The 288,358-nt window shown below is 46.7% G+C and overlaps 1 protein-coding gene across 1 annotated transcript; it reads right to left on the bottom strand.

Moving 5' to 3' along the window:
• Positions 1-50,320: 50,320 nt before the first annotated feature.
• Positions 50,321-253,691, bottom strand: SCRN2 (secernin 2). Its single transcript, XM_086924298.1, has 8 exons — positions 253,670-253,691; positions 164,572-164,794; positions 155,107-155,288; positions 110,691-110,890; positions 97,705-97,920; positions 97,088-97,253; positions 95,959-96,139; positions 50,321-52,173 (listed from the first exon to the last, which is right to left on the bottom strand). The coding sequence occupies exons 2-8, from the start codon at positions 164,791-164,793 to the stop codon at positions 51,979-51,981; spliced, it is 1,362 nt and encodes a 453-aa protein (XP_086780424.1). The 5' UTR covers position 164,794; positions 253,670-253,691; the 3' UTR covers positions 50,321-51,978.
• Between the last annotated feature and the right edge of the window lie 34,667 nt (positions 253,692-288,358).

The following is a 288,358-nucleotide window of genomic DNA, read 5'->3' as shown; positions in this document are numbered from 1 at the left end:
TGAGTGCAAACAGCAAGGGCGAGAGGGGACATCCCTGCCTAGTGCCCCGCGAGTGTTGGAAGAAGGCCGACAAGTGGCCGTTCACCGCCACCCGGGAACGCGGGCTGCAGAAGTTAGCTCTCACCATCGGGATGAAGCGATCGGAAAAGCCAAATGCCCGTAACGTGTGGAATAGGAAGCCCCAGTCCACTCGGTCGAAAGCCTTCTCCGCATCCAGCCCCACCAAGACCGCCGGGATGCGGAACCTGTCCGCCTTCTCTATAAGGTGGATGACCCTCCGGGTGTTATCATGCGTCTGGCGGCCTTTGATGAAGCCCGATTGGTCCGCATGGATAATCGATGGCAGCAGGTCTTGCAGGCGGCTCGCTAAAATAGCCGAGTAGAGCTTGGCGTCGATGTTGAGTAAGGCTATGGGGCGGTATGAGGCACACTGCTCTGGGTCCTTCCCCGGCTTCGGCAGGACCGTGATCACTGCTTCCGCCAGGGTCCCAGAATTCACCCCAGGTCCAGCCATGTCGTTAAAGAGGGCGACCAGGAAGTCACACACCTCAGTCGCATAGGTCTGGTAAAAGACGGCGGTGAACCCGTCGGGGCCGGGGGCTTTGTGTAGTTTCAGGTTTTTAATAGCCGCGAGGACCTCCTCCCTTGTGATCGGAGCCTCAAGTAAATCGTTCCAGGCCCCTGACACCTGCGGAAGCGATAAGCGCTGTAGGAATGCACGTTGATCAGCCGCGTCCAACTCTTCCCCCGCGTACAACGCGGCGTAGAAGCGGCCAAAGACATCAGCCTTCGCCCCGTCATTGTGCTGGAGCACTCCTGCCAAGTCTCTAATCCCACCTACGTATTCACGCTCCCTCTTATCCTTCAATTGCCGGGCAAGGTGTCTGCCAATCTTGTTACCCCCAGAGTAGGAGAGCCGGCCCAGCCGCAATAGGGTGAGTTCAGCCCTATTCGTGTAGTGAGCCTTCAACTTGCCCCGCACTGCCGTCAGGGGACGTAGGGTCACCCTCGAGGGATTAGCTTTGTGTTCCCTCTCAAGCGCGAGCACCTCTGCCTCCAGCGCTTCCCTCTCCTTCCTACGTAAGGCGTTCAATTGCGAGTTGAGGCCCAGGCACGTCCCCCTGATCGTCGCCTTAAAGGCGTCCCAGGTGGTCATTAGGGACGTGTCCGAGGGAGGGTTGCTATCAAAAAAGTCCCGGATGGCCTGACGCAAGGCCTGATGGGATACATCGTCTCGGACCACCGAGGCTGGGAAGTACCACTTCCGGTTCGCGGTGTCCGGAGGCGACCACCGAAGCGTGAGCACTAGGAGACTGTGATCCGAGACAGAAATCGGGAGAATGGCGGCATCTAAGATGTTCCCTCTAAGGGACTGGCTGAGGAAGACGTAGTCCAGACGGGAGTAGGAGTGGTGTACATGGGAAAAGAACGTATAGTCCTTCACAGCAGGGTGAAAAAACCTCCAACCATCCACCAGCCCCATCTCTTCCACCCCCCTCTGCGTACTCCCCGAGAAGACCCCCGTGTCCGCCCTTCGTCCCCCCGAGCTGTCCATCTCCCCATCCCAAACCAAGTTATAATCACCCATCATGAATACAAGCCCTTCCGCAAAGTCCCCCACCTTCTCCAGCAGCTCCTGCAAGTACTTATTTTGGCCCGAATTAGGCAAGTAGAGCACCACAAATGTACACAACCTGCCCTGGACGAGCCCCTTGACCATCAACCACCGCCCTTCTCTATCGTTGCGGACTCCCACAGGCTGAAAATCCAACGCCGCCTTAAACATTAACGCCACCCCCCGATGCTTCGTGACAGCTGAGGACCTGTACACAATGGGGTACGCCCTGTGGCGGAGCCGCATTTCATCCTTTCGAGCTAAATGGGTTTCCTGCAGCCCCACAACATCAAGGTGATGGTCTACAAGATATTTCAGGACCTTCTGTCTCTTCTGAGGGGAATTCAAGCCCTTGACATTCCAAGTGCCTACACTAATCGGCATAATAGACACCACCCAAAGAACTTGCTATCAGAAATACAAATGGCTCCCAACCCTCATTCCACCCCTCCCCCCAACCACGTGCTCCCAAACATTTCCAGAACAGTCGTAGGATCAGCCCCTCTACAGCATGGCGCGCATTCCACCACTCATTCTCTGCATTCATCCCCAAAGGCCTGCCGTCACGGCCCCCCCTCCCCCACCCCAACAGTCCCCCAACCAAAACCCCCCCGAACCAACACAGAACATTGTACAAAAATGGAAAAAAAAGTGCAAAAACCATACTCAACAAGATCAGCAGGCCGAAGTCCGTAGGAAGCCCCCAATCGAGTGACAGGCCAGAGGAATGAAACCACTATTCCCCCTGGCCGTAATCAAGGTCGTCTCCACCAGAGTACTTGCACACCCTCGATCAGAAGGCCCGAGCCTTCCCGGCGCCAATCCGCCATTTTGGGGATTACGCCGCCCCAGAGCTGAGCTGTGAAGCAGCCAACGTGGCCGAGGCCACCGAAGCGACAGCAGCCCCTCGTTCCTGCAGGCTGGTAGAAAGGTCCGGACGTTGTCTTGCAGGGGATCCGGCGGGGGAGCGCCCTACCCTGTGCCATGAGTTCGAACGGCGGCGCCGCTGAGATGGGGAGGCCGCCGTGGCCTGCGATGATGGAACATCTGCCAATCCCAAGAGCTCTTTTGCCGCCTGAAGTGTGCGTACTTGGGCCAGGCGGTTCTGCCATCTGAAAATTATTCTGAAAGGGTGCCCCCAGGAGTAGGCAATCCCCCTCTCTTTCAGGAACGCTGTGATAGGTCGGAAGTCCCTTCGTTTTTGTAAGGTAGAGGCAGCCAAGTCCTGGAACAGCTGGGGCCTATGGCCTCGAAATTGCAATGAGTCGATGGTCCTGGCCTTCCGTAGTATCCTCTCCTTGAGTTGAAAATCGTGGACGCACACCAATATGTCGGGGGGAGGCCCCCCCCTCGCCGCGGCAAGCCCACCCGGTGCACTCTGTCCATCCGTATCTCCGTCGTGTCCGCCTCATCTAGGACCTGGAGAAACAGCTCCTGTACGTATCCCCGGAGGTCTCCCGCCTCACCGTCCCAGGGCACCGCCCGTATACGGATGTTGTTCCTACGGGAGCGGTTTTCAAGGTCTTCCGTATGCAGTTGGAGGTCCAAGTTCTGCTCGGTGAGGCGGATAATATCTTGCTGGAGCATATGAACGTCTGTGGCCACGCTCAGGTCCCTGTCCTCCAGGGTCGCCACCCTCTCACCTATGCCGTCCACGTCCCTCCGTACTTCCCGTAGGTCGGAGGCGAGCTGCGACCTAAGTTCCGATATGTCCTCCTTGATGGAGGCAAACAGCTCCGACATGAAGGCCTTCGTCACTGGGGCGTCTTCATCAGATTGCCTTGATGACCCACTCGCTCCAGGGGAGGCCGGTTGTTGGGAGGCCTTGTCCTTCCCCTGATTTCGTTTGCGCTGCACTGTAGACATGGCGGTACACCTCGCCCTGTGTCGGCTCCACGTGGCCAAGGAAAGTAGCGGGGCCTGCCGGCGGGCCAAGCACTCGGTCCCTTCCTCCGCCTCCAGGCGTTTCCAGGCTCCCCGCCGTCAGGCACTCGACCCGTGAGCGTCTCCTGTATCCCAGACGGGAGTTCCAGGGGGCCGGCGATCTGCCGCCTCGGTCCTCCGAGCCTCCGCCACCAATGAGCGATAGAGTCACTCCCGTGCCCCGTCGCCGTCCGGCTCCGTGCAGCGACCCGGCCCTAGGCCCGGAAAGTTCAAGCAGGCCGCTGGTGCCACCCACGAGGGGAGGCCAGTCGATGGCGGTAGCAAGGGGCCACCGGTTGTTCAAGTGTCACTACTTGGCCAGGGGTCAGTGCCCCACCTCTCCCAGGCGTGGCGGGGTATGAGCCGGGTCTCGTCGATAGAACCTCCCTCGTCCAAGCTCCGGTCCGATCAGCCGTCCGTCTGCTCCAGTGCCTGCAGGCGGATCTAAGGCCCCGCCCCTCGACCACGCCGGGCCGCGATGGTTGGAAAGCCCGGGGTCTCACAGGCCGCAGGTTGCGAACGCTCTCGCAGGTGCTCCGGGGGTCACACCGCTCCTGGGACCCCGCCAACGTCCGCCGCTCTGCTAGGCGAACGTCTCTGCCACCGTAGGGGCTCGTGGGCGCCCCCAAAATCGTGCTATTAGTTGCTATGTTGGATCAGCGCCGGAGCGGCACGAAAAGGCGTCCTACTCCGCCGCCATCTTGGCCACGCCCCCCCTTGCCACTATTCTTAACTTAGGGTTTGTTAGGGTTAGCAGTATTTCTATTGCATGTGTTTGGGTGGGGGGGTTTTTGAGTCTTGGAGCGATGCTGGCTATGGATACTTTTGCTTGGTTGCTTGCAAGTGGTTTGAATGCAATCCACGGTGGGTAAGGGGGTATTTGGGCCTACTTTTACTTTCAAAGTACGTTTTGTCACCAGTTTTCTGCTAGGCCTCGTTTTTTCCGATTTGATTGGGGGTCTTCTACATTTTTGCGACTGGCTTTAGTAAGGGTCTGGGTGGGAGCACTGCTGGGAACATCTAATTTTGTTCTAAAACACAGTTTACAGTACACCTAGCTTGAGGGGAAAGATCCGCTACATTAATTTGCCCATACTTATTTATCCTTCAAAAGGTGACTCAGACAGAGTACGCACTGTCAAAAATATTGTACTGTCTACTAGGAAAATCAAAGTGTGAGTTTTTGCACTCCACAGCCTACATACCTTATATTTATTTATCAGTGGTGTTGTAATATTATATCACTTCCTGTTTTTCGTTGAATAATTACAGGCCAGGTTTCAGTCTGTGCAATGGGGAAAAAAAGGATGGAGTTAGGCTTCACATTAGCGAGCCGCAATTCAGCATCCGCCAGGCAGGCAGTGGACAGGGTGTCTTCTGGTCACCAACATTGATGGACGAAGCGTCAGCTGCAATGGAGGAGTGCCGCTAATAAGAGTATTTTTTTTCTGCATGCAACTTACTTACCAAATTCAACAGGACAACTACAACAACATACAGATACAGTATCCATTGTGTTTTTCTAGGACTGTGACTGCATTTCTTGGATCTCTCTCTGCTTCTAAATTGATCCTTTAACACATCACTTAGTCCACTCCACTATCACATCTGCACCACACATAGTCATTTGTAAGTGCTCCTACGTAATTCGCAAGTGGTAGCACGCCCCAGCCCGTAGAGGACTGGGATGGCCCCAATGATGAAGCATGTCACCAAGGGGCAACCCTGGTGAGTGAGGGGACACCTAGAAAAAGAGCAATTTCTCCTTTTCTATCTACTACACCTTCCAGACCAACCCCATTGAGTGTTGTTAATGGATTTATAGTGACCAGCAAGGCTCTCAGGTATCTGGCAACAGAGACCTTATCTTGAATATAGTTATCAATATTTCCACACACGCCCTGTACTGTCGCATTCTTTCTTCCACAGTTGTCGAAAGTACTACTGACTTTTCACTGACATGCATGCAGTAGTGCATGCACTTTCAAAGATTGATGGATAGGTTTGTACCCAAAGATTTGTTTATAAAACCTTTCCCAAAAACCCCCGTACCCATCCATTTTTCAAACCCTAACCCTCTTCCCCCGGGCTGTGTGGTTTTGATTGATGTGTGACTAAATTACAGCAATAAATCCACTCACTTGCTGGGGAGGATAAGGTGATACCAACAGGCTGGTGAAGAAATCCGAGGATATATTCTTACTATCTTACTACAAAGACCCATGGCTAATGTCAAAGAACTTCAACCGAATTAGTAGTTATACTTTACCATTTGTTAGGCTACAATGTGGCACTGTTCTAGTGTACTGTCACCTGCTATATTCTCTATTGTACCGTTGTATTGCTCAGGAGGACAAACCAGATTTCATTTTCTTTTTTTTCATAGGCATGCAACTGCCACTGTGTCACACCACTAGTACCACCGCTATGAGGAAATTTTATCCGCCCAGGATTGCCAACCTTATTCGCTGTTTCCTGTGGAGCCAGCCCTGGGCCTAGCCCTACTTGCAAACAGAAATTACAGGTAAGATAGGCGTTTGGTTGGAGGTAGTATAATGGAGTATTAGGAGAGACGAGAGATTGACAGACTAATAAGAATAATCTGGTAATACTACACGGAGTCATAGTCGAGGCAGGATAAGAATTTAGATCCTGTCTACAAGAAGATCAAAGACGATTTAGAAAAAATCGAATGAGGAACGCTAGGAAAAAATAAGTACTCTATATTAAAATTAAAACTTACTGGGGCCAGCAAAGGAGCCCTCGCCTGCCCGGTCCTGGCCTGCATCGTCAACAGCACCCTCCTCCTCCTCCTGTGTCCTCCTCTTGCCCCTGGGGGAAGCTGATGTACAACATGAAAGAAAGAAAAACAGAAAACATGGATGATATTTGTCAACCAAATCAAACATTTCAAAAGAACTAACAAAATATTTTTGTGAAATAGCAAACAGACAACTACTCCACGGGATATATTAATGACCAATCGCATGTGGTCGACTACGTTATTACTTTAGTATTGCTTGATTTGCGGACCGTCGAATTGGAAATTACCTTATGTAACTCACTAAACAAAGTACTAAAAAGGTTTGCCTAGGATTGGCAGGCAGCAGTCCGCAGCACGCGAAGTGACAGCCAAAGTCCATCGTGATTGAAGATCAGCGACAACACTAAAGTTTCCTACTACATTAACCAGTCATTAAAATACTCAAACTATCAATCCACCACCACTATTTCTTCTTATCGCCATGTGTACAAAGGAAGGACTGGACTTGAGTCTGTAGGGGCTGATTTAGAAGCCCCTTGCGGCTCTTTTGCTCCATTGTTGCGTGACTTTTGTGACGCAGCGACAGCACAAAAGAGGCGCAATGGTGCGGCGTATATTAACAACGTGACGCATATGGGAGATGCATCACGTTGTAAAGCCCTGCGCCAATAAGGGGGCGTTCCGGCGCAAGGGAGGGCGTTCCTGCGAGAACGCATCCTAAAAGTGGCTGAGGGAAATCTACAAGATTTCAATCAGTCACTTTGAGGACAATGATGCGTGACTCAAACCCTGCGCCTGCTTGAAGCAGACGTACGGCTTGACGCAGCATTTGGGAGATAGGGCACCCCAGAGCATTGATGGAGCTGCACCATCGTTGCGACGCAACTCCAGCAATGCGCCGCCTTTACGGCACAGATGCGTAACGCTTTGGTGACGTTTTGGGCCCATGGTGCGCCGCATTGTAAATACGGCGCACCATGGGTGATGGTGGCGTGACGCACAATTACTGGCGCATCCCTGCTACTTTGCAGGGATGCGCCGGTAATTAAAAATCTGAACCTTAGTGTGTAGCATTACGCAGTTCTTTAAACTACACTCATACATAATTTCACAGGCCAATGAAATGAACACAAAATCTAAAACAAATAAGCATAGTAGCAATACTACTGAGACGAAGGAGAGCAGTGTACCTGAAATGCACAGAAGATTTTGAAATATAATTTACCTACAATGTAATGAGCAGCATTATTGCTCTTGGTAAAAAACAAAAATTTGCAATATAATAACACAGCAGGAGAAAACATAGTAGTAAAGAAATAGCTACTACTACTCACCAAGGCCGGGGATCTCAGGGCCAAGGAGGTCGAGCAGATCTCACTCATGGGTCAGGACATCCGTCCAGCGGTGGGTGGCCTGGTTGTAGGTGCGCCAGATCCGAGAGTGGTGGTAAATGGCCTGGCACACCTTCTCCCACCGCTTCCGGCGCTCCCGGACCCCCTACCCGGCACTGATCTTGCCGCCTCCCATGATGGTCCTGGGGAGGCGGCGCTGAACATAAAAAATGAGTTGGCCCACCTCCTCCGGGGTAAATATCTCCCTGGGTACGACCTCCTCCCCCCTCAAACGCCCGCACGGGAGCCGGACTCGGGGTGCGGGACCCTTCCCCTTCTCGGGATGCTTCCCGGCTCCCTTCACCATGGTCTGGGCGGAAAGGAATAAAGAAAATAAAATAGGGAAGAGAAGAAAAGAAAAGAGTTTAAAAAAGTAGTTTAAAATTAACCGAAAGAAGCAGTAAACACAAAAATATAGGGCTAGAAAAATAGAGGGATAGATAATAAGTAAAATAGATTAAAAAAAACTACAAACAAGCAAAGGATGGCAGAGATTTAGAGAGGATACAAAGACCATGCCCAGAACCATAGCAATTAATGAGAAACAAGATGGCCGCGCCCGTTCAAGACCGCGCGGGTAAGTTCGTGCAATATTTTCCTTGCAAACACACGCGAAACTGTACTGGCAAGCCGCAGACTTTGCGAGATTACACTTCGCGCCCGGAAACGGAAATATGTCAGGCAAACAAGATGGCCGCGCCCTTGAACGACCGCGAGGGTAACTTCGCGCCTTGCGCTACGAGCGGCTCGCAAAAACGCACAAAACCTTGCCAACTAACACGCCGCAAAAAAACAAATTGCATATTCGCACGAATTTGCGGCTTCCGAATCCGATCTCGCGAGTGTTCGCTCCCCGCAAATCCCGCGAAATTGCAGTAAAACGTGTTTTGCAAAACTGAAAGCACTCGGCAGGTGCAAGAGTTCAAACTCATCATTAGTAACAATTCCCTGTAGTGCTTCCTGACTGGGGCCCCTCCAGAATTCAGTTGCTAGTTGCAACAATTGTATGACCCTGCTCTGACCCTCACAGCAGGCTCATAGAATAGCTACAAGTAGGCCACAAAGGTCCTGGGAAAAAAAAATGCACTGCAACAGAAAGCAAATTACAGATAAGGAAGCAGGTGCCAGACTGGAATTTTAAAACAGTGACACATTAATAAACTAACCCCAAATTAATTCATGTCAGTTGAAGCAGGGCTGGTGTGCTTGCTTCCCCCCCCCCCATAATCTACAGTGATGATGAACCAGAGGGTGGCATTGATGTAACAGAGGGTTGCAGTGGTGAAACAGAGGGTGCTGGGAACCTGTGATGAGGAACCAGACGTAGAAACAACATAATCGCGACCGTTGCGTGCCGAAATGTAAGTTCGCAATTGCGAACTGGTACGAAACCCTCGCGAACTGGCAGAAATCCTTGCGAACACAAAAAAAAATTCGCTAGAATTCGCGGATTTTGCGGATTGCGATTTCGCAAATTTGCAAAATTCGCGAACGCGAGATTCGCAAAATTCGCCCATGCTTAGTCAGGGAGACAGACGATGCAGACGTTGTGTGGATCACTCTTGGCCTTCTTCCTTCCACATGCTGGGCATTTGTCGAAGAGACCAGGCATTTTAGAGCCCTAAAAAGCCTGAACAAACACACAGGAGAGAAGAGAAGCACCAAGAAATATATACTCAAACACTTTTATCCAAAAAATTGACAAAAATCCAATAAACCCTTGAAAAAAGGGAGAGCTCAATGCCAGGGTCCTGTTAGCAGGAGCCGGAAAAAAGAACTGAAAGTAAGAGGGACCTGCTATGCACTCTGGGATACTGGGAGAAAGTTCTGGAAAGTTCTCTTAAAGGCACAGTATCCTATTTAAGCCACATAATGGCAGCCTATGGGGCTTGTCTGTCCATGCCTTCCTCTCTATCATTCCAGAGTCTTTTACTGGTGGAGGCAAGTTTCTCTATGGTAGAAACTAGGCAGGTGTGTTGTATGTGGTGTTGTTAGGTGGAATTCCTAGTTGAAGTACTGGACAGTGTGGCCTGTGGATATAGGCTGCATTATTTGTCTTTAAATTCTCTATTAAGTATCTTTACAGTTTCTGCATGATTTGACAACTTAAGAGATTATTTTTGATTGCCGGGGTCCACGCACATGGGAGGGACTATTCACTAGAATATGACTATACACAGAGATCCCCTACTACAGAAGCGAACATCCCTGTCCATCGGAGATGAAGAGCATTCCCTCTCTAACCCTTCTGAGGGAACCTGCTGGCATAATGCTTGCATTTTTTTGTTGTTCCGAGTTGCAAACAAGTCCAAACCTGGCTTGCCCCACAATTGGAAGATCTAATTCAGTTGGTCTTGATTTAACTCCCATTCGTGGCAAATGTCGGAAGACCTGCTTAAAAGATTCGCTCTTGTATTGTCTATGCCCGGAACATGCTCCAGTTGCAGAGCTATGTTGTGGTGAAGAAGCCAATTCCACATTTTTTGAGCCTGTGCCGATAGGGGCTTTGATCTTGTGCCACCCTGGTAGAACACTGTAGTAGTGCTGTCTGTCCTTACTAAGACCGATGATCCTTGAATTCTAGGAAGAAAAGCCTGAAGGCCCAGGTAAACTTCTTTCAATTCCAAGAGGTTGATGTGAAGTTTTGCCTCTTGAGGAGACCAAAGGCCTTGAATCTATAGGTCTTGCAGGTGTGCTCGTCAACCTCGCAATGAAGCGCCTGATGTCATGACGTAACTTGGAGACTGAGGTTCGAATAACACGCCCTTTGTCAGGTTGCTCCAGATACCCCACCATGACAATGCTTGTTTGATTTGACAGGTTATGACCAGCTGGTCGTTAAAGGAACCTAGAGCTTCAACCCATTGTTTGTCTAGGGCCTCTTGCAGTGGTCTCATATGTAAACGGCAGTTGGGAATCAATGGGATACAAGAGGACATCATCCCCAGTAATGATTGGAAGATCCTGATGGAAGTGGACTTTTTTGATGCCAGAGATGCTCTCAGATGTAGGATTTTCGTTATGAGTTCCTCTGATGGAAACGCTTTTACTTTCTGAGTTTTTAATATTGGTCCGAGAAATTGCAGTGAACGTGTTGGGAGAAGAAATGCTTTTTCTTTGTTTATCCGAAGGCCTAATCTTTGAAAGAGGTCCATACAAATCTGTAAAGACTCTTGCGTTGCTTGGTACGATGGTCCTTTTATTAACCAGTCGTCCAAATAGGGAAAGATTTGGAGACCTTGCTGCCTTAGACGTGCTGCTATCGGAGCCATGCATTTTGTAAAAACTCTTGGGGCAGACTTCAGGCTGAAAGGCAACACTTTGAATTGGTAATGACGCCCCGCCACCATGAATCGAAAATACTTTTTGTGCTTTTTGTGGATCGGAATATGGAAGTATGCATCCAACAGGTCTAGAGAGACCATGTAGTCTCCTTTGCGAAGCAAGAGAAGAATTTCCTGTAGGGACAGCATGCGGAATGAGATTTTCTTTATGTATTTGCTCAGATCTCTGAGGTCCAGTACCTGCCTCCATTTGGAAGATTGTCTCTTCTTTATTAGGAAGAAGTGCGAATAGAAGCCTGTGCCCTGCTGGCCTGATGGGACTTCTTCTATCGCTCCTTTCAATATGAGAGATAAAACCTCTGCTTTGAGTGCTGCAAGATGTTGTTGAGCTCTGCAGAGAGGTGGGCGATTTGGAGGTTTTTGTGAGAACTCCAGGGTGTGACCCTGTGTAATGATGTCCGATGTTATGGACAGCCAATGTGGTAGAAATTGAAAAAGGTAATGGAACTGATCGATCTGAAACGGTGTCGGAGGCGCCTGAAGAATATCACTGTCTACGACCAGAGTCTTGCTTTCCTCTGGCAGCAGGTTTTCTCCTTCCTTGTTGTTGAAAAGAAGTATTCGAAGATCGATACTGCTGGTTGGAGGAGTACTGACGGTACCCCTGCTGATTGTAAGGTTGGTACCTATTAGACTGATAAGAGGAGCGTTGCTGAAAATGTCCTCTGGATCCTCTGCCGCGAAATGACTGGTAACGGCCTTGCTGCAACGATCCCAAAGATCTAGCAGTATCGGTATCTGTTTTTATTCCTTGGAGTACCTCATCAATATGTTTACCAAAGAGGCTTTCGCCATCAAATGGCATGTCCAAGATTTTAGACTGGACTTCGGGTCTAAAGGAGGTTGACTTGAGCCACCCCTGTCTCCGTAGAGCTACCGCTCCAGCCATCTGACGGAAAGCTATAGACGCTATGTCCATTGCCACGTCTATGGACTCCAACGCTGCCCTGGCTCCATCCTGCAAGATCGTATTTGCTTCCTCTTTCTTATCCTCCGGCAGATGCGATAGAATTGGCGCGATGTCAGATCACATCTGTCTATTAAATCACCTCAGAAGTGCCATTGAGTTGGCCGCTTTGATTGATCCTGCTACCATGACTGCAAAGCGTTTGCCTATACCGTCCATTCTCTTGCCCTCCTCATCAGGAGGTGCCATGCATGTTTGCATCGGATTTTTGTAGCACTTTTGCGCTGCTTGGGTCACAACCGACTCCGGACGAGGATGACAGATAAGACATGCCGGAGCTGTTTCTGGAGCGCGGTATTTCTTATCTAGCTTAGGTATTGAAGCTAGAACTGAAGCCAAATTTTTCATCAGCTTGATTCCTTCATCCCAGATATGCTGAATAATTGGGATAGCTCTTACTGACTTCCTAGTTGACTCTTTGAAGTCATAAAGAAAGCAGTCACTTTCCTTAACCGGCACAGTAAGTTGAAATCTCTTAGCAGCCTTTTCAATCAGATCATGAAAGCTGGCTATATCCTCTGGCGGAGAACTTGCTTGCGGTAATGGTGACACCGAGGAAGTTGGAACAATATATTGGTCCTATTCGTCCCCAACCACATCATCTTGAGGAATTTCCCCTTCCTCAGCTTGATCGTCATGATCTGAATCAGTTAAATCATCTCGAATTGTAATAACTTTCGGAACGTCCGTACGTTGACCTGGAGGAGGTGACTGAACTAGAGGTGTTTCTCTCTCAGGCTGAGAAACATTTGCAGAGGCAGTAGTAGAGGCTGGAGCATTATCTTCCGGAAAGCGACGGTAATAACTGTCAATCATGTGCCTCAAGTCTGATATCAAAGAGACGGGCACTGACAGAGCCTCTTCCTGAACAGGTGGATTCACTTCCTCTTCATCCTCGTAGTGATAAGCATGATGGAAGGACTCATATCGCTTCGGGCCACTTACAGGGCGATCTCTAAAAGAGAAATGCTCTTGAACCTCTTGGAAGTCTTCCTCTTCCGAGTCCTGACTCTTAATATGAAGTTGCGAGGGACTATAGGCAACTCCATAGGGACCTTCCTCCTCGGATTCCTGGCAATCCAGTATGGTAGATGGAAGAAGAGGGGACATCTTTGGAGTGGAAATCTCTCCTTTTTTGCTCGCCGGGGAGCCCGTCAACGGAGCAATCCTTTTAATGGAAATGTAGGTTGATGTCATCATCATTGGAGATCCAACTGCTGGCACCGTCGACGATTTTCTCGTCGTCGTCGACGTCGTCATCGTCGACGAGATCGTCCCCGGGGTCGTTGATGGCTTCCTCGACGATCTGACTGGAATTTCAGCAGATTTTGTAGACGGAGCCTTCTTTTCTGAAGTAGGCTTGAGAGGAGTTGGAGGAAGAGAAGAAGGTTCACCCTCCTTGATATTTCCAGCTGTTTGTCTTTTCAAATCTCCTTTTTCCTCATAAGGCTCTCTCTTATGTTTTTTAGAGGTGTGTCCTTTGGCTTCCCCCCCCCCCCCCCCCCCCCCTCTGTTGATTTCTTCTTTTGAAGCCATAACAAGAGACGAGCTTCTCTATCCTTAAGGGTTTTGACAGAGAAGGTCCGGCAATATTTGCAGTCCTTAGGAACATGCTTGGGGTACAAGCATTCCTTATGTGGGTCCTCAGAAAATAATCTGGCCTTGGCACAGGATTTGCAAGCTCTGAAAAGTCTCGTCTTGGAGCCTTCAGACATTTTTAATGAAATAATCTTGACAAAATCAGTACCTTACTTCCAACTGTAGATGGTCAAAAGTTCAGTAGAGAGAGAAAAACTGAGCTGAGCTCAGGGAGACTCCTCACACGAAGGCGGTTGGAAATCTGAGGTATGGTGGCTCTGCTGGGAATGGTGTAGGCTGGTGCTGGCAGCTGATTGGCTGTAGTTTGGGCCACATAATGAGGAGGAGAGGTTACCTATTGTTTCACTACTCTATGGTTTCCAGGCAGTTTTTTCTTCTACTGCTATGGTTATTCTTTTACCGGGAGACTCCCACCATGAAGACAGGGAAGATACAAGCATGTGAATGAATAAACCAACCATCATATCAACGGTTGTGGACCATAGACGGACATCGAGCAAAATGTAGTCAATTCGGGATGTGGCGCCTGTTCTATTAAATGTGTGAGCCCCTATAAAATCAGATCAGACTCTACCATTTAAGGCCCTCAGCCCAAACTCAAGGCAGATCGCATTGATCTGTATCGCCACCTGTGTCCATTTCTTGATGGGTGTTAAGCCAAGGGATGGGATTCCCCAGTTTGAATCCTCGTCTGATGTCCCCAATAGATCATCCGAGCCCCATGGCTCGAATGTACAGTTGAAATCTCCTGCCACCACTATTTTAGAGTGTGCATGGCAGGTACTTAGGTATTCCTCATGAAGTAAAAGGACTGGGAGGTCTTACCCCCAGCTGTGCCTTTTATGTAGACATTAAACTGTTCAATAGTGCTACCTCTTTGTGGCCCCTTTATAGTGAGCCACATATTATCTTGCGATATGACTGGTTTCTGCTTGACTGACCACCCTAGATTAATATTGACCCACACAATTAGGCACCCAGATGGTCGCCCTTTTCCTGAGTGGACAGCTGGGATAAAGAAGGTAGTGTAACCAGATTTATAAACGGGAGATACACTCCAAGTTTCCTGGAGAAACATACTTTGTGATCTTCGATTGTTTTATTCAACGAGGGAAGGACCATTTTATTTTTTAGCCCTGCAACGTTCCACGAAATGATCCTTAAGGGTGTAAGGTCGGGTGTATACTGTGAGGCTTTCTTAACATTATTTGTACTAGTCATATTGGTCAAGGGAGCACTGGGCAGGTATGGGAGAATCAAGCCTTCACATCCATCCTGCCCTACATTAGTTATTAAAGCCATATTTGGGCTACATACCAGCCCCTCTTGATGTATATATTCTGTTAGTGCATTCTGCGGTGCATGTAGACAATTAGAAACAGGCCGAGCACATCTGCCCAAGGTTACATTGGCAGAAGTTGCCTTACTTTGTCTTAAAGTAATAATATGATGATGCAATGTGTCGTACTGTGCGGTTGGGGGACTAACAGCATACATGCTATTTGGAAATGGAGTATAATGGCGGCTTGACCTTAGCTTCTGGGAAGACACATCCATGAGTCAATCAATCTGATCTAATGTTGGCACAAGAACACCATCTTTGGACTTTTGTAATGATTTTGAGTTCTGATCTAATGTGGGTGGGTGACGCCTGATCTGAATTGTTGATGAGTCAGGGGAAGATGTACGGAACTCTAATGCAACCAGATTTTCAGCTAAGTCTGCATTAGATAAAGTCAGTTCGACATTATCGAAGGCTCTAGACACAGATGGACACCTTCTAGCTCGGATTATATCTTCCCTTATTATAGAGCGACAGCCTCTCACATACCAAAGCCAGTGTATTGATTTGTTGACTGTGGATTCATTGTTCTCATAATGCCCTACATTAAGCTTTGGGACATTTACCATGAATACGGTGTAAGGTGGTACAGTAGGTAAAACCGGAGTAATCGGTGAGGATGAAATGTTTACAGCAGAGCGAACCAGGGATCAGGTGTCATATACTTGATCTGTTTTTTTAGGTTTAGCAGAATCAACTTTGTCAGATCGCTGGTTCAAAGAGCAGACTGCATAACAAGTATTGTGAGCTGTACTGTTGTGAGCATGCTTATGAAATCTTTTTATAATGGGGACGCCTGCTGCACCTGTCGGTGGCCCCTTTTTTATAGTTAGAGACACACTCGGAGGTGATTAGAGGGGGATTAGGAGAGGGCGTCTTAATGATGGTAGTAAGCTCTAGGATTATACTCCTCAGGGATTCCACCTCAGCTTTTAGTGCCACTACCGTTTCAAGCATAATGTTTTCGTGGAGGTTGCATGAGCATGGCCTGGATGGCAGGGTGGGAGTGGCTGCGGCAGTTTCCATTTCTGAGGTAATCGGACGATCTGCTAATATCTCAAATCTATTTGAACAAGTGATAGGGGATGCTAATTTATTCGTGAGTAGGTCGTGAGGGCGATACCAAGACTCAGCGGGGGGAAAGGGAAATAGTTGGTTGGTTATGGACCTGAACCTCAAGTAGTTCCCCACTCACCTTCTGAGCTGATTTCTGAAACAGTGAAGGTACAGTGGATTTAGAAGAGACGGTAGCTGGGGTGACTGAGATAAAAGGGGGAACTACAGGATCCTCACCCACAATATCCTTACATTCCCTAACAATATTGTCTATCCGATCCATTACACAATTGTTTACCACTCTTTTGGAGGCTTTCCTAGCCTTCTTAACTTTTCCCACGCCGACACTGGGGCCTCCCCTTTTCCTCTTCCCCGTTCAAATAAGCAATTAAACAGTTGGAACTAAACAAAAAAGGAAAATAAAGAAAAAATAAGTAGAATATTACAATAACATATACGCTACTAGGACAGTCAATGTTGCCCGCTAGGTTTATAATTCCATCAATTGGGTGTTGGTGGAGAGTGCTTAAACTGCTACAGGGAGGGGAAAGTCTTTATCGCCAAAAGTCAAAAAGTACCTTGGTGTAGTTTTGTAAATGAAATGGGGTGGGCCCAGCCCAGCTTCCTCCGGGCGATGACGGGTAAGGACGGGCCCGCCCTTGGCCCGTGCCCGTCCCACGTTGCTGGGGGCGGGCACGCTTATATGTGCTCAGACAGGCGCTGTTGTGGTGTCACCGGCCTGGTGAGGTAACAAGGACCCCCTGAAAGGGATACATTTCCTGGGTCGGGGTTAAGCAAACATATGCAAGGGTAAAAGCCCAGGCCAAAAACACAAAGTCTGACCAAAACACGAAAAAAGACACAACATAAGGAGAAAGGGACTCAAAAGAAAATATTATATGATAAAGTAGAAAGTTTAATTATATTAATAAAAATTGATATGAACATATTCTTATATACACATGATTAAAACAGAAAGGATAAAAAATTGATTTTTATAAAATAAGCTATTGCTACCAAGAAATATACATAGATCACAAAATTATTGTCAACATAATGATAATGCCCAGAATTTGTTGAGGATGCGGATTTCTGTCGACGCGTTTCGACACACCCTTTTGTGTCTTCCTCAGGACAATATCAGCAAAAATCTATGATTTAAGCAAACAGAGAGTCACAACATCTCCTTATGTCAGTTACAATTAATGTGGTACTACTAACAGTATGTGAGTGTACTTACATCTATGTGTTTGTAAGATTAGGTAGGCACCTTGTGAGCCTTAACAGGGTACCCATCAGTCACCACTCGGAACCGCCCTTCATCATTTGGGATTTCTGTATAGCCATTTGTTAGGAACAGCACAGTGGAGGAGATGTTAAACCTCTGATGTTACTAATGCCGTCCTGTATGGTCTGAGTCTCACAGGCTATTTTGAAGCTGGAAACAAGAGTGAGAGTGACTGAATGTGCAGTGCATGTGGTGAGAGTGAAAAGTGAAACTAAAATTGGGTGAGAGGGCAAAAAAATTCCTTTATTCCGTGTATTGCTCGCTCCTCCAATATTAAAAAGCAGTGGGGTAAATTAAACAAATATTCACCCAGATGTATTGGTCAACATGTTTCTGCAATTAGTGGACCACAGAGTCCGTTGCATTCATCAGGACCTATCTTAAACTGAAGCTACTGCAATAGTGTGAAGTAATAAAAAGTGACTACAAATATTAATCTGCGACCTTAGTGGAGATCACCTGGATCCTTTAGGTGTCATCTGATTCCGCAGTTGTTTTATGTCACTGGTGAGAAAAACAAACATAACAGAAAGTAGTAACCACATTGATTTGCGTGCAGTTAGAATGTGATGAGTACATTTATAACTATATATCCAATGCCTTTTTCAAAGAAGTCTTTTTTAAGTTCTAAAAAGGGGAAAGGAAGCAAAGAACAGGGGATGTCACTGCTCCCTTTTCTCAAAGTATTTGAGAAATGAAAGACAGCTGACTGCTGCGTCCGTCTGCCCCGTGCAGACGGACGCAGCAGTCAGCTGTCTTTCATTTCCCAAATACTTTGATAAAGCCTTGGTTCTGCCTTTTGCCCCATTATCGGACAAAAAAAGGGAGCAGTGACATCCCCTGTTCTTTGCTTCCTTTCCCCTTTTTAGAGCGGAGCTTCCCTCGAATCCTGAGCCGTTGCCAGGCGAGGCGCAGCCTTCTACTTTGTCTACAATGGTAAGATAAAGTAACCTGCCATAAAAGATCATTAGATGTCTTTATGTGATAGATAAACTGATAAACTTAAAAAAGACTTCTTTGAAAAAGGCATTGGATATATAGTTATAAATGTACTCATCACATTCTAACTGCACGCAAATCAATGTGGTTACTACTTTCTGTTATGTTTGTTTTTCTCACCAGTGACATACAACAACTGCGGAATCAGATGACACCTAAAGGATCCAGGTGATCTCCACTAAGGTCGCAGATTAATATTTGTAGTCACTTTTTATTACTTCACACTATTGCAGTAGCTTCAGTTTAAGATAGGTCCTGATGAATGCAATGGACTCTGTGGTCCACTAATTGCAGAAACATGTTGACCAATACATCTGGGTGAATATTTGTTTAATTTACCCCACTGCTTTTTAATATTGGAGGAGTGAGCAATACACGGAATAAAGGAATTTTTTTGCCCTCTCACCCAATTTTAGTTTCACTTTTCACTCTCACCACATGCACTGCACATTCAGTCACTCTCACTCTTGTTTCCAGCTTCAAAATAGCCTGTGAGACTCAGACCATACAGGACGGCATTAGTAACATCAGAGGTTTAACATCTCCTCCACTGTGCTGTTCCTAACAAATGGCTATACAGGAATCCCAAATGATGAAGGGCGGTTCCGAGTGGTGACTGATGGGTACCCTGTTAAGGCTCACAAGGTGCCTACCTAATCTTACAAACACATAGATGTAAGTACACTCACATACTGTTAGTAGTACCACATTTTTGTTTAGACCCGGTGACATAATTTGTACTTTTAGTCTGTAAGGGAACATGTCACTGCTAGGTCTTTAAACTCCCTGTAGGCCCCCCCCCACCCTATTTTGTTTAGTTACAATTAATGCCTTATTGATATATACAGTGGTATTACCATCTGTCGTCAGACATAAAAAGAAAATATACACACATATATATAAAACATGATACATCGCTGTAAAGACCGTTTAGACAAATATTTTCCTATATTCATAAATTTCTATATACATATATTTACTTAAAAAATGGCTTAAAACATTTGTGTAAACAAATCGATAACTTATTTCCACTATGTTTTTGGGCTAGAAAGAGGAAAAAAGGGGGGGAAGGAGAGATAAAGAAAAACAGCAAAGAAGGAAAGGAAAGTGGGTGGGAGAGAGGGGGTGGGGGGGGAGAGGCGGGCAAAAAGAAAGAGGAGAAAGAAGAGGGAGGGGAGAAGAGGAAAACAGAGGGGGGGTTTGGGGGGTAGGGGGGGAGAAAAAGGAGGGGTGGGGGGGTTGGGGGGAATTAGGGAAAGGAGGGTGGGGGGGAAGGGCGGGCAAAAGGAAAAAGACAAAGGGAAGGTGGTTACAATCTATGCCATGCTTTTGTGCCTGTCTATTTTATTAGTGAGAAAGGGGTATCCTTCGATCCATCTCTCATAGTATGACCTTTCCAAAGAGCCTAGAAATTTTTTTACAAGGAAGGGAGGAAATTCTATGATATACAAGGATATCAAAGAAAGGCCTATTTATCCAGAATATTTAGATAGAGTTATTTTTTGATTCCTAAATGTTCACTCAATCTATTTCCTAATTATAGAGAAACTACTCTCTTACTTATTTAACCTACATTTCTTACCTTGAGTGGAGCTGGGTAAGTCTTAAAAACAGGAAGCCAAGCGGCTGTAGGATTCATTTTAAGCACTAAGAGAAAAGCAACATGAAAGGAAATACACTAACATTAGATACGTTTCAGGAATGGGATATTTCCTAGATTATCATATTTGTTCACAAAATTGAGGGAATATTAAATGTTTAGTAATGTACCTATCAAATGCAGAAATTGAAAAGACCCAAGGTTTCTGATTAGCGTGAGTTCTGCGTATTACTTAAGTATTTTAAAAACAAATTTCATTCAGTCGATGCTGGAAAAAATAATAATAATGCACCTTATTAAGCGTGCTTTTTCAGAGGCATGATCTCATTAAAGCACAATACATGACGGATGCATTGTTTCAGGATTTAACAAATCATTACCTGCACTCGTGTGCACACCCGTTTGATTTATAACGATCAATAAAAAACTGGCTACAGGCCCCGAAACATGCAGGTGGAAACAGACACAGTCATTTTCTTTTTCCCTATTTAAAGAGATGGAAGCACATAAGGCTATTGTTAGCTCAAGTCCTGACTTATATCGATAAACCGAAACATCAACAACAGGCACAGCACGAGGATACCTGTTCAATGACACCAGAACGGCGATAGAGACAAACTTTCCTTTTCAGCCGTCAGGTTCCGATAGAATTTTTAAGTACTGGTGTTGTCCAGAAAGCCGTTCTGTGTAGCCTAACAGAAAAAATTAATAATATAAGGCAGCACAGATGAAACTCAAACGGCTTCTGCGAGTTTAAAATTTAGCACCTAAGAGGAGTCATTACGCGTCTGAACCATACCTTTTTGTGACTTGTGCCGCGACGTAACGGGAGCCTGATTATAACCCGAAGGATTCAGGCGTTAGGAGCACGGGCGCTTATGTGTGTGCCGCTCCGAGTGTTCACAGGTGTGTGACCTCTCTTTCTTAAAGGGCTCAGTACATTTTTCCCTTTGTGACGATGTATAGGAGAAAAGGTAAGAAATACTTATTGTTTCACGGGAAACCCAGCGCTACCCTCTCTTCTCTCCTTTCAAAGGCAGCAACACGCAAGAGTCATACATTACAGAGGCGCTGGAGTGGTTTTGTATATATAAAAAAGCCCTCCATTGTACATGATAATAAAGAAAGGATTTATTGCTTCCTGGCACAGTCAGAGTAAAAGTTTGTTAAGGAGCGAAAAAATAACTAGCATGTTTAGCTATTTTAGCTATTAAGACTATCTATTCACTAATCTATTCATTATTTCCAACATCAACACAGGAAGTGGCTAATTTCTAATTTATGCAGATCATTGAAACTAAATTACATTATTGCATTTTCCCTCGGTAGCTCATTATTCAAACCTCGTGTAAAAGTGTTAAGAGAGAAAATCCAAAACACTTCTTTCTTTTTCCTGATTTTTTCTCCTCCCTTATCATTTGAGATATGGATTTTTTCTAAAATTCTCCATTTCGCATCTGATGGGGAGTGTTTATGTTCTGTGAAATGTTTTACAAGCGGGCTGTATATTTCAGAGTTTTGATATCTGACCTGTGTTCAGTCAATCTTGTTTTAATAGCACATGAGGTTTCCCCTAAGTAGCCCAAGTGACAAGGGCATACAATAATGTACACTACATTACGTGTATTACAGGTCGAAAGAACTGTGACTGAACACAGATCAGCAATCAAAACTCTGAAATATACAGCCGCGCTTGTAAAACAGTTCACAGGTTTGAAAAATGAGCTACCGTGGGAAAACGCAATAATTTAGTTTCAATGATCTGCATAAATTAGAAATTAGCCACTTCCTGTGTTGATGTTGGAAATAATGAATAGATTAGTGAATAGATAGTCTTAATAGCTAAAATAGCTAAACATGCTAGGTATTTTTTCGCTCCTTAACAAACTTTTACTCTGACTGTGCCAGGAAGCAATAAATCCTTTCTTTATTATCATGTACAATGGAGCGCTTTTTTATATATACAAAACCACTGCAGCGCCTCTGTAATGTATGACTCTTGCGTGTTGCTGCCTTTGAAAGGAGAGAAGAGAGGGTAGTGGTGGGTTACCCGTGAAACAATAAGTATTTCTTCCCTTTTCTCTTCTGCTCTATACATCGTCACAAAGGGAAAAATTTACTGAGCCCTTTAAGAAAGAGAGGTTGGGGAGGAGCTATGACACCAACCAAGATGGCCACATAGTCTCCCGGCTCCGCTGACCTCCGTCCTACGCTCTACTATCCTGCCACCTATCCTGATTTCCTGCCCCGGATCCGTGTGTGTGACCCGATTTGCACTCTGATGATGTCATCCCGGAGTTTCTCCGACATCGTGGAGCGGAGTAACGTCGAGGACCAATTTGAGGCCTAACCCAGCCGAGAAGCCGGGGTCTCGAGTGCTGGCCTAGCCGGGTCCGAGTTGAACAACAACGGACTGTTGAATGCGGTTGGGTCCGGTCTCTGGAACATCCGGAATTTTGGGATTGCTCTGCTACCATCTGCTGCCTGGTGCTCTATAGGAGGTGAGGTGACGAGTGACACACGGTGCTGTGTTGCGGGGGTCCCGGACCGGGGAGTCCGGCATCCATATCGCCGGTGCCCCTTGGGTTGGAATCTCACTGAGTGCTACTGCACGCTAACAGTCTGTCCCTCATGGCTCATTCCTGCTCCGCCTAATCTTCCCCCGGAGAAGGCGCCTCTCCGTGGGGACCACCATGCCTGAGGAAAAATGGAGGCTGACGGAGCAGGCTCAAAGTGGCCCGGCATTGCGGACGGTGCTGGAGGCCCTTGTGGCACTTCAGGAGACTGTTAAAGCTCAGACCTGCAGCCTGTTATTGGCGGCGGATGGAATCAAAGGTTTGAGACCAGATCCTGACTTGACGCCCGAGACCCGGCGGCCAGCTCGCCTTTCGATTGACGCCTCGGTGGCGTACTTAGACCCGGCGCTGGAAGGTGTATTTGCCCCTATCGCAGTGGAGCTACCCGAAAGTACTGTGCTTGGTGACTCAATTAATCCGTTGGAATCCCCGGTTTTGCAACTGTCGGAACATTTACATGCTGTCCCCACTTCGGTTCCTTTTAATTGGTACTGTGAACTGTATTGGACTGTGTCGACCCCCCTCCCCAGTCGGTCTATCAAGATGGCTGATGGGATAAAGCCTGGCTTCGGAGACGGGGAGGGGCATCTTTGGTACCAGCCGACTACATTGGGACCTGCCGTTCTTTTTTCATCTGTGGACCCCTGTTCTGCCAACTTCTGTGTACCATTCGACATTTTGAGGACAGGGCTTTCTTCCACTTACGGACTCAGCGAATTTCATTGACGGGGCCAAGGCTGAGATTGTTGTCTGGGTTGTTCATTGTGGTATTATGGTTAACGGGATTGTTTTATTGAATTAACGGAGTCCGGGGTGGGGTTGGTTAGGACGGGGGCCAGAGACCGGGAGTGCGTTGAATAAAGCCCTCCTCCATTTCCCCTCTTCGGGTGGGGTTTAATTTCTTTCCCTTTTTTCCCTGTTTCTTCTATATTTCGGGTTTCGGTTCTTGGGCGACAGGCACGCTGCTAGGGGGGTAGGCTGTAGTCATCTGCAGGGGTGCAGGGTGGGGGGCTGGGGGATGGGAGTTTTGTTTTTTCTTTGTTTCTATGGCCTTTTTTCTCTTCTTATCTTTCTTTGGCCTTTTCTTTTCTCTTTTTCCGGGTCAGTGTAGTGGGCTCATTGTTTGGTCCATCTCTGCTTTCACATCTGTGCCTCAACTCTCGCGATGTTTCGGGGACACGGGGCGGGCGTAGATGTTGGCGCGAACCGTAATGGTGTGCTTGTTTATCCGGGTGTCGTCTGCTTAAATGCCACTGACCTACATGAAAACGAATTAACTGTGGACACACTGCTATTTCGCTCGCCCCCACTTCATAGCTTGAGATATTGTATGGCACCTGATCCTTCTATCTTATATTATAAAATGAAACCTTTTGTATCCTGTTTCCAATTTGATATGTCTTCCAACCAGTACGCATTGTGGATGTAGCGACTATGCTCCCCGGGAGGCTGGGTCTGAAGTTTTGATCGTAGTATTGTGTTGCAATTGCTTAGCGGCCAGCCCTGGGGGCTGTAGGCCCGTGTTTGTATCTGGTTGAAAATGTCAAATAAAGGTTTTTAAAAAAAACAAAAAAAAGGAGAGGTCACACACCTGTGAACACTCGGAGCGGCACACACATATAAGCGTCCGTGCTCCTAACGCCCGAATCCTTCGGGTTTGAATCAGGCTCCCGTTACGCCGTGGCACAAGTCACAAAAAGGTATGGTTCGGACACGTAATGACTCCTCTTAGGTGCTACATTTTAAACTCGCAGAAGCCTATTGAGTTTAATCTGTGCCGCCTTATATTATTAATTTTTTCTGTTAGGCTGCACAGAACGGCTTTCCGGACAACACCCGTACTTTAAAATTCTATCGGAACCTGACGGCTGAAAAGGAAAGTTTGTCTCTATCGCCGTTCTGGTGTCATTGAACAGGTATTCCTCGCGCTGTAGAAGATAAATGTAGGGAGGGTCAACAGGGCATATTTAACGACCAAGACCACTTGTGCCCTTATTATAAATGTCAACACACAAGGAAGTGGTCTGGTCCAAAAACTGTAAGTGTGCCGTTACTGAACTAGAAACCCCTAAACCATTAGTAACACTAGAAGTGATAACCCTGGGCTGGTAAAGAAAATCCCATCAGCCCACCCATTTGGTGGAGTGTCGTCATGTGGGAGATGTCATCAATCCAAATCTCAGACAATGCACCTAGTGATGGTGCGGAGATGGATTATCATGATGTAAATCCAGACCACTGGGCTTCACTGGTGATGCTAATGGGGTGCAGTGCAAGTGAAAAAAATTAAAGTGAAAAAGGGAGAATAAAATTGACTCAGAGGACCAAAATTAAGTTTAATCAGTATGGTACTAAGGTCAATGTTAAAAATGCCCAGATAGTTTGAGATAATAACTATATATAGGCAAAGTGAGTGGAGGTCGACATGTTTCAGCAAAACTGACTATTGGTCTAAGCTTTCTTCAGGACCATTGGGAAACTGTGACTGCAAATTTAAACAACAAAACTGTGTGACTGTTCACGCTATATACGCTGGATAAATCCTACCAGTTCCTCTGAGCCCAGATGTATACTGGAGGGAATCCAGATCTTTCAGTATCTCCTATAAAAAGAGGAGGATAAGCGTGCATCAGAAAATATAGTGTGTAACGGAATTGAGGAAACAAGAACAAGTAACTAAGCACAAAAACACTACGGTGAGAGAGTCACTCACCGCTGACAGAACAGACAATCTAATCCTGTCTATATTAACACGTGTATACAATCACGTATATGAGTAAAAAGCGTAATGACTTACCCAGCATTGTGTGGGAGTACGCCTCACCTCACCCGGCACCCACTCGGGAAGAAGGAGGCCCCGCTCTAGTTAGGATGGAAATGTAAAAAGAACCTCAGAAAAATAGCAGAGGGACTTATGCTCAAATTGTTTGCATTCCCAGTAATCTCCTAACAAAACCTAGTTGTAAAGAAAAAAGACTCAACCTCATTTACAGCTCATGGCCAAAACTATGCAGGAGGAAAGTTAACAAGAGTCTCTAATTAAAGTCACAACTCAAAGAGCTCTTAATGGCGTTCAGATGGCTAAAAAATGGTTCCCAATAAAGTAAGGGGCATCAAGATGTATTGCCCTACCTTTCCGTCGGTACCTCTACACCAGCGTCCGAGAGGGAGTGGAGGTAACTAAGTCTTGGGCGCGCATGTCTATTTAGATCCGTGTTAATGAAATAATTCGCCCCAGCTGTGTAGAGGATTGTAGAATCGCAGCGCTAATGAGGCATACGGTTGATCTGCGCGTGCGCTATGCATATTAGATAGACTACGCATGCGTCGAAAATAGTTGGTGTCGAGTCGCGCATGCGCTGTATAATATAATCAGAAAGAATACGCTTGCGCTGATGCGCTAATTAGTTACAGCTGTGTGAGCGGCGTAGATGAAGCACTGCGGCAGATCTGAGCATGCGCCAGGTATCTCGAATAGATTGCGCATGCGTCGTCTTGAGGTTGGTTATTGTCAGGACGCGCATGTGCTATGTAAATCGATCAACTCGACTGCGCCTGCGCCGATGCTCAGTCGCTAATGGTAGTGCAGTTCCTGCGAGCATATGTTTGTAAACCACTGTACATTGCTGGACCAAAATCAGAACCGCTGTTACTACAGCATGTATGCTCCTGGTAACCAATTAAATTGCCTGTACTAAGCATCCAAGAATTAAACTCAATGTACGACGCAAAGCATGTATCTGTACAACGCCATAGCGAGGACCAAAGCATATATTCATATAGCGCCATCCGGAGGGCTGCGATATGGAACAATATATCAGGTTTAATGAAGAAAAGCCAAGATGTGATCAACTGGAAATATGTCCAATTAAACAAGCGCTGTGAGATCTAATTAAATAGGCAGCGCATGTGTTGATGTCGGGTTACTGACAGTGATGCAGACCCTAGCACACTTATGTACTATAATGCATGAACCAAAATTACATTCCATGTACATATATATTAATTCAATATTAATACAATGCAACACCGAGGGCTGAAATGCGGAACATAGTACCAGGTTCAAAAAGATGCACCAAAATACGGTATGGGATTTACAAAATTCAGGATCCCAATCAAATTGAATTCATGTGATGAAGTGGTCACGAGATTTACGGACTAGTAGGTTATAGCAATGTCCATGGTATATCATCGTTTAAGCCTTGAATGTGACTCTTCAGAAGGAAGACCCACTTCTGTTCCTTCTTGAACAGGAATTTAGACACGTCACTAATATGTGCTGGAATGAATGGCTGTTCGAGTATGACCCATTTCATCTCATCGGCAGTATGTCTGTGGTCTAAAAAATGATTTGTTAATTTGGTGGCCTGTTTACGACATCTAATAGTGCTTTTATGTTCCCCTATTCTTATTTTGATCTTACGGGTGGTGTAGCCGACATATCGTAAGGAGCAAGGACAGGTTATCATGTAAATGACGTTGTCAGTATTACAATTTGTGTGTTTCTTGAGTAACCATGTCTTGCCTGTCCCTATATTGACTGTAGTCGTTTTCTCAGTCTGGGGGCAAACACTACATGACCCACAGGGGTGATGGCCAGAAACCGGAGGAAGGTTCCATAAGGTTGTTGAGCTGTCAGTCCTGGTTGTCCTTGGTCTTGTGTGGACAAGGGTATTACGCAGACTAGGTGCCCTTTTGAATGCGAACAATGGTAACGGAAGATTCGCATCAGTGGATAAATTCTCTCCATGAAACGTCTAGACGAAACAAATAAGACAAATAAGGACTATAAGGATAATATCCTGATGAGTAAAATGGACAAATTCAAAAAAGATTTAGATCGATTTTCCATGGAGAGAATGTATCCATATACTAGTGATAACTATGTAGCCCCCAGCTTTAATAGCAGAGGGAGAAATTATGGATCTAATTATTCATCCTCTGGTTCTGACACTAACTCTAGCGACTCGGAGACACCTAACACGTCTAGGGCCCCTCAAAGAGGGGGTGGGTCACAACACCGACCGTTTAAGCGAGGTGGTCGACAGAGAGGTGCCATGTACAATCCACATCCAGGTGATTACCAACATCCTGGACCCTGGTGGCCACCTGGTCCATGGGGCTTTCAACCACAACCGCCATTCACACAACAAATGAATCCATACACTCCTTTTCCCCAGTTTTTCCCTAACCAGCCTTTTTTAGGGCGTGGCCGGGGCCAGAACAGGGGAAGAAGAAAAGGACCAGAAACTGTCCATTGGGAAGCCGACCAGACGTTCCCCAACACCCGGAGCAGGAAAGCAGCTCAAGAGAGCAACAATACAGAGGCGACAGGAGTTTAATTGTCAATCTTAGCTCCCGCATCCTCACTTCAGTTGAACAGTCAGTCCTGGAGAGAGGTCTGGGCTTTGTGGCAACAAATGAAGGGGATCCGTTCCTTTTGAGAACGGAACTTGAAAAGTTTTTCTGTAAAGTGTGTCTTCATTTTTTCTTTAAAGACAAAATTGAAGACTCTCAATTAGGAGATGGTATAGGCAATAACATAGGACTATGTCCTCCTTCCACCTTCACTCCTCTGAGCCACCAAGTTCCTTCCCTTGTCACCACTTTCGAACAGGCAGTTAGACATGATATTTCACAGCTGCAAAACACTGAACGGAGAACGTTCCACAATTTTTCCAAACTACAACAACAGGCGGTTAAAAATCTCTCGCAAGACCCGTCCATCATCATAAAACCTGCGGACAAAGGGGGAGCCACTGTCATCATGGACTTGGAACAGTACCGTCAGGAATGTCTCAGACAGCTGGGCAATGACAAATTTTACCGACGTCTAACTACAGATCCCACCCAGAGCTTACTTATTGAAATCAAAACCTTGGTGGACGAAGGTAACACCGAAGGGTGGATTACACCCCAGGAAGCAAGATTTCTTGTTACAGCGAAACCTATCATTCCAGGCTTTTACTGTCTTCCCAAGATCCACAAAGCCACTAGACCACCACCAGGCCGTCCCATCATTTCAGGGATTGGTTCTCTTTTGGAACCACTTTCCACTTTTGTGGATCATTTTCTCAGACCTCTAGTTAAGAAAATGCCTACGTACCTAGAGGATACAGCTGATGTCCTCAGACTATTACCAACTATACAATACAACGTGGATACTGACCTCATGGTCAGTTTTGATGTAGAATCACTCTACACCTGCATTCTGCAACAGGATACGCTAGATGTAATTAGAGGTCTGTTATCAATGGAAGATCTTGACAGTATAACCCCAGTCAACTTTATTCTATCTCTTGCAGAACTGGCAATGAAGAAAAACTACTTTAAATTTGAAGAACAACTATTTCTACAGATCTCCGGGACCTCCATGGGGAGTGTCTTTGCCCCGAGCCTGGCCAACCTTTATGTACACCAACTGGAACAGAATCATATCCTCAACCATAGCAACCCATTCTTTGACCATCTGGTGCTATGGAAGAGGTATATAGATGATGTTCTGGTAGTGTGGCGAGGCTCTATTCTTGAAGTACAGGCTTTTCACATATGGCTCAATGGATGCAATCCTTACCTCAAATTTACACTTGAGTATAGCCATGTAAAACTTCCCTTCCTAGATTTATCTATCTTTCCCGAAGATGGGAGTCTTCAGAGTGAGTTGTTCACAAAACCTATGGCGAGAAACTCACTCTTGTCATTCAACAGTCACCACCCACGTTCCCTGAGGGAGAACCTCCCTGTGGGCCAGTTCCTCCGAGTCAAGAGGAACTGTTCATCTAAAGAATTATTCAAAAAGCATGCAACTGTACTAGCCACCCACCTAGAGGAACGCCACTACCCCAAGCACCTTGTGAACAAAGCATGGAAGAGTGCCTCGAATAATAATCGCGAGGCACTAATTGAAAGACGTCCACCTAAACCACCAACTGAACGTCTGACATTTGTCAGTACATTCAACACAACGTCCAACTCTGTACAAAAACTGGTCCGCAAACACTGGGCGATTTTGAACAGCACTGATGCGAATCTTCCGTTACCATTGTTCGCATTCAAAAGGGCACCTAGTCTGCGTGATACCCTTGTCCACACAAGACCAAGGACAACCAGGACTGACAGCTCAACAACCTTATGGAACCTTCCTCCGGTTTCTGGCCATCACCCCTGTGGGTCATGTAGTGTTTGCCCCCAGACTGAGAAAACGACTACAGTCAATATAGGGACAGGCAAGACATGGTAACTCAAGAAACACACAAATTGTAATACTGACAACGTCATTTACATGATAACCTGTCCTTGCTCCTTACGATATGTCGGCTACACCACCCGTAAGATCAAAATAAGAATAGGGGAACATAAAAGCACTATTAGATGTCGTAAACAGGCCACCAAATTAACAAATCATTTTTTCGACCACAGACATACTGCCGATGAGATGAAATGGGTCATACTCGAACAGCCATTCATTCCAGCACATATTAGTGACGTGTCTAAATTCCTGTTCAAGAAGGAACAGAAGTGGGTCTTCCTTCTGAAGAGTCACATTCAAGGCTTAAACGATGATATACCATGGACATTGCTATAACCTACTAGTCCGGATATCTTGTGACCATTTCATCACATGAATTCAATTTGATTGGGATCCTGAATTTTGTAAATCCCATACCGTATTTTGGTGCATCTTTTTGAACCTGGTACTATGTTCCGCATTTCAGCCCTCGGTGTTGCATTGTATTAATATTGAATTAATATATATGTACATGGAATGTAATTTTGGTTCATGCATTATAGTACATAAGTGTGCTAGGGTCTGCATCACTGTCAGTAACCCGACATCAACACATGCGCTGCCTATTTAATTAGATCTCACAGCGCTTGTTTAATTGGACATATTTCCAGTTGATCACATCTTGGCTTTTCTTCATTAAACCTGATATATTGTTCCATATCGCAGCCCTCCGGATGGCGCTATATGAATATATGCTTTGGTCCTCACTGTGGCGTTGTACAGATACATGCTTTGCCTCGTACATTGAGTTTAATTCTTGGATGCTTAGTACAGGCAATTTAATTGGTTACCAGGAGCATACATGCTGTAGTAACAGCGGTTCTAATTTTGGTCCAGCAATGTACAGTGGTTTACAAACATATGCTCGCAGGGACTGCACTACCATTAGCGACTGAGCATCGGCGCAGGCGCAGTCGAGTTGATCGGTTTACATAGCACATGCGCGTCCCGACAATAACCAACCTCAAGACGACGCATGCGCAATCTATTCGAGATACCTGGCGCATGCTCAGATCTGCCGCAGTGCTTCATCTACGCGGCGATCCAAGAACCGCTCACACATCTGTAACTAATTAGCGCATCAGCGCAAGCGCATTCTTTCTGATTATATTATACAGCGCATGCGCGACTCGACACCAACTATTTTCGACGCATGCGTAGTCTATCTAATATGCATAGCGCACGCGCAGATCAACCGTAGTGCCTCATTAGCGCGGCGATTCTACAATCCTCTACACAGCTGGGGCGAATTATTTCATTAACACGGATATAAATAGACATGCGCGCCCAAGACTTAGTTACCTCCACTCCCTCTCGGACGCTGGTGTAGAGGTACCGACGGAAAGGTAGGGCAATACATCTTGATGCCCCTTACTTTATTGGGAACCATTTTTTAGCCATCTTAACGCCATTAAGAGCTCTTTGAGTTGTGACTTTAATTAGAGACTCTTGTTAACTTTCATCCTGCATAGTTTTGGCCATGAGCTGTAAATGAGGTGGAGTCTTTTTTCTTTACAACTAGGTTTTGTTAGGAGATTACTGGGAATGCAAACAATTTGAGCATAAGTCCCTCTGCTATTTTTCTGAGGTTCTTTTTACATTTCCATCCTAACTAGAGCGGGGCCTCCTTCTTCCCGAGTGGGTGCCGGGTGAGGTGAGGCGTACTCCCACACAATGCTGGGTAAGTCATTACGCTTTTTACTCATATACGTGATTGTATACACGTGTTAATATAGACAGGATTAGATTGTCTGTTCTGTCAGGGGTGAGTGACTCTCTCACCGTAGTGTTTGTGTGCTTAGTTACTTGTTCTTGTTTCCTCAATTGCGTTACACACTATATTTTCTGATGCACGCTTATCCTCCTCTTTTTATAGGAGATACTGAAAGATCTGGATTCCCTCCAGTATACATCTGGGCTCAGAGGAACTGGTAGGATTTATCCAGCGTATATAGCGTGAACAGTCACACAGTTTTGTTGTTTAAATTTGCAGTCGCAGTTTCCCAATGGTCCTGAAGAAAGCTTAGACCAATAGTCAGTTTAGCTGAAACATGTCGACCTCCACTCACTTTGCCTATATATAGTTATTATCTCAAACTATCTGGGCATTTTTAACATTGACCTTAGTACCATACTGATTAAACTTAATTTTGGTCCTCTGAGTCAATTTTATTCTCACTTTTTCACTTTAATTTTTTTCACTTGCACTGCACCCCATTAGCATCACCAGTGAAGCCCAGTGGTCTGGATTTACATCATGATAATCCATCTCCGCACCATCACTAGGTGCATTGTCTGAGATTTGGATTGATGACATCTCCCACATGACGACACTCCACCAAATGGGTGGGCTGATGGGATTTTCTTTACCAGCCCAGGGTTATCACTTCTAGTGTTACTAATGGTTTAGGGGTTCTAGTTCAGTAACGGCACACTTACAGTTTTTGGACCAGACCACTTCCTTGTGTGTTGACATTCCTCGCGCTGTGCCTGTTGTTGATGTTTCGGTTTATCGATATACGTCAGGACTTGAGCTAACAATAGCCATATGCACTTACATCTCTTTAAACAGGGAAAAAGAAAATGACTGTGTCTGTTTCTACCTGCATGTTTCGGGGCCTGTTGCCGGTTTTTTATCGATCGTTATAAATCAAACGGGTGTGCACACAAGTGCAGGTAATGATTTGTTAAATCCTGAAACAATGCATACGTCTTATGTATTGTGCTTTAATGAGATCATGCCTCTGAAAAAGCATGCTTAATAAGGTGCATTATTATTATTTTTTCCAGCATCGACTGAATGAAATTTGTTTTTAAAATACTTAAGGAATACGCAGAACTCGCGCTATTCAGAAACCTTGGGTCTTTTCAATTTCTGCATTTGATAGGTACATTACTAAACATTTAATATTCCCCCAATTTTGTGAACAAATATGATAATCTAGGAAATATCCCATTCCTGAAACGTATCTAATGTTAGTGTATTTCCTTTCATGTTGCTTTTCACTTAGTGCTTAAAACGAAGCCCACAGCCTCTTGGCTTCCTGTTTTTAAGACTTTCCCAGCTCCACACAAGGTAAGAAATGTAGGTTAAATAAGTAAGAGAGTAGTCTCTCTATAATTAGGAAATAGATCGAGTGAACATTTAGGAATCAAAAAATAACTATCTAAATATTCTGGATAAATAGGCCTTTCTTTGATATCCTTGTATATCATATAATTTCCTCCCTTCCTTGTAAAAAAATTCTAGGCTCTTTGGAAAGGTCATACTATGAGAGATGGATGAAAGGATACCCCTTTCTCACTAATAAAATAGACAGGCACAAAAGCATGGCGTAGATTGTAACCACCTTCCCTTTGTCTTTTTCTTTTTGCCCGCCCTTCCCCCCTTTCCCTAATTCCCCTCCCAACCCCCCCCCACCCCTCCTTTTTCTTCCCACTACCCCCCAAACCCCCCTCCCCCCTGTTTTCCTCTTCTCCCCTCCCTCTTCATTCTCCTCTTTCTTTTTGCCTGCAACTTCCCCCCCGACCCCCCCTCCCCCCTCTCTCCCACCCACTTTCGTTTCCTTCTTTGCTGTTTTTCTTTATCTCTCCTTCCCCCGCTTTTTTCCTCTTTCTAGCCCAAAAACATATTGGAAATAAGTTATCGATTTGTTTACACGAATGTTTTTAGCCATTTTTTAAGTAAATATATGTATATAGAAATTCATGAATATAGGAAAATATTTGTCTAAACGGTCTTTACAGCGATGTATCATGTTTTATATATATGTGTGTATATTTTCTTTTTATGTCTGACGACAGATGGTAATACCACTGTATATATCAATAAGGCATTAATTGTGACTGACATTAAGGAGATGTTGTGACTCTCTGTTTGCTTAAACCATAGATTTTTGCTGATTTTGTCCTGAGGAAGACACAAAAGGGTGTGTCGAAACGCGTCGACAGAAATCAGCATCCTCAACAAATTCTGTGCATTATCATTATGTTGACAATAATTTCGTGATCTATGTATATTTCTTGGTAGCAATAGCTTATTTTATCAAAATCAATTTTTTATCCTTTCTGTTTTAATCATGTGTATCAAAGAATATGTTCATATCAATTTTTATTAATATAATGAAACGTTCTACTTTATCATATAATATTTGCTTTTGAGTCCCTTTCTCTTTATGTTGTGTCTTTTTTCGTGTTTTGGTCAGACTTTGTGTTTTTGGCCTGGGCTTTTACCCTTGCATGTGGTGTCACCGGCCGTCAGAGCCCCAAGGGATGCTGGGGGCTGTAGTCCTCAGGGCAAAGCTCCTTGCGCTATCAGCCGTTCCCCTCATGGCGTGGGAACAGGCAGCTAGAAGCCGTTCACCTCACGGCACAAAGCGGAATGTGGCACCTGGTTCAATAAGCATGTCCCGCGTTGCGTGGGGGCGGGCGCGCTTATATGTGCTCAGACAGGCGCTGTTGTGGTGTCACCGGCCGTCCGAGCCCCCGGTGATGCTGGGGGCTGTAGTCCTCATGGCGCGGAAACAGGCAGCTGGAAGCCCTTCACCTCACGGCACAAAGCGAAGTGTGGCCCCTGGTTCAAAAAGCGCGTCCAGAGAGTTTAGACAAGATTTCAAGTGGCAATGACTTATTGCTCTTTCAAAAACATTTTGGCTAGCGATATGAGTGACCCTGCCTTGATGGATACAATTGCTCTTGTCTGAAAGTGTAATTGAAGTTTCCAAATTTGATATGAGTTCAGCATGAGGGACCATGGCCTCGAATGCCTATTTCTTGAGTAGAAGACTTAATGAAAGCTGCTGATTGGTCTGGAGTTCACATTCAGAATGTTGTATTCCAAGCCTATTCTGGATTTTAGTATTTTTGTCATGAGAAAGCCTTAAACGAGCATATTTTATTTTATTTATTTAGAAAGTTGTATAACGCGTGAATATGACCCTTGTGGGTATCAGAGAGCTGTTCACATGGTGAAAGCATGAATAGACTCTGTACAATAGAGGTCAGCACTGTGACACCACAAGGAGTACACAATCAAGATAAGGGACCTGTTAGTGGGCCCCACTAGATCCATTTCTCCTAGGGTGTAACATATTTTCTGTAACATTCAGCAAAACAAGCAAAAGTGAACTCGACACAACATCATAAAATAATTGAAAACCTGTAGGGTTAGGGCCCTCGGGTAAAATAGCAATTAACAATCAAACATAAGATAAATGGAGAACGCTATGTTGGGATAACTGCCAGGTCTGTCAGCAAGGGGATATGTAAAAGAGTTAATGATCATTCAGGAACATCAATTTGGCCGATTTCTTGAAATAGGCAGAGGAAGGATAGACTCTAAACTCAGTAGAGAGAGCATGCCAAATTCTGGGTGCAAGGCCTGAGAAAGCACGTTTGTACGTAATTTTCTTCTTGAATTTGGGATACTTATAATCTGAGCCACCTGTCCTGCCATAGAATAGAGACACTTTCCAGCTATCGCATCAAGAATTTTCAACACTATTAAGGAGTCGGAGAGGACTATTTCTTTCATTGACCACACGATGTGCATATTATGCTCCGATAAGATATTTTTAGTTAAAAGTGTTTGTTCACCCTCCCTTATTAACTGCCTTAATTTGGTGGAGACAGCAATTATGGTTATGTTTTGATTTCAGGAAACACATGAATTGAGGAAGAACTATGGATGGAGAATTACGAGTACCGACAAAGGGATGCAGTTACCATGACTCACATAGGTACCTGTGGATCAGTGTCTCCATCAACAGTAAAGTGTTTCTAATGAGGAACGAACAGGATGTCGAGAAGAGATCGACACCAAATTGAGTACTAGAGCTATATTTTTCTATTGACATTGAGACTTTACGTTTATCCAGAATGAAAGTGAGGATTTCACAAAGAAAGAGGCAGCAATATGGTATCTGTGGTATTTGGAGGGTTAGATCCATGGTGATCGGTGGATTACACTATGACAAGTAGGTGTTATAATAGGAAATGGGTTTGTATTTTGAAATGTTTTGGTTGCCTTCTTTGTGCTTACAGAAAAGGAAAGAGTAGCACAATCCTAACCTCTGTATCCTTAAGAGAAGTGAAAATTCTTAATAGGATATCTAGAACTATTCCCTTATTGTCTTGTCTGCAATCTTTTGGCAGCGCTTTCAAGAAGATCTCTATGCCATCCCAAACTAGATGATCCTAACCACCTGGTTGGTGTTGGCCCTGGAGTGGCATTGGTGATTCCAAGGCCTAAGCAGATCTCCAGACCCCTGGGACAATAGGAGAATCTGGCATTGGGTTTGGCTTCAGAACATCAGGGTTTTGTGGTCTTGTGGTGAAGCAACTTTTACCATGGCAGGAATTCCTTTTTTTCCATGAAAACTTAATTAATCCTGGTATTAATAATAGGATTTGGTGAGGCCTTATGTTACATAATCGCCATTATCATTTTCACCGATTCTTGAGTAGTTTACATTTGAATGCTGAGCTTCAAAGCACCTTCTGCCGAAAGATTGTCAAGAGCGGTGATGTTACCTAGCTGGGAAAACCCTGAAAGAGAACCTGTCAAAGAAGTTAGTGTGTAGGAAGTCAAACAGTTTCCATCAGTCATAAAAGAAGTTGGCACATGAGAGGGATATCTGAAACAAATATGCTTTTGTGGAGTATGTGGTGGATCCAAAACTTCAGTTGAGTAGAAGATTTCCTAGGCATTAAAACCTCTTTCTTAAAGATGATAGGGATGCGTGCCTAGATACCATCTTAGGAGCTGTTAGCAGATTCAGAGAATGCAGTGTTATTTCTACAATATCTTCTTGTGGGATGATATTCTTGAGAGACTGAAAGCCTCAATAAGCAAGGAGCTCACTTTAGGTTAAGAACCTTGACACCAATTTGTAGATATTGAGTGCAATCCCAAAGGCAATAACGCCAACATCGAACAATAAAGTGACGTCAAATGGATCAACAGTGTAGTTGAAGGAGACATCAGACAAGAGTGTTTCGTAGTTGATGACTTGCCTGACTGGTGCTGACACATGTTTCAATGCCAACATATTATAAATGATAAAGCACGAGTGGGGTGATGTGCTGAACTATTCTAGCATCAGACCACACCCCCCATCTTAGGCCAAGAAAGGGCACATTAGCGGGTTTAGCAGCAATCTATGTTCAGGGGAAGAAAGCCCACGGGGTGTTGGGGCGACTCGTCCTTGCATCTTTTATTTTATTTATTTTTGGTTTTTATTTAAAGATTTTTATATAGCGCTGGCTAGAACCGAAGGTATAAGAGTGATTACATGAGAAACAACAATGCAACAGAACAAATTCGACAAATTACACAGTACATCAAAAGAAATAAGCAATACAATTAGTAGGGGAGAGAAAGGACAGAGAGAAGTAGTGGAGGGGCAGGGGAGGTGAGGAAGGGAGGATAAAGGAAGAGACAATAAGGAGAGACGCAAAGAAGTCTGTCTAAAGACCGACTGGGTAGGTGACGACCATGGAGGGAATCCCAGGCCCATCTCCTCTATAGCTAAACCAGGTAGCTCCATCGGGCGTCAGACAAAATAGTTCAGTCTCAATACATTGAGAGGGGAGAGAAGGAGAGACATAAAATAGAGGGAGGATAAGGGAGGAAAGGACAGGAGAGATGAAAGGAAGTGGAACAATGTGGTTCAACAATATATCAACAATTACACATTACATCAAACAATCAGCAATAAATTGGGAGAGGAGAGAAAGGAGAGAGAAAAGTAGTGGGGGGTAGAGGAGGTGTGAGAGTGAAGATAAGGGAAGAGACAATAAGGAGAGACGAAAAGAGGTCTGTCTAAAGACAGACTGGGTAGGTGACGTCCAAGGAGGGAATCCACAGCCCATCTTCCCTACAGCTAAACTAGGTCGCTCCATCGGGGATCAGACAAAATAGTTCAGTCTCAAAACATTGGGAGAGGAGAGAAGGAGAGACATAAAATAGAGGAAGGATGAGGGAGGCGAGGACAGGAGAGACAAGAGGAAGTGGAACAATGTGGTTCAGCAATATAATAGAAAAAGAACAATTAAACATTACATAAAGCAATCAACAATACATTAGGAGAGGAGAGAAAGGAGAGAGAAAAGTAGTGGGGGGTAAGGGAGAGTGATAAAGTGAGGATAAAGGAAGAGACAATAGGGAGAGACGAAAAGAAGTCTGTCTAAAGACCGACTGGGTAGGTGACGACCAAGGAGAGAATCCACGACCCATCTCCCCTATAGCTAAACAAGGTAGCTCCATTGGGCATTAGACAAAATAGTTCAGTCTCAATACATTGCGAGAGGAGAGAAGGAGAGTTATAAAATAGAGGGAGGATGTGGGAGGAGAGGACAGGAGAGACGAAAGGAAGTGGAACAATGAGGTTCAACAAGATAACAGAAAAAAATCGACAGTTAAACATTACATCAGAAGAGGAGAGAAAGGAGAGAGAGTAGTGGGGGGTAGGGGAGGTGAGAAAGTGAGAATAAGGGAAGAGACAGCCGTAGAGACGAAAGGAAGTCTGTCTAAAGACCGACTGGGTAGGTGACGACCAAGGAGGGAATCCACCCCCAGCTCCCTTATAGCTAAACCAGGTAGCTCTATCGGGCATCAGACAAAATAGTTCAGTCTCAAGTGTCGAGGGAAGAGGTTCACTAAGAAACAGTTTGGGGAAAAAGGGGCAGGACCAGGTAGTGGCAGAGGAAAGAAGCAGGAAAGAGTATGGGCAGAGAGGGTAGGGGGAAGAGAGAGGGGGAAGATAAGGTCAGGAGAGACACAGGAGCGTTGGCCCGAAGTCCAGCTAGGTAGGTCGGGTAGCCTTTCAATTCCCTGGGCCCTATAGAGTCCTTCTGTCATCTAGGAGTGGGGGAGGCAGACACCTTGTCGCCCACTAGGCAGGGTGCTTGGTGTTAAAAAGCACGGCATGTAGAAAATTAATGTTTACATTTCCTTACAGTGAGTAACATCCAAAATCTTGTTTTCACTGTGGCAGGCCTAGCTGTCTAATGTAGAGACCCAGAGTGCAGATTACAATAATAATAATATATCTTGTGTATGGGTCCAGCTAGAATAATAATTGTACAAATACTTTATTAGTAATAAAAAACTCAATTCAATGGTGAATTTTGATTTCTAATAAATATTAAGGGATAGTACTTTTAGAAAGTTATCTTTCCTGTGCCTGAAGTTCCTGTAGGGTAAATTTGTATTTGCTCTTCTGCTCCTACCAGCTACTAGTAAGCATTTGACTCGGAATAAAAAAGGTACGAATATGCAAGGTAGCCAGGGAGCATCTTTTATGACATTACAGTGGCAAAATCCTGTTTGAGTGTCAATCCTGCTTGACAAGTCTGATGGGTTTGCATGCAACACTAGGGTAGCACTTTAAAAAGATGGGATGCCATATCAATTCTTGTGTATCCATTGTCTGGTTAATGAAAAATCATGCCTTGTTCTACTAGACTTCTGTCTGAGTTCATTTTCATCAACTTTTATTCGATTATAAAATTGTATAATCATAAAAAGTACAGTTTTATAAAGATCATGAATTAATACAATAAGAAAAAAGATCGTTTGCGTAGGACATTTATAATGTTAAAAAAACGATTTTACGACGAGTTGTTGTTACTGATTTTAAAAAGGTCGCTATCAATATTGCTTCGTGTGGGTTTTTCGGTGTCTGAAGATAAGCAAGTGCTGGATATGTATGCCTGAGTCCGCTTAAACGGAGGAGGGGCAGAATCCATTTTTTTCTTGCTGGTCTATAGTATTTACAAAACAAGATGACGTGGACCGTTGATTGTTTAGAAACCCCGTCACAGGGGCAGCATGTCAAGTTTCGAGACCAGTTATTCAGTTCAGGAAATGAGACTGTGCGGAAGAAAAGGTCGAACCGTAGTCTTGTCAATAGGAATTTTTCATAGTTCGAAAGAAAAAACGTCAAGTAGGGCTGTATCAGTTTCTCTGGCTGCAATATGCGGATTTTTTCATTTTGTGTTTTAACAATCTCGGCTTGATTGCGAAGCTCTCTTAAGTGGCCCATGCAAAGTTCTTTCAGCTGTTTCTTTGAAATGTCTTCTGTTGAAGGTGGTTCGAGGAAGTATTGCTCACGATCTAGGTCTTGAAGGAATTTATGGATGTAGTTAAGCCACGGTATTTTTCTCCAGTGTGCTAGGCCAAGGCATTCAGTAATAAGGGAACGTGTTATGTGGCTTTCAGGGTTACACCATATGGGGTGCCAGAGTATGAGGGGCTGGCATCGTATGGTGTCTGTTACATATTCCATGCCCAGCTCCCGATGTGTTGATAAAATCGGGGAGCTTTGAGGGAGAGCTAGGATATATTTGATAAAGGCGTTCTCCGTTACCTGGAGTTGATCAATGCGTCCGTGGCCCCAAATGCCTGCTCCATACGTGGCCACACTATGGCATTTTGCATAATAAATCGTTAGCAATTCCGCTGGAGCTGGTTTACCGAGTTTCCTGGAGAAAGCACTTAGTGCTGATACTGCTCGGCGAAAGTTGAGGTTCCTGGCTTCAATTGCCTTGTGCCAGGTCATTGTATCTTCCACAAGTATACCCAGGTAGGGGTATACCGATGTTTTTTCCAGCCTGTTATTATTAATGAATATGGGTTTTGAGGCTCCCCGCTTTGGTCCGATGGTCATTGTGAAATTTTTTTTGATGTTTACTTTTAGACCCAGAGAGTCCATGAATGCCACGTATTTATTCAGCTGTCGTTGGAGTTGGTTAGGTGTCCGAGCCAGGATGACCGAGTCATCGGCATACAGAAGGATGGGTATCGGGCGGCGTGCTATCTGTGGAAGGTCCTGGCTCCCTTCCAGCATGGCCTGTTCAATCCCGTTGGTATATAGATTGAACAGGAAGGGAGCCAGTACACACCCTTGCCTTACTCCTCGTGATATTTTGAAGGGGCGTGATAGTTCGCCGCCGGTGCCATAGCGAACTCGGCCTTCCGCGTTGGTGTATAATTCCCTAAGGAAGGCTAGTAACGATGGATCCACTCCAAGGCTAGTCATGGTCTGCCACAGCTTTGCATGCTGAACGCAGTCGAAAGCCGCGCTCAGGTCTACGTAGACCAAATAGATGTTACCTCCTTTCGCGCGTGTGTATTTTCCGGCCAGGAGGATCAGGTTTAGGGCCTGTTCCACCGTCCCGAGCCCCTTCTGGAAACCATATTGCAGGTCTGTGATGGTGTTGTTTTCCTGGGCCCAGGATTGTAATCGGTCCAGGAGTAGTCGACCTGCAATCTTGCCCGTGGAGTCCAGAAGGGAGATTGGTCGGTAGCACGCGGGGTCATTACGGTCCCCTTTCTTAAATATTGGCAGAAGGGTAGATGTTGACCATGATGGAAGAAGTCCGATTTCGGTGACTGCAGACATTACCCGGGTGATTATTAGTGACCAGTAATCGCTATTGTGTAAAAACAAATCCATAGGTACCCCGTCTGGGCCGGGAGCCTTGCCGGTTTTTGAGGCTTTAATGGCCTTTCTAACCTCAGTAACTGTAAAACGTAGGTTAATGGGGTGGAAGTTATTCTTTACTTGTTCCTGGACTTCTGATTGGGGAGGGTCCGTTGTTGAGCCAAAGATTTTTGTAAAATGATGGACCCAGTCATTCTCAGTTATTGCCACGTCTAAGTGACGGGGGTCAGTGATGTTGTCCAGAAAAGGTGATCTTATTGTCTGCCAGAATGTGATACTGTCTTTTTTTAGTGCACTCATGTAGTTGGCGCCATAGGTCTTGCTTTATCTGTCGCCTACGGTTTTTCCGGGCGTTATTGTACTTTTTCCGCCGGTATGAAATGAGTTGGGCATCTCTGGGTTTTTGTCGAAGAGCTTCTTTAAGAGACGTAAGGGCCTTTCAGCAGTCAGAGTCAAACCATCTCGTCGTGGGGGGGTTTGATTTATTTGCTGTGTTTTTGAATAGCTCTTCCCTTATTGCTCCTTGGATGTTGTTAAAGGAGGTGATAATTAATTCGGGGGATGCCTCTGCGGACAGACAGTCCGTTAACCATGGCTGCGTTTTTGCCAGTATCTTTTGCGTTGTCTCTTCTGGATCGATCTTTGACCATTTGATGGTGTAGCCGTTCTTCTTCTTTATGGCCAGTGATTGTTGGTCAAGAGAGCTGGCTTTTGTTGAAGATGAACCCACTTTTCCCGTAAGGAGTTCCACACTCAGGGGGTAGTGGTCGCTAATTGGACTGGATCCTACTTTGTAGTTTTTTAGTAAGCCTTTACAGGTGTTTGAGGCTAGGATAAAGTCAATGGTTGTCATGCAGCCTCGCCCGTGGAAGGTGGGTAAAAATTCCTGCACCGGGTTAACTAGTTCGTTGGCAAAGTCTAGGTCCAAAGTGAAGAGGATTTCGTTAAGCTTATTTCCGCCCGGGGTATGTACAAAATGAGGGATGGGATTTCCAGATTCGTTCTGTAGTCCACAAATCCCATTTTTATGGTTTGGACATAATGTTTGATTAAAATCGCCTCCCCATATATAGTTGAGTGTTATATTGAGATTTGCACTTTGTAGTGAAGATATAAATGCCACCATTTCGTCTAGATGGGAACAGCATTCTAGGGTGCCTGCGTTGTTGTAGTAGTTTATAAGTATGAATACATTTTTCGTTGCTGCCGTCTGATGAGTAATTTGAATGATTTGAAAAATAGATGTTTCCTTTAATAATTTCACTGTGAGTGGGACGGTGTTAGAGAAGTAGATCGTGAGTCCACCTTTTGGCCTTCCCATAGCGCTAGGCGTTGCTTTGGTAAAGAAGGTCTTATAGCCCACTAGATGGAGAGGGGTTGTACGCCAGGTCTCTTGTAGGCACAGGATTTGGTGGCTCCTTGCAGTATTCAGCCATAAAGGGCATGTTATTTTTGAGGTTAGGCCTGCGATGTTCCAATAGGCTATACCTACACTCGTGGCCTCTTTGTCTTTCGCGTTAGTGGATATTGTCAAGTTGTTGGTATTGACTTCACTAGCTGTGTCTAGCTCGATGTTTAATCTTTGGCTGGTATCTGCTTCTGCTGAGGGAGTACTAATCCGGAGGTTGTTTAGGTGGGACGATGGTATCTCAGGTGTAAGGGGCAATTCTGGTCGTGCTGTATGTTGTTTATCAGACACAGAGTGTTGTGTGGTGTCAGCTTTGTGGTGGCTAGGTTTATCCAGAAATGGTCAGTCGACCATTTCGAGGCAATCGAAACGATTTTGGGTTGGGAAGCCCTGCCATCCTTCGTATGCTTGATAGGGTCTATCCTGCCAGTAAGGGATTTGGCGTTCTATGTACCTTTCTCTTGGTCCACCCCTAGCTATATAATCATGCGGGTATTCCGTCTGGTTCCATGGTACTTGGTGCCATGGGTCCTGATTTCGTGGATCTTTGGGATGATGGTGCCATACCCAGGGTGGAGGGTTGCGATGTTGTTTCGCTGGGGGGTAGAAGAAGGAAAGGTGACGGGCATCTATTCCCCCTTTCTTATCGAGTTGAGGCCAAGCGCAGATGTGGTCTACAGTTGCGGGGTCTCTACAGGTTACGATGATACAGTCACCGCGTATTGTTTTTTTCGTTTTGCCTATCCAGGCTACCCTTCGGGCTGCGGTGATCCCTCCCGAGAGATGGGATTCGAGGGGTCTGTTGATACTAAGCCACTGCATGGCCTTATTTTTAAGTGACCATGCAGTTTCTGGTGTATCATCTGTTAACTCGGGTACTCCTGTTAGAACTATTGTATAGGGAGTAGCTTCCGGGGGCATATGGGCAGGGCGTCTAACTGTAGAAGGTTTTTTTGGTGTGTTTTTGGGTGTATTTGAGTGTTTTTTGAGGTGGCAGGGGCTTCGATGTGTGGAGTTCGGACTTTTCTGGACAGATTCTGCTGGAATCTATATTTGCTGCTGGGCATGGAGTGCCTACCGTAGTTATATCTGTAGGTACTGTTTGCTGTGCTATTTTAGGAGGGGGTTTCTCCTTCTGGGGATGAGGAGTGTTCACATTAGGTTTGGGTATTGTGGTGGTTTGTTTTGGATTCTTCTGCGCTATTGATGTTGGGTTTGAGTGATTGGCTGTTTTCTGCGTGTGTGGTTGGTTTTGCTTTTTAGGTGGGTGCGAGGTGTTACGCTGCCCCTTTATGTCTATCCGGGTATTTGAATCCAGGAGGGTGGCCGAGATTATCGTTAGTTGGGCTTCGAGGTTTCTGATACTTAGCTGAATTGGCTTTAAGTATTGATATAGTAGGTCTTTGGTTGTAGTAAGGACTTGCGAAGTGATTCTGCAGGTCTTACATTGGTTAGAGGTGTTATCATTTGAGATTGCCTTGTGTGGGAGGGTTGTTTCGGAGATATGTAGTATGCTATTAGACGTTGAGGAGTTTGAATGAGTCGTTGTATGTTCCTGACACACTGGACTGTGTGTTTCTCCACTGTTTGTTAGTCGAGTTTTCGGTATTGCTCCTTCTCTCTCACCTTGCTGGGGCAGATTGTCGGTGGGTTGGATATCTCCCTGAGTTTGGCAGCCAGCTAGGTCGGGAGTTGCTTCCAGGTCGTCCGATGTTATGGAGAGATCCGACTCAGAATGCGTGACCGACAGGTCAACTACCGATGGTACAGTGTTTAGGTCTGGAGCTGTTAGAGTCACAGGAAGGGAGCTATTTTGGGTGTTGAGGTTGATTGGAGAGGCGGCGTTTGCTATAGCGCCTAATGAAGATCGCTTTGCGTTTGCGCTCATGAGATCTAATGATACTCTCTTCTCCATTAGAGCTATGCTTTGATTTATAGTCTCGTTGACCCGTGATATAAATAGGTCAATGGGGCCTGTTACTTGTGCTACCTCCTGCGCGTGTTTGGATTTGGGTTTGGAAGCACTTCTTGTTTTGGGCGGCATGTTTATTTATTGCTGGGTCGTTGTTGAAAGAGGGATGGCCCGGTCCGGTCTCTATCGGGCACTAACGGGCAACAACGGGCCCGCCCTTGGCCCGGGCTTCGCCCCGGGCTGCGTCCCGCGCAGCGGGTGCCGCGAGAAGTTGTAGCGCTTCGCTGGGGGCGGGGCACTGGAAGGGGTCGAGGCTCTCACAGGAAGAGGACCAGCTGGAGATGGTGAATGCTGGTCCTCGCAGTCCTGGGGCCGGCACCTCGTCCTCCTCTGCGGCCTCACGCTCCCGGTCGCTCAGCGGGGCTTTAGCTGGAAGGCTGTGCTACTCCTGCAGCAGGGATCAGCGGCAGGAACAGAAAGAGAGTCTTTAGGCGGTGAGTCTTTCTCCACGAGTGGCACCCGCGCAGCGGGTGCCGCGAGAAGTTGTAGCGCTTCGCTGGGGGCGGGGCACTGGAAGGGGTCGCGGCTCTCACAGGAAGAGGACCAGCTGGAGATGGTGAATGCTGGTCCTCGCAGTCCTGGGGCCGGCACCTCGTCCTCCTCTGCGGCCTCACGCTCCCGGTCGCTCAGCGGGGCTTTAGCTGGAAGGCTGTGCTACTCCTGTAGCAGGGATCAGCGGCAGGAACAGAAAGAGAGTCTTTAGGCGGTGAGTCTTTCTCCACGAGTGGCCTGTCTGAGTTTAATATGCATACTTTTAATATGCATACTGTGACTGCCCTAAACTGGATGTTAGTGTTAGATGTCGACGGGAACTAGGATTGCCATAGTGCATTTCACACACACACAGCCACAGCTTTCAGAACCTAGGTTTATTGCAGCTGAGAACTTTCACCATCTTGAAAACTGATTTGCTCAAATAATTTTCCCCCCATTGTTTAGGGCATGCCCAAGAATCATTCAGCTTGTGCCTGCCATAAATGCGGCATCTTGAGGCACCCACTTCAGAACACTACTGGAAGAAAGCTCAGGCAGAGGACAGCAGATTAAGGATGTGATATGCTGTCTGCAGTCTGAGAAGAGCCCCGAAGGGCTGGACCTGCTCTCTCTTGTACCCTTGGAAAAGATGTGGACTCCAAGGGTCATAGGCTGATCTCCTGTTACAATGACACAAGCACAAACTACAAGAGGTATTTTCCTGCAACTGTCCAGCTGATCCTTGGTCCTGGACTGGACACTGCTGCTTGGCCTCTGCTCAACACTTTATGAGCCTCTAAGTACTTTCCCAGAGTACCTGGAGGGTTTCGGAAATGTACTCCTGAAGGTGATTGGGATTTAAAGGACTAAAGTCACAATATAAAAATCTTTGCCCAGTACAAACATGGTTGGAGTATCCGACCACACTCCACTGTGGTGAGTGTCAAATTGTGCTTAGGTCCTGGTCTACCGCAACCCTTGACTATCATTGACACTTTGTGCTACATGGTGCTATATATATACTAATCAGTTTTCCAGTTCCCCTTATGAGATTTTTGTCATTTGAGTGGCATTTTATTTATTAATTTGGGCTTTTTATTTCTGTTTCAGTTTGGGATTGTTATTATTTTGCATTTTGACAACTACTGTTTTGATACTGGATATATACTTTATATATTGCCCTAAGTTAAGCCTGTCTGCTATGTGCCAAAGCTATATGGGGATTCCGCTCAGGTTAATTTAGTGACTTTAAAGCTTCACCCTGACAAGGGTTGTGAATTTTTCCTTGAGGTGTGTAGACACCCTTTCCCCTTGATAATCCAATGTCTTACATTACTCAATCCTCAAAAGCCACACACCCTCGGATTTCCCTGGGTCTCTAGTTTAAAGAAATGTCTAGGGCTAAAGTTTTTTCTCTTGGTGCCGGCTGACTGAGCCCAAATACCACAGCTATGCTCATCCCAAGCATTCATGCTAAATTCAAGTAAAATTTTTAATGTTTCCACCTGATGTTTTTTGGGCCTTTTCTGTCTCGTGCAATAGGGCCACCCATACATGTGATACTGTTTTTATAGGAAAAATGTATGGGAATGTAAAATAGTACATTTGTTATCATATACAGAATTTCTCTAAAATTTTGGGTTCCGATTACAAATCAGAGGCAGGCAAACATTTAAAGAAATGGAAAAACAGCAGGTCTGGGAGCACACCGCTCACCTATCAAGCAAGGCTCGCCCCTGGCATTCTGGGTAATGCAGTCTCTGGTAGTTTGCCTCATAGAAGTGTAGTCGAGTGTTTCGCCAAAGTTGGCGCAGATGGTGCTGATCTCTAGACACCTGTGTTTCAGGTTAATTAACCTTCGTCAGTAGAGATTACAGACTAGTTTCAGCAAACCCCTAAAACTAGTCTGTAATCTCTACTGACGAAGGTTAATGAACCTGAAACACCAGTGTCTAGAGATCAGCACCATCTGCGCCAACTTTGGCAAAACACTCGACTACACTTCTACGAGGCAAACTACCAGAGACTGCATTACCCTGAATGCCAGGGGCGAACCTTGCTTGATAGGTGAGCGGTGTGCTCCTAGACCTGCTGTTTCTTCAAATGGACTCCCGTGAGTCATGGAGCTGACGAGCTTGTGGTTGAAGCCCTGCGCGCCAGTGAGTGGTACCTGACCTGATACGATTTTGGCAACCTATTCAGCAAACCCCTAAAACTAGTCTGTAATCTCTACTGACGAAGGTTAATGAACCTGAAACACCGGTGTCTAGAGATCAGCACCATCTGCGCCAACTTTGGCGAAACACTCGACTACACTTCTACAAGGCAAACTACCAGAGACTGCATTACCCAGAATGCTAGGGGCGAACCTTGCTTGATAGGTGAGCGGTGTGCTCCCAGACCTGCTGTTTCTTCAAATGGACTCCTGTGAGTCATGGAGCTGATGAGCTCGTGGTTGAAGCCCTGCGCGCCAGTGAGCGGTACCTGACCTGATACGATTTTGGCAACCTTTTCAGCAAACCCCTAAAACTAGTCTGTAATCTCTACTGACGAAGGTTAATGAACCTGAAACACCGGTGTCTAGAGATCAGCACCATCTGCGCCAACTTTGGCGAAACACTCGACTACACTTCTACGAGGCAAACTACCAGAGACTGCATTACCCAGAATGCCAGGGGCGAACCTTGCTTGATAGGTGAGCGGTGTGCTCCCAGACCTGCTGTTTTATTACATTTAAAGAAATGCTTTTACAATTAGCTGGAAAACTTAGAAGTAGTAAAGGTGACCCTGATCCCTAAACTCAGATTCTTTTTTTTTTTTTTTTAATTTTTGAAAACCTTTATTGTGCTTCAAAGCAAAACAAATACGGGCCTACAACCTATCGGCCGGCCACGAACACAGTTAAGCACCAATGCAGCGTTACGGCGACATAGCATTAATCACTTTCAGGCGAGCATTCAATTACACTGTATACTTCGTAACACCATGTCTCAGAATCAATGTAGGTTAATTTTAAAAGGTTTTTTAAGCAAGCATTGTAACATGTCGTACTGCACCAAGACTTTTGAAAATAAAGAAAGAAGGATCCATGCGGGAGGAGCAAAACCATAGTTTCAAACATACGTGCAGGATAGGACCGCCAACCAGTGAGTTCCCCCCGGGCAGGAAGGCAACCATCCACAGAGTCAGATAAAAGACCCCTCACGTGCGCCACCCGAACCCTGCCACCCCCTAACCCCTAGTAAAACTAGACATGGACCCAGACCAAAAGTAAAACCAAAAAATAGGAATAAAAGAAGGCACCATAGAAATAATGACTAAATTCTAACTACTAACCCCCCCACCCTACACACATGCAGAGGCTACGGCCTGCCCCCCCCCCCCCCCCCCCCAGCAGTGTGTCTGTCGCCCAATAAACCCGAAATATAGCGAGAAGAAGGAAGAGAAAGAAAAGAAGAGAGGAAAAGAACAAAGGAGACAAAACATACCATATGGTATAGAGAGGGAGAGAAGGACACCCTAATCTTCAACTCTCAAAGGCAAGAAGGAAGGGAGGGAGGAGGTTCAATTCCAGGCAACCCGGTCCCCGCCAGTTGTAGTACATCCGCCCCCCAAAAGTCAGGATAAACGGCAAGCATTAAAGCAACGTAGGAGCGAAGCATAAATCAACAGCGAACTCGTAAACTGGACACAAAATACAGTCCCAAATCCCGACCCACCAGCCCAGCAGCCAACATCAGAAAAAGCAACCTAGCCCTGACCTGAACGCGGATAGTCCCACAGTCGCGCTGCCCAAGAGAGGCCCGCCCACCACAATACAAAGGAGCAAAATGGCGAGAGGACAGAGGACAACAAAGCGGAGGCACAAAATGGCCACGATGAGTCAGCAGGAAGTCCGTCGAGTGCAGCAGAATGTTCCATAAGCACACCAGGCGTACATGATGTTTTAATCAGGATAGGCAAAAAGCGCAGCGCAGGAGGAAAAGGCAGCCAAGACGATGCAAACAGGTCTCGAGGCATCCACAGTAGAGAGTCTGGCCACAATCTTGCACACCTCTCCTGGAGGAGAAACAAAGTGTTCCGAGGGTAGTCATCAGGCTGGTAATCCTGGGCGTCCGCAAGATAGTCAGGGAACTCAGACGTGCAGCTTACCGGAGAGATCATCGGCGCCCCACTCGTTGCAGGCAATGGCAGGTGGTTGCTGCGCAGTTCCGAGGCATCGGTGCCCCAGCCCAACGTTGATGTCATACGGTCCAGCTTGTCGCCCAGTTCTCGGTTGCAGTGTCGCACTTCTGAGCGGAGGTCACGCAGGGCCGACAGAACAGCGCCGAGAGAAATCACAGGCTGTAGTCCTCTGGTTTTGTGCCCCCGGGGAATCTCCAGAGTCACGGGTTCTCCTATAGCCAGGGCGGCACTGGTCACTGGTGTGGAAGGGCTTAGGTCCCCACAAGACATGGCGGCGCTCCTAGCCATCTCGACCAGGGTCCACGCCGGGCACCGGTTTCAGGATAGCGCCAGCGCACCCCCTCGTTTCACTGACCGAGTAGGACGCTCCGTGCCCCAAAGCAATGCGGGTCAGTTACACTCCATTTGGCAGTCTCGGGTAGCGAGGCATGGGGGCCACAAACGAAGTGCAATACAAAATGTCCGTCCCTTCCTCGTACCAGGCGCCTCAAACAAAGGCTCCGCTATAGTGGAGGTCCGCAGCTCCGTAAACACTGTCCTCTCTCCGCCCGCGTCGCACCATCCCAGGTGACTAGGCTCTAGCAGCGCCTCGCAGGGCCAGCGCCGGTCACACTATCGTATGCGCCGGCGGAGCACTCCGGCCGGCATCAGGGTCAGGAGGCACGGAAGGAGGAGCCCACTGAAGCGGGGTCCAGGGCCGGGAGTCAGGAGGCAGATTTCTCCGGCTGCCGGACAGGTCCAGGGTCCGGGAGAGCACCGTCGTGATCAGCGCCGACTCGCACACACGCTGCCGTCGAGTGTGTCAGGATTATGTTCAGGATGTCGGCACGGCAGAAACGGACTGGCGGAGCCGGGAGCCTACAGGTCCGCTCCGATCGCCATCTTGGCTCCTCCCCCTAAACTCAGATTCTTAGGTACAGCTCAAAAAGCCATAGTGTTTCTTTTTTATTAGATTTTTCTGTATAAAGTGATGCATGGCCAGTACACAATAAAAAAAACGACTGTGAGGAGCTCTGAGTATTGAGAGCTTTTTTACAACTGACAAAAACGATACATTGGCTGCTCAAAAAGTCAGAAAGGTGTAATGATATGTTAATTTTATTGATAGGCCTTCAGTTTAAAAATTGCAAATGAAAATCTGATTACATTATTTCTTGTTTCCTACATACCTTCATCACTTTTTTAATTCAAAGATTACTATTTGATTACTATTACTATTATAAATGACCCAATGCAAAATTCAATACTTTTCAGCAAGTACAGGTTTCCCACCTCTTTTGCCCCACTTAGGTAGGTATGACTGCACAAGCTAGAGATACGGACTACCACTGTTGACACCATTTTTTCAAAAAGAAATTCCTTTCTTGCACAAAATTTTCCCCACATTTTTTTGTAAAGAAAGAAATTTAAAAAAAGAAGTACAACATTTTGGCACAGTAAATCACAAACCATGAATATCTTTAAAATCCCCAAATAGGACACATACTTGACTTAGCTTTCTTTTGTAGAAAACGACTATGAAGGCTGAACCACCAACTGATATTGTCAAAAAAGGTCTCTGGGGACTAGTCAGCAGTAAAGGGGTTAAACAGATGAGAAGGGATGTAACGGCACAGGCAAAATAAGAACACAGTTTTAATATCAGATTTCCCACTTAACAAAAACAGTTTGATCCTGGGCAAATCACGTATCACTCTGTGCTAAGTATTTTTCTCTGAGAAAATTGCGAGTAGTAAAGACACTGGCTGAGCACCTGTTTTGAGTGGTGGGCAAAAGAACTAATCTTTCTTGTTCAGTCTGGAAGCGTAAGCACCTTTAGATCTGGTTACAGACAGATTTAGCTATATACCTAGTTGTATCGACAACACTTAAATCAAGTGCTGTCAAAGTCAGTGAGTCTGGCTTACTGCTGAAAGTACCTCTTTGAGCCATTTCTTATGGAAATGTTTTGCTCCATGTATTCGACATGTCTAATCCACTAAATTAATCACCTTTTTTTGTTGGCAGAGTAGGTGAATAAATGAACTCTCTGGTGATACTGTAAGTAGCCCATGGAAAGACTAGATGGCCCTGGTTTGTTCCTTCACCTTTACTGGCCCTGATTTTACCAGAAGAAAATGGAGAGCAGGTAAATTATCATCGAATTACTAAATTCATGGCATGTGAAAACAAGATCCCATGCTAGCTAGATTTCAACACATATTAGAGAGTATAATTGATGTCTTTTGTTAAGGTTTCTTTTGACCATTCATCCTATAGCTAAGGTGTTCATAGTGCCGTTTGACTTTTCACCTTGGGGAAGGTTAAACAATGAAAAATCTGTATTTCTTTTTTTGTAGAGTTTTATATAGCGCAACTACCCTAAGATATCGGGCATCAAAGTGCTTTACATGAGCACCAGGTTTGTTTCACAAAGACACATTCATTTCTGTTAGGCACGGGGAGATTAAGTGATTTACCAAGAATCACAGGATGTTGTGTGTAGTTGCTGAGACTTGAACCTGGTTCCCCCTCCCTAGTTTACAGGTCATCCTCTCCCCAAAAAATTATATTTTTGTTTAACCATGGTTACCCCTTTAGCTTGTATCATTTTGTTACCCTCATAGTTTCATATCAACCAGGTGTCTCAATGCAGAAGTTAACTTCTTGGATGCGACTGGTGCCTTCTTCATCAGTCGCAGTGTGCACATGATTTCTATCACAGCAGTATGATCAAACAAGAGTGCCAGTACACTTCTGCTCACACATCTATACATACTCCACAATATTCCTGTACTTTTCGGTAAAATTTGATTTCAGTGTCCACACAATCGAAGAAGAGTTCGCCAAGGTCATCTGCAAAGAGCGCCATCTTTCCCTTCATCACATTGTTTATGGCTTCCAGGCTCTGCTGCTCCAGCTCCCTCATCTGACAATGGAGTGCCTCACTCTGCTCCTGTGTGCATAGGACAAATGTATCAAAACTTATAGAGTAACATCTACTAAGTCTAGACTTTTGTAATGGAGTTCAGATTCTTCTTCCACTTTCTCAAGACTCATACAACGTTCCAAATCCCAAACTACTGTCCGAGGCACCAGAAAATAGCTTGCACAATAAGAATTAAGGAGAAGCATGTGCATGGCAGATATGGCCGGGATGCCTGTCACCCACTCCCAACACAATCCCCAAGGATGGGAAGACGGACGCAGTATTTGAACTTTTGGAAGGCGGGAGGGAGTTACCCTCCCGGCCGTATTTATTAAAATATGAAACAAAATTAAAACATTAAATAAAAGTTTCATATCATGTACAATTTTCATTTATTACATTGCGATGAAGACATGTCACATTGGCTAACCTTAACAAATCTCTAATACAAAGGTTTTCCTAGCCGAGTCTAACATCCTGCAAATGCATACTTTCTAAATTAAAATTGTACATCCTAGCATTACGGGCCAACGGCAAGGTCGCAACCGGTGTCAGATCCCTACTACCAAAACTCTCGCCCTCACGGTGTGAGTGGCGGCCGCGCAGAGGACTGTACCCTCTGTGCCAACTCCAATTTCCCTTGTCTTGTTGGGGGCCCCCCATTTAAACTCGACGCCATCTTAAAGGTCGTCCGAGGACCCGTGTGAGGTGTCTGTAAGAAGGCAGCGTGGACTCCCCCCCACCCCACACTGTCTATCACATCCGCCGTCGCGGATATCCGGGCCCCGGGAAATTCGTAGGAGGGGCATATAGCCGCCTTCCCTCCCTGGAAGGGGCCTATGGCCGTCTTCCCCTAGGCGATCCATACTTAGTGGGTGCCGCCTCCCCGTGGGAGGGGCCAATGGCCGCCTCCCCCCGGGTGCTCCCATCCATAGTGGGTGGCGCCCCCCTCTAGGGACCTTGAAATTACTGCTCACCGATCATGACCTTACCGCCCGACCAAAAATAAATACGACATTTTGATTACCTACTAAGGGAAAAAACATCACCCTGTCTACTTGCCATATTTACCTCTACTACAAGAGAAAAGAGTACCTTCAGACAGACAACATCTCATTAAAGTTTACCTTCATATACCGCAATACGGAGGGAAGAAGATGTTAATCAGAGAAAAAGACTTTATTGCAGAACAAACATTGCCATAAGGGGCTGGTGGGTGGGTCAAAATTGCTCCTTGTTCCGTCGAGGGCTCACGTGCATCGAGTGGGTGCAGCTTCCAAGCACAGGAACAAGAGGATGCTTCTTCGGATTCCCGCTCCTTTTATTCCTCTTCGGGAGGGCGTGAACCCTCCGCCGGTACGCCTACTGGGCGTGGCCATCGGTGTAGGTGTCTAGGGCAACCCCTCTTGGGCGGGAAAAGGCGCGCCCCGGCTACGCCGCTTCGGGCATACCAGCCGAGACAGGCCCCCCGCCCAAAATGGTTTCCCGGGAGGATCCGGGCCACCAACCATACGTTCGGGGGGACCTAGTGGTCGCCCCTTTCCATATGGCCGGGATGCCTGTCACCCCCTCCCAACACAATCCCCAAGGATGGGAAGACGGACGCAGTATTTGAACTTTTGGAAGGCGGGAGGGAGTTACCCTCCCGGCCGTATTTATTAAAATATGAAACAAAATTAAAACATTAAATAAAAGTTTCATATCATGTACAATTTTCATTTATTACATTGCGATGAAGACATGTCACATTGGCTAACCTTAACAAATCTCTAATACAAAGGTTTTCCTAGCCAAGTCTAACATCCTGCAAATGCATACTTTCTAAATTAAAATTGTACATCCTAGCATTACGGGCCAACGGCAAGGTCGCAACCGGTGTCAGATCCCTACTACCAAAACTCTCGCCCTCACGGTGTGAGTGGCGGCCGCGCAGAGGACTGTACCCTCTGTGCCAACTCCAATTTCCCTTGTCTTGTTGGGGGCCCCCCATTTAAACTCGACGCCATCTTAAAGGTCGTCCGAGGACCCGTGTGAGGTGTCTGTAAGAAGGCAGCGTGGACCCCCCCCCCTCTCTTCCCCCCCCCCCCACTGTCTATCACATCCGCCGTCGCGGATATCCGGGCCCCGGGAAATTCGTAGGAGGGGCATATAGCCGCCTCCCCCCCCCTGGAAGGGGCCTATGGCCGTCTTCCCCTAGGCGATCCATACTTAGTGGGTGCCGCCTCCCCGTGGGAGGGGCCAATGGCCGCCTCCCCCCGGGCGCTCCCATCCATAGTGGGTGGCGCCCCCCCTCTAGGGACCTTGAAATTACTGCTCACCGATCATGACCTTACCGCCACAGGCCGGATAGTTGACCGGCTATCCGGCCCCCCCCAAAACTCCTCCTAAAGGTCATGCGTCCTCAAACCCTTTAGCCAAGCTATGAAGTCTCCTACGAGTAAGACATTCCCCTCCCGGGACAAGTGAACCCCATCATCTAGATACATATGATCACCCCGAATACACCCATGCGGAATACTGTGCAATTGCGGCGAGCGAAACAACCTACCAATTATATTATTGACCTTCTTTACTGAATGGTTCAGTGCCGATACCGAAAGGCCCCCCCGCCATACCTTCCTAGGAATCATGTGGGACCATGCGATCGTGCACCCCGGGATTCTTTTTGCCAGCCAGCTGACGGTAGACAAAACTCGCTCGAGTAATACTCGCCTGCCGAGCGTCACCATGTCATTGCCCCCCAGGTGTACTATGATTACAGATGGCGGTGACCTCCGCCGCCCTAAGAGTCCCTCGACAAAAGATTCAAACTGGTCAATACAGAGCCCGCCCCTTCCGTGGAAGGTCACTCTGTACCCGTATTCCCCAGCTGCGTGAGTCGCGTCACCTGCTTTGAATACGTCCCCGGCCCGCCTCACGTATGAGTGGCCCACGACCCACACCTCTCTCTCCTCAGCCGGTGATCTCTGACCGCTGGTCCCCTGGTGCCGGGTCGACTGGAAATTCCGCCCCGCATAATGTGCTCGCGAAACTGTAAATCAAACAGAAGACAAGAAGCGTGAATGCATGTAACTTGACTTCACAACATGTGCAATCGCACATACCTTTTAAAACAGTTCGAGGACCATCGTCCTAACAGTTTTACCTCTTCATTACTCTGACCCCTGGCTGTAGCCTCAGTAGCAGCCCCTATCCTAAAGGAGTGGGTCCCAAAATCGCTCGGGTCCAAGCCCGCCGCTGCGATTGCCATTGTTAGCACCCTCTGAAACTGAAACCTCGTCAGTGGGGTGGCATCGATGTGTCTCAGCAAACTCCCACCCCATGTATCCGCCCTCAGCGCCAAATATTCCTCAATGCACATTATCGGGCACATGGGGGACCCTCGCAAGCGCTGGACAACAACACTGTCTCCCATAGCTCTCTGATCAGTCTTGGATTTAGCTATTGTGATTACCATGGAATCACCCCTGATCAGGATGTGATCCCAACATAGACCCCCCTCCACATCTTTCTTATTTTTTGCAACCAGTTCGCTCATCCGCATAGCCCCATGGACCGCTAATGCGAAAGCGGCCCGGAACAGAATTGCTTCGAAATGGGAGGAACATGTCGTGGGTAGTATCGACATAAGCAGGGACAACCTTTCTAAGCCAATCGGGCGCCTCTCGTCTACTCTACGACCTTCAAGGCGTTGCCAGCCGCGAAGGGCTTTCTTTACCAAAAAGGAAGATGTCGGGTCTTTGATGCCCTGCACCTGTGCCATGAATGAAATGGCCGCTCGGTGCCTATTGGCCGTTGCGACCGATCGGCCTTCCCTGTGCAATGCTACCATAAACTTTAGGAAGCAATCCTCCTGCCCCCATTTCTGATCCCCAGTCGGACCCAAAAATGCACAATAGGAACAAAAAGCTTCTTTGTATGCCTTCCTCGTCCTGGGGGCTAAGCTTGCTGCCACGAGGTCTTGTAATCCGGGGCACCGAGTAGCCAGAGTGCTTCGGGGAACGGTGCCGCCGCTAGGTCCGCAGTCGGTAGATAACCCCTGAACGCCTGCATATGTGAACGAGAGAGGGCATCAGCCGCATGATTCAGTACACCCGGCACATGTTTAGCCCTGAACTGTACATTCAGTCTCATGCAAAGTAGTACAATTTCCTTCAACAATCTCAAGATCCACTTGCAGCGTGCTGCCTGATTGTTAATACATTCAACAACAGTCATATTGTCGGACCAAAATACCACAGAGCGATCTTTGAACCCGTCCGGCCATGCCATCAGAGCCACAAAAATTGGGAATAGCTCGAGGAACCCAATGTTACCTGTGAGACCGCTGGTGTGCCACCATGTCGGCCACGTCTGCGCCGACCATCGGTTACCAAAAATGGCGCCAAATCCCACGCTCCCCGCCGAGTCAGTCCACAAACCCAGCTCGTCCGAAGACGCTGGCGGCTTGTTCCATACCACTCGACCGTTGAAGTCCGCCAGAAATGCCAACCAGATGCGCATGTCCTGGCGAACCTCAGCAGACAGTCTCGTGCGGTGATGTCCTTCCTTGAGACCGACCATAGCTTGTGCGATAGAGCGGGAAAAGGGGCGGGCCATTGGTATCACTCTCAGGGCAAAGTTAAGCTGACCCACTGCTTGTTGTAACTGATGCAGAGTCACTTTCTCCTTACCAAGGCACAGTTCCAGGGAAGCCCTGAATTTCGCTACTTTCCCTACTGGCAAGTGGAAACAACCCTCCACAGAATCGAGTTCAATTCCCAGAAACTCCAGTGAAGTAGCTGGTCCCACCGTCTTATCTGGTGCCAATGGCACTCCGAATTCCTCCATGAGGATACAAAATTCCTGTAACGCCTGCGCACACTCTGTGTCGCCGGCTGCCCCCAAGAACAGAAAATCATCTAAGTAATGCATAACATGACTATGCCCAGTGGCTTCGGTGAATGCCCATTCCAAAAAACTGCTGAATTTCTCAAAATAAGCACAAGAGATGGAGCAACCCATTGGCATACATCTATCCATGTAGTAACGCCCTTGGAAAACAAACCTAAGAGACGCTGATCCCGTGGGTGTACCGGGAGCAACCGGAACGCCGACTCGATATCTGACTTCGCCATCAGCGCTCCGGGCCCCAGGCGATTCAACATGGTGACGGCATCATCGAAGGATGCGTACCGCACCGAACAAACTTCTGGGTCAATCGCATTGTTCACCGAGAGACCCTTCGGAGCCGACAAGTTATGGATCAGCCTAAATTCCCCTGGGTCTTTCTTGGGGACCACTCCTAACGGGGAACAAATAAAGTTTTTACTGGCGGGTGCCCATATGGGCCCGCAACCCGGCCCAGGGTAACCTCTTTTGCAATCTTCCTCTCCACCACCGCTGGGTTATGCTGAGCCGATAGTTGGTTTCTACACAGTGATTCCCCCCGAAAATCCCCCGCCGGGATGTGGAAACCATATAAGAATCCATTCCTCAACACCCCAGCGGAGACATGACCAGGGTATTTGTTTAGCCAGGGGATCATTGCCATGATATCAACGGGGGTCGGTAACGGTACACAGTGGTCCCACTCAATCTTGTTTGGACCCTCCCCTACCTCCCGACCCGCCATTCTTGGATCTGCACGAACTCTCGGGGTGCGAGGAATTCCCGCAACCCGCACACGCATGTCTGAACTTGCATGTCCCCTGTGGTCTGGTGCAGTTGCCCCTGTTAAAGCTCCAACAGACCCCTCTCTTTCCCCCATTCCCACCAGTCTTTGCTTGGTGGTCGCCACCGGGGCCCGCTCGAAAGGGCACTGCGGGCTGTTGGCGGGAAAACCCCGACCCATTCCCGCCTGGCGAGGACGTCTTCGTCGCGCCCGGCAGGAGCTGCTTCTGCCAAGAAATCGAGTCGAGACAATCCCACGCCAGAGATGAATCGTACTCTTTGGCCTTGCGGAATTTCATATCGTAACCCATCCACTCATTGCCCTCATATGTTTCATAAAAATCCATTATTCGTGCCTGATAGCAAGACAATTCAGGCAAAACCTCAGGCTTACGCTCCCCAATAATTGCAGTAAACATCGCAAAGGCCTTGGCCCAATTTGTGATTGTCTCATCAACCCTGAATCCCGCCATCTTGGCTCGCCATACACTCGGGTGCCACAAATCTTTCTGCGTCTTAGCATACTCCATCTCGCGATGGTCAGTCAGCAGGGAAAACATATGTACATACTTGTCAGCCCATATCAATTCTTTTGTGGCCAACAGGATATGTTGAACCACTCGCTCCCGTCTTGAGGGCAAAGAGCCCTCCCCCGCCATTGGCAATGCCTGCTTACCCGGCTCCGTTGTCGTTCCCGCTGTTTTTTCGACGCCAGCTGCCGGTCCTTCCGGGGTCACCTGTGGGGGGACAAGAGGGAGATTCACCTTCGCGGCATCTCGCGACTACCGCAACTGCTGTATTAGCAACCTGGCCTCTTCGGCCGTGTCTCCAGGTGCCGTAGCACCCCCTGCTTTTCTGCTGAGCCATGCGGCCAACTGGGCGGCTAATTCAGGAGGCATGTCCTCCTCGTTAGCGGGCGTAACCACAACCGGAATCGGCTGACCCGCGTCTGGGATTGGTAATGGGGTCTCGACTGGAGTGGCAGGGATCGAAGGGGGTACTTCGGGGACCGGAACCTCCCCTCCTGCCGCCCTATTCCTGACCCGTATACCCCTACCCTCGGGGACAACTCCCGGCAATGCCGGGCCTATCACCCGGATTGTTCATCGCAGCCATCTGCTTCTTCATGTTTGCCATATCTCGGCCAAGCGCCGGGACCATAACGACGTTTCGTTCGATCTTCGGCATTCTGCTTACCAGCATGCGAAGCACCTGGTCAGTCTCGAGCTTCTTTCCTTCCTTCTTGCCAGACATTGTTTTCGATCCAAGTTGACCAACGCAGTCCTGGATCCGTAGCCTCGAAGTCGCTGAAAGAGAAACACAAGAATTACAAGTTCTCAAAATTGCTCCTTGTTCCGTCGAGGGCTCACGTGCATCGAGTGGGTGCAGCTTCCAAGCACAGGAACAAGAGGATGCTTCTTCGGATTCCCGCTCCTTTTATTCCTCTTCGGGAGGGCGTGAACCCTCCGCCGGTACGCCTACTGGGCGTGGCCATCGGTGTAGGTGTCTAGGACAACCCCTCTTGGGCGGGAAAAGGCGTGCCCCGGCTACGCCGTTTCGGGCATACCAGCCGAGACACGCCCCCCGCCCAAAATGGTTTCCCGGGAGGATCCGGGCCCCCAACCATACGTTCGGGGGGACCTAGTGGTCGCCCCTTTCCATTCCAGCTGTATCTAACGGCACGGAGAGGGATGAGGAGTAGGTGGGGCAAATTAAAGAAAGGGTCTGGAGTCTATTAACTACCAGCACTGGAGATGTTAAAGTGCATAACTTTTCCTAAAATACTAATCAAGCAAGTCAGTTAACAAAGCTTTACCGATCGTAGTCTCAGTCTGAGGGAACAACCATGCAGTAGTGAATAGAGCACATCTGACAAAGCCCATGTGGCTGTCTTGCAAATAAACATAAGCAAGAAAAAGCCCCTAGAAGGGAACAGATACTATATCAGCACTCATTGCTTGCACATTGAGCTCCTTGCTGTAAAGTCAAGCAATGTGACAGAAACCAGATCTGTAGAAGAGGGACTGAAATAGCACAACGACCTGCTTTTCCTAAGAAGGTGTCATGGCCGGGTTTTCTGATTAGATGGGATCAGCCCCTAGGGGCCCCTCCAACCCAGCCAGAACGTAACCACATCCCTCCTCAGGACCATCTATCCAGGCACCTGGGTACCTACCTGAGGATGGGGAACTCGCAATATACAAGCTCATATTATTAGAAACACCACTAAATCTATAGGGATACTAAGAATACTCACTGATTACTAAGGATATCCATGCCCTACACTACACTTATACCTTATAGTCTCGCGGCCACTCAGACCCAGACTAATCTACCCTGGGGCAGATATGACACACAATCTGGCGTGTCTACACACGTGGGTCTGCAGCCCCAGTGCTCTCCCTTATTTCCAAACGGTTCGCAATCCGGCAAACCTCCACGCTGGTAATCCTCCCCAGCGCTCTCACTTACACAAGCCACAATCCTGTGGGTATACACACAATCAGTGCTCTCATTAACGCCGTATATCAACGACGACCACATTCCTATGAACACCTTCAGTTATATGTCTCTTCACTGAGGGTCTGCTACTACAATAATATTATGGGATAGCCGAATTACTTAGTGTCAACAATTCCCTAGCTCAAGGGCTCCCTGTTCTCCCTATTCATTCAGACTTACCGGATCAGGGGCAGCATCTGTTCTGGCTGTAACATCTGACTAGGAGAAAAAGGTTACCTATGCTTTGGAACAGAAGACGCTGTTTACAGGATTATGGGAGGGTGTACTAACTTGGTCCCTTAGTTGCAGGTCTCCTCTCTCCCTCACTATTACTTACCTGATCAGGGGTAGCATCTGTTCAAACAGTAATACCTACTAGGAAAGGGGATTACCCTCACTGTATGGGGACAAAGATATACACACTATGTGATTGAGTTATTCCTTGATTTAAGCGCTCCTACTCCCTTCTGATCCATCAGTGGCTCAACGGCAACTGGCTAGAAGCCAGGCTAGCTTTATCATAAAAAAACTCATGCACACTAATTCACTAATTAATGGGGATGTTTATTGTAACAATAATAAAGTACACATATACAAAACTATGGGGTCTCTATAACTAGCAGTAACTTTAACACACCGCTGAAAGAAAAGGATTAGACATACAATTTATCTGCGGGGCAACAGGATCTTTTAACACACCGCTGAAAGGGAAAAGATTAGACATACGATAGCCTAGGGAATAAGAACAAGATTAAAGTGTACTAGTTCAGACTACCTCACCTATTAGAAGGAAGATTTCTCTCTGCCTCTGGTGGGATTAGGGCTCGCTCTGTCTCTCCCTCCTTCACCACATCACCGCGCCTCTGGTTCAGTTGCTCCAGCTGACAGCCTTCTTTGATGCTCTCTGCACTGCTCTCTCTCTCTCCTCATCTTCAGCAATCGTCTGCCTTCTTTCTCCATTCAAGAACTGCACTCTATTCTGCAGCTCCAGCAGACATCCTGTTCTCTCTCCAAGCTGAATTGAGCTCCAAGCTGAACTGAGCTCCAAGCTGAACTGAGCTCCAAGCTGTTCTGAGCTCCAAGCTGTTCTGCACACAAGCTGGAATGAACACTCCTCCTTTCCTGCAGCTCGCTAATATGGATTCCTCTCCCCTCATGGAAATTTCCACCAGAGGGCTGCCTCCTACCGAATTCCTGTGCCAGCTCCCAGGCTTCCACGCAACCGCAGTGCCCATCTGCTTGTTACGTCTGGGCCCAAGAGAAAAACACATTTCTCGGATAAGAAGCAGTCCTAACCGGTCTTCCTCTAGCACACAAACAGCCTTACTGTAAACTTTACCTTTACTCTAAAAAGCCTCTCAGCTCCATCAAGATGGAGTCCCTCTAGTTCTAGGCCTGTAGGCCTGAAAGGGATGAAATACCCCTTAGCTCTGTCAGAATACCTACATAAACCATACCAATGTGTCTAATATAAGCAAGTATGTCAAAGCCAATAGGCAATAGACAGGTTAGAGTCAAGAATAAGGCATATTAAGCAGCTATCCTCTTCTAGGTCTGGAAGAAAGGGCTTAAAAGGGCCAACACAAGCTAAGAATACCTATCCTAGATGTGAGCAAGATTAAAGTCTATATCACTGCTAAATAGAGCCAAAAACCCTGCCATAACAGAAGGGCAACTGTAGGTGACAGTCTACCAGAGGATCTAACACCCAAGTAAAATTTTTCGCAATGTCTTCCACGTGGAAGAACCCAACTCAGCATCTGACATGTGATTTGTTAAAAAGGAGCAAAGCCCAACCACCTGCTGGCATGAAAATTTGACAGCGTCTTAGGAAGGAATGACAGATGATCATGAAGAGAATGTGGCCCAAAGCTGAAAAGGGCATTGGAGAGAATCTTTGCTCCACACAGGGAGAGCACCTTCAAATAATTGAGTTCATGTGACCTGCTACTATCTCCACCCTGTCTATGCCTACATCACATTGTTTCCACAAAGGAAAACACTCACACAGGTGCAACACAATTATCCAACTTTATGTACGTTAACTCCCATGAGATGAACAAGAAACTGATTATATTCTTCCATAATTATCTATGCACACACACTAACAAGATCTCGCTTAAGTCTACTTACAACTCCATCGATGAGTTAATCCTAGATGACAACAATAGCATCCTCTAACCTAATGCACACAAAAGGTATGGTAAATGTAAATGTGTTTGTATTTATATAGCGCACTTCTACCCTGAGTTCTCGTACCGCTGTATTCATACCGCTGTGGAACCCTTCCTGGCTTTCCTGTGATATGTACAAAAACAACAGTTAAAAAGAGGGTCCAAGGGCAGAATTAACGACCAACATCTAGACACATGCCCCAAACAATAATACTAACAACAAACAATGTCTAGGGGTCAAAAAGAAAAGGAAGTCAACTATAAAACCCATCCGAGGCACAACTAGTTATTACCAAAAGTTGAACAAACCCAATAAGTGTGTGTATATGTAACAAATCATAAGACAAATCTCAAGGGTATGGGAAAAATATTCCCATCAGTTGCCACTCTGTACCGCCCTTTTACACCATATGGGTTCTCCTTACCCAGGACAAAATGTCCACAGCCTATAAATGTTGTCGTGGCTGGAACTTAACCATTAGAAAGTATGTGTACAAATGGGTGGTACAGAAAGATATATTGTAAGTGGGTAACTGAATAGCAGTACAAAGTGAACGTGAAAAAATATTAAAATTGGATAGGACTGAGTAGAAGATGAATTTTATTAATTTCTCTCAGTTCGTCCAAATATTTAAAAATGTGTGACATACCAACAGATTTAACAAAATATCCGTATGCAATAGGAGTCGACATGTTTCAGCACACGTGACAATGATGCCACTGCTTTCATCAGGACCAAATTGTTTGCTACTGCACAAACAGTGAGAATAAAAAAATATTTATATCACCTGTTGATTCTAGGTTGTTCTAATTTAATTAATCCACCACATCACTGTTGGAACGTTGTATCAAGGACAGGAAACAAGGAGTAACTGAAGAAGAAAATTAACAAAAATAAAGACAAAAGCAATACAATAATGTCAAAGCATATAGTACATCATGTATATTTTGTCACAGGGGAGTATGTGTGGTTTTCATTACTCCATAACAGTTGGCCACTTACCAAATATGTATGGGGATAACGCGTCACCCCACCTGGCTGCAGCTCAGGTAATAGGAGCACCGCTCTAATTAAAAACAATAAAAGACATTCTATCAGTCGCTAGTCCAAAAATTGGCAGGTAAAGATATAATACTCAGCTCATCCGCTGTGCAAAGCTGAAAGTGTTAATGCCCATTGTGCTTTATCAGATAGCCTCCACATCAACAAAGCACTATTAAGAACCAGATCACATATTGCTTGCAAAATGCAGTTATGATGCTGGCACCGTGGTAGTCCGTGCGCGCCATGATCTTATAAGTACTATTGCCCGCAAAATGCAGTTATGGCAGGTAAAGATATAATACTCAGCTCATCAGCTGTGCAAAGCTGAAAAAGTGTTAATGCCCATTGTGCTGTATCAGATAGCCTTCACATCTACAAAGCACTATTAAGAGCCAGATCGCATATTGCTCGCAAAATGCAGTTATGTTGCTGGTACCGTGGTAGTCGGTGCGCGCCATGATCTTATAAGTACGCGTGCAAAAGGAAGCAAACAGCTGTACATAGCTGAAAGTGTTAGTACCCATTGTCATATTTCGAATTGCCTCCATATCAACACCGCATTATTGAGAGCCTAATATCGTGGCCCGGAATATGCAGTTAGGATAGTGGCACCGTAGTTGTCCGTGCGCACCACAATCTTATTGGTGCGCATGCACAGGGCAACGATAAACAGCAAGCCCTGGATCTTCGCCTCTGAAAAGACCAATTGCCTGTGCTCAATAGTATGTCCCATTGTCGCTTCGCATGCCCCAATAGAGATGCAGACAACAAGCAGTATAAGCCCCATGTGAGCCAAGTTCAGATGGTACACGGTCTCCAAAAACTGGAGAACCGAAGCGTAGTGCCATATTCCACTACTAACCTGTCCGTCAGTGTCTCCCAGCGTCCCTCTGCGCTGTCTGGGGAGGCACTGTTGCGGAAGTCAGTGCCATATTTGTTTGTCCCTTTGCTGTACAACGGTCACGTGACCAGCCGATCAGGTGACAAAGAGGATCATAGGAAATGTAGTTTGAATATCTCCGTATGGCCGATCACACTGACACATTAGTTCTACGGCACGTTTTGCATCAATCTATGCCAGTTGTTTGTCATCACAAAAAAAGGGAGTAACAAAAAAATCGAGTTAGCCATAAATAGATATTGTATTTTCAAAGGAGAAATAACACAGGGAGGGTAACAGTAAAACCTTTCTCTGCCATATTAATGTATTTTGTTGGTAAGCGGTCACGTGACCAGTCGATTGTGTGACCCAATGATTTATGGATGGTGTAGTTTAAAACTTCATTCAGCTAGCCAATCATACGACCATACCAATTGTAAAGAAGACTAAAAAGGCTAAAAGGTAAGCCTCAATATAGACTAAAAAAGCTGAAAGGCAAGCCGTGACGGTACTTTAGCCTTTTTTTAGTCTATATTGAGGTTGAATACAAAAGTTGGCATTTACTTACCTTTTTTGCCATAACCACAGTAGAAGGAGTTATCTGACAAGTACCGTCATGGCTTGCCTTTCAGCCTTTTTAGTCTATATTGAGGCTTGCTTTTTAGCCTTATTAGTCTATATTGAGGCTCAATACAACCATTGGCATTTACTTAATATTTTTTGTTATAACCACGGTAGAAGGAGCTATCTGACAAGTACAGTCACAGCTTGCCTTTTAGCCTTTTTAGTCTGTATTGAGGCTAAATACAACTATTGGCATTTACTTAATATATTTTTTGTCATAACCAGGGGAGAAGGAGCTATCTGACAAGTACCATCACGGCTCGTTTTCAGTTCCATTTTTTGTTTCTTCTTTGAGACGTGGATAACATTGATCCGACGTCAACTTGATTGGCAATAATATGCATATCGTAATGGCTCGATGTATATATGCTGGCACACTACTTTAGAAGTGGTATGGTTGTATGATTGGCTAGCTGAATGAAGTTTTAAACTACACGATCCATAAATCATTGGGTCACGCAATCGATTGATCACGTGACCGCTTACCAACAAAATTCATTAATATGGCAGAGAACGGTTTTACTGTTACCCTCCCTTTGTTATTTCTCCTTTGAAAATACAATATCTATTTATGGATAACTCGATTTTTTTGTTACTCCCTTTTTTGTGTGATGACCAACAACTGGCATAGATGAATGCGAAACATGCCGTAGAACCAATGTGGTCGTGTGATCGGCCATATGGAGGTATTCAAACTACATTTCCCATGATCCTCTTTGTCACGTGATCGGCTGGTCACGTGACCATTGTACAGCAAAGGGACAAACAAATATGGCACTGACTTCCACGACGGTGCTTCCCCAGACAGCGCAGAGGGACGCTGGGAGACACCGACGGACAGGTTAGAAGTGGAATATGGCACTACACTTCGGTTCTCCAGTTTTTGGAGACCGTGTACCATCTGAACTCGGCTCACATGGGGCTTATACTGCTTGTTGTCTGCATCTCTATTGGGGCATGCTAAGCGACAATGGGAGATACTATTGAGCACAGGCAATTGGTCTTTTCAGAGGTGAAGAGCCAGGGCTTGGTGTTTATCGTTGCCCTGTGCATGCGCACCAATACGATTGTGGTGGGCACAGACAACTACGGTGCCACTATCCTAACTGCATATTCCGGGACCACGCAATTAGGCTCTCAATAATGAGTGGTTGATATGGAGGCTATTCGAAATATGACAGTGGGTACTAACACTTTCAGCTATGTACAGCTTTTTGCTTCCTTTGGTGCGCGTACTTATAAGATCATGGCGCGCACGGACTACCACGGTGCCAGCATCATAACTGCATTTTGCGAGCAATATGCGATCTGGCTCTTAATAGAGCTTTGTTGATCTGGAGGCTATCTGGTACAGCACAATGGGCATTAACACTTTTAGCTTTGTGTTACAATCTTATGTTATTATATTTACACCTATTTACAACGTGATGTCATTATTATATACACCTATTTACAACGTGTCCACCTTGGTATGTTCCAGCCACCCCCATGTGATAGCGCACTTGGTAGCTTCCTGTGAAGCTGTTCTTAGAATGTTCATCCGAGGTGATTGTCATTGCTGGAGAGCGGAGCAGTGAATAAAGGAAGTTTCTTATCTGACGCCTGGGCATTCATCTTTTTAACAGTGGCGACGATCTGTGGAAGGGGACAGATGTCTCCGCTCCTCCCCTTTTGATTGAACTCCATCATTTTAACCCTTTGCACAGCTGATGAGATGAGTATTATATCTTTACCTGCCAAACTTTTGACTAGCGACTGATAGAATGTCTTTTATTATTTTTAATTAGAGTGGTGCTCCTCTTACCTGAGCTGCAGCCAGGTGGGGTGATGCGTTATCCCCATACCTATTTGGTAAGTGGCCAACTGTTATGGAGTAATGAAAAGCACACTTACTCCCCCGTGACAAAATATACATGATGTACTATATGCTTTACAGAAAAGGGGGTGGACTATATGCTTTGACATTATTGTATTGCTTTTGTCTTTATTTTTGTTAATTCTCTTCTTCTGTTACTCCTTGTTTCCTGTCCTTGACACAACGTTCCAACAGTGATGTGGTCGATTAATTAAATTAGAACAACCTGGAATCAACAGGTGATATAAATAATTTTTTATTCTCACTATTTGTGCAGTAGCAAACATTCTGGTCCTGATGAAAGCAGTGGCATCATTGTCACGTATGCTGAAACATGTCGACCCCTATTGCAAACGGATATTTTGTTAAATCTGTTGGTATGTTACACATTTTTTAAGATTTGGACGAACTGAGAGAAATTGTTAAAATTCATCTTCTACTCAGTCCTATCCAATTTTAATATTTTTCACGTTCACTTTGCATTGCTATTCAGTTACCCACTTACAATATATCTTTCAGTACCACCCATTTGTACACATACTTTCTAATCGTTAAGTTCCAGTCACAACAACATCTATAGGCTGTGGACATTTTCTCCTGTGTAAGGAGAACCCATATGATGTAAAAGGGCGGTACAGAGTGGCAACTAATGGGAATATTGTTCCCATACCCTTGAGATTTGTCTTTTGATTTGTCACATATACACACACTTATTGGGTTTGTTCAACTTTTGTTAATAACTAGTTGTGTCTCGGATGGGTTTTATAGTTGAGTTCCTTTTCTTTTTGACCCCTAGACATTGTTTGTTGTTAGTTTCCTGTGGGATGTCCACTCCTGGGCACCCCCAAGGTGAAGCCAGGCATTCAAGAGCTGCTGGGGCCGTTGTGGAGATTAAGCAAGCTATTGCCCAGAGTCACAGAGTGGGACCCATGATTAGACTAGGCACAGAGGCGAGAATTATCAGGTCCGGGGAGATTGAGTCCAAGAGCCGGCGAGGCGGGAATTGAACCCTGTTCCCGGGCCAGACCTCTGCATCAGGGTCTGCCGCTCTAACTATTGAGCCACACTTCTCCACGGACTTATCATTATTCAGAAACCCTGTTACCACTCTCCCCTACATTTGAATACCTCTCGGCAGCCTCGGTTTCTCCACCTCCCACTACCATATATACTGTCCCTATTCATGATAAAGACTTACTAGAGCACTACTCTAATCTCATCTCTCCTATCTGCAACACTAACATCACTTGAGTTTGTGGGTTCATCACACCTGGCTCCCAGAACACAAAAGCCAAGCAAGTCTCTCTTCTGAAAATCGCTTTTTTAGTATTTAATCCTCCTCAAGCACCAATGATATCAGAAATAACCTGTGCCTCCAGACCTCGAAAAATCATAAACCTCTTACCAGACCTGCAGGTCTAGTGGCTTCAATAACCTACTTGACTTAACTGTAATGCGCTTCACCTATATAATGGTCTCAAATTGCATGATCCTAGGTAAATGTTATATTTTACGGAGTCACATTTTTCTTATCACATATGAGAACACCTTCACATAATTGAGTTCAGTATGTCTGCTTTATAAACAAGCACTGGCGTTGCCAATAGGTCTCGCAGTAGGAAAGTTTGAGCTATTGGTTTTCTAAATGTCATTTTTTTTTTTTGTGGTTTACAATGCCCATACTTTTAACTTTTCGCATTAGAAACGTTTGAGCAATTGGTAATATAAATGACAGTTTTTTAATTTATGTGTTGGTTTTGAAAATAGCAAAATTAATAGCTTTGTCAGTTACAATGTCAATAGTTTTAACTTTCGCAAATGTGACACCTATAGCATTTGTAATGCAATGTGTGTTGTATTTACGTGACTTAGATGTATTGATATTACAAATAACAATGGCTTTTAATTTTGTAAATAATTAATACTTAAATAAAAGTTATTGTAATTTATAATGGCAATAGCTTAAACGTTTGTAAATAAATTTTGTGAAGATTATGTTCAGTGTATTTTATTGTGATGAAAATCCAAGCACATTGCATTTGCACCTACACACACACATATGTGTTGTAGCGCTGAGTGGTGTGAGGGTGTGAGGGTGAGGGAGGGTGAGTGGGTGTGTGAGTGTGAGTAAGGGGGTGTGAGGGTGAGGGTGTGAGGCTGAGTGAGGTGAGAGGGTTGTGAGGGGGGGTGAGTGAGGGTGTGAGGGTGAGGGTGAGTGAGGGTGTGACGGTTAAAAACAATCATTAGCCATCCCTAAAAAGGAAACTTTGGAAGTGGTCACCACTCTGCCATTCTTATCCATTCCCACAACAGCGCAGCCTATGTACTGTGTGAGCAGAAGGGAACCGGTGGAGGGGTGGAGTGTGCAGGTGGAGGTTAAGAGGGGCTTCAGACGGAGCAGGGTTACAGGTGGAGTAGAGGGGATTCACTTGTTGGGAGGCAGAAGGAAGCATGTGGAGAGATGGAGGGGTGCAGTGTGCAGGTGGAGGGGTGGAGGGATGGAAGGGTGGAGTGTGCAAGTGGAGGGATAGAGAGGTAGAGTGTGCAGGAGTAGGGGAGAGTGCCGGTGCGCGGGAACAGGTCAATTAGGGGGAGAGGCAGAGTAGAGGCTAGGGCAGACGCTGATAAGCAGGAAGGTACGGGTGGAAGGGGTTGTGTGAGTGGAGCAGGAATATGGGTGTAGTAGACAAATGTGCTGGTGAGGGGACTCAAGTGGAGTGGGGGTGCGCATGGAGTAGAGAGGGTACAGGGTGAGGAACGTAGGCACATAGGTGGAGGGCGGATATGGAGCAGACACAGGTGGAGGAGTGACCAGATCAAGCTAAAGTAAAGGTAGTGGTAAAGTGAAGGAAGCGGTGCAGGAGAAGAGTGAGGGTGGCAGCGGCAGACTAACCCCTCCGCGCCGGGGTGGTGTGGCGAGGTGTCCCAGGTGCCTTGTTCTGCGCCCTGCCTTACTGCTAAGCTCTCCGCAGGAGCTCCACTCAGCTCTGATCTTATCAGCTGGAGCTGCAGGGAGCTGGCACCGCCTCCTTGAAGCAACTAAATTCTATAGTGAGTGTACACAAAATAGACAAAAGTCAACATTATCAGGAGTCCTCCAATTCAAACAAGACAGGACTACAACTTCAAGGGTGCATCATTTCTTAAAAGGAACGACAGAACCAAACATATAGGAAAGCTGTCACGTGGCAACAGACACCGTATCACAAGAGTTACCATCATTCAGTCGTAGTAGTTTACCCACCAACACATTGGATGGTGGTGGGACTTGTAATTCTCCTTTCATCGTTCTACTAATGGACGTAAAAATCCCAAAAAGATAAATGCTGGGTGCTGTAATTCCGGAAATGGGTGAAGGCGACCACTGTGACGGATGGCAGTTTGCAGTCGGGCATATCGCCCTGGAGATCATATAGTTAATGAAAAATGTTATATTCAAATGCAAATACACACACCAAAAGATGCGGGATGCTGGAAAACCAAGCAAGAGATTAATCGGAATGCATTAGGGCATTAGAGTGCCTGATTGCATCTATTGCGTTATGCTGTTCATCATTAAAGTGCTTCTCTTTTTAGTCACTTGGTTTTGGAGTGGGTGCAGTAGCTCCTCTGTTAAAAATGTTTTCAAACACTTGCAATTTTAACTTCTATTGAAATCGTAAGTAGAGTGCGGTTATTTATCTGGAAAACAATGCGATAGGGTCAATGTTTATGTGAAATTATAAATTTGCTGTATTATGTCGACTTACATTAGATAAAATAACAAGAGCGGCAGGGAAACTGAAAGTACGGCCGGCCACCGGCCAGCCATGAATAATTAGGGGAGGAGAAGCCACAGAGTGCACGCTGGGCGAAGCCCTTTGATGTGGTGGCGGCCGTTAAAAAAAATGCAATTAGAAGGGAGGGAGGGAGGCTGATGCGCGTGCTTGTTTGGTCACGTGATTCACGTGAACTCAAAGAAAACCGCACCAAGAAGCCCTTGGTTTGACGAGGATTTTGAGCACTTGAATTCTCGCTCCGCTCAATGCGCATGCGCATTGATAGGTCGCAAGACCTAAAAACTGTGTGATTTAATAGAGTAAATGTTTGTTCCATATATAATAAGTATCAGGCCTACATATAGGATACACATGAACTCTGACTTACCTCTTCACTAATCGCATTGTCATCAGGATGTGATCAGGAATGTTTCTTAGTTCATGTTTGCATACTCTCACTTTTAATAAATAGAATAATAAAGCACAATGTGGTAGAATACTGTCATTTACTGACAGCATATTTTCCATTGAAATGGCCACAACCTTTTCCACTGACATTCAGTTTTATAGATAAAACTATATAGGATACAAACAATGTGGCGAAATTGGGTTTGGCACATCACCAAGTAAAATGTTCCGATTTGTATTGATCCTTATAACATTTTTGTTTCCATCACACATCAACTTCCCTAATTTGGAAATACTTGTACTGTTCATTTACAAGTTATTTAAATGTTGTGTGTTGGAAAATCCCAGACACCGTACTGTCTTTTTTCCATACTCACTTTACCATTCCCAGACAATTCTCCAACTTTGCACTCAGAGAAAGAAAGGTAAAAAGGTAAACACAAATCTCAAGGATTACAAGAATCAGCCATTTGTAAGAATACCTAAGCTGACTTTTGACGTATATCTTTGAATGGAACAAGACAAAAAGATTTAATGTCATCTTTATTATTCATTCACTTTCTAAATTAACAGAACCCCTGTTCTTTGCTAGCTCGAGCGTTTTTCAGAACTTGCAAGTTGATTTTTCGAGGTGTGGTCACATTCCTTAGCTACCCAATTTACTACCTTCAATATCTTTCACATGACTGATGGACCACTAGGCAGCACTACAAAAGCCCCAAACAAAGACAGCACAAGCTTTCCACTATCTACTCCACATCCTTCAAAAATTGTTCCACAGAATCCTGAAAGTAGGCTCTTAATGTCCATCATCTCTGTCCAACTAAATATGCTGACACTCCTTCATTCTCAGAACGATTGCTGAGGCGGAGGCTTCCCTTCACATAAGGACAAACCAAAGCCCACCATACACCAGTAACTGTACTGTCCGGGAGGATATATGGTGTAGTGGCCGTCAACTTTGAAAGCCAGGATCTGGCATTCGACTGAAAATTGTATGTTTGTGGGTGACCCACTTAATCATTCTTTCGTCTAGAACTGTAAATATGTTTGAAATGTAATAGACATGTTACATTTCAAGTCACTATGCAATTCAAAGGTGTAAATCCCTAACTGTATTTAACTGCTGTCCTAATCCCCAATCTTATTATTAAAAGTCACAGAGGTATTATGAGGTCAGAAACCTTAAACAAATATGTTTTTAGATATTTATAACTACATTTTTATTAACATACCATGGTTTAGTCGCGTTAAACGTAAACCATGGGAAAATGAGGAGAAAGGTTCAAATCGGTACATAAAGAACACAGGAAATAATACAAATGAATGTTTTTGACTATTTCAATGCACCCAAAATCCGTTCTTTGGAAGGATCCACTCAACTAGGAGTTTAGAATGAGGAGGGAGAGGTGACCTAGAGGATTCAAATAGGAACAGTGCTATTATCACCCAGCCGGGGGTTGTAAACTCCCTGACACACTTGCTTTTTGCGAGTTTTCCATGGTGAGGATGCCATTTCCTTGGCCATCTCTGCCACTAACCTACATATCGTATTTAATTTATTTGATCCACCTTTCTCTAGAACCTTTTCACTTATTCTGGGAAGGGTGGTATTTCTCCTTACATTTGCATTGACCAGCCATGATCTAGTACAGGTTCCTTGCCTGCCTCTTTTTTATCTTTTATTTTGCTTGCAGTGGCTTTTCGTGTTCCTTTGTTTTTTTCCGGTTTGTTTCCTTCTGGGGGGGAGGGGGGGGGGAGGGGGGGGGGGAGAAGGGGGCCTTCCACTCTAAACTGCTCCCACCCCTTTTTTCCCTTTAATTCCCCACCCACTTCAAAAGCACTCTTTCATCCAGCGTTGAAGTGCAGGAGGGGAATTATCTGGCAACACACAGGACCCAAACCAAAGCTGCATATGCCTGGAATTCCATGAGGGACCAGATTTCTAAAAGGAATGAAAAACAATGGCCTGTGGAAAAGTCAAGCTAAGCTGGGTAGGGAAAAGAGCACAGAATGTAATCAATCTTAGGGGCAGGGAGAATGAAAGAGGGAGGCCAAAGTATCCCAAGGTAAATGTCTATAGTAGGTGCAGCCATCACGAAAGGTAGATTGAGAAAGGACGTGGTTGCTATTTGTTCTCCATATTTGTAGATCCTACTTACCTGGATATGACCCCATCAATGTGAATTTTCAAAAGGTAAGAAACAGAGATACCCTTGGTAGTGGACATAAATGTACCCTTGTGCCTTCTAGAAGAGTCAAAATAGGTTGATCCTCCACAGCACTCAACATCTACACAGACCTTAAGTAGTACCTACAGCAACACTACAAGTTAAAAAAAAAACTACTTGTGGTTATGGCTCAGCAGTCCTTAATTCTCATCACCCGGGCGGTTGAGGTGCTCCACAAACCATAATTGGGAAAACGTCAGAACACTGTCCTCTAGGACCACTCTACAACCAGCTGGAGTCCACAACCATGGGTTTCAATTCTTCTTTCCTCAGTTACTTCATTTCCTGATGCCTGGTGATGGTTATCAATCTAGGGAAAGCAAAATGTCGTTCTCATGCGTCATCTCCGCCTTCCAATTCATGCAGTGTGTCCCTAGCTGTATTTATTCAGTGGGCATCTGTTTGACCCAATGTTATGTTATGTTATCACAATTTCTATAGCGCACTACTACACATAGGTGTCAAGGCGCTTGTGGACCGCATGCTGCACAAAAAAAAGCTTAGTTCTTAAATAGCCATGTTTTAAGGTTTTTCCTAAACTCCAACAAAGACGAAATCTTTCTAAGAGTAAGCGAAAGAGAATTCCAGAGATTAATGGTACTATGACTAAAACTCCTGCCACCCCATTTGGTTGTTCTGATTCTATAAGTAGGCATTAAGAAGGCAGTAGCCGAACGAAGTTGTCTAGAAGGGGAATACCAGTTAAAAATCTGCCAAAGAAATCGAGGGCCCACTTTATGTAAAGCCTGATGTGCTAGACACAAGGCTTTACATTTTACACGATGAGCAACTGGCAGCCAGTGCAGGTTATGTATTCCAGCCCTAATGGACTGGTATTTAGGGACATTAGGTACCATTCTGGCAGCAGCATTCTGCACTGACTGCAGTCTTGTAAGCTGACTAGACTGTAAATTAATATATAAAGCATTACAGTAATCGAGTTTAGTTAACACAAGGGAGGTTAAAACAATTTTTCTTGCACTCTCCGGGACAAAAGGAAGGATTTTGCGCACTGTTCTGATGGTGAGAAATGCAGAGGACACCACCTTGGAGACTTTGGCTTTAAAATTCAACTTTATTTTCATATTCTTTGCTTTTGTGTAATTGTACATCGCTAAATGTATCAGTCATCTCTGTAACGGAAGAATTATTGTACTGTGTTTCTTTTGCTTTCTTCTACTTCAATAAAAATGATTTGAAATAAAAAAAAAAAAAAAAATTCAACTTCTCATCAATTATAACCCCCAAGTTTTTAACTTTCACTACCGGCGCATGAGGGGGGCCCAGGATGCTTGGCCACCATATTGGGGACCAAAGTGGGGCAAGTTTACCAAAAAGCACAACCTCGATTTTGCTCGAATTGACAGTGTTTGCTCATCCAGGAACTCAGAGCTATCATACATTCGTGCAGATTGTTAGCATGATTGACCTCATTGTCAATGGTTGAAATAACCAATTGAGTATCATCTGCGTGCGAGGTCGGAATCATGTTAAAACTTCTAATCTAAGGTGCAAGTTCCGACACATAAATATTAAAAAGTGTGGGGCTCAGAGAGTAGCACCGAGTCACCCCACACGGCAATGTAAAAGGTGAGGATTTAAAATCGCCTAATTGCACTATCTGAGACCTGTCTGATAAAAAAGATGTTAAAATCGACAAAGCCTTAAAGCCAATAGCTTTCAGCCAATCTATCAGTAGGGTATGGTCCACGGTATCAAATGCGGCGGACAAATCAAGGAGGATCAGAACTGCTGATCCCCCGCCATCTAAAGCAGCACAAATCTCCTCAGTAGTCTTAATTAAGGCAGTTTCAGTGCTATGGCAAGGACGGAAGCCAAATTGGCTATGATCTAGAACATCATTATTCAAAATGAGAGGAAAGTTCCGTATTAAGGATTTTCTCTATTATTTTAGCCGGCAGCGGAAGTCTTGCAATAGGTCTATAGTTGGCTGGATCCGTTACATCAAGATTATTATTTTTTTAATAATGGGAGTATGCAGGCCTGTTTCCACAAGGTAGGAAAAATGCCTTGTAACAGCATTTGATTATAAATACCAGATAGCTGAGGGCTGATGATGTGGCTGATGTTATGAAGTAGTCTAGGAGGACAGGGGTCATCTGGAGAACCGGATTTAGTTTTCAGAAGGAGGGTAGTAACCTTCTCAGAAGAGATAGCAGGGAAATGTGTTAATGATGGTATAGCTATGATTCCCTGATCTGGGTCAACATTATAAGAAATGTGTCCATCAAATTGATTGAAATTCAACCTTATTTTTTAAAAGTCTAAGCCAGAAGATTGCAAAAATCTTGCATACCGATCTGATTACTATACTTTTTCTAGGAAGTCAGATCGGATATGACTGAGAAAAGTTCCTTGCTGGAATTCTCCGCCATTTCTATTTTCCGAGTAGAAAAATCACTCTTTTCTGTAATAATTTTATTTTTATATTTTGCTAACATTAGCTTGTATTGTTCATTTTCAGTTATATCGTAATTTTTCCGCCATAATCTTTCTTGTCTCCAACATGCCTGTTTATCAAGTCTTAAAGCTTCAGTGAACCATAAGGCCGACAGATTTTTCCTGTTTCTATTGATCTTAGACATGGGGGCTGCTTTGGTAAAGTTAAAGTCAAGCCAGGAGGTATAACCTCTCGTTGACCCATCTGCCTCCAATTCAAGGTCTGGTATGCTTTGGATTAGCTGAGTTTCCAAAGCCCCTGTATCAATCTTATTCCAAGCTCTCCTCATCAAATTGTTTTTAGCTGTATTAGTGGTCATAGAACCAGGAGACGCCCACTGCGCAATTACAGCATAATGATTGGACCATGTAAGGGGGAGTATAAAGGTAATAGATAAGGCAGGATCTTTTCCAACCTACCTCCTCTCACAGTCAACACACCCCTCTCTATGAGTTGGTCTGACCACTACCTGATCACCATGGCATTACAGGGAGTAGGACCTCCCTAGGACATCACTGGCAAATCTACCTTAAAGCACCCTTGGCATAAATTGGATACTGAGCAGTTCTGTGCCCTTCTGCTGAGTCAAACCCCTAGCATCCCGGACAATCCTAACAGGGCTGATGGTATTTTATCTGATTGGCTCACAAACTCTCTTGCCACCTTTATTCCCGTAGGATGGTCCCAGAGCCGCAGAACCTAGTCAAGTCCGTGGTAAAACAATAATCTGGCCGCAGGCCGGACGTGTAGAATTCTGGAACAGGCGTGGAGATGGGACTACGATTTAGCCCTGAAAACGCAATACCGAGCAGCTAACAAGAGCTACCATAAGGCCATCTAGAAGGAAATAGCTGCATATTTTGCAGATAAAATCAGAAACAGCAGCAACCTTGCAAAATGTATCTTTGCCTTGATTAAAGATTTAAAATCCTCAGGGCAACCTACAGAATCTTCCCCTTCTTCTAATCAGCTATGTGAGGCCTTCGCCGCATTCTTTATTAAGAAGGTTGACAACATCTATAAGACTTTCCACCAAACCCTGTTTAGTACAGGTGCTCTCCCTCGGTCCAGTGGTGCCCCTATACTTTCTGTCTTCTCGGCGCTCTCTCAAGGAGCGATGTGCACCATCTGCAATAAACAAATTAGGATCCCCAGTGGACCCTCTTAAACCTGAGCTTTTTCAGAAACGTTTCCCCCTGTTTCTCTCTCCTTTCTGCAATCTCATTAATCTATCCATGTCCTCTGTGGTAGTCCCACTGGCCTGGAAACATGCCACGGTGGTTCCTTTACTAAAAAACCCTATGTTGGATGCCTCTAAACTGGAGAATTTTCAAACCATCTCTCTCCTCCCGTTGGTATCTAAAATCACTGAAGTCTACATTAATTCCCTCTTCACTGTATATATCGAAGATAACAATCTGTTGGACCCATCTCAAAACGGCTTCCGTCTGCGCCATAGCACTGAAACTGCCCTCCAGGCTGTAACAGAACACCTGAGGTGCTCTTTATATGATGGACGGACCTCAGCTCAGATCCTATTGGACCTCAGCTCAGATCCTATTGGACCTCAGCGCTGATCCTATTGGACCTCAGCGCTGCATTCAATACAGTATTCCATCAGATCTGCGCCTGGAGAATATTGTCATCGGTGTTCCTGCCCTGGGCTGACTCACCTCCTTTTTATCTGAGAGGTCCTTCCAAGTACCTGTCCCCCTTCTGTTCTCAGGTGCATGCTGTACGCCAGGGGGTTCCAAAGGGCTCTACCCTGAGCCCTACTTTATTTAACACTAGCAGCCCGTCCTGACGTTGTCCGGGTATGAAATAGAATGTGTGCAATGTGTGTAATAGGCAAGGAAAATTTATTTTAAAATCTTGCGGTAGACCACATTTTTAGCATGAAGTGTCACAATAGTTAGGCATGTGTGTGCAGACACTGTGCGTACCTCGGAGTAAGAAGTATCAGCAGATGTCTCTAGTGTGTATGTACTCCACTTCCGTAGGTAAGCGTGTGTGAAAGTGCATTCAGTTGTAAATTTCGTGTCCCCGCAGGCACGCTGAATCGCATCATCCCCCGCTTGAGGCCCGGCTCCAGTTTTGTTTGATGTTGTGCTTGTGGTGTAAAGTCGTTGATGCGGAGTTGAGTGGGTGACAGCGTGCGCTGGAGACGCTGCGCGTGTGGGAAAGTGCAGTCAGTTCAAAGGTTAGTGTCCCAGCAGGCGCGCTTAGTCACGTCACCCGCCGCCTGAGCCCGGCTCCAGCCGTGGTTGATGTTGTGCACCTGGTGTCAATTCCTTTATGCAGAGAGTTCAGTGTGTGACAGCGCGCAGGAGACGCTGCAGTTATTGTTCCCGCAGGCACGATCAGTCTTGTCTGCGCCCGCCTAAGCCCTGGCAATTGCTGCACCCATTGGCCACGCCCCTTTCTCCTGCGCAATTGCTGCACCCATTGGCCTTAGCCACGCCCCTGGCCCAATGCCGACGTTTGTTTTCCACACGCCCTCAAGGCACGGTTTTTCTGGGGGGATGTGCCGCGCGATTGTTGCCGTTTGTCGCACCCATTGGCCACACCCCTTGCTGCCGCGCAATTGCAATTGCCGTGCCCATTGGCCTTGTTTACACACCCAGCACACGCCCCCAGCACAACGCACACGTTTAAGGAACGCTTTTTTTTTTGTCATGCCGCGCCGCGGCAACACACACGACCAAAAGGGACCACTTTGCCGGTAAGGTTCTTTTACGTTTCTAATGTATATGGTGGGCAGCTGTATAGCCTATGTCCATCTACTGCAACTGTCCTTTCCAATGCTGAATTGGGTGTTGTGATTAGTGCTGTAGTTCCTGAGATTACCCGCCTCAAAGGTTTGGGCTCTCTCTTTATTATATTAGTCTAGATCTACATCCAACCCCTGGCAGCAGTAGCCAGGAACAGAGGGTTAACTGTGGTATCCTATGCAGATGATAAACAGTTGGTGGTCGCACTATGACGACTCGGGGTAGGACTGTCTCCAACTTAACGCCAATAAATCTGAGATCTTGCTGGTGGGTGAAGATCTGTGGAGTGAGCTTTGGTGGCCTTCCATTCTGGGCCTTCGCCTGTCCCAAAGCAGACAGTTAAAAATCTTGCTGTATGGGTAGACACCTACTTAACCTTTCAGGCTCAAATGAAAGTGGTTGCTGGGGTCTGTTTTGGGCTCCAACGTGGTCTTAAACCCTTGCTGGGCTTCTTTGATCCTAATATCCGACAGGTGATCATCAAGGCCACTATTCTATCCAGGTTGGATTATGCAAGCTCTCTTTATCTTGGGGAAAACGGAATAGAGGTACTCCGCCTTCAAAGGGCACAAAATACAGCAGTTGGGATGCTCTTGGGTTTGCCAAGAACATGCTTTACCTCAGATTCCATCCGCAGATTACATTAGCTCCCAGTGTAGAGACACATCCAGTTAAAACCTATCTGCATCTCGGACAGAATTATGAACTATCAATCTCCTGATATCTAAGCTAATCTCCTCTTACCTTATATAAACACCCGCCACTTACGATCTATCGGTCAGCACCTGGCGGTAGTTCCGCGAGTCCAAAGAGCACGGGCAGGAGGGTGTTCCTTTAATGCTCTCGCCCCTAAACTGTGAAACTCGCTCCCTGTGAGCATCAGAAGTATTCAAAGCCACGCATCTTTCCGCAACGCCATAAAAACCTACCTCTTCTCCATATAATTTTCTGTTAATGTGTTCACCTGGTCTTCCTTTGACAGTTGTGTCTAGCGCTGGGACGCCCCTTTGCTGGGGCAGCTGCGCGTTTTATTAAATTTACAACATAAAATAACATCTCTTTTCAGGGTGAAAAGTACCATGGCTCTGGATTGACCACTTTTTCTCAATGGCTTCATTATCCTAAGAGGAAGGTCTCCAATGGGAATAAGGCCCTGGAGAAGGTACACCTCAAGGAGTTGTAACTATCATCAAATGGAAACAACCCCGTGACCATCACAATGATAGATTAGCAGAGATTATCCAAGTGCTGCACATGTTCCTCTAGGTTAGCGCTGGAAAGTAAGATATGTGACTGTAGGGAAAACCTCTTCTTTTGTTGGAATCTCCATTGCATCCCTCCCCTGCAAAGGGAGATGTGTTGTAATCTCCTTTCTCCTTCCATTGGTACAATCCCCCTCCTCCCTCCTTCCCCTTTGGAATGTTCCTTGAGAGTTCACTTTAAAATGATGGGGAGCATGTCAGTTACGGAGAGTGAATAACAGAATAAAGACGTTAAACTTACCGTGCCTCAAACTTCTTTCTTCATTACAACAGTTTTGTTGTAGTTATCCCATCCTTCTGTTTATGACTCTAGCAAACCTTCATCTATCGCTGCTCTGGCAGAAGGACACTTGTCCAGTGAAGGACTCTGACACCACTTCTCCCCTAGGGCCTTGCACTCTTAACCTAATCTTGCTCCCACTGGAAGCACCAGAGTGCACAAGGATCAATGGTGGGCAGTGGGACCCTCAACTACCTTCCCAGGCTGGTCAGCTTGGTCGATCACTCAAAGAGAGCACCAGCATGCTATCTTTTCATTTTAATCAATTCTGAAATTTATAAACCCTTAACTTTGAGAATGGCAGGAGAGGGAATTCCAAACCAACAGGGCTGTCCACTTTATAACAAGAAATCGCGCCTTTTTAATGAAATTGCCTTTTCTTTAAAAAACAGAATTTAAATAGCAATATTTTCTTTTATTTATCTTGACGTACATTGACATTAAGAGAGATAAAACAATCTATCACAGTGCCCCATCACCCATCCTAGAACACTGTGGGGAGACCCATAGGGGAGCTAACTAAAATCACCCAATTGCAAGTTGGAAATGAGGAAAAAAAATACAGTCCCTATCCAGTGTTCCCTAATTATTTTTGTCTCGGTGCGGCAGTGACCTGTTTGTGTTCACACATTTCTTGTTTGTGTGCGCAACTGAGTGATATCAAAAATGATACTACTTTCTAGTGAGATTAGAAAGGACATCTCCTCAAACATTTAAAAGTTAAAGAGTTCCTTGAAAGCACATTTTCCTGCTAAATTGTCTAACAAGGATTGGCAATGTGTACACCCTGCAGTTACACAAGTAAACCCCTCATCCTGCACTCACAATACTGCAAAAAACATGCACTTAGGCACATACTCACCCTGCACTCACACAGCACACTTCTCATCCTAGACTTATAAAGACTCACAGCTTACCCTGAACTCACACAGACACATTGCACACCCAACATTCAGGCACTTTGCTTACCCCGTATTCAGGTGCACTCATAAACACATGGAAATTCTGCATTCAAGCACATTAATCACTGTTCACACACTCTGACATACTGCTTATACCACACTACCCCAGACTCGAGTCACAATACATTCACACAGACACACCACTCAGTCTAAACTCTGCAAGCAATGCTTTCACCTTGATCTATGCACATCTCTCACTCTGGCCTCACATTACTCTCACTGCACTCATTCAGGCAATCAACACTGATGTTCCTTGTCTTTTAAAAATGTATGTTTTTCTACATTGCACTGTAAAACAATAGGTGCTTTGAATTACTAATGTGGCTTCTCGGAGTAGTACTGCACACATGGCTATCATTTGTTTTGGTATAAAGCAATTTAGGACTCCCTCTAGGACCTCCTTCCCTGCAACATTCTGAATTTGCTAAGCTGAATCTAGCCTATCCTCTTCTCATTTTTTGACTTCTGATATAATTGGAATTATGCCCCCCCTTGCATTATGACTTGTGAGAGTGGACCCACCACTCCGTCAGCATCGTCACTTTAGTCCAGTGCAGAATCCCATTCCTAGACCAACGTCACTCTGTAACCCAGGCGCCCTAAAATAACGCAGTGTGGTCTGTATCAAGCATGGTATCCTCCATGAAGCGGGAGAAACAAAGAAAATCGTGAGAAAAAGGAATGGAGAGAATGCAAGTTCAAAGCACATCAGACTGTATGCCAATGTTTGGGAGAAAATGTGTACCAGATAGGGTAATATTACATGTATTTGCGAAATACACGTGTATCCAATGTTTTGTTGGTGCTATATTACAAATGCTTTTTACCCAACTCAATGATACACATAATCTGGTCACTTAATTTTCCTTAGGAGGTCTTTTTTTAACTACAGCTTAGATTTCTGCTCCTGTTCAGCAATCATGGTATTGCTGACTTTTGAGTATTTGTTTTATGTGATTCGTTTTCCCCAACTGCTTGTAGTAACCTCCGCGGTACGCCTGCCAGTCCCAGACAGGAACTGTATAATTAAGAGCAATTTGGAGCAATCACATGTGTATAAAAGATCAGGAAAGCAGCTTTAAAATGTGTACACTGGGCATAACGTAATATGGAAACCTTTTCAACAGACTTGGTTTATTATTATTTAATTTACTGAAAAATGTAAGTAGTGACATGTCCTTCCTAGAGGTGGAGAAAAGCATGTCTGGGATGCAGATTATTTTATGCCAGTAATTTTCAACTGGTCTAATTATTTCCAGCTCGGCATTTCTCTACCTCCCTAACTAAAGGTTGAACATGGCACTATTTTCTAGGAACAGCTGAGGCTGTTGCAGTATCAACATCTTTTAAATACAAGCATGCAAATAAAAGTTTATGCTTTTATTATAAAAAGTGTAGTACCCACACAAACATGCTTGCAAAGGGTGTAAATCTCGTCTGCTATTGCCGTTTCAAAAACAGTTTGTTACTTGGTTTTCTTCTGAGAATGGCGATAGTGGGGCGGGGGAGTCGCACCTTCAGTGTGAGAAATATCACACTTACTAGTCTAGACTCATTAGCAAACAATCGAGAGCGCTTCTCGGTGAAAATGACTGTGTGCGGCCCCCTATGTGTGCAGCTTGGAAGGACCATAGCCCCTATCCTTTTGCAAAGCAGGGAAAATAAATATCTCCCCCACTCTTCAGCAAGGAGGGGCAAACAACCTCTCTAAGCTCTAGGTTATGGTCGTGACCACATAAATACCCCTGTGACTTATGCCTAGGTGTGGTGGTAAAGACAGATGCTAACAGATAGGGAATGACACTAAGGGCCGGATAACGACTTTGGCGGTGCGTTGTCAGGTCCGCTCGGCCGCCAAAGCTGTGGTCAGACCACCCGCCAGATTTGAAGTTTGCTCCTGTCTGGCCGGCTTTGTTTTAGACGTTCCCACAACGTTGCCCTGAAAATGGGATTCACAATAGGAATGCCACAGAGTGTGAGGCAACTGGGGGCCCTTTAGGCCCTCCTTTGTTTTGTCACCGCCATGGAAACCATGGCAGAGAGGAAACTTGTAATATGCTTGCCGGGACCGCGACGGTCCAGCCAAGCATATTACTGCAGCAACACCGCCAGGGAACTGCAGTACCCTGGCCGCTGCTGCAGGGCTGTGCTGGTCCACATTCTGTGGACAAGCAGATTTGTAGTCCCAGTTTGGCCTCAGTATTTTGCAGCACAATAAGGTCCTGGTCAGGTAACCCCTACCCTAATCACATGTCCAGAAGATACAAACGGAACAGGCCAGCTGTAATTCTGTTTTCGTCCGCTTTCACCCAAGAGTGTAATTAGGGTAAAGGAGGCCCGGGACAGGAAAGTCAACATCATATTCGCTTCACCATTACAAGAGCCTGGAATGTTAAAAAAAAATACATAGTAAAAAAAACTATTCTCTTAAAAAATTCAAGTTAAAGGGAGGTTATAGTTGGCAGCGTGAAATAGTTACAATCCCAACCTAAAGAGAAGTGAAATTCACAAGTTATGGCATGGCCTTAACCAGAGCTCCTATCCTAACCATCTAGGCGTGTTCCCTCAACCTCGAACCACCCTCAATACAGCGTTTTCAACATGAAACGTTTCCACACATACAGTAAAACATCACATAATGTACAATATCACAAATTACATCTATAATCATCAAACATGCATCCATATACATATTCAGTCTCTCATTTACTTCTCATTTACACGTGCCGCAAGTGACAGCAGGGGTTTAACTTATGATAGGACCTTACCTACCGTAGTTGCTCATTAAACCAATAATACAGTTCCACAGAGTTAGATTGTACGCCCCCGGTCACAACGATATCAACAATATGTACAATCATGAAACAAGAACTTTTTTAACAGCACCAGGGGCTAGAGCCACAAGGAAAACCCCAATGTCAGATGTATTGTGCTTTTGGCACAAAATCAGCGTATAAAGCTGCACCGCTGGCCAGCGTCGTGAATCACAGGATGTCCACACACTATCCCTCTCACTCACACTGGTCTGCTCTATGGTGAGATAGAAAACCAGCAAACTCCTTATGGAACGCTCTTCTATACATATGCACTTGGCACCCTAATGCGGTGCCACTGGTACCCAGCAGATCAATGGATAACGCACTCTGCAGACTCCGTGGCCCCAGCCTCCCCAACCCACTAGTTCACCCCAATTGTCCTGTACCCCAGGATGGTAAATAACCAACCCAACCTCCCAGACACAAGGCTGCACACGGCCTAAGTCACTTTATCCAGGTCCTCGGGAAGCAAGTGGGAATATGTAGCAAGTTTAATTAAGAGGTAGACGTTAACAATGGGAGTTTAGCAGCCACTTGAGAAGTTCACCCACAGGACTTAAAACACAAAGGATTTGCGCAGTCTGTTGACCCGCTTCCAAACTGTCTTGTAAGCGTTCTTGAAACCCAGTCAACCTCTCGCTACTACCTGGCGCCAAGATGTATTCAGGTGGGGCCAGGTGAGGAGACGGCTGTTGGCCCACCTCGATGAGGGGCTAAAAGGGAACAACCGATGAATGGAGAGTAACGCAGGGGTGTCTATCGATAGCATTAGGCACCCCAAAAGGTACACGATGATAAGGAGAGTGCCCAGGCAATCCGGGCACCGCGGCGGGTGCGTGTTGGTATGAGTCGCGCCAGACACTTCAGATCTCAAACAGGATGAGTTTCAAATTCCGTACCTCCTTGGAAATGAGGCACTATGACTGGTGCACGTTGATACAGGTTTCACCAGGCAATTCCGGTCACACACAAAGAAGAGTTGCAAATTCTGTACCTCCCTGGACAGGAGGCAGCCATCTGAAGCACAATGAGAAGTTTGCACAAGACCTGTCCGATCACACGCACAGGTTCAGCAGATCCACATAAGGTAGAATGCAGCAATACTATGGCTACGGCCCCATCTTTCAGGGTCACACCCTGTGAATCGGACATTGCACGCAAATAGCATGCAGCCGGTGTGTCACACAAGAGTGATGCGACACGATCGACAAAGCAGGCCACCTTGGATCCCGCAACCGCTGAATCTGCTCACCACCAAGACACTCATGAGTGTTCGGGTTCCTGCGTTTCAGGAATCCCACGCATTAGCTGTGGGCAAGATTTCAGAGTCCCGCACCAGGCAATCTGGTCTCCAGGCACAAATCTTTTCCATGCTCACACCACGTTACCCGTTGGGATTTAGTAGCTGATGTGGGCACATGAGAGGGCAATGCTCTCAACATGTAAGGTAGATAGTATAGCTCCACATGTAAGGTAGATAGTATAGGTCCCCCGTAGGAGATCTTTGGTGTCCCTGAGATCCGACAGAGAACAAGACGCCCCCCAACGGGCCCTTGGAGAACACACTTTAGGGCACTGCACTTCAGTAGGTCTCAGCTATTCAGAAAGGGCACACTGTCACCTTCAATGGCAGTAATTGTACATGTGCACAACAGAGTCCTCTAGCAATGTGAACCCACACAGTCCGGTCCTCCAGTCCAGCGTCCCCAAAAGCGTATCTTCCCCTTTGCTGAACGATGGCACCCACAGTTATACTATTGTGTGCCTTTGACGTTAGGGGGTGGTGTAGGGTTTTCCCTTTGAACACAGATGTCTACCCTAAATTGTAGGTCTGTCTGCCATGGGGCCGTGGAATGTATGTCTTAATCTATAGCGGGGTCATGATCCGGGCCAGGAGGCCAAGTGTCCAATACCTCACTCTCCTATCTATTTCATACGACCCTCTGTTGTTCACAGTTGTTCCTATTGAATGCCCATGGTTTATAGCTTTTGCTGTGAAATGCACAGATGTGCTCCCACAACCCTTGGTGTCCACTGGAGCCAGGCACAACGGAACACGAGAATCAGAGCACAGAAATGTCCATATTCCATGAGTAGAAAAGAGTTGGCATGCACTCCGGTTCAGCTCAAGGCACTCAATGTAGAAGAAAAATTCAAGATCCATGTTTGTGTGCAGACCAGAAGAGTATTAAGTCCCATTAGCCTGTGTATATGACAGAATTGTCTGGTGCGTGTGTGTCGTCACGCACCAGCTTCAAGATGCAGTGCCATTCGACTTCCATTTAAAAAAGTAAAAAAACAAGAAACCACTATTTGTTAAAGTAATCCACATTTATTCAATCTTTTCCATTCAATTTTAAAGCAGTGTTAATTTTGATTATATTTACAGTCCACTCGTTAGCATCAATTAATTTTTCTTCATTTGTAGGAATGTGCAGTTATTGTATGTGTATACGTTTTATGTATTTTCTTTATGTTTACTTCTTTGGTTTACTATTGAGGGAGGGTTTTAACTTGATTGGTTGCACCTGCAGTACTCACGATGGGTTTAAAACGAGCATTTTTTCTCTCTCACTCTCATCCTTGTTGGTTTCACAAACTACAACACGGCTGATTATATCGTTTTAATACCGTGATTAGAGATTGCATATCGGTGACCATGTGAGTTGATCATTAAGTTTGTGGGCATAGTTTGGTTTGCCATGGGTTTTAGAAATACCTTATGTTTCTTTCTTTCACATTTAGGACATTATTTATTTTCGTAAGCATGGATTCTTTTATACTAAGCATGTAGCACGCTGGTGGTGTTAGGCTCAGTGCACAAGGGTTATTGTGAGTTCAAGTTGTAGCATATGTTTCAGTTTAATACACAACAGAGATCTGTTTAATTTAGCTCGTTTTTCACATGTAGCGCACAATCGTTTTTGTAAGCATGGATTTTCACACACTGAGCATTCAACACGTTTGATCAATGGGGTTGTGATGGTTTTTGTAGGCATTCTTGAAGCACAGGATTCTTTACGATTCTCATGGGTTTTCTTTCACGTTACAGCTACCCCTGAGGAAGGGTCCCTAGCCCAAAACGCATTGGGTTTTATAACAGCATGGTCCCAGGATGTAAAGCGAATTCAGTTGTGTTTTTGGATAAAGGCCTGGATGGGCATTTTTCAGGCATTTGATGATCAGAATTACGCCGCCTCTGTTTTGAAATTGAATGGAAAAGATTGAATAAATGTGAATTACTTGGACAAATAGTGGCTTCTTGTTTTTTGACTTTTTTTAAATGGAAGTCGAATGGCAGTGCAGCTTGAAGCTGGTGCGTGACGACGCACCAGACAATTCTGTCATATTCCATAAGTGGCATTTCTAAGTGATGCAAACATCACCTTTACCATTGGAAAGGATTTGGCTCAGCAAATCAATCGATAGGAAACATCATGCTGCTGCTCCACTGCAATCCACTATTGCAGCCTGAAGTAGTGTCAATCACTTCCCCATGTTAACCTTATAGGAAGAACAGGCCTCATAGGTGTTGAAAACACATTCAGGTATTCCTCATTACCTGGGCGCATGTGCGCTATTGCGCACACTGACCTACAATGGTAAGTCAGACACATCATCCCCAGCACCAAATGTTCAAGTGCGCCCACATTAGTCAACAACTGCAGGCTGGACACGGGTTTAACTAATATAGGGGTCGGTGCGCGCGCACTCTGCGAAGGCAGGCTGCACACACCGTCACGAGCACCACAGGCACAGGTGCGCACCCACAGCGGCCTGCGCTGGCAGGCCACTCATTGCCAGTGGGCACACGCTGGTCTGCGATGGCAGACCGGCCCATATTAAAGAACATCGAGTCTGTGCCACTTCCCAACACGGGTAGGAAGGGCGCGTATTTTGGTGCTGCATTTATAGTGGGAATGTGCCCAGAGCCCGGAGGCCAAACAAAAGAATTAACAAAACCCATGTGGAAAAATCTAAACATTTAGAAAAACGCTACCTGAAGAGTATCAGGTCCAATAACCAGCTCCTGCTGCGCAAGGTAATCTCTGGTGCCCTACCCAGCTGCTTGTGACAGTACATATATCAGAGAGAAGCAAAACCCAAGATAAGTTTATCTGCAAGTTGAAATGGAAAGCATTCTTCCTAGGAAAACCTCACAATAAATACCAAGAATTAATTAAGTACACACTTAAATCCACACGAAAAGCTCCAGTTACAACAAAATAATTAGGATCTGTGAAAAAGCTACATTGAAAAACATTCAGAACATCAGTTTTCCAACAGCAAACAAACAGAATTTAAAGTTTTTTGCCAACTAACAAAAAATCACGGTATTGTGGAGAACAGTTGTCCTGCTGGACAAAGAATGGTACATGGAAAACATGTCATTGCTGATACACGAACAATAATATCTAATGTTGCTGGAAAATCCTGCTCCCGAAATCAAGAAACAGAGCGAGCACTTAATTGAAAGACCTCATCAGAGTACATGGTTTGATGAATATGAAGGAGGATATTTCTGAGACAACTAAAGGACTAATCCCAGGACTGTATGGAGTACTGAAAATTCGACTTTACCAGTGGTTCAGAACCTTCTGACTTGTGAGGACCCCCCACCTAATCATTACTGTAACCCGGGGACCTCAACTGAATCACTATTGGAATCCGGGGACCCTGGCTTAAACATATTCGATGATTTGAGTAACAAAACAATACTCAAAAATAAATAACAAAAAAAGCATTAGTCATAAAAATACACAAATGATAAAATATTTGATTTAATTCACATATATAAAAAAAACACTATTTTAATAGAAAGGTTTCTAAATTCAATTGAGGCCACTCATCGTCCATAAGAAATTCTGTTTGATGCACCAATCTGAGGATACTATATTAATTTTTAGCCTCCAATTCAAATTTGTTCCCATTTACAGACCGTGTTAAAATTTCGATTTGTACAGTTTGCTTCTGTTTTATGAACACTATAAATCTGTTAATATTATTTAATTTTCTAAGCATTAGCGGCTCCAGAGAAGGCATTACAGACCCTCAGAGGTCCATGGACCACAGGTTAAGAACCACTGCTTTATACTACTAGCCTAATATTTGGATGATCATTTGAAATGGGGGATGAAACGGATGCCCTAAGTAATCAAAGATACAACCGATATCCTTTTGAATATGGATGACTGACTAGTCACTTATGGTTGTACACAATTCACATATGATGTTGTCAACCTATATGGCCACATACCACATGAGGGAGGAAAGGGGGCAGTGGAAACAATGATTATAGAAAATCCTGAATTTTAAGAGAAAGGAATGTTTCTGATACGGTTACTTCATAATATTATATACCATTCCAAGTTCAAGTGTGCAGGTAAGTTCTATTAACAGACAGTCGAAGTTGAGATGGGCAGCGACATGGCCCCAAGGAATGCAAATGTCTTCATGAATGAATGAATCAGCATTTCTAGAGCGCGTTGTTTCCTGGAGGCATCCCAACGCTGGAAACAGTCCAATCATGAACTCCGCGTAGTGTTTATCGGAACAAAAAGGTTGTTATGAGTTTTCGAAAGGTCAGATAGTTGGTCTCAAGACGAATATGGAGGGGGAGGCGGTTACACAACCTGACGACATTATAGGAAAAGAGACGCCCTCCACTTCGGGATCTTTTGATTTTAGGGACTATCGCCAGATGTTTACTATCAGACCGCAAAGCCCTATTAGGACGGTAGGGTGAGATGATGGAACAATGTACCATATCAAACAAAAACTGATATTATCCAATCAGCAAATGAAAGATCACTCAGCAAAATGGTGGCATAATGATGATTCCTTAGGGTTACGGAGTGGCACAGAAGGGGAACTAAGAGTTTGATAATTACTGAATTCAAACCATAGCACAATCAAAATTATGTTAAACTCTGGCCAATCGGAGGTGACCTAGAGAATAAGTATTAGCCAGAAGAAATTCATCACATAACTATATGTGTAGTCAACAGATAAAAACAGTATACTAAATGCTGGATACTTTCATCCAAAATCATTAGCTGCAAATTTACCTTACAGACAACTTACTTGTGCTCAAATGAATTATTACCACAGTGAACAATATCAGTTAAGAGAACCAGAAATATGCAATAAGTTCTACAAAAGACAATATCCTCAAGCTACTGTTTTAGAGTCAGAACAACAAATAAGGATAACTGAAAGAACAAGAACACTACCGAAACAACCACAAAAAGTGCACTAAATGGAGAGAAAATGATTTTACCATACCCCAGACAAATACAATAACCTGCATAATGAAGAGAAAATTGAATATTCGAGAAAATGACAAGTTTAAATGACTTAGACCATTCAAAAACATTTAACAGTCGATTTTGAAAGGAAATGCAACTATAAATGTAACTAAAACAACATCAAATTCGAAAGACACTTCCATGTTTACAATGAGCACAACGCAATGTTATCAAATGAGGAGAAATACAACATACCATCACTACCAAACAAAATCAAAGTAAACCACTATGAAACAACGCAACAAGCAATATAATCTTTCTGTTGAACGTGCCTGGGTGTTAAACAGCCAGTTTAAAACAAATCTCACCTGAGACGCCAGACACTGCCGGGACCAGCCCTCACCACTGTTGTGGGCGGAGGAGTCGGACCTGTCGCTGCTGCGGCCTACCTGCCGCCATCTTCTCTCCCCCGCACAGTGCTCTGGCGGAGGCAGTTTGGGAGTAAACTACGGTGGCCCTGTCGGCGGCGGAAGAGCCCGGGCAGTTATTGTTCAGCATCGCTTGACTGAGGGTTCTCGTCGGTATCAGATGCGGCCTTCCCACATTCCCTGCCGGCACGGAGGCCCACATTCACACCCGGGCCATCGCCCTGTCCCCAGAGGCGCTGCTCCACCGGGGACAACTAAAGCACATGCTGTGAAGGCAGAATAGGTGAGAGATCACCTTGGGCACTATTGTTTCACGGCCAGTTTGTGAAGTGGGTTGGTGGAAGGAAGACACAACATAGACTTATGCCTCTCAGCCGACTGGGGTCTCGTAAGTGAGGCCCCCCCCCCCCCCCATCTCTCCTGTATCTACTTCGCAGCTCACATTAACGACCCCCTTTCTTAAATCGGGGAGACCTCTGGATATATGGGCCCGGGCCGCGTCGTATCGTGGGGGGCACTGTTGGTGGGCGGTCCGGCGAGTCTGGTCCTCTTATAAGGCCTCCTTGCAGGCAATCGTGGGTTGCGGAAGCGGCTGAGCAAGGCTCGGTGCGCCTTGCAGCCCAGGACACACCTGGATCCGTGAGGACCCGCTGACAGTGTCCCCGTAGTGGAGCTGGGTGCGGTCCCCACCATTGCCTCTAGTTGGGGTCGTGCCTCCCCCTGTGCCAGTGCAGTCCCGGAATCAGCCCCTCTTCTCTCATAAGCTTCCGCCACCTATCTGACATTAACCGCAATGGGCAGAGACAAACCTAGCGGGGTTGGATCCAAACAGGGCACCTTGGATCACTTTACTGCGCCTGCTGGTAGTTCCGCTGGGAGCGAGGGGGCAAGCTCGACGCCCGATAATGCGGCCCTTCTAGCAGCAATAAACAATGCCAGAGACAAGCTAGAGACCAAGATCAGCGCTGTGGGATGGTAGGTCTCATTTCTGCGCCAGGATCTTAGGAAGGCAGTGGACCGCATCACAGAGGCAGAGGTGCGGGTCTTGGGGGTGGAGGTCTGTGACTACTCTTCAGAAAAAGGTCAACAAACTCACCGCAGTGTCGCAGGAACTTGCCTCTAGAGTGGAAGATGCAGAAGGTCGGCCAAGGCGCAATAACTTGCGCTACGTGGACCTTCCACAGGGATGTGAAGGATCCTCAATGACCCGATTCATTGCCCAGTGGCTCACGGATCTCATGCCACAGGAACTACTCTCCACATGCTTTGTCATGAAGCGCGCTCACCGGGCATTGACAAAGATGCCACCCCAGGCGAAAATCCCAGACCAGTAATTGGAAAGTTATTGAACTACGCCAACCAGGATACAATTTAGCAGTTTGTTAGGACACAAAGAACGCTTTCAGCATGATTCAAGGCCCATAATGGTGTTCCATGATTATACACGCCAGGTCCAGCAGCAACGCCAGCCGGTCACAACGGCGAAGCGCAGGCTACGAGACCTACATTTGCAGTATATGCTGTTATATCCAGCCAGGATGCGGGTGATATTCAATTCAAAATCTTTCTTCTTTGATACCCTGGAAGCCGTCTTCGCATGGACAGACAAACATTCACACCTTAAGCCGCACTCACCACCGCGGCTGGATTCGGACTCCTCCCATGGATCACAACTAAATAGACCTTGCAGAACCAAATCTAAGCGAAGTCATAGTTCCGGCTCAGACAGACAATCCACCAGTCCAGAACGCGCCTTCTGAGCTATCCAGTCACAGCGCTAGCAGCCAGCTATATGTCGCAGCGGACTGTTATTCACTAAGGCTCTCCTAATACTTGCTTCCTCTGAATGGGCGTGGACGTCCAGCCATGGGGCTGCCAGGCCCGAGACACTTCGATCCCCCCCTTGTTAAGTGTTTTGTGGGTGGGCTGGGCTCAGTTGGCGTGTGGGCCCGGGTCTCCCCTTTTGGAGGCCTAGTGCGCCCTGCGCCGCTCCTAGTTTATGGCGGTGTCAGGTGGGGGAATACGTGGGGAATTAAGTTTTGTTGTTATTGTTTTAAATGCAGACTTGTCATCTAGAGTCCAATTTTACCACTATAGTGCTTTTAGAGATACAGGATGATAGTGGAGGTTGATGCAGCCCCCCTCGGGGACCATTCTGCTGTTTCATGGAATGCCCAGGGTCTTCTTAATAAAGTCAAAAGCAGCGCTATCCTACATCAGGCCAAACGGTATGGGCCCGCCATTTTACTCCTCCAAGAAACTCACCTACTAGGTACTAAAGCCCCTTGTTTGGCTCAATTTGGTTACCGTTATATTTACCACCTGGATTCACCAGGGGATCCCAGGGAGTAGCCATACTTATACATCGTAGAGTCCCGTTCCCCGGTGGCAGATTTGTATTTGTCACTGGCACACTGTAAGGTGAGCATGTTACGATAGGTAGTATATATGTTCCCCCTCCGCTAGGAGAGACCTTTGTCGACAAGATCTCTAGAGTTTGGGGAGAGGGGACTGCCGGAGGATCTGACCCTTTTGGGGGGTGATTGGGACGACACTATGGGGGCAACAGACAAAGTAGTGCTTACCGCCCACCACTGCCTATGTTCGCTTGCTCTACAATAACTAGACTGCGTCGGTCCTAATAGCCAGCTATCGCTAAGACCCCTTCCCCATTTGCAGGGGCACCAGACAGAGTTGACCCATGTCCCCACTGTTATTTGCCTTAGCGGTGGAGTCCTTGGCAGCATGGGTTAGGAGTGACCCGATGCTCCGTGGATTCGACTGGTCCCAGTCGAGATCGGCCCGCATCACGCTATACGCGGTTGACATCCTGTTCTTTATGATGGACTTGTGGTTCTCGGGGCCTCGCATATTGCAAATCCTTAGAGTGTTTGGGGAAACTACTGGCCTGCACACCAACCATACAAAATACATCTACTTTCCAGTTTGCGGTCACCAGGGACGGGGTACCTGGGCGTCACAGCTATCACACGTGACAGATGGCTTTAAGTATCTGGGCATCTCCGTTTCGCCATGCCCCAAGGTCTCATGGGCACATAATATCAATCCATTGCTCATGAGTCTGAATGGTGAAACTACTATCTGGTCCTTCCTTCCACTATCACTCTATGGACGATCGGCCATCTTTAAGATGGTGTCTCTGCCTCAAATTTTATACAGACTACAACATTTCCCCTATAATATCCCACAATCCTGGTTCGGGCAAGTAAATGCTATACAAAATAAATTTCTCTGGAATAGAGGGGCAATTAGGGTCGGATTCTGCACCTGCGTGCAGTCTACATATTGTGGGGGTATTACAACAGCGGACATATATTCCTATTATGAGGCTTCTCACATATCAATAATAAACTAATGGTGGTATAAATCTCCAACCGACCCAGCCTTTGCAACCGAGCATGCAGCAATGGAAGGGAACCCTCTCTTCCAGCTCCTTTATAGCGCCACACGACTAGATTTTTCTGGCCCGGCGAGTAGAGTAGTGACACAGTTATGGCGAAACTCGGTCCGACAGATGGGGTGGTGCGGGACACTAACCCAAACAACTCCATTATGGCACATACCTCCACCCGGTAGCGGCCCTGGCGGGTTTCCGCGGGTGCGACCTGGTGGGAATATCTACGATGGGGGTTTTGTGATGCGGTATCCTACACTGAATTACTTTCAGCAAATACAGGTAGAATACCAACTACACAAGACACAATTTTATAAATACCTCCGACTCTGCCATGCTTTGACCCCCCTGAATCATGCTCTTGAGACCCTTCTGGAGTTTTACCCTCTGGAGGGCCGACTGCTGATGGGAGATCAGGGCCTGTACAAAATTAGGCAAATATACCAGACACGGATGACCCACACACGGACAATGCTAGATGCGAGGCTGCGAGCACGGCAAGCCGACATTCCTGACTTGACGGACGACGACTGGCCCGAAGCCATTGCCAGCCCTCGAGGCGCTACAGTGTCCACGTGATACCACCTTATTCAGTTCAAGTATCTACACCACGCTTACTACACACGGGTCTGACTCAGTAAGATGGGTGTCATCCAATCCCCTATATGTTTAAGATGTGGGAGGGAGAATGGGACATTTTTACATACAGTTTGGAGCTGCACTGTGTTGCAGCCCTTTTGGCTCAGAGTATCGTCATGCTTAAGCGAGGTACTATTATGGGAACTCCACTTGACCCACGACTTTTCCACTTACACAGCACGGAAGATATAGGCGGAAACAAAGTCAAACAACATCTATTGTTTTTGGCCCTTACTATAGCCAAGCGTGATATCGCCCAGATGTGGAAAGGGACTTCTCCCAGACTATGCACCCGGCAAATGGAAAACCGAACTTGACAGATGTATGGAGGCGGACACTGCTGTGTTTCTAGCTCGTTGCTGCCCCAAAAAACACAGAAAAATATGGACTTGATGGGCGACGTATCGTGGGATCGATCTTCCTCCTCTTCCATCCATGGACACCTGATAGGAGACATCACCTATCCATATATTTATCGATCTGACCGTTCCATATTGTATGATAACCGACCACTCTACTAACGAATCATATGCACAAATACCGAGGTCTAGTAGACGGCATTTCGTTAAAGTTATGTAACCTGCTTGTTTCGCAGGTCTTGCAATTGTTTAAAAATGTCGGTACTCGTGCTGTGTCTTATTTCAGGCTTTTATAGGGCTGCTGCCCACAATTCAATGGAATAACCAAATAAAATCTCTTTTTAAAAAAAAACAACAACAAGAATCTCAGAGTGTAATTTAGATAAACGAAACAAAAATGAAAAGTTGTCAGGAGCAAGAATGTCTGCAATAATGAGAGATGAAATCATACAATTGAAATAACAAGTCTGTGAAATTCTGGTCCAATCTAAAAGCGGAGTTAACACCAGAAAGAAATATTAAACATTTTGAGGCACTTCACCAAAAGGTTTGAAAGATAAACTGTGGAAATGTGCTTGTCAAATACATAGGTCTAGATGGAAGATTGCTACTTATTGAGGCATTTTCCCGAGGCAGAATTTATTAGGATTTGGTAAACAATTGTACATATTTTGTAGAACAGTTTATAACTGGATTATAATTTAAAGAGCCCTTCAAACATGAAAACTAATAGAGAAAAACGACCCGTTCACTCTACACTATGCACGTTGTAAACCAGAGGTTTTGATTTTCATTTCGAACGCACATTTATAATTATTACATTTAGATTTCTGTACTCCCCTTAATCAGGAGGTCAAGTGCTAGAGACATAATCCAGGCAAAGTACAAACAATGGACGACACCTGACATGGTAGAAAACAAGAGGTAGGCTTTAAAGCAGTCAATGAGTAGACTGGGGGCACTAGACATAGAGGGTGAGGACGGGTTGGTAGAGACATACATAAGATAGACCGTTTTGTAAGTGAGCACTAGTATATATTACCTGACTCCCTTTTACAGCCTCGTAAGCTCTTTGATGTTCTCTGTACAGCTCATGTCGGCGATCGACTGCTGTCTGAAAACGAGGCAGCTTTCTGGCAGGGTCGTCTGCCCCAAAGTTAGGAGATACTACCTGGAGGGCACAGGTGACATTGTCAACAAAGACAAAGGGTTTGAACACAGATCTGTGGATGAAACACAAGTACAACATTGAGGTTCTCAAATAGCTGACAGGACAGAAAGACAGGCACAGACTGTGTGGTCAAGCAGTCTTCTTATATCTACAGGGTGGACTGATAGTGGCCAAACCCACAGAACCTCTATCTCCCAGCAACTGGTAGAACTCAAATCTCCACACATTTACAGGCATAGGAGGCTCCAGCAGCTTGCGAAAGATGTCACGCTCATTTATCTTCACTACTTTCTTTAAGTAAACAAGGCGTTTTTACAGAAACAGTGGTCTTTGGTCAATACAAATCACTGACGGAAGACTGGGCTTGTTTAAACAATAGCAGCTTAATTTCAGTGGGGAATAGCTGGTTTAGAGTAGGGTCTGTGCCCTCACTCATTCGCTGCTCCTATTGGGTGCAGTTACAGAGCAAGTTAATGGACTTTAGCTTTGAAAGCATAGGTACTCATAATTCTGGACACCACCAGCAAGCCTAATGCCTGCTTACCTAGCCTGACCTCATTACTCAATAGCCTGATGCTCCTAAAGATCATAACCAGAAGAACATTCTATGTCATAATTTTCTTCATGTAGCCAGGTCTCTCTGTAAACAGTTCTTCATGCAAATACAATCACACAAGCACCTGTAACAGGGAGATGAATCGCACAGGCATGCAAGTTGACACACTAGCTGATCAGGATATTTAAAAACAGCAACATAGAGAGAAAGATGCAGATTTAAGCGGCAAGACATATTGTGAGCTGCAACATAATGGACCCAGAAAAGCTGACCTGCTCAGACCATTGCACTTTTATCCATACAAATGAAAAGGCTCGCTTTTATGGATAAGAATATTTTACAGGCAGAAATATGGAACACAAATATTTATGCACAAGAACTTTCACTGAATAGGCTTAGCATCACGTACAACGTCTCATTAAATGGGAAGAGCTTGGTTCACACCTTGAGGGGTCTGGTGTGGCAGTAAAGAAGTGTACGCATGGCAGTGCGGGGTCCGGGGGGAGCAAGGACACCATGCTGCCCGTGGTCTGAAACCCTCCAGAATCCATGCAAATTCCACTGGCCTTGTGTCGTAGGATATCCATGATCGTCTGCACAGTGATGTGACCTGAGGGGGCGAAGCAAGAGATCAGCAAGGAATTCACAGATCAGCAACCTCTGAGAAAGCCCAACTCCCATGTACGTGCAACAGAAAGAATCTCAGTAACAGAGGGAACTAAACTTTACCTCAGTAAGGGATTCAGAAATAGCAAGGGAAGGGGCATTGTTCCTATGCTGAGAGTTTCAGCAGACTGTCCAGGATACCCTTGGCTGGTGCATGTTATAGAGCAGGGCTAATCCCCAAAAGGAGGAGTACAAAGTCCTCAAGTGTAAGCATTTACTGGGCTTATCCATGTCACACTGAAGAGAAGACTTCCATCAGATCACAAGAATGCAAGAAAAAAGTTTTTACCCTAATATGGCAGAGAAGAAATACTCCGCTTTCCCCATGACCTATGCTGCGATGCGGGAGCATGAAAGCAGGTGTCCTAGGATGGAAGTGAAGACCACAGGCTCACCTTCGTGCTCCTTGAGTAGTTCCTTGCCAGCACTGTATCTCTTCTTGGCTGCCTCCATACGGACTGGCTGATGAACCAGGGAATACACTGCTGAGAAGTCAAAGACCCCTTGTCCATCCCACCAGCCCTGCTGCTGGGCATGGGACTTTAGCTCGTCATGCGCTGCAGTGATCTCTGTGTGGATTGTTAGCTGGTTGGAAATGTTTGTGGTTCCTCCTGAAAATTGATAACCAAACAAGTAGAAAAGAAACTGAACATTATCAATCTATCTGGCCAATCCCACCACACACTTTACATCTAGACCTGTGCAGATACAGGCAAAAGCACGGAAGCAAACAAGATGGATAGAAGTCCTAACTCCCTTCTCCCACCCCCTCTCAGGGCCGGCTCTAGGCTCATGGTGGCCCTGTGCAGGGAGCGTAGGTGGGGGCCCCGGAAGAGGGGGTCCGGATGGGGCGGAGCTCAGGAAGGTGTTTTAATAATACGTCCAAAAAAGTTGTAGATATGAAGTTTGTGTGCTGCCAACATAGTCAGATCCAAGAACGAAGACCAAGCTGCTTCTGTGCCATGGGCAGAAATAAAAATGTCAATCCTTTGCTTGAAGTGTTGTCTGGTGTATTTATACTTGGTGTGTAACTTGTCACTCGCTGTGAGACACTAGAGATATTTATGCCAGGACATCAAGGCAGGCTCTGGTGATGCTCCTGCCACTACAACTCTGAATGCGTCATGTGCACCCAGCAATACCCCTTCTACATTAATGGGGTTCAGTAAAGATCTGTATTCTCTACTAAACTGTTGTCTTGTATTGTCAGTGGCTCTTATTGCACAGCTTCGCTCCTGCGGTTCTCCAGCCTAAGCGCAGGTCCTTGCTCTTTTTGGCGTTAATTCTTAGCGGAGCCATGTGACCTGCTTACTATAGGTCCATAGCTGTCATTTTAATTATAGTCAGCTGCAGCAGGCGTTTACAGCAGTTTTAGATCTTCTAAGAGTTTTTCGGTGCTCAAATGGGTCTAATTTCTGATATTTATGTTTCCTCATCTTCATTGCTTGAATTTTGCTCGCAAGAAAGTGTCAAATGTCACTCATAACGATACTGAAATTATGAACATGTCACACATAGTAATCTGAAACCTTGGCAGCTATGGATGGCACATGTCATGATGTCATTTGCTGACTGCCTAACTTGGTTAGTCCCCCCCACTTCTTTTTATAGGACTTGTGCCCACTGCCCTGCCACTCACCAAAGATCCTTTCCTCCCCGCGTGACAACTGTTTAGCTCTTACCTTCCTCAGGCTACAGTATGCCACAGTGTTGGCAGGGTCTCTACCAAAGGGGTTGGTTCTGCTGCAGTCTGCAGCAAATCGCTCAGGCACTGCCACGGCCCCAGACTCGACTGCATAACTGCCAAGATTTCAGAATGGTATGTGTGACATTTTCATAATTTTAGTGTAATTATGAGTGACATTTCAATGACTATGAATGACAGTTTCCCCCGAGCAAAATCAAGCAATGAAGGCGAGGGAAACATATAAATATCAGAAATTACTGACATTTGAGCAAAGAGAAACTCTGACAGCTGCAAAACACCAGAAAGGAAGGGAACTTAGATGTGCCAGCAGCGGTGGAGAGAAGCAGCGCCATATCTTATGAACATGGTACTAAGGGGCAAATTCACATGCCAAAATGTAGCATTAAACAAACATTGCTAATGCCTCGCTCCGCCATTCTGAAAATGTAGGGATACACCGTATTCACAAGAATGCGGTGCACCCCTGTGTTTCCCCTGGCGCTGGTGCTAAATCTAGCTGCCTAGCGTCAACGCAGGCAAACTTGAGCCATTGTGCAAGGGTGTCTACATTGGTGGGATTCAATGTCTGTTTATGTGCAGGAAGGTGTCCCTTCCTACACATAAACAAATCGTGATTTGTAACTTCATTATGCAGCATACATAGAAGTTGCAAATTGTCATTTTCTTTAAATGATTCATGGTGTTTTGCTGTTTCTATACGTGTTGCACAATGCAGTGTGAAATGGGGTCTAATTTACTAGATGGCTTTAAGCCAAGTTCAGTGGTTTAATGCCACCTCAACTAAGGGTTTATCGTAACAGGAATGTTGGAAAAAGTGACATTCCTGGGGCAATAAGGGCTTGTAAATATGCCCCTATGTTCCTCTCTCCCTTTGATTCAGCGTTTGTTACGTCAAAAATGTGTCATTTTACCCCTTTGTACATGTTTCTGTCGCGGAAAACATTCATTCTTGCAAATGTGTACTTGCCCAGATACCTCCCTGCTGCCAAAGCCATGACTGCTTTATTGCTATGTCATTCTCAGTGCTACATCCACTCACAGGCGTGTTCTGCACCCCCACCACCTACCACGGTTCCCTCCCGTCCCCTCAGCTTGCCTTCCCATATCTCTCCACCAGTCGTTATTTCTCGTAGTGCTCTCGGAGCGCCAGGCGCTAATATTGTTCAATGTAATCGACAATGCTAATTTAACATTCACAGCCCGAAAGTACAGCAAGCTTGCCCCTCGGGAGTCCCCTTTTAAACCAAGGTGCAGGTTGAAATTCGCCTCAAATTTATTTTTCTCTAACACGGTATATCAAGGCAGCTCTGCAGTGTTGCACTGGGAGAAAAATAGACCCAGGCCTGAAAATAAAAAGTTGCCCGTATAGTAAATCAGAAAGCAAAAAAATTCTCAAAAGGTATGCTAATTGGGACACTTTTAAAGTTGGTAAACACGCTGTGTGTTCTGCAAGATATGGAAGACTCCAACTATTTGTGCTTTCTGAAGACCATGTTTATCAGGGAAATCAACAGTAAAAACCAGCCCACAAGACAATAAAACAGGACACAAACATAAAAAGACAGCCCACACACGGACCAATCAGACCAGACCATTGGGCACTGCCAGATTGCCCTATTAGCAGGGCCACTGAAATTGTGCTATTGTGCGGCCGCAGCAACTTTTCCATAATTTTAGATTTGCCATGTTTGCCACACAGTCCATCATCTTCCGCATAATCTGCAGATTTTAACAACAAAAAAATTCTTGCTTAAATGATTCAAAATCTACTAAAATGTTGCAGCGTAGTGAAAGGCCCTTTACAAAGCAGGACTGGCCACCTTCCTCTTGCTTATTGCTATATCTGGGTACTAAACTGGTACTAATAAGGTGCAACCAATGGCTAGACAGTGTTACCAATTTTAAAAACTAAAGAAGTAATGAATTAATACTATTACAAAATGTGCCGCATAAAGCTTTATAATTTGCCTTGCCGCAGAAGAAATGCGTTACTTACCTGTAACAGCAGTTATCCAGTATTGGTGTCTTTCATAGATTCACATGCCTGAATCATTCCCCGTCGTCGAGACGGGAGCCTCCGGTAAATAAAAAAGTAATGTCCATAGACATACATAGAGAGAAAAGGGTCCAAGGGTCTCGCCTTAGTAGCCTTTCCTTGTCCTTATGTAAAAAGGACCAAACTGACATAGTCAGCCAATCAGCTCCGACCTCCCTCTAGAACCTTCCTGGGAGGAGCCTCAGTCCCTCAGATTTTCGTACGCACCCAGCTAGGTTTGGCGTAGTATAGTTCCGAGAGGGAAGTGAGTCCTTCCAGGGGAGGCGGGAGGGTTGCATGTGAATCTATGAAAGACACCAATACTGGATAACTGCTGTTACAGGTAAGTAACGCATTTCTTATCCAGTATTAGGGGTGTCTTTCATAGATTCACATGCCTGAATCAGAGTAGCTAGCAATCACAGTAGCACATTTGTAAAACAGAGTTGCTCTGCCGTCATAGTAGATAATGCATATAATATCATACAATAAAAAGACAGCTTAGATATAATATCATCAGAGCAATAATGTGCATACCTGGAAGGCGGGATGTAGGAAGGCTCACCTTACTGAAAGAGATGGCGAAGCACCGCCTGGCCCACTGCCGCATCCTTCTGGAGTTCGATATCCAGGCAGTAGTGTCTGGAGAAAGTATGCGGTGACTTCCAGGTCGCCGCCCTGCAGATGTCCAGGATTGGCACTCCTGCAAACAGCGCCGCTGACGTGGACATCGCCCTGGTGGAATGAGCGGTAACATGATCATTCAGAGGCCGGCCGGCCTGTTCGTGGCAGAAGGAAATCGCCGAGGAGATCCATCTGGATATGCTTTGCTTCGTGAGTGGTAGGCCCATTCTTGGCCTGCTGTATGCCACGAACAGCTGTGAGGATTTCCTTAGCTCCTTAGTCTTCTCCAGGTAGAACTTCAGGCACCTCATAAGGTCCAAAGAATGCAGTGACCTTTCCGCTGCTGTGGAAGGGTTGGCGAAGAAAGACCTAAGGACCAAAGGTTCGTTGAGATGGAAGTCCGACGGTACCTTTGGAATGAACTTAGGGTTTGGTCGCAGTATCACCCTATCATGTCTGAATTGTAGATAAGGTTCTTGAATGGACAAGGCCTGCAGCTCGCTGACCCTTCTGGCCGAAGTTAGAGCGAGCAAGAGTGCAGTTTTCCATGAAAGGTGTTGAAGCGATGCCCTGTGAATGGGTTCAAACGGGTGTCGCATGAGCTGGTTGAGTACCAGGTTAAGCTGCCAGGTGGGGGGTACCTTCCGAGGCCTCGGGAAGGATCTGTACAGTCCTTTGAGGAATTGTTTAACTAGCCGACTAGACCACAGGGATGGTCCTGTGATCGTTCTGGTGAACCTCGAGATTGCTGCCAGGTGGACTTTGATGGACTGGGCCAAATGCAGGAGGTATGGTAGTATTTGTTCTGGTGTGATGGTGAGTGGCTGTAATCCCTGTTCCGAGCACCATATGCAGAACCTCTTCCATTTGAGACAGTAGGTCTTGTTCGTACTGTCCGCTCTTGCTTTGGCTAGCACATCCCTGCAGTCTTGTGGGATATTCAGGCCCCCGAATTCTCTGTGCTCAGGAGCCAGGCTGATAATTTGAGCGATTGGAGGTTCGGGTGTTGCACTTGTCCGTTGGACATCGTCAGTAGGGCTGGGTGTTGGTGCAGTCGGATCGGTGATTTGATGGATAGTCGAAGCAGATCCGAGAACCAGTGTTGCCTCGGCCAGGACGGGGCGATCAAGATCAGGGTGCATGGTTCCGCTTTCATTTTCCTCAGGAGCCGTGGAATCATCGGGCATGGAGGAAAGGCGTATGCAAAGACGCTGTACCATCCGATGGAGAACGCATTTCCTAGTGATCCTGGTTGGGGATGCCAACTTGCGTAGCACGGGCATTTTGCGTTCCTCCTGGTGGCAAAGAGGTCGATGTTTGGGACTCCCCAAAGAGAGAAGATGTGAGTGAGGGCGCTGTCCGATAGTTCCCACTCGTGGGAGAGGGATTTTTGCCTGCTCAGGGCGTCCGCGATGGTATTGTCCCTTCCCGGCACGTATTCCGCTTTGAGTTGGATGTCGTGTAGTACCAGCCAGTTCCAGATCGTCTGTGATTTGCGTGAGAGCGAGAGTGAACGCGTTCCCCCTTGTTTGTTCAAATAGTGCATCGTCGTGGTGTTATCCGTCCTGACGAGCACTGGGGATTTCTGGATGCGGGGTAGGAAGGCTTGTAGAGCCAGAAACACTGCTCTCAGCTCCAAGAGGTTGATATGGAGCAATTGCTCTTGAGAGTCCCATTTGCCGCTGATCTGTAGGTCCTGGAGCACCGCGCCCCAACCCTCTAGGGAGGCGTCTGTTGTTATCACCAGCGGTGATGCTGGGAGGAGAAACGGCAAGCCCACCATCAGGTTGTGACGACTTGTCCACCATTGTAGAGCTTTTGAAATCTTCGGTGTGATCCGAAGGATGTCTTCGAATGAGCCAGTGCTTTGTGTCCATTGGCTCGCGAGTGCCTCCTGTAAGGGCCGCATTCTGAGCCTGCAGTGTGGTATGAGGAGTATGCAGGAAGACATCATCCCGAGGAGGGAGGAGTAAGTCCGAACTTTCAGGTGCTTTCTCTTTGCCACAGCCGTGGCCAGAGATAAGATCCTGTCTGCTCTTTCTTTTGAGGGGAAGGCCTTCGTGCAGCTTGTGTCTAGCATTGCCCCTAGGAAGGTAATTTTTGTTGCGGGCACCATGCATGATTTCTTGATATTGAGCGTCAATCCCAGATTTTGAAAGAGATTGGTGCAGGCGTTGGAGGACGTGACCGCGTCCCCAGGTGAGGGTGCTTTCACCAGCCAGTCGTCTAGGTAGGGGAAGACTTGGTGGCCCAGTTGGCGCAGGAATGCCGCCACAGGCGCAAGGCATTTCGTGAATATGCGCGGCGCGGACTTGAGGCCGAACGGCAGTACTTTGAACTGATAGTGACGGCCCGCCACCTCGAATCTTAGGAACTTTCGGTGAGTTTTGAGGATAGGGATGTGGTAGTATGCATCCTGGAGATCCAGTGACACCATAAAATCTCCTTTCTCTAGAATGCCCAGGATTTCCTGAATTGTCACCATCCTGAATGATTGGCTTCGTAGGAAGGTGTTGAGCCCCCGGAGATCCAGGATGGGTCTCCACTTGTTTTCTTTTTGTTAAACAAGAAAGAAGTGGGAGTAAAATCCTTTCCCCTTCGAGGATGCCGGAACCCTTTCGATTGCTCCTTTTTGTAGCATTGTCGAAAGTTCCTTTAGAAGCAGGCGTGGATGTTTGTGTGTCCGTCTGCGTGGAGGGGTATTGGGAGGGATGGAGGTGAACTCGAGGGAGTGGCCAAATCGAATAATTTGAAGAACCCACCGGTCCGTGGTGATGTTCTGCCAATTGTGAAGGAAATGGGTCAGCTTTCCTCCAATCTGAAAGGACGGAGATGGTGTTCGGACTGGCTGGAGGAGGTGGTCACTGGCGGCCGCCAGCGCCCCTCTTGGTGTTTTTACCTCTGTAGGACGACCTTCCGAATGAAGACTGTCTGCCCTGTTGTTGCTTGTGTTGGTACTGGCCTTTTTGATTGTACGAGAATGAGGACGAGGACCTGTTTTGATATGAGCCTCTATAGGAGGATTGACCCCTGGGCTTGTTGCCACGAAAGGACTGGTTTCTGAACTGTAGAGATCCCAGGGCCCTTGCCGTGTCTGTGTCCTTTTTAATGGCCTGTAGGGCCTCGTCGACCTGTACTCCAAACAGGTGCTGGCCGTCGAAGGGCATGTCTAGAACCTTTGCCTGAACTTCTTGGCGGAATGAAGTGGCTTTGAGCCATCCCTGTCGTCTCAGCACAGCCGCTCCCGCAAGTTGACGGAAGCCTGTCATGGCTGCGTCGATAGCACAGTCTATGAGCTCCGCTGCAGAAGATTGACCCTCCACGAGGAGCGCTTTCACCTCACCCTGGACGTCATCAGGTAGTTCCTTTAGGTAAGGGGCAATGTCCTCCCATAATTGTCGATTGTAGCGTCCTAGCAAGGCAATGGAGTTGGCCACCTTGATGGACATGGCCGATGTGGAAGTGAAGCGCTTGCCTATTGTGTCTAGTTTCCTGCCCTCTTTATCCGGGGGAGCTGACAGTGGTGATGAAGGGTTGCGGGAGTTTTTCTGGGCCGCCTGCGTCACTACCGAGTCCGGTTTGGGGTGACCATTTAGGCAAGCCGCTGCAGTGAGTGGCGCCCTGTATTTTTTATCAAGGCGTGGGACCACCGCTGGCACAGAAGCAGGAGTGAGCATTAGCTTCTTTCCCTGTTCCCACAAAAAGTCTATGATTGGAACAGCTTTTGCAGATTTTTTAGGCTGTTCCTTGAAGTCATGGAGGAAACAGTCCGTTTCCGTGGATTCCACCACCATGTGGAATCTCTTCGCCGCTCTCTCCACCAGCTTGTGGAAACCCGCAATGTCCACCGGTGGGGAGTCCGCTTGGCGTGGTTGTGGTGAAGCTGGGGATGATGTAATATATTCGTCCTCATCAGCCTGGTCCGAGTGGTCTGAGTGAACCTCCTGGACCTCTCCTTCCTCCAGTTCTTCCTCTTCCTCTTCTTCGTCCGAAGAGACCACCACTTGAGGATGAACTTCCTGGTGGGGTTGATGGCGAGGATGAGGGCGTTCCGGTGCGGACACCTGAACATGCACTGGAGGTGTCTGATCTTCCTTGTCCTCTGGTGCGGGACTTTCAGGTGCTTGACCTCCTTTGCTAGGTTCCGGAAAGCGCCGCTTGTAGTCTTGCACAAGAAGTTTCAAGTCATCCACCAGTGTCGCCGGCAGGCATATCATGGGGGTGACTTCGGTGTGGACAGTGGCTTGGACCGAGTGCTCCTGATACGTGAATTCGTCCTGTTCCTCATCAGTGCTTTGGCATTTTATGTGGAGGTCTGTGAGAGAAGTAGCGGGATTCAGATGGTCATCCTCCTCTGATTCCTCGCTTTGGAAAATTTCTTGAGGTGGTTGTTTTTCCACCTTGCTAGGAGACGTCGTTTCCGGGGTAATTATTGACTTTTCCTGTTTGGTATACTGAATGGTAGAGCTCGTAGTCGTCGAGGGGTCCGTCGACGGTGGTAGCATCATGTACGGCGTCTCCACCAGCTTTGATTTCTTCCATGTTTCGTTCGTCGTCGAATCGCTCGTCGACGGTGTCGTCGTCGAGCCCGTCGTCGACGGTGTCTTCGTCGACGGTGTCTTCGTCGACGGTGTCTTCGTCGACGGTGTCTTCGTCGACGGTGTCTTCGTCGACGGGCTCGTCGCCGACGAGCCGGGCGTCGACGAGGTCTTCGTCGACGGAGGGGTTGACGAAGGGATCTTGGTCGTCGACGACTGCGCAGCCGTCGTCGTCATCGACGGTGCCTTCGTAGACGATTGTCTCGTCGACGAGTCTCTCGTCGACACTCTCGTCAACGACGGTTTGGACGACGATGTGCTCGTCGCTGTTGATGGCGTCGTCGACGGTGTAGTCTTCGTCGACATTGTCAGGGGAATAATTGAAGAAACAGGCCTACCTGTAGATGAAGAGGAAGTAGTCATCGTCGTTGAAGCTGAGGGCGACGATGCCGATGTGGTAGACACCGTGGTTTTTACTGAGGTAGTCCTCTGGCTTTGTCTGGAGGACGGAGCAGGCATTTTGAAGGTTTTATCTTCCTTCGCCGACACTGAGGATGACGCCGATCTCGCCTCAGAAGACTTTTTGTGAGTCTTCGCAGGAGGAGTGTCTGAGTGGCCCGGGGAAGCGTCCCTTGGCCTCTTGCTCGAGACAGCAGAAGTTCTGGAAGCGCTGCTCACAGAGGACTCTGGATTGTCCCTGTTCTTAAGCCTGTCCAGCCAGATCAGAAGGCGACCCTCTCTGTCTCTCACGGTCTTTTTGGGAAAAGACCGACAGATTGCGCATTTTTCCGAATTGTGATCCGGGTAAAGGCAATACAGGCACAGGTCGTGTTTGTCATCCACATGAATCCTTTTCTTACTGCAGGAAGAGCAGGCCCTGAACAGGGCTTTCTTCCCCAAGTCAGACATGAAAAAGGCAGTATAAGCACACACTTACTTCAGGGGTAGTGTGTTGAGGAAGTCCTTGAAGAGTTTTTTGTTTCAGAGAAACTTCCAAGAGAGTTTGATGATTTTTAGTAATAATCCTGAGGAGAGCTCAGGCTGGAGACTCCCTAGCACAACGTGCGGTAGAAAATCTGAGGGACTGAGGCTCCTCCCAGGAAGGTTCTAGAGGGAGGTCGGAGCTGATTGGCTGACTATGTCAGTTTGGTCCTTTTTACATAAGGACAAGGAAAGGCTACTAAGGCGAGACCCTTGGACCCTTTTCTCTCTATGTATGTCTATGGACATTACTTTTTTATTTACCGGAGGCTCCCGTCTCGACGACGGGGAATGATTCAGGCATGTGAATCTATGAAAGACACCCCTAATACTGGATAATTTACTCAACCTTGCCGCATAATTTGGCCCTCTCCTGCCACCCACACAATTTAAGTGGCCCTGCCTATAGGCCAGTCCGATCTTGCAGCTATGAAATATTGACTCAAGTTCTGTCTCGGGTAAAATTGTGAGATCCCCCCAGCGTACCCTTAATCAATATGCTGGTGGTAAATTACAAAATTGGCACTGTAGCCAACTGTGCACATTATACGCGATTGAGTACACTAAAATAAAAACCCGTTGAACAGCACTTGGCCTAATGCTTGAAACTAGAATACAGAAGAATAGGCCCTCGAGGACTCACAGTAGCTGCATGGTACTGACTACAGAGAAGTGTCGGTACTCTAATTACTACTGCACCTCTGCCGAGAAGTGCAGGTACTCTCACTTGCAGAGGGCACTCTGTACCTGCTCATTTAAAGCACTGCTTGTGCAGGTATCCCGAGGTGTCTGCCTTGTTGACTGCCCCTCCTGTAGGCGTCTGCCCGCACCCACGACCGAACCTTCCCAGCTCCCTTCACACACCCCTGCCGCCCTCTGCGCAAGTTCCGCTCTTGAGGAGGCAGGGTACTTTTCCTCCACCTTCCCAGAGCACTAGTCCAGATTTTTTACCCCACTATCAATAGGCTGGTGGCACTTACTTGTGCAGAGTCCGGAGGATTGTGGCGGTGGCACCATAGCTGCCAAGGGTTCAGAATGCTATGAGTGACGTTTTCGTAATTTCAGTGTAATTATGAGTGACATTCAACAACTATGGGTGACACTTTTTTTCGCGGGCAAAATCAAGCAAAGGAGGCAAGGAAACCATATATCAGAAATTACACTCATGAGCCCTCTAAAAGTAAATTAAATGAGTGACACAACTTTGCAGACAGACTAGTGACTGCTGAGTTTAGTGTGCCCTCGATCTCTGCCTGACTCGGAGCACTGCACGCATCAGATCTCGGCCCGTGTGCAGAAGGCCTCAAATTGTCCAGCAGTTAGTGCGCTTCCTTTTGCCTGCAGGCCTTTACTGTCTGTGTAGGTTAGTTCTGTGTGTAGCAGAGTCAGCAGCTGGGTGATGCTGTATGCATGCAGGAGACTTGCATTGTATAGCTGTGTGCAGCAGGCCTTAGTAGATAGCATGCCTCTGACCTTATCTGTCAGACTCGGCCTACATGCAGCTGGATGTCTGCAGCCTACATACAGTGCGCCCCGGCCTCAAACTGTCTGTGTGTAGCACGCCTCAGATTTGGCATCAAAGCCTATGGCTCAGACTCTGCATGCACAGATCCCTGTCTGATTGTTGGCTCCAGTTTTAGGATTTCATTGCTCAGCAGGCCTCCTAGTGCAGCAGGCCTCATAGTGTTTAAAGTTTAGCATTCTGAGTTTTTCTCCAAGTTACACGTTAATTTATCTTTGCCGTTTTCTATAGTGCACACAGTCACAAGACCATATGGGTATCAAAGCGCTTTATATAACTCTAGGCACTCATTTCAAATGGATATGCAGCTGTATTCCATACACGCAACGCCGGCAGCCTCAATACTTTTTAAATTGTGCAAAGACCACCTCGCTGACAATAAATACATGTAATTCTATCCAGCTATTCAGTATTTCCTGAATTAAAATGTCTTTACATGACCACGGATCACATTTCATTCAGAGAAGCACGCCTCTTAAGATAATACATTCAGCAGTTTGGAGAACAAACCTGGGGCCTGCACTGGACTGCTGATCATGGTTTTGTGTGTCTGTACTAATAACTTTCAATGGATGCAGCTCAGCAAGGACATTGCAGCTGCTCTTGTTTGCGATGCTAGCACTTTTCAGGTGAGCAGGAGCGTAAAATGACATTCCATGTTTTTTTTTCACATTGAAATAATTTGACACACCATACCTCATTGTTGTGAAGCTAACATCATTTCTCACGGCACAAATCATTTCTCGGCACTGGCACTGGGTCAGACATAGCATTAATCCGGAGCACGTGTCCGTGTGCAACCAGACACTCCAAGCATTGCTTTACACACCGTCTCTCAAGGCAGTGGCTGCAGGCTCAATTGGGCAGCTACTGCGCGCTGTGACAATTCGGGATTGCCGGCCGCCTCATAACATTTACCCTCCAGGCTGCAAGGGTGCAAGTTTCTGTTTACCGCTCGCCTCCAGTGATAGTCGTGCTGAGGGCTGCGCAGCCGCGCTCACGAGAGGCGAGGCGTGATGATGCATCATTGCTGCAGTCAGTGCTACATTTCAGCGCGAGGGCTGGCCAAGTATGCCCAGGGCCGTCATTAGTAGCGCTTTGGCGCGCAACGAATAGATGGCCCTGGGACGATCCTTGTTGTGGCGGCCCCTGGGGTTTGGCGGCCCTGTGCAGGTGCACACTTTGCACATGCCTAGGGCCGGCCCTGCCCCTCCAAACTACACGTTGAGAGATCACCAAATAATCCCAACGAAAGAGCGGTCTTCATTACAAAAGACATCAACTATACCACAATATAAGAAATGATTACTACTGGAAACATAAGAACCATGCTAGCATGGGAGGAGCGTAGCTATAGAAGAGAGCACAATAATTATATCACAGAAAGATCCTTATGTCACAACACCACAACTCTAAGGAGAACACTTCTATCTATGGCAACCTCGATACCCAAGCCTGGACACACCACAACACTTCCACCATTAAAGAACAGTTATAACAGGAGTGTCACAACAGTTGCACTATGGGGGGCAGCCCAATTACAGAAGAGACCACAACTGTGCTGCCAATGAGGGAAGCCTTACTACAGAGAAGCCATCAGAGAAATATTATCACAGGCGAGATCACAACAGTGACACCATGGATGGAATCTTTACTGCAGAAAACAATGCTCTCTCAGGCAAACCTTATTACAAAAAGCCACAACAGTGATACAGGGAAGGAAACCTCTTTAAAAGAGATTCCACCACAGCTCTATTGTGGGAGGAGCCTTAGTACAGGAAACACGGTAGTAATACTACAATGTGAGGAGCCTTACTACAGGAAACGTTGCACCTGTCCTATGGTGGTAGGAACCTTATTACAGTAGACACACCAAGTTGGAAGCCTTATTCCAGGAGAGGCTACAACAGCATGACCATTAAAGTGTACATACTTGTGACTCACAGACCACTCTTCTAGTGGGTGGTGCTTACCTGGGATCCTCTTTGCTGCCCAGTACTTCCCCATCGTCTCCAGCACCCAGGCTTCCCTTCGGTCAGTCAAGAGGAAGGTGTTGTGGTAAATGAAGGGGGTGGGCTCCTCACGACAACTTCCCCCTTGTCCATACTTCTGCAGGAGGGTGGTGATCACATCGAGTGCCTCACTTGCTGAAGCTCCTCTTTCCAATCCCAATCTAGAACAGAAAAAAGCAGCTCAGGACACTTCAAAGCCCTTCTCCAGCACAATCCACTCCAGACACTAGGTGAAGCGATCACCACTGCGGATGATACAGGCCCTTCATCCCAGTGTTACAGGCAGAGCATTTACCATATGAATACAGGGATAGCCTAGAACCCATAGATAACTGCAAATCCTTAATACATGAATGATGCACACGTTCAATTTCATCTAAATTCCATGGATGAGAAAGAAGAACAATTGTTACTTACCTGTAAACAGGTGGTTCTCAAGTATTGGTGTCTTTCATAGATTCACATGCTTAAATATTCCCCGTCGGAGTGGGAGTCCCACGGTAAATAAAATAGCAATAAATATTAAATATAATATATATATAAAACATATATATATATATATATATATATATATATATAATCAGGAGAAAAAACATGAAATACATATTAGAGAAGGCATACACTGCCTAACCAAAATTCTACATAGGAATGCATGGGAAAGGCAAAAACCACATGCAGCCTATCCTTGTCATTATGTTGGTCCAAACTGCAGCCAATCAGGCGACAGCAGCCCTCTAGAACCTTCGCCTCAGAGCTCAGCACCTAAGATTTTCGTAGCACAAGAGCGACCAAAAGAGTCTATGAGGAGAAGAGAGCCACTGAGGGGAGGAGGGAGGGTCGCATGTGAATCTATGAAAGACACCAATACTGGAGAACCACCTGTTTACAGGTAAGTAACAATTGTTCTTCTCCAGTATTGGGGTGTCTTTCATAGATTCACATGCTTGAATATAGAATAGATAGCAGTCAGTACTAAGGAAAAAAGTTTCCATAAACACAATGCATAATAAAGACTGAAATTGTATGTGTATGATGCACATAAATATATACGTATATATATATATATGGATCGAATTTTGTTCCCAGGTTGAACCTACAGAAAATACGGACCACCACACGGTTTGCAGAGTGTCACAGCAGGCGTTTATTAACCATTTTGCAGTTCAGGTTTTGGCATGACGCGTTTCGGGCAGGGACTGCCCTTGATCACATGACGGACATGCAGTATTCTTCGTTTTAAATAGAGCACACACTCATTTTTTTCTTTCACAATGACACCACGTGATCTAGTGATAGACATAAAAAGTAGACTTCCAATGTGAGGTGTTTTACATGTGCACACAATTGGTCGCTATGTATGGGCAGCTTTTAACTTTTTAGCAGCATAATTATACAAGGCACGTAAAAAGAGATTTATAATTGCAATCAGGTAACAATGAACATTTATAACCGCCTAAATGCGTATTTGAATTGTGCAAAAGTGAGCTAGCAGCATATTATTATGTAAACAGTACAACTTGAAAAGTATTATTGCACACGTCTATACAGCGATGCAATTCCTAACGCCAATGCATCAAATAAATAACATATAAATATGTTAAAATTCTATAAAAGACAATATAAAAAAGTCAATATTAATATTTTATACTGCATAAATAAATAAATATTATGCTAAAAAATGATTGTGCAAAATGGCAATGTGTTTAACTTTCGCTGAAATAGCTTTAGTGTGTCTAGTTATTAATTTAAGTTTAAGCTGGCTCACTGAAATATTACAATCTGATGTCATGTTACAGTGTATAGAAACCTACTTATGTTAAAGTGCCTGTGCTGAACCACATAAGAATGGATAGAAACCTATCCATTGCCCCTATTGCAACCCAGGAGCATTACATGACCTGGTGTTGCAAAAACAGCAATCCCAAATATAAAGTGCTAAGTGTTATAAGTGCAACCAACAAAATTGTGGGAGGTTTAAAATAATGATTCAAGAGAGAGATAAAATAACAGGATAGAAAAATGATAAGCTCATGGCAAACCATACATATGTCACTAGGGCACCTATTATGATGGTTTGTAACAGAAGGCCCGGAATGGATACAGCTACCGTGATTATATGAATGCGGAGATGGAATATTGGACAAGACTGCTGTAACTCGGATTAAAGGAAGGTATGCATGTCTTCCCTATCGTTGAGGCCGTTAGGATGCTTACTGTTAAGATTCAAAATGTATCTTGTCTCTAACTGCCTCAAAGTCTTGTCCCTATCTCCACCTCGCTTTAGTACCGGTGCCTGATCAATTACAAAATAAGTCAAACAGTTCACATTCTTGTTGTGACTCACTTTAAAATGTCTGGCTACCGGGTAAGCCGGATCACTGTTGATGATAGCACGAATGTGCTGTAGGATACGCATATAAACAGGATTCTTTGTGCTGCCTACATAGCGCAAGCCGCATGTACAAGTGAGGACGTATATAGCGTACTCAGTGCGGCAATCATATTTACCCCTGATGGACAATTCTTTTGTTTTAAATGGGGTTTTGTATGTGGCAGTATTGGCCCCAAAGTTACATGCCCTGCAAGTGGCGCACTTGCGAAAGCCATTACTTGTGGGCATTCAAGTTTGAATACTGGTAGACCCAGTAGGAATCTCCTTAGATAAGAGATTGGCCATGTTTTTAGATTTTCTGAACGTCACGCTGGGATGTTCTGGCAACGTGTTTTTCAGAATGGGGTCTGTTAGAACTATGGGCCAATTTTTATTCATGATGTTACGTATTTTGCGTTCCTGTCTACAATAAGTGGTGATAAGCCTAGGTGAACTATTCTCATCTGCTGTACTCATGTCAATTACATTGGTGCTAGGTAATAGGGCAGTTCTGGGTCTTTCGTTCGTTTTAACCATGGCTTTATTGAGAATTTCCTCACTGTATCCTCTCTGGCGCATACGCTCTAAGCATGATTGACTGCAGATCTCGAATTGCTCAGATGTACTGCAGATACGTTTAAGCCGTAACAATTCCCCGTAGGGTATGCTAGCTATTAAATGACGTGGATGCGCACTAGATGCATGTAATATTGCATTGCCAGCAGATGGTTTTCTGTATGCTGAGGTAATCAGTGTCTCATCAGTTATTTGTACCTGGACATCCAAAAATTCTAGCATATATATATATATATATATATATATATATATATATATATATATATATATATATCGACAGTCAATAGGCATATGGAAACTAAGAGGATGAGAGTAGAACAGAGGCTCACCTTACTGAAAAAGATTACGAAGCACAGCTTGTCCTACTGCGGTATCCCCTTCCTTCATGGCAACCAGGTAGTAATGTTTCGTGAACGTGTGCCTGCTGGACCACGTGGCTGCTCTGCAAATTTGATGCAGCGGGACACCGGCAAAAAGTGCAGTAGAGGACACCATGGATATGATGGAATGGGCCCTTACTACAGACTGCAATGGTTTGCCTGCTTTTTGATGGCAGAAGGCAATAGCCGAAGAAACCCAGCGGGCTATTGTAGGTTTGGTGACTGGTCGTTCCTTGTGAAAACGTCCATAGGCGACGAAGAGTTCGTCAGATTTTCGGAACTGGGCCGTTCTGCTGATGTAGAATTTCAAGCACCGCTTAATGTCTAAGGAATGCAAGCGTTGTTCCGCGGGAGACTGTGGATTAGCAAAGAAACACTTCAGAATAACGGGCTCATTGATGTGGAAATCTGAAGGTTCTTTAGGAAGAAAGGTTGGGTTTGTGCGTAGCAGTACACAATCCGGTTGAAACTGAAGAAATGGTGGTTTGATCGTGAATGCATGAATGTCACTCACTCAACGCGAAGACGTCAATGCAAGAAGAAGTGCAACCTTCCAGGTGATGTACTTGAGGTCAGCTCTATGTATTGGCTCAAATGGAGCATTCATTAACTGTGATAAAACAATGTTGAGGCGCCACCCAGGAGGAGGGCGCCGAACTGGTGGAAATTTACGAAAGAGTCCCTTGAAAAATTGGCGTATAATCCTAGAGGACATAGGGAGGTGGGGCCATCCTGGCAGAAGCGTGAAATTGCCGCCAGAAAAACTCTTAAAGTAGCATGTGACAATCCTGACTGAGCTAAATGCAAGAAGAATGGGAGGAGCTGAGCGGGCGTTGCACGCAACCGATGCACACCGGCAGCCGCACACCAATGGCAGAAACGTTTCCATTTCAACTTGTAAGTCTTTATAGTTGAAGGAGCCCTGGCTTGAGCCAGGATCTCTCGACGTTCTTGTGGAATGGTTAGATGTGCAAATTCACAGTGTTCAGGTTCCAGGCTGATAAGCTCAGAGAAGAGGGGTCCGGATGGTAGATGAGACCCCTGTCCATGGAAAGAAGATTCATCCGAGGATGAAGAAGGATGGGCTTGCATTGGGACAGAAGGAGTAACTCCGAGAACCAACCCTGCCGTGGCCATCTGGGAGCAATGAGAAGGGTGTGGCAGGGTTCTCTCCGTATCTTCCAAAGCACTTGCGGGACTAGAGGGATTGGAGGAAAGGCGTACGCAAACAGATTCGACCAGTTCATCAAAAGGGCATTGCCCTGAGACCCTTTGTGGGGATGCCAACTTGCGTAAGCTGGGCATTTGCTGTTCTCTGGCGTTGCAAATAGATCCAGCGCCGGGCGACCCCATCAGCGAAAGATCATGTCGAGTGTCGGTTGATGTAATTCCCACTCGTGGGTTGATGATCGGGATCTGCTTAGGGAATCCGCCAGGATGTTGAACAACCCCGGGAGATGAACTGCAGTGATCGTGATTTGGTGATTGAGTGACCAGTCCCAAATCGCCTGTGCCAGGCGAGAGAGCACCGGAGATTTCGTTCCACCCTGCTTGTTTATGTAGTGCATGCAGGTTGTGTTGTCTGTTTGTATGAGAACAGACTCTCCTTGCAGCACGGGTTGAAACGACTTCAGCGCTAGGAAAATAGCCATGAGCTCCAATTTGTTGATGTGCCAGGCTTTCTGATGTAGAGTCCATTTTCCTTTTATAGACAGGTCCTGGAGGTGCGCCCCCATCCCTCCAGAGACGCCTCCGTGGTTAGTGTAAGATCTGGGGTGTTTGATAGGAACAACATCCCCGCTGCCAGATGCGATGGCTGTGTCCACCATTTGAGCGCTGCTCTCACGCGAGTCGTGACACAAATTAGTTCGTTGAAGGATCCGATGACCTGACGCCACTGTCCGTCTAATTCTTCCTGAATAGGCCGTGTCCGTAGTCTGCAATGTGGGATGAGAGCGATGCACGACAAAGCCATCCCCAGAAAGGACTTCAACAGTCGAACTGAAATGCACTGTTTTGACAGTAGAAGAAACACTAGACGAAGAATCTTCTGTTGACGTTCCAGGGAGACAAACGCCTTTGCCACCATGGTGTCTAGTGTGGCCCCTAGGAAATCCTTGCAAGTTGCAGGGTGCAATTGGGACTTTTCCAGGTTGATGGACAACCCTAAGGAACGAAACACCCTCTGACAAATAGAGGTATGGTGCAACAGTTGTGAGCGGGACTGCAACTTTAGGAGGCAATCGTCGAGATATGGGAATATCTGGACACCTTGGCAGCAAATAGAAGCCATGACCGGAGCCAATATCTTGGTAAAAACTCGAGGAGCAGAACGGAGGCCAAATGGCAGGACCTTGAACTGGAAATGCTGTTGCCCCACTTTGAATCGTAGAAACTTCCGATGACCTGGGAGTATTGGGACATGGAAGTAGGCATCTCGGAGGTCGATAGTCGCCATGAAATCTCCGACTGAGAGCAAAAGCAAGATTTCTGTAAGCGTCAACATGCGGAAAGATTGAGTCTTGAGATATTGATTGAGCGCTCTCAAGTCCAAAATGGGCCCCATTCTCCGTTCTTCTTGACAATCAGGAAAAAATGGGAATAGAACCCCTTCCCTCTCTGAGACCTTGGTACCACTTCTACCGCACCCTTCTGAATCAGAAGGCGAACCTGATGAAAGAGTTCTTTGAGGTGCAGGGGTGGAGGCCCGGAAGGTGGCGACAGAGGAGGTATCTCATGAATTCCAATGCATGGCCTTTGTTTACAATGTCGAGCACCCAAAGGTCCGTGGTGATGGAGGACCATTGAGAACCAAACAGAGAGATTCGACCTCCAATTTGCATAGTTAAAGGCAAGTCATTGTCGTTTGTAGGAAGTTCCTCTGTAAGTGGACTTTCCTCTATAGATCTTGGCTGGCTGTTGACGAAAAGATTGTTGACGGTTTCCGGGGAAACGCTGATTGGTTTGGTTGTAGGAGCAATATTGATTGCTTCCTCCTCGAAAATTGGAATTAGTGCCTTGTCCTCGAGCACCCCGAAAGGGCTGTTTCTTAAATTGAATCGTACCTAAGGCACGTGCAGTGTCCGTGTCCTTCTTTATAGATGTCAATGCCTCGTCAATGTGCGCTCCGAAGTGATTCGCCATCATAAGGCATATCAAGAATTCTTGCTTGAACCTCCTGACGGAAAGAGGTTGAGCGCAACAAACCTTGCCGATGTAAGACGGCCACTCCAGCGAGTTGTCGAATTCCAGTGCAGGCCACATCCACTGCACAATCAATCAATTCCTCGGATGTACGTTCACCTTCCTGAAGAAGCTGTTGCGCTTCTGCCTTAGAAGCATCCGGAAGAAACGCCACATAGGCGGACATATCTGCCCAAACTTGACGGTCATATCGACCCAAAATGGCCATAGCGTTAGCCACTCGCACAGTAGTGGAAGACATTGATGAAAATTTACGACCTATATCATCAAGGCGTCGGCCCTCATGGTCTGGGGGAGCCGTGATAGTAGATGCAGGATTCCGCGATCCTCTCTGAGCTGCCTGCGTAACGACAGAATCAGGCTTCGGCTGGCCCGTAAGGCATGCCGGAGATCCCACTGGCGCCTTATACTGCTTCTCTAACCTCGGCAATTGCGCCGGTAAAGAGTTAGGGGTTTTCATGAGTGTCACCCCTTCAGCCCAGATGAAATCTATTATTGGAACAGTATGAATCTGTTTAAATGGTTGGTTCTTAAAATCATATAAGAAAGAATCCTCCACTCTTTGGACTCGTGGCAACTTGAATCGTTGAGCTGCTCTGTCCATCAATTGATGGAAGCCTGCAATATCCACCAGAGGAGAATCCCCTGGCGTCACCTGAGATTGGGATGGTGTCTGTGCCCGATAGTCATCCCACTCCGCCATCTGATCATCACCATCCACATCTGTAACTTCACTATCCTCTCGCTCAGGAGGGTTCTCGTCATCATCATCAGGTTACAAAGTTGTGTGAACCTGAATTGAAGTCTGCCTCTGACTGGTAGCAGGCAGTGAAGGTTCTGGCAGAGCGTTAGACGGCTCCATAATCGGGGTCAAAACAGATGGAACAGTAGCCACTTGAGGAGATGGAGGGAAACGGCGATTATAGTCATCCAACATATTTTGGAGGCTTGAAATCATTGAGAATGGCAACTTCGCAGCCGGCATTTGAGTCTGAACCTCATCATGATGGCCGTACTGTTCCTCCTCATCATTACTGAAGTCCTGACACTTTATTATTAACTCTGATGGACTTTGAGCCTCTTGAAAAGCTTCATGTTCCTGCCCTTCAGACTCCTGATCTGAGTCCGTAGCGAACAAAGGAGAGGGTGGAAGAGCCATTTCCATTTTGCTGGAAGACAGCGGCAACAAGGGCAATGAGGCAAATGAAGACTGTGTCACTGTGACTATATCTTGAGATTTTGACGTCGACAACAATCCTTCCGTCGACGGAGCCTTCGTAGGCATAGATGGTGCAATGGTCTTTGCGGTCTTCTTACTTGAAATCGCCAACGAAACCGTCGTCGATGAAGACATCGTAGACAGCAGTGGAGCCGTCGACGGTACCTTCATTGACGTCGATGACGACGAAGTCTTCTGTTTTATCTTCTTCGTTGACAGAAAAACCGTTGAGGGGGCAGTTGTCGACGGAGCAGTCGCCGACGTAACACCCGTCGACGGAACACTAGTCGTCGAAGGCGTCGACGAAATCAACATCTTCAAACCTTTCGTCGACGACGATCGGACTGTCGACGACGGAGGTTTCTTCATAGACGACGAAATTGGGATGATTGATGAAACAGTCTTAGAGGTGAGAATTACTCTCATCGATGACGAAGACGTCGACGAAGGGGCTGTCGACGATCGGGATGCAAGAGTCGACGTTACCGTCGTCATCGACTTGGAACCAGATACAGTAAATCTCGTCAACGGAACTGTAGACGACACCGTCGTCGACGGAAAATCAGTTTTCTTCACAGAAAAACTGGAAGTAGATGCAGAAGGAGCCTGAGAGCCAGGTCTTGTGGGCCCAGAAGTGGTAGGAAGTGGTGAAGACTCCGCAGGGGTCAAGGAGAGAGACATCCTCTTCTTTTTCAAAAATGGAGAAGGCACCTCCTGCACACTACCACACTTTGAACCTGCTTTAGAATGGCCGGAAATTAGACTTTCAGCATCAGAAAGTACATATAAGAATATACTTTAGCCTCTGAAGCCAGAGGAGTAAACAGCCTTCTCTGTCTTTTAAAGTCTTTGTAGAGAATGTTCTACAGAACGTACAACTCCCCACCTCATGGTCAGGGTAAAGACAGTAAATACACTCACTGTGTGGGTCCTCAGAAAAAAGTCTTAGTTTTCCACAGGATGAACAAGCTCTGAAAAGAGAATTCTTACTTGTAGACATGTTGAGAAACAGGAAAAAACTTGAAGAGATGAGAAAAACTGAGCAGAGCTCAGGGAGACTCCCTTACACACGACGTGCGGTAGAAAATCTGAGGTGCTGAGCTCTGAGGAGAAGGTTCTAGCGGGCTGCTGTCGCCTGATTGGCTGCAGTTTGGACCAACATAATGACAAGGATAGGCTGCATGTGGTTTTTGCCTTTCCCATGCATTCCTATGTAGAATTTTGGTTAGGAATTTTATGCCTTCTCTAATATGTATTTCAGTTTTTTTCTCCTGATATATATATATATATATGTATGTTTTATATATATATATTATATTTAGTTTTTATTGCTATTTTATTTACCGTGGGACTCTCACTCCGACGACGGGGAATATTCAAGCATGTGAATCTATGAAAGACACCCCAATACTGGAAAAAAGGTTTTAATGGGGCACAAGTTTCCGTTTATAGCTAATTTTTACACTGAATTATCTTGTCTTTAGATACAATGAGAAAATGTGCGCCCTGAAATTAGAAAAGTATCTGTGCTTCTTAGGGATCAGATAAGGAATCTAAGAGGGCACTCTAGTTAAACTCTAGAAAGGGTGATGACCTACTGTCTGGAAGCCCTTCGTGGACTATCTGTTTAGAACAGAAGGGCCATTTAATTATGTTTAGACGGGGGGGCGTGGCTTGGACAACAATGTGGGGGGGGCGTGGCTTGGACGGCAACGTGGACGGTCGTCTGAGTCAGTCAGCTTTGCAGCCCTGAGGCCAACTACGGCGAATTCATACCAGCCAAACCTGACCGATCTAGCATCGGAAGCAAGAATCCGGCGTCGGAACATTCAGGCAACGGGAAGAGCTGAGAGGAACACGAGGCAAAGCAATTTCCAGAGTTACAGACCTTTTTTGCCCTTCGACCACGAAAGGAGAAACGAGAGGCAAGATGGCGCCCCACTGCCTGTAGCGGGGAGACTCAGCCCAAAGCCACAAGCGACAGAAAAAGGAAGGAGGTGAGCTGACTCCAAACCCCCACGCTACGATCCCCAAAAGACTCCCCCTGCTAGCCCACTACATGCTCGCTTGCACCGCAACAGCGGAACAACGCCCCGAGTAGTAAGAAGGCAAACGATACCGAAACTGAGCAGGGGAGGGCTACGCTCGGTACGGCACAAGACGAGGGGAGATAAAAAGGAGCAGAAGCGCGCAAGCGACATCAAGGGGAACCCCAGCAAATTACCAAGGCGCCTCCACCAAGAGGGCACAAAAGCAGCAAAAAGCAGCACAAAGCGATCCCTCTTGCGGCAGCAAGGAAAGCGAAACCATTTCGTACGCAAGGGCGCCGCCATAACCGGAAAGAGCCATCGGGGGAAAACAAAGAAGCAGGAAACGGAAACAAAGGGCAAGTCCGAAGAGCTGGTGCAGGGAGGAGAGAGCTGCGCAAAGCCCACTAGGGTCTCAGCAATCACACAGGAGCGAGGGAAAGGCGCGTGAGAAACAAGGCGCCCATAGCGGAGAACAGCAGGAGGCATCTCCCCTCACACACATTGCCATACCGGGTACGAAAGAGGAGCAAAACTGAAGTAGCGACGAGCAGCGGGAACGACCGGAGAAAATCAGACGAGCGCTCCAGACTAAGCGCTACCACACACGGGAGAGCGCACGAGAGAGCGCACAGACGAGAGCCAAATACTGGGTATTACAGCCCAGCACAGCGCAAAATACGGTGACCGCAACGAATAAGCTGCATGGGCACAGCGCCACAGTCAAAACACAGGGGGCTGGTCCCACTCCAGAAAAGGCCCAAACGGAAAGAAGGCAAACAGGGGCGTTAGGGAGCGCGGGCGAAACAGAGCACCGCCACAACATCCCAGGCGGGCGCCAAGGCCCAGACACCTATCCCAGGCACAAATAAGCAAGCGCTGTAACACAGATAAGCAGCACAACGCAGACACCGGCGAGGCAGCAGAAAAGGAGATCCTGCAAGAACAGAGCACAAAAGGTGCAAAAAGCTCCAGAACACGGCAGTGAACGAGACAAAGCATGCGCTGGCAGGGGCAAAATCAAAAAACAGAAGCATTAGAGAACCCAGCAGGTACGGAACGCACAACGCAAACCCGGCACCAAGGATAGACCCAGCCAAGGCCCTAACATCAACACAGAAAGAAGGGAGATTGGGCAGCTTCCAGACAAGGAGGGGCATCGACACGATGGCAGGACAAGAGGGGAAAACTGCCAATGACCAGAAAAAGCCCAGAAAAGACAACGCTGAGTCGCCAATGAAGCTGAAAAACGAGACGATCATCCCAGAGACAATCCTTAAAAGGGTCACCGAAGGCAACGCAGTGGCAAAAGAAACAAAGATCACAATAGATAATATGCAGCTGGAACTAGCAGCGATAAGAGCAGACCTGCACAGTACCAACACAAGAATAGAAGCCGCAGAAGGGCGCATAAGCGACATTGAGGATGTAACCATTACAAACACCAAGGCCCTAGCGGAATGTTAAAAAACTACAAAGGCCATACAAAGGCAAATAGCTGAACAAGACGATAGAGCAAGAAAGGGCAACATACGAATTCCAGGCATCCCAGAAGGTACAGAGGACCCAGCAGGCACCTGTGCGGCCATGCTAGAAGATATGCTACCCAAGCTGACCGGCCTGAAATTTGATAGGCAATTTGAAGTGGATAGAGCATATCGAGTACCAGCAGGGAAGCCAGCCCATGGGAAAGGCCCTAGACCAATAATCTGCTGCCCACTAAGATCAAACCACACTGACGCCATTTTCGCCTTTGCCCGGAAAAACCAAAACCTTACATGGGCGAGCAGCAAAATAGTGCTAACACAGGACTACTCTAAACCAACAGTGGAAACCAGGAAAGGGTTTCTGGCACTAAGAGACGCCCTACGCAGAAGGAAGCTCAACTTCAGCTTCGCAGGCCCTGCACGTTTCAAGGTCACAGACAACTGGAGGACCATGATATTCGACGACCCAGAGGATCTACGAAGATACATACAAGGGCCACCAGCAGAAGACATGGAGACCAAAAGCCCCGGTGCGGCAAAAAGGAGTGCATTCCCGGACGATGCAGAAAAATCGGAATAAAAGCCAAGCACGAACATATGCAACGCAACTACCTCACTACTATCTCCTCAACCGATGATCAATGCAAGTAGGAGACTCGGATGCTCCACGACAATCTACCTCAGAGACAGCAACTACGTCTCAACAAGAGACTAAGCTGGAAGGCGAGAGGATGCCAATTCTTGAACAATAAGCTATGCAAGACAGAGTCCCTCAAGACTTCCGAAACAGAGGAAGCTGGATGAACATTGAATGACTGAGCACACAGCCTCAGGGACAAATGCGGAGCAAGGGAACTTTGTCGTCGCACACCCACTCAGCAAGTAAGGGGGAGGAGGGCGGGATGGGAGGGGGGCAGGGAAGGGGGGTGTGGGGTGCACATACATGGGTTGTTCTTGTTTCTCTTTCTCTCTTTCTATCCTCTACCTCTCCACTGGAGCTCTAGGCACAGGAGGGTGAACACGCAGTCACCAGCAGGCAGGCTACACAGCTGCAGAAAACGCACTACACAAGACAATGACACATACGGGACGAAACCAGATGAACCGCCAGATACACACCACATAGGATGACACACAACCAACACAACTACCCCACCGCTGATATTAAGATGGTGTCCCTAAACGTGAAGGGTCTCAATCATCCAGTGAAGAGAAGGAAAGTCCTCAAATATCTGGCAAAACTCAAAAGCGATATATATGTCCTACAGGAAACGAAATTAGAAGCGGAAGATATAGGCCGACTCAAGGCGGGCTGGATAAGCGAGGTCATAGGATCACCCGCACAAAACAAAAAGAACGGGGTTGTCACAATAGTCAGCAAGAAATCAAAACTAGTATTGGGGAACTTACAGGCGGACGAGGAGGGCAGAACGCTAGTGACTAGTCTGTCAAGGGGGAAAGAAAGGATACACGTAGCCAATATCTACGGCCCCAACACGGAAGACAGACCCTTTTGGGATAGGGTTGGAGAACAACTAGACACCCTCCCACTAGAGGAACTTCTAATAGTGGCAGGCGACATGAACCAAGTCCTAGACCCAGCTATCGACAGACACCCCCATAGACTGAGCCAAGCATCACAAAGAGGGAACATTCTAAAGAATCTATGCACGAAACTCAGACTCAAAGATCCATGGCGACTTCAGAACCCAGATGGCAGGGAATACACGTTCTACTCAAACCCACACAACTCCTACAGCAGAATAGACTATATTCTAATATCAGATACACACACTCACCTCATAGACCAAACAGAGATGGGCCCACGAACCATCTCCGATCATTCACACATCAGCCTGACGATGACAGGCAAACACAACGATAAGCCAACACGGAGGTGGAGGTTTGACGATGACCTACTCAAGAACACAACAGCCAAGGCAGAAATAGAGATGGCAATAAAGGAATACCTTGAGATCAATGACACCCCCGACATGGACAGGAACATCCTATGCGTCAGAGGGAAAATTCTCAGCATTAAAGGCAGACGAAACAGAGATAGGAATAAAAAGATCAGGGATCTGGAACAGGAGATCAAAAACCTGGAAACAGCGCACATAGCCAACCTAAAAGATAGGAACACCCTCACACAATTAACGAAAAGGAAGTACGAGCTAAACAGAATCCTTAGTGAGAGGGCGGGAACATGGATAAAAAGGTACAAAGCCATAAATCTATGTACCGCCAACAGAGCAGGGAAGGCATTAGCATCCTACCTCAAGGGCAAGCAGAAACAGCACTCAATAGCAGCAGTCAGAGACAGCAAAAACAAATCCCAGACAGCAAACAAGGAAATACTCAATGCATTCAGAGACTTCTACGAGCAACTCTACACAAAAGACACCACCCTAGGCTATGATGGAGGCAAAGCACTACTAGAACGAATCACAACGCCAGTACTCACCGACACCCAGCGGGACACACTGGAATCAGACATCACAAGAGATGAGATAGAAAGGGCAGTAGCTAGTTTCAAAGACAAAGCCCGAGGCCCAGATGGTAGGAATTGTTTGTAGAATCTAGCTGTGAATCCAATACTCAAACCCACGCTGACAGAAGTGTTCACACACTGCGTCCACAGCGGCCGCATGACACCAACAATGGCAGAAGCCAACATTATAGTGATACCCAAAGAAGGCAAGGACACCCAACACCCCAAGAACTATAGACCGATCTCACTCATAAATGTAGACTGCAAGATATATGCGAAAATCTTAGCGACCAGACTCAATGCACACCTGCCCAAACTCATACACTGCTCGCAGGTAGGCTACCTCAAAAACACTAGATTGCTCTGCCACATAATCAACCACGCCTCTAAAAGCAACAACGCCGCAGTCATGATAGCCCTAGACGCAGAGAAGGCTTTTGACAGAGTGTCCTGGCCATTCCTAGACCAGTGTATGCAGAAATTTGGACTGGGTCCTAACTACAGGAGGATGGTCCTGGCACTATACAATGAACCTAAGGCACGCGTTGTAGTTAACGGCGGAACATCAGAACTACTCTGCCTAGAACGGGGTACAAGACAGGGATGCCCGCTGTCTCCAGCCCTCTTCCTCCTAGCGATAGAGCCACTGCTCAATATGATCAGAACAAACAAAGACATAAAGGGAATACCAAATGGAGGGGAAACTTTCAAGCTAGCAGCCTATGCTGATGACGTCCTTATCATAACCGAGAACCCAGAGAAGTCAATAAAAGGCATCATGGACACCATAGAACAGGATGCACACGTATCAGGATACAAACTAAATAGAGAAAAATCTGAATGCAAGCCCCTGAATGTACACACCGCGAAGACTGTACTAGGCGAATCAGGACTAACATGGCAAAAAAAATCCATAAAATACCTGGGCCTCCTCTTTGAGAGAGATCTCAGATCCACGCTAGACCAGAACGAACAAGCTACGCTACGCAAAATCAAGGAAAGAGTAGAAGGATGGTCGCCCAAATTCACCACATGGTGGAGGAGGGTGGAGACGGTTAAGATGATGCTTACACCAATAGTGAACTATATGCTCAACATGCTCCCGCTGATTAATACAGTGGACTTCCACAAAAAATTGGATAAACTGATCAATACCTTCCTGTAGAAAGGAAAAAAAAAACCAGACTCAGCCTACAAAAACTAAGATTAGCCAAGGGCCTGGGTGGCCTTAACATAACAAATTTTAAAATGTTCCAAACTGCATGCATAGCGAAACAAGGGCTCTACTGGCTCACCCCCAAGGAAGACTACACCCCGGCATGGCTCTCGCTAGAGAGAAGTCTACTAGAGGGCATGGAGCCCATTGCCCTCCTCACTGCATCCAAACACCCCGCAATTAAACACAACCCCATACTGAGGAACACAAGAACAGCACTCCTCAAGATAGATAGACTATTGGGCACAAGCGTGAGGAACACTCAGTGGGAGTCCATATGGCACAACCCCAGGATCAAGTACAGAGACAGAACACTAGACATGCACTCCTGGTACAAGCACGGCATTTCTACAGTAATCCAACTACAACCCCAAAGCACATACACCACTTTTGACTCACTCAAGGGCGAACACAAACAAGATAGCATCGAACTATACAACTTTCTGAAAATCAAGGTTGCTATTAGCAAAGCAGGCCTGAACAAACAAACACCCTCAATCGTGCAATACGCAACCAACCTAAACAGAACGGGGCACCAGGTAGCACACCTCTACAGAGCCCTACGTCCCAAGTCCACCAAACTCAATAACAAAGTCACAGCCTACTGGGAATCTTTAATAGGCAGGGAGCTCAGGGAGGAAGAAAAGTCCGACCTCTGGACATCCACGTCAAGGAAGAAAGTGACAACTACCCTAGACCAAACAAAATTCTGGCGGAAACACAAAACATATTGGACCCCAGCCCGCCTAGCATTCATAGGAATCCGCGAAAATGACACTTGCTGGAACTGCAACAAACAGAGAGGTGATCTAGCACACCTGATCTTCCACTGCCCCAAGGTTAAGAATTTCTTGCACAAGATAGGCGCACTGATAAATGACATAACAGGCATCGCACACCAGTTCGAATTCCACAGCCTTGCCACAGGGTTCATGGACCCCACAATCAAATCCAGAGAAGACAGAGACCTGTTTGACCTTTTACTATCAGCAGCGGTCAAGACAGTGTTAAACAACTGGAAGGATACAGGGAAGGCCTCTTTTCAAACATGGTTCAACTGGGTAACCTTCCTAAGGGGAGCAGACACCATCACGGCCAAACACACACCGAAGTCACACAAACAGTGCGAAATGTGGCTCTCCCTGGACAACTATTTGTCCTCGCACAAGCCGCCGTAGCCACCGCAGCAAGCAACGCCGCTGCGGAAAACCCCGACTAGATCACCCGCCAACACCACAACCAAACTGCGTTCTGCCCACACTTCCTATACTGAGCTTCTTCTTCCTCTTTCTCTTTCTCCTTTCCAGCCACGGAGGGGGAGAATAACAAAGGCCGAGTGAAGGACAATCGCACAGGCCAAAGGACAAAACATAAGAAAGAGGATAAGCCCGACCGCAACCGCATGGAAGGTGGGGGGGACAGAGGGGCAACCAACCAATAAGCAACCCACAAGAGTATACGAATCACAGGACTCAACGCCAAGTCTGAAAATATTAAGTGCCCCCCCTCCCGGGGCATTTTTCTTCTTCCTCTATGTCTTTTACCTTACTGTTTCCCATGTATATGTTCCATGTAAATATAATTTTTTCAATACAAATTTTACAGAAATAATTATGTTTAGACTGGCAAGCATAATTCTATTACTGCAGGTTAAGGTAAGGAAAGACAGTTACATTGCTTGTGTTGTCAAAAATACCCAGTAAATGTACATAAAAAAGCACACAGAAACAGCTATATATTTTTCGAATTGTGTTTGAATGTTTTATTAAAATATGCAAACATATTAGTAATGAGCTGCAGAGACGTCAAGAAAATGCTGCAATATGGAAGGAGAATATGTGGTAGTAAAGATAGGTGGACAGATGTTTAAAAACCAATGATGATGGTGTGAAATTTACAGTTCACACAGTTTTGTTCTAATGTTCTACACATTCAACCTTATGATGGTAGGATGTCTACATGGTCCAGCTGTGGGAGAGACCTCAAAACAAGGCCCTTTTCAGGACAACATTACAAGCTCTTTACATTGTATAATAATATACAAAAAGTTACTGCATGCTTCCATGCATAGTTCTATGAACGCTAGTTTCGGTGTCTGGCTTCCAACAGAGGACCACAAGGAACATTAGTTGGGAAAATAAGACACACTGGGTGTAATACATATTAACCTTAGAAGCTATTAACAGCTATTTTAAGTAAATGTTCTATGAGGTCTAGCTTATGGTAGAAAAAATATTAGTGTGTTAACTTTTTTATGTGGCTCTTTGAAAAAGAAACGTAACTAGAACATTCTGGAGCACACCTAATATTATTCCACCTCTGTCATAGGGTAAAGGGGTATGTAGTACAGCACTGGTATTCTGGCAAGGAAATAGTACAGCTTAGCACAGCTCCTATAAACTCAGTAATGTTCCCTTTTACCCAAGGTAACAGTAAAAGATTGCATGCAAAATTACATTAAGCGTTCTCGTCTTTTCCAAATAAGTTACTCAAGGGGGTATACCATCATTGTGTGTGGCACAAGTAGAGCTGTTGGATTTTGCTTTTAGCAGATTATGTACTGTTATATCTGCAACTAAAACTAAATAAATCATCTTTAATTACAATTCGGCTACTGGTGTATCTATTGCAGATAGCTAAAGGAAACTGAAGATTGAACTACTGATGAACCTAACAGTGCTAAGAAATATGATTTCAGACAGTAACAGAATGACCTTCTGCCCCACCAGTGTCCTCTACATCAAATGGCCCCATCCAGGGCGTGCTTCTGTTATTTACATGGTTTTGTTTTCATGTAATGGAGATAACCTGCAGTGCACTGAGCATGACCATCTATGTTGTGTTTTGAAGGATCGGTCAGTGCTTGGATGAAGGAACCGGCAGCGTTTTATTAACAGAACCTGGCGAGGCTGACAAGAAAAAGTATCTTCACAGTGCTGGCGAGTTATGTCAGCACATCACCAGTGTCCTGTCTCATCAAACAGCCTACAGGCAGAGCGTTGTTAACTGTCAGCTACATGTGGAAAATATACCTGGATTTAATTGGTAACCTGATGTTTGACCTGCAAGGTTGTAAAGGTGGCACGCACCAACAGTATCTGTGTTAGGTGGCCTGAAGTGAAATCTGGTTATCTTTCACTGTAGTTTAACCAGATTCTAGGATGTTGGACGTGTTTGGGAAATGGAATTTTGACTGACGCATTGTTTAACCCCCACACAGGGCCCACACTTGAAAATAGACATGTTACCCAAATCACAGCCAACACGAGTTGTAGTTTGTTGTGGTCGTTGTTGGCCGCAGTTTATTACCATTATATACCAACTCATTTTGTCCCCTGGGCATCACTTTTTGGCCTGGGTCATAAAGCATTTTTATGGCATATCATAAATTACGCATCATACATCATCCGCATGTCATAAATCAATTGGTGTCATGATAAATTGGACATCATACATGATTAACGTCGCCTGTCATAAATCATTGGTCATAAATCATTCTGTTGGTCATAAATCATTCTGTTGGTCATAAATCATTTACTGGGGAGGAGCCCCCCGTCGGCTGCCCCGCAGAGTGGATACCCCACATGCCGATTGCAAATATCCTGAATGAGAGGAGAAAACCCGACACCGGCCGGCTGTGTCCCAACTTTTGCGGGATTATTCACTGGCTGGCCGATAGCAGCTACGGGGCGTTTTTCCAATACGAGCGGTAATGCATGCGATGGCGTTTGAAGGGGGCCCGGCTACGTACGATCATGACTCGATCCGCCGAAGACAACACCATGGTCCGATTTGATGCTCCGGACAGATCTGTCTCTTATGATGGAGCTCCGACGGACGCGAAGGGGGCCACTAATGGGGGAGAGAAAACGGAAATAAAGTTGGGCGATATCATGGTGGCTATTGTGGAACTACACTCCTTCTTGTGCCGGAAGATAAAAGCCCTGGAGTGCGGCTTTGATGTGGTTGTGTCGGGGATAGGTTTATGCAAGGCAGACCTCACTACTGTAGATGGGTCTTCGGCGGCTGTGGGACATGATGCGGACTGGCAGATGGCTTCCGAATATCCCCTGGAGTTCACGGTGCGGGAGTATGTAAGAAGCGGCTTGTTTGCCCAAGATAGCCAGGCACACAACAATAACGAGCGGCGCCCGGTGTCCATGGCAGAACCAGAGGGTCGGATGGAGGCATTGTTTTCAGGAATATTAATCAGTGTTGTCCCCCCTCCGACCTCTGACGAGGAGCTGCGGTGGCGCCAGGACACGTCTCTCTTATTTCTCCCGGACCCTGTGCTATCGACCGTGCGACAACAACTGGGTTTCCTGATGGCTCTTGGATATGTGGGTGGTGATGGGCTTCACAGTGCTTTGTTGTATGCTGCCGGACTCCAGAATGACTTCCTCGACCCAGTTCGGTACTTTGACTTGCTTACAGCTGCAGGAAATGAAACAGGTTGCATTCATACATTAGATCGGGCGGGTCTGGGTTGAGAATTGCATGATTGTTCCGTCTGGTGCCTGTGCGGGATTTTCACTTATGTTACTGGGGTACGGAAGGCAAGTTGGCGAATAATGATTCCACTAATCGGACGATTTTCATATTAAAACTCGGTAATTTGTGTGGACACAAGGAACTTATGTGGCGGGGGTGGGACGGGCCGGGGGCCTGACCTGGTGTCCTCCTCCATTTTCTTTCTTTGGGGGGGGGGTTTTCTTAGATTAGTTAGGGCGACAGGCACACTGCAGTTTGGGGGTAGCGTAGGTTACAGGCAGAGGTGCAGGGTGGGGGGATGGGTGTTTTTGTTCATATATGTTGTTTGTTCTTTTATTTTGTTTTATTTAGGACATTATCACTTCTCCTGACTATGTCTGGGTCTACGGGTGGCAATGCTTTTATTATCCTGTCGAGTAAAGTTGTTATCTGGGAGCATTTGTGCATTGGGACTGAAGTATCATCAATTGTCCAACGAGGTTTGAGTATTCTGTGTGATGCATTTTCTTATCCGGACTTATTATAGGGTGAGATTTGATTTCTTTAGAGCGCTGCGCAGGCTGTAGGAATTCGGGACTCAGTGCTCCCTGGTATCGTCTGGCGTAATTCCTGACTATCCTAACGTAAGCCTCTTAGATTGGTTATAGGTGCTGCAATTGAAATGTAATCGATTTTTGTGCTGTCACTGAGGGATATATGCAGAAATAACGGAGGCGAACCTATTGTCACGGTGCCATCCAATGTGAACATTTTCTAGCTGGAATCTAGAATGCACGCTAGTTAAAAATTAAAATCCTAGACCTGACTTATTCTTAGGTAGCATTGATTACTACTGTGTATGCTGGATAATACCTCGCCGCCGGACCTCTGGTTGTCGGCTAGGAGGCTGTGTACTAAACTGTAGGTAGTAAGGAATGATTACGAATGTCGCGGCCAGCCCCTGAGGTTGTAGGCCATATGCTGTGTTTGTCTGTGAAAACATAATAAAGGTCTGGGGAATAAAAAATATAAATAAATAAATCATTTACTGTCGGTCATAAATCATTCCTCTATCATCACTTATTTGCATAACAGGGGTCATACATCATGTGTCATAAATCATTTGTGTCCCATAAATCATTTGTGTCCTGGACCGCCATAGCTTGGACGCTTTTGTGGTCCATCTGGTTCTGTTGGTTTCAACGCCCCTTTGCGTGTGGGGGGCGGGGGGTAGCCTCTCCCCAGAGTTAGGCCCCAACTCGCTACCTTGCTAGTCTCTTTTTGTGCCCTGCCGTCCGGCTGGGTCTGGTCTGCGAGCGCTGTCTCTGTCTGCTACCCCCTTTTGTCAGGCCTACTCACCCTGCCGTTTGGCATCCCAGTGGGAGTGGCCCTCCTTCTACACACCGCCCTGCCGGTGTGCCTCCATAACCATCTGCTGTACCTCTCTTATCCGCCAGCACTGCGACACTGCTGGTACCTAGGTGTGGGTGGGTGGGACTCGAAAATTCTTCTGCGCCGCTCCCCAGCTCCACGATGTAGTGATGGGCTGCAGTATGAAGAGCGGCGTCTTATACTCCGCCACCATTTTCCCGCCAAGACCGGGTGATTCTACCCTTTGGGGGAAGGTCAACATCCTTTGGCCCCCCTTATTGGTCAGTTGCACAGGCGCCATCCTGGCGCAAGTTGTTGCCGCGCTGAAGTGCCCCTCTCTGGTTCAGGGCCCTTCCTGGCGGCTGGAACTGGATCCTTCCCAGGCTCTGGCGTCCATTATGGCGCCGGCCCTCGAGCCCCCTTCGGGGGCGGCCTCTGCAATAGCCCCCGCACAGGGCCCACTCCGGAAACAGACATGTTACCCAAATCACAGCCAACACGAGTTGTAGTTTGTTGTGGTCGTTGTTGGCTGCAGTTTATTACCATTATATACCAACTCATTTTGTCCCCTGGGCATCACTTTTTGGCCAAGGTCATAAAGCATTATTATGGCATATCATAAATTACGCATCATCCATCATCCGCATGTCATAAATCAATTGGTGTCATGATAAATTGGACTTCATACATGATTAACGTCGCCTGTCATAAATCATTGGTCATAAATCATTCTGTCGGTCATAAATCATTCGTCTATCATCACTTATTTGCATATCAGGGGTCATACATCATGTGTCATAAATCATTTGTGTCCCATAAATCATTTGTGTCCTGGACCGCCATTGCTTGGACGCTTTTGTAACCAGATTCTAGGATGTTGGACGTGTTTGGGAAATAGAATTTTGACTGACGCATTGTTTAGCAGCTGTTATTGATGCCAAACTGGGTCTTGCTTATACTTTTATGCACAAGCCTGCAGTTTTCTATCTAGTGAGTTTGCCTAGAGAGTGCAGGCATCCCCTTAACGTTGTCATGAGATTGTGTCAAAGTGATGTGGGAACTGGCAGTTGCACCTCTCCTTTGCCGTCCAGAACTAATGCTGTGCAACGACATTTAGTGCACGCAAGCGCCTGGAGCCAACCAGCACTGATCTTCCCTACGTGCCGCCATCTTTCTTTCCTGGCATTTCTCAACCTCGCCCGGCACTGCGCAGTGGAAAAATATTTTACGATGCTGCCACGTCTCACCGAGATTTCGTTGTCGTAACTTAGGGGCACACATTATGCAGATGGTGCGACAGATGAGCCCTAAAATAGGCTCTCAGTGTTATGTGGCTCGGGCTTGTCTATATTAGGCAAGTGACAATATTTTATGAGCCTCAAGGTCTAGGGTGTAGTAGCCACTTCTCACTGTTTTCTACCCGACAGGAACATTATGTGGATGATGCTACATGAGAGCCCTAGAATAGGCTCTTAGTGTTATGTGTTTGGAACTTTTCCTTATTCGGTAAAGGGTCAGGTTCTGCAGCTTTTTCAATGTGTGATGTTGCATGCAGTTTTAGAACAGGTTGCTGTATTCCATGTATGCTATTTTACTTTTTATTTGTATGTTGCTGTTCTAAAGTCCATATTGCTTCCCAACAGTATGCTCACTTTGTGCCATGATGTCCAGGATGTCACATCCTGTTCATATTTGCTGCCATATTCTCATATTATTGTTTTCCTTAATAGTATGCTTATTGTGCCATGTTTACTTAAGTGCAGAATTCTTATGTGTGTGTGATTTCTTTCTGGTGCGTTGTTTGAAAGCGTGAAAGGAATATGGCTTGAAAGTTATCTTTTATACACTTTTCTAACATGCAACCATCACTCTACTTGTTTTGATGCATCACATAGCTGTGCATGTTATGATCTGTGTTCTTATTCCATTCTGGAACTCAGGGGTTGGGTCAGCTTGGGGGTCAGTTGCACTGGAACTTCCTGCTGACCAGTCTGGCATATGTTGCTGTGCTGCTGAATAAATTATTAAAATCTTCCACTGGATTTTTCACTTGCAATAATTGGTGAGGAGTGTGGGATACGCCTGTCAACACCCGTGTGCAGCACAGGAGCGGTGTTCCTGAACCCACAAGATGGATACGTGAGGGGTGCAGTGCTTTTTGACGCAAGGAACTGTGTTGGGAGCTGCATCCACTTTGTTGCGGTCGAGGCCTGGACTTGCGGTGAGCATCGGGCCGAAACTGGACAATTTATACGTTTTGACCACTGCGGGGAATCGGCGCATAAAATAACGATAAGCGCGGAGCGAGTGCATATTTCTTTTTAAAGCAAATACTCAAATTTCATGGGCACAAGCATGCAGGGAACTTGGAACACGCAGCGCTGACGGAGGATTCCAGTGCTGCCTCTGTTCAAAGAGCATCAATGCGATGTGACACACACACCATGGTGATGTCATACGCAACGCGGCGGCCATTTTGGTTGCATTTTTGTGTATTTGGAGCTCCATAGCAAACCTAATTGCGCACCCTCGGAAACAACACAGAGTTTCCTTTTTGGTTAAAACTGAAGGAGTATTTCACGGCTACGACTGGTATTTGGTATAGGAGTGTAAATTCTGTGGGAAATGGTCATCGTGGTGCAAAGTTGAGAGATCTGTCCCTTGCTGGCTCACATAATTTCATTTGTAATACCACATATTTAAGATGGTGTGATACTGTTTAAGATGCAGTTTGATCCACCTGCAAAATGTTTACAAAGTAAAGGTGAACCTCCAGTTCCTTGGACAAGGTGGAAGGAAGAGTTTCTCAATTATATGAGAGCTACTGATAGAGAACGCATGGGTGCAGAGAGGAAAAAAAGTATTTTTTAATATTGCTTGGGATCTGAAGGACAAGTTATTTTTAGAGATTTACCTCAAGTTACAGCCGCTGTAGAGGGTGATGTTGATGCCAATGTTTATAAAGAAGCTTTGCTAAGAATGGAACAGAGATTCAAGCCTACCACAAACAACGCACTCAATAGGTTCAAATTGTATACCAGGAAACAAAATGAAAATGAATCTTTTGATGACTTTTTAACTGCGCTAAGATCTCTTAGCATGCAGTGCAATTTTGGAAATATGTGTGATGAGATGATCAGATTATTGTTCATGGTCAAAGCAAAAAAGAATAAACAGGAATAATCATGGGTAATGGGGGATCCAAAACCTTTGGAAGCTATTTCTACAGCCAAGGCTTTGGAACAGTCTGAAAAGTGGATGCACACCATAAGGAATGTGAACAATAAAACAGAGAAAAGCGAAGAAGTATGTGCAGTCAAACCTTTAAAGGATCAGCGCAACAAAGCTTCCAATTCAGGATAGAATACATCTCGGATGAGTAACGAGCTGGAGCTTGTTATAGGTGTGGTACTAGAACACATATTGCGTATTATGGGGGATGTCCAGCATTAAATAATGAGTGTCGAAAATGCGGGAGAATGGGACACTTTGCTAGTGTGTGCAAGGATCAAAGGAGAGGTGCACCACAAACATGTGGCAAAGTATTGTGCACTTCAGAAAGATGTGACAGTGCGTATAAGTGTGAATGTTGTCCTGGTGCAGAGAATAACAAAGGTTTTGTGGTAACCATTGCAGAGGAAGTTTCTAACTTAAATGACACAGAGGAAAAGTCTATCAAGAAAGCGCCCTTGTGTACAGTGGAAGTCGCAGGGGTAGAGTTAGAGCTCATGGTAGATTCAGGATTGCCATGGACCATTATTTCAAAACTATATTATAAGGAAAAACTTAGTAAAGCATATCATTTTAAGGACATTTTACGGCCTGACATTGTAGCAGAGATTTTTGATGGCCTTAAGATCGATATGGAGGGGTATTTCAAGATTTCCCTATGTTTTAAAAGCAGGGTTGCACTAGTTAAATTGTATATTGCTGTTAAGGGCGTGAATGTCTTTGGTTGGAAAGACCAATGGAAATTGGGTATCATTCTCAACCCCGTTCAAAAGATCCTGTTTTGTTAGATGAAGGTGTTTATCTAAAAAATGTAGCAGTCACAGGGTGTGAAGACAAAGAAGTTTTCATCAAGGATACGTTTAAAGGGGGGCGTGGTTTGGCGCCGATGGAGGAGGTCGCCTGAGCGCTGGGCTCCGTGTTCGAACTCCTATTAATCCTGTCATACTATCACTGAAGACCCACATTTCCCCTTGAAAGCCGGGGGACGGGCTCCCCTACATCAGAACCACGGAGCGCCGCTCAATTGACCCTGGGGACCCGGCGAGGTTCGCTGGTGCGCTGACCGGGGTGCCTCCGGGGAGCAGACAAAATGGCGGCCACGGGGAAGTGTTGAATCCCCGAGCAACCGCGGTCGCGGGAAAGCCTGTGGGAACTTGGGCTTCCTGCCTCCGGCGCCGGAGCTGAAGGACATCATATGCGAGGCCGCTGATGCTCGGAGGAGCCACGTATGAGATCCGGAAGGTGGAATTAATTGGCCCGTTTCTGAGAGGGCCACGCCGCTACCTCACCGACTGTTGCTGTGGGGGTTGGGCGGTCAGACCCTTCCCCCCAGGATTCATCTGAGGCGCCGGTGGTGCTCCCGCGGATAATTGGAACATGCTACGCTGACGGCGGGGTCTCCCAAATCGGGTCTTGAAGACGCTGGGCCCTGCTGTGTGCATCAGCGGTGAGGGCTGCGGACCCCCCCCCTAGATTGCCGGCCGACCCTAGGAGCGAGAAGAACCTCGGGATTCCCCCGCGGAAAGTCTGAGACTGCTCTCCGGTGCGGCCGCAACTGGGGCGCACTGTTCCCGGTGGGGACACTGTGGGGCGCCGTGCGGGGCCTCCCTGGACCCCCCCAGACCCCTACTAAACATTATTGACCTGCTGAGGGGGCGGACCCGGTGGAGCTCCGTTGCGCCAAAGGGGCCCGGGGCTGGAAGACCCAGGATACCGTGTTGTAGACGTGTGCTGGCAGTGACCGCGACGGAGCCTAGAACGCTGAGGACCGGGCGTTAGGCGGCGACTTCGCTGGATCCCCCTGGAGCTGCGTCAGTGGGGACGGGGAGGCACTGTTCGGAAGGAGCAGATTGTAGCCAGAAGAGCGGAATCGGGGACAGTGGAAGGAACACTGGGGAGCAGAAGCATACCAGAGCGGCGCCACTCCGCAACGAGGATATCCGGGGGGGGTCTGTGAGGACCCATGAAGGTGCTCCTGAGGTGGGCCGGCCCCTAAAAGAAGGTGGGTGAGAACTGCCTCGGAGGGCCCTGGTGGCAAGGAATAATACGCTGGGGTGAAGGCTGGCGAGTGCACTAAAGAGATCACTCCTGCATAAGAGAGCGGAGAGGGACTAGACAGTGGATGCAACAAAAGGAGAGAGGAGACAAGAGGAGACTACCAGCATTGTTGATGCTCCTGAACACACACGAGCGCTCCCTTCCTCCTCCCCTCCTGAGCCCCTGAATGGTCCCTGTGTCCGATATGATTGAATTGCACCTTGGATAACCAATAAGGTGAAGACTTGAGGACGCTAGATTGTGCGGAGTTCCTCAGTCCTGAGTTATATCGTCCTTTCCACTAACGGTGAGACAATCAGCAAACCCCCACTATGGGGAAGCCCAAGGGGAACAAGGGTGGCGCCCAGCCCACGTCGGGCACTGAAGCACCTGATAAGGGGGAGCAATCTGACCCCGGACAATTGCGAGACCCCCAATTGCAGCTTCAATTGGACAAAATCCGACCACAATAACAGACTCCCGCATGGTGCTGCAGCAAGTTATCGCACAAGTGGACCCAGGACTGGGTCTGCTGAGGGCCGATCATGGCAAAGTGGCCGATAAGGTTAAAAGAATAGAGGACAAGATCCATACCCTTGAACCGGCACACAAAGATCTCAAAGCCTCTATGACCAATGTATCAGACCGCATGGACGCGCTGGAGAAAAGAGCGGAGGATGCTGAAGGACGCAATCGCCAGAACAACATCCGGATAGTGGGACTTTCGGAGAAAGTGGAAGGGCAGGACATGGTACGTTATCTCGAAGACTGGCTCCAGACGGTGGTAGCGCCGGAGGGCCTATCCACTTACTACACACTGAAGCGGGCACATAGAGTTCCAGCCAAGCCGCCACAACTGGGTCGTCCCCCGCGCCCGGTGGTAGCCCGAATGTTACATTACCGGGACAGAGATCTGCTGCTCCAGAAGGCACGAATGAACGGTCCCTATCAGGTGGAAAACAGCAACATTAATATCTTCCCTGAATACACGTATGAAACGCAGCGCCGGCGGACCTCTGTCCTGGCTGTTAAGAGAGAACTAAGGGCTGAGATCCTACGATACTCCCTTCTCATTCCAGCTAGGCTACGAGTAATTGTAGACGATAAAACAAGGTTCTTCAATACTCCAGACGATGTCTGTGCTTGGCTGGAATTATGCAAATCTAGTAAAGATGACCATGAACAAAGACCTAGAATGGGCTCAGAAGGATTGCCACCGCGGAAATCGCGACGGATCCCCAATAGACAGAAGGGACCGAGGAGGCCTTCACTGCCGGAGACAACGGCAGATCGACGAGGGGTCCTGGAGATGGTATCCGCACTATCAGGAGCACAGGACTCCCCATCGCAAGATGAGGTGGAGTCCGAAAAGGATAATGACCATTCAGACACTGAGCGCTCAGAAACGGACAGTGTGCCCTTGCCTGTGGTTACCCCAGCGACAGCAGAGGAAATGCTGGACGAAGGATAGAAGCATCCGGTGAGATGTACGGGTTCGTTGTACAGGCCATGGCGGACTGCTTGCTTCGAACTTTGGGAGGGAGCTGCTGATTGTGGATGGGAGATGGGAGGTCATTGAGATGTATATTATATGGGCTTGATCGGTCAGCAGGGAGCTTGTTATGTTATGTTAAAGCCGTACTTTTAGAGCGCACGGCTACCCCAGGGGGTGTCCCGGCTTAGGGATTGGACGACTGCCCGTTAGCGGCCAGCCCTCCCTCAGTGCCCTTAAGGCACACCCACAGTGACTACTGTGGGATTAGTCAAATGTTAGTATTCAAGAGTGTTTGGATGGGAGCTATATGGAGGTTACTAGGTCCTGTTCTGGGGAGAAAGGGAGTTTGGGGATGTTTTGGGGCATTGGAGGGAGGGTCCATCATCGATGCTGACGTGTTGCCGCCCAGGGGGTCTAGGGAGTGGTCGGTGTGGAATGCACAGGACACTGTGAGACAATGGGTGGGTCAGCTAATTTGAGATGTATAACCTGGAATGTGAGGGGGCTTCATACCATGACGCGACGCCACAAGATTCACGCCTACCTGGTACGTAGAGGAGTGCAGGTTGCATTACTTCAGGAAACACATTTAACGAAGGCTGAGGGGTTAGCATTACAGCGGCAATGGAGGGGTCAAGTATATAACACGGCATATTCTGCGTTTGCTAGGGTCGCACTAATCTGGATTAGAGCCGGGGTCCCATTTCAGGTATCCAAACAGGTCATAGACCCAGAAGGAAGGTTTGTAGCAATAGAGGGAAAATTACGAGGTAAGGACATTGCCTTCTGCAGTGTATATGTCAGTTGACCTTTCTGGCGAAATTATCCGGGTCCCTAGCACACTTCCTCGTAGAACCATTACTTATGGGCGGGGACTTTAATTCTGTGCTGGACATCTCCCTTGATAGGTCACCCCCCCCCCCCCGGCAGATTCTCCGACACACCGCACGGCCAAAGGCAGATTGGAATGGCAAACGAGATGGGGCCTGGTAGACGCTTGGCGAACACAACATCCTCAAGATCGAGATTACTCCTATTTCTCACATATGCATGAGCTCCATGTGAGATTAGATGCAGTGCTGTGCTCCCCGGTCCTAATGCCAGTGATTGTGAGAACTGAATACCTATCAAGAACAGTGTCGGATCATAATCCCCTATTGATTGCTATGCAGTGGCTCCCTGGTGCCTCCTGTGTCCCCACTTGGAGGCTGCGCCCAGAGACGCTGGAGGACCCTCTTTCTCATGATGCGCTGAAGGAGGGAATTGCACAGTACTTTGAAGAAAATGCTGGCACAACTGCAGCAAGGACAACGGAATGGGATGCCTTCAAGGTAGTCATAAGAAAGTTTTGCATAGGGAAACATGTGGGGGTGCGGAAGGTACTTCTAGATGACCTGGATAGGGCTGACAAGAAACTCCGCGAAGTGGAACTCTTAAGACCTGGTCACCCAGAGCTACAATGTAGGGTTAGTGAGGCGAAAGAAGGTGTTGCAGCGTAAACAGAGCGCTTGCGCAGCTTTGATTATAAAACATATACAGTGAGGTCCCACGCAGAGGGCGACAAAGCAGGGACCCTGTTGGCTTGGGTGCTAATCCCACGAAAAGAGGCTCCCCCATAGTGACCATGCGCACAGCGGAAGGAGAAGAGGTTTACACCCAGAATGAGATTTTACATTGCTTTTTCATTTTTTTCATTGCTTTACGAGTTATTATGAAAATGTATACAAAAGTAAACTAGTGACCAGTACCCCAGCCATGGATGTCTTCCTGGAAGGGCTTTGTTTCCCAGAATTAGATCACAAACAGGCGAAGGAACTAGGCAAGGATATAGAGATAGGAGAAATACGGAGCGCCATAAAACATCTGGCACATAACAAAACCCCGGGTCTGGATGGGCTACCCATAGAATTTTATGGAACGTACACTGACCTTCTAGCACCTAGACTATTAGAGGTTTATAAGGAAGCGAAACAATTGGGGCGGTTACCACAATCGATGCTAACCACTGATTACAAAATACTAAGCAGCATCCTAGCATCTCGTCTATTACAACACATGTCTACACTAGTTCATGAGGACCAAGCTGGTTTTATACCAACGTGAAATACGACTGTGAATATACGCCGATTGATGCGATTGCTAGAGGGAGACCACTTGGAGGCTAGACATCCAATGGTATTGTCGGTAGACATAGAGAAAGCGTTCGACAGCCTTGAATGGGAATATCTTTACAAGGTACTGAGACGCTTCGGAGTGGGAGAGGATTACGTGAGATAGATGGCAGTGCTCTATCCTTCAGCGGTAGCCAGAGTGAGAACGGGCACGCTAATATTGTCTCAGTACTCGGTGGAAAGAGGTACTAGGCAGGGATGCTCGCTGTCTCCGTTGCTGTTTGCTCTAGCGGTGTAACCCCTTGCGTTGTCAATTCGGACGGGATACCATTATGGGGGACTGCAAAGCAGGGTTGGGCGACAATATATATCGCTATATGCAGATGACCTCCTGCTCTTTCTCGAAGATGCTGATGAGGCACTGATGGGAGCCGAAAAATTGCTAACGAGTTTCGGTGAAATATCCGGTTTGAAAGTGAACTGGTCCAAGACATGCTTGTTCCCGGTGCGACAGGGGGAGACCCGACCCACAACGGACTGAGTGGTGCGATGGGAGCCCAATTGCATGAAATACTTAGGCGTGTACATTTACCACACGACGGCTGACTTGTTGGAAGGTAATATTGGCCGTGGGATAAGGGCTTTGAAGGGTAGTATGGCCTTTTGGGCTACTCTCCCACTGTCACTGGCGGGCCGGATAGCACTACTAAAAATGGTGGCACTTCAAAGGCTCCTATATTACTTTAGGGCAGTGCCAGTATGGATACCTGCCACTACCTTTAAACTTCTAAAGTCCATGATAGTGTCCTTCCTTTGGGGGACGGGACGGCGAAGGGTAGCACAAACAACGTTAATAAGACCTAAAACGAAGGGTGGACTGGCGGTCCCCGATTCTGAGCTGTACTACTTGGCAGCTCAACTGCAGATCTACACACAGGAAATTGCACGAGAATTTAGAGGACCGGAGCATAAAAGGGTCCCGAGGTATACCTCGCCATGTCCTTTCTTTCATAGCGCTGCAACAGAAACTGGATCTCAGGGATCTAATACAGGAGGAAAAAAATGTGTTGGAACCGTTCACAACGTAGGGCAGGCGTACTACACCCGTATGCCCCCGAGATCCCAATAGGGATGCTAAAGGCGTTGCCACATGGTGGCGACTGGTCGCAGCTACATGACTGGGAGAAAGCGGGAGTCCAGATGCTGGGGGACTTATACGAAGACGGAGCACTATTGCCGTACCCAACACTCCTGGACAGGTTCGACTTGCCAGGGGGGGTTTCCTGCTGCATGCAGCATTGACACGAGCGATACAAACACATTGGAGGGAGGGGTTGATAGAGCTAAGAACAACAACGGTTTGTCAATATACAATGACGGCAGCGGGAACTTTCAAGGCAGTCATGTGCCTCTACTCCAGAATGCTCAATGAAGGGCTACCGCCTCTAGAGGCGCTGAAGGGAAAATGGGAAACAGATATAGGGAAAGACATCCCCGAGACGGTGTGGGCGCAGATAATACGGAGGGCCTGGAAGAGCACACCTAACGCAAGATTCCAGCTAGTGCATTTCTATATCCTCCACCGAGCATATCTGACACCAGGAAAGATCAAGAAATATTTTGCAGTAGATGATGCAGCATGTCCCAGGTGTACAAAGGTCGGGGTAGAATTGGATCATATGCTATGGACATGCCCAAGATTAGAGCTTTACTGGAAGGAGGTGGGAGACACTCTGAATGCGATAACAGAACAGGGCTTGGAATTGGATATAGCCGTGGGGGTTCTACATTGGTCCCCCCATACCACCAGGAACAAGATCACAAGTAAATTTATAGACATGGGGCTTATACTGGCAAAACGGGAAATCACAAAACATTGGAAGGCGACAGTGGGGCCCAATAGCACTAGATGGAAAAACGAGTTTCTCAAATGGGCCAGCACCGGCAGCGAATTGAGATTCCAAACTGCGCGTAGGCAATGTAATGAAAAGGTGTTAGAAACAGCTCAGGCGTGGGACGCATTAGTGCAAGCACTGCGTGACTATGAGACACAAGAAGAAGGAGAGGATTAGCAACATGATGGGAGATTATCCTCAGAGACATGACAGGCACATCACACAGAATAGCACCTGATCATTCCTGTGCACACAGCTTAGTATGACTAGATTCAAATGCAGACATCGATGATGGGGATCCAGGGAGGAGAGAGGGAATATAGGGGAGGTTGTTAGTAGAATAGGACAGAGCACGTTGGGGCTTAGCCTTTAATGGGGTATTATATACATTGACTAGATCATATCATAGCCCACTACCGGAAACGTAGCTGGGGGAGTTTATATTGTAAGCTTTGGGAAAAATGGGAAATGTACTTGATTTTGTATGATGTGTGGAACAAAACCCAATAAAATTTGTTTAAAAAAAAATCAAGGATACGTTTAAAGAGGTTTTTACAGAGGAATTAGGTAGATTGAAAGATTACTCACATAAGTTCATATTTAAAAACACCATACCTGTTAAGCAGAAACTTAAAGGGGTACCGATCAATGTCAGAGAAGGATTAAAAAATATGCTCAATGAGTTGGTTAGCGAAGGCATCATAAAAACCATCGACTCAGCTGAGTGAGTTTCACCCGTTGTTTTGGTTGAGTGCCTGGTGGGGGGTTGGGGGAGGGGGCGCTTGGGAAGGTTCTGATGATGTGACTATGAATTTGCAGTGGTATACTGCATGCATTTATCTTTTGTGGTCAGTGTTTGCGGTGGTGTTGGGGAGCAAGTGCAAAACAGTGAGCACCAGCCCGGCCCATTTGGCCGGCGGCAGTAGCGGAGCGCAAGTCAATCAGGCCTGCATTTGACGGCGCTGTGGCTCCTGTGATCTTGTGGAGAGTTTTATGCCCATTGTATGGCGGTTTCGCTGCATTATTGCGACCAAAGCATTGATGTGGGCAGGACAGATGCACGCATGGACAGCATCGGGGTCAGACTGGCAAACACAAAGTAGATGGGCTCCAGCTGAGCATGTTGGTCACCAAAATGGAGTTGCACTTGCCTGTTGTTGCACCCCAGCCTGTCGGTAGGCTTCTGCAGTGCTGTGCTGTGACTGCGGCCGGTGCCGGTGTCTGTCCCTAACAAAGCACAGCCAGCAGCACATGGAGTGCAGACTACCTGCTGTGTGCCGATCAGTCCTCTCCCTCAGCTCTCATTGTCCAATCAGGAGGTCTGGTAGTAGCGCGAAGGCAAAGGAGCCCTCCAGTTGTTGCCACCCACTGCTCTGTCTTGAGGGGGGCCGTCCCGGCCCCTTGCCATTCATTTCAGTGGTGCGCTGCTGAAGTCGCCTGGGCCACAGCATAGGCGCCCCCATTTGAAACCAGCCATTTTTCGCTTTCTCTGGCCACTCCTTTCAGGATGACATCACTCTTCTCGCATGTGCTTCATGGGCGAGCAATAGTCCTCACCCCGGCCAGCACATGCGCAATAGGTCTCTGACCTCGTCCCTTCCTAGAAAAAAGAAAACAGAATTTGATTTGTGTTCGTCACGGGGCAGTGAACACTTCATTTGAGGCTGCTGCATTGCGTGTGGTGTCTCTCCTGTCTCCCCGATCCTCGTCCTGAAGCTAGTGGGGCATCGCCCCTTTCGCCCCTATGCACCAGATGCCACTGGTGTGTGGATCTCTGGGCATTGAATGCTGGCATTGTGGTAGATTGTCAACCCCTTCCGAACATAAATGAAGTGGTGTCAATGTTGGAAGGGGCCAAAGTTTTCTCCACCCTCAACTTAAGGTCAACTAGGACTCCTGAGGCGGTAGCCGGGAGTTTAGGGCTCTCATTTTAAAATTTATCACTGTTTATTTTATTAGCGCTGATTATCTCCAGAATTCACAAAATTGTATTTGTGCTGTTTTAATCGCCCCCCTTGCCGCATCTTACCTCCAGAGTCTCCTGTGACCTCAGGGAGCAGATTTCGGGCTCCTGTTGATCATCGGCCTCAATCCCTCCAGGCGCAGACTTCGGTCGCTATCTTGGGGGAGGGGGAGGACAGCGCTCTAGTGTTTGGGCGATTTGGGCCTAGACACTATAAAATGAACAACCCTTCCCGTCCACGCAGCGGGCGCGCCGGTGCGCCAGAGGCAAGCCCTTATGTGCCCGGACGGGGCCAGGGGCACAAACCCCTGCTCGAATTCCTTCAGACTCCCCAAGAGTGATCACATACTCTAAAGAGCAGCTAGAAAGCCTCTGTCCACCTACCAGGAAAGCATGCAGGCATTCACTGAAAGCTGAAATGATGCCCCTGAGCTGTAGGATCTGCTCTCAAAATCCCAATAACAGAAATGAATTTGAACATAAGATGAAGTCTCTGACTATGTTTCAGATCAACTCTTGTTCGCTTAGGAAACACAAATTCGAAATATATAACCTTTTAACAGAACAACAACCTGAAGTTCTTTTTATGACTGAGACGTGGCTAGATGAGGAGTCCACCCCAGATATTCTAGAGGCTCTACCCCAAGAATATGGCATACTAAAATTGGACAGAGACAAACAAAGGGGAGGGGGTATTGCTATTATTCATAAACTCGAACTGACATGCACCCTGGAAGCTGTTACTATTAAGGATAGTGAAGCTGCTTTCTTTGCGATAAATACAGGCCTAATACAACCTTCAATGGCTACCTAATCTACCGCCCGCCTGGAGGGTCCACACATTTTATAGACAGTTTGACAGAGGTAATTGCTCAATCAGCTCTGCGTTATCATAAACTTCTTATCCTAGGGGACCTAAACCTCCATCTTGAAGATGAAAATAATAAAGATGCCCGAGGATTACTTGCATCCTTAGAAATGTTTAATCTTAAATTACAATCCCTAAAATCTACCCATAAGGCGGGTCACCTCCTTGATCCGATCTTTACAAACTGGGAGGGAGTGGTGGTCCAACCTCCTATCCAGGTACTATGGTCGGACCACTTTTTGATCAAATTTACAATCCCAGGAGGGCCTAAACAACCCCAACGAACCAAGCAGATGGTATCTAAGCGCAGACAATGGGGGAAACTTAAACAAGCTGATTTAGAACTCGCCCTGAAGGCAGGTAGCCCCCCATTGAAAGAAAGTGTAGAGGAAGCCTGGACGGATTATGAGAATTGGCTAACAAGAGCGTTGGACGCAGCTGCACCATGGACAACCAAGGTGCCTGTAAGATGCTCTAAATCGGCAAAATGGTTTGACGCTGACTTAAAAGCTATCAAATCAAAGTGCAAAAAGCTAGAGCGCATCTGGCGCAGTAAATATGATGAAACAGCCAAACTCGACTATAAAAATAGTATAAAAAACTATCATAGAAGGATTAGAATAGCCAAATGAAACTTTCTAAACAAAAGAATTGAATCAGCTGATAATTCTACTAAGGAACTCTTTGTTATCTTCAAGGAACACACTTCATCTGATAGGACTATAGCCCCAGATATACACTCTACAGCAACTTGCGAAGCGATTGCGGATTTCTTCGTACAAAAAGTTGAGAATATCTACAAAACCTTTCCAAAGGTCATGGATGGTCCAATTACTGGCCATGCCACTAGTGTTGAACCGACATATACTTGTCACCTAAACCATTTTACAGTGCCAGATAACACTGAGTTGCTGAGAATCATTCATAGTATTCAATCAGGCTCGCCTAAAGACGTAGCTCGCCCCAAGATCTTCAGAAACCAGGCTGAACATCTTGTAAATCATATAAGCCATATGGCTAAATTATCTTTTCAGACGAGCCACGTACCACAAGACTGGAAAACAGCGCAGGTTATCCCTGTCAAGAAAAAGGCCAATCTCAGTGTAACTCAACTGGACAACTATTGTCCTATATCGCTCCTACCCTTCTGCGCTAAGGTGGTGGAAAAGATAGTCAATGCCCAGCTGATAAAACACTTAGGAGAGGGTCATCATCTCCAACCCACGCAGTCAGGGTTTAGAGCGTATCATTCTACCGAATCAGCTCTTCTCTTTTCCACAGAGCTATTACGAGGTAGAGTAGATGAGGGGATGACAGCTGCGCTCCTCTTATTAGATCAGAGCGCGGCATTTGACACCGTCTCACATTCCCTACTACTCTTGCGTCTTAGCGAGGTTGGAATTGAGGGCCTGGCTCACAAATGGATGCGCTCGTTCCTGGCAAATAGGCAACTCCAAGTCCATTGCCCTCCTTTCAAATCGGAAGTACGATCACTCAGGCACGGGGTGCAGAAGGGCTCAATCTTGAGCCCTACACTATTCAATCTTAATATGGCACCCCTGGCTGTGATAGTCGAGGCGTATGGGGTCGAGAGAGTGTCATACGCGGATGACACTCAGCTGGTAGTGACACTCTCTTGGCCGCCCGAGGAAGCCTCGGCTAGTTTCTCGGCATGTCTCGTTGATCTAGCTAGATGGATGAATACCAACTGTCTGTGCCTTAACGCGGGTAAAACGGAGCTTCTCGTGTTGGGGAAGACTCCATCCATCTAGTCGTCTGCATGGTGGCCATTAGAACTCGGCGCCATTCCAGAGCCCTCAGAGCAGGTGAAAAACGTAGGGGGCAGATTAGACTCAACTCTGTCCTTCGAACACCACACCAGAGGGATTGCCGGCAAATGCTACGGGATCCTTAAGACTCTACGTAAGACCCTGGACTACCTCCCTGCAACTAGTAGGAAAACTCTGATCCATGCCCTGGTAACCGCCCATCTTGATTACAGTAACTCACTGTATATGGGTCTGAGCAAAAAGGTCTTCAGCGTCTGCAATGCGTGCAGAACGCAGCTGCTAGATTGGCACTTAACCTATCTAGAAAGTCCTCAGGGAAACGTGCCTTAGCCACCCTCCACTGGCTGCCCATACGAGAGCGCATTGTATTTAAAACAATGTGCCTGACTCACTGGACTGCCCAAGAAAAAGGACCAATATATCTCCAAAAATTACTGACCAAGTATCAACCCAAACGCCATTTAAGATCTCAAGACTGTATGCTTTTTCAAGTGCCCAGAATCTACCGGGCGCGTATGGGCGGTCGGTCTTTCAAATACCTGGCCAGTAAAAATGGAACTCACTACCCATTGAACTCAGGATGGAGCCATCAGAGAAGATTTTCCGTCAAAAACTAAAAACCTATCTGTTCCCGAAGCTATGAGCCCCCTTCTTTGCTTCCCATTTGTCTAACCCTCTCTTCTCCCGGTAACTGCCCAGTCCTTTGTTCATACAGCGCGGGGACACACTATTTTCTAGTGTAACCAGGCGCTAGATAAGATGCTTTTATTAATATTATTATTATTATTGTTATCATATCACCAGATTCCGTTGTATGAGGAGTCTAAGATGTTAAGAGCGTTTATTACCCCACAGGGTTTGTATCAGTACACTAGGATGCCGTTTGGGTTAGCTTCGGCTGCCTCAGAATTCCAAAGGGTCATGTTCAATATTTTCAGAGATGTAGACATGTTTGAAAATGTTTCCAAGATGACATATTACTCTTTTCACCTAATGAGGAGGAGCACCTGAAACATTTGATGGAAGTATGTGACAGGTTAACAAATAAATGATTTGATTCCTAAGGCAGATACATTTAAAATGTTCTAAGATACTGTAGAGTATTTAGGGCACAACTTAACAGGTAATGGTGTGGTTCCAAAAAAAACAATGTAGATGGAATTGTCAAGACATCCGCTCCCACCAACAAGGAGCAACTGTTGTCATCTGCAGGTATGTGCGAGTACTACAGTAGGTTTTTTAGCAACTTTGCAACAAAAATGTAACCATTAAGGAAGGTGTTGAGGCAAAGCACCATTTGAGTGGAAAGAGGAGCAGCAGAAAGCTTTTGTGTCCCTCAAAGAGGATATTGTCAAGGCTCCCACCTGGAAACTGTTCTGCATGAACAAAGTGTGTGATTACAGTGGATGCAAGTTTGTAATTCATGGGTGAGGTGTTGTCGCAGAAATGTGGAAAAGAGGAGTGGAATGTAGGTTTCGCTTTCCGTATTTTGAACAAAACAGAGCACAGGTATGCAGTTATCAAAAAAGAATTGTTAGTTTGTGTCTGCGTGATTGAACACTATCAAAATTATGTGTGGGGGAGTAAGTTCATTCTAATAACAGACCACAAACCCCTTGTTAATATCTTACCTCCATGCGGAGGATGGAACTCTACTGCACGCATTGCAAGGCTCACTTCCAGGTTACAGGAGAATTGTTTTAAGACTGAGCTTGTTCCTGGCAAGAACACTGTGATGGCCAATTTCATGTTGTGTAATCCTTGTCAACAAAATGAATGTGAGAGTTTGGATGAGTCCGAAGTTGTTACCACTATCCAAGATGTTGTTTCCGGTGAGTTTGAAGATATTTCAGAAGACTTGTGGAGATTGTGTGAGAAGGAAGATTTGTTATGGAAGACTATCAAACATTACATCCTGAGGGATCGCCAAGAAAGGAGCTTAGTGCTGAAGTTTGTAGTGACTTAGTCCAGACGTGCTGAGGATCTTTAGATGTTTATTTGAAGTTGGTTACAAGCAATGTTCCCTCTAATTTTTTTCCTCTGTGTGCGGCAGTGTGGGGTCTCTGTGCGCTGCAGCCATGGTTATGTGCGCCAGGAACCAGACCGTGCGTGTGGGTGCAGCGCCAAATATCACTCCAGACTCATGCTTAAACAAGTGAAAAGACTGCATTTTCACACATAAATCGGCACGTTAAGTGTCTTATGGCAGGTTTGCAATTTAGACACACACAATTACATGAATTGGTTATACAGGCAAGTACACTTCGGGTTTAGAAAAGCACAAGGCTCCTATGATAGTACCATTATAAGATTTTACTGCTGTAGATGTAATATTACTTATTGTATTGTATATCTGGATGCACAGACGGAAAGAAGCAACAAAATACCAGCCAGGTGGCACACTAGGCTAAGCAGAGAGATTTCTATCTTGCGTGATATGTAAAAGAAATGTAGCAAGTCCAAAAGAACGACGTGTGCTTTACATGCTGTTCAATTGGACTTTGGTCAGCCAACTTCAACTAGGCACAAGCCAGGCCGTCTTTAACACTGGTGGAGCCCTGTGTGACAATGTTTGTTGGCGCCCCCAATGGCCACCTCTACCATGGATCCATCCACCCAACATTCATCCACCCACCTTTTCACACATCCATCCATCATTCATCCATGCAACCTTTTATCCATCCATACATCCATCCACCCTTTCATCCATCCATCCATCCATCCTTCATCCGTCCACCCTTTCATCCTTCCATCCATCCACCCACCCATTTATCCATTCATCCACCCTTTCATCCTTACATCATACATCTATCCTTCATCCATCTACCCTTTCATCCTTCCATCCATACATCCATCCTTCCTTCATCCATCCACCCTTTCATCCATCCATACATCTATCCTTTACCCATCCACCCTTCCATCCATCCACCCATCATTCATCCACCCACCTTTTCACACATCCATCCATCATTCATCCATGCAACCTTTTATCCATCCATACATCCATCCACCCTTTTATCCTCCCATCCATACATCCATCCTTCCTCCATCACACTTTCATCCATACATCCATCCATCCACCCACCCACCCACCCTTTCCTCCATCCATCCACCCATCATTCATCCACCCACCTTTTCTGTGACTCTCTCATGGAATGTAGGGGGGGGGTCAGTATCTCTGTGTCTTCTTCCTTCTTTCCCGCTCATGGGAAGGCATCTCTGTGCCTCCCTGCTGGGGGCGGGAGGGGGGGATGTGTCACGGGACCCACAGCTCCTGGCGCACAACATCCATTATACTCAAAGGGCTACACTACAGCCTGCTCCCCCAGACCCCACCCCCCACCCACTTTCCCCCCTCCCCCAGCTCGTGTATGCTTGATTTTGCTTGAAAGTGTCACTCATTTGTTGAAATATCACTCAAGATTACATAGAAATTATAAAAATGTCCCCCATAGCAATCTTAAACCTTAGCAGCTATGGCCTCTGTCCCGCTCGAACTGTCAGCTGAGCAGAGGGCACATGCATCTGCCCGAGCCAGCCACAACAGAGACCTGTACCACTAGCGAGGAGGGGCTGGTGACATGATTGAAAATGGCGGCAAAATAGATGTGGGAGACACCGCCTAATCCAGTCTTTTCTTTTGCTGAATTTATTTATTTATTTATTTATAAAGTTTTATATAGCGCGAACTTGATCCCGAAGGATATCAGAGCGCTTTACAATTTGAGGCCATAGCCATAAGGAATAAAACCGATATTTTCACACCACTGCAGGTGAAATAAAAACCTATTATACAGATATTATCATGACTCTCTCACAACCACCGCTCTCCGCAAATTCAAAAGGGAGACTGCAGCGCATCCCTATAGCTTAGGCCATTTAACGTCTTCGAAAGACAATGCCATTGTACAACTACCTGGTAGATATGGAATAAATCTACAGCTATCAGAGCGTGAGACAGTGAGTCACTTGGTAACATATAGGGTATTATTTGGTCTAAAATGGTAATATCATCCATTTTATATTTTTAACTGTGTTCAAGGAGGCCCCGAACATATGGGTTAAGCACTGTGAATAACAAATGAGGCAGTGACCACTCGTTACATTGTCATATTTAAAGAGCTTCGAGTATCAGAATAAACTAGATCAGAAGGGAACGACCAGAAAATATACAGTGTTTAAAGAGTTAGTGGCCTATGTGAAATGTTTTAAACACACCCTGTATGGCCCTCATTATGATAACAGGTTAACTTTCTATCTTCAGATAGTGAAGTACTCATAGATATGACAGCACATGTTGTGTGTGTACCTCCACGGATGTTTAAAGAGAGCAAGCGATAAAGACACGCGACCTCTCATGGGACAGTTGGGATGAGGGATGGGTGCATCCTAAGCCAGTACTTATACTTAATTAAGGAGGCATCCAGCCAGTACACGGTTTGGCCTGTTGTCACTTCCAAGTCACTATTTGTACAACTAATGATGGCTCTTAAGCTGCAAGAATAAAGCAGCAGTGTAGTAAAAGTGTTATAAACGTCGAAGAGTCATAAGACATGCATGTAAAACATGGTTTACCTTTTGATGGACAGAATTGATCTATTTCAAACAGACTTACCTGTTTTGTTTGTGAAGGTGTAGAATGAAATCAATTGCATTTTAAAGAGGAGTGGCAAAGCGCTGAATATGGTGATTACGATCTAATCATAGCTGATGTATGTTCAAATTTGTTTTATAATGGGCTGTGGCTGCGGGCTGTTTGTGGCCCTTTGTGAAAACATTTGTTAATTGCAGCGCCGTCATGCGCTGATATTAACAAACGTTTTCACAATGGCTCACAATCAGCCCCCGACCGCGCTCCCTTAAGAGAAGACATTTAGCAAGTCCAAAAGCATGACTTTTCGTGCTTTTGGAATTGCTAAATGTCTTCTCTTAAGGGAGCGCGGTTGGGGGCTGATTGTGAGCCATTGTGAAAATGTTTGTTAATTGCAGCGCATGACGGCGCTGCAATTAACAAATGTTTTCACAAAGGGCCGCAAACAGCCCGCAGCCCCAGCCCATTAGTGCGGAGCTTCTTCAACTTTCCCCCAAACACGGAATTGCCGTTTTCGCGCCGCTCGCGTTTTAAACGCGGCGGCGCGAAAGCACTGACAGGATGTGTGCGCGCTTTCCTCGGGACTCTGGGCGCTCGGGGTCAGCAAGGTGCGCGCGCGCGCTCGCGCGCACGTTAGAGGGAACACTGGTTACAAGTCATCCAATTCAATCCAATCTAAGACAAATTCATGCCCATGTTAAGGTTGCAGATGAGCTAGAGTTGGAAGGAGAACTTATGTACAAAAGTGGTAAGTGTGTGCCACCCACCGGAGTGCATGATCTGATCTTGAAGTTGGCACATAAGTCTCATCCAGGCTTGTCTGCCATGAAACTCCTGGTGAGGAATTACTTTTGGTGGTCAGGAATGGATAGCATGGTTGATCGTATAGTCAGTGAGTGTGATATGTGCATGTCTAGTGAGAAGATGTTGAAACTTAACGTTCCTCCTTTAAAATATTCTGAGTGGCCTGATGAGACATGGAAAAAATTGGCTTTTAGCATTTCTGGTCCATTCATGTGTTTGCCTTATGATTCACTGTATGCTTTGGTCCTTGTGGATTATCATTCAAAGTGGCCGGAGGTGAAGTTCGTGCCGCACTCTACAACTAACATGGTTCTGGAATTATTTACGGAAGTATTTGACAGAGAGGGTTGTCCGTCAGTTCTTGTTACAGATAATGGGGTGCAGCTCACTTCAACAGAGATGGAGGAGTTTCTTAAATCGCATGACATCAGACATGTAACCACTTTATTATATGAACCATATGAAAACGGTCAGGTTGAGCACTTTCAACGGGGTGTTGAAGGGTTATGTGTCTAATGTTATCAAGTTAGGAGGTGATTGGAAAAGATTTCTAAGAGAAAGGTTGGGGTTATATTGCATCACCTTATGTACTGTTACTGAGGTTAGTCATTTCCGCCTTTTAAAGGGAAGGGATCCTGCGTCCAAGCTATATCCCTAGTGGTTCAAGAAGAAGTGTAAAAAAGGAATTGTGTTTGAGAAGATGGTGAATGGTGCTGCGGAAAGAGCGAAAACTAAACAGTCTACCAAAGTTGTGGTATGACAACAAGTGGAAAACTAAATCTCATGATTTTAAGGTAGGGGACTGGGTGAAAGTCAGGAAACCTGGCCTCATTAGGAAGTATTCAGGAAGATTTAGTAAGGCCAAAAAGATTACTTTGCACAGTGTTATCACTCTGGATGGCAAGTTGTGGAACATTAAACGTGTTGCTAGATGTTCTAATGGTTCCTGTACCTTTAGTGTTGATGATCGATCTACAGAATATTCTTTGGTAAGGATGGGAGATTCTGGTCAAAGGTTTGACCAAGATATGGCCACCAGTTCACGTTCTGAAGCAAACATTTGTTCTGAAGATATTGTTGCTTCTAGAGTCAAAGATTCATGTTGCATTAGACAACTTTCCAGAAGGTTGTCAGATTTAAGTGTCTCTCTCTCTCGCTCTCTCCTGCATCTCTCTTTGCGTCCCTCTCCTAACTCCCCAGCCTTGCCTCTCTCTTCATTATATAAGGGAGGTATGTTACATCCTCACATGCCCATGTATACAACCATCATTTTACTTGTTCTGATGTATCCCATAGCTGTGCATGTTATAATCTGTGTTCGTATTCCATTCTGGAACTCATGGGTTGTGTCAGCTTGGTGGTCAGTTGCACTGGAAATTCCTGTTGACCATGCTGTTAATTAAATTACTTAAATATTCTAATGGATTTTTTACTTGCAATATTACACTAATGGGTGGTGTTGCCTGTGCGTCGGTATCTTTACTGTGTTTCTGCCATGATGTTTTATTTACAGTGTGTGTATTTTCCTTCCAGTATGCAAGTTTTTTTGTGTTGATGTCGCTATTGAGGTTCTGTTTTAATATATTCATTTCCAGTGCATGATGAATTCCTTTTGATGTGCAAGTTTCCTTTATGCAGGAGTCGCCACTTATTTTACTGTCATGTTGCATTGCTACATTTCTACATTGTATACTATATGCCATTACATGAAGGATGCCTGCGTGCTGTGGAATTCATCCAATGATACACTTTACACTGGATGCCCTTACATGAGGGATGATGGTTTGGGATGGAAGTCACCAATTTCTACATTTTACAAGAGGGATAACAGTTTGGGGTGGCAGTCACCTGTTTCAACGTTTTACACTACATGCCCTTAAGTGAGGGATGATGGTTTGAGGTATAAGCCACCATAAGGGATGGCGGTTTGAGGTGGAAGTCACCCGTTTCTACGTTTTACACGAGTAGCCCATACTTGGGGATGAATGAGTGGGCCGAAACTTACCCATTACTTCTGTGTGAGAACGAGTGTTCTTTGATTCAGTATTTGACTTAGAGAGGTGTTTTTCAAATTGTGTGAGTGTTTGCTACTGTTGGTTGATGTGCCGTGCTGTGTTATGCCACCTGTCATGTTTGTCTGGCCAGTTGGTGTGGTTTGCGGTGGTAATAGCAGCAGCATTGTTTTTTTTAAATTTTGTATGGTGATGTAGGACTGACTCAGTTTTTTGTTCAGTAACTTGTGATTTTAAAGTAAAAGCTATGTGACAAAGTTGCATCTGCTATATTTTTGTGTTTGATAAAGGGGAAAGGTGTGTTACACCGTGTGTATTTTCCCTATGCATGCGCCCTCATCTAAAGGCTGTATTCCATCTTGCATTCCTATATTTTAATGTGTTTGATAAAGGGGGAGGATGTGTTGTCATATGTACTTTTCTATGCATCTTAGTTCAGCCAATGTGAAGTGTAGAATGTTGGAGTGTTGGTTATGCATCAAATGTTCGAGTTCCTGTGAGGTCACTCCTGGTGGGGCTATCCTCATGGCTATCCTAAGGACCTAGCTATGGAAGTACTTACCTGCAACTAAAACTAAATAAATCATCTTCAATAAATTACACCTCGGCTACCAGACTTTCATTACGATGTGTACCGTATCATTTTATAGTGGGAAATTATGTTGTTAGGTTCAATTACCATTTCTAAATGCAACTATTTCCTACCAGAAGACACTGCAGGCATCTCTTGGCCTTTCCACTAGCATATAGACATCCTATGGGTCTTACCTGACTAGGTCCATCCCTAATAAGGCATCCTCTTCGGCCACAGGTTCCTTGGTCCACACCGCCTCATTGCCAATGCACACCCCATGCTCATTTGCTCCCATTTCTGCTCCCCAGAGCCACGCTGGGCGGCTGAGGATCACTGCATGAGTCCTGGGGACTTGATCCACTTCCACATATGTGCACTAGAAGAAGAGGAGATGAACCCTTTCAGGCAAAAGAACTGGGAGAAAAATACAGAGCGATACAAAGGGGGATGATGGACGGAGCTTTTGGGCAAATCAAACCCTCACCCTCAGTCAACTGATCTGGGTTTAATCCATCACCATTCTTTAGCTCACTCAGCCACCCCAGTTCAGACATGGCCATATGCAAATCAGTCTGACCCTGTGCCTCATGGGAACAGTCCAGCCCGAACTGCCAAGCCATGTCTTCCCTGGACCGGAAACAAGCATCCTGGGAACGGTTTCGGATTACTAATCCTCATTAGCCAGGCTATCTTGAATCCAGTGGCCAAGTGAGCAAGGGACTCACGTCTGAGCATACCCTGCCAACTTAGGGCGAACAAACGATACAAAAGGGAATGATGGACGGAGCGTTTGGGCAAATCAAACACTCACCCCCAGTCAACTGATTTGGGTTTAATCCATCACCATTCTTTAGCTCACTCAGCCACCCCAGTTCAGGCATGGCCTTATGCAAATCAGTCTGACCCTGTGCCTCATGGGAACAGTCCAGCCCGAACTGCCAAGAAATGTCATTCCTGGACCGGAAACAAGCATCCAATACAGGGCCTGTGGAGGGCTAAAGGAATGAGGCTGCAGCTTGGAGCACATTCATTTTTTTAATAAAAAATAGTTGTGGGGATCAGAACCCCTTTAAGAAAATTAGAGAAGTCAACAACTGGTGGAGTGATGATTCCTGATGGTTAGAGAGTGGAGTGTGAAAATTACTGAAGGCTGTAGGGGGAATTGCAATGAGCAGAGGCTGTTTTCAGTCTCCCAAAGTCCCAAAAGGAGAAACTGAAGGAGTGCATTTTTATTTTAAGTGACGTTTATTGAGTGCATGTTCACAATTAGGTTTATTGGTGCCGAGTTTAAAATTGAAAGGTCTTGCTGCATACTTAGCACAAAAACAAATGCAGATGACTACAGTTTAGTGTTAGATGTGGGATGACACTAGGATTATTATAGTACACTACCCATACACACCCAAGCCCTCATAGCCCAAATATAGTGTGGACGATGATATTCACCATCTTGAGAATGTCCTGGCGCATGGAATTTTGAGATAGTTTGCAGTAAGGCAAACAGGAATTATTGCAAAGGTCGGTCAGTGCCTAAGATCTTTTACCCTATTGGTTAGGGAGGGGCTAGAAGTCACCCCCTTCCACTAGATAATGCTAGGCATAAATGTAGTACCTTGTTGGTGTAACCAACCCTTTTGGTGTATCGGACCAAAGTGACCACTGGCTATACCTGGGGCCTAGCTCTTCTTGGTGCTATTTCTACCTAAAGTGTGAAAAATTCATAACTCCGGTTGCCCTTGTTAAATATTTTTTTTTAAAGAAATTTGGTGGAATTTTGTTTATTAAATGTTACCCTATTTTTCTACTTTGGTTCGGGATTTATGTTGTTAGGCATTTTTACTTTATTTCTGTTTTGGTACTGCATAAATAGTTTACACATTACCTTAAATTAAGCCGGTCTGCTCTATACCATAACTACCAGAGAGGTGAGCTCGGTTTTAACTTTAGTAACTTAGAGGGTTCACCCTGACAAGGTTGTGGTTATTCCTTGAAGTGGGCATGACTCGTTGTCACAGTCCATAATTGCTCACAAACAAGAGCTAGGACATCTCTTTTAAAGGTCAATATTGTGCTATAATACCATAGCCATCCATACATTAAAAAAGGAGCTATGGTTGAGCCTACCTATTAATGTTTCTGCGGGTGAGGTGCGACCACTATGATGAATGGAAAGGGGCGACCACTCGGTCCCCCCGAACGTATGGCAGAGTACCTCGATCCCCCCGGGAAGCCATTTTGGGCGGGAGGCGCGTCTCGGCTGGTATGCCCGAAGCGGCGTAGCCGGGGCGCGCTTTTTCCCGCCCTAGAGTGGGCTGGCCTAGACACCGACGCAGCTGGCCACGCCCCTCGGGGCAGGCAGGGGCGGGTTTACGCCCGCCCTGAAGACGGATAAAAAGGGACGCAAGACCAGAAGACATCCTCTTGTTCCTGTGCTCTGAAGCTGCACCTCCTCGCTGCACGTGAGCTCGAGACGGAACGAAGAGCCAATTTTGAGCGTTGTAATCTTTTTCTTGTCTTCCAGATACTTTGTCGGAGAGATGCCCAAGAAAGGCGCGAAGAGAATGACGACTGAACAGATGGTTCGGGTCCTCATGAAGGAGATGTCCGAGCTGAAGAAGCGGGTGGCGGAGCGAGACGGGGAGGGGGGATCGGGGCGTCCATCGGCTGGAGCAGCCCCAGGAGGGAAAGCCAAGAGGCCAAGGAGGGGACCAGCCGGGGGAGACGTCCCGGTTCCCTGTACCCCGCTCGAGGCGCCAACCCCAGTACCGGCCGAGGGGAATCCGATTCCCGTGGTGGTCACCCCGATGTCCAATGAGGACATGCCGCCCGAGCTGGCAGCACAGCTAGCAGCGTGGTTGGGCGACAGTAGCGAGGGCGCCACGGCTGCCGAGGCACAGGCGCTGATGAGACAATTGCGCGAAAAACGGGATGCAGCCAAGGCGTCCGCACCGGCTGCAGTGATAGACAAGCCACAAGGGGCGATTGCGACCGCAGAGGCAGCGTCCGGTGCAGGTAAGCGGCCATTGCCGATCGCGAGGGATGAGTCAGCACCCTCTCGTAGAGAAAAGTTGGGGCAACACGTTCCTTTGGCAACTAAAGAAAAGATTTGGGCGGGGGAATATGTGAACATCTTCTCGTTGCTTGTCGATCATTATGAGGTGGAGCATGTTAAGGGTCAGAAGGATCTCATGCATCCGAGTGTTTGGCGCGCAAAAATGGCCGCCTTTAAAGTGAATGAGAATATTGGCAATTGGGGCAATGCATGGGGAATTTTTACGTCAATCCTAGGGGAACGTAGGCCAGAGTTGCTTCCCGAGTTTCCAATCTATCAGTCACGAATCATGGGGTACTCGACATCACACCAAGGTAACCATTGGTTCTGTTATGATAATCTTTTCAGAAAGGCGAAGGAGCATAACAAAAGTTTAACCTGGGATTGTTATGATTCATTGACATGGGATAAAATGAAGGAGTCAGGAATGTTAAAAATGCCTTTGGTGGGGAGCAATGTTGGCGAACCCTCCCGCCAATATGCGGGGACGCCCTTTCGGTCAGGTACGGGTACCGATGATTACTCGAAACCTGCCGGCAATGCAGGAAAAAGGGGTTTCTGCTTTAACTTCAACAGAGGTAAATGTACTAGGCCCCAGGGATCGTGTAAATTCAAACACGAATGTAGTGGTTGCGGGTCGTCCCATCCTGAGTCCATGTGCAGAGCCAGAACGGGTGAGAATGGGGGTAGAGGAGGCGCCAAACAGGTCTAATGTAGTCCGAGGGGCGCCTCTACCAACCCCGATTGATACCTGGGCGATGATTCCCTGGCTCAGTGAATACCCGGATCGTACTTCTGCCGGGGTGCTGCGGAACGGATTTTCGTATGGTTTCCGCATCCCGGTAGGGGACTTTCAGGGTGTCGAGAAGTGCAAAAATCAACTTTCCGTTCTGCAGCATACGACTGTAGTACAGGATAAGATCCAGAAAGAGGTTAATCGAGGTCGGGTCGCTGGCCCGTTTAGTGTACCCCCGGTGCAGAATTTTGTTTGTTCTCCCCTAGGGGTGGTCCCCAAGAAGGACCCAGGTGAGTTTCGACTGATTCACAATTTATCAGCTCCACATGGTCGGTCTGTAAACGAGGCAATCGATCCAGAAGTGTGTTCGGTGCGGTACGCATCATTCGATGAAGCCGTAGCCATTTTGAATCGCCTGGGGCCCGGGACGCTGATGGCGAAATCAGATATCGAGTCAGCGTTCCGATTGCTCCCGGTACACCCAGACGACCAGCGTCTCCTGGGATTCATGTTCCAAGGTTGTTATTACATGGATAGGTGTATGCCGATGGGGTGCTCTATATCCTGTGCCTATTTCGAGAAATTCAGTAGTTTTCTACAATGGGTCTTCACAAGGAAGACGGGTTTCCAAAATGTAATGCATTACCTTGATGATTTTCTGTTTCTTGGGGCAGCCGGGGATCTTGAATGTGGCCGGGCCTTGGCCGAATTTTGTGTGTTAATGAACCAGTTTGGCGTGCCATTGGCACCGGGTAAAACAGTGGGTCCTACGACTTGCCTCGAGTTTCTGGGGATCGAGTTGGATTCCAGCGAGGGTTGTTTTCGTTTGCCGACTGCCAAAGTGTTGAAATTCAGGGCAGCCCTGCAAGTGTGTATAAATGCATCTAAAGTTACGCTGCATCAATTGCAGCAGTTGGTGGGGAAGTTGAATTTTGCCCTAAGGGTGATACCAATGGCCCGCCCCTTTTCCCGTTCGATTGCACAAGCGATGGTCGGCCTAAAGGAGGGTCATCATCGCACGAGACTATCGGCTGAGGTCCGCCAGGACATGCGTATTTGGTTAGCATTTTTGGCGGACTTTAATGGTCGAGTAGTCTGGAACAAGCCAGCCGTGTCCGCTGAAGAGCTGGGGCTATGGACAGATTCAGAAGGAAGCATTGGCTTTGGCGCCATCTTCGGCACGAAATGGTCGGCACAAAGATGGCCGACGTGGTGGCACGATAATGGTCTGACGAGTAATATTGCTTTCCTGGAACTGTTTCCCATTTTGGTGGCCCTCAGAACCTGGCCCGAAGGGTTCAAAGATCACTCGGTCATATTTTGGTCTGACAATATGACCGTAGTAGAATGCATCAATAGTCAGGCAGCACGTTGTAAACTGATTTTGAGATTGCTCAAAGAAATTGTTTTACTTTGTATGCAACTGAACGTGATATTCAGAGCAAAACATGTCCCAGGGGTGTTGAATCAGGCGGCTGACGCACTGTCTCGTTTTCAAATGCAGGCTTTCTCGGGTTTCCTTCCCTCAGCGGACCCAGAGCCGGCACCCTTTCCCGAAGCTCTCTGGTCTCTCGGTGCCCCGAACTTCGTCACCTCGTGGGAGAGAGTTTAGCACCACGGACGAGGAAGGCATATGAAGGGGCGTTTCGGGCCTATTTAGCCTTTTTGGGGACTGACAGAGAGGGGTTGTGGGGCCAAGAGGAATGGGTAGTGAATTTTCTGATGTCCTTACGTAGGGCTGGGAAATCGGTGGCTACGGCCCAGAGGCATCGTGCTGCCATTTCCTTTGTTGCCAGGGCTCATAATATCCAGGACCCGACAGCATCTTTCGTGGTACAGAAAGCGCTGCGTGGGTGGCAACGCCTTGAGGGTCGCAGAGTAGACGAGAGGCGCCCGATAGGTTTGGATAGGTTGTCCCAGTTGTTGGCCGCACTCCCTGCCAAATGCTCGTCTCAGTTTGAGACGGTATTGTTCCGAGCCGCTTTTACGCTTGCATTTCACGGGGCGAAGAGGGTAAGCGAGCTGGTGGCAAGGAACAAACTGGATGTGGCTGGGGGTTTGTGCCAGGAAAACGTTCAGATCAGGGGAGAGACGATGACTGTCTCCTTCGTCAGGTCCAGGACCGATCAGGATGGGATGGGTGACTGCATAATCATACGCAGGATTCCCGGGTCCTCCATGTGTCCGGTAAAGTGTTTAGAGGATTACCTAGCACGAAGGGTGGCATCATGGGGGGGGACCTTGTTGAGACACGCGGACGCCACCCCACTGACGAAATTTCAGTTTCAGCGGGTGCTTGCGATGTCAATTGCCGCAGCGGGCTTGAACCCGGGCGAGTTTGGGACCCATTCCTTTCGTATAGGGGCTGCCACAGAAGCTACAGCCAGGGGTCTTAATGTTGAACAAGTCAAACGAGTGGGGCGTTGGTCCTCCAATTGTTATAAGAGATATGTGCGGTTGCACATGTTGTGAAGCTGTAATAATATACTCACGCTTCTTGTTTTTGTTTGGTTTTCAGTTACGCGAGCCTACGAGGCGGGGCGGACTATGCAGTCGACCCAACACCGGGCCAGCGGTCAGACATCACCGGCTGTGAGAAAAGAGGTGTGGGTCGTGGGCCACTCATACGTGAGGCGTGCCGCAGACGTATTCAAAGCAGGTGACATGATTCACGTAGCTGGGGAATACGGGTACAGGGTGTCCTTCTACGGAAGAGGCGGTCTCTGTATTGACCAGTTTCAAACATTTTTTGAGGGTTTGTTAGGGCGGACGAGGTCACCGCCGTCTATAGTTATAGTACATTTAGGGGGCAATGATTTGGTCACCACCGGTAGACGACTTCTCCTGGAGGCAATGCTTTCCACTGTAAGTTGGTTGGCGAGGAGAGTTCCGGGGTGCACCATTGCGTGGTCCCATATGATTCCACGAAAGGTGTGGCGGGGGGCTATTTCTGTTCCTGCTTTGAACCATTCTGTTAGAAAGCTGAATAACAAAGTGAGTAGGTTGTTCCGTTCCAGGACATTGCATTCTATCCCGCATGGTTGTATTAATGATGACAGTATGTATTTGGGGGATGGTGTGCATTTGTCTCGGGTGGGAAATGAGTTACTAATAGGAGACTTCTTAGCATGGTTAAAAACGTTGAAACATGACCTTTAGGTAGGAGTTTTGTGGGGGGTCCGGATAGCCGGTCAACTATCCGGCCTGTGGCGGTAAGGTCATGATCGGTGAGCACTAATTAGAAGATCCCTATGAGTGGGCGTCACCCAACACGGATGGGAGCGCTCGGGAGAGGTGGCCTTTGGCCCCTCAATGGGGAGGCGGTCCCTTCTAAGGATGGGTCGCCGAAAGTAAAGGAAAGGCGGTCAAGGCCCCTTCCTTTGTAGGAGGGGTTACAGCCCCCTCCTGGGGAATTTCCCGGGGCCAGTGACGTCTGCGACGGCAGATGTGGTAAGTTGTGTGGGGTTGGGGGGAGGTCTACGATACCTTCTAGATACCTCACACGAGTCTTCGAACGACCTTTAACTGGCGTCGAGTTTATAGGTGCCCCCGTCAAGTCAAGGGAAATTGGTAGTAGTTGCACTTGAGGTACGCCTCCGTGCTGTCGCCCCTCCCAAGTGGGGGGGGTATGTCTGGTTAGGGATCTTGACACCGGTTACGACCTTGCCGTTGGCCCTTAAACGTTAGGATGTACAATTTCAATATTTCAAGAAAATGTTTTGTAGGATGTTAGATCGGCTAGGAGAACCTCTGTATTAGAGAATCTGTTAAGGTTAGCCAAACATCGCAATGTGGTAATGAAATTGTACATAATATGAACTGTTTAATGTTTTAATTTTTGTTTTAATAAATACGGCCGGGAGGGTCACTCCCTCCCACTTCCAAAAACTTCAAGAACTGATTCCGGTTTCCCTTCTTTGGGGATTGTGTTGAGAGGGGGTGGCGGGTATCTCAGCCATATGGAAAGGGGCGACCACTCGGTCCCCCCGAACGTATGGCAGAGTACCTCGATCCCCCCGGGAAGCCATTTTGGGCGGGAGGCGCGTCTCGGCTGGTATGCCCGAAGCGGCGTAGCCGGGGCGCGCTTTTTCCCGCCCTAGAGTGGGCTGGCCTAGACACCGACGCAGCTGGCCACGCCCCTCGGGGCAGGCAGGGGCGGGTTTACGCCCGCCCTGAAGACGGATAAAAAGGGACGCAAGACCAGAAGACATCCTCTTGTTCCTGTGCTCTGAAGCTGCACCTCCTCGCTGCACGTGAGCTCGAGACGGAACGAAGAGCCAATTTTGACCCACCCACCAGCCCCTGAGGACAGCAAGTTGTTTGTAATAAAGTGATCAATAATTTTGTTTCATTTACAGGTTGTGGTAGTATCGTGTTGATTTTGAGTGTAATAAAGAATGGTTTATCTTATGTGAATTTTGTGATTAAAGTAATTCAGATATAGTGTCGATTTATAAGCATGCTTTTTCGGTCATAGTGGCCAATGTATTTTTAGGCTTAGTAGCACTGTCGTATTTATTTTGGTAGGCGGTAAGGTCATGATCGGTGAGCACTAATTAGAAGATCCCTATGAGTGGGCGTCACCCAACACGGATGGGAGCGCTCGGGAGAGGTGGCCTTTGGCCCCTCAATGGGGAGGCGGTCCCTTCTAAGGATGGGTCGCCGAAAGTAAAGGAAAGGCGGTCAAGGCCCCTTCCTTTGTAGGAGGGGTTACAGCCCCCTCCTGGGGAATTTCCCGGGGCCAGTGACGTCTGCGACGGCAGATGTGGTAAGTTGTGTGGGGTTGGGGGGAGGTCTACGATACCTTCTAGATACCTCACACGAGTCTTCGAACGACCTTTAACTGGCGTCGAGTTTATAGGTGCCCCCGTCAAGTCAAGGGAAATTGGTAGTAGTTGCACTTGAGGTACGCCTCCGTGCTGTCGCCCCTCCCAAGTGGGGGGGGTATGTCTGGTTAGGGATCTTGACACCGGTTACGACCTTGCCGTTGGCCCTTAAACGTTAGGATGTACAATTTCAATATTTCAAGAAAATGTTTTGTAGGATGTTAGATCGGCTAGGAGAACCTCTGTATTAGAGAATCTGTTAAGGTTAGCCAAACATCGCAATGTGGTAATGAAATTGTACATAATATGAACTGTTTAATGTTTTAATTTTTGTTTTAATAAATACGGCCGGGAGGGTCACTCCCTCCCACTTCCAAAAACTTCAAGAACTGTTTCCGGTTTCCCTCCTTTGGGGATTGTGTTGAGAGGGGGTGGCGGGTATCTCAGCCATATGAGATAAAGCATGCAGGTGAGGGGTCTGTGTCTTACATATGTATGTAATCAGAGTAAAACTCTGTTAACCCTACTCCAGTCTAAATATTCGGTTCACTGATTTCACAGTGGCGGAAGTTCGAAATTTCTCTCACTCGTCCTTTCTTTCGCTCATTCGCTCTTATGCCAGACACTTACTAATGCTCATGGATACATTTTAAACCAAAGACAGCCGCCAGTGATTTCTGCATGGTTAGTCAACAAGGTACATGCAATCTGGGCTGAGACTATGGGAGAAAAAGGAAGCATTCTTCTACCTTATTGCAAGGAAGTTAGCGATATTGCAGAGTAAAATGCTTATTTGTTTCGGTGTAAGGGGAAGGGTGTTTAGATTTCCCCCACAAATGATTGTCATGCCTGATGTGGGGTGTGAGAAAACAAATGGTTACATTGAACTGCGGGGTTGCCTGAATACGTGGAGGTGGGTGCATCCTATCCTGCCAGCGATAACAACACAAGAAAGTTTGCCTAGAAATCTGATGTGACTAAGAGCATATTTGAACAGTTAAAAAAATAGCAGGACATACAGGGCAGAAAAATTGACTATACTCACCATGACCTTTTCTCCTAATCCGTGATCAGCAGCAGGAAAGTGAACCACCTCCTGCACCTCATCTCTTGGCCGATCTGAGTTCTTACCAAAGATCACCACTTGGGATAACGTAGAAGGAGGGAGAGCAACAAAGCAGTCACAAGATCTGGGTGGTTCTGAGCAACAGGAGCCATGAAGTTCAGAGTCTGCACTGCCCCACACCTCCAAGCCACAAGCCGCCATTCTGGTAAACAAGAGAAATATGTCAGGAACCAGGTCACGGTCCCATACCTTGTCATAGAAGTAATTACGCTGAATGATTTTTCAGAATGTTACCCGCCAATTCATCTCACCAAGGAACCTATTGTAAGAGACTATATTTCTTCCTAACAACTGACAAAAAAACAAAAGATGTCAAAAGACACGGAGTGACAATTTCGTGTATAAATAAACTCAGAATAAAGTGAAAGACATGTTGGGGAGCTGGGGAAGCCTAGGCGGGGATTAGTGGGTGAGCGAAGGAAAATAATCTTGTATACAGAGACATTCAGGAGGTCCATGGCTTTTACAAGGCACTTATCTCCAAAATTGTCCAATAAAAAAATTTTGGTTTTCTGATCAGCAATACTTCACAGCGGTATTTAAACAAAAATAAAGTTTTAAATATCGAGAGCCAAAATATCGAAAAAAAATATTGTGATGCAGAAATATTGTTGACAAGAATAAAGTTTTTTCAGGTAACTAATATCGTTATCAAGAATATCATCGTTGTTAATATCGTTTTCAATTATATAGATGTTAAAAATATCGTTTTTTTGAGTATTTGAATGTAATTTAATTCATATATTAATTTAACATGCTACCACTGTGTAGTAATAAATCACTACTAGGGCGGGTACAAATCATAAGTTTATTAAATAAAGATATCACAGGTGCTCCCAGCTTGGCGGCTTCAAATATCATCAACGTTCTAACCCACACTCCAGGATGTAGCGCGGATCATACCAAGGGAGCAGAGAAGGAAGGGGGGGGGGGGAAAGAGGGTAAGGAGAAGAGGATAAGATTACAACACACCTCCCTCACTATGGAAAAGGTGAAGGAAGGAGAAACAGAAAGGGACACCAAGAAGAGGGTAAGGTACGGGTGGAGAAACAGGGTAGGGGGTGATGGAAAGGTAGAGCAGAGCAGCATATGGGTAGGGGGCATAAAACCCTTTTATATAGATAGAATAGAGGAACAGTAAAGACTGCACAATAACAGTGGTACAATGACTCTGAACAGTTTGTTTTCCAATAAACATGACAGGGAAAAATGCTTATTTGAACCTACAGCATGTCCTGTAATGATTTCCTGAATAGCTCTGTCACATATTTATCTGAAGGAGGCGATATAATGTTCTTTACAGTACAGATTGTATTAGCTAAACTTATCAGGTTACGTCAACCAAACATTAAACAACAGTAACAGTCTGGTGCAACCAGAGTGTGCACCATTATGGTGTGGGGAATCCAATTCAATGGATGCACGGGGAAGTGTTTAAGGCATCCTGACATTTGTGGAACACATGTGAATATATCACCACCTTTCCACCCTTGGCTCCCCTGTGTCTGAGGTTGCCACACCGTCTATTTCTCCCTTGGATCCCTAACTCCTCATGCTGGAATTACCATCCCCTTCCGGAAAATTGAGAATGGCTGCACTGTTCTTTTCCCTAGGCAGCAGCTTGGGCCAGGACACCCATCCCCGAAGACTAACTCTGATAAAATGAGTCTCTCTTTCCATGTCCTTATCCATGGCTGGATTAGACCTTCTTCTGCTCTCATTTCCTTGGCCATGACAGTATTACAACCTTTATAGCATTTTGTTTTCAACAGTCCCCGTTCATTAGCATGAGCCTCATCAGCTATAAGTATGTCCTCCTGTTCCCTCTTGGGCTTGCCATAATAGAACTTATCTGTGTTTTCTGGACACTTACACTTCGGCTTCTTCAAATGACCATAGACAGGACTCATCTTCCCTTCCATGACTTTTAGTGGAGATCCTTTAAGATTACTCTGCATTTTCTCACTTCCCCTCTCCATAAAACCATAAACAAACCTTTGTATGTATACATCTTTGTTCTCTCCTTTTGACTCAATGTAACTCGCACCTCTCTCTCTTTCCAGATCCAAATTGTCCACATACTCCTCTGACACCTTGGTCCTGAACCCAGCCCACTTAATTCTTTGCCGCCTCTCAAAGCGATTGGACTGGTTGATTTTATACATCTGCCCTCCTTGTTCTTTGGTTGTGGTATTTACACACTCCACCACACTTCCAAATTTTACATCTGCCTCAATTTTTTGTTCCCTACAGTCCAACCTCTCTAGTTTCTTACGTATTTCTCTTTCCTCCACCTGACTTTGATATGTGTTTTTTTTCTTGATGCGTTCGTCCCCAATGGCTTCTCTTCCATACTTCTTTGTACTTGCAGTTCTTTCAATCGCTGTATTACCCTTGGTTGGCTGCCAGCAAACATTGACCATTTCACCTCCGATATCTTGTTTGCCTTGACTCCGTGTCTGCTCATCCATGTGTCCTTTTATCTTTACCTCTATTGAAATCCTCAACTTCTGTTGATCTCTCCACCCTAGCATGTTGATACCATCTTCCGTTATGTATATAGTACACCTCATATTGTTTCCTTTATAAACTACGCCCATGACTTTGCAACCAATAGCTTGTATATCTTTCCCTGCATTAGTTTTCAGGACTGTGTTGGCTTCTTTCAATTCATTTCCATATTTTTCCGCAAATTTTCTGTCCCAATCGCTTTTGCTTACCTCACTATATCTTGAACCAGAGTCTGTAATCATTTCTGTCTCAATTTCACCTATAATAACGGTACATCTCTGAGATAACTTCCTATCAATTGCATCCTCTTTGCCGACCATTCTTCCTTTGAACCCTTCATCCCTTTGCGCCTCTCCACTTGTGGCTTGTATATAGTATTCATCCCACCAGTTCAAAATGTTCTCATAAATATTCCTCTCAGTTCCTTTCGTGAATACGATTTCCATATTGTGATACATTTTCCTTCCTCCTGTACCTAGGCTGTGGAGTAGAATTTCTGCCTTTACTTCCGGTGAAAGAGATGCTACCTCTTCCTCCCAGACGGACACATAGTTTTCAAAATACACTTTCCAATTACCCCACTTAGCACTGCTATTATTAAACTCCTCCTTGAACTGCACAGGGGAAGGGAGATTATACATTCGGCCCCGCTCCATGTTTAGTGTGCTGCAATACACCAGAGTTACACAAGAAGATGCCACCGCCCCAGAAATGCAGCGCCACGGGACCCTGTGGAACACTGCTAGTAGATTAACAACGTTGCCCACTAGTACACTCAGGTATTTTAAGCACTTGTATTTGATAGATGTGAGGATTACGACAAGGCTCCTAGAAAAGACTGCTAGGATATCCCTTCAGAAAAAATGACATGAGAGAAAAAAAAATAAATAAACCCTGGCTGGTTCGCTGGTGTGGGACGATATGATGGGTGGCAATTGAGGACGAAGGGAGAATGTAAATATGGCGTACCCTTTATTTCATCAATACAACTGTCATGCGCTGAACAAGGATTTTCCTCGCACTTAAATGCTTAAAGTGTCCACACGGTGGCAATGTCTTCCCCGTTATGGCTATTATCAGCGGGATTTGAGTAGGATATCAATCAACGTGACTGAACTCGGTTGCAAAACAAAGGCTGAGGAGGATTTATCTCCTCACGCTAATGATGCTGATTCCCCTCAATATCTCTTTAGGAAACAGAGTGCCTCAATCATTTTTTCCTCACTCGTACCCTTTTCATGCGAACTTTAGCTCATTAATCAACTCCGTTTCCACGGCTCTTGTTTTCAATTTCCAGACGCAGTGAGAACGATTAACACCCAAATCGTCCTCGCACTGCCCAGCTCTTCACAAACACTTCAGCTGCTCACCTCACGAACTTTCGACATTTACTTGGGTCTCTCTCCTTCCCATTTCACCCGGACTACCACCTTTTCCAGAGCTCCGCTCCTCTCCTTTCCTTGGTTTCGACTGCTCACCTAACAAGCTTTCGCCTCTTCCAATACTCTCAAATTCGGGTCTTACTTCTCTTCACAAACTCAATGCCCGAAGTAGGTCATCTCTTACAATGCCTCAGCTGCATCATTCACGGACTTTCACCTACAGAGCCCATTTCACAACTTCATCACCAGGGCTTTCAATTACACTTCAAATTGCGGTGGGAACGATTAACTGCAAAGTCGTCTCCCGCTCCGCTCCGCTCCGCTTCCTCATTAACCTCTGCTGCTCATCTGACGAACTTTCGACTATTTCACAGTTCATCCGCTATGTCACTCAGAGTACTACCACGGTTAATAATCAGTTACTGGAACAAAAGCCCGCTACACTTTCTGTCCCTCATATATTTTCCATGCAGCTAACATGTACTGCTACAATACAGTTTCGTAAGTATTAGTCACATCTGTTCCGTTTAACGCTCCTCTTGGTGTTTCGATGGCTCAACACTATGATGCCGTTCAGCTTGGTCCCCTGCAGGTTAATCTTCCTTCCAAAATTCATGTAAGAATGCTCCTCAATTCTCTGAGGCTTATAATTACTCGCCTCCCTTTTATTCTGGGAGTTAGGTGTTAATGGCTCCCCGATGCTGTCACTCACTCATGCCTCTAATACTTGGCGCTCACCTCAAAACAGTTTCTTTCACGAAGTCATAAAAGGGACTGCGTTCCTTGCTCCGCTCCCTTCTTCTCATGCAGCTTCCAAGATTCACCTCACAGTCTTGTGCGACTCGCTCGGGAACCACATGGAGCGCTTTCACCTTCCTTTATTTTCTCCAAACTGCTCACCGGAAGAGTTTTGACAAACGAAGTCCTCCTTCTACTGCACTTTTTCAGGGCTGGAACTTCCCGTCGACGACTCTGCTTGTGATAAGAACAAGACCTGCTGCGTCTTCTCCTCACGAGAGCTCCCTGCCTCTCACCGACAGCATGACAGTCCTCGCAAACCACGGAGGGGACTGAGCATGGTGCCCAAGGACGCCCCTTTAAAACCTGAAGCGGAACACTGCTGCCGTGAGTCGTCCGCTTCACCTCGAAAACGACAGCCTTTCTCCTTGTCTCCCTCTCTCAACCGGCCTCTCGTTAGACCGAATTTTCATTCATCAAATGAGTGAGACTTCCTTGTGACTTTACTCCGCTCAAGCATTAAAAAATATCCAGGGGGGAGGTACCACACTGACCCTGGCTCAGTGTCCCGTCCTCGTCGCCATAAATGTAGTAATAAATCACTACTAGGGCGGGTACAAATCATAAGTTTATTAAATAAAGATATCACAGGTGCTCCCAGCTTGGCGGCTTCAAATATCATCAACGTTCTAACCCACACTCCAGGATGTAGCGCGGATCATACCAAGGGAGCAGAGAAGGAAGGGGGGGGGAAAGAGGGTAAGGAGAAGAGGATAAGATTACAACACACTGTTTGTATAATTCTTTTTATACGGTTTGCAATTTGAATTGAACTGCCAATAGTAATTTATAGTGTCATCGCGGTTGCTGAGATTGCAGGGGGAATGTGTGAAAAGTTAATTTGGTAATAGTTAATAAATGTTTAAGCTATTAATTATTTGAGTATTAATTTGTAAATTGTAAAATAAGCATGCATTTTAGTGATTACATTTTAGGTGCGGGCTGCTGGGTTTGTTCGGAGTATAGTGTGGGAAGTTAATTAGGTAATTAACAATTATTCACATATAATGAATATCGAATTGATTAAATATGTAAATGTAAGTAGTTATATATGTTACATTTTAAGAATGGGTTACTGGGTTTGGAAAGTTGTTGCTTGAAAAGTTAATTAAGGAATGAATTAATAATTCATTATTGTTAGTTATATATTTGGTTGCCAATTATGTAAATTGTGTTATACTTATATACTTTATATATATATTTTAGTTAGATTTTAGGTGTGGGTTGTTAGGTTTGTAGGGGTATAGGATGGCAAACTAATTAAGTAATAATTAAATAACCATTATTTTTAAATATATTTATATATTTATAATGTTAAGTTACTTTTTTTAACTTTTTTTATGTTTTCTAAATTGGTATGGTTATTCAAAAATGTAATGTGTTGAAGTGAACTAGTTTACCTTCTGTTGCTTAGACTGGATTCGGAATAGTACATGCAACCCCTTCGAAGTCCAACACTTTCCCTACTGTTGCACAGACTCGAGTGGGAATAGTAAATGTAACCCCCTGAATTCCAATGCTATCCCTACTGTTTCACAGACTAGAGCGGAAATATAAAATCTTACCCTTTCGAAGCCAACGCTTTCTCTACTATTGTACAGACTGGAGTAGAATAGTAAATGTAACTCCTTCAAAGTCCAATGCTTTTCCTACTGTGGCACAGTCTGGAGTGGGAAGAGTAAATATAACCCCCTGAAGGCTATTGCTCTCCCTACTGTTGCACAGACTCGAGTGGGAAAAAGTTGCGTAACAAAACTTGATGGAGCCCCGTGCAAATTGCATTGCAATTCAGGAGCTCTTAGTCCAGGGTACTGCGCTGAGGGTGCCCCTGGAGCTCGGCTGCCCCGCACTTTGGGGGACTTTGTTACGCCACTGGTGGGAAAACTATATTTTAACCCTCCAAAGTTAATTTGTTCCCTACTATTGCACAGACTGGACTGGGAATAATAAATGTAACCCCCCAAAGTCCAATGCTCTCCCTACCGTTGCACAGACTGGAAAGAGATTAGAAAATCTTATCCCTATGAAGTCAAACGCTTTCCCTACTGTGGTACAGACTGGAGTGGGAATAGTAAATTAAACCCCTCCAAAGTCCAAAGCTTTCCCTACGCCCAATACTTTCCCTACTATTGCACAGACTTGAGTGTGAATAGTAAATTTTATCTCTCCCAAATCCACCACATTGCCTATTGTTGCACAGACTGGAGTGAGAATAACAAATCTTACTCCTTTGAAGTCCAACACTTTCCCTACTGTTGCATAGGGCTTTATTATGAGTCTGGCAGACCGCTGGGGCACGGCGGTGGCAGTCTTACGACTGCCCATTACAACCAGTGTGGTGGGTCAACCCTGGGACCACTGTAACCGCCCAGGCTCTAAGACCACTGGCAGTGTTGAGGCGGTCTTGAGGCCTTATATATTTGGTGGGGCAAGCATATTATGAGTTGCCTCATCGCCACACGTTTCATGGTGATGCGACCGCCATGAAAAATTGTGGCGGTGAGGAAACAAAGGCCCCCTTGTGCCTCTGTGCCATGTGGATGCACACAGGGGGGACAACATGTCCCCCCCCCAGTTTGCATGCACACCAGTACCTGCACGGATAGCCTGCAGCAGTCCATGCCATGCAGGTACTGCCTTTGACGTTCCCATTGCGGTGCCTATTTCAAAGGCATCCCCCCTAGAATGCCCAAGAACCTCCTGCCAGACAGGAGAAAACGCCTAATCTGGCGGGTGGTTAAAACATGAGTGGCGTTGTGGGAGCTCCCGCACCGCCAAACTCATAATAAGGCCACTAGACTGGAGTGGTACTATTAAGTTTTTCCACCTCCAAAGTCATTGTTTTCCCTTTTCCTGCACAGACTGAAGTGGGAAAATTAAATCTTACCCCTCAGATGTTTAATGCTTTCCCTACTGTTGAACAGACTGGAGTCGTAATAGTAAATCTTACTCCAACGCTTTCCCTACTGTTGCACAGACTCGAGTAGAAATAGTAAATTGAGCCCCTCTGAAGTGCAAAGCTTTCCCTACTATTGCCCTATTTGGAGAGGGAATAATATATTTAAAATACACACAATAAGAGTGGGTCCAAGGGAAGAATTTAAAGACCTGCGAGGGTCGGTTCCCCCACACAATTAATCAATACACAAAATGGGACCCTCGGGTCTGAGTGAAGTAAATTGGAAAGATATAGGTCTTCCAGCATAGGCCTGATCTGTCCCTGAAGGGAGCCCTTACTTAGGATGAAATACCTCACCCACCATAGGTGAAATACTTCTTCATTGGGATTCTCCTAGTGACGAAGGGAGTGATCCTGAATCGCGTTGTGTATTCTTACCAGACCCGTTTGCTCAATAAATCGAGGTTTGCTGCACTAAAACTCTGGCTTTGTGTCCGTGTCTGCTGGTCTTTCGACATAGAAGAAAGGAGAACAGCCGTGGTGTATTTGAAGAGGCTGCCTGCCTCGTCACGGACCGCCTTCTCTAAGTGGCTGGGAAAGGCGCTGCAAGCATTCCAGCTTGCACTTTTGTATTGATATATATATATATATTAATATATATATAAATGTATATATATCCACTACACAAACGCTCCGAAGCCCGGCCTAGGACCCTAGAGAGGTAGTACGTACACCGGCAGAGCAACCAGCAGTAAAATTCACAAAAGTCCCCGAATACTCCGCTATATGTACTCTCAAAGCACAAACTGGATTCTAACTCAAGGAAGATTTGTTATGCTTCTCTGCTACGCGTTTCGGCTCTAAACAGCCTACTATATATATATATATATATATATATATATATATATATATATATATATATAGAGAGAGAGAGAGAGAGAGAGAGATAGAGAAAATGTGCTTTTTATAGAATTAAATGTAAAGAACTAAACAAAACAATTAATATAAAGTAAAACATTTTTAATCATGGTTATATTATATAAACATACAGCATATATCCACTTAACCGTGGCCGTGTCGGCCAACGGGCGTGGACAGCGCTACGGAAGTAGTGCTCGCGACGACCATTGGCCGACAGAAGCAGCGAAGGGGAAAGATATATATATGTGTGTGTTTATAAGTATATAGCATAAAATATCAGATTTATTTAATTAACATTATATTAATGGTATATATTAAAATATTCAAGGATTTACCGTATTTTCCGGCGTATAAGACGACCCGGCGTATAAGACGACCCCCTACTTTTCATAAAAAAAATTAGGTTTTGTGATATATTCGCCGTATAAGACTACCCGTGATTTTAGCCCTCCTCCGTGACATAAAGTGTAAAGACTGTCCATCCGATCCTAAAAAGAACGCAGTGTCTTGGTGATTTAACAGGAATGTACTGTTAGTAACTGCAGCAAAACATGACGTTGCTGTATTGCCGGCGGGAAAATATCACAGTCCCCTTTCTATGGCCATTAACTGACGCTCCTCTGCTTCCGATGACCGCGAGATTTCTGGTCACATCGGAAGGAGAGAGACGCCAGATCAGGACATGCTGCTGCATCCCCCCACCCTCCCACGAGCAGGGCGCCCGAATTCCTCCCCACTGGAGCTGCTGCGCTGCCATCACACCGACGCGGAGGCTCGAGGCATGCTCACAGGCTCGGTGCCCTTCTGTATACCGACCTGGGTCGTGAAGGCGGAGCGGCACGACTACAATAGCCGGTAAGGACTACAGCAGGCGGGCATAGGCAAGGTTGGTGGAGCGGTAAAATTTAGTTACCGGCGTATAAGACGACCCCCGACTTTCGAGCACATTTTAAAGGGTTAAAAAGTCGTCTTATACGCCGGAAAATACGGTACTATATATATCCGTTAGGCAGAATTCCTGCAACATACCAACATGCTATTTGACAGGATTTCAATGTGCCTCAAAGAAAATGTATTCATGTTTGAAAAAGTATACTACAAACAACTGCAGGGCACTTCCATGGGCACTTGCTTCGCCTCCAGCTATGCGAATCTCATGGTGGGCTGGAGAGAGGAGCAGGTACTCTCGATCGACCAAACGGAAAAGTGGGCATACAATGTCTCTAAGTGGCTGAGATATATTGATGATATTTTCTTTGTGTGGAAAGGAACCGAAAGTGACCTTAATGTTTTCATTGATTGTTTTTAAATATGAATGATGTCAACCTAAGATTTACTAGACACTACAGCCAAGCTCTATTGAATTTCTTGACCTTAAATTAACTGTGGAAAAGGGGAGAATAAGCACAAATCTGTTTAGAAAAAATACAGCAGGGAACTCCATCCTACACTCCACAAGCTCCCACCCTCCCAGTTGCAGATGGGGGAATTCCCTACAGCGAATTCCTAAGGGCAAAACGCAATTGCAGTACTGAGGTGGCATACACACAAACCAAACAGGAAATGAAAGTGAGATTTAAAGACAGAGGGTACTCTAAAAGAGCTCTTCATCAAGCCGAGACATGAGTTGAAACTCAGTGCAGAGAAGAAATCCTAGAAAAGAGCAAAACCAAGGCTACCCTACAAGATAGTGGTAAGCAGCCCACCAGATTTATCACCACGTTCTGTAGTCAATCAAAGCAAATACGTAGAATCTTAAAAAACAGATGGGACATCCTGAGACAGGACCTCATTCTACGAAATGAGATAGGCACATCCCCGTCCATCACATATAATAGAAACACATCACTGAGGGACATATTGGTACATAGCCACCTCTATCCCAAAGAGAACAGTTGGCTTAGACAAACCAAAGGCTTCCACAAATGTGGCAAATGTAAAGCCTGCAAACAAAGTAACAATGTCACTGAGACCATCCTAGAAAGGACAAAAACAAAATGGAAGATACCACAACTGATCACCTGTAACACGGAGTATGTACTGTATGCCATTGTCTGCCCATGTGGCCTCTGGTACATAGGATCCACCACATTTGCAGTTAAGAAGCTTATCCTGGAGCACTGGCGCGTGATCACCAATGGTGATCAAAGCTACAGTACGGCTAGGCACTTTGCAAAGGAACATGAGGCAGACTGGACCAAAGCCAGATTCTTTGGACTGGATACAGTAAACCCCAATCCAAGAGGAGGTAACCGCATTGCCCTCCTCTGCAAAAGTGAATCACGCTTCATCCTCCAAGCAGGCACAATATTTCCATATGGTCTTAACCAGAATGAGGAACTGTATAGTTACTTATGACCATATGAATATCAGCTGTAATCCACAACGAGGAAACGGCGGGACTGCAAAAGTTCCCGATCGCGACACTATGGGATGAGATGTTGCGCTCCCTACATAGAGACGCTGAGACGCTGGCTGATGATACCCCACCTTGACCGTCACGTAGACACCCCACCTAGCACTCCACACGCACGACACCCCCCCGTCACCGACCCATGCCACTCCCCCACTCCCCGACTCCTGCAGAACTCCTGTAGTCCATACTCGAAGGCATCCAAGAGATCCCGATGCACTGATACACCCTAGCTCCGTAACACACACCACGTCCCCAAGTTGGGCGACCATAGCCCCCGTTTCACATATCCTTTGTCATTTTCCTTTTTATTTTCTGGCTGAGAGATTCTGATGTCGTCTACGACGCGGCTGGAACATTTGTACTGTAATTCTGAAGACCTGTTTGCAACGCTGTAACACTGTACAATATGTTGCGTCCCGCGACCATGACTGGCATCCTTGTGAAGTAGGGGAAAAAAAAAAATGCATGATGTACCATTCAAGTGTTCTTTACTCCTGTGAATTCAATAAAGGATATATTTAAAAAAAAATGAATATCAGCTGTAATAAACCATAACCTTGCCTCGACAGTGCACTCACGTCCCTTTCCCCCACCCGCACCCTCACCACTTCACTTCCTCCCTTGTTTTTAACGTTACCACTGCAGACTTCATGATTGTGCATTAAATGCTCTACTAAGGTTATTGTCAGATAGATGAAATATGTGCTTTAGTCGGAGTTGAAATATGTATCTTGATTATGTCTTAACTCGTGTTTTTCTTTGTAGGAGAGAGATGCTGAACATCACTGAAAAATCACGTCTTAGCTAACGATGTGAGCACCGGAGTCATGGGCAGCCACCCATTCTACTCAAAGCCACTTGTATAGCTAAACATATCACAATAGGCTACTATAGCGTCACTGTGAAGCTCTTACAATCTTGCCTCCGTAATGATGTCATCTCTCACCTCATTCAATCACATTTATCTAATTTTAAGGACTTATCTTTCATTTTTGTTTTGCAGGTTACCTACGCTGCTACCACTGCAGTCCATCTCACGTTTTGTTTATTCTACTGTTTTATTAAAGTCATGTTTCTATTTATTTATTTCTGTTTTAATAAAGGATAATTTTGAAAAAACTGAGTGTATACGTCTTCTTTTTCTGACAACATTTGACTATTATTTACTGTGATAATCATCTGCTTAGAAAACATTTTAAAATCAAAACTATTTAACATTACAGTACACCTACGAAAAATAATGTAAGTAACTCTTAGGCACATACATCCTGCGTAATTATACAACTACAAGAGTTCTATGAGTGTTTTACTTTATAACACCATAAGTACTGTTCGTGTGAATACAAAACAAATAAGGCACTGCCTGGCACCACCGAGGCTTCAGAGACTGCAGAGGCACACCCTGCATATTAAAATAAAGATCCTGAGTATGACAATACCCGGACTTAAATTGCCTCAAACTCCTCGAACAATTAGCAAATAATTCTCGGGAAGGTGGCCGTCTCCTAGACTACAAAACGTCTCTGTACCCTTCCGCTCCCAATTCACACGTGACATTAACACAGTACTTGGGGGCATATTTACAAGGAACCGTTAAGATCATACCCCTTAATTTGTAAAAGAATAACTGACGGGGCTCAAAGTTTTACTAAGAAAATAATGATATTTATAACTAGAAGGGTAATACCGAGCAACATTGTGTGCTGAACTTGTGATCTGTGTGCTCAATTGATTGTTCCATGAACTGTTACTATGGTAACAGGCAATAAGAAGTTTGGGGGTAGGGTTCAAAGGTGCTGGCTATACATAAACAGCCATATTTACCCAAAGTCCTCTACATGACACAGGAGAAAGCAAACAGAGATGACAGAACACTGTGTACATTCGGAGCAAAAGAAGTACATAACTCTTCAAATTAACCTCAAGAGAGAATGCAAGCAATAGCCACTGGCGTTACAAAACCTCATGTACAATTTGCCTACTCAACAATGGGCAATTCTTTATCGATCCCAATCAGACACTGCTGCCTCACTTTTCGCAGTGTGCACTTCCCTAAATACTTTGTGGCTATTTAAAAGGAAGACGGGATTGTCGACATTCTAAAATTTAGGGGCATATTTACAAGGACGACGTTAAAATTATCGCCACTTTAGAAACGGCGATAATGGACTTGAAAATCCTTTGTTGTCCTACCGGAAGATTTTTTCTACACTGCTGTTTGCTATGGCAGGGTGTGAGCAGAAGCTCCCGCCCGTGTGAGCCGAAGCCCCCGCCCTGCCATAGCAATGTTGGTTTGGATTTTTAAAGAGAGAACAGGGAAACCTACTCACTCTTTCAAAATGCAAAGCAGATTGCTTTTCCCCACGGGGAGCTGCATATTAGCAGGTCCCCGTGTGGAAAAGTAATGGCGGCTCCCGAAGGATGCGGGGAGTTGGCGAGGACCATAGAGACATTGGGGCTCCACCCACGGTCCCCAACGTTGTATATACGCCTAAAAAGTAAATAGATTTATAAACAAGAACGGGGTTGACCCTGTGTCCCTCAGAACCTGGGTAAATGTTAATTCACAAGAAATTGGTTCTGTTGGGTACGGACAAAACTTAATTTCAAAAGTGGTCTCGAGAACCGAGATCCAAGTAGCCTTTAGGCAACTAAACAACTGACCCCCTCTGTAAGAAAAAACAACTCTTGCAATCAATGAAAAATAAATCTTACAATAATGAAAGAATCAATAAACTGCGTGTTACTCTATATTTTCTTTATATTAAAGGAATCACGCTTTTACAAAAATAATTATGTTTATACAAAGACTGTCAATATCTCCAATGTAGTGCATAAGAAAACAGTGATCAAAACACAAAAACACAATAATACACGTGACAATATATACACAATCAATACATTCAATTACGCAATCTGTACAAGTATACACTAAAAATACAATTCATATTTTACAAAGGCCATCCAATAATGTCAACTTATTGAACCCTTTTATTGATTTCTTTTATCGGGAGTTCAGGAGTTGAGGTGCAAGCATGTCACCTGAAGTCGCTTTCTTATTCACTTGATGGCGTCCGGTAAACCAGCGAGTCGGGATCTGGGAGCCAGACACCATCAAGTGAATAAGAAAGCGCCGTGCTGACTTTGTGACTGCCCTGGGCTGTTGCTAATTGCCGAAAAGAAGATTCTATCACGACTTCAGGTGACATGCTTGCACCTACATTTTAGGACAGTCGTGCATCACACCGTCTTGATAAAGACCCACCGCAACCAACAAGTTGGCGCTGATAGGGTCGAAACGTCGATGAATTGTATATTTAGTGTATACTTCAAGTCAAAGACCATAGAAATCAGGCCGATAGTCCAGCAGAAGTCCGAGGCAACAGGCAGTGAGTGGCCACATGGAAAGCAGGCTCTTGAAACCAGTGTCAGGCATTTCTGACCGCCTGCAGTTCAGTTCCTGTGCAGTAAGTACCACACTCCTCACTGCCCCCACGGGTATTTTACTGATTTTACTTGCTCCGGGATGTTTAAATGCAGAAACTGTGCCTTCATGTTTGTCTGCAGCCGAGTTAGTTTTTGTACAGCCAAGCGGTGCTTCGCCAGTCCCTGTGAATGCTTGTCAGAGCTCCGTGGGATCTCTTAAAAGTCACGCTAATGTATATAGTTGCTTTCAGTGAGGTGTTGACACTTCCTGAATAGTTCTGTTTGATTTCCATCACCCTTAACTTTGTCCTTTTCTTAGGAAAGATTTACTGACAACACTGTGCAAAGTTAATCGCAGAAATATAAACCCAGAGCTTTGTCCATAGTGTTTAATATTACAGAAGCGGATATCCACACAATGGCTAATGTGTGCAATCTTTGAGTTGGGAAGTTGGGATAAAAAGCTCAGCTTCCTTGCTTGATCAGATTGTGCGATTTTGGGCTAATCACTTTTTTTGGCTGCCATCACATTTGAGAGCACTTTTAAGTCATTCAGCTTAGGGCGAGTACTAACCAGATTTATTAGACAATAATATTACTACTGTATACTAAAATTATTCTGCTTATTTAGTCATGTGGGCACGTCATATTGACTTGTCTCCTTGTTAAACTAATGACATAATCACAAAGGCATGATGGGCTTCATGAATGTTCATGTTTAAAACCGATTACCTTTATTAAATGTAATTTAGTACATCAGTACGATCTAATGTACTAGCCCAGGTGGTTTCGATACTAGCTACAAATTGGTACAAGCGAACATAGTGAGCAAGCCTGACATTCTTAAGGTCATTAATGGGAAAAAAAGGATTTCTTCCCAGGAAGTGTAGAAAAAAATAGGACAACACAGTGCATTTTCAGCACATTCTTCTAAAACATATATATGTCAGTAAGAAATTGTGTCTCCAGTACAAAACACTTGAGGCACAAATCGGGATCGCAAATTGGTGCACTGTGACCCACGGGGTGTGGGGCACTTACACAATACCTGTTTGAAGAGAAATTTCACCAGTGTTTTTCAAATAATCAAGGGGTGACCCCCTTTCTAATGCCTCTACACCAGGGGTCTTCTAACTGTGCGGCGTGACTCCCAAGGTGCTTGTGGAGTGATAGAAAGGAGGCTGCACATTCCCAGTCACACTTCTGCCAATTATTATTTCCATTTGTAGTGTGCTACTGTTAACAAAAGGTGTCCTTGGGTTAATAACCATCCGCTGCCTAAAATGGCAAATGAAAAACAATCAGAAGGGGAAGGAGAACCATCCAAATGGGGTGACCTACAGGGAGGAGAGCCAGGTTTTCATAGCTCCCTAAGGGATAATAGATTGTTGAAGGAATGAATCAAAGGAGGGTGCAAGTTCCAAAACTGCGCGGCCTGCACCAAAACAGCGAGACCGATATTTCATGCCTTCCTGAATTAGGGAACAATAAGAAGATTGGCATAGGCCGAGAGGAGCATACAAGTCGGTTTATACTATAAACCAACCCGTATGCTCGGTGAAGAGAGATGAGAGGGTGAGAGGAGACAGGATGCTAGATGACAGCAAGGGAACAAGAGAATTCAATTTAAGGGGTCAGGAATGAGGATAAAAGTGAAGTGCCGAAGGATGTGCAGGAACGCAAGAATAGAGGTGAGTGTGAGCAAAAAATGAGGGCACAGAGGAGGGTTACTGTTAAACTGTGAGAGAAGATGGCTGAGAGATGATATGTGACGTAAAAAGAGAATTTGATGCGACATGGGTGAGGGACAGCAGCGATAGGGGAAGAGAGGGAGTACTGGGATGGGTGTTGAGGTAACAGGAGAGAGGAACGTTGTTTCAAGAAGGTGTGAAAGAACAAAGGGGAGATATAAAAGATGAATGGGGACTGGGGAAGTGTAAGATACAAATAGACAGAAATAGACAGAAATGTGAAGGGAGAGACTTGTGAATGAGAAGTGCTGGGGGCGAAATAGGTGACGGGGCCAGTGAGGCGATGAGATAAATGCAAGAGATTGTTGGAGATGAGGGCAGTGAAAAGACAGAATGGAAAGAGGTGATTAAATGTGAAGTGAGAAGTTGATTAGGGAGAAGTAGTAAACAGGGGTGAAAGAAAATGGCCTGCAAAGTGAGAGAGGGATCCGGGGTTGGGAGAGGAGAAAGGGATGGAATGGAGGGGGTGGGAGGAAAGAGGCTTAACTCTGCACAAGACCGCCAGGGTTTTATGGGACCCTTGTTGCTCCTGGCTAGGGCCAGGTGAGCTTTTAATGGGGCAACATGTATTCCTGCGGAGTGAAGGCCCTTCACAAAGGTTGACTAGACATCTTTCTGTTGTTTATTGCGGTATTTTGGTTATAACCTGGTACTGACGAGGTGACATCTTTCCTCAGTGTTACTGTGTGTAAAAAATGTCAAAATAATGAAGCATACTATACCAAAATATGCGGCATCACAGAGCATTATTTACATTTCATTACCACACAATTTAGTCTGACCTGCCGCATATTTTGGTCCTCTTAATGCCAGTAGCCCGGTCTATAGGTTTAGAAAGTTTTGCCAGGAGGGGTCCTCACTCCTGAAAATTTTGACAGGGGGGTCTCGCCTTCCAAAAGTTTAAAGACCTGTGGCTTAGAAGGACCTTTGAGCCCTCCAACCCATTTTTTTTAAAGCCCTGAAGAGTAACGGTCACGCTGTTAAGCCACATCTGCCCGCAGTAAACTCTGACCTGCGCAACGCTACGAGAGAGGAAGATTTTGCCAGCTCACCGGGTCCCTGTGCTGTCGAGACCCCCCACCGCCTCCCTCCCGCCGTCCTGCAGTCTGTTTCCACCTGACAGCGGGGCCGCCGAGTGGAGCGAGGCGAGGGGCTGCCTACAAGTCCCGGCAGCCCTCGAGGTCTCCAGACACACCCCCTTCACGACGCGCCAGGAGGCGCATAAAGGGCGTCCCCGCTACAGGAGGTAGTGTCACGCTGTTAAGCCACATCTGCCCCGCAGTAAACTCTGACCTGCGCAACGCCACGAGAGAGGAAGATTTTGCCAGCTCACCGGGTCCCTGTGCTGTCGAGACCCCCCACCGCCTCCCTCCCGCCGTCCTGCAGTCTGTTTCCACCTGACAGCGGGGCCGCCGAGTGGAGCGAGGCGAGGGTCTGCCTACAAGTCCCGGCAGCCCTCGAGGTCTCCAGACACACCCCCTTCACGACGCGCCAGGAGGCGCATAAAGGGCGTCCCCGCTACAGGAGGTAGTGTCACGCTGTTAAGCCACATCTGCCCCGCAGTAAACTCTGACCTGCGCAACGCCACGAGAGAGGAAGATTTTGCCAGCTCACCGGGTCCCTGTGCTGTCGAGACCCCCCACCGCCTCCCTCCCGCCGTCCTGCAGTCTGTTTCCACCTGACAGCGGGGCCGCCGAGTGGAGCGAGGCGAGGGGCTGCCTACAAGTCCCGGCAGCCCTCGAGGTCTCCAGACACACCCCCTTCACGACGCGCCAGGAGGCGCATAAAGGGCGTCCCCGCTACAGGAGGTAGTGTCACGCTGTTAAGCCACATCTACCCCGCAGTAAACTCTGACCTGCGCAACGCCACGAGAGAGGAAGATTTTGCCAGCTCACCGGGTCCCTGTGCTGTCGAGACCCCCCACCGCCTCCCTCCCGCCGTCCTGCAGTCTGTTTCCACCTGACAGCGGGGCCGCCGAGTGGAGCGAGGCGAGGGGCTGCCTACAAGTCCCGGCAGCCCTCGAGGTCTCCAGACACACCCCCTTCACGAAGCGCCAGGAGGCGCATAAAGGGCGTCCCCGTTCCCTCTCGCGGGACGCCGGGCGAAGCCCGGGCCAAGGGCGGGCCCGTTTCAGCCCGTTCCAGACTGCTCCAGGCTGGGCTGGGCCACCCCCCTTGCCTTCGACATCTCTATATGGACACCGCCTAAAGGTACTGATTATCCAAACACTGACATTGGACACCTGTTTAATTTACTGTGAACTCCTCAAAGTTTTATAACTATGACTAGGGGTTTAAGAAGCAAAACAGCCCTCAAAGCTGCCTCATTTACAGGTCCTATTGACCTATTTATTTCTAAAACAACTGAGGCTATCAATCAGAATAGTGCTGTCCTAGAACGCAGGGTCTCACAGGACCTTGCAATTGCCCGGAGATCTTCATTGGGTCCCTTAGCAACTGCCCTAACCCCATTACCTTCAGTAACCCCAATTCCTATCCTAATACAATCTGACACTACAGTACAAGTCCACTCCATCCCCAGTGCGGTGGATTTGTCAGCAACTAATTTGTCACTGGACTTAGATTTGGATTCGGCTGAGAATCTCGAGATCACCCCTGACCTTGAGCATATTCTCTCAGTAGATCCGGTTCAGGACCCTGTACTAACTAACAACCTTAGGGGGGCCAGGGAAGGCGCAGTCCCAAAGCTGCCTGTACAGCACAAAAAGAGGAATACTAAGCCAAACCCCCTTACTACCAGTAAAAAGAAAGGGCCAACTACTGCCTCATCCAAGAATACTTCTCCCAGTAAAACTTCTGTTACTTCAGATCCTTCTACCTTACATTGTCCTGAATTGGGCAAGGTCCAAGAAGGCGGCCATAGTTCGCCAGATTGCGACACATCACAACTTCTTGCTGCCTTCAGGGACATATTAAAAACCCACCTCCAACCCCTGGAGAAGAGTATTATGGTAATAGAAAAACAGCTTGCCACACTCCTCACCAAACTACCTAATCAGACCAGGGCGGGTATTACCAAAACCGGAGGGGGACTCATTACCACCAACCCAGGGACCATACCAACCAACCCAGCTAGGCCGCCGGTTACGCCTAAAGTTCAGGGCAAAAACAAAGAGCTTCCAACTACCTCTGTACCTGCTCCAAATAAGAGTGTATCCGCCAAAAATAATGCCAAACCTGAGTCACAACCAGCATCGCAGCCACATCCCATCAGTCAACAAAACATTACCCAACAATCCCCTGCAGTTTTACCCCCTGTTGCTAATAACACCGCTGCACAGGGGTCACTGCAGCCGTCCCAAGATAAAGCCCCAGTCACTCAAAAATCATATCATACGGATGCCAAGAGGGGGCCGAGGTCTAAACGCCCAGTTCACCTTCCACCAGAGGTTACACCCTTCACGGTTATCCTAACAGGAGTTCCGGAACTTCCAGTGGGTACTGATGAACCTTCCTGGTCCCTTTTGAACAAAATCCTTCAATGGCTTAGTATCAACAGGCCACTACAGCCTACTAATACTTGTAGAATTTCTTCTGTTCGTAGGGTTCCATGGGTGGGGGCGACTCCAAAGAGCATTCAGGGGGATTGTATCATTGTTACTTGCGAAGACGCATCCTCTGTGAACCATATTTGTTCTTGGCCTGAGTTGGAGAAGAAAGGGGGAATCGATACTCAGCGGCTCTCCTTTTTCTACCCATCTGTATTTAATTTTCATGCTCCTATACCAGCCCCTAATTGGGTTATTCCTCAAGATCAACCATGGAATTTTGGAGGCTCCTGGGTAACGCAAAAAAGCAGAAACAAGGATTGGTTATCACGTCCCTGGTACCCCAATAAAGGCCAACATATGGGGAACGGATGGCAAGGTATCCATACTAGCAACAGATTCGATTGTCTGGAGATGGTCGATTGACGTAGTGCCCCAACACCCTCTAGCGAGCTTGCCACTAAGGTATCAGTCTATGCTAAAGTTATGACATCCCGCAGGTCGGACTGCGTACCCGCTGTTGCACGGGTGAGCAGACGATTCAATACGGTAAACGAGGGTAGTCCCAATGTACAACCTACAGCACACACTGTTTCTAGTAATGACCTAAACACTCCTCCCTTTAAGGGTACCCATTGTATTAGTCCCGATGTGAACACACCAATTGACGTCCCCACAATAGGTCTAGTTGCCAGCCCTTCGGAAACTATCTCAACTATACCCTGTGTTACACAGCCTGGAGCTGTCACCCAGGATTCCACCAAGCTAGTTGGTGTTACCCTTATCTCCTGGAACATCGCTGGCATTGCAGGGAAACTAGATTCACCCTTTTGGACCAGGTTTATTGGGGAAGGTTACGATATAATCCTCCTCCAGGAAACCTGGTGCCAGGAACAAATTAACATCGAAGGGTACTCATCCCATTGCCACAAAGCTACCAAATCCAGTTCAGGCAGGGCTAAGGGGGGCCTCCTGCTGCTCCTGTCTAACAGGTTGAATAACTGGGTAGTTAGAAGCAGTACGACTGTGGGAACTCACAGCCAGGTAGTGAGGGTTAAGTGCAGTAAGGGGATCGATTTGATTACCGTATTGTTAATTTTTATAACAATATCTTCGATGCCACTAGAGGGAACATTCTATACCCCCTTGAAAAAGAGATTGAAAGGGTCATGGGCATCTCGAATAGAAAGGCTGAGATCCTATGGGCAGGCGATTTTAACCTACAGCCATGTCATTTGTCCAATGGGAACTCCTGTGGTCTAGGAGTAGTAATGTCTGATCAATGGGGGGGACTGGGAGAGAGAGAGGAATTCCCCCATTTCCCACATTGCCATTACGGCTCACTGCTCAATAAAATGTCAAATAAGCTAGACCTTTACCTGTTAAACTGTAATAGAAATGCACAGGCAGTTATATGTCCTACTTTTACAGGAAGGGATGCTGGGACATTTATAGATCACATCTTGCTGTCCAGCACTGGAGACTTCACCAACTTATATATTAAAGTAGAAAGTCTCAGTGACCACAATAGTATTTGTATTACACTTCTGGGTCATGGTATACCATCATCAGAGTCAGGAGAAAAGTGCTCTACTGACCTAGCACCCATCAGACCTAATGGTCCAAGGATCAGATGGTCTGGTACAAATTCAAAGGCTAAACAGAAGGAGATATTAATTAGCTGTAAAACCCAAATTAGCTATTGTCTAAGCGATGCAGTTATTCCCAAGTCCCTACTGTCAAATTTCATTAACATCAATTCTATCATCGAAAGTATCTTTACTAGGGCACCCTCATCAGCCCGAGGGGCAAAGCAGGGTTGGTTTGACAAACCTTGCATGGTTGCACTCCGGGAATTGAAGAGGGCATTGGGTACCAAACCACGAAACAGGGACAGTGTAAAACTCCTCAGGGTCAACTATAAAACGGCCATCACCAACAGGAAAAAGTTTATGCAGTGTGAGGCATGGGATAAGTTAAAGGAAGCAGCAGAAACCAAAAACTGCAAATTATACTGGGAAACAATTAATAGCCCTTTTCTTAATAAAGACGATATTCCGGAACTAACTTCCTATATCGCATGCAATGACTGGATAACCCATTTTACCAACATCTTTAACCCCGATGGGATACCGCTCGAGGTACTAACCATCGAGGTTACATCTTGGACACCCTTACCTTTGGGAGTATCACTGGAGGAAGTCTATGATGGGCTCTCCAATAGCAAAGGAGGAAAAGCCCCGGGCCCGGATGGGGTCCCAATCGACTTGCTAAAAGCCGAACCTCACTTGTGGGCCCCCATCCTGGTGCGGATCTTTAATTGTGCGGCAGTAGATAATTTCCCCCCTTCCTGGGGCCAATCAGTTATAATCCCCCTATTTAAAAAAGGCAGTAAATCCGAGGCATCCAACTACCGTCCAATCTCTTTGCTGGATGCTTCGGTTAAGGTTATGAGTCGTATCCTGCTTAAAAGGCTAGAAACCTGGGCAACCGATTCGAATATTTTAACTAAAGTACAATATGGGTTCCGTAAAGGTATGGGCACCCTGGAACAATGTGTTAACTTGGACCTTATTATCAACAAATATACTGTGGCCAAAAAAGGCAACCTCTTTTTATGTTTTGCTGATTTGAGCAGCGCGTTTGATTTAGTTAACCATGCTATTCTTTGGGAGGTTTTAATTGAATCTGGGGCACCAAAGGAAATAGTCCATTTCTTAGCCAGGCTTTATGAAAAGCTTTCATGTAAGGTCCGTTACGGCACCCTAGGCGAATGTACACCATTCTTCAAAGTTTCACGGGGAATTCGCCAGGGATGCGTTTTGGCCCCTCTTTTATTTTCACTTTTTATTAATGGTGTTGACCGCAACCTGGTTGATATTCCTGCAGATGCCCCATTGATAGGAGGAAAACCTATCCCACTTTTACTTTATGCGGACGACGCTGTTCTTTTATCCCGCACACAGATCGGCCTTCAGCGCCTAATTGATAGTTTTATGCTGTTCATTCAAAATAGGAGACTCTGTGTGAACAAATCCAAGACGTATGTCATGGCATGCGGGCAGGCTGTAAATAAGACCAAGCATAGCTTCTTTCTGGATAAAGATAAAATGACACATGTCAAAACTTTCTGTTACCTGGGTATTACCTATAAAAACAGTGGGTCCTGGATCTCTGAATTTGACAACATCAGATTGAAAATGTTGCGGTCCACCAGCAGCATATTCCGATTTGCCTCTAAACTTGGTTCTAGAAGTATACCAGATATGATTAATATTTATAACGCTCGCTGTGTATCTTCTGCACTGTATGGGGCAGGTGTATGGGGCCACAGTGTAGGTCCTTCGCTCCAAGCTGATGAAAACAAATTCCTAAAGAGATTGTTATGTGTTCCTCCCTCCGCCTCAGTACAATTGATCCATGACGAGGTAGGGATCGAGTTTATATCTGACTTAGCAGCCGTTCGGCCACTCTTATTGTGGCGTTCTATTTGGGCTAAGGCAGAGACTCGATTCACTCAAGAGGTTATTCTTGATTGTATAGGTCTTGACCATTCATTACGCATACAGTGGATGCGATATATTCATTTCTGGTATAACCTTCTATTTGACATCGATGTTCTGCTTGATCCAGAGCAGGCTGTCGCCATCCCCAAAAAAGAAATTAAGTTAACATTCTTAAACTTTAAAAAAGGGGAGCGGGACCAGGAGCATGGTAAATTAGCCACCGTGAAGTTTTATAAAGACCTGAATTTAACTCCGGGGCTACAATCTTACCTTGTATTTGTGACTCGCCCATCCCACCAATATGTTTTAACCCGGGTCAGATTGGGAATCGTCCACCACCTTGTTGCGTTTCCAACTCAGAAAGTCAGATCAGAGACTCCCTGTCCGTGTGATAACATTTCACGCCAGAGTTGTTGCCATTTTTTACTTTTTTGTAAATTTTATTACTTTCTTAGGTTAAAATACCTTAAGCCTATTTTCATAAAATACAATACTCGAACCACAAAGGCCGCATTAACACTATTATCCTCAATGGAGAATGTGGATATTTGTTTTTTTATGGCCACTTATATTTTGAAATGTACAGCTGCCAGGAAAAGTATAGTATTGTAACCTTTTATACTTATCTTTATACTTACCTGTCTGTAATTCTTTGAGATGTACAGCTGCCAGGAAATGTATAGTGTTGTTACTATTTTATGCATCCCTGTCTGTACATAAAAATTTTATTAGCTAAGACTTTTGGAACGGTCACTTTTGTTTCATGCCCATAGTATGCATTGTAAGGTCCTTTTTTTTTTACACCTCAAACATTTGCCCTTTTTTATGTTACTAGAACGGTTTGGACTTGGTTTGTTTTAACGTACAGCTGCCAGGAAACTCCACCTGTGTGTTAAATCTACTGATTTCCTGTCTGTACATATTTGTATATATCCCTATATCGCTTCCTTTTTAAAAAATTTAGCTGCTGCCCAATGATTGATGTTTATGCTTCTTTTATCTTAGCCTTTTTTTGCACCATTAATGTGAATATTGAGTATTAATTGTATATATATGGTGTTATTTTTAATGTCGCTTGTATGATTTGTACCTTCAAATCGAATAAAAGCTTATGAATTGAATTGGGTGAGGGACAGCAGCGATAGGGGAAGAGAGGGAGTACTGGGATGGGTGTTGAGGTAACAGGAGAGAGGAACGTTGTTTCAAGAAGGTGTGAAAGAACAAAGGGGAGATATAAAAGATGAATGGGGACTGGGGAAGTGTAAGATACAAATAGACAGAAATAGACAGAAATGTGAAGGGGGAGACTTGTGAATGAGGAGTGCTGGGGGCGAAATAGGTGACGGGGCCAGTGAGGCGATGAGATAAATGCAAGAGATTGTTGGAGATGAGGGTAGTGAAAAGACAGAATGGAAAGAGGTGATTAAATGTGAAGTGAGAAGTTGATTAGGGAGAAGTAGTAAACAGGGGTGAAAGAAAATGGCCTGCAAAGTGAGAGAGGGATCCGGGGTTGGGAGAGGAGAAAGGGATGGAATGGAGGGGGTGGGAGGAAAGAGGCTTAACTCTGCACAAGACCGCCAGGGTTTTATGGGACCCTTGTTGCTCCTGGCTAGGGCCAGGTGAGCTTTTAATGGGGCAACATGTATTCCTGCGGAGTGAAGGCCCTTCACAAAGGTTGACTAGACATCTTTCTGTTGTTTATTGCGGTATTTTGGTTATAACCTGGTACTGACGAGGTGACATCTTTCCTCAGTGTTACTGTGTGTAAAAAATGTCAAAATAATGAAGCATACTATACCAAAATATGCGGCATCACAGAGCATTATTTACATATCATTACGACACAATTTAGTCTGACCTGCCGCATATTTTGGTCCTCTTAATGCCAGTAGCCCGGTCTGTAGGTTTAGAAAGTTTTGCCAGGAGGGGTCCTCACTCCTGAAAATTTTGACAGGGGGGTCTCGCCTTCCAAAGGTTTAAAGACCTGTGGCTTAGAAGGACCTTTGAGCCCTCCAACCCATTTTTTTTAAAGCCCTGAAGAGTAACGGTCCCCGGGCTGGAGGGGTCTTTAAGCCCCCCCTACCCAAGAATTTTACTGAGGGAGTACCTTTGAGCCCCCCACCCGTTTATTTTGTAGCACCGAAGGATGGCGGTATCCGGGCTACAGGGCCCCTCTGGACCCACATCAAATTTAATATTTTAGACCCCAGAATTTGGCCCCCACCAGGTAGCTACTTTTTAAACAAGCACAGGAGCCCGAGCTTCGTTTATATTTTTTTGTACAGTGGATCCATGCACCCTGCGCATTTTGGGGGGCCCTAGGGGTCCTTTTAGGACCCCCTGAGCAGGTCTAGAGGGTCAAGATATTTCTAACCTGCCCACTTTATACGTTTTGAACACTTGTTCCACTGATTTCTAGACCCTCGCTTCTACAGAGGCACAAAATGGCAGCCAACACTTCCTGGTTTTGAATGTTGACAACCACTTGACAGCCAATTAGCATTCAGAGCGTGATCAGGACGGTGCCCTTAGGGTGCGCTCAGGATGCGTGGATCCACCGCGGCCATGGATATATATGTACTTTTAAATGTGATTTTCTCAGGAACTACTGAACAGATTTACACCACTTAAGAAAAAAGGCACGAGTCTGAACCAAGGACTACCTCTTTTCCAAATTTGGTGTAATTCCGTTCAGCAGTTCGGGCTGTAGCCGCGATGAACGGTTCCTATGGAAAATTGCATGAGGAAAACACGTTTTGAGACCCCCCTTTTATCTCAGCTGCCGCTTCACGAATCACCCCAAGACTGTCAGGATAGGAGCGGACTGGAGCGCCCCACTAGTTTTGAAAATTTCGCAAAGATTCGTCAACCGGCGCCAAAGTTATTCTAAATAGAATGTTGCAGATTTAAATATATATATATATATATATATATATATATATATATATATATATATATATATATATATATATATATATATATATATATATATATATATATATCAACAATATTTTTGTATGCTTTTTAACAATATTAGTGTGAAACGATATATTGTTTCTCAATATTTTTGTACTTACCATTATAAGGACAGGGAAACTATATTTTTATAAATTATATTTTTGACACAATCGTTTTGTTACACAATATTGTTGATTCTAATATTGTGTCAGTGATCCCTTCACACCTGCTGAATGAGGGTTAATGTGTCCTACAATCTTGATGTAGATCACGGTCTCATCCCAGCAGCATTCCACAAACACCCAATCCACCAACAGTGACAGGGAAACATGAAAGAGATCCATGTCAATCATTTGAGCTGAAATAATGCCTCGTCAGAATGATTAGATCAACTCACAATGCCACAAAATAGCGCACAGAAAAGGCAACAATAGCTATAACCACGGGGCACGGCATGGTCATATCCCTGAAAGAGCGATGATACAAACGATGCCCCACCCAATTTTGATTTCTTAGAAGGGAGTAGATGTAGCTGGGCTAGAAAACCTAAAAGTGCAAAAAAACGATGGATTTGGGCCCAGATCTTTGGACTGGGGTGAATGTGTGACATTGATCCACATTCTGTCCATCACCTGTTTTGTTTGCAAATTCCGCCCTAAGTGCGCTGTGGATGCTCAGACGTGGGTCCCAGGCACTCCACACCACTGGAGTCAAGCTAGCCGGGCTGATGAGAGGTGTTACCTCGAAACCGGTCCGGTCCTCGGATGCTTGATTCCGTTCTGGGAAGGACATGGCTTTTGTAGTTCGGACTGGACTGTTCCCATGGGGCACAGGGTCAGAGCTGATTTGCATATCGCCATTGTCTAACCCAGGGTGGTGTGGAGTGCAAAAAAACGATGGATTTGGGCCCAGATCTTTGGACTGGGGTGAATGTGTGACATTGATCCACATTCTGTCCATCACCTGTTTTGTTTGCAAATTCCACCCTAAGTGCGCTGGGGATGCTCAGACGTGGGTCCCAGGCACTCCACACCACTGGAGTCAAGCTAGCCGGGCTGATGAGAGGTGTTACCTCGAAACCGGTCCGGTCCTCGGATGCTTGATTCCGTTCTGGGAAGGACATGGCTTTTGTAGTTCGGACTGGACTGTTCCCATGGGGCACAGGGTCAGAGCTGATTTGCATATCGCCATTGTCTAACCCAGGGTGGTGTGGAGTGCAAAAAAATGATGGACTTGGGCCCAGATCTTTGGACTGGGGTGAATGTGTGACATTGATCCACATTCTGTCCATCACCTGTTTTGTTTGCAAATTCCGCCCTAAGTGCGCTGGGGATGCTCAGACGTGGGTCCCAGGCACTCCACACCACTGGAGTCAAGCTAGCCGGGCTGATGAGAGGTGTTACCTCGAAACCGGTCCGGTCCTCGGATGCTTGATTCCGTTCTGGGAAGGACATGGCTTTTGTAGTTCGGACTGGACTGTTCCCATGGGGCACAGGGTCAGAGCTGATTTGCATATCGCCATTGTCTAACCCAGGGTGGTGTGGAGTGCAAAAAAACGATGGATTTGGGCCCAGATCTTTGGACTGGGGTGAATGTGTGACATTGATCCACATTCTGTCCATCACCTGTTTTGTTTGCAAATTCCGCCCTACGTGCGCTGGGGATGCTCAGACGTGGGTCCCAGGCACTCCACACCACTGGAGTCAAGCTAGCCGGGCTGATGAGAGGTGTTACCTCGAAACCGGTCCGGTCCTCGGATGCTTGATTCCGTTCTGGGAAGGACATGGCTTTTGTAGTTCGGACTGGACTGTTCCCATGGGGCACAGGGTCAGAGCTGATTTGCATATCGTCATTGTCTAACCCAGGGTGGTGTGGAGTGCAAAAAAACGATGGATTTGGGCCCAGATCTTTGGACTGGGGTGAATGTGTGACATTGATCCACATTCTGTCCATCACCTGTTTTGTTTGTAGAAAACCTCATGACATCGCAAACCTACTGCCAACTTGCCCAACTTCTACAAGTGCTACGTGACTTGATCTAAAATGTATTTTGGGCTTTGGTGTTGATCCTAGGTTTTCTTCACCCTTTGAGAAGACTTCGAAGATCAAAAGCCTCACAGAGTTTGTTCTGCATGTCTTAGCTGAGTTGGTAGCAACAACATTTTAAATTGTGCATAGAGATAGGTGGAAAGTTTGAACATAAACCAATAATCGGTGCTATTAAAAACAGAGCGTCCTGAGTGTGCTCCTATCAGCGTGCATTTTTTCCTTCAGGCTACATGAAAAATAGATTTTCAATATGTATGATTGCTGCCTGCCATAATTCGTAATGTGAATTCTCCAACTGGTCATCTAAACTTACTCTTCACACCTACAGACTCTCCGCCTGTGTTACCCAATTGCCTATTACTGGCGAACATCGGAGGTTGGGGCGGGGAAACATTTACAAAAGCACTTACAAGTACAGGAAGCAGTACTACAGAAGTATACTTCTACATTCAACTCCCTATAGGTGAAAGTGTAAAATTTCAAAGAGGGCACAGTCCGTTCTAAATGTACATGAATATTCCCATGTACATTTTTGGGTGTTAATTCAGGAAGGCATGGAAAAGTATGTAGTGCAGGACTCTTAGTTTACGTACTGCAAAATGCATGTGTGAATAGACCCCACAGGGTGTTACTATCACTTCTCTTTCAATATCGTTTAATCAGCACAGCAGCCTAAGTCAGAGAGAAAATGTGGCCTTCCTACAGAGAAAGATTCTACCTAGGATAAAATCTAGCCCTCACACCAAGACCAATACAAAGGAATTGTCCACACTAAGCTCAACTTGCCAAGTCTTTTGATATTTATAGGATTCAAACTACCAAAAAGGTTGCTTTTTTAGGTCGAGGCTACCGTCGCACTGCGAAGCAGTGGGCGGAGCCGAAGATTTTATGACTTCTACAGTGGTGCTTTAACCCGCCTCTCTCTTCCATTGGCTAGCTTCGTAAATAGAGGCTAGCCATGGGAAGAAAGATGTGTCAATCATTTTTGGAGCAGATTCGTGGGCGTTTCTGTGTTTTTTTAAGCTTCGCCCCTTTTTCCGTCATGCAGCGGTGGGCGTTTATTTATTTATTTATTTATTTCAAGGCATGTTTTTGTCATTCCTAAATTGTCTGTTGCAGGGGTGGGCTGTGCGATTTCTGTTGCCGGGATGGATTTATCTATTTGCGAGCAGGTAAGCAGCATTTTGTAATTTTTTTTAATTTACTTTGTACGTCTATGTCGTCTCCGTGTACCGTCGTCATTCCCGACTCTGTCCCTTGAGCAAACTTACTCCCCCTCTCCCTGACCCCCCCTCTCCCGGCGGACCATTCTCAGGAGCGACACTTGTGGAAGGGGGTGGGAGGTGCAGGTAGAACAGACCCCGGTAGCCTCTCTCCACAGGAGCAGAAGCTGGGAAGGGAGTTGAAGCGCTGTGAAGGTGAAAGCGCCTCCCCTCCTACAGGAATAGCAGCAGAGCTGGCCCTCCGCGACTTCCCCTCAAGAGTAGCACTGGTGGCACGTATGAGGCAGACCTCTTTAACGAGCCACAAGCTGCCCCCACACCCTGCCCGAGGAACCAGCCATCACGCTTGTTCAGTGGGAGAATCAGGCAGACTTCACAGAGAAATCACATTGGATCCCTCGCGGAATCACAAGATGCCCTTTGGTTAATGGCAAGGACTCCTTGCCCCCAAACCGCAAGAATTCACTCAGGCTTCCCATGAGAAACTGCAGCGTCTCCCACAAACTCCGGGACCACTCAGGCGTTTATGAGTGATACTGCTGAGAACCACACCTCCCCTCTAGAAATGCACTGCAGTTTTCGAGCGGTACTGACTGGTATATTCCCCCCCCCCCCTCGCAGAGGAATCAGAAAAGTTCAGCTAAAGAATCAAAGATGTCTGACTCAAACTACCTGAGGAGTCCCAACGTTTCCGCAGTTTAGCCTCCAGTAGCAGTTTCTCCCCCAAACACCATGATAATCCAATCCCTGAATAATCAATCACTCGTGTTCTTTCCACTTCAGGTCCGCCATTGAGGAAGCGCCGGCGCCCCCTACAGCCCCCTCTCCTCCTGTAAATGGCCACCCCTCAATGTTAACAGAATGGCTTCACAGCTGACCTGCTGCCCCCCCCCCCCGCTCCCTCCACAACAGCCAGATGCATGTCCGACTTTCGGAACCGAGCTAAGTTCCTGTGATCATAAGCCGTCACCTAGCAACTTGGAGCTTCCAGCGCCGAACTCCGGGTGACCACAACATTCCCTAACAAACAAGTATTTGCTATCAATGTGCCCTCTTCCTCCATCAGTGTCACCCCTTACGCTGGTTTGTGCCGTATGACTGGCGCTGTGGCTGAGTGAAGCCGAGTGGTATGCCCAGTGCTGTACAGGGCAAAGACAGAGTGCAAGCGAGGCAACAGAGCACCGCTGTGCTGATTTCTATCACACCCTACCGACACAAATCACACCATGGTACCAACAGATACCGCCGAAAATCCCCTGACACATTGCGCACCGTAACAGCAGCTCCCCACCCACCCGCACAGTAACTGCTCTCTCACACACATTGTCTCTCCGCTTGCACTGCTGTATCCTGCGCTGTACTATCATCGTGAGTGGAGCGGGGGCTAGACCAGCTGTGTGCACGTTACTGTGGTCTGGACGTGAGGTAAGCTTGCTTTGCTGCGGTTGCTGGGGTGCATGAGGAAATGCATGTGTTGGTTAGTGTCTGAAGGTTGTGGGGCGGAGAAAGGATTGCTTGCTTCGTGTGCTTGCAATCGTACATCGCATTGGTTTAGTTTCCTTCATTAACAGTGATAAGCAGTTAGTTGTAATGCGCCTTTTCTATAAGTGCAAAATTAACAGGAGGCAGCGGAGTGCTGCGCAGGGTCAGGTATTCACACAAGGTGCTTTCATTTCCTGTTCACTTTTTGCAGTCCTAGGTTATCGATTGTCTCACTTCCTCTCGCTAGTTATCAGCAGGGAAGGGAGTTGAAGCGCTGTGAAGGTGAAAGCGCCTCCCCTCCTACAGGAATAGCAGCAAAGCTGGCCCTCCGCGACTTCCTCTCAGAGTAGCGCTGCGTGGCACATATGAGGTAGACCTCTTTAAAGAGCCACAAGCCGCCCCGCGCCCTGCCCGAGGAACCAGCCATCACGCTTGTTCAGTGGGAGAATCCCAACCCTTCCGCAGTGTAGCCTCCAGTAGCAGTTTCTCCCCACACACCATGATAATCCAATCCCTGAATAATCAATCACTTGTGTTCTTTCCACTTCAGGTCCGCCATTGAGGAAGCGCCGGCGCCCCCTACAGCCCCATCTGCTCAGGCACACATGGTTTCATGCTTTGGAATGGACAATGTGGGCGCTGCAGGCGAATCCCATACAGTGCCTTAGAAATGACAATCTGGCACCACGTGTGGTGCCGGAGTGTATTGTATTTATTGGTAACAGTATATAGCTGTTAATGTTTTGTGTTCGCCCTGTCTTCAGTACTATCGGAGCCTTTGCGTGTCAGCAGGAAGGTTGCCGTGCTGATAGTAGTGGCCACGGCTGCCATGGGACAGGCTCGCTTATGGCTGCAATGTGTGTTTATTCTGGCTTTTATGTTAAGACAGTTTGAGTGCATAATCTGGGTGCATTACTATTTGCGCACAAGCATGCCTGCAGTCTGGTTCTCCAGGGAGCACGGCTGTGGCCCCAAGGGTAATGGGGACGTGCCTCTTCTCCATCGGAGGGTCCTAGGGCTGGAGGTGATTCCTCTTCTCACCGCGGACTCCTGTGTCTCATATGAGTATTCCTCTTCTCCGGTACTCGGGACCCTCACCTGTTGATTAGATGAAAGCAGACATCATCCCCAGTGGTGTTCAGGGAGTGCATTCCTGCAATGTGTTTTGTTTGTGACCTGAGGAGTGGCTGCTGTGAGGCCTGAGCCTATTATTGCTCCGTGATTCCAGGGTATAGTCCATATTATGACCTAATTAAAGGAAGTCTCACCCATTCTGCGCCATCCTATGCTCCAGCTCAAGTATCCACAAGAACTCAACCAAAATGTATGTAAAATCTGATCTGTCATTTTCTGCCAGGTGTTCATATTGTGTATTTCTTTCCTACTGTTCTGTATTCTCCCTTATTCCGCCTCGTCACCTGGCAGAATTTACCAACCTTTGTCTCCCTTCTACAGATCCTAGATCGTTAATTCTTCAAAGGCATTGTGAAAGTGTAGAAGGTGACAGCTCAGTTGGTGTGGTAATCAAAAAATGGGGGGTTGATTTATTGCCCCAACACCGGTCCTTTAGTGATCGGTCTCTGGCCACAGAGAGGGTTCAGTGGCAGTATTTGGACTGGAATCATCCATAGCTGCAACGTTTTCCAGGGCCCTGCATAATATATTGGTGCAGTCCACAATTTTTTCCTCTGAATTTTGGGACTTTTAGTCCTATTTTCATAATGGAATAAACCAAGTTAAAAAATCTGTCTGGAGCAGCACATCACACATGGGCCTGGGAAGCTTGGCCTGGCTGAGCACATTTTCTCCCCAGGGGACTGTGCACCTTTTTTGCTGGCAGGAGCCGTCTCCCTGGAATCTGAACAGTTAAGGGGTCACATTCCATCTAAATCCTTTTCTCCTGCAAGAGTTAGCTGCTAAATTGGCAGTTCCCATCAGTACCCCAGCCATCCCCTTAGCTTTATTGCCTTGTTCCACTCTCCTCCTGTGTTGTGATGCTATTCCCATTACTTCTGCTCTCCTCACGCTTTACTTGATATTGCCTTCCCCCATCTGCCATCCGTCATGTTGCTTACTCCCTTCTGCCTTTCATCTGCTGTACTTGTTGGCCCACCCCCGCCCAACATAGCAAAAAAGTGCTATAACCGCGCAAGTGCTAACTGTGTCATAGCACTGTGTGTGCGTGGGTGGCTCGGTCTGTCTGTGTGTGTGTGCGTGGGTGGCTCTGTCTGTCTGTGTGCGCGTGTGGGTGGCTCTGTCTGTCTGTGTGCGCGTGTGGGTGGCTCTGTCTGTGTGTGCGTGGGTGGCTATGTCTGTCTGTGTGTAAGTGGGTGGCTTAGTCTGTCTGTGTGTACGTGGGTGGCTTAGTCTGTCTGTGTGTACGTGGGTGGCTCAGTCGGTCTGTTTGTTTGTGCGTGGGTGGCTCTGTGTGGGTGTGCGTGGGTGGCTCTGTGTGGGTGCGTGTGGGTGGCTGTGTGTGCGTGTGGGTGGCTCTATGTGAATGACTGTGTGGGCAGCTCTGTATGTGTGTGTGGGTGGCTTTGTGTGGGTGGCTCTGTGTGGGTGGCTTTGTGTGGGTGCAAATGCAATAGGTCTCGCATTTGCGAGCGATTAAGCTATTGGCATTGTAAATGACAGTCATATATTTATGTTTTCAAAACAAAAACACAAATAAAAATAATGTCATGAGCAATGCCAATGGCTCTAACATTAACAATGCTGAGACCATTGTATTGTAAATGCTTGTTATCTAACTGTAATGCTGTTTACTCTTACCCCACAATCAAATGTCCTTATCGGAAATTAGGAAATGTCCATAATTTGCAATCTTAGTGTGGAAGGTTTCGAAGAGAGCATATGCTGTCAGTTTCATTTTGTTTTCTGTTAGTGCCTTTTTTAACCAAACATCCGTAGGATGGGATCACCTATATTTCCACAACAATTGTTTTAACTCTCGCAAATGTGACACCTATAGCATTGGTAATGCAATATGTGTTGTATTTACGCCGCTTACATGTATTGATATTACAAATACGATGCAGGAATGAATGAAGGATGTTAGGAAAGGGAAACCAGGGAAATGAGAACATAGAGGTGTGGCCAAGGATGGGACTGTTTTACTACAGAAAAAGGTGCATGGAAAAGAGGCAGGAATTTGAGAGTAGAAGCAGGGGGAAAGTAGTGGGAGAACATAGGCAGCAGTGAAACGGGTTGCAGCAAAAAAAAAAGACGAGAAGAAGAAGGAATAGAAAAGCAAACATGCAAGGCCTAATCGGGCCTCAGTCACTAGAGTCTGACTTCACTATCTTACAACTGTGTTTACAGCAGATAAGCACCCTGGCAGAGGCTCAGGGGGAAACCGCGGTTTGCTGCATTTTTTAGGTCTCGTAGCGAGACCTATTGCCGTTAAACCAGAAAGCTAAAAGGCGGATTTTGCCGAGTGCATGTATGTCCGTGCACGCGCTCTCCATTTGCTTCCCGAGCCGCCTGCCTGCTTCACACAAAGTCATCAGCCTCCCTCCCACCTCCCCCCTAATTGCTTTCCCTTATGACGGCCGCGAGGCCATGAGCTACTTCAAAGGGATCCGCTCCCCGCCTCCCCCCTGCCGCTTGTCCTGTCTGTTGAGCCTTTCTCACCTCTCTCCACATCTCCTTTTCTCTCCCACTAGCTTCACTTCTGTGGTTTTCTGCTGTCAACCCTCATTTTTTTTCTTTCTCCTAAACTGGCTCTTGGCCAGGACGGCTGACCTCTCTCCAGGCATGCCGTGCCCTTAGCTTCTCCAGTTGAACTATTCAGATGAGACACTGTTATCAATTGTGTTTTTAGTTTGCTTTGGACGTCTGCTTTCTCTGCATTAGCCCACGCATCATGATTGACTAACTGCTGACTGCTAATGCGCATTCAACAAGTTTTAAGAGGTTTCCTGGGTTATAGTCAAGGTCCCTAAAGGAACTCACACGTAATTTTGAGCCTTGCACGAGAAAGAACTTCTTTCTCAGATCGGAGGGTATTTGTTAGACTCTGAGCTCCTGAATGAAGCGACCCCCACAGACTTTATGTACCAAATTGTTTGGCGCTCACTTGAGTCTGCATTTTCTAGGGCAAAGTGGCCTATTATCGTGTATCTGGCAGCAAATTTGAGTCCCAATAAACAATGCAGATTTACTTAGTTTTACAGTTTATAGCGCTTAATTCGAAACAGTTTAAAAAACGTTTATAAAATTCCAGTCACGCAGATCCACAGGTGTAATTACATGCACGTATTGCACTTACATCTAAATAAATGCACATATTGTACTTGGATGTAATTACGTGTACATATTGTACTGGTATGTAATGTAATAACATGTACCACGTGTACCTATTGCACTCACATGCACATTTATATACCTGTTGCACTTGTTTCCAGTTTACCCTTCTAGGGATTTTTGTAAGACAGATGCACAGACTCAGTCCGATTGTAGTGATCAGCTAGAAAATGTCTTAAAGACATTGTTTCTAGAAGTGTATATGTTCTTAGTCTATTTATGTCACAGATTACGTTCTATGCCCTCACACCTCCTCTCCCTCTCACCCTCACACCCCCTCACCCACCCACCCACCCTCACACCTCCTCACCCTCTCACCCTCACACCCCCTCACCCACCCACCCTCACACCCCCTTACCCACCCACCCTCACACCCCCTTACCCTCACACCCTCTCACCTTCACACCCCTCACCTTCACAACACTCTTACCCTCACACACCCTCACCCTCACCCACCCCCGCTCACCCTCACCCCCGCTCAACCTTGCTCACCCTCACCCCCACTCACCCTCACCCCCACACACCCTCATGCACCCTCACTCAACCTCACACCCTCACCCTCACACCCCCTCTCACACCCTCACACACCCTTACCCTCACACCCTCACCCCCCGTCACCCTCACCCCCGTCACCCTCACACCCCCTCACCCGCACACACCCTAACCCGCACACACCCTAACCCGCACACACCCTCACCCTCACTCACCCTAACCCGCACACACCCTCACCCTCACTCACCCTCACAAACCTCTCACCCTCACACACCATCACATCCTTGCCCTCACCTTCATACCCCCTCACTCACCCTCACTCACTCACCCTCATACACCCTCATCAGCATAGCATAACAAAACATAGCATGGCATAACAAAAAAAGCATAGGATACACAACCTCACAACCCTCTCACCCTAACACACTCAACCTCACCCACCCACATTCATCACCCACCCTCACTCACCCACCCACCCTCACTCACCCTCACCAGCATAGCATAACAAAACATAGCATAACAAAACAAAGCATAGGATAGGAAAACATAGTATAGCATAACAAAGCATAGCATAACAAAACACAACAAAACATACCATAGCATAACAAAACATAGCATAACAAAACAAAGGATAGCAAAACAAAACATAGAATAGTACAACAAAGCATAGCATAGCAAAACAAAACATAGCAAAACACAACAAAGCATAGCATAACAAAACAAAACATAGCATAACGAAACAGAGCATAACAAAACATAGCATAACAAAACATAGCAAAACAAAACATAGCAAAACAAAACATAGCAAAACAAAACATAGCAAAACAAAACATAGCAAAACAAAACATAGCAAAACACAACAAACCATAGCATACATAACAAAACATAGCATAGCATAGCATAACAAAACACAACAAAGCATAGCATAGCATAACAAAACACAACCTAGCATAGCATAACAAAACACAACCTAGCATAGCATAACAAAACACAACCTAGCATAGCATAACAAAACAAAGCTTAGCATAGCATAACAAAACATAGCATAGCATAACAAAGCATAGCATGACAAAACAAAGCATAGCATAATTAAACACAACAAAACATAGCATAACAAAATATAGCATAGCATAACAAAGCATAGCAGAGCATATAAAAAAAAGCATAGCATAACAAAACAAAGCATAGGATAGCATAACAAAACAAAGCATAGCAAAACAAAACATAGCATAGTATACCAAAGCAAAGCATAACAAAACAAAACATAGCATAGCATAACAAAACATGGTAATAAAACATAGCAAAACAAAACATAGCAAAACACAACAAACCATAGCATACATAACAAAACATAGCATAGCATAGCATAACAAAACACAACAAAGCATAGCATAGCATAACAAAACACAACCTAGCATAGCATAACAAAACAAAGCTTAGCATAGCATAACAAAACATGGAATAGCATAACAAAGCATAGCATAACAAAACAAAGCATAGCATAATTAAACACACCAAAACATAGCATAACAAAATATAGCATAGCATAACAAAGCATAGCAGAGCATATAAAAAAAAGCATAGCATAACAAAGCATAGCAGAGCATATAAAAAAAAGCATAGCATAACAAAACAAAGCATAGGATAGCATAACAAAACAAAGCATAACAAAACAAAACATAGCATAGCATAACAAAACATAGCATAGCATAACAAAACATAGCATAACAAAACATAGCAAAACACAACAAACCATAGCATAACAAACCATAGCAAAACACAACAAACCATAGCATAACAAAACACAACAAAACAGAGCATACATAGCAAAACAAAGCATAGCATAACAAAACACAACAGAGCATAGCATAACAAAACAAAGCTTAGCATAGCATAACGAAACATAGCATAACAAAGCTCAGCATAGCATAACAAAGCATAGCATAATAAAACACAACAAAACATAGTATAGCATAACAAAGCATAGCATAGCAAAACATAGCATAGAATAACAAAACATAGCATAGCCTAACAAAGCATAGCATAGCAAAACATAGCATAGCAAAACATAGCATAGCATAACAAAACATAGCAGAGCATAACAAAACATAGCAGAGCATAACAAAACAAAGTATAGCAGAGCATAACAAAACAAAACATAGCATAGCATAACAAAACATAGCATAGCATAACAAAACATAGCATAACAAAACATAGCAAAACACAACAAACCATAGCATAACAAACCATAGCAAAACACAACAAACCATAGCATAACAAAACACAACAAAACAGAGCATACATAGCAAAACAAAGCATAGCATAACAAAACACAACAGAGCATAGCATAACAAAACAAAGCTTAGCATAGCATAACGAAACATAGCATAACAAAGCTCAGCATAGCATAACAAAGCATTGCATAATAAAACACAACAAAACATAGTATAGCATAACAAAGCATAGCATAGCAAAACATAGCATAGAATAACAAAACATAGCATAGCCTAACAAAGCATAGCATAGCAAAACATAGCATAGCATAACAAAACATAGCAGAGCATAACAAAACAAAGTATAGCAGAGCATAACAAAACAAAGCATAGGATAGCATATCAAAACAAAGCATAGCAAAACAAAACATAGCATAGTATAACAAAGCATAGCATAACAAAACATAGCATAACAAAACATAGCAAAACACAACAAAGCATAGCATAACAAAACATAGCATACATAACAAAATATAGCATAGCAAAACATAGCATAGCATAACAAAACACAACATAGCATAGCAAAACACAACACAACATAGCATAACAAAATAAAGCTTAGTATAGCATAACAAAACAAAGCTTAGTATAGCATAACAAAACATAGCATAGCATAACAAAACACAAGATAGCATAACAAAACAAAGCTTAGCATAGCATAACAAAACATAGCATAACAAAACATAGCATAGCATAATAAAACACAACAAAACATAGCAAAACACAACAAACCATAGCATACACAACAAAACATAGCATAGCATAACAAAACACAACAAAGCATAGCATAGCATAACAAAGCATAGCATAGCATAACAAAACACAACCTAGCATAGCATAACAAAACAAAGCTTAGCATAGCATAACAAAACATAGCATAGCATAACATAACAAAGCATAGCATAACAAAACAAAGCATAGCATAATTAAACACAACAAAACATAGCATAACAAAATATAGCATAGCATAACAAAGCATAGCAGAGCATATAAAAAAAGAATAGCATAACAAAACAAAGCATAGGATAGCATAACAAAACAAAGCATAGCAAAACAAAACATAGCATAGTATACCAAAGCAAAGCATAACAAAACAAAACATAGCATAGCATAACAAAACATAGCATAGCATAACAAAACATAGCATAACAAAACATAGCAAAACAAAACATAGCAAAACAAAACATAGCAAAACAAAACATAGCAAAACACAACAAACCATAGCATACATAACAAAACATAGCATAGCATAGCATAACAAAACACAACAAAACACAACCTACCATAGCATAACAAAACAAAGCTTAGCATAGCATAACAAAACATAGCATAACAAAGCATAGCATAACAAAACAAAGCATAGCATAATTAAACACAACAAAACATAGCATAACAAAATATAGCATAGCATAACAAAGCATAGCAGAGCATATAAAAAAAGCATAGCATAACAAAACAAAGCATAGGATAGCATAACAAAACAAAGCATATCAAAACAAAACAAAGCATAGTATACCAAAGCAAAGCATAACAAAACAAAACATAGCATAGCATAACAAAACATAGCATAGCATAACAAAACATAGCAAAACACAACAAACCATAGCATAACAAACCATAGCAAAACACAACAAACCATAGCATAACAAAACACAACAAAACAGAGCATACATAGCAAAACAAAGCATAGCATAACAAAACAAAACAGAGCATAGCATAACAAAACAAAGCTTAGCATAGCATAACGAAACATAGCATAACAAAGCGCAGCATAACAAAGCATAGCATAACAAAGCATAGCATAATAAAACACAACAAAACATAGTATAGCATAACAAAGCATAGCATAGCAAAACATAGCATAGAATAACAAAACATAGCATAGCCTAACAAAGCATAGCATAGCAAAACATAGCATAGCATAACAAAACATAGCAGAGCATAACAAAACAAAGTATAGCAGAGCATAACAAAACAAAGCATAGGATAGCATATTAAAACAAAGCATAGCAAAACAAAACATAGCATAGTATAACAAAGCATAGCATAACAAAACATAGCATAACAAAACATAGCAAAACACAACAAAGCATAGCATAACAAAACATAGCATCCATAACAAAATATAGCATAGCATAACAAAACACAACATAGCATAGCAAAACACAACACAACATAGCATAACAAAATTAAGCTTAGTATAGCATAACAAAACATAGCATAGCATAACAAAACACAACATAGCATAACAAAACAAAGCTTAGCATAGCATAACAAAACATAGCATAACAAAACATAGCATAGCATAATAAAACACAACAAAACATAGCAGAGCATAACAAAGCATAGCAGAGCAAAACAGCATAGCATCAAAAACATAGCATAGCAAAACACAACAAAGCATAGCATAACAAAACAAAGCATAACAAAACATAGCATAACAAAACATAGCATAGCATAACAAAACATAGCATAGCATAACAAAGCATAGCATAACATAACAAAACATAGCATAACAAAACACAACAACACATAGCATAACAAAACACAACAAAACAGCATAGCATAGCCTCTTTTAAGTGCTGCGCCTATACCAGCGGCCGACGGCACCACTACCTCGGGAGTGCTGCCGTTGGACGTTCCAGCTGCACCTGCGCAATGGAACGTTCAGCACTGGCGCTGGACGTTCCAAAGCAGTTAAGGTGTTAACAAAACACAACAAAACATAGCATGGCTTAACAAAACATAACAAAACATATAATGGAATAGCAAAACACAGCATAGCATACCACACACAGCAAAACATAGCAAAGCATAACAAAACATAGCATAGCAAAACAAAGTATAGCACAATAAAACACAACAAAGCATAGCATAACAAAACATAGCATAACAAAGCATAGCATAGCATAACAAAACATAGCATAGCAAAACAAAGTATAGCACAATAAAACACAACAAAGCATAGCATAGCATAACAAAACATAGCATAACAAAACAAAGCATAGGATAGCAAAACTAAACATAGCATAGCATAACAAAACAAAGCATAGGATAGCAAAACAAAACAGCATAGAATAACAAAACATAGCATAACATAACAAAACATAGCATAACAAAACACAACAAAACAGAATAGCTCAACAAAACAAAACATAGCATGGCTGAACAAACATAACAAAACATAATAGCATAGCAAAACACAGCATAGCATACCAACACAACAAAACATAGCATAACAAAACATAGCATAGCAAAACAAAGCATAGCATAATAAAACACAACAAAACAAAGCATAGCATAACAAAGCATAGCATAACAAAGCATAGCATAGCATAACAAAACATAGCATAACATAACATAGCAAAACATAGCATAGCATAGCATAATAAAACATAGCATAGCATAACAAAACAGCATAGCATAGCATAACAAAACAAAACATAGGATAGCAAAACAAAACATAGCACAGCATACAGCATCACTCAGCACCCCCACAGCATCACTCAGTGGCACCACAACATTACTGAGCTCCACCACAGCATCAATCTGTGCAACCATTCAACACCAACTGGTTCAAATATGTTATCTCAATGTTTCAAGCTTTATTACAAATGTAACAAAAAGATGTTAATATTTGACATATGTTCTTGGATTTTCGTCACAATAAAATACACTGAACATAATCTTCACAAATGTTATGTACAAAAGTTTAAGCTATTGCCATTATAAATTACAATAACTTTTATTTAAGTATTAAATATTTTAAAAAAATTAAAAACCATTGTTATTTGTAATATCAATACATGTAAGTCACGTAAATACAACACATATTGCATTACAAATGCTATAGGTGTCACATTTGCGAAAGTTATAACTATTGGCATGGTAAATGACAAAGCTACTAATTTCGCTATTTTCAAAAACGAAACCTAAATAAAAAAATTGTCAATTACAATACCAATAGCTCAAACTTTCCTAATACGAGACCTATTGCATTGCAAATGCTTGTTTCATTTGAAGGTTAGTAATTGTGGGTTCCGAATAGGATACCCAGGCCTTCAGGCATGTTGTATACAGTCCAGGCGTTTCCTTTCATCTCCACAAAACTCATCAGCATATAAAAAGTGGCACTTGGGTTCACACAGCTCCCCGCTTGTTGAGCCACATAGTTAATATGTAACGGCTGACTCGAGGGGGCCTGGCAATCTTTAACAAGGTGTCAGTGACCCGTAGTATGCAGCCCGTTAACCAGACCCTTGAAGCTCCCAGCTCAAACCCCTACCCAAGCTGCCGTGTCTTGTAATGCCCCCCGACAGGAGGTTTGCAGGCTGACCGACCTGTCCCCACAGGGGACCCTCATGAGAGGGCGGCCCCTTGGTGCCCCAAGATGGCACGCGAAGCAGCCAAGGGTCCAGGTCGCCCCTTCCGGAGGGCGCATCACTTCCGGCCAAGTGGGGGTGTGGCCTGAGGTATATAATGCTCCCCCCCTTACTAGTGGCCTCTTTGGCCTCTTCACCTCTTCGACGTCGGACCTGCCCAGGAGTGCTACTCAACTCGGTGAGTTGCACCCTCCTCGGGCCCGCTCCACCCCTTATGGGGGTCGCAGCTGGGCCAGGCGGCCTGCTTTGCGGGCCGCTGAGGCTGGGCCATGCCTGTGGGCAATGCGTTTTAGGGGCTAACAATAGCCCGGGATTTGACCCCCCTCGTGCCCGCTCCCCCCTTCTGGGGGTCACAGCTGGGCCGGGCGGCCTTTTAGCGGGCCGTTGAGAAGGGGCATGTCGGAGGGCTCGTTACCGGGGGCTTTGGGGAATGTGCATTTGTCCCCCATTGTGCCCGCCCCCCCCCCCTTCAGGAGGTGCAGCAGGGCCGAGTGGCCTGTTTCACGGGCCGCAGAGGTGAGGATGTCAGGGGGTCTATTTTCTTGGTGCTACGGTTGGGGTAGCCTACCCCCCTCGCGCCTGCTTCCTCCCCACCCCTGGAGGCGGGAGTTGGCCGGGGGGGCCTGTTGCGGCGGGCTGTTGTGGGTGGGGGGATAGCCATTGTCCTGTGGCCGGGGTGCTGGGATGCCCGGTGGCCTATCTTTGAGTCCGTCTCTCCAGCGGGGAAGAGGGGGCTCCTTCCTCCTCAGTGTCAGGTATGTCTCAGGAGGGCCGGGGGCAGCTCCTTAAGGCGGAGCGCTGCTTTCCCCCACTCTGGGGCGAGTGTTACCTGCGGCGCTGGCTTTCTCGTGCCTTCCCTCGGCCCACTGTGGTGTGTAGGTGTCCCTCGGATGCGCCGCCTTTGGGGTTACTGGGTGTCGCCTCCCGCTTCCTGCTGTACCTTCATCTGGCGCGATGTACACAGCGGGCCGAGTTTGCTTTGGGGGTAACATTTATCATGGTTCCCTTTAAGCGAGTGTCGTTAGCTATGTCCATTTTCCAATTGCCTTCGTGGACGTTTCTGCTGGCCACGTGGGGGGGCTCGCTCGGGCCCCCGTCTGTGTTCCGCAACAAGCTGCCCCCCTACAAAGCATATTTAGTTCCTAGCGCCTTCGGTACCTGGCGCACTCACTTTGCGGCTTTTGTTGGCGTGCGTGGGCCGATTCTGTTGGGGCCTAGCGGCTTAGGCGGGTGTGGGCCTGGCTGAGGTGAAATGGCGCCCCCGCCCAGCGGCCATTTTTTCCAGTTCTTAGGATGTGGGGGAAATGGCGCAAAAGCACGGCGTCCATGTTCGGCCCACCCTCTTCCCCCCCCGGTGGCCATTTTGATCTAAGGGGCAGTGCTGCAACCCTGCCACCGGGCTAGCATTCTTTCATTTGTTGTCATCTTTTATATTTAGAGCATACGCTACGTAGGTGTCTGTGCGCTCACATTGCTTTCACATGATTTTACACGAGCTCTCCCCGTGTTTAGTTTCTGCGGCTTTTAGGTGCTTGCTCCTGGGTGCACTATTAGGGGGGAGTCCGGCCTTTTAGCGGTCACGCGTGGGGGATAGGTGGATGCTGTACATCGCTAGGGGCACCTCGTGTCCGCCGGCGCTGCCTGGATCTTCTTCCTCGAGCAGGCATCCTGTAGGTAATTTGAAATCAGCGGGTGGCTAGGCCCGTATCGGTTCGCTTGCTGTTCCGGCAGGGCGGGCGTAAGGAGGCGCTTGCTTGGCTCAGTAAGCGTTGGGGGTCGTTTACTTTCCGGATGTGCCTGGGTTTTTCAGGGTGCCCGGTGAATCGCGTGGCTGCTTATGTGGGGGTGTTTTCCATGTGTGCTTGTAGTTCTCTTGGTCTCTGGTGCCAGCAGCTTCTCAGTTGACTTGCCGCTTTCCTGTAACTGGTATTTCATATGCTCCCGACACCATGTGAGAAACTTATGTGGAGCTGTGGGGGAGTAGGATTCTAATATGTGTGTAATTGCAGGAGGTTTTCCGGGCATGGTCTATGAAGGAAGGTCCAAGGAGAAGCTGGACAGGGGGCCGGCAACGATTTAATGAACGAACCCGGCAGGAAGACACAGGGACATGCAGAAGGGAGAATTACGTTGTTAATATTTTCCTTTTTATTGCAGGTGTCAGACACAGCCCACGGGCAGAAATCGAACGGTCAAAAGCCACAGTGAGCAGAGAATAGGATATTTTAGCAGGTATAAGGCAGGGTTCGGTGTCATGGGAGGGACCAGGGGTGCGCTGACTCGCCATGGGTCTAGAACCTTGCTGAGGCTTCGCCAGTGGGAGCGGTCACATTAATAGTTCAGCACTAATGTTGTCAATTTTCCTCCTAACACCCTCTCAACCTCGCTCGCAGATGTCCACCCACATCGTGCGTAGCTCGTTTTGGGTTTTATACACCGTCTTCCGAATGTAAGTATGGAGGGGATTGAGGGCACGCATCCCTCTGGGGAACGGGGGACAGTTGACAGGTCGCTATATTGCAATTTATCCCCTGTGATGATCCAGCTTTTTATCCTCAGATTGACGTGCCGTGCGACAACAGAAGTGACCATGGACAGCCAGGGCTCCCCCCCTTTTCCCAGAGATTTCTCAAGTGGAGGAATCGTTGCCGGGTCCCTCCCAGGATGCGCAATGAGCAGACTTTATTGAGATGGCCAAGCTTAGGGGCTTAGCATGGGCAAACAGTGTCCTGCATGCCCCCGAACCAGAAGATTCAGGAATTGCAAGCGAATCGCCTCCGTCTGACCTTCAGGCCAGCGCAGAGGCGGCCCCATCCAGACCCAAGCGGGTTCACAAACCCACCATCAGGGACTTCCCTCAAGACCCATTGCCGCCTCCCAGGAGCAGATCTGTGACGACCCCCCGGGAGGTCATTTCTCAAGTGGATGCTCCTTTGCCACCAGTACCCGTTTCCACGAAGGATAGCCCCGCGGCCCAAGGTAATTTCGCAACTATGGATGACCTGGCGAAAATGATGGACAATTTGAACTCTTTCATGGGACGCTTTCAAGCAGGGTCAGTAGTTTCAAGCCCGACCCAGGTGCGCTCCATTGTCAATGACTGAGTGGTTGCTACACCGGTAGCGTCTAATGTGTGGTCCACTGGGCAGCCAGCTAGTCTGGGCGGGGCCACACCGACAGTAAGCAATCAGGTTGTCACCAGTGTGGGGGGGGTCTAGCGCGGTGCCTCCTCCGGTCACTCCTCCTCTGGTGTCCAGCCCGGTCCCGCTAGTATCACCTAGCACCACAGGGGTTCCTCCTGCAGCTTTCTTAGCTACCATTCCGCCCACCTCCATGGTACCTTTAGTCTCACCGCCCCGCTCCTGTTCGGGCGTTGCTCTATGGCCTGGCAAGTGCCGCAGGCTGCCAAAGAGGGCATCTGGAGGCGGGATTTTATGGACATTTTCACTCTGCTCATGCTGGGCCAGGAGGGCATAGACACTAGAAAGATAGGGGCCAAGGAGGACGAGAAAAAGGTTAAGTACCAACCCTGGCCCGAAAAGAACATTGGGAACTGGCTTGAAGCCTTCTCCATTCTTGCCTCTTTCACTATGGAGAAATTCCCTGAGCAGGGCCCGGAGCTGGTTCAGTACTCCAGTATCATACACAATGAGGCTTTGAAATGGGGAGGTAACGGGTGGGTCTACCATGACAGAGAATTTAAGAGAAGGATGTCGCAGTGCCCAGAAATGAGATGGGCTCAGAAAGAGGTGCAGCTCTGGATGGAGCACATGGGTGCACGCACACAACAGGGCAGTGGCGCACAAGGGAACCCGGCTGTGGGGCAGCCTTCTCACGGGGGGGGTCCTCTCAGTCATGGCCAAGGGACAAACATAATTTTCGAGGAGCCCGCAGGAGGGGCGGACACAGAGGGGGCTTCAAGAGATCCCCCCCAGGGACATGCTGCCTGTTTAACAACGGGTCATGCTCCTGGGGTAAGACGTGCAAATTCCTGCACGCATGTCACACATGTGGGGGACCTCACCCTGCGGCATCTTGTCAATCCAAACAAAGCTCGCAACCAACAGGAAAAGGGGGGAAGCACAGTTGATTCAGGTATCTCGCTCCAACATCACTTACCCCCTCCCCGACAACTTTTCCCGCCCTCACTCAGCACCTAGTCAGAGAAGCTTTCTCAAATTGTATTGCAGTTTTGCCGCCAGTTCTTCCTGCTCCTTCTCCAGGTCATGCTGCTTTAGGTTTTTCTCCTGTTATCTTGGACAACATTACACATCTGCTTAGGCGTTACCCTTTGGGGACAGACAGACATCTGCTGTTGTTTGGGTTCCATGAAAATGTTGTTGTCTCACCCCTGGGGGTGGTACCCAAGAAAGAACCTGGTGCCTTCAGATTAATCCATCACTCTTCCTTACCCAGAGGGGGCTTCTTTTAATTATGGTTTGGAGGGGGGAGCATGCTCCACGTCATATTATACGCTGGACGTTGCTTTGGACCTAGTCAGGCGGGCGGGCAGAGGGGCCTGGTTGGCTAAGGCAGACATTGAATCTGCGTTTCGCCTACTACCAGTCCACCCGAGCAGCTTTCACCTACTGGGCTTCAAACTAGACGGTCAGTACTATTATGACAAATGCATGCCCATGGGTTGTGCTGTGTCCTGTGCCTATTTCGAAGCGTTCTGTTGTTTCTTGCAATGGGCCCTCAAAGACACCTACGGGGTGGAAGGGGTGACTCATTACCTTGACGACTTCCTGTTCGTCAGAAGCGATAGGACACAGCACTGCCCTCAGGCCCTGGCAGATTTTGTACAACTAACAGGGCATTTGGGGGTTCCTCTCGCACCTGGTAAGACAGTAGGGCCAGCGCAGGTGCTAACGTTCCTGAGTATTGAGATCAACACCATTGCAGGAGAGTCCAGATTGCCGGCAGACAAAGTACATGACCTGGCAAGTCAAATCCAAAGCTAGACAGGGCATCTCTGGAGTGCATACAAGGCATCTTGGGCAAACTCAACTTTGCGGCTAGAATCATCCCAGCGGGTAGGGTATTTGCCAGGAGACTCGCCAGGGCTACCGCCAATGTCAACAAGAAGCACCACATGGTGAGGCTGAGTAAGGGCATGCAGCTTGACCTTGCCATTTGGGCAGAGTTTCTGGCCAATTTCAACTGGGCAGTGATCTGGAGGACACCCTGGGCTGGCACCCCCGATCTGGCACTTTACACTGATGCTTCGGGTAGACACGGTTTTGGGGCCATTTTGGACAGGGACTGGTGCGCAGAGAAATGGCCCAACGCTTGGCATAAGAAAAAAGTTACATCCAAGATCACAGTGCTTGAGTTATTCCCCATTGTTGTGGCTTTTCACTTGTGGCCTGCAGTGTTGTCAGCCAAAAGGGTCCTGTTATGGTCAGATATTCTGGTGGTAGTGGAAGCCATAAACTCCCATTCTGCTAGTTGTCCACTGGTGTTGTACCTCCACCGTGAGCTGGTGCGAGTGTGTTTGTTCAACAATGTAGAATGTAGAGCGCGTCACATCCAAGGTACCCTGAACATTGCGGCTGACACTCTCTCTCGTTTTCCGTGGCGCCAGATCCGGGAAGCATGGCCGAGAGCGAGAGAGGAAGCGACCCCCTTCCAGACACATCTCTGGTACCTGCTGAAGTGGAAAAGCGAATGAGGGGATTGGGGGAGCTGTCATTAGCACCTAAGACTGTCAATAGATACAGGACATGCATTTAAACATTTTGTGCAACAGTGGGGGCTTGGGATGACTGTGGGGCATCATTAGAATTGAGGGTGCAGTCATTTATCCTGTGGGCTAAGGACGGCAAGAAGAGCAACTCCTGGATATCTGGCCACCTAGCGGCCATTAGCCACCACGCTAAGCTCAAGGGGCAAGCTGACCCCACCAAGGCTTTCATAATTAGGGCAGCGTTAAAGGGGTGGGCCAGGAGTGCACCTAAAGCTCTGGACAGTAGATCTCCCATAGATTTCCAGACTCTACAAGGAATGATTGATTGGTTACCCCAGGCCGCCAGCTCTGAGTTTGAGGCAGCGTTATTTGCAGCTACTTTCAGCATGGCGTTCTTTGGTGCGTTCAGGATTTGCGAATTGGTTGCCAAATCTAAGAATGACATGTCAGGGGTGGCACTGAAACTGCAAGATGTATTACTCTCTGGCGGGGCGCTCAAACTCACACTGCGACAATCTAAGACAGACCAGAGGGGGGAGGTAAAGTGTTTTGGTTAAACAGCTTAGGTGAAGCAAGTATTGCCCAGTAAGTTTAGTGGTCGCTTACCTGGCAGCCCGCCCAGCTGGGGACGGCTATCTCCTCATCCATGCTGTCAGCACCCCCCTCACCAAATATCAGGTGGAATACCTTATGCACGCATGTCTGGCACTATCTGGGGGGAACGCCCCATGAAAGCGCTTTTGCACCCATTCATTTCGCGTAGGCGCAGCCACCACAGCATTTACAGAAGGCTTGCCTGCAGAGGGTATCAAGCAGGTGGGGCGGTGGAAATCAAACTGCTTCAAGAGGTACATTAGACCATGAGAGCATTAGCATTTGGGAGGGTCCGACAACAGACACCGCAGGGTGAATTCTGAAGGGTGTTAGGGTCTAGCATTTCTAATTATACATGACCTGTGGCCAAAAAGTTATGGAGCTGACAGTACACGGCCCCCGGTTGGCAGTGGAATTTGTGTTAAGTATTCGGTTGCAGTGTGGTTTGATGTGCGTTTAATAAAGAAAGTTTGATACAACATATCTCTTTATTTACCAGGATTAAAAGTCTGGGTGATGGGCCACGCGGGTGTCACCAGAATGGCACCGTGGGCGGAAAGCAGGAAGTGGAAACATGGGTTTTGCAACACCGAAATCATTTGGCTGGGACTCCAGGGCATGCGTTGGAATGGGTTGTTGGGCGCATTGCAGCGAGAACTGGATAGGCGCTACCCTCCTCCCGATGTGCTAGTCATACACCTTGGGGGGACGACCTAACGGCACTGGGCAAAAGGATCCTGTTGAAGGACATGAAGGCGATCCTATGCAAGATAAGCAGCATGTTAGGGACATGCGCACTGTGGTGGTCAGAAATCACGCCAGACCTAGTATGGCAAGGGGCTTGATCGGGGCAAGCTCTAGAGGCAGCGCGCAGGAAAGTTAACTACGCAATGCGTAAATTCACGGAGCAGATGGGTTTTGGATTTATTAGACATGGAGAGCTGCATGCCAAATCTACAGGTTGCTTTGAGGAAGGAGGGTTCACTTTTTCAAAGTGGGCATGGACTTGTTCCTTTTAGACCTTGAGGAAGCGTTAGTGGTAGCAGGCTGTAAGTAAGTAGGAAGCTCAGGTGGGGGCCCTGTTTGTGACGGTCGCCACACCCAGGGCTGTGGCGCTGTTAAAGGATGATCCAGAGGCGGAAAGGTACTCAGGAGTACCCTATTCAGGAGCACAAAGGGTGCAGAGGCCTAATATCCCCGGGAGATCTGTGCGGTGGACCCTGGGGTGCGACGGCGCCCCGTTATCCTACGGGCGGTTGGAAACCTGTACAACCGGGGGTCGCTTGAACGCTTTGCCCCTCGTAGGGGGGGGGGGGCGTGAGCAAGAGGGTGGACCAATGGTTCACCGGATTTGGGAGGGGCTAGCCTCTCACCACAACCGCTAAGCACCGCCTGGACAAGGCCGCAATGCTACTTCGCCCATCAGGTGGTAAGCTGCGAGGGGCGGCTTGCCTTTGGATCATCTGTAAGATAACCCACCATGTTGGCTGTTTATGCTAATAAACCTGCAACAACGTTTTCCCAACAACAAATTGTCTGGTCTGATTATTTTGGTATATGTTGCTGGGAGGCTGGTTACGGGCCGAAGTGGGCACTATGAAGAGACCACTGTGGTTGGTGCTCTAATGTGTTAGCAGGAATAAAGCTCCGCTGGAGAGGAGTTCATTCGACCAAATAGGGCCTTATGAACGAGACCACAAGACCTGAAATATGAGCCTGCGGGAGGGGCCCGATTCATAAGACAATTTAGTCTGCCATATGCAAATGAACAGAGGCGAGTAGATCGATTAAAGGCTTCCTAGCAGTGGAAATCTAAACAAACACAGGGGGCAGCAGCAGAGATAGTTTAGTATCCAAAAATGTCCATTAATATCAATTTACTTCAGTAGCAACTCCGGTTCTTCATGAACTTGATGATTTATGATAAAATTAATGAAATTATGGGCACTCACCGCCCTGTGGTTTCTTCTCAGATTTCATTCCTGAGCAGATCAGGCGCTTGGTAAAAAAGAAAAAAAACTTCCGAAAATAATTCGAAGGCAGAGGAAAGCAAAGCAATTTTCAGTTAAAAAAAAAACGCCGCCTGGGATCTGAAGTCTTACTCTTTTACGCAATATATATAGCGATTCGCCTCGGGATCGGGAAATGAGACGCAATTGGTCAAAGCCTCGCGTTCCACAAACCAAAGATGCATTGTCACATGGGAGAAATTCCCATGACACTGCATCACAAATGGATTTGGTCCAAATTGCTAAAGGGACGGAAATAAATTCACTAAGAAATACGTGTGGGTTGTGTGTGTAAAAACGAAACCACTATTATCGTTTTCTCCATTTTGATAATTGTAAAAGTTCAGCTCTCCTACCCCATTAAAGGGCTGCCCCATCCCCTGACTTGGAGAGACACACGGTTCTGATCCGAAATCTCGGCTTGCAGCAGTAAATCCACTATGAAATGTACACTTTGTGTCATGTATAGAAAGAAAATACAAGTCTACAAAAGAACCATGAATCTTGCCCATTAAATGCTGAGCTCCTATTTTTCCTGGTTCAATACATTATTGGATGCTAAAAACCCTGGGCGGGAAATATGTCCCAAGTGGAGTCCATAAGAGGTTTCATCAGGACAGTGAAACATTGGAGCGGGGTTTCCAGGACCCAGAGAAATAGACACCTCAGGGCAACAGGACCCCCCCCCACCCCACACTTAGCATGCATCCCGCAAATAACACACTAGACACCAGTGTTACATTGGGAAGAAACTGTTGCAGGTTTATTTTATTACATACAACGTTATGTAATCATAGTGGGTTATCTTACGGGCAATCCAAGGGCAGGCCGCATTCTCGCCACCTGCCCGCCTGATGAGCCAGGCAGCACCGCGGCGAACCACCATCTGCTGCCCCTATGGTAAACATAATTCTCACGCCCCTTGCGGGGCATATTAGGCATACCCCCGGTTGCACAGGCCCACAACCGCCCGAAGGACGAATGTGGCGCCGACACGTGTTCCAGGAACCTCCCATGAGGCCCCAGGTCTTAGGCTCTGGCACCCTTATGTGCCTGCTGAGGTCCAGTGCTGAACTTCTCTGCTTCCGGATTGCCCTGTAACTCCGCCTGCAAGAAAATTAAAACATTAAAACGTTCAAACTGTCCTCCACAATCTGACACACAGGGTGAGAGGTTGGGAGGGAAAATGTGTGTCACCCCGCGAGGACACTACAACGCGTCCGGTGCGGCAAAGACGCAGAGAAGATGGCGAGGGGCACTTAAGTACCCCTCGCCCTGCCTGCCGCACCGGACGTGCCCACACAGCTCCTCCTAGCTCCCCTCGGGACTCCGCCTGCCCGGGGGAGGAGAGAGGCTAGAGAGGGGCAGGGGGGAAGCCCTCGATGTCTAAGGGGCCGCCCTCCTGATGGCCACTGCATGGCCTCGGGCAGCGGCATAGACACCTCAGGGCAACAGGACCCCCCCACCCCACACTTAGCATGCATCCCGCAAATAACACACTAGACACCAGTGTTACATTGGGAAGAAACTGTTGCAGGTTTATTTTATTACATACAACGTTATGTAATCATAGTGGGTTATCTTACGGGCAATCCAAGGGCAGGCCGCATTCTCGCCACCTGCCCGCCTGATGAGCCAGGCAGCACCGTGGCGAACCACCATGTGCTGCCCCTATGGTAAACATAATACTCACGCCTCTTGCGGGCGTACTAGGCAAACTCCCGGTTGCACAGGCCCATAACCGCCCGAAGGACGAATGGGGCGCCGACACGTGTTCCCGGAACCTACCATGAGGCCCCAGGTCTTAGGCTCTGGCACCCCTATGTGCCCGCTGAGGTCCAGTGCTGAACTTCTCTGCTTCCGGATTGCCCTGTAACTCCGCCACAGCCCGTCACGGCGGCAACCGTCGCCGGACGGCCCCCCACTACTTAGCCTCCTTCCTACCTGCAACCTTTGTACATATGTCTTTCAAATTAGATTTCTCAGTTACCAGTGCATCCTTATAACCGGACTGCTTCCTGCCGGTCAGAAGAAAGGTACCTCTCAAAAGAGGGCAGAGAACCTATCCCCGCAAAATAGGCGAAGCTGTTACCCAACACTATCTTGCCGGCCAAAGCCACTCAAGCTGACATGGAAGGACTATGTAGATCCTACGCTGTGCATACGTAGTTTACATAAGACTGAAGGGTTAATGCTATACCTCTGCACTATGAATTTATGCAGCTGAGTTCCATATGGATCATACTCTGATCCCCGTTGGAAGCATGAATCACACCCTGTCATCTCTAACGTAACTGTGCGATATGCGGTATACCCATTTAACGTTAATGCCTGCACAGGCATCTCACTTATTCCAAAGCAGACGGCATTAGAAAGCCCAAGATATCTGTCAGTCCACGGGAGCCGGGGGCGTCATGTACTCCTGCTGCACTCTAGCCTCGTACACATACAACTGCCATAACGCTTGCTTGATTGCAATTAAACCAACATTATCGCCGGCCAAGGCCCAGACACAACTGATTCAGGGTGAGGCTGTTGAACACTGTGCTTTATTATAAACGCTTGTGCTTCTAAACTCGAAGAATACAGGCGATCCTTATAGAGATAAATACCAAAGTATTATAATAAATGACTGGTGAGGTGTCCTCCATTAGATATAACAGGATTGAAAGGAATAAACAGCTGGCTCCACATGCCATCTTGAGTTTCGCCTGGAGACTGCTTAGTCCATGCTACCTGAAGAGGCTTGCCTAAAGTTGATTTGCAACCGCCCACGTGAGGGATAGCTTAGACTGGTACAAGGTGTCTCCAGGAATTGGAGACATCAAAACATCAGGCCAACAGCTCACATTGAGAGGGGCTCCATGAGAATCTAAGGATACTCCAGTATACTCACGAGGCTGTTCCGACACAAGCCAGGGGAGCCCAGCCACACGTAAACGTGTTCGTGACGCCGAGCGTCCCAATCCTGAAAGAACACACTGAGCAAAGCCACCCCCCCTCCGAGTGAAACAAGCAAAAGGGGTGAAAAGTTACCAGTCAGAACAATCAGCTCCCCCGCCAAAGCTGGGAGAAATGTGAGGGCCACTTCTCCATGAGCGCCACCAGCAAAATGCCCTGATGGCAAGTATGAAAATTGTATAATTTAAGATGGCCAGGTAAATATCGCACAGCAGTAAAGGCTGCAAAAAGAAGATAAGAGCAATACCAATAGCTGAATACACAGGAGTATCCAGCATTAAATGAATCTCCGTGTACACCTAGGAGGCGACCGAGTGCTGTCCTAGGGGATTTACAGGTCTAGGCTGGCCTCCCGTCTGCTCGGGCAAGGACGCCTCACACTCCGTTACTCATAGTGAGGCAGCCTGAGTCAGCATGCTTAGCCCCAGACAGCGCTGCTTACTGACAGCAGATGCACAAATGCCCAGTCAGGCAGCACCAGCCCCAACACGTACAATGAACCATACGAGCACACATAGGAATATAGTACCGGAGCTACCTCTGAGCTCCGGGCACAGATGGCTACTACTGTATACTTCCAAGGGGTGAACCAGTTTACCCCGCCACCTGGACCAATTGACCCTTGGGGGGGACCTAGATAGACCCAAACCCTGGCGGACTGCCCCCAATGCGCAACCTTACACCGGATGGTGGTTCCGTTGGCCCCCAACGGTGGGGCAGTTCTCCAACTTTCGTCCTGTATTGGAGAGAAAAACATCCATTAGAAGCCCTGCCCCCTACATATACCAATCTGTAACACAGAGCGGGAAGGGGGGGCGTGGATGCCCCCACGCCACCTAGGCCAGGCCTGATTGTCAGTTACCAGTACCGGCAGTACCACTGACCCTCCCGCCAGGAGATAATTGGGCAAGTGCTTACGTACCTCCAGCGCCTGATGAAGGGGTAAGGTAAAGGCATGGGCCTTCAAACTAACCTAAAAGATCTCCCACAAAATGACACCTCCAATGATACTACCTGCCCTCATCAATATCGGATGGCAGACCAAACAATCTAGGGAATTCTACTTGCCTTGCGTGTGGTGTCTGCCCAGTAATACTTGTTATAACCGAGTCCGTAAACAAACAGAAATCTCTTCAACCCGTCCAAGGAACTCGTGATAACATGCCATATTACTAATCTCTTGTCACACCTGTGTGCTACCTATGCAATAAGGTGGTTACCTGCAAAGCACCAGTGACACCGACACCTGCGTAACCTTCGTTCCTTGCTATGCCTATCGCAAGCAGTGAGGGTAGAGATCACTATGCGGCCCAGGAACCTCCCCTTAGAAATGGCCCACAGGCCCGGCCAACAACCACATATGAAAAGCATAAGGCTGTTCTCGCAAGGCTCATACTTAGACAATGATTGATACCTATCAAATTTTTTAAAGCTCAGGAGCAGCCACATAGGGAAAAGCCAAAGCACTACGTATTGGCTGGTGAAGTACAAGGTGAAAATGGCCGGAAGCCGGGGCTGCGGATGAGGAGCCTGCCAGACATGCGCTAGAGCAAATTAGCAACCTGTATGCCAAAACTACTCATCGTACAAGTCGCCGGGACTTGCCCCGCCAATCTACAGTGCGCAAAGCTATACCCACCGCCATTGAGCTGTCCCCTGGTGCAGCCGGGCAAAGGTAATAACAAAGATGTAGTCTGGGAGACAGTACTCCCAGCATGCTCCAGCAATTAATATTGCTTGGTATGAAGGAAAGTGAAAAATATGTATAATCTTCCCCTGTGAAGAGCAAAACCCCGTTGTAGAAGACAGAGGCAGCCACAGTCTCCCATGGGGGTGTTTGGGCCCAACAATCCTCTGAAGCTTTACTTGCTGTGGTCCTACCCAGGTAGCCCTACCTGCTGCCCAAGAGTAACACTAGTTGTAGAACTATTGTGTCCTGGTACAGGAGCGCCCCCGGACGTGCTAACCCATCCGTGGTGATAAAAGTGGGCATACCAGAGATATTGAGGTGCATGTGTGTAATATGCGTTTGTGATGACGTACACTGCCCCTCCATGATCATGCATAGTGTTTGTGTGCTGACACAGCGATGAGCAGCCAAGAGCTGCCCCTTGCATGGAGGACGAGGAGGGCATGCCAACTAGCACTAGTGAAATTCGCAGTCAGGTGGAGCCCGTTGCACTGGAAGGCGTGAAAAATCACATGTCTTGACCTGCACACGTCACGAAACGCTTATGACGTCCCTTACTACCGCTTAACATGGACTTTGATTGCAGAGTTGCCCGCGTGGCAACATTGCCTGGGAATCCCTTGAACATATCAAGACTGCGTGCAATCGCCAGGTCGAGCGCCCCACAGACTTCATAAATAATACGATAGCATCAGTGTGCTCGGTGGCCTCAGAATGTGAAACCCCGCTGCCTCCAAACACCCCTGGTCTAGGGTGGGCCTTCTATACGCTCGGGCGACAACAAATTCTCTCTTGTTCCCGGCCCGTACATATGCCAAAACAGGACGAGACAACTACCAGCAAAGCTCCTACCCACGACGAGATCCACAGGTAGCTAGGCAGCAACACTAGAAGGACTTTCTCCTCACAAACAAACGTAAACAAAGGAATAGTGCCAACCCAGAAAACATAATACCCCAATTCTGGAGGCGCGACAATACATATGGCGGTGGCATGGCCCCTCAAATATGACACCACCCGGCGCATGCTGACCGAGATCAACATGGGGCCTCACAAAACATCATAGCTGAACCAGGAGTAGCCAACTGTACTACTCGCAAACGCTTCTATGCTGTCGAAGATACGCCGCCTATCCCCTACACACTCATGGCGAAGGCTGAAGACTCCAGCGCCTGTCGTGACTCAACAGGAGGCATAAACACCCTGCGGTACCTCTAAACCGGCCACCGACGCAGGCAGACACAGCCCCGGCCGGATGTAGAACCAAGAAAGACTCAGGGGCTCCCACAGGAATCCCTTACCTGTAAGATAAGGGTGTCTGGGGACACTAGTTGCTGACTTGGCATGACCAGTCACCGTAAAACACCAGTTGTCCCGGAATACTCGCTCACCCGCGCTGGTATAAATTACCCTGTGCGTGGTTCCTTAGCCTGGAGAAGAACCCACCGAGTGCTCCTGCCAGCAAGCCAAACCATAGTCCGAATAAGATGGGCACATGACATTCTGCACATGGCACCCCCGAACGAAAAGAGAGGGATTCGACATTTAAACAGCATTGCAGAGGTTGGAAAATTGTAAAGCTAAACTAAGGAAGGGCCAGAGCAAGCTCGACCTATCCCTTGCCATCCGCCGTAGAGTGCTGCTTTCATAAATACCCTGAAAACAGTAAACAATCGCGCTCCTCGGAACACGCTGAAAACATTAAACAATGGTGCTCCTCGGAACACTATGTCAAATTCCGCACTCTAGGGACGGACTCGAGATGCACGACAACACGCTGCTCCGACCACACCCCGGGTCCCCTGCAGGCATTCTAAAAATTAGGGCGCCATATTGACAACTCGTGTGGCCCCGTAGGACACAAGGTGGGTGATCTTAGGACAGCAAACCCATGAAAACACGCCACCGGGAGGCCGATTACTAGTACAGACGAGATTCCTGTCTGGCCTACGCGGAGACTTATTTGGACATCGCAATGTGCCCCCATGGGCACCCAGAGAAACCTAAATGGTGTCCGAGAACTGAGACACCACTCCCCGTCCAGCCCATAAGTAAGGACATCAAAATTAACTACTCTCGATACCAGGAGTGATGAAATGGCAACATGAATCAGCCGTAACTGAAAATTACACCAACGACTTAAGAAGCTGCAGTTGACTGAGAACCGAGAACATGAAACACACACTTTGGCTGCTTGACCAACACGCTAACCTCAGGTGATACCCCGCTGAAAGTCACCTTGTTACGTTCTGAAAAACCTTCCATAGCAAGGAAATCGGAACGCGCGCCACTTCGCCACACCCTGTCGCAGTTGAGGACCAAGGAAGGTCCCCCATCGCTGGCAAGCGCCACTGGAGACTGTGCTTCATCACCCCCCCTGCCCGCTGCATCAGACTTGATCCCCCGCCTCGAATGTAGACGGATCATAGAGGCAAACTAAGCCGTGTCCCCGAGTACACAGGAAAGAGGGAGTCAGCCGCTAAACAAAAAGAAAGCCTGCCCAGTTCGCAAGCCAAGCCCTATGTTAAAACCTTGAGCCCTGCCGAAAACGCAAAGTGGGGCGCGAACATGGATTGAGATGTAAAAAAGACGCTCCGCTGTGGGCGGCCAAAGGTACAACATAAACGTCTAACGCCTGTGGTAGCTGACCTAAAGAGGCCACTCCGCAAGACTGCAGCCTGAACACTTGGACTGATATATCAAAAGAAAAAACCGGCGTGCCTGCTCCCCGTGAAGAAAGAAAAAGATGTCACGATTTGCTTCTCCTCGGGATCAGGGTGATGCTGAAAGGGGTCCACCTCCTGATTTACCCACACTCTGACTATACAGCAACACAGAGCATAGAGGTAATCAAGCGAGGGATAAGTCAGGAAGGGTAAGAGAAGGAACAGGAACGGAAGGGTTAGCTGAAACGACAAGAAGAAAGGATTATTACATCAAGTCTAACTACTCTCAGTTAATTCTCGCTAGTGAACCGATACATACCACAGTAATCAGGAGGTGACCTCTGCCTCTCTACATCAATAGATACTTCTCTATAAATGAGTGCTTCCTGTAAGAAAACCAATAATTACTAGTGGTTCAACAACACATCAGAACACCTCAATAATCATTCAGGCAACACACGTACCCATATCTCCCTTCCTCTAAACTCATAATATCTCTCTCCAGTAACCCCGTGTGGATTTTCTTGTCAAGGCTCAACATCAGTCCAAGACACTGGAGAAGAAGGATTCTGTAAAGTCTTTCCAAACAATACTAGTTCATCCAAGGACAAAAATAGAACACAGAATAGTATTCCTAGCTGGGCCCAACTAATAATGGAACACTAACAAAAAACGGAAACAATAAAGTCGACCTCCTCCGAGGCTTACCAGCTTTTCGTAATTATTCAAATGCACCTTTAAATGTTTTTGTGGCGGGCTTTCCTTGCTCTCCTTAATCCAAGTGTTCTTCACGGAGGCAGTGATTTCCTTCCTCGCGGCAGCCGCACGTGGGAAGAAACAAAAGGCACCAGTGAAAAAACCCGAGGCGGGTTTCCTTTCTTTACTCCACCGGAATCCCCCAAAGCAAACAATCCTCCGGTTGTAGCACCAAAAGCCAGAAACCCTTCCTCGCGGCAGCCGCTCGCGATAGGGTAAAACGACAAGGCACGCCTTTGCAGGTTCACGGTCTTCTAGCACGGATTCTCGGCTGAGACCCGTTTCCTCTTTACTCGTGGCAGCCGCACGCGGTAAGACAAGATGACGCGAGGAGTCCTTTCCGTCGTCTCTAAAAACGTAATCCTTGGTCCTCAGAGAAACCCACGAGATCACAGGCTTCTATTCTTGGATCCTGTAAGCAGTCCCAAAACACGGACTCGATACAAACACAACCAGGTTCCAAAGAGTAAATCACATGCAAGGCCCCCTAGTGGACACCGGGGATATATAGACACAGTACTGCCCTCTTTCCTTAGCATTCTGGGATATGTAGTCATGCAGGCGCAAGTAAGGCAGATCATGACAAAAGAAGCATAATGAGGAAAACACGGGCACCGTATCCCCTTAGACCTGACATTCCAGAGCAAATGCCCATAAAATTGACCGAACCGGGCCCCTTTACCTACATGCGCCGGTCATCATCAAAAAGTGCCTCCACATTTTCTGCCCACAGACGCCATTCACATCTTGCGCCGGACAAGAAAAGCAGGCAGTCCCTGAAAATGGCCGCACTGGGCGCCATTACCCTTATGCGCCTGACATCACACAATGATGCCCCTAAAATGGCCATACCCGGCAGCTGTTACGTACGTGCGCCGGCCATAAAATATGAAAACATCTGCCCGAGACCATCACCATCCCCGCGCTCGTTCACAGATACCTACTGCCATTCCCTAACCGCAGCGAGCCTCACTTAGACCGGCGGCAAAGGAATAGGTCGTCCCTGGGCTGCCCCGAGTTCGAACTCTCCCCCGGGGCCTGCACTTGCCAGACTGGCAAATAGGTGGATAGGCTGACCACATAGAAACGTGCAAACGTGCAAAGCGTCCAGCACCCTTTCCTGGCCCAACGCTAGTGCACCGATGCTTAGAACTCCTACCCGCATATATGCTATCAACAGGGGAGGGGTGGGAAACCATGCAGGCAGCCGCCAGGCACTATGAATACCCCCTAATTCCTCAGCGCTGCCGAGGCCCGTGCCGTCAGTATGCCGGAACCCCCGGCCCCCATCTTAGGAGGACATCCAGCGATACACGCACCTGGGCAGTCGGATTAAACTCCCTGATCAGCAGACAAGCGCCGCTAGACCCCCGGAGAGGGGGTACCCCGCGCCGCATCCAGCCCCAAAACACCCATAAAACACACCCGCCCGTCGTAAGGCAACTAATCCCCACATTCCCCGCTGCCCTACGAAAGCACACGCCTGGAGGTCAGACGAGGCAGTACAATACCTCTCCCCGTAGAATCATGCCGAAACAGCCACAACGGGACATGATTAACAAACCAGATGGACCAGTGACCACATCCCCCTGGCAGCAGTAGACCGGGGAGCCCCTGCGTCGTGCCCACATCACCACCGAACCTCAGAAATAGCACACAATGGTAATAATATCAACATTCCAATCCAGCATACCCCAACTACCGTGGCCCGCTCATATGCAGGCGAAGGGGGTCAAACGCTCACCTCGATCCCAGCGCTTCTTGGGCCCAACAAACAAACACCCGCACAACCAAGCCCTAGCTCCCCTCGGGACTCCGCCTGCCCGGGGGAGGAGAGAGGCTAGAGAGGGGCGGGGGGAAGCCCTCGAGGTCTGAGGCCGCAGATGGAAGCGCGGGGCTCCCATGAGTGAGGGAAGCCCCGCGTGTGTGCAAGGTGATGCGGCGGAGATGACACCAGGGGAGTCGCGACAAAAGAGCCAGGAGAGTGGGTCTTAGGGAGAGAGGGGGGGGGGGTGTGGCTGTGTGTGTGTGTACATGCATATGTGTGTGGTGGGTGCCTGCTTGAGAGAGATAGGGGGGGGTGTGACTGTGTCTGTGTGCCTGTGAGTGTGTGTGTGCATGCCTGCGTGTGTGTGTGTGGCTGTGTGCGTGCGTGTGTGCATGTGTGTAAGTGTGGCTGTGTGTGTGCGCACGCGATTGCGAGAGGCTGACTTGCCGGGAATGTGGGACAGGAGATGTGCACGGCGCAGGGCTGTACGTGTGTGCACACATGCTGAAATCGCAGACTGCCCTGCGTGTGCCCATCCCCTCTCCCAAATTCCCAGCAAGTGGATAACAAAAGAGGCTTCGCTGGACGCAGCGCTTCGCGCTGCTTACAACAGCTCGACCTAAAAAGAGAACACTTTTCCTTTCTGATTTACTGGTTACAGGCAATGTAGTAATCCAGTAAGGTTTAAAGTTTCTCACATGACTTGAAGTCTTTCAAATGATGGGTTGCCTCTTGTATCATATGCTTGCTGCTTGGCTAAATAGGTGACCATTCATAATGTCCATAGATAACGTTGTAGTATAACACAATCAAAATCCACCAGGTGCTTCCAATAAGATGCTGGGATTGAGTCAGAGACAACATGATCCGCTCAGAGACACAGTGCGTTCAAGTAGGGAAGCTGAGATTGAAAACAAAGGTCTTCTAATGTTTAAGTCTACAATTTAGAGAAACAGGCCTCAAAAAATTGCGAAAATGTTACAAGACCTGCAAGTCTAGTAACTTGAATAATCTACTTGACTTAAATATTTAAATGTAATACACTTGACCCATAAAATGGTCTAATATTGTGTGAACCCAGGCAACTTTTTTCTTTCACAGTAGCCTTTTTCTTCATCATCACATATGAGAGCACCTTCAAATATCTGAGTCCAGCATTTCTGCAGTACAAAAATTATTTTGTTTGACTCAATAGGCTAAACCTTTGTGCAGTAATAGCAAGAATGTAGCCCACACATGACCCCTAAGTAGCATTTTAGTTCACTAATAGCTTTGCCATGAGGGCTGGGGCAGGAATGCTTCCCAGTTCATGTTTTAACTCGTTGGCTGCGGGTGTCGGCCAACGGCCGTCGGAAGCACTACCTCGGTAGTGCTGTGCACGTCCGTTGGCCGACGCGGCCCCACCTGTATATTTGAACGTTCCGGACTGGCGCGGAACGTTCGAAGCAGTTAAGGCAATAAAACTTTCATTTTTAATAAACCTATACTAAAACATGATGTGTTAGACCATGTTCCCTGTAACCTGGGCGCCTGGGCACCCGTGCAGCTCAGTGACCCCGAGCGCGCAGTGTGCCGAGTGAAGCGCCCACACATCCCTAGGGTGCATTCGCGAAAAACTGTCATTTTGAGGTTCCAGGGTTGAGTTCTAAAGCAAGTGTCTCCTGCACTTGCTACTTTTCTTTCTTAATGGGCCATGGATGCGGGCTGATTGAGGGCATTGTGAAAATATTCCTGTTAATTGCAGCGCAGTAGGGTGCTGCAATTAACAGGAATACATTCACAAGTGCCCACAATCAGCCCACAGCCACACTCTATTAAGAAAAGGCATGCATCAAGTTCAAAAGCACGACGTGTAAAGAGCACGTCATGCTTTTGGGTTTGCTGCATTTCTTCTCTTAATGGAGCGTGGCTGAGGGCTGATTGTGGGCACTTCTGAACGTATTCCAGTTAATTGCAGCACCCTACTGCGCTGCAAATAACAGAAATATTTTCACAATGGCCCACAATTAGCCCTCAGCCTTGCTCTGTTTGGCTCTACAGTGAGTGCTGCCACAGAGGATGCTGGACAGTCTCCGTTTGGTGGTGCCTGCTGCCTGTTATGGCCTGTGATTTGTATGTGCACGTATCTAAAGGAGAATGTGGACAAGTTTGAATAGCACAATTTAAAAAGTAAAAACAAAAAGGTGTTCCCCATATTGAACTTTGACCTGTTTGGGATAGCACCCGCCCGTTAAAAAAGATAAGTAAGGAAACACAGATGTGCCTCATGCATCCACACGGTTTGGTGAAAGATCTTGAGTTCGTCTAGAAAGTCGGTGTTAATGTTCTATTAGAAATGGACTTTAAAGTTGTGATAATTCTTGTATGATAATTATTGTTTTTTGCAATGACATTGATTTTTATAGTTAGATAGTGCAACACGATCATGAATGATAATTCCGTTCTCTTCGGAAACGGTTAAATTGCATTATGGGAAATTAAGTATTAGTGTTTTTTAATGATAATATATACGTCAGTAAACTGGTGGAGTTAAGAGCCAAATAGGAGGAATTTTGGCGGGTGGATGGGTTTAAAGAGGGGTGAGGGAATGACGCAGATGATTACTTGCTATGAAGGAAGGCGATTATGGCCAATTTTAACCTGTAATGGCAGGTAGGGGAATCATGTGTTTAATACAGTAGATGGGAGGTTTAAAAGGTGTTGACTTCATCAGCTTATGAATGTGTGAGGTTTGGAACATCACCATCAATATGATTGTTTAGATGGTGGGAGAAAGTGGAAATGCAAGCAACATTTAAACGCACACGGCACAGAGTGATAGTTATTGGAGGAGAGGGAGGTGAATGGAGGTAAATGTTTTGAAGGGGCCAACAATATTATGAGTGAGTCACGAGAAGGGAAAAAGCTTAACGTTTAGTAGAACGTGATGGAGGGAGGGGAAAGGCTCAAAGTTTAAAATTCATTGGTTTGTTTTGATAACAGGGGGTGATTAGCTGCATTGATGGAAATGTTTTTCATTTTATTTTGGAGGGAACTTTTGAGCAAACAGTTTACAATGTGTGTTTATTTTAAGAAATCACATATGAATGTGTGCTGTTTTATAGAGCAAAATGCAATATTGTGTTGTAATTGTAATTGATTCACGTTTTATTGTTCTTTATAGTGACCCCCGAAGAAGGGCGCTTGGAGCCCAAAATGCCTTATGACAAACCTTGCTTCAGTTGTATTTATGTGGAGAGGTCCGGATGGACACATCGTGAATATTAGAAACCTGGACAATGGCACATAATTCCACGTGTGGATGAGTACTTAAATGACTGTGGAAAAAAGAGGTACAGAGGGAGGGAGACAGAAGGAGGGAGGGAGACAGAGGGAGTCAGGGGAGACAGAGGGAAGCAGACAGACGGAGATAGAGGGAGGGAAACAGAGGGAGGGAGATAGAGGAGGGGGACAATGAGGGAGACAGACAGAAGGAGACAGAGGGAGAGAGAGGGAGGGAGACAGACAGAGGAAGAGAGAGAGGGTGGGAGACTGTTAGAAATGGCGATTTCTGGTTGGCTGAGGCTCGCGCCAAAACCAGTCAGAGACCACCACTCTAAGTCAGGGCAAGGGAGTTACACGCCAAGTTAACCCCTGCTCACCCCCTTGGTAACGTGACACTAGCAGTAAGGCTAAACTCGGAGGCTATGTAAGTAAAGCGTTTGCGCGTGCACCCAGCAACAACACCCAAGGCCCACCACAAAGAAAACTCCACACAAGGTTATATATAAAAATAGCCTTTGTATTGTACCAAACACATTCGATAAAAACACACACTTTACAATGTGCCAACAGGCACGGGCAGAATTTACAGGGGATATGTACAGGACAGGGCCACATGGACCATTGTCAGGAATAGGCACTTTTAGCACTAGAATACTTGTTAGAATTAGCGCTTAGAACATAGAATATAAAATCACTGTAGCACAAAATAGAAAATAGAGCACACAACCAGTAATCACTGGTAACAGGTAAGTACCACCTACGCAACCCTAACCACCTCAGGAAAATGCCACGCAGGGAATGCGGCCTGGACTCTGTGCCACGTTGGAGCCCTCTGGCTTGGGAGCGCCAAGGAATGCCCCTAATCGAATCACACAAGGCTCTAAAACAAATATGCTGAGCACTGGGGGAACGGCCCGCTGCCAACCGAGGCCGCTCTACCCTCAGAAGTGCCCCCAAATGCTGGAGTCCTCCCTCTGGGACTCTGACAGAAAATGGCGCCGGGAGTCCTCGGGGGACTCTGGAGAGACAACTGGCCTCTGGAGCCCCTCGTGGGTTCGAACAACAAAATGCCCCTGAAGTCCGTGGGTGGAGCCTCTCGGGCTCTAAATAAGCTAAATGCCCCCTGAGGTCGTAGGAGTCCCGCTCGAGGGACTCAGTGGAAAATGCCCCCGCTTTGGTGGAGTCCCTCTCGGGGGACTCGAACTACAGTACTGCCCCCTAGAGCCTTGGCAGGCTCTCAATAGACAAATTCCCTCACACAGAGAGAGCACTGGGGGGGGTGGGCACCGGCAATGTGCCCTGACGCCCCCCTCTGTCACCAACAACACCGGGCCCCACTCACCGGCTTTGCAGGGTTCCTCTGCAGGCAGCTCTACGGCCGGCGGGGACGCCGAAGCCCTGCCTGCTCCTCCAGGTGGCGGCAGCTCCTCTCCTCACCGGCGGCTCTCCGCCGGGGCGCAGGAGCGCGGGATAGGCTCCTGTGGCTTCCTGCTGGCTCACTTCCCCTCTTGCACCGGAGCGCGGGGTGGGCTCCCGTCCGCTTCCGGTTTTGGAGGCAGTACTTCCAGGTCGCGGCGGCGGCCCTTCCAGGCACTGCAGGCTGGGGGATAAATTAACTGAGGGGTAGGCTCCCTTGAGTTAAATAATAAACGGGGCCACACGAGGGGTAGGCTCCCTCTTTAATTTAAATATAAAGCGGGCTGGCCACCCGCTAGCTAAATTATACCGCGAGGTGGGCACTCGCTTGGAGGCACAAAGGGGGATCCCCACACCTGGGAATCCCTCGAGGACGGGATCACCGCGCCAGCGGTGCAACGCGCTCTCTTGGAGGGGGAGGCCAGCACTCCCCAGGCACTGCAGGTCAAAGGAGTCCCCAAAAGCCCAGGGACAGAATCCTGTAACAAGAAGGAAGGTGGGGGGGGGGGGGCAAGGCTAGGCCCAGGGTCCAGCTCACGGGGCCCTCCAGGCAGGGAGGCAATCCCAGTGGCGGTATCCTCCTGGCGCCAAGCAGCAGCAGGCCCCCCTCTTCTGATCAGGAACAAGAGAACATTTTTCAAGGGGACACAGCCCCTTATTATACAGTAATTCCCTTTGTCTATGTGCAGGGTGGGGAAAAAACAGTTACAGCTGGTTTTGGAGCACTGAAGTGCTCAGCCCCTCTTCTCATTCACTGGCCAGGCTAGGGACATTAGACCCACCACAGAGGGCGGAGCCAGCATTGTGTGGGGAAAGCCCAGCCCTTTTCAGGTCCCAGGTGCAGCCCCTCCCTCACATCAGCATGCTAATCTCAACACTCACCACCGGGGCAGACCCATCCTGACTCCTGTAGCCTGGCACACCAGCCAGCTCCAGCCAATCACAAGCCAGCACATTCACTGCACAGGTACACCAACTTCTAGAAGTGGCACTTCCACACTAGACACAATCATGCCGCACACATCATAGCGCAGCATTTAATCACACGAGTCCGCACATACCAAACTCGAGCCTGCACACCCCACGCATCAGGAACTACCAGGGACACATACATTCCCCATGCATTCCTATGGGAGGGCAGACCTATCTCACCACACGCACTCAGAGTGCGCACGCACTTTCCACTGGGACCCAGTGAAAGTGCGCAGAAACCAGAAATCACTACCACTACTGCCAGAAGGGCCAAGTCCAACACAACCCCCTTTCAGCCAAAACGCAGGGTAGACCAATCACCACCGTGATGGGCTTCCCTGCTTGGGGCGATAGAACATGGACGCGGGCCCGCAACTGCAGGAACACCCTCCTGTTCTAGGCCACGGTGAACCCATGGGATTCCTTCTAAAACCACTGTCTGGACCAACTGGGCTACCCCACTGGTACTCCCAGGCTGTCCGCGGCCAGTACCAGGCCCTAGGCCACCTTTACTTTACTTTACTTTTATTTCATTTGTATAGCGCATAAATCACCCAAAGGTCTCAGAGCGCTTACAGAGGAAAGTCCTATCAGAAACCCAGATAAGGCATAGGCAGATCTAAAAGAGCCATGTTTTTAGCTGTCTGCGGAATCTCAGATAGTCAGATTCCGTCCTAATCTGGAGGGGCAGGGAGTTCCATGCTTCAGGAGCTGTTTTACTGAAGGCTCTGTCACCGTTTCTGGTGGTACGAACTCTAGGGACGCTTAGGAGGAACTTGGTGGATGATCTAAGTGTTCTCACCGGGTGGTAGACCTTAAGTTTTTGTTCTAGGTAAGCTGGGCCATGCCCATTGATGGATTTGTGGACCAGGCAGCATAATTTGAATTTAATACGTTTTTGTATTGGGAGCCAGTGCAAGGTTTTTAAGCAGGGTAATGAGGGGGTGCGGGAGGAAAGGTCAAGCACCAATCTGGCAGCGGTGTTTTGTAGGACCTGTAGGCGGGCCAGCAAGGTCGTATTTGTTGAAGCCAGGAGTGCGTTCCCGTAATCAATTCTACTAACAATGAGTCCCTGTACTAGAGGCATACGAGCTGAGAGGGGGAGCCATTTAAAGATTTTTCTCAGGCTACGCATGAGGCCGTAGCTGGTGCCTACTACTTTGTTGATATGTTCAGACATGGATAGTTTATTGTCGATTATTACCCCTAGATTTCTCACTGAGGATTTGGGCGTGGGGCATGGGCCAAGGGAGGCTGGCCACCACTCATCGGCCCAGAATTTATCTGCCTTTCCAAACAGCAGAACCTCTGTCTTTCCTGCGTTCATCATTAAAAAGTTTCTGGTCATCCAATCATGAATGTCTACCATGCAGTTTTTAAAACTCAGTTTGGTTATGTCCGGATTCTTATTGATAGTGATCAGTATTTGCGTATCATCCACGTAGGACACAGTTCCAAAGTCGTGTGCTCGAATGACCTTGGCCACCCAGGTTCCACCAGTCCTTGCCTATTCACAGAGTGGGGGGTAGTAACCCCTGGTACATAGTAGCCATGCTCCACTCTTCCTGTCTGTAAGACAGGGCTAGACTGCCACTGGTTCTCCAGCCGAGGGTCTACACCCTCAGGTGGACCAGGAGTCTCATGGGAGGCTCTCCTCCCCCTACCTCTCCGTCTAGGGTTCCTCCACCTCTTGCACTGGGCTCTATATAGCTGCCACCACTGGACTCAACCCTCCCTGGGGAGTCCAAAAATTATAACTGCTCTCAGGGGACCATCTACCCTCCTGAGCTAATCTCTCTATGGCAAAGGCCCTCTCAGCCTCCGCCATCCTCTCCTGCACACCCAGCTGCGCTATCTCCTTGGCATGCTCTAACCTGAGCTTCTCCAAAGCCAGAGGGCTACAGAGGGAGACAGACAGAGGAAGGGAGACAGATAGAGGGAGACGGATAGAGGGAGACAGATAGAGGGAGACAGATAGAGGGAGACAGATAGAGGGAGACAGATAGAGGGAGACAGATAGAGGGAGACAGATAGAGGGAGACAGATAGAGGGAGACAGATAGAGGGAGACAGATAGAGGGAGACAGATAGAGGGAGACAGATAGAGGGAGACAGATAGAGGGAGACAGATAGAGGGAGACAGATAGAGGGAGACAGATAGAGGGAGACAGATAGAGGGAGACAGATAGAGGGAGACAGATAGAGGGAGACAGATAGAGGGAGACAGATAGAGGGAGACAGATAGAGAGAGACAGATAGAGAGAGAGAGAGAGGGAGACAGAGAGAGATGGAGAGAGAGAGAGAGAGAGAGAGAGAGAGAGATGGTGGCTCAGTAGACGAAGGCGTCCGCTGAAGGAGCCTGTGTTCAACTTCATGGTCACATGTTTTTTTTTGCTCTAGCCCGGCCCCCTTCCCCCTTTGACCCTGCCCCCACTGGTGCGGCTCTTGGCCACAAACCACACTGTAAATTTGGCCCAGAGAGAAAGTTTGTGAATACCCATGATCTACACTTAATAAAACCAGTTTTATTTTCTGCCCATCCCCCTTACTTGCTTGCAGCTCCATAATACTATTATTTTATCTAGTTTCACTTTGGGCCTGCCTTTTCACTAGACATGCGACTCATCTAATCTACCTGCCCTGAAGTCACTCACCACATAACCACCCCCCAAGACTGCAGCCCTGCTTCAGTGTTTTTTGGCACTGAAGGCAGAATGTTAAAAGAGAAGAAGTTTGCCATTGCAATGAGTAACCTCCTACTCTGTCTCTAAAAAGTGGAGAAAAAAAAAAACTTTCTTTCCAGCTGGGTGTGAGAAGTTGGCTTGATATGCAGTGCTCACTATTCTGGTGATCACTATGTATCAGTCCAAACAACCCTTATTGATGATTGGTTGTAAGTCAACCGTAGACCAGCTATCCTAGTAGCATGGACAAGAGCAGTCTTTAGGCTAAACTCTAGAGGGCGTGTTAAGCCAGCTGTTATACCATCACATATACCCCTTGAACACCAAGTGAAAGGACACCACACAAGTTGTTATGAAAAATAAAGTATATTTATTTAGAACACAACAGCCCTGGGCTCTTTATGAGGACAGGGCGCTAAGCACAATACAAAACTCTTAGGAAAATACTCAAAAATCGCACAAGTTACGCAAATGCCCGAGGGGCACGGAAAACCATATACTACAAAAGTGGAATGCGAAATTACTAGCAGGTAAGTACTACTCTAATAGGCTTTAGGATCGCTAGGACTGGACTACTGAACCTTCAGATTACTAGCAGGAGGCCTAGGGAGATCGGGTGCAGAGTGTGCACTCTCACGCGGGATGCGGGACAAAGTCTATGGATGCTAGATTTCGTAAAGTTAGTGTTATCGGACGAATCAGACTAGGTAGAGCTGAAACGAAAAAGGATCTGGACCCTTGGATAGTGAGGCTATGCTGGAGCACCGAAATGCTGAGGTTACCTAGCCCAGGGGCTGCGGCTGCATAGGTCTGGAAAGACGTCGGGAATCCTCGTTGCAGTCTATGGAGCCTGAAAGAAGAAGTTGATGGCAGGCGACCAGTGAAGAGATTCGGAGGGATCCAAGCCTGGATCGGTGATGGAGGATACCTGTAAGCAGAGGGGACCAAGTTCTGAATCACTAGCCAGTGATTAGATGGGCACCAGGATGGCACCGGATGGAGTCACCTCGACCAGGTGGGTGGGCGACGCTGGGCTCTGCAGTCTCACGGACCAGGAGGCGTTGTCGGCGACCAGGATGGGGGTGCGAGCTGTCCCACGATGGTATCTGCTGTCGACGTCGCTGGACCCAGGACTGGGGCAACAAGTCCTGGCAAATGCAAGCCCACGCGGTGGACTTAAAATGGCGTCTGGAGTGGACCAGGAGGGTCCGGGGTGCTCCTCTGTTGGAGGGGAGCAAGGGCCAGTCTGGAGCAACCAGACCAGCGGTGTTGTCATCGTGGTGCGTCGTCAAGAGGGCCACAAGCCAGCAGGCAAGTAGCCGGACAACGCGGTGAGCAGCAAAGAGCAGAAGGGCCCCACGCAGATCTGGTGGATGCTGGGGGGCTGGACTTCGGTGCTGGAGCTGCTCAGGGTTAGGGCTTCTCGAACCCCAAAGCACTCATTCGAGGATCCCTCGGCGGTCGTGCTGGATAAGCGTCGTGCAGTTCGGAAGATGGCCGGTCCCTCGAGGTCTCGTCACACCCACGGATCTCAGCTGAGCTGACGATGTAGGTAGAGGTCAGAGGTGCCAGGGAAGCCGGGTCTCGTCGTGCTGGTCGGTCGGATTCCGGAGGAAGGACGAGCAGCAAACCGCAGTGTTCTTAGATGGTGCCTGTGGGTGCAGGGTGACTACTCCTTAGTCACAAGGGAGAAATCTTGAGAAGAAGTCGAGAGTTCCTTTCGTAGAAAGTAGTTTCAGGATTCAAAGATGATCTAATTTGGAAGGGGGCCCGCTCCTATCTTTATACTAGGAAAAGGGGCTGGCACGCGACTAGGTCCTGCCCATGGGTGGGACCAGGAAGGGGGGTGGTTACACCCCTCTCCCATGCCGGACTTTCCCCAGCTCAGGGGCTAGTGTGCCCCTGGAACTGGTTCTAGCCGGCAGATGCATAGTGAGCACCGGGGTGCCACTTGCAGTCACCTTCCTCTAAAGCCCTGCCTACCCAGGATACACAAAACCCTGTCTGGGATGGTGCTAGAACCGCCCCTGACAGGAAACCCTTTGTCCAAGCCTACATCGCTGGAAGGACTCCCAGCAGCAGGAGGTCAGACTTGTGTCTGTGGTGGCAGCATCCATTTTGTGATGCTGAGGCTTGAGTTAACTTTAACCGGGGTTCACAGTTACATACATGTCGTGTCCCTCTAGAAGGGTGGAATGCTAACCCCGTCGCCAGAATTGGTGAGGGGTTAGTATTCCAATTCGTATGACACCTTACTCGACATGTTTTGATAAAGCGATACCAGAGTTGGCATATAACCGCGAGGATTATAATGCACTTAACAGTATATGGTATGCGTTATCATGGAACAGATATTAGGACTTGGTTCCGCAAGCTGCAAACGGGCTCAGCTCATGCCAGAGCACCATCTCACACGATTCCAAGCACTCTGCCTTCAGGATTGTCAAGGCCTGCCATAGGAGTGACTGATAGGAATACGGGTGTCCATTTTAGGGTTAGATATAGGTATACTATATCTACAGCAAGGGGTGTTTACACCACCTTGCCCCCGCTGTCGTGCAGCCAGTTGTGTCAGATTTAGATGGCCAGCCAGGGGTGGCACAATACATGCTGCAGCCCCTGGTAGGCCCTTATGAATACAGTGACACTTCACAGCTTGTTGATCATACCACATCGATTAAACAAAGAGGGATAATCGTGCTCCCTCTTAGAATATAGGCATAAAATAAATCTCGAGCATTACTGTACCATATGCAATCTTTGTGCTCTATAATTCGATCCTTTATGACAACCACGGATGTATTCATTAGGTCTCGCGCATGCGCGAGATAATAGTGTTTTGTTTGGCACTCCCGCGCATGCGCGAACAGATCAGTGCCAGCACTCGCGTTAAGGGCTCTCAATTAGTCCGCTTTTGCCCATAACAGTGAGTATCCTTCTCACTTATAGGCGTTTCTTAAGAGAACCGGTTTTTGATCACATGGCCACGTTCCATGTCTTGACTGGCTGACGAGTGATTCAGCTACAATTTAAAAACGAACCGGTCTGACCTATGGGTGCCTCCCCTTCCGCTCGGATTTTGATGCGAGGTACCGACGGATAGGTAAGCTTAAAGAACTACCATATATTGCAGCGCTTTCTTTCTTTTTAAAGAACAGTATCGATAGCGAGTGGTGTTTCACATTATCCTTAGCAATATTGGCATAGTGGTCTCTCAGTGTTCTTATGGAGCATTCCAGCCTGGCGCTTGTAATACCATTGAGCCTGGCGCTTATAATACCATTGAGTGAGAGTCTTTGGACCTTGTGCTTCCACCAGCATATAATACAGTACCTTGTGCCACATAAAGTATTGACTATTGGTGAACAGCAATATTGGCATACTGGTCTCTCAGTGTTCTTATGGAGCATTCCAGCCTGGCGCTTGTAATACCATTGAGCCTGGCGCTTGTAATACCATTGAGTCAGAGTCTTTGGACCTTGTGCTTCCACCAGCATATAACACAGTACCTCGAGCCACATACAGTATTGACTATTGGTGGACAGTTGTTGGCTGATGGCACTACTCTGCCTTCAGTTTTCCCTCTTAAGGCAACCATGTACTACAGATTTCCAGTCCTTTATACTGTTTAAAACTTGGTAGGCAAAGTCCTGCCCTTAGGGTTTTATGCTACCAAACACTGTAGGTGGGAGAGCGACGGAGGGAGCTTCCTTGACGGGTTGGATATGAGTCTGTCACACTTTTACTGGGTTAGTGTGTGCAAAGCGATTCGGCTGGACACATAAGGTATGTGTGCTAATATGTGTCTTTTTCTTTTGCACACCAGAGCGGGGCCTCCATTTCCCGAGCAGTTGCCGGGCGAGGTGAGGTCTTCACCCACACAAAGCTGGGTGAGTTTCACTTTGAGGAAATGCCTCCTAGTGATGAAGCTAATATGCTTATAGGTTGGGCAGAACGCAAATTGCTTCTGTAGGTGTTCCCTGTCTGGGTGTTGTGTGTGGCGTCATATGGTTTCATTTGTGTGAATGAATACAATGTATTTTTTCTTTGTTTTGACAGGAAGAAGATCTTTTCCTGTGAGCAGTGGACACTGGGGTTCCAAGTTGTAAATGGGGAGACATGACTTCCTTGAGTATACTACATGTTATTGTTACAACATATTTTTTCTCACATGTGTGTATATACCCCCCTACTTGTGTTGCAGTAGCTTTTCATATACGATTTTTTTCGGTCCTGATGAAAGCTGGAGCAATACTCCTGTTAGCTGAAACTAGTCGACCACTTGCACATCGCCACATGGTAGTCTTATTCACTCACTACTAGGCGTGTTTTTAATCTTGACACCCAGACTAATCACGGTTAGCAATCTGGGTAGTCAATTTTAGTTAGCACATTTTCAATAGCACTGCACGACTTTCTATATAATTCTTTTGAGCATTACTGTGGCTATATTTGTCGGTTCCACTCATGCACGGTCATGAGTTGATCCAGGTGATGCCTGGTACAACCACTAATCCCCATATGATGAAATGCCGCCATAATGGGTGGTCTGATGGGACTCCTTTAGCCCAGTAAAGACTCTCTATCTCTTTTACACATGTGTGCCCGTGTGATTTCTGCACACTATACTGGACAGGACACCACCTTTGACCTGGTCTTCTCTTTTGGTGTTTTTCAAGGCCCTGGGTACACCTATGCCCTGAGTTACAGGGTCTGATAAGGTGGCCCAGTACCAATTGGTAAATGCACCTAGGGTACACGTGTCAATTTAGTGAGAGAACAGCAAGGCTGTGGGTCTGATTAGCAGGCCCACAGCCAGAGAAGTCGTAAACCAGTGAAGCAAAAAGCAAAAATCTGGGGTGATCATAGGATTGCAGACCCTACTCTCCTACACTGGGTGTCTGTTGTTTAACACTGCAGGAAGCCGGCATCAAATCTCCCCTCCAGCTAGCTAAATATGCATTTAAAACAGCAATTTAAAAATGAAAAAATACACAATCTCCACATAATGATTAACCGAAAGAAATTCATTGTTTTTTTTTGCCACTGTTAACTACCAATAGTTTGCAACTTACTGCTTTTGATGTACGTTTGATACCACATCAGTTTCATGCCATAGTAAAACAGGCTAGCCACCTGACATACCATGTGTTTTCTGGGGGCATTAACAATCCATTTGAATGTCACACTTTTAAACATTTCAACCAATGGAAACTACAGATTTATATCCATTTTGTCTTGTGGTGCTACAAAGCCATCGCAGGATTTAGGTGACGTGCAAACTACTCCTTGGGGCTCCGTAATTTACTATCCTGTCACTACAACCCTTCACTGTCTTTAAAGGAAGATGATAATACCCATTACATTTTACACGTTTTTCTTCGTTACATGTGCCCAGTGGTTCATTTGAGCCGGTGGTCTCAACCTCACTTGTTTTTTGGGGACTGGCATTTATTTTTCTTCATCTCGTACTGACTGCCAACAAGAGAGAGAGAAACACACCAACTGAAAAGAAGAAGGAAGAGAAAGACAGGAAAACAGGCACAAAAGGAAAAAGCAGAGACAGGCAAGAGTGGAAATTGGTATTTTGCTGCATCTTTTTGTCTCTGCATCCAGATTTATAATACAACAAGTAACATTACACCTACAGCAGTAAAATCGTATGATAGTACCACCATTGGAGTCTTGTGCTTTTCTAAACTTAAAGTGTGCTTGCCTGTGTCACCAATTCATGTCATGGCATGTGTATCCAAATTGCAAACCTGCCTAAAGACCCTTCACGTGGTGCTGTATTTGTGGAAATGCACCGTCTTTTCACTTTTTTAATCAAAGGTTTGGAGTGATGTTTGGAGCTGAACTGGTTCCTGGCGCACATAGCCATGGCTGCAGCGCACAGAGACCCGACACTGCCGCACACAGAGGGAAAAAAATTAGAGAGAACATTGATGGTAGAGTACTGTCATTTACAGACAGCAGTTTTAAAAATAAAACTATACTGCGTACAAATGATATTCTGTGGAAATAGGATTTCAGCAAATATTCATCATGTGCACACCACCAAGTAAAGTGTTCTGGGTTGTTTTGAACCTATTAGCATCTTTGGTTCCATCACTCGACAGAATCACAAACAAATGTGCTTTCCTAACTGCTAATTATTTGCAGTAGGAGAAAGATAAAATAAACAGCAAGTTGTAAGAAGACATAAACTGACATGTGACCTATATCTTTGAAAGCACAGCGAATGTAACAAGATAAAAACAAGATGGAATGACCTTTTATTGCTAATTCACTTTCTGTATGAACAGAACACCTTTCTTTGCCAGCTTAAGCGTTCTCGCCAGAAAGTACCAGTAGGCCCTAAAAAGAATGCGCCCTGATCAAATTTGACAAGCCATAGGAAGTGGGCGGGTAGATTTTTCTACACCTGAGAAGCTCAGATTTACAACACTGATCTTCTGATGTTGTCGACAACTTTGTCACCATATAGATCTCCTTCTCCATTCCACTCTCAGCACTCTTTTTCCAATTGTGAAGTCAAAATACAAACAAATTGTCCAGTTTGTCTGCTTAGCTAAGTGAACGTGGGAAAATTTATTAATATTACTTTTTTGGCTACAGAAATTTTAAGAGTGCTGCCTCTTCTACCACTGCATTAATCTATCTGGCTCTGACACATTACTGACTTGCTTGAATAAGTAGCTGAGTGAAGGCAGTCAAACACTGCACGAGGCCTGTACAATTCGGCTCTCAGGTGGGGATCACGTGAGCGGAACACAGGAGAAGTGACTGAGAGAAGGACACAGCTGTTGTGAGGCTTAGCTAAGCACCTTATCTATGGAGTCCAGAGCTGGTTTGTTGAGGGGCTGAGACTGCTTAAGGCCACATCTGACTTTACGGTTTGTGCCGCAGCCAGTGCAGTTTTCTTCACCTACCTCTCTTTGTTGAGTGGCACTGATCAGTCCATTTTCTCTCCCCCAGCAGCAGTGACTGCTGCATCACTTCGCCCAGCCCCCATCAGCCCCATGGCACAGCTCTCTCCCAGAGTCGTAGACACACAGGCGTCTTTTGAGTCTGGACATCCACTGGGGTTAAGGTAGCGTGGTGGGGGTTGTGGCCCCTGTTAGTTGCATGGTGGTTTAGTTTGGAGGTGAGTGCTCACCGAGTCCCTGTGGTCAACTGGTGCCCTGGGTGCAGCTTGTGGCAAAAGCACTCTAGCATTTTTCCAATATCTCACCATTCCTACCACCAATAAGGAGGGACTCTATCCCAGTAAGAGTCAAGCTCTGGATCCTTGCAATCGAGTCCATACATATCCAGGTGGTGAACAGCCTAAGCAGTCAAGATGCAGCAAAACAGAGCAAGAACAAAGCTCCTAAAGTCTGACCAGGCATCACGCAGAGCCTGGGGTGTAAAGCATCCCGTAAAAGCTACTAGAAAAGCGCAGTGTCCACATCAGCAAGAGCAAACTGCCAAGTAAGAGCAATCCGGCATTTGAGAAAGCAACTTCACAGCGAAGTGGAAACTGACAAATGTACTCCTCAGTTAATCAATGTGAGCCAATCTATCTCTAGCAGGGAATGACATCTCTAAGTGCACTTACCTCATCTCTCCAGCTCAATATGGAAGCACTGTCTAACATCAAAACCACCACTGGGTAAGAAAATAGAGAGCAAAAGAGGTCTTATGGACATGGCTCTGAATTAAATCTGGAGATATTGCAAACATTTCAGGACAATCTGCTACGGACCTCTAGATCGAAATTTCTTATGCATCCGTAAGCAAGGAGATGATCAATTTAAGTGTAGGGGACCCTATTGCTAAAGCTGTCCCTCTTGGCCAATCACGATCAGTAGTCAAATGGGCCCAGCATACTTAAATATCTTATTTCATGCTAAAGTGTACATCATCAATCCTATTTATCAGTTACTGACCACCCTGGTCTCAGCAACAACCAGGTGAGATCACCCTACTAGAAATATATGGAGTGGGTAGACATTTGACAATACAACCAAACAAATCATTAAACACATGAAGACAAAAACCTAGATGCCACTCTAAAGCAAGTTGGGACCTAAAGCTCATAGTCTGATAACAAATGGGAGGCGGTGAATAATACTGTTATGGCTGAATTCTCAACAAGGAGAAACCAAATGAGGATAACATTTCTCGTTACGCAGCTAAGAGCACAAGTGTAATTAACAGAAGATATAGTGAAAAAAGAAGAACTCTGAAACTGCAAATAGCAGCATAGTGAGAGTTCATAAATCGAAATCAAAGCAAGGCATAAGCCTGGTCACCACTAAGACATCTGGATTTGGCAAGCTTTGGTTGCTCTGAGAGTAAAAAAGGATCACTGCGGTGGATTGAGGAAAAATCAGATCTCTAGCAGGGACCGTAAATTCTAGTACAGCACTACTGACCCAGGTCGCGGAGGCCTTGAATATGCAATCCCTTACCATGAATGCCCAAACCGCAGCCAAATGATACGAATTAGACGGCAGACAGCTGGTGGCTATACCAGCAGCCAATACCTGCAGTGCAGAAACTAGTGAGAGATTGTTTCTGTAGTGATATCATCGAAAAACTGGGGGGGCAACCAAGCATATTACACACTGTAATATCAGAATGGATGAAGATCGAAAAGGATATCAGGAGACATGTAACAAACATAGAGAAGCAACTAAATTATCATAATACTTGTTAAGGAACTTTGGAACAAAGTGATATTTGGCCCCAAACAATCAAACAAATATTCCATCTGGAGAAGAGATAATAAATTATTCAAATAGGAATTTGGCAAAATTTATGAACATCCCACTTCGCTCATAAGAACAAATCTTCACCATGATGAAAAATCACAATGGGAACAGGGGAAAGGTTTGCCAATGGAGCATCCGGTGTAAGAACAGGAAGATAACAACCTGGAAGGGACCACATGTTGTAGGGTGATCAAGTACAACCAATCCTCTTTAGGAAAAACAAAAAATTCTTAAGAAACTCTTTAAAAAAAAACAAGTGCTACGTCAACAACAATGGATTAAAGTTATTTTCTACAGACCACGGATGACCCAGCACTAGGAACTGGACATATCAGTTACAAAGACAGCCAAGACAGAAGGTGCAACTTCGCGCCAATCTTTATCCTCAAATCCAGTACCACCTATCTTCGAATCAATAATAACGCACTTGTAAAGACCATGGATGTGGCATATCATGGAGATACCGAACTTATCAAGCAAGACAACTCCAAGAAGGATAATAAGTCACAAGTAACAAAAAAAGCCATTCATTGTTGCAACTACTGTAAGAATATAGTGACAACATGAAGGGCTAAATCTACCAATCCACAGAACACGAGAAAAAATCCTGAAACACAATGTGACTTTAAACAGGCTGTTAAGGAGTGTCAGACCTTATTTACTGGTAATTCAATGAAGGTCAAAGAAAATACAAGTATCAGTGTTTCAAGTACTGGTACTTTCACCCCTATTGGTATCGACAAGGATCAATCCCTCCCTAACAAACTCAACTTGAAGGGAACCAATCCTTCTTCCACAGCGATCACCCCGGCAAATGTTTCAGTCCTAAACACCACAATGAGGGGCCAATCAGCTGTAGATGATATATTCCCTCCCATCGAAAGCAGTGAGGTACAGATCAACCCTCAGATTGTCAAATCAAATCCAAAGAAATCTAGTGGGTATTAGGATTCCAACAGCAAGAATCGGGCAGAGTCCAAAAATGTTCGTACTGCATTATTCTTACCACAACACCCTAGTGAATGCTTGTACAACATACTAAATAGGGAAACTCTCCTATGACTCTTTGCAGCATTCCCAGCATTATCCAACATTGTGTCTAGTGACATAGAATGTGTGGCCTTTATGAAGGAAAAAAATATGAAGGACAAAAATCTGGCAGATTGAGAGCACCCAGAGATTACTAAAATAAACTGTGTACAGTCAGAAACAGCAAATCACATTAAATCCCAAAGAGATATCGTTTTAGAATGAGGTATTGAAATAGCCCGCGAGGTTAAGTCTAAAAATCCTGTGCAATTAAGATTCCACAAAACTAAAAGTGTCAAACCAAGTATTCTGAAAAGCATTTGTGGAGCCCAACAATAAATCAACAAGCTAGGGAACATCACAATTATTCAAAAGAAGACGGGGGATAGATGATCTGAGCGGAAAACCAGTCATTAGATTGGAGTACCTAAAACAGAATTTGAAGGCTGAGATTGGCTCCAAGGGAGACTTATCTTCACTACTTATAAGTGTTAGCTGGGTGAGGAACTATGGCAGAAATGTAACGATAACAATCAGCTTACAATACTATTGTGGAATATGGCAGACGCAAATGAACTTAAAACAGACACCGAACTCACAAGATGGTTAAATACATTTTCCATCACTTGTCTGCAGGTAACTTGGACCAAGAACAATTCGGTTCTAAAAAGCTTCAGTTCAAAGATAAAATCAGCTGTGAGGCTTTCAGAGCATGGAAGATTATAGGGTGGTCTTGCAACATAAATCACCCCATGGTTATCTTTACATGGTCGGTAATGGAGATTGCCTCGAACATTCTAGTAACTCCACATTACATTTCATAATGGAAACAAAGCTGGAATCTTCATCTGAAACATATATATTGCCCCTGAATCCGGTAAGAAAGAGATTAACCCCAGAGACACTGTCAGAGCACCTAAGGAGCCAACAGTTGGGTTTATCCGGATCAAGAAATTATTTTATCAGGTGCTCATGCCAGTGTGTCTGCTAGAGCGAGCCCCAAGAATAAAAAGCAACATTATATGATCCTGGACATGCTAACACGCCCAATAAGTAGAAGTAATAAAAAGTCCTGGGCAACATTATTCAACCGAGGGCTGGTACCTTTCAAATGGCCACTTCTTGACACATAGTTAGAAATACCACCAAAATGTTGAATTATAAACTCATCACCACTCATCTTTTGGAATTGACTATTGTCTTTCAAATAGTACTCTGCACCTACAGCAATAACTATCCACATGTGACAACTATTCCCTGTGATCCTGAAGAGGAGAATGCTTGCCTGCGCACAATAAGATGGAATATACATTCACAAGATAGGCACGGTCACTGGACACTTTCTCTGGGGAAATCTATTAATTGCATTCAACAATCCGAATGGTGATTCAGCAATAACTACATTTTGGGACAACTTTATTACTTCATTGGTGGGTTACTATCAGCCCAAGAACAAAAGAGATTGCAAAATTCTCATGAACAGGCATTGTAAAAGGGTGGATGAACTTACATGGTACTTTTTCTAATCAAAGGAGAAAGGATCACTCGTCCTGCACAACCTTAGGTATGCAGGAGGAACGGTGGAAGTCCCAGATACAAGACCCTCATGCACGTGATGGGCATGGTGGTTTTCGAGCGGTATATCTTGGTTTTCCGCTGTCTAATCACGTGTGTGCATAATCATCAGGTCGATCAGGTTATGCAGCCTTCACCAGGAGGTTCTTACCCAAGGTTGAAACAGTAGTGAGCCAGTGATAAAGGATCTTAAAAAGGCCTGCAAAACCAGATAGGAAAATGTTATTAAGTCTGGGTTCGGGTCTGGTCAACTCTGAAATAGTGCATCTTGTAAACTTTCCTATGAGCAGTAGGTGCACTCAGAGTGATGAAGTAAAAATAGTGAGGGGGGGGTTTAAAATTTGGTCGACATGTTTCTGCCTTGTCTGCCTTAATTCGGACTTACGGGCATTCATCAGGACCGTTAAGTGAATAGCGTGAAGGGGAAGTGGAAATAATGTGCTCTCAAAATTCAGTGAATAGAAAAAAGCATATTAACCTGTTTCCTTATGATAAAAGGTCTCAATGTACCTGTAAGAAAAATAACACAAATACTTTTCAACACACAAGGGGGGGGGGGTTACAGAGGGACACGTACAAAGCAGAAATCTGCTTTACAAGGCTCTCTCTTTGATAGACTTTTCAACAACTAAAAAATGGCAATACTTCATGAACCAGCAAATAGATATGGCAATGTCAACTCTCTCTTCTCACACTCCACACTCATGCAGAGGGCTATAGCATGCTCAGAGGTTGGTGTTGCATGCATGTACTAGCAGTGTCTCAGTCGATTTTAGGTGATTCATACGGTCACTTGAGGGGCACCCCATGGGTTTGTGGGCTCCCTGGCTACTTTTGGGGCCGGTCTTGTGTGGACTAGGATATCTTTTAGATTTCGACTCCTTTTATTTGCAAACCTTGGTTTTGGCCACGCGAGGTTACCTGATGTTAGAATGCTCCAGTTCTTATTTATAATCTTTTTGATGTTGTTAGTCATTGGGCTGTATGTGGTTACACATGTTAGGACTTCCTCGGAGGGTGGTTTTGGTACAGACTCAAGGAGGGCCTCTATTCTGATTTCTGGCACGTTTCTTGCATTTGTTTATTACCTTCCTTGGATAATCTCGGGCTTCCAGTTTTTTACAAAGATCGTTAGCTTGTTACTTGTACTCAGTGGTGTTGCTGCAATTGCGCCTTAATCTGAGGAATTGGCTGTATGGTAAATTCTCCCTCAGGGGCCGGGGGTGGAAACTCTTGTAGGAGCGAAGGCTATTCTTAGCAGTGGTTTTGAAGAAAGTTTGAGTCTTGAGGGTGCCAGTCTCGGCGTAGATGGTTATGTCTAGAAAGTCAATGCTTTTACGGTCCGCACAATAGGTGAACTTCAAGCATTCATCTCTTAGGTTGAGCCAGGTGTGGAATTCCAACAAGCTGCTTTGGTCTCCTTGCCAGATTACAAACATGTCATCAATATACCGTTTCCAGAACAGTATATGATGACGATAAGGATTGTTATTCGCATTTAGAATGTGTAGGTCGTCCTCAAAGGTGCTGACATAAAGTCCCGCCACGCTCGGGGCAAATGTACTGCCCATCGACGTTGACCAGACCCGAACCCAGACTTAATAAAATTTTCCTATCTGGTTTTGCGGGCCTTTTTAAGATCCTTTATCACTGGCTCACTACTGTTTCAACCTTGGGTAAGAACCTCCTGGTGGAGGCTGCATAACCTGATCGACCTGATGATTATGCACACATGTGATTAGACAGCGGAGAACCAAGATATACCGCGCGAAAACCACCATACCCATCACGTGCATGAGGGTCTTTTATCTGGGACTTCCCCCGTTCCTCCTGCATACCTAAGGTTGTGCAGGACGAGTGATCCTTTCTCCTTTGATTAGAAAATGTATCCTGGAAACTGAAGGGATCATCCTTTCCACCTCCCCCTCTGTGATTAGAAGAGAACTTACATGGTACACAGAGGAATTAAGAACACTGAGAAAAGAAATAATAAAACTAAATTAAAAAATATGGTCAAGCAACTGGCAACCCAACCATCAAGAAAGAACTAAAGCACAAATATAGAGTAAAATGTTGAGAAGAGAAGACAGTGCTCGAGGCTAGGATATGGTATAGCAATAGTAAATGGACCCACACACTGGACAACATGACATTCTGGAGACTCATAAACAAACTAAAACTTTTCCAAATTGCAACAAATAATATCAAGGTGTTTTCTTGCCCTACTACAACTTTATTATGAACAAGACTTAAAGAATCACCAGGATGCCCCACTGTCAGTCCCATACTCACTAATCTTAATGAGGAAGTCCCTAGAACGAAGGCAACCGAGGTCCACCAGCTGAGGAAGGATCAATTACACGATACCAACCTATCACTGGCATTTTTAAATTGGATTATAGTAAGAACTGTATCTGCTATGAGAAGCTGTGGTGCACACGGCCCGAATGTAGTTCCGCTGTCAGTTTTAACAAAAGATACAGATACCTTGTGCTCTCCCCTGTTAACCCCCTACAAAGGAATTCTGGCAACTGAAATAATTCCAGACATATGGTGGGGCTCAATAATGTACCCGAAAGTGCCCCACAAATAATCCTTGGAACTGTAAACTGATAGCTCTCCTTAACACTGAAGCAATGGCGTTTGCTACATTGCTGCTGGTCGAATTGTAAGGTTGGGTTTACAAACTTAACATTCTGCCAACCTTTCAGGCTGGCTTTAGGAAAGGCTGTGATACTCCCCTTTGAACTCCATTTTGTTTGCTGTTGTTGTTGCTCCCAGGCACGCCCCTCCTCCCCGCTACCGCCTCCCAGCTGCTGACCCTCCCACGCTCCGCCCCCTCCACCATCCATTTATGGCCAATGCCCCCACGTGCAGCATCCACGCGCTACGGCCACGCCGAAGGTGCGCCAAAGGTAAGCCCGTCTACGCCCGTACGCGCCTGGACCGAGCCCAGCGCCAGAGCCCCTGGTCCTCGTAATGCCCACCCCTCCCGCATTACTTATGATGCCACCACCCTCCTAGCCCTTAACCCCGGCCGTTCCCCCACCTGCGTCCAAGCCGCTCCTGGACACACCCACGGACCCTTTTCCTGCAACTCCTGCAAGTTCGACGGCACCAAAAACAGCTCTCCATCTACGAACACACAACTGATATCCGACCCCAACCAACTACAATGCATCCTGCTCAACACCCGCTCGGTCCACAGGCACACCATCGACCTCTGGAATCTACTAGACACCATATCACCAGACGTCGCTTTCCTAACAGAAACGTGGATGAATGCCTCTTCAGCCCCAGACATCACCATTGCCATCCCGGAAGGATACAAGATCATCCGCAAGGACCGTTCCGGCCACACAGGAGGAGGCATCGCTATCGTCCATAAGAACTCCATCCGCATCTCAACCAGCTCAGACGCCAATCTCGCCAACACTGAACACCTTCACTTCCAGATCCACATCGACCCCAAGACCACACTCAGAGGCACCCTCCTTTACAGGCCACCAGGACCCTGCGCACAATTTAGTGAAGACATCACGGACTTCATCACTCCACACGCGCTCCCCTCTGAGGACTACATCCTTTTGGGAGACCTCAACTTTCACCTTGAAAAGAACAACGACCGCAACACCACCACCCTTTTGGACAACCTCGCCAACCTCGGACTTCAACAACTTGTCACTACCCCCACCCACATCGCAGGTCACACACTCGACCCTATCTTCACCTCCAGCAAACATGTCGCCTTCAGCCACACCACAGCTCTCCTTTGGACTGACCACAGCTGCGTTCACTTTACCTACAACAAGTCCACATCCAACAACCACCCCCAACCTACCCTGCAAAGAAACTGGAACAAAATCACCATCGACCAGATCTCCTCATCGCTTCTTCTAAACCCCCCAGCCCACTCCTCAAACCCCGACCAAGCAGCCACCAACCTCACCCAATGGTTATCCAACAGCGCCGACACCCTAGCACCACTGAAAAAACGACAAATCACACTAGGCAGCAAGAAGGCCTCCTGGTTCAACGATGATCTTAGAAATCCAAGAAACTCGGTCGCTGCCTCGAGAAGGCCTGGAAAAAAGACCCATCCACCAGCTCCAAGGACGCCTTCAAAAACGCCACCCGCATACACCACCAACTGATCCGGAATGCCAAGAAAGCCGCCTTCAAGGACCGACTAGATAACAACGCCCACAACAGCAAGGAATTATTCAACATCGTCAAGGAATTTACCAACCCCTCAGCCAACTCCAACGACATCACCCCCTCTCAAGCCCTCTGCGACTCCCTAGCCTCATTCTTCCACAACAAAATTGCAGACATCCACAACAGCTTCGACAACTGACCCGAAGACCAACCCACCCAACCCTCTGCAGGACCCCCACCCCCCTTGAACATCCTCAATGACTGGAAGCCAATCTCCACTGAGGACACCATCCGTCTGATGAACTCTATCCACTCAGGATCCCCCACAGACCCATGCCCTCACCACATCTTCAACAAAGCAGACTCCATCATAGCACCTCACCTCCGAGACGTCATCAACTGCTCCCTCAACTCCGCAACCTTCCCGGAAAGCTGGAAACATGCCGAACTCAGCGCCCTCCTGAAGAAACCCACAGCTGACCCCACCGAACTCAAAAACTACCGGCCCATCTCGCTCCTTCCATTCCCGGCCAAAGTTATCGAAAAAGCGGTCAACAACCAGCTCGCCGCATTCCTCGAAACCAACAAATCCCTCGACTCCTCACAATCCGGCTTCCGAGCCAAGCACAGCACTGAAACCGCCCTCATCGCAGCAACAGACGACATTCGAACTCTACTGGACAATGGAGACACAGTCGCCCTCATCCTCCTCGACCTCTCCGCAGCCTTCGACACAGTCTGTCACAGCACCCTACTACAACGCCTCAGAAACATCGGAATCCAAGGAAAAGCACTGGACTGGATCACCTCGTTCCTTGCCTAAAGAACCCAGAGAGTCCGCCTCCCACCATTCAAATCAGAGGCCACGAAAGTCATCTGCGGCGTACCACAAGGATCCTCACTCAGCCCCACCCTCTTCAACGTATACATGAGCCCCCTCGCGACCATCGCACGCCAACACAACCTCAACATCATCTCCTACGCCGACGACACTCAACTGATCCTATCTCTCACCAGAGACCCTAACACTGCCAAAACCAACCTGCATGAAGGAATGAAAGAAGTAGCCGACTGGATGAAACACAGCCGTCTGAAACTGAACTCAGACAAAACAGAAGTCCTCATTCTAGGCACCTCCCCCTCCGCCTGGGATGACTCTTGGTGGCCTGAGGCCCTTGGAAAAGCACCCATCCCGACAGACCACGCACGGAACCTAGGCGTCATCCTGGATTCCTCCCTCTCGATGAACAGACAAGTCAACGCCGTCTCTTCATCTTGTTTCAACATTCTTCGCATGCTCAAAAAAACATTTAGTTGGATCCCCACCGAAACTAGAAAAACGGTCACCCACGCACTGGTCACGAGCCGCCTGGACTACGGAAACACCCTATACGCCGGTACCACCGCAAAACTCCAGAAAAAACTCCAACGCATCCAGAACGCTTCAGCCAGGCTCATACTAAACATCCCGCGTAAAGAACACATCTCTGGTCACCTGAAAAACCTCCACTGGCTCCCTATCAATAAGAGGATTACTTTCCGGCTCCTATTCCACGCACACAAAGCACTCTACGGAATCGGACCCGAATGCCTCAACACACGACTGTCCTTCTACACCCCCTCCCGCCAGCTACGATCCTCCAACCAAGCCCTTGCCACTGTACCTCGCATCAACAAAACTACCATGGGAGGTAGATCCTTCTCCTACCTGGCAGCAAAAACTTGGAACTCACTTCCCACTCACCTTCGCCTCACTCAGAACCACCTAGCATTTAGAAAACAACTTAAAACGTGGATATTTGACAAATAATTTCCCACCCTTCTTCAAACGCCTTGAGACCCTCGGGGTATGTAGCGCGCTATACAAATTTTTGACTTGACTTGACTTAGCAAATAAGGCTGTGGGCCATAAATCGTCACTTTGTGTGTGCTTCTTAGGCTAAAGTGCAGCTTATAAAAAAGTCAACCGGGGTACACTATGGACAAAGCTGAAGAAAGCCTTAAACATACCAGAACAACTTTCTATTGCAATTAGACTCTTAAACACTGACACTTGGGACAGGGTAAAATTGAGCATTGGTTCAACGATCTCCAAAAAAAATGCAAACTAATCGGTGTTTGAAACAGGGCTGTGTGTTGCTACCTGTGTTTTTCAATCTATACACTGCTGACTTGTTACCACCATGGTCAATTTATAAACATTTCTCCCTAAAAGTAGGGGTTTAAAATGTGGCTCTCCTGCAGTATGCAGACAAGTTACTGCTGGACCAAACAGCAATAGGCCTTCAAAAGTCCTAAACCGTCTCCAGCAATACAATAAAGTGAATTAACTAAAGCAAAATCTGCCACAAAAAAAGTATGAAATTTGGTTATTCTACGATAAGTGACAATAAGATATTCACTACAGACACATACTTCTACTTGGGAGTATGGTTCGACGCCAAACTAACTTTGACTCCAAACAAACTTTCAAAAACGAGCTCAAAGCGATGATCACTTGTACTTGCCATCTGCAAAACCAACTGAGGAAATTAATAAAGCTTAAACAGTCCCAGAGTCACTAGTATGCCAGATGTATTTACAGCCAAATGTATTTAGAACGATATTTTATATGGGTCTCCAACCTGGGCCTCTAAGCTTCATGGAGACCTGGAGAAAATCTATACCAGCCCTATAAGGACAGCGTTTGGTTTATCAAAAAGCACACCAGTCTGTCAACTTAAATTGGAATTTGGCATGGTTACACTAACAACCTAAGCAGATACGCAATTCAGCAAGTACTTCTTCAGACTGAGGAGTGCACCGCCGGAGTTCCTAAACACCTGATCTGGAAAGAGCAGCAAGATTACTCTACGATTCATATAACCTTTAGTGCTAAATATGAAACAAACTTTATGAGCCTAATAAGTGTTTGCTGCTACCTCTCAAAATACTTGAATCCTGGAAAAATTGTACTATCTTTTTGAGGATTAGGAAAAAGGTTCTACGGCTAAGCTTAAACTGAATCAGGGTAAGGAAAATTAAGGCAGCAATTAGGGGTAGACCTACAGTTAATGAGCTGATTATTAAAATATTCGGAATTAGTAATATCAAGGCTGCAGAAAGTGAAATTGGTCACCCGTGCCCCTTCCTGGTCACAGAATGTGATTTAAAATTAGGACCATGAAACCAACAATGGTTAAGAGAGTTGAAATTCAGTCCTTGGAACTCACACGCATATGGCACATTATATCTTAAATGACTTTTTATGCCTCTTCCTGTCCATTAGATCAAAGGGCGGTGACACCAGGTTCATGGAACTCAACAGGTACTAAGCAAGTGTACTGTTTAAATCTATTCCAGCACTTCCAAAATGGTTCATGGGGGCCTTTCCAGCTTTGGCATTTTAATATGGCGCTTCAATGGCTTACACAAGCACAAAGTAATTTATGTACTTTTTTATGCGTCTAAACAGATTTCCAAGACTTGGTATGTAACATTTGAGCATACATAGGTCATTTTAAACATATGGCACATTAATGCACATTTTTAGACTTGAAACTGTCATCAATAGAAACAGTAGGCTTATTTATTCCTTACAGGTGCAAGGTAAAATCCGAGGACAAATGCTGATTAAGCAAAATGGATACTAGTATGTAAAACCACTTAGGGTGAACACAAAAGAGAGGTGTCTGCATGGTTGTTCTTGTATATGTTATGAAAAAGAGTTTTCTGTTACCAGGTTTATCGGGTGATTTAATATTCTTGTACTTTTAAGACATATAACTAGATTCCTATTCCTTGATAAACTAGAATAGTTTAATAAATTGTATTCCATTTTGATATGCAATTTGAAGGGAACAAGAAAAAAAGTGATCAGTCACAGCTTCATCGCTTGATCCACATTTGAGATCCTAGCTATTTACTTGAGATATATCAGTTCAGGGGGTGCACTGAAAAAAAATGCTTTCTTGTACTTGGTTAAATCAATCAATCAATCAGGGGTTATAAAGCGCACTACTCACCCGTGAGGGTCTCAAGGCGCTGGGGTGGAGCTCCCGATGGACTAAAATGTTGCACCATTTATAATAATACCCTAAGCTAAATATAGTACACATGATACCTAACATGATGGTTCCCTAATGGGACCTAGTAAGAGCAGAAGGGGGGTGTTCCTAAATTTAGCTTTAAAAACTCAATTCTAATCATTGCCACTCGCTGCACTGATGCCAGCTAATGTATTAAAGCGATACCCTCCTGCGAATTCAATTTTTGAAAGAGGTTTGTTGAATGATTTACAAGCTAAACGTTTTCGTGGCTCGGCTCGTGCAAGGGCTCTTAGAGCATGGTTCGGCTCGGCTTGACTCTACCTATTCATTTTCAGGCTCACCCACTTCTAATATATATTCGTAGTTCGCATACGCACGAATCTAAAGCATTACTACCTGTTAATAAGCAGATTGTAATTATATTTAAATAACGTTTACTAATCCCGACAAGGCGTTGAAGCGCGGAAGAAATTGGGTGGCCCCGTATAAACACAAATAAACTGTGGGGGAGGGATCGTTCTCATAAGCTGTGGGTGAGGGTTCGTTCTCACATATGCATCTTAGCTCGGTTCTCTGACCCTGACGAACTGCTCTCTGTCACCTCTGCAGCTATACACCGTCCTTCACAAAAATTGGCAAATAAAAGCTTCGTCAGAGGTTGAAACGCAATACAATTTAAACTCCGGTAGCTCTGCAACCACCACCTGTCACCTACCTAAATCGGAGCTCCCAATCTTCGACATAAACCGCGGAGACAGCGCCTCTGGTGGTAAATTGGATGAACTGCTGTACAGTAATCGAAGGAAGAATACAAGGCCCCGCACCTCGAAATGGAGTATGTTTAGTCAATCGCCGAATCATTACGATTCGTTCAGAGATCCGTACAGATAAGAATTACATTTTTGGTATTTTATACGTGCATTTAGAACAAAATATTGATTGTTTTCTTGCAGCGGGAGATGATGACGCACGAACTTAAATTACAGCTGTTGGTAACAAATTGAGAATGAATGTATGTGCATGAATCTTCGCGTTCAATATAATTACCCAGGTGTCTTTGGCAGTTATTTTACAAGATTTTGAGGATCACGGCTTAGGTCCATAGTAATAAATGGCTGTCGGTAGTATTCTTTGAATTGAACTATTAGTGCTCACTAAATTGCTGTACTTGAAACGGCTACTGGTGGCACGGATAGTGAGATGGGAACCGCATCAAATTGTATTGCAGTCGGCCATCTTTGAATGCCGAGTTGGTCCCTCCGTCGACGCAACAACTACTGAAAAGTCTACAACTTTGTTAGATTTAATTTGTTTTGAAAATTGCTAATAAAGGCTTGAAACCTTGGCATTATTCTTAAAATAGGAGACCTCCAAATTTCTTCTATCGAAGTTCTTACCGAGTATCCTTTTCCATTTTTTTGGTGCAGAATTGGACTTTCAAAAGCTCTATTTGTTGTAGTGTATATTTTTTTGCAGGTTTATCATATAGTGCGAGCTCAATTCGAAGGTAAAAACGATGGAGCTCTTCATGTTTTTAGACAAGATTAAGTGCTTTGCCCCAGAATCACATGATGTTGAGCCTTCCGAGACTCGAAACTGGTTTCAACAAGCTCTGGCAAAGCCAATTGTCAGGGCAACTGGAATTATGCGGCAACAGCAATTTTCGCAAAATTATAGATTTGCTGCATTTGCCACATATTTCATCATCTGCTGCATAATCCACAGATTTTAACAACAACAAAAAATTGTTCCTAGTTTAAACGGTTAAAAAGTTAATAACACAGAAGCTATGTGTTGCTGCGCAATGAAAGGCTTTTTGCAAAGTTTGACTGGTTTGTGTTGCTTATTGCTGTATTTGGGTTTTAATCTGGTACTAATTGTAATAATGTAAGACACGGTCTAGTGTCTGAGTCTTTCTGTAACCTCACACCTAACACCCACCCACCACCAGGCGTCACAGGTCAGATGACCCTGGCTAATAAAAAGGGCTGAGCGCACGTGCTCTTGGCCCATTATCTATCCCCCTACCACTGTGTCCATGTCTCATTTATCTATCTACAGAATGAGTGCCTAGCGCCCTCACCAAACCCTACAATGGCGACGAGGCGGTAACGCAATGCCATGCGTGCCAGCTGAATGGTAAACATCGTGGGGGAAGAGGAGAGAGCTGAAAGGGCCCCCCCCCCAACAGGATCGGCGCCGACCTGCAGTGAGGCCCGCGGTACGTGTGCCGTGCCCCGGGCCTGGATGCCACACGAGGTGACCGGGAGCTCACCCTGCACCTCACGTCTGCCGGACGATAAGCGGACCGACCGGTGCCCACCCGAGTCGGCCGCGACTGACCCCAGCTGCGTTGAGAGGAGACCACCGCAGAGCCCACCTGCGTGGTAGAACAGGCCCGCCGGCCGAAAGTGAGCCCCAGCGCTGGAGAAGCGGACCTGGCAGTGCCCAACTGCTCCGGCCGCACCGGTGGCCGGACCCGAGGAAAGCCAGCGGAGCCCACCCGCCACGACCGCTGCCAAGGAAGAGGCCGGTAGGCCAAAGGTGAGCCCGTGCGCTCTGAAAGCTGGGGGGGAGGGGGGCGCATGAGCCTGAAGCGACCCCCCCCCCCCCATGACTGTATGTAAAGCGGAGCCCACCCGCATAGTCAGGACACTATGCCGCGCGTAATGCGGCCGAAAATCAACATTGAATGAAGCAGGGCCAGCGGAGCCCACCCGCGGGCTGCCTGAAGTGTCCCCTAATGTGAGAGGCCGAGCGGAGCCCACCGGCACCGGCCACTGTCGGGCCGCAACTGAACTGCCCCACCAGCGCGACCAGACACGCGGAGCCCACCCGCGTGAAGGGAAGAGGCCACGGACCAAGTGCGGGCAAAGCGGAGCCCGTCCGCAGCGGTAGGAGCAGAAGAAATGGCGGCCTCCAGCTAGCGCCGCCGGTAAGAACTACTGCGGAGCCCACCCGCGCAGCAGGAGAGGCCGACGCTGCGAGTGCCCACCTCGCAGGAAGAGGAGCAGTGTGCAGCGTGAAACCGCGGCAGCACTAACCTCCCGCCCCCGGCAGCGAGTGAGTGATGAAGTTGCTGCATGGGGGAGGAGAGAGCGAAAGGGCAGAGGAGTCAGAGCGTGACCGGCAGCATGTGAAGAGCTGCCGGGCGCCAGTGCACAATGAGGAGCTCACCCGCAGTCAAGAGGAGCAGCTCCCCCACCCCTGCCAGTAAGTGCAAGCACACACACCACGAGGGCAGAAGTCAGCCATTCGCAGCTGACAGGAGCGGCGTTCGCCCCCCACTTTCTTACCCGTGCAGCCCCGTCAAGAGGAGTTTACCGGAAGACTGGAAAAGCCGGTTGACAGTCCAGTGAGAGGGTGTCCGGTGGATGCATCCAGAGTGGTGTCCCGAGCCCGGAGGGAGACTCCACGTCCAGCTTCGCAGCTGCACCGGACCACAGCACCAGCAGTTAAGAGGAGATACACGCAGTGGATGACGACTGCCGGTGCCTGGAAAGTATTTCTTTGCCATCTAGTGGCCATAGGATGTACTGCGCCCCCAATCCGATACACTACAGGACAGAGCCTGAGGCAAGACGCACAGACTGTGGCGACCCCCACACAGAAAGGGCTGCGCCATTGACCACAGAACAGTACCAAAGCTGGCCAGAAGAAGGGACAATCTCCCCCCCCCCATCCCAGGACAACGTAAGGCATACAAACATGCCAGAACGGTGCCAGGGCACCACCCAGTGGTAAGGACAAAAGGCACTACGCAGCAACATGCCAAGAGCGCAGGACTGGCGCAATGACGCCACACAGTCAGAGAGACGCCAAGCCACCGACAAGTGATGGTGCAGGAACGCCACACCACAGCAAGTAAGCCCCACCAGGACAGCACTGCGATGCGCAGGACAGCGCAAGGAGTGAAGAAACTCCACGCACCCGAAGGACGACTGAGCAGAAGCACAATCACTCAGAAGCACTGACGCCACACCAACGGAAAGCACGGTGACGCCTAGTGGCCACAGGCTGTCACCGCTGCCGGAAGAAAGTAAAGGAGCACCACCACGAGACTCCCCACCAGGCAAGTGCGACACAGTGAAGAAGCGCGACGACCGCCGACACTGCTCCAGGGTCCCGAGAAGAAAGCAAGCACACCCCGTGAAGTAACGGGAGTGACCTGAACACGAAGAAGCTCGGAGCGGTGACGTAACCCTCCGCACCCAAAGAAGCACAAGAAGAGCGCGGACAAAAGCGCGCCAACGCTAAAGCACCGGAACGGAGCGAACCGCGTCCAAACTGAAGATAGCGAAGCGTGAGGACTCATGCAGAAGACCACCCCGATGGTGACCCCACAAAGCCGACCCCTCAGACGGTCGCACGATGAGTTCAAACGGTCACACAACGTGACGCACCCAAGAAGCCGGCCAGCCAGATGGCCGCACCAAAAGCCGACCCCTCAGACGGTCGCACGAAGAGCCCGGACGGTCACACGACGTGACGCACCGAAGAAGCCGGCCAGCCGCGAAAGAAAGTGACCGAAGTAAGGGTCAACTAACCGCAACACAGCAAGTATCCCGCAAGAGGACCGAAGATAGCCTGCCAGCCTCGGCAGAGTGGACCGGCAAGAGGTCCAAGAAGTTCGAACATCAAGACACAGTTCACGATCAGCGACTAACGAACTTCATCAACCACAAGTCAACGGTAACTTACTGTTACAACGCAACTTTTACGTCATAATGCTGTTACAACGCAGCTTTTACAACGCTGGTTCCATTACATCGGATGCTATTACAACGCAGGATTTTACATAGCAGATGCTATTACAACGCATACCATTACATCGTAAGTTTTGGTAAGTATATAATTTTTTTTTTAAATTTAATTTAATATTATTTAATTAATTTAATTAATATTAATTATAAATACATATATTTATTTATGTTTTTTAATATTATAAATTAAATATATTAATTTAAGTAATTTTTAAAGTATAGGAGTATATGTTTTGGGGTACTGAGGTATATGTTTTGGGGTATAGGGGTATTTTTAGGTTTTAGGGCTGGGTTTGGGTTTTGGGGTACAGGGGTATTTTTAGGTTTTAGGGCAGGGGTTGGGTTTAGGGGCACAGGGGTGTTTTTAGGTTTTAGGGCAGGGTTTGAGTTTTGGGGTATAGGGGTACTTTTAGGTTTTAGGGCTGGGTTTAGGTTTTAGGGCAGGGGTATTTTTAGGTTTTAGGGCAGGGGTTGGGTTTAGGGGTACAGGGGTGTTTTTAGGTTTTAGGGCAGGGTTTGGGTTTTGGGGTACAGGGGTGTTTTTAGGTTTCAGGGCAGGGTTTGGGTTTTGGGGTACAGGGGTGTTTTTAGGTTTCAGGGCAGAGTTTGGGTTTTGGGGTACAGGGGTGTTTTTAGGTTTTAGAGCAGGGTTTGGGTTTTGGGGTACAGGGGTGTTTTTAGGTTTCAGGGCAGGGTTTGGGTTTTGGGGTACAGGGGTGTTTTTAGGTTTTAGGGCAGGGTTTGGGTTTTGGGGTACAGGGGTGTTTTTAGGTTTCAGGGCAGGGTTTGGGGTACAGGGGTATTTTTAGGTTTTAGGGCTGGGTTTAGGTTTTGGGGTACAGGGGTATTTTTAGGTTTTAGGGCTGGGTTTGGGTTTTGGGGTTCAGGGGTATTTTTAGGGTTTATTTTTTTAAAGTACGACTTTAATTAAATTAAATTAATTAAAGAAATTATAGTTAATTAAATTTATTAAATCAAATTAATTACAATTTTAAGATTAATTCAATTATATTAATTAAATTAAATTAATTAAAATTAAATAATTACCATTATAAAAAATTTATTAAATTAAATTATTAAAATTATATTAATTTAATTAAATTACATTAATTCCTATTTAAAATTAAATTAAACTTATTTAAATAAATTATATTAATTACATTTTTACAATTATTTTAATTATATTAGTAAAATAAAATTAATTAAATTAACTTAATTACATTTTTTTAAAAAAGTTATACTTACCTATACTTACGATGTAATGGTATGCGTTGTAATAGCATCTGCTATGTAATATCCTGCGTTGTAATGGCATCCGATGTAATGGAACCTGCGTTGTAAAAGTTGCGATGTTACAGCATGCGTTGTAAAATAACGCGTTGTAACATCATAGATCCCAAGTCAACACTCAACGTCTAAGGAGAGAGAGAAGATCGCAACGCCCGGTCCAGTCACAGACGAGTAGAGACAATGTCCGTCAACCAGGACAAGACCGGATGGAAGCAGGCGGAGTTCACGTTGCCTGGAGAAGTCTGGCCAGTAAGAGGAAGACAGCAAGGTGACCAGACCGCATTGCGAAAAGGAGAGGAGGTCTGAGTGGCACGACGCCACCAAAGAAGAAGAAAGGAGAAGAGGTCTGGTTGGCACGTCTGCCACCACCAAAGAGAAAAGGAGAAGGAGAAGAAGACTAAGCAGCACGATGACAGGAAGACAAGAGGATAGAAGAGAACTAAGAGGAGTGTGGTCCAAGACACTACGACACTCAAAAGGGGAAACACAGAGGAGAACGTGAGAGGTGCATAACAGTCCACACGCACGACCAGGACACACGTAACATCACTGGAAGCAAGCATCCACGTGCGAACCCGACAGTCATCCAGGAATGACGGAAGCGAGCAAGCTGGTCTGTTGGCAACACCCACCTCTGGGATGGAACGGACACAAGGGCCGTGGAAATCCAGGGGCAGAGGTCTCAGGGACACCGGTGGCAGCGGGTCCCCAACGAGAGACGGACTGTGGATGCTCGCGCTGAAGATCCTGGAGGATTGAAGGTCGCACAAGACGGAACCAGCGCCAACAGCACCCTTTCAGGTGGAACTCGGACACGGAGAAGAGGACCCGTAGCGACGTCCTTCAACATGTTGAAGAGGCAAGGCGGCATGTCCACCGGTCCAGTGGAAGCCTGGCAGAAAGGCCTCCGGGTTGTCCAGTGAGAGGGGACACCCACGAGAGAGGGGTATCCGTGAGAGGGATAACCTGCAGCTGAAGATCCCGTCAGGAATAGACACCAGCTTGAACCAAGCACTTTGACCAGGACGGTCCAGCGGAAAGCAACACACTTGGGACCGGCTATAGATACTTCTACAAGTTCACAGGATGTGAAACTGAACGAGAGAGACTGTACAGCCCACTTACAAGCCACAAGTCTGCCAAGGCAAGAAAAGACACCATTGCCAGCAATTAAAGTGACCGGCAGTAAAGAAGACTACGTGGGAGTCGTCGCGATTAAGTTTGGGGTTAGTGTGAACTGTATTTCCTTCCCACAGGTTGGACTTTAGTTAGTGTAATTTTATTAACTAAGGTTGGGAGGGATGTAATAACGTAAGACACGGTCTAGTGTCTGAGTCTTTATGTAACCTCACACCTAAAGCCCACCCACCACCAGGCGTCACAGGTCAGATGACCCTGGCTAATAAAAGGGGCTGAGCGCACATGCTCATGGCCCATTACCTATCCCCCTATTACTGTGTCCGTGTCTCATTTATCTATCTACAGAATGAGGGGCTAGCGCCATCACCAAACCCTACACTAATGAGGTGCAAACAAAGCACAGCTCTATTTTGGTAAGGCTGCTGCCTGAAACGATCTTTGAAACCTCTCGCTACCTAATTATTGGACCAACCACTTTGTATTTTGCACATAGCGCATTTTACCCTGCATATGGAAACTTTATACCACTTGTTTTTAGGTTTAAAGTATTTTATTGAAGCAGGGTGGGATAGGACACAGAGGGGTGAGAAACAGGTGACCCACAAGATCCGCGCACCAGTGCGCATCATACAGCCAAGACAATGATACAGTTACAATTTTGCAAGAGGCTCCGTCCGACTCGGGAGCATAGCTTCAGCACCTGTGGGCACGGACAAACAACGAGGGGAGGGGAGGGGGGGGGGGAAGGGGAGGGGAGGGGAGGGAGGAGGAGAGGAAAAAAATCAGGAGGGAAGGAACAAAAGAAAGAACGCATGGGGAAGCAAAAAAGGAAAAAAGGGGGGGGGTGAAGGGAGGAGAAACAACCCCGCTCCAAAAAACCTACCCAACCAAACTGAACCCCCAACTACCATACCCCGACCCACCCCCTGTACTGTGCCAGCATCTACAGTCCCCGCCTCTGTGAACTCTCCATGAATCACTGCTATGCAACACCAACCCCACCCACTCAGGCAGGCGGGTCCGGCGGCGGCGTCAGCCTCAACAACCGCAGATATCTAGGGCAGGTAATCTCTCGAAACTCAGAACATAACAGGCTGTGAAAGGGCTCCCACAATTCCTCAAAGGTATCAGTATCCCCCAGGGCCACTAAGGACATCTTTTCCATTCCAAGAACATGCCACAATCTGTGCAGCCAACCAACTACAGAGGGAAGTGTTGTAGTGCGCCAGTGTATGAGAATATTCTGCACCGCTGACCCCAGCGCAATTGCGATCTGTCTACCCCTCTTGGACCTAAGGGGATACATCAACCCATTCGGCAACCCCAACAGGACATAGGCCGGGAACCTAGGCAGTTCTATCCCAAAGCATTTGTCAACCTCGCTCAGGACCTCTTCCCAGTACGGAGCCAGCAGGGGGCAATCCCACAGTATGTGTGTCAGTGTACCAGTGTTGCCACAGTTGCGCCAGCACGTCCCCGGTATCACCCTATCCATCTCGTGCAGTTTCTCCGGAGTGCGGTACCAGTAGGTCGAGATTTTAGTAAAGGTCTCCGTAAGACCCGTGTGGTAGGCCGAGTGGCGCGCACGGTAGGAGATGTGGTCCCATTCTTTATGACTCAGCTCGCGCCCAAGCTCTCGCTCCCATCGTTCCCGACCAGGGTTGTGAATGTGAAATGAGGGGGGCTGCAGCATTCTATACAGGTCCGAGATCAGTTTGGCGTCCGACGTGCGAGTAATTAACCAACGCTCATACTCCGTGATTTCCCTGTGTGCCGCGTCGCGCACTTGGGGTTGTAATGCCCAGTGGCGCGCCTGCATGTATCGCATGCGTTCCGTCTCAGGGAGGCCATAATCCCTCTGCAAGTCCTGAAAGGAGACAACTCCCTCGGGGGAGTACAAGTGGTACAGAGTGCAGCAGCGGGCCACCCGCCAGCGTTCATAGGCTCCCTGTTCCAGCCCCGGGCCGAAGTCCGGGTTGCCAATGAGCGGCGTGAAGGGAGAGGGGAAGGTAGTCAACTCGCATCTGGCAGCCACCGAGTCCCACGTCTGGAGCGGGACCCGCGTCACCAAAGACGCGTAAAGATTGGGGGGTCGATGGGCTCGCCTCAGGAATGGTACTTCCTGCAGCGTCCTACCCGCCACCGCCTGATCTTGGAACAACCAGTGTTTATCAGATTCCCACCGGCTCCATTCCACGAGGTATCGGAGCTGAGCGGCCTGAAAGTATTTCCGTAAATCCGGTATCCCCAGCCCTCCGGATTCCGGCGAGAGCATAGCGATGCCCCCCTTGATCCTCGGCCTACGGCCCTGCCACACGAATCGCGAAATGGCAGTCTGAGTCTCCGCGAGCCACCCCGCAGGAGGGTGGAGCGGCAATGCTCTGAAGAGGTAAAGCACCTGAGGCAGAAGGGTCATCTTCACCGCGGCCACCCTACCCAGTAGCGACAGCGTGCCTTTATCCCACCGGCCCAATTCCTCCTTGATTTTAGTGCCTAGAGCTGCGTAATTGGCCTTAACCATCTCCGGGAGGGAGGGCGCCAGCAGGATCCCCAAATACGGGATCTGGTCCTTGGACCAGCTCAGAGGGTAAAGCCTCTGCAGTTCCACTCTAGTGGCAGCAGATAGCGAGATGTCCAGGGCGGCCGACTTACCCAGGTTCACCTTAAAGCCCGCCACATCAGCGAATAAGTTCAGTTCCTCCACACAGGCCGGTAGCGATCTCCGCGGGTCATCCAGCGTCAGAATGACATCGTCCGCGTACAGGCTAATCGCGTGGCGAAACCCGCCCATCTGGACACCGATAATGTCAGGGTTCTGCCTAACCCTCTGGGCAAATGGCTCCATGTACAAGGCAAAGAGCAAAGGGGAGAGCGGGCATCCCTGTCTCGTGCCCCGTTCAATGGGGAAGGGTCGAGAGATGCCGCCGTTCACCCGGACCACCGCAGATGGGAACCGGTAGCAGTTAAAGATCAGGTGACGAAACTTCTCCCCTATCCCAAATTTGTTCAGGACTTTCTCAAGGTAGGGCCAGTGCACCCTGTCAAAAGCTTTCTCCGCGTCAATGGACAGGAGCATCCTCTCTCCAGGGATCCTAGAAGCCTTCTCGAGAATGTGCGTCACCCTCTTCGTATTATCTACCGTTTGCCTACCGGGCACAAAGCCCGCTTGGTCCGAGTCAACCATACCGGGGAGATGCAACGCCAAGCGTGCCGCTAAGATACCGGTGAACACCTTCAAATTGGTGTTTAGCAGCGAAATGGGACGATAGGACCCACAAGCGGTCCTGTCCTTGCCCGGCTTAGGGATCACTGAGACCGTGGCCTGGAGAAATTCGGAGGGGATGGCTCCCGGCTCTGCGAAGGAATTAAAAAGGCGAGTCAGCAGAGGCGCCAGCTCCTGACAGAAGGTTTTGTAAAACAGCGGGATGAAGCCATCCGGACCCGGGGCCTTGCCCAGTTTGAGCCGGGATATCGCCGTAACCACCTCCTCAATGCGTATGTCACGCTCCAGATACTGAGCCTGATCCTGAGTCAGCGACGGAAGCGGAACCGAGTCCAGGTAGTCCCCCTCAGCCTGGGCCGAAGGTGGCTCCCCGGAGTAGAGGTCCGCATAAAAGCCGCGGAAGACATCCGCTATGTGTTCATCGGTCGTGACTCTGCCTCCGGCCGGGTCCAGCAGTTCCTTCACTCGGTGCTGCTGGTGCTGCACCCTGAGTTTGTTAGCCAGGAGCCGCCCACACCGATCGCCCCCTGTGTAATATTTGTGCTTCAGGCGGAGCACTGCGTACTCCGCCCGATCCGTGTCTAGGGCTGCCAGGAGCTTCCGCGCCGCCTTCAGCTGCCTCCACACCCTGGGGGCCCCTGTCCTGTGATGAACCTGTTCCAGCTCCCTCACCCGCTGGGTGAGCTCATCTCTCTTAAGTTGCCGGTCCCTATTCTCGGCAGCGGAAATCGCGATAAATTCGCCTCGGAGCACGGCCTTTAGGGCCGCCCACTGTGTCGCACGGGAAGTGTCCCCATTGTCGTTCACGTTCTGAAAAGCCAAAATGGCCGTCCTGATCTGATCCACCACCGACCGCCTATGCAAAAGCGTATCTCGGAGCCTCCAAACCCCCCTCGACCGAGCCACCGGCGGAAGAGTGAAAGTGCCCTCAACTGGGGCGTGATCGGAAAGAGAAAGGACCCCCATGTCCGCATTCGAAGCCAAAAGAAGCAGCGGGCCCGACACTAGGAGGTGGTCTAAGCGCGCATAAGATCTATGGGCGTGTGAGAAATAAGAGTATGCGCGGGTGGTGGGGTGGAGGCAGCGCCACATGTCATGCAGGTCCAGCTCCGCAAGTCGAGTTCGAATCGAGCCCGAAAGCTCACCCAACTGCTGGCGCCGCTGCACAGACCTATCCAGCGCCGCGTCAAAAACCAGATTCAAATCACCCCCCAACACTATGTGCCTATCAGAGGTGAATGCAACGTCGTCCAAGGCCCTGTGTAAGAATTGGTCCTGATGATCATTGGGGCAGTAAACGGAGCCTACAGTCAGTGCTAAGCCCCCCACCTTGATCCTATATACCAGGAGTCTTCCTTTCTGCTCCGCCACCTTGCTCACAACCTCGCCCCGGAACCTTCTAGAAAACAAAATGGCCACCCCTGCCGTCTTGGAAGTGCTAGAGGAAAATAGCTGTGTGGGGAACTTGGGGGTTCGCATCCGCGAGCAGTCCTTAGCCAGCAAGTGGGTCTCCTGCAGCAGGCAGATATCCGCTTGTGAGTTTTCCAACAGGGATAACACCGCCCGCCGCTTAACCGGATTATTCAGCCCTTTCACATTGAGAGTAAGCACCTTAAGAGCCATCAAAGAGAGAGTTCAGGGAGCACATATCAAAAGGCAAAGCCCCGTCAGCAAACACAGAAGGCACCCTCCAAGACCTCAAAACAGAGCAACGTTGAATCAACCATTGGCACAGTACAGTCCCCGAACCCCAACACCCCACGACCAAAAACCCCCCCCTCGCCCCTACACCAGCAAATCCACACCACCCCCCGCTACTGGCCCCCCCTCCAGGTCCCAAAATCAAAACAGCTGCCCGTCCGCCCCAACCCCTTCCCCCGCTTCTCCAACTTCTCAAAAAAGACATTGTCCCAGTTCGGCCCAAAACGGGCAAGGCCGTGGAAAGTCAACCTAGTGGACGTCCAGCCACCACCTTCAGCACTCGCCCTTCCTCCCGTGCCACCCCCCGAAACCCCGCACCTGCAATAAGAATGTGCTAAAGTAGACTCCCCCCGGAGTGAGTTCAGGCCGTCAAGGCCACTTCGCCATTCGCCGCCACTCTGGAGGCCTCCTGGATGGCAGCCGCCATTTCAGCCCGGATTGCAGGCGAGCCCGGGCGTTCCGCCGGGGGAGAGGCCCCCCCCTCAGCTCGTTGCCAGCCATTACGATTGCTGCGCCTCCGTCGCGGGGCCGGGGTATCCGTGTCTGTTGCAGTGAGGCCCAGCACCTCGCAAACATCTTGAAGGGACCGAAGTTGATGTAAGACACCGTTCCACCTGAAGATCAGGCGGAAGGGGTGCCCCCAGGAGTACTGCGTTTCATGCTCCCGAAGGAAGTCCGTAGCGATCTTGAAGGATTTCCTCTTCTGTAACGTGACTGTGGATAAGTCCTGAAACAGTGTCACAGGATGGTCCCGGAATCGAAAAGGCTGCTGCCTTCGTGCCTCACGGAGGATCCGCTCCTTCAAAGGAAAGTTCGGGAGGAAGGCCAAAATGTCCGGGGCGGGCGCCGTGGCCCTGCGGGGGCGACCCACCCGGTGCGCCCGGTCAATGCGAATCCGAAAGTCCTCCGGCTCTCCCAGGATCGCTCGGAAGAGGGCCACCAGATATGCCGTCACGTCTTCACCCTCCTCACCAGACGGCACTCCGCGGACCCGAATGTTGTTCCGCCTGGACCGATTTTCAAGGTCCTCGGCGTGGGCCTGTAGCTCAATCTGTTGCTCCCGGAGCCGCAGGACCTCCTGCTGCAGATGGGTGATCTCCTCATCCCTGGAGTGGCCCGCTTCCTCCACCGTGTTCACCCGATCCCCCAGGGAGTCCAACTCTCTCCTCACTTCGCGGACCTCCCCGGCCACTTCATTCTTGAGTGCTTGGAAGTCTTCCCTCAGGGAGCTAAACAGGGACTCGAGAAAGGACCTCGTCACCGGGGGCTCTCCACCTTCTGCCCCCCTGGCTGGTGCCGGGGAGGTCGCGGCCGGTTGAGCACCTCCGCTGCGTAGGGCGCCCCGTCCCAGCATCTCTGGCAAGGTCCGGTCGCCTCTTCGCTGTCCCCTGGCATTCGACATTGTAGAGCGAGAACGGACACTGAGGCTCGCTGAACAGCAGAGAAAGCGGCTATATGCCAGCCGGGAGTGGTCGCAAAGAGCGCTAGGAGGGATGAGCTGCCCGGCCGAACTCCACAAAATGGCCGCTCAGTAGTGTTGTGGGGACAACGCCCAAGATGGAGACCCTTTGTCCTTCTCCGACCCAAGAACCAGAAATCCGGCCAGGGGGCTAGGTCACAACGCAACAGCCACCAGGGTCCGCTGCTTCAGGGAGAGATCAGTCTCGGGAGACTCGGTCCTCAGTTCCGCACAGATAACCAGCCGAGGCGACCTCCTCCAGCAGGCCTCGTCAAGCCACGGGCTGGCGTAGCGAGGTGGCACCGACTCCGCTACCGCTCTGCACCTCCGCTCCGCTCCGCTCCGTACAGCCGCTGCTGGACAGCTCCCGGCTGCGCGCGAAGCCGTCGCCGAATCCCACTCCAACAGCACATGCACCACAGCGGGCTTCACACCTCAGAGGCCGATCGCCCCGTCGCGCTCCGAGGGTCGGGAGACTCGCGGCTTCCAGCTCTCACTCGGGTCGTACAGCGGGGTCCGATCTGGGCTACACCGGCCAAAATCTCGTCCCCGACGGCGCCAACCAGGCTCAGCAGGCTCTCCACACCTCCACCGCAAGCACCAGGCTCGGTGGCCGCGTGATCCGGGGGGGAATCAGCGGTTCCGAGCAGTGCAGGAATTCAGGGGTCCGGGAGCCCTCGGCAAGTGCGACCGCTCAGCCCGCCATCTTGGCCACGCCCCCTACCACTTGTTTTTAGAAAAGAAACGATTGGGCTTTCTTTTTTTTTTAAAACGTATCTGTCACTTTATTCTCCCTGTGTCTGCCGACTTCCTTGCCCCGGTCCACCACGGCAGTGTGCCGATTGAGTGGAGGGCATCCAGGAAGCAGGCTGACCAATCGCTAGACACTTCCGGTGGGCAGGAGGGCGGAGCCAGGCATCCGCGCTTCGCACTACATTAGGTGAAGGAGTCAGCGAACGCGTAGCTCTATTTTGGTAAGGCTGCTGCCTGAAACGATCTTTGAAACCTCTCGCTACCTAATTATTGCACCAGCCACTTTGTATTTTGCACATTGCGCATTTTATCCAGCATATGGAAACTTAGAGCGACTAGGCTCTGTATTATACCACTTGTTTTTAGAAAAGAAACGATTAGGCTTTCTTTTAAAAAAAAACTTACCTGTCACTTTATTCTCCCTGTGTCTGCCGACTTCCTAGCCCCGGTCCACCACGGCAGTGTGCCGATTGAGTGGAGGGCATCCAGGAAGCAGACTGACCAATCGCTAGACACCTCCGATGGGCGAGAGGGCGGAGCCAGGCACCCGCGCTTCGCACTATATTAGACCAATGTGTAAGAGAACGTGCAGCGGGCACGCCAAAGGCGTGCCAAAGGCAAGCCCATCCGCGCCAGGCCGGGACCAGGGACCATGACCCCTGCCCCGCCGCGACTGCCCAACAAACTATCATCAATTAGACACGAGAGGCACTACTAACCCTTGCGCATAATACTGGCAATAACCCCTCACAATGTGCCAGAATACACCCCGGATCTACGTTTGGACCATTTTCCTGCTACTTCTGTAAATGGTCCAGCATGGGGCACCTGGGGAACAGTCAAATAAACACTCATGTCAACCCCAACTTCTCCAAACTATCTTGCATCTACATTAATGCTAAATCACTCCCCAAACACTCCTCCAACATATGGGCCCTCCTTAACGAAAGGAAGCCTGACTTGGCTTTTATCACAGAAACATGGCTGGATGATTACAACTCCCCAGATATTGCAAACGCATTACCAGCTAACTACAAAATTGTTAAGCAAGATAGGCCTGGCAGTAGGGGAGGAGGGCTAAGGCAACAATATTAGATCTTAAACTCACAGGAGGAACAAACAAATCCTGTCTCATTAAAATATCATTTACTACTGACAACTCAGATGCAACTTGAGCAAAATTCCTCAATTCCATGGACATATTATTATCATGTGGCCAACCCTTAACCAGAAACTTCTTCACCTGAGTTAAACAATCATCTTTTACGGAACTATTAGACCATTCTGACTTAGAAATCTTGAACTGTTCATTAATATCATGAACAGTAAAAACATACTCGACATCATCAAAATTTTTACCAGAGCACTCACTCAGATCATCAGAGTCAGATGGTAACCTGGACAGACAATCAGCTCTTATGTTCCTTCCTCCAGGAATATACTTAATTTCAAAATTAAATTCCTGTAATTTTGACAAAATGTGAATCAATCTGCACGAAGCCCTTTTAGAACAACTGTCCCCTAACATGAATATCAAAGGTTTATGATCTGTATGTAATTCATACCTAGTCCCCCATATATACATTCTGAATTTCTCAGAAGCCCAAGCACATGCCAACGCTTCTCACTAGAATTTAACGTGCGAGAGGCAAATGCAATTGTAGATTCCTTGCCATTAACAAACTGACTAAGAACAGCTCCTAACCCTCTAGCACTGGCATCGACTGTAATGATACAATTTACACAGTGTAAATGGCTTGATTGCTGGAGCCGTCACAATACTTTCTTTACAGATTCAAACACGTTTTGACACTCTTCTGTCCAAATGTATTTCACATTCTTTTTTAAAAGATTCCTCAGTGGTTGCACAATAACAGCATAGCCTTGAACAAAGCAAGTGTAGTATTCACTTAAACCTAAAAAGGCACGTAGAGAATCTTTATCAGTGGGAACACTAGCATCATTAATCCCTTTAAGCAACGAGTCCTTAGGCTTTATACCCTCTGAAGAAATGTTTTGCCCTAAATATTTAACTTCCTGCATTAAAAATTATTTACATTTACCAATATTAACAGTCATGCCATTCGATCCTAGCTTCTCCAACACTTCATCCAACAAAGCAATATGTTGATCCAAGTTTTCAGTATGGACTAAGATATCATCCTGAAATGCTTGTATTTCAACATGATCACCAAACATTTTGTCCATAATACGTTGAAAAACGCTTGCGGCTGACGCCAACCCAAATGGCATGCGTTTATACTTGTACACACCAAACGGTGTGACAAACGTGGTTAAGTGTTGAGAATCTCTATGAAGAGGTATCTGATGATACGCAGAGCATAAATCAATCATTCAAAAATGCTTACTACCCCCCCACTCTAGCTAACATTTCATATATCCTAGGAAGGGGATGGCAATAAACAAGGATATTTCTATTCAGGACCCTCAAATCAGCACATAAGCATATGTCGCCTGAACTTTTCCGTGGGACGACCGCCGCAAAAACCCACTCAGAGGATTCCGATTCCACCTGTTCAATAATACCTTGTGTAAACATATTCTTGAGTATTTTTTTTTTAGATCTTCCTGTGCAGACAAGGGTACAGGTCTTACTTTTTATTTAACAGGGATAGCATTACTCTTAAGTTTGATGGTGTGCTCAAAATCCTTAATTACACCAATCTTATCAGAAAAGACAGTAGGAAATTTATCATGCAATTTCTTAGAAAACTCATCCAACTCAGGAGTCTCTTGAACAGATAAAACGGGCATGCCACCCAGTACTACAGGTTCATCATGCCCAGGTCTTAGGATAATCTCCAATTTAGCTTGGTCCTGCCAACCTAATATGTCTCTTCCATTGACAGCAACATAAATCTTGGTGTAAATATTTCTACCTTCGAATAAAATACTATCATCAAAGTACCCTTTCATGATAATATCAAATTCCCCAAAAGCTTTAGGGTTGATAGTGGTAGGTTTAAATAGCTTCTGAGACCAACATTTATTAAAAGTTTTTTCAGCCAAAATCGTGATTGGTGACCCAGAGTCTGCAGTAACATTCATGTCTATAGTACCAATTTTCGTCTCACAAATAGGACCTTTACAACGTTTCACACCGTCATCAATTGCATTAATCCCACAACTGAAATAGAAATATTGTTAATAGCTTCAGATAAAATATCATTCTCCACATCTAATTGACTGACTCTAACTTTAGGCTTCGTGCATGGCAAATATTGAAAAAGTGTCTAATCTTTTTGCAATTGTTACATCGTTTTCCCTTCGCAGGACAATTAGGGTTGTTACCCAGATGACATTTTGATGCCACATCTGTAGCAACTCCCACTACCTTTTCGTTGTGTGTTCTTTTTATACACATTTTTATGAGATACCATGCATACACTAGTTTCATTGTTATGTGAATCAACATTAACTGTGGCAACTCTAGACATATCTGAAGAAGTATTGTTGGTACATCCAGATAAAATCTTAGAAGAAACCACGCTCTATACTTCTAGCAATTTCCATAACCTCATCGAGAGAGGGATTTTTACATGTAAGAATTCTTTCTTGTATTTTTTTATTAAAACAATTAAAAACTAATTGATCCCTTAAAGCTGTATCCAGATAATCTCAATAAACACATTTAGATGCTAAAACACGCAAACTAGCCAATTAATCCTCAATGGATTCATCAGATGACTGCTTTCGTTTAAAAAATTCATGCCGGTCAACCATCACCGAAGGCTCATCAACATATTGTCTACTTATACGTGTAATAGCCTCTTTAAAAACATCCCATGTTTCATCTCCCCTGGGAGCTGGAACAATGGGAAGATTATCAAAAACATCTTGCCCTGCATTACCTAGATGATTAAATAGTAAAGCTTTTTTCCTAGCAGCAGAGTATTTGCCAGCATCAATATCTTCTAGATAATTTTCAAAGATCCCAAACCACTTGTGCAAAGGTTTAATAGGCTTTCCTGGCAACTCAAGGAATGGAGGAGGCTGCATTACATTGTTGCTACAACTGGTAGACATTTTACAATAATATTTGCAGAATAATGAATAATGAGTAATAACAAATTACTAAATAGTTTGTAAAACTGTTCACTAATATGTGCCACAAAGCTAAATTGTTTCAGTATTACAAAGGACAAGTATTAAATAAATGAGCAGTTTCCAGAAATAGATAAATACTTAAATTCCTTATTGATATATGTCCAGTTGAATAAAAACTAAACTTCCTTGTTAGCTCGATGTTAGCACCATTCATAGTATTTATCCTGTAAAACTGCTAGCGGTTTACTGCGTATTTCCTTCGTGAAGAAACAGCTGATGCAGCAATGTCCGTGATTTCCTTCGTTTGTTCTTGTTGCCAAGCAACCACAATAACAAGTTAAATTGGCCGGCCGTAACGTGAATCGTGCGTAGGAACAAGCAATGATGTCACCAGTTAGAATCTTGAATATGCGCAATTCCAAATGCAAGGCCAAGCCAGCCAGCCGTGCTCGTGAAAGTTCTTTGTCAATCTGGTACACGTGAGACAACCAGTAAGTGCAACTTGAACTTTTGAAAGATGCAGGCGTCACCTTGTGTTGATTAACAGTAGGAGATGCCTCAGTACTGCCCGAAAATGACACTTTGGTCGCGATAGCATTACACTTAAAAGCATAGCGCATTGATTTGACACAGCGCCGAACCTCGCATGCAAAATCACTTTAGAGCGCAAAGTTGTTTGTTAGAACTGTAACTACTGCCGCCAGTGACCCTATTTATAGTGCAGCTTTACTGTGTGCATTTATTTCAGCAATTCCGCCTTAGAGTAATCTGGCCCCGTTTCTCGTGCCATCCTCCATTTTAGCATCCTGTTTGTTTGTTGTTGACCCCTTGGCCCGCCTACCCTCCCCTGCTACCGCCTCCCAGCTGACCCTCCCACCCACGAATACAGCGCTCACCTCTGCCTGCTTGCAGCTGTGACCGTCTGGATCTGCATCCAAGAGGTCGCTCCACCCACGCTCCCTGGCCACAGAATCTGCCTGATTTCCTCGTCTTTGAAGCGCCTCTGCCGAATTGGACTCGGTATCGTACACACAGCGCTTTGGTCGCGATAGCATTACACTTAAAAGCATAGCGCATTGATTTGACACAGCGCCGAACCTCGCATGCAAAATCACTTTAGAGCGCAAAGTTGTTTGTTAGAACTGTAACTACTGCCGCCAGTGACCCTATTTATAGTGCAGCTTTACTGTGTGCATTTATTTCAGCAATTCCGCCTTAGAGTAATCTGGCCCCGTTTCTCGTGCCATCCTCCATTTTAGCATCCTGTTTGTTTGTTGTTGACCCTTTGGCCCGCCTACCCTCCCCTGCTACCGCCTCCCAGCTGACCCTCCCACCCACGAATACAGCGCTCACCTCCGCCTGCTTGCAGCTGTGACCGTCTGGATCTGCATCCAAGAGGTCGCTCCACCCACGCTCCCTGGCCACAGAATCTGCCTGATTTCCTCGTCTTTGAAGCGCCTCTGCCGAATTGGACTCGGTATCGTACACACAGCGCTTTGGTCGCGATAGCATTACACTTAAAAGCATAGCGCATTGATTTGACACAGCGCCGAACGTCGCATGCAAAATCACTTTAGAGCGCAAAGTTGTTTGTTAGAACTGTAACTACTGCCGCCAGTGACCCTATTTATAGTGCAGCTTTACTGTGTGCATTTATTTCAGCAATTCCGCCTTAGAGTAATCTGGCCCCGTTTCTCGTGCCATCCTCCATTTTAGCATCCTGTTTGTTTGTTGTTGACCCCTTGGCCCGCCTACCCTCCCCTGCTACCGCCTCCCAGCTGACCCTCCCACGCTCCGCCCCCTCCACTCTCCATTTATGTCAGATGTACCAACGCGCAGCGTCCACGCGCTTCGGCCACGCCGAAGGTGCGCCAAAGGTAAGCCCGTCTACGCCCGTCCGCGCCTGGACCGCGCCCAGCGCCAGACCCCCTGCCCCTCGCGCTGCCCAGCCCCCCCGCGTTACCTACGATGCCGCCACCCTCCTAGCCCTTAACCCCGGTCGCGCCCCCAACTGCGTCCTAGCCGCTCCTGGACGCACCCATGGACCGTTCTCCTGCCTCTCCTGCAAATTTAGCGGCACCGACAACATCTCCGCTGCGACCACAACACAGATTCCCGACCCCAACCACCTAGAATGCATCCTTCTCAACACCCGCTCGGTCCACAGGCACGCCATTGACCTTTGGAACCTACTAGACACCATCTCTCCTGACGTCGCCTTCCTAACGGAAACATGGATGAACGCTTCCTCCGCCCCTGACATCGCCATCGCTATCCCTGATGACTATAAGATCACACGCAAGGACCGCACCGACCATACAGGAGGAGGAATCGCTATCGTCCATAAGAAATCAATCCGCATCTCAACCAGCTCTGACGCCAACCTCGCTAACTCCGAACACCTTCACTTCCAGATCCACATCGACCCCAAAACGACACTCCGAGGCACACTCCTCTACAGACCACCAGGACCCCGCGCAAAATTCAGTGAAGACATCACGGACTTCATCACCCCACACGCGCTCCCCTCCAAAGACTACATCCTTCTGGGAGACCTCAACTTCCACCTTGAAAAGATCAACGACCGCAACACCGCCATCCTCTTGGACAACCTCGCCAACCTCGGACTTAAACAACTGGTCACTTCCCCCACCCACATCGCAGGCCACACACTCGACCCCATCTTCACCTCCAGCAACCATGTCTCCTTCAGCCACACTACGGATCTCCTCTGGACTGACCACAGCTGCGTTCACTTCACCTACAACAAGCCGAAACCCATCATCCACCTCCAACCAACTCTACAAAGAAACTGGAACAAAATCACCACGGAGCAGATCTCCACATCGCTCCTTCAAACCTCCCCAGCCCTCTCTTCTAACGCCAACGAAGCCGCCTCCAACCTCACCCTTTGGTTATCCAACACCGCCGACACCTTAGCACCACTGAAAAAACGTCAACACAAACTTGGCATCAAGAAGGCCTCTTGGTTCAACGATGACCTCAAGAAGTCCAAGAAACTGTGCCGCTCCCTTGAAAAGGCCTGGAAAAAAGACCCATCCACCAGCACCAAGGACGCCTTCAAAAGCGCCATCCGTACTCACCACCAACTGATCCGAAAAGCCAAGAAAACAGCACTCAAGGATCGACTTGACAACAACGCCCACAACAGCAAGGAACTTTTCAACATCGTCAAGGAATTTTCCAACCCCTCGGCCAACTCCAACGACATCACCCCCTCTCAAGCCCTCTGCGATTCCCTAGCCTCTTTTTTCCACAACAAGATTGCTGACATCCACAACAGCTTTGACAACCAACCCGGAAGCCAACCCTCCCTACCATCAGCTGACCATCTTCCCCTCGTTAACACCCTTAACGCCTGGAACCCAATCTCCACTGAGGACACCATCCGCTTTGACGTAAATAATTAATTTACTCTCTTAATTTCTATGCAGGTAAGTACTTAATCAATAATAACTCAATTGGAATGAAAAAAGACAGAGTCCGTGGTGTTAGAGTTTCTAAGGGTTTTATTCCTCATAAAGGAATGGTCTTGATCAGGATATCATGTTCTGACCACCACAGGGGTGTCAGAAGGGATAGAGCGCTCTCGTTTATTAACAATACATAGCTTATATACTTAATTCATATCATAAGGAATAATGCAAGAGGCGTAACAGCTGAGAGAAGACAAGATAACAGTATACACGTGATACTAATACGTAACCAGAGGCATGAACTAGGCGTGAACCAGAGGTGTGTGCTAGAAACGTCACTGATAGGTGACGCAAGTGGGTGGCACCAAGGGGTGGTGCTAACAGAATTGTTGCGATGTCAGCAGAAATCGTAAGCTTGGATGCGCGCGCAGCTGCATGACGTGTGATTGACGGGGTGCAGGGGATTTGACATTTACACTGACGGAAAGAGACAGAAGTCTGGCATGTCAGATCAACTTGTGCTTCTATCATATCTGATATCTGATGTTTAGGAACTATACTATCTGGATGGAAAGGTCTCTAGGGCAGAAGCTATTCTATGCTAACTGTGGATGCGTGTATAAGCGCCTAAGTGTCTACATGTGAAGCGTGGGGGCACGGGGCCTTCCATGGAAGCATGGCAACAGAGGCTATGAATTACTTGCATTGAGACAGGTCGGCCCTTTGGCTCTGCAGCTGGGGAGGATGTTTACAGGATCTAGTAGGCAGGAATGTATTCTCGAGGAGCGGAACAGATAACTCGAAGGTTATAGTCAGTCTTGGCAGAAAGCAGGCTTGAGCTGAGCGCGAGGGGCCGCGCTGAAAGTAAGTCAGAGTTCACGGGTACAGAGGTAGCCTGGGCAGAGGCTGCCAGAGTCAGGAGCCACAAAAGAGGTTCAGAAATTCAGAGCCTACTCTGCTAGAGCAGGAAAACATGTAAAGTGTACTACAAAAATACGGTGGCATAGCATACTTAGGAACGGACTATATAATCCATTCATGGTGGATCTGAAAGAGGACAAGTTAACGTTGGACGCAAATGTATTTGCGTCTTCATAGCTGGCACAGGAGGGAAGTTACATGCACTTTAAGCTGGTACATGGAGTCGGTGGGGTACGCGCTAGGGAACATGATATGACCAAAAATTTAATTTTCCTCATTCCCTCCTTGTTCCCTACGGACCCTTCATGAAATATCGATCCTCATGAATCGATCAGTTTGTTCTTGCAACATCATTTGTTCTTCTTTCTTTCGTTTACGTTTTGAGAGAAAACTGGAGTGTTCAATACAAGAGGTGGCACACAGTCCACAAATCGCTGGCCCACACTGTAGGCACAGGCAGCAACTGAATACTAGGACTAGGCCAATGCCTAGGAAGGATAGGATCTTCCATCCCCAAGCTGTTAATGTTGTCCAGAACCAACCGGACCAAGTCCAGGTGCCTGGATTCTGATGTATCTGATTTGCAATCTTATGAAGACGGGTGATAGCTTGATATACAGATGGTGCGTTTTGTGGTATGAAAACACAGCAACTTGACCCGATGACCTTACAGGCTCCACCTCTATCTGCCAAGATGACGTCAATTACAAGACGATTCTGAAGGACAACAACCCGCATGGCGGACTGCTCTTCTGTTAGGTTACCTAAGGCGGAGGCAGTTTCATTCACTACTGCTTCAAGTGTTCTAGTTAATCTGCGTATTAATTTACTATTCTGGACAGGGCCTAAAAAGAAAAAGAATCCTTTATTAAAATCGGTGTACTGTTCCCATGCCGTTTCTGTGTAGTCGACAAGTGGGATATCTCTTCTGGGTCTATTCTTTACTAGATTGGTATTTCTATGGTAATCAGGAGGAGCTAGAAAAACAGGTGGCAGAAGGAATGCAATGTAACAGGTACCATCCCAATCTGGAGGTAGACAGATGTATGCGGTATGACCACAAACAAAGTAAGAATGACTAATAGCTTTAAAGGACGATTTTCCATGATCACTGAATTCGACCACAGTAGTGCATTTACTATGACCTAAGTGTACTGAACCTTTCTTCTTGATACATAATTCACCAGTAACTGGCAGTACTGACATAATGGGTAGAACTGGTGCAGCTTCGGATTCGACAGTGAGAATCATAAGGCTAATTGTATAATTACCTAATCCATACACTTCATTTTCTAGATCAGTTCCTATTCTAGTGGGGAGTCCCTCCTTATCTGGGTAACAGACGTCTAGTAGGACTAAGTTCAGGTTTCCCCAAACCCAACCCCCATCGAAAACAGCAATGTCGGGATCTAAAGAATTAATTATTTTAAACCATGCTCCACAGGAGCCATTGTGAGTGAACGGGTATGGAAAGAGAGGCAGAGCTCCCTTGTAATTCTGGTAGGGAGGGAGTCGGCCACATATCCAGCAATTTGTAGCATTGTTAGTTTGATGAGAATGATGTAACATACTAATGAATGTGTTGTTGCGCAGCGCAAGTCTGTAGGAAAGCTCGTGAGGAGGTAACTCACTAAAAGTGTGTTCAGCAGATACATTGTAAGCAGATTGTTCACGCTTGAAAATAGGGTAGTAGATGGTGAGCAAGATGCTAGTAATGATAATTAAAACACTGAGAATAAACATGATTATTAGTGTCACTATGCAGTGACTACGAAGTGATTTACAATATGTACGTTTCTTTGCTTCTCTCTCTCTCTCTATATCTCGATCTAGGGGATACATGTCAGAAACTATTTAACCGATTCACCTAGGGGAGGACTTAAACAATTAAACTGTCTGACTTGCTAGATCGTAATTTCATGCGATAATGTTCTTGAGGAGTTTTTTCTCGTTCAGATTCTGTAAAGTCTTTTTGTTCGACACAGTCTTTGGTGGGGGTGGACGAGTCTCGATCAGGTTTCAGTCCAGAAATTTTTTTTATATGACTCGTATGAACTCACCCCTTTCTTCCTTCGATTTTCACGGCCGTCCTTGTTGTAAGCAGTACGGTCTTCGGAGACTTCCAGCGGGGCTCCAGCGGACTTTTTCTGTCAAAATTTCGGACGAGTACAGTATCACCAGGACGGACGTCGTGTGGCTTTACATCAGTGTTGTCAGGGAAGGCTGCGGCAACCTGTGAACGACATGATTGGAGTGCAGACATCAAGGAGGCAAGGTAATCTGTCAACATGTTAGAATCAACATCAGTAATCTTTTTTGGAATGGGCGTCCCCCACATATTCGGTGGTCTTCCAAAGACCACCTCGTACGGGGATAGCCCTGATCTCGAATGGGCGACCATTCTCATGTAGAATAGTGCCACTGGCAGGGCGACTATCCAGTCGACCCCTTTCTCCTGACATATTTTGGCAAGGCGGATCTTTAGTGTCTGGTTATGCCTCTCAACAAGGCCTGCGGCTTCTGGATGTCGGACACAATGGAACTTCCACTGGTATCCCAGTAATAAGGAAACTTCTTTCATTAAAGCAGATGAGAATGGCTGACCGTTATCTGAGTACACGACACGAGGCAGGCCGTATCGTGGGAAGAATTCACGAACCAACTGCTTGGCAGTGGTCGGAGCAGTGTAATCTGAGACTGGGTATGCTTCGGTCCAGCGGGACAGAGCACAGACAACTACGAGAACATATTTAAATCCTCGACAACGGTCCATCTGGATATAATCCATCTGGAGGACTTCAAAAGGGTGATCGGGAGGATGAAATCCATCTTGCTCTACAGGGACGCTTTTACCTGGATTGAACTGACAACAGATCATGCAAGTACGCACTTTCTGTTTTGCTGCTGCTCGTAAGTGTTTATTGTTCCAGAGATTTTGTAAACTGTCTAGCATTGCTTTCTCTCCTAGATGTGCAGGACTATGTGCTGTATTTATCATCACTTGAACCATAGAGTCAGGGAGAAACCATGTAGATTTTCCCTTCGTCATCCAACCTTGATCTGTCTGGATCCCTCCTAGTTCAATCCATTTCTTTATTTCTTCTGGAGTAGCATGTGTCTGAATATCGATAACATCTAGTGTGGGATCCCTGACTGTCATACAGTTTGTCGGATCTATTGTCTTTGTCGTATCAGTTGTCTGAGTGTGAGTCAGTGCTGTATGTTTTGCTGTCTGATCTGCCAGGTCGTTACCCTGGGAAACAGAATCTGTGACTTTAGTATGTGCTTTACACTTCATGACGGATATGGCTGAAGGCAGATGTATTGCTTCTAACAGTGCTTGAATGAGAGGACCATGCTGTATCTTGGCACCATGAGAGGTCAGGAAACCTCGTTCCTGCCACAGCATGCCGAAGTCGTGTACGACTCCGAACGCATAACGGGAATCAGTGTATATGTTGACATTTCTGTTCTTGGCTAGAATACAGGCTCGGGTCAGAGCAATGAGCTCTGCTGCTTGAGCAGACAGTGTATCAATACGATGTGTTTCTTTAACTTCAGTTTCAGTGGTCACGGCATACGCGGCCACTAACTCTCCTGTACTTGTTCTCATGCATGAACCATCTACATAAAGTCTCAGATCTGGATTTGTCAATGGAACATCTGTTAAATCTCGTCGGGGCTTTGTTACTGTATTAATGATCTCTATACAATCATGCGGAGCTGGATCTGTCATAACTGTAGGTAACAGTGTTGCTGGGTTCAGGATACTGCAGCGTCTGATTTCTATGTGTGGCTGGAATAATGTCAATTCGTAACCTGTCAGTCGTGCTATAGTCAAGTGTTGAGTCTGGGTTCTGTTTAACAGAACCTCTACAGAATGTGGGACTTGTACTGTTAACTGATGACCTAGAACAATTGAATCGCTTTGTCTGATTGCTAACGCTGTTGCTGCTACTGACTTTAAGCACGCAGGGAGTGCCTGGGCTACTGAATCCAATGTACTTGAAAAATAAGCGCAAGGCTTATGTGAACCTGCTTGATCTTGAGTGAGGACAGACAATGCTGTACCATCACGTTCTGTAACAAAAAGTGTAAACGGTTTGCTGTAACATGGTGTCGCTAAAACTGGTGCTTGGCATAAAGCTTTCTTTAATTCCTCAAAGGCTTGTGTGTGTTCCTGAGTCCAAGGGAGGGCAATGGAAGTTGCTACCTCCTGCGTTGTTAACTGGATGAGTGATTTAGCTAGAAATGCATATTGAGGAATCCATTGTCTGCAGTACGAGGTGAGGCCTATGAAGGCCCGCACTTCCTTTTGTGTCTGGGGTCGTGGCATATTTACAATTAACTGAATGCGATCGGGAGTGAGCTGTCTCCCCACTTTGGACAGCAAGTGACCCAAGTACACAACTTGCTGAACACAGAATTGTAGCTTCGAAGGAGACACCTTGTGTCCCTTGTCGGCCAGGAAATGCAAAACTGTTAACGATGCTCGTTCACATTCGGGCTCACTTCGTGCGGTGATCAGCAGATCATCGACGTATTGCAGTAAAGCGGTATTAACTGGCATTTGAATACAATCTAGTTGTCTTTTCAGTGCTTGACTATAGATGCTGGGGCTTTCTGTAAATCCTTGAGGTGCGCGGGAAAATTTGAAACTTCGTCCATTTAAACTGAATCCGAAGAGATATTGGCTCTCCGGATCAATAGGTACACTGAAGAAAGCGTTCTTGAGGTCTATTACAGTAAAGAACGTTGCTTCTGAATCAATAGCAGTTAACAGGGAGGAGATATCGGGGACCACAGGATACTGTGGTACAATGCATTTGTTCAGTTCTCGAAGATCAATCACCAGCCGATATACTGGCGGTGCATTGCGGTCTGTACGTTTAAGAATTGGAATGATGGGTGAATTACAGATATTGGAGTCGGTCTCTACGACCACCCCCTGGGCAATAAGCTCTTCAATGATTTTCAGTAAAGCCACTACAGCATCGGGTGGTAACTTGTATTGTCTGATTCTGGGTAGGACAACTCCTGTCTTGAGTGTAACACGATATGGAGTGATATGCATACAACCTACCTCAGCTGGGCCTTTTGCCCATAAGTGATCTGGTACATTTTTCAATCTGACATCAAAATCACGTAAAACATAATGACCCTTGAAATCCCGTAGAAAGAGTCTGACTCCCTCCGGGGAACAGCATATTATAGCTCCTAGAGCCTTCAGTGTTTTAATTCCTAACAGATTTTCTGGACATGATTTCGTAAGTAACAAATCTGTAACTCGGGATAATGGACCCACAGCTAATGGTACTGGTTCTGATACTTCATTTACAATAGGCTGTCCTGAAAAACCAAGGGAAACATTCTGTGAGCCTGAGAGGGGTGCCCCTGGGACTTCATTGTGACTAATTGTAGTGCGACTTGCCCCTGTGTCAATTAAAAACTTTCTGTCTTTTCCCAATACGTGACTGTGTACATAAGGACCTTCTTGATCTACAGGAATTTCAATAAGAGGCAAATCACTTTCCCTCCCTAGGCTGTTTCATGTGTATCGGGGGTAATCTGGATATGCAGATTGGGCATACTGGTACATCTGTTGTGAGACTTGCTGAGTCGCGGCAATGGGCTGTGGCTGCGGTACTGCTACGGTCTGCGCTGTGTGGGACTGAGCATGCGTAGGCTGCATATTCTGCATTGGCTGTTCGTTCTGTGAGGTCTGTTGGTGACCATGTTCATGTCTAGGCGGATGCGGTCTTTCTTTAGTTTTACCTGTCGCGATGTTGTGTTTCAGGACTGGGCATTCATGTACATAATGACCTGGCTGCTTGCAATAATTACATGTCCCTTTAACGGGAGCTGCAGAATGATTGGTCTGGGCCCCACCTTTTCTATGACCGTCGGCTGGGACCGTCTGAGCTACTAACATTTTCATTTTCGTGTCTTTCATACGTTTCTGTTCCTGATCTTGTTCTTCCCTAATTCTGTTCTGGTGATATTGTAACATTTGTAACATCTGGGATGGCGTATTTGCCTGCCAAGTACTTTCAACTTTGTACACTCTATTTTTGACTAATGGTAGGGAATTCTCTACTAATTTTGATACAAAAAGGTGTGGATATGACTCGCTACTGGGTTGTAGGCCACTATTTATAATGAAACATTTCTCGAATCTGGAATAGAAGTCACTAGTATCTTCATCTTGTTTCTGTTTACAGGACGAGATTGCGTCCCAATCTTCCTTTCTAGTTGTCAATAATCTTGGCAAAACCTGTACTATTAAACCTGGTAATGCTTTAGTCTTATCCCCAAGGCCTAACCCTGGGATTCGTTTACTTTCTTCGTCTTCTATTTCTGTCCATGCTATCTTTGACTCTCCCACCTCCCAATCCTTTTCCTTTAATTTCTCGTAAATGCCCGTGGGCAACAGTACTTTTAACATTTTCATAATATCATCATACGTGTAATCTCCCATCAGTAACATGTCTTTGAGCTCTCTGTGAAAACCTGCAGGGTCTTTATCATGACACGGGACTAATTTCTTCATTTCTAACAGTTCTAACTTAGTCAGTGGTGTGTGAACATACACACGTTTCAGGACGTGATCCTCACCCATAACTGGGTGTACTTCTCGTAAGGGGTTCTGACTTTCAATGCCACTACCGCATTGCATGTGATACGTTTTCCTGTCTGGAGGCGGCGGGGGAACATATTCAGAGCTTATGAAGGTGTTATACTTACGTCGTTGTTCTAGAATTATTTGTATTAATTTGGTACTGAAACCTCTCCATCTATCCATGAGTAGTGCTTCTAATGTTTCGTGTAAGGGACCTGGATCGGAATGGTGGTTTCTGAACTTGATGAGGAGGTGCTGAATCATGTATACACCTGCTTTTTTCTGCTCTTCTGGGGAAAGGTTCAAGAATGTCTGCACTAACGTATCATCATTATATATGTCTGGGTTTTCGGCCCATAACACGGCTGACCGGGCTAGTTCCTGTTCATCCATAGAATTGAGTACATGGTACCCCATTCGGTCTCGAAGCCTTTTATCAGTTTCCTGGAACTGATGTTCAGAAGAATTCGGGTTTGTTAACGCAGAGAGAAAAACTCTCTTGCTTTCCGGACGAATACCTTTCCTAAGGTAGTTTCCCTTACCTACATACGCTATAGTATCTGTAGACCTTCCTGGTGCTTCATGTTCTTCTTCCTCCTCGGAGGAAGCTTTATCATTCTCTTCCTGGTGCGCCGCTATTACTGCCTTTCTAATTCTCTGGGACATACTGGCTATGCAAGCCCCCCTATCATGTTTTCCTTCGGCTATATTTTGACCCCACTTGTTTAGTGCGTCTAATTCACTTTGATCTGTCTCGGGCCTGTCTCGTTCTCTTATTAGACAATTTATGAAAAATCGTAATATCTGTGCTTGAATGTCAACTTTCTGTTTATGCATGGCATCTTTGACACTGTCAGGGTCTTTCCCTGTCTGTATAAACTCGTATAGTCTGTCTAGACGTTCCTTCATTCCTACATAGCATAGCAAGCTATCGATGACAGATCTTAGTCGTAGTGATGCCAATATCATTAGATCGTTCTTTCTGGGTACTGGATCATATCTGCAAACTGACATCTTTTCTTTTAATGCGTCAAGACGCGACAAGTGGGGAGACTGGAAAGGATTCTGCGTGTCCCTTAAATTGAATCTGTGTGTCGGTGGCGGGGTCTGAAGACCCGCAGTCGCACCTCCTGAGGCGGATGCTTGGGCATTATCTCTCCGCGGAGTCTGGATCTGAACTGGAATTTGTCGTTTAGTAGGATCAGGTAGGACCTGTTTCGGTAGGTCGATCTTGAGTGCGGGAAGTGGCGGAGCTGGCGGAATAGGGGAGGTCTGTCGTGGTACCGGCGGGACATGATCTGGGGGCGTAGTGCCACCCCCATCCCTGTCAGTAGGCAGGGCACGAACAGGCAGATTGGTGTAAGCTGGTGCTACATCCTCTAAATATGAATTTAAGAATATGTCTTTAGTAGTTTTATGCATTACTTTAGTTGGAACTAATGGTGTCGGTAAGTTTTTCGGGATTTCTGATAGGGCTTCAGATGTGCCATCTGCTGCAAGATACATACCGTTTACAAGATTATTTCGGGCACGGTCTATTTGTTCTGTTTTTACTCGGATCCCTTCAGTAACTAATTCGTTTTCTTGGTCTTTCTCTGATTCTTTAAGTCTGTCTTCTCTACGGAGTGCTTTGTCAGCACGCTTACGTGATTCCTTACGCCAAAATTCTATGGCGTCCTTCTGAGATTGTCTAGCTTTCTTTTTCCATAATGCTTCTTCTACCCTCATGATGCACTCGGCATCCCATGTTCCGGTGACAGGCCATCTGTGTCTTTCGTCTAGGTGTTTGGTGTAATCGGCCCATAAATCTAGGTATAATATGGCATCTATGCCATGCTTGTTGTACATAAAATTGCCGGGAGTGTCCCTAGGGGGAATAGGAATTTCTTCCTCCAGTATCCCTTTCCTGGTTCCTATCTGCTTTAACTTGTTGAAAAACGGCATTTTGCTTACTTATTACTGAATGCTCAATCCTTATTCCTTAATACTCTTGACAGCTAGGTTATACGAGAAACACAATAATACACGTTTAAACAGTCACATTCATACCACAACATTAATCACATAAGGACATTGAAGACATAGATGACTACCTTCCTATACTGGATGTACTGCTCAACAGTACAGATACACTGGTGTAACAGTGCAGAAATTCGGAATACTAGATATACTGCTAAACAGTACAGATACACTGCCTAAAAACAGTGCAGACCGGACTTGCGTACCCAAACCCGTCTAGATACGACCCAGCAATGGTACTCACCGGGAAGCACGGAAACAGAAGGCCTCGGAAAACTCGACTGGACTCGACTCGGTACTTCGGAAAACTTCGGAAAACTTCGGAAAACTTCGGAAAACTTCGGAAACCTGGTGGGCCTCTTGACACCTCGGACCTTGCTTCTTTCGGCTAGGCTCTGGTCGGGATCCTCAGCACTCCTCACCGCCTCGTCTGGGCACTGATCGCAGTCTTCGTCACCTCCGTGGGTCAGAGGGAGATGCAGGAAATCCTGCCAGTACGCGTATGTTCCATCTAACTGATGGCAGGGGACATAGCTTGCAACGCACCAACCGGCGCGTGAGGTGGGGGAGGGGTCCCTATTCGGGCGCCAAAATGACGTAAATAATTAATTTACTCTCTTAATTTCTATGCAGGTAAGTACTTAATCAATAATAACTCAATTGGAATGAAAAAAGACAGAGTCCGTGGTGTTAGAGTTTCTAAGGGTTTTATTCCTCATAAAGGAATGGTCTTGATCAGGATATCATGTTCTGACCACCACAGGGGTGTCAGAAGGGATAGAGCGCTCTCGTTTATTAACAATACATAGCTTATATACTTAATTCATATCATAAGGAATAATGCAAGAGGCGTAACAGCTGAGAGAAGACAAGATAACAGTATACACGTGATACTAATACGTAACCAGAGGCATGAACTAGGCGTGAACCAGAGGTGTGTGCTAGAAACGTCACTGATAGGTGACGCAAGTGGGTGGCACCAAGGGGTGGTGCTAACAGAATTGTTGCGATGTCAGCAGAAATCGGAAGCTTGGATGCGCGCGCAGCTGCATGACGTGTGATTGACGGGGTGCAGGGGATTTGACATTTACACTGACGGAAAGAGACAGAAGTCTGGCATGTCAGATCAACTTGTGCTTCTATCATATCTGATATCTGATGTTTAGGAACTATACTATCTGGACGGAAAGGTCTCTAGGGCAGAAGCTATTCTATGCTAACTGTGGATGCGTGTATAAGCGCCTAAGTGTCTACATGTGAAGCGTGGGGGCACGGGGCCTTCCATGGAAGCATGGCAACAGAGGCTATGAATTACTTGCATTGAGACAGGTCGGCCCTTTGGCTCTGCAGCTGGGGAGGATGTTTACAGGATCTAGTAGGCAGGAATGTATTCTCGAGGAGCGGAACAGATAACTCGAAGGTTATAGTCAGTCTTGGCAGAAAGCAGGCTTGAGCTGAGCGCGAGGGGCCGCGCTGAAAGTAAGTCAGAGTTCACGGGTACAGAGGTAGCCTGGGCAGAGGCTGCCAGAGTCAGGAGCCACAAAAGAGGTTCAGAAATTCAGAGCCTACTCTGCTAGAGCAGGAAAACATGTAAAGTGTACTACAAAAAGACGGTGGCATAGCATACTTAGGAACGGACTATATAATCCATTCATGGTGGATCTGAAAGAGGACAAGTTAACGTTGGACGCAAATGTATTTGCGTCTTCATAGCTGGCACAGGAGGGAAGTTACATGCACTTTAAGCTGGTACATGGAGTCGGTGGGGTACGCGCTAGGGAACATGACATGACCAAAAATTTAATTTTCCTCAGCTTGATGAACTCCATCCACTCTGGATCCCCCACAGACCCATGCCCTCACCACATCTTCAACAAAGCAGACTCCATCATAGCTCCGCACCTCCGAGACGTCATCAACTGCTCCTTCAACTCCGCTACCTTCCCAGAACACTGGAAACACGCTGAACTCACCGCCCTTCTGAAAAAACCAACAGCAGACCCCACCGAACTCAAAAACTACCGCCCCATCTCGCTTCTTCCATTCCCAGCCAAAGTCATTGAGAAAGCTGTCAACAACCAGCTCGCCGCCTTCCTCGAAGCCAACAAATCACTCGACCCCTCACAATCTGGCTTCCGAGCCAAACACAGCACTGAGACCGCCCTCATCGCAGCAACAGACGACATTCGAACTCTACTGGACAATGGAGACACAGTCGCCCTCATCCTCCTCGACCTCTCTGCAGCCTTCGACACAGTCTGCCACAGCACCCTTTTACAACGCCTCAAAAACATCGGAATCCAAGGAAAGGCACTGGAATGGATCACCTCGTTCCTCACCGGAAGAACCCAGAGAGTCCGTCTCCCACCATTCAAGTCCGAGGCCTCTGAAATCATCTGCGGCGTACCACAAGGATCCTCACTCAGTCCCACCCTCTTCAACGTATACATGAGCCCCCTCGCGGCCATCGCCCGCCAACACAACCTCAACATCATCTCTTACGCGGATGACACTCAACTGATCCTATCTCTCACCAAGGACCCCAGCACCGCCAAAACTAACCTACACGAAGGAATGAAAAAAGTCGCCGAATGGATGAAACAAAGCCGTCTGAAACTGAACTCAGACAAAACAGAAGTCCTCATCTTAGGTAAATCCCCCTCTGCATGGGACGACTCCTGGTGGCCGGAAGCCCTCGGAAATGCACCCATCCCGACAGACCACGCACGGAACCTTGGCGTCATCCTGGATTCCTCACTCTCAATGAACAGACAAGTCAGCGCCGTATCCTCTTCCTGCTTTAACATTCTTCGCATGCTCAGAAAAACATTTCGCTGGATCCCCTCCGAAACAAGGAAAACAGTCACCCACGCTCTAGTCACGAGCCGACTGGACTACGGAAACACCCTCTACGCAGGTACCACCGCTAAACTCCAGAAGAAACTACAACGAATCCAAAACGCCTCAGCCAGGCTCATATTAGACATCCCACGCAACGAACACATCTCTGGTCACCTTAAAGATCTCCACTGGCTACCCGTCAATAAGAGGATTACTTTCCGTCTGCTTACCCACGCACACAAGTCACTCTACGACATCGGACCAGATTGCCTCAACTCTCGACTGTCCTTCTACACCCCCTCCCGCCAACTTCGCTCTTCCAGCCAAGCCCTCGCCACTGTACCTCGCATCAACAAGACCACCATGGGAGGCAGATCCTTCTCATACCTGGCTGCCAAAACATGGAACTCACTCCCCGCTTACCTTCGCCTCACCCAGAATCACCTAGCGTTCAGAAAGCAGCTTAAAACGTGGATTTTTGACAAATAATCCTCCTCCCCTTCCTAAGCGCCTTGAAACCCTCTGGGTATGTAGTGCGCTATATAAATTCTATGACTTGACTTGACTTGACATGAGCACATGGGATACAGTGTCCATAGTAACCAACAGCAAATCGTGGATCCGTCCGCTGTATAACTAGCCATGATGTCCTATCCTCTTCCTCTTTCTTCTCTGCTCGTCAGATAAGTCAACCCTTTTATCTTTTCTGACGTATTGTGTATTTGGTGATTATTCTGTGTTTTACTCGTGCCTGTGCAATAGCGCTTGCTTGGTGGTGCGCTTTATCTCTGTGTAAGCCCTTCGGCAGCTCGACGTGCGTCAGGCGCTGCTTGCGCCGTCTCTGCCGTTTTCGAGCGCGGGCTCTGTTGAGAGCGGCTTCGCTTCCCTTCGGCTCCGTGGGGCGCCACCACAGGGGATAAGGCTGCGTTCGCGGTTATTATTCCTCGTGACGGCGCGCTGAGGCAGGGGTTTTCTCCTGACTCACCAACCCTCGCCCTGACACCGGTCCGGTGTAATCGCGCACCCAGTGAGCGCAGCGCCATCTAGTGGCAGTTTTCAGTCACCGCACCTAAATTTGACAGCGGTACTGTCAGAGCACCGGCGAGGGGGCTACCTTCTTGGAATATTTACAAGGTGTTTAGTGCTCTCACCCTCGCAAAATGCAGACTG

This window comes from Lissotriton vulgaris, chromosome 5 (assembly GCF_964263255.1).
Source record: "Lissotriton vulgaris chromosome 5, aLisVul1.2, whole genome shotgun sequence".
Taxonomy (NCBI): domain Eukaryota; kingdom Metazoa; phylum Chordata; class Amphibia; order Caudata; family Salamandridae; genus Lissotriton; species Lissotriton vulgaris.
The sequence above is the reverse complement of the archived record's forward strand: the minus strand, read 5'-3'. Positions and strand labels throughout refer to the sequence as shown.

Excerpts from the sequence above, each read along its gene's own strand:
- SCRN2 (XM_086924298.1), bottom strand. The coding sequence starts at position 164,793 with ATGGCGGCTTGTGGCTTGGAGGTGTGGGGCAGTGCAGACTCTGAACTT. Across the intron at positions 97,254-97,704 it reads ACTACTCAAGGAGCACGAAG|GTCACATCACTGTGCAGACG; the intron begins GTGAGCCTGTGG and ends TCGCCCCCTCAG. Across the intron at positions 96,140-97,087 it reads GCCACACCAGACCCCTCAAG|ATCTGTGTTCAAACCCTTTG; the intron begins GTGTGAACCAAG and ends TTTCATCCACAG.